The sequence below is a fragment of the Chiloscyllium plagiosum genome, unplaced genomic scaffold (assembly GCF_037043375.1).
Source record: "Chiloscyllium plagiosum isolate Xiang-an unplaced genomic scaffold, Cpla_swu_hap1 HiC_scaffold_35, whole genome shotgun sequence".
NCBI classification, from domain to species: Eukaryota; Metazoa; Chordata; class Chondrichthyes; order Orectolobiformes; family Hemiscylliidae; genus Chiloscyllium; species Chiloscyllium plagiosum.
In genome coordinates, this window is record NW_028270173.1 from 54,921,700 (window position 1) to 55,210,057 (window position 288,358).

Here is a 288,358-nt window from a genome sequence, read left to right on the forward strand (position 1 = left end):
CAGCTTCACATCAAACAATGGATCAAATTTCTCAACAAATAGGATGCAGTCTCCAAAGATTGTTGTATTACTGGTTTTTCCAGTTTGTAAACAGAAGCTGTTTCCCCATCAGAGTGTTTAATTCGCAGTCCCTGATTGGAATAGGGACAGTGTATTCCCAGAATGTTGTGATCCTTTCCTTTACCTGCCTGTATTTTTCCTGAGTCTCTCCCGATGAGTACAGAATTCAGCTTTCCATTCTCTCTCTGTGAACTGGGAGATTAAAAGGCCATTCGTGAATCATAGAATCCCTACAGATAATCCACCCAACATACACATCCCTGCACATGTTAGCCAAAAAATAAACCCTGGACATTGTGGGCAATTGAGCATGGCCAATCCACCCAGGGTGCACCTGTTCGACTGCGGCAGGAAACTGGAGCACCCGGAGGAACCCCATGCAGACTCAGGGAAACTACACACAGATAGTCACCCAAGGCTGGAATCAAACTCAGGTCCCTGGGGCTGTGAGGCAGAAGTGCTAACCACTGAAGCATGGTGCCACCCTGGGTCATGGGTCACAGGTCAGTATCAATCACTGCTAACCCTCTGCTGGCTGGGAATCCCATGGACCCTGGTGTTCTTCCTGGTACTGAGTCTAATTCAGGACACAGTCACAGGGGAGACACTCAGACCCTGGGAGGGGGGAGTGTGGAAGGGGGGAGTGCAGAGAGAGAAACACCCAGGCTCACCCCCAGGGTCAAGGTTCTGGGTCATGTGGCAACGCGAATTGGGCTATTCTACCAGGAAAGGAAGCACCTGATGGGATTTATAAAACATTAAACAGTCTGGAAAAGGGAAATCTGAGATTGGTTTTAAACGACACCGAGAGATTCAGAACAGGAGGACACAGTTACAGTGAGAGAGATTCTTCACCCAGTCAGTGATCAATGAGCTAAACCTGACGGAGAGTTTAATGTGAGGGAACATGGAGTGGATTAATTACAGAGAGTCAGGTTGCCTGTGGGCTATTGTGAAAAGGATTTATTTCAGAATTGATTGAAACTTTTAATTACAGTGAATCCGGTTGGTACAGGTACAGAGGACCGGGGGGGGGGTCGGGGGGGGATTGATGTTGAGAGTCAGGTACAGAGAACCCGGAGGGGCGGGGGGGGGGGGGGGGAATTGATGATGAGAATCAGGTACAGAGATCCCAGTGTTGGGCGGGGGGGGAGTTGATGGTGAGGGTCAGGTATTGAGAGCCCAGTGAGGAATGGGGGGGGAGATTAATGTGAGAGTCAGGTACAGAGAACCCAGTGGGGGGGATTGACGGTGAGAGTCAGGTACAGAGAACCCAGTGTGGGGTGGGGGTGGGGTGGAAACAGACTGTTCACTGCACCCTGCTCCTGCCAATAACCATCTTGTGAGAACATATTTCCCCATTAAATCTCATGGCACACCCCCTCCCTCCCCTCCTGTGGGATGTGAACAGGTCGAGCAGATGAAGACTGTGTGTCCATGAGGTACTGTGGGTCATCAACACCAGCAGAACTGCCATCCAATACAAACTGTAACCTCATGGCTCACCCCAACCCCCAGTCTCTCATTACCACCAAGCCAGGGGGACCAACCCCGGTTCAATGAGGAATGTGGGAGGGATCACAGGAGCAGGACCAAGGAGAGATGAAAAATGATGTCTTTTTTATTCACTGCAGGGATGTGGGAATCACTGGCTGCTGGAATTTATTTCCCGTCCCTAACTGTCCTTGAGAAGGTGGGGGTGAGGTACCTTCCTGAACAGCAGCAGTTCATGTGGTGGTGGGAGACCCACAATGTCATTAGGGAGGGAATTCCAGGATTTTGACCCAGTGACAGTGAAGGAAGTGCAATATATTTCCAAGTCAGGTTGGTGAATGGCTTGGAGGCGAAATTGTAAGTGATAGTGTTGGTCAGTGAAGTGACAGATCAGGACTGATTGTGCAGTAAACAGCAGAGGGAGCAGAGTCAGAACTTAGTGATTCCACAACCGATAGATAAGATCGAAGCTCTGCTGTCCTGTCACATCCAGGTGTGAACATTGAACAACTCCCTGGAGGAGAAAGAGGCTTCTCATTCTGGAATGATACTTTGGTCACTGGATTCCTCCTCCAGAGACAATAACCATGTATCACACCTCCCCCAGTTTTTGTATTGATTTTGTTTGTGTGGGATGTGGGTGTCTCTGACTGGCCAGCATTTATTACCCGTCCCTAGTTGCCCTTGAGAAGGTGGTGGTGATCTGCCTTCTTGAACTGCTGCAGTCTACCTCCTGTGGGTTGAGCCACAATGCCATTAGGGAGGGAAATCCAGGATTTTGGCCAGCAGCAGTGAAGGAATGGTGACATATTTCCGAGTCAGGATGGTGAGTGATTTGGAGGGGAACATGAAGGTGGTGGTGTTCCCATATATCTGCTGACCTTGACCTTCCAGATGGAGGTGGTTGTGGGTTTGGAAGGCACTGTTTAAGGATCTTTGATGAATTTCTGTAGATAGCAAACACTGCTGTAACTGAGTGTCAGTGGTGGAGGGACTGGATGTTGGTGGATACAGTGCCAATCAGTTGGGTTGCTAGGTCCTGGATGGTATCAAGCTTCTTCAGTGTTGAGATGGCTGTACTCATCCAGGCAAGCAGGGAGTATTCCATCACACTCCTGACCTGTGTCTTGTAGTTGGTGGACAGGCTTTGGGAAATCAGGAGACGAGTTACTTGCTGCAGTCTCTCTTGCCTCTGACCTGCTCTTGTAGACACTGCATTTATGTGGTGAGGCCAGTTGAGTTTCTGATCAATGATAACACACAGGCTGTTGACAGTGGGGGGATTCAGTGATGGTAACACCATTGAATGCCAAGGAGTGGTGGTGAGATTGTCTATTGTTGGTGATGGTTATAACTTGGCATTTGTGTGGCGCAAATGTTACTTGCCACTTGTCAGCTCAAGCCTGCATATTGTCCAGACCTTGTTGCATTTGAACATGGACTGCTTCAGTGCCTGAGGAGTTGCAAATAGTGCTGAACATTGTGTAATCACTGGCAAACATCCCCATTTCTGACCTTATGATGGAGGGAAGGTCATTGATGAAGCAGCTGAAGACGGTTGGGCCTAGGACACCACGCTGAGGGACTCCTGCAGCGCTTTCCTGGAGCTGAGATGACTGACCTCCAACAACCAAGACCACCTTCCTATGTGTCAGGTATGACTCTATCCACTGGAGAGTTTTCCCCCAATACCCATTGGTTCCAGTTCTGCTTGAGTTCCATGATGCCACACTCGGTCGAATGCAGCCTTGATGTCAGGGGCTGTCACTCCCACCTCCCCTCTGGAATTCAGCTCTTTTGTCCATGTTCGAACCAAGGCTGTATTGAGGTCAGGAGCTGAGTGACCCTGGCAGAGCCCAAACTGGGCGTCACTGAGCAGGTTATTGCTGAACAGGTGCTGCTTGATAGCACTGTTAATGACACCTTCCATCACTTTACTGATGATCGAGAGGAGACTGATGGGGCAGATTGGGTTTGTCCTGCTTTTTGTGTCTAAGATATACCTGGGCAATTTTCTACATTGTTGGGTCGATGCCAGTGTTGTAACTGGACTGGAACAGTTTGGATAGGGGAGTGGCAAGTTCTCGAGCACAAGCCTTCAGTACTATTGCCTGAATGTTGTCAGGGCCTGAAGCCTTTGCAGTACCCAGTGTCTTCAACTGTTTCTTGATATCACATGAAGTGAATTGAATTGGCTGAAGACTGGTATCTGTAATGCTGGGGACCACTGGAGGAGGCTGAGATGACACTTCTGACTGAAGATTGCTGTGAAACCTTCAGGCCTATCTTTCACACTGGTGTAATGGGCTGTTTCATCAGTGAGAGTGGGAATATTTGTGGAGCCTCCAGTGAGTTGGCTGGATGTGGCAGGACTGCAGAGCTGAGATCAGGTCTGTTGGTTGTGGGATCGCTTAGCTCTGTCTGTCACTTGCAGCTTATGTTGTGTGACATGCAAGTCATCCTGTTTGGTGGCTTCACCAGGTTGACACCTCATCTTCAGGTATGTCTGGTACTGCTCCTGGCATGCCCTCCTGCACTCCCCATTGAACCAGGGGTCTTGGTGTTAATGGTTCAGTGGGGGCTATGCCAGGCCATGAGGTTACAGATTGTGCTGGAGTATGGTTCTGCTGCTGTTGGTGGCCCACAGTGCCTCATGGATACCCAGGCTTGAGCTGCTAGATCTGATTCAAGTCTGTTCCATTTAGCACAGTGAGAGTGCCACACAATACGATGGAGGCTATTCCCAATGTGACAGTGGGACTTTGCCTCCACAAGGACAGTGCGATGGTCACTCTCACTGAGACTGTCATGGACATTTGTACCTGCAGCTGGCAGATTGGAAAGATGGAATCAAGTATGTTTTTCCCTCTTGTTGGTTCCCTCACCACCTGCTGCAGACCCAGTCTAGTAGCTATGTCCTTTTGTACAAGTCTGATGTTGGTCATCAAACCCACCACACACACACACACACTCACATCCTCAGGGAATATCGATGGAATGGAAGCGATGTCCAGAATCTCCATCAGGTTCTGACACAATCTCCATTCCCTCACACTTGCGTGTTCCCACTTTCTGGGAATGGACTTTCCCTGATTGTTTTGACGAGTATGGAGATATCATCTGGGATTTGGATTTTACAATAGAGGCAGATGGATATGGTTTTAACTCCCCAGTTCACACTGATTAGATTAGATTACATTACTTACAGTGCGGAAACAGGACTTCAGCCCAACAAGTCCACACCGACCCGCCACCCATCCAGACGCATTCCCATACATTTACCCCTCCACCTAACACTACGGGCAATTTAGTATGGCCCATTTACCTAACCTGCTCATTTTTGGACTGTGGGTGGAAACCCATGCAGACACAGGGAGAATGTGCAAACTCAGCACAGACAGTCGCCTGAGGCAGGAATTGAACCCGGGTCTCTGGCGCTGTGAGGCAGCAGTGTTAACCAGTGTGCCACCGTGCAACCCAAATTGAACTCTGCAACTGCCACAAGCTGCTGCTGTGTAAATGAATATAATCATTCTCGTGAAATCATTAATAAAAATATCACAATCAATAAGTCTATATATAACTTTTAATGATTACAAATGACACATATTGGTGATTGTAGTTAAACAATGGTGATAAGTAGTGATAGATTTTAGTATTCAACAATAACTCAGATTTATAATATTTATATATTTATCTAAGAATCAGAATATGTAAAACTGATATTTATGTACAGAAATTTGCATAACATTTGAAATTTCTTAACGTCAGATGCAAAATCAATTTCTTTCAATATAAAAACTGTCTCCGAGTTCCCTCAGGACGTTGCTTCATTTCAGATGAGAAAGTGTGAGGGAGGAACCATCTGTGAAGATCCCTCTGACGGTGGCACTGCTCACATTTCTGAGACGGGATGGAAACACGACTTGAGAAGGTCTCACTTGAAGAACCAGGATCCAAACCTGGGGATCTAGGATCCACTGCTCAATCTGTGGAAACACATTCCCAGAAAAATTGATCTCAGTCCTGAAGGAATTGAGTGTGAACAATGAGCTGTATTTCTGTGTGTCTGCTGTGACATGGAAGGAAAGACAATGGTGTCCATGTTCACACTGGAACAGGAGCAGTCGTTATTCTGCAATGAGGCTCCGGGAATATCCTGTACTGGGGCCCAGGAAACCCACAAGGTCAGGAATGGACAGACAGGAGGCAATCACTTCAGGTTGGGAAGGGGAGGGGAATTAGTCTGACAGGGTTTACCAGTGACTGGGAGGGTGGGACAGGGTCAGCAGGGGAGGGGAATTAGTCTGACAGGGTTTAACTGTGACTGAGAGGGTGGGACAGGGTCAGGGGGGGTGGGAGGGGAAATGGTTTGACATGGTTTAACAGTGACTGTGAGGGTGGGACAGGGTCAGGAGGGGAGGGGAATTAGTCTGATAGGGTTTAACAGTGTATGGGAGGGTGGGACAGGGTCAGGAGGGATGTGAAAATGTTCCAAATAAATCGAGAGAATCTAAATCTAATAAATTTCAGTCAGAGAAAAGTTGACATGTCACTTACCGAATCATGAAGAAGCTGCACCAGAGATATCAGAAGCTGAGAAAATAAAAACAGAATGTGACAGAATATCAAATATAAAATGAGACAGTGTGAGATATTCTCCATCACTCACTGGACCCAGGATTTAATCACCCTCAGCACTAACTAACCAGACTCTCCGATCACCCCCCAGTGGGAATTAAGTGTGAGTGAGTGGAGGGAGGGGCAGTGGGGGAAGGGAATGGAGGGTGACAATTCGAAGGAGAGACACTGGGGACATGGAGTAGAGAAACAGGACGATAAGAGAGTGTTGGCTGAGAAACAGCATTGTGAGGAGACGGACCCATCACCCTGAGCAACACCTGGCAAATATAACTCTACACTCTCATAGGGGCAGCACGGATGGCTCAGTGGTTAGCACTGTTGCCTCACAGCACCAGGGACCCGGGTACAATTCCCACCTCGGGTTACTGTGCGGAGTTTGCACACTCTCCCTGTGTCTGTGTGGGTTTCCTCTGGGTGCTCCAGTTTCTGCCCACAATCCAAAGGTGTGCAGGTCAGGTGAATTGGCCATGCTACATTGCCCATAGTGTTAGGTGTGTTCGTCAGGGGTAATATAGGGTTGCGGAATGGGTCTGGTTGGGTTACCCTTTGGAGGGTCTGTGTGGACTTGTTGGCCTGAAGGGCCTGTTTCCACACTGTAGGGAACCTACTCTTCACCTCCCATTACCTTATCCATCATTCCCAACACTCTGTCCCCTCAGTCACTTACTGGGAGCTGTTGTGTAGGTCCCATTTGGTGAATCTGCAGAAACAAAATAAATGTCCATTAGGATGGGGAATAATCCATTCTCAGAGAGTGAGAACACAACAAGTGAGGGAATGGAGATTGATGTGGGGGTGTTGGTATTGGACTCGTGTGAACACAGTCAGAAATCACACACGGCCCCAAGTTACAGTCCAACAGGTTTGTTTGAAATCACAAGCTTTCTGAGCATAGCCCCTTCCTCAGGTGAAGTGAGAGAGAAGCACACAGACACCGAATTTATCAGCAGGGAGATCAATGGGCAGAGAGATCAAAAGATCATCCAAATGGGGTAAGTGGAGTCTCTGCAGGTGATCACAAATGTCAGATGGTGGGAGGAAAGTGTCAACAGCTGGATAACAAGAGAAGGGATGATCCAGAATCCCATTAAATGGGGCAGAGAGATCATTCCAAAACATTAAAAATACGGTGGTACTGGAGACAAACCAAATGCCTGGAATAACATGATCGGTATCAGAGTCACACGCCGAGGGTCAAACCAAAGTAATAAGTCATCCAAAACTGCACAAACTCATTAAGGGAGAGAGATCTTCAAAATTTATCAAGGTGATGGTGCCCAAACAAGGCAGGAAGGAAGGTTTTACAGGGATTGTGTCAGAAATCCTCATCCCCATTCTCCCGTCCATCCTTACACTTAATGGAGATGCAGAAAATCCCTTCCATTCCATTAATATTCAGTCAGTGAGGATCTGATTGGGTGCAGTGGGTCTAATGATAAATATAAGACCTGGTCTGGGCTGATCACGTAAAGGAAGATCAGACAGGGAACGAGCCGTGTTTATACGTGTGGATCTGTGTGTGGGAATTCAATCAGTTCCATTCCCCACAGTGCCCTGTACTCCCAGCACTCACCCAGTCCCCTCAGTTCCACATTCCCCTCTCTCTGATTCTTACCTCTCCGTGACCATTTCCAGATGATTATTCCGCCTATCCCGACAATAACAGCCAATAGAATGACCATTGATGCAATGAGACTTCCAAGTTGGGAATGCAGCCAATTGCTTTTCAGATTTTCTGAAACACATTGGAAATATATCAGGATTCTCTCTGTTCCTGGATTTATTTCTAGCTCTGTGTTGATTGGGAACAATTATAACTGCTCCGAGCTGTTGGGAATTGTTGGGATTGGTTGAAATGCTGGTTTGACCCTCTCCTGATTTCACTCTCCAGTGAAGTCACCAAGGATCCCATTGATAGGGGTATAAACATCGTGTTGTGCCTGTCCTGGGGGTTACCTCCCCAGACAGTTCAGTTCCCATTCTCCCCAATATCTCTGTGTCCTGTCCTTACTAGTGCTGGTGGGGTAGATCGGCCTTGGGTGAGGTGAAGGAGTGAGTGAATGGTTGGAGGGGTGTCGTTCGGTGTCCCAGAAAGGCACTTCCTCAGTGGTTGGGCAAGGGGCAGTTTGGGAACTCACTGGTGAGTGTTGGGGATGTTGAGTACCAATGGAATGGGGTTTGGGTGCCACAGTGGGCTGGTGAGGGGGCCTTGTTAGGGATCCAGTTGTGGAGTTCTGTGTTGTGTCCCAGTTGTCTGTCCAGGGTGATGCACTGCGAGTCTGACAGACGTCTGGAGGCAGTGAGCTGGTGTTGGTGCTGGGGAGAGGTCAAGTAATGGTTGCAGAGTATCAGGTCATAGGTTTGAGGGGATGGAGTCAAAGAGTTAAAGAGTCACACAACAAGTGTGCGTGTTCTGTCCAACTTTCCCACGCTGACCAGATATCCTCGTCAGTGTGTGAATGGAGGGATCAGCAGTACGTTTGGAGATGGTCGGTTTTCTAGTTCTCTGGTGTTAGGGACCACACCAGGCCCCCTCAAAATATCTGAAGAAGGGAGTCGAGATCTGAACCGTTTCTTCTTTTAAAACTGGATGGGAAGTGCAGTGTTCCAGATGCAATGCAAGTGTTCAAACAACTCAATGTTAAGCAAAACACAATTTATTTAAACGCTGTAATTAAAATACAAACAAAAGAAAAAGGAATTTTGAATAACTTAACGATTGAAAAATGTAACTGAACATAGTACCTATTACTAATTAACTGTTGCAATATTGTAACATCCTATAAACACCTTGGCAAAAAGGTAAATTCAGACACAGATTCTTACATGCAGTTCTCCAATCCTGGAGAAACAATATCAAGAAGAAAATGCAGACAGTAGTAGCCAGGTGACATTCACTGAACCTGCCAACTCTTTTGAGACCCCAAAGGCTTCTGACGTAACTGATAAAAACCAAACTGAGAAATCTGGATCTGTGAGAGCTGGCCACGCCCATTCAGACTGCTTCTATTGTTCCAGTTTAAAAAAAAACTTCAAGACCTCACAACTTGTTTACCTCAGTCATGATCAGCAGCGAGTTTGGTGCCTCTGCCTTACAACCTCTCTTCAAAACAAAAACTAGGACACCAACAACCTTTTAAAGTGACAGCATCATCACACTAGGAGTTAAAGAAGCTTCCAATCCCTAACCTCAGAACCTGAGATCTTTCCAGAGGGTTCCGGGTACGGTTTGAAACTTCCCAGACAAATCCCATTCAGTGAGTCAGGAATTCTGAGGGGTCCAGACCCTCCTCTCTCAAGGTGTGTCCAGTCTCTGACTGTCTGGCTGCTGGACAATCTGGGCCCATGTCTGGTGCTGAAGCCTGGAATACAAGCAAATCTTCTTGTAATTCTGGTGAGATTATTCCGGAGTGAAATCGATGAGTACTTCACCAATAACAGGGCTGTGGGAATCTGGAATCCCCAAAAGGTGCTGGAAGTTTGGGATTCGGAGACCCTTTCAAACTTAGAATTGAAATCTTTAACGCAACTGAGACCAACATGACATATCAACACAGAGAACAAGATGGGTAGTTGCAAACAAGGAAGTGAAAAAGTGTCCTCTAAATAGTTTCATCTGTCACATGTATATATATATACACACACACACACAGACACAGACACAGGCACACAGACACAGGCACAGACACACACACACACTCTCCAGTCCCTTACCCCACTGATAGAGCTTGCTCTCTGCCAGGCTGCTGTGTTCAATGTGACAGGAGTATTGCTCCTCATCCCCAGCATTGATCTCAATCTCTTTCTGGATCTGATGGGTCCCATCGTGGTTCGGTCGAACCCCCGAGGATTGGGTCTCAGACATGACCTCTCCATTCCTTAGCCAGGTCACCTCGATGTCTGCAGGATCAAACCCAGTGACCAGGCAGGAGAGAGTGAGCGGCTTTTCCTGACGACTGGGCTCCCTCCTGGAGATGAACACTTCAGGCTGAACTGTGATGGGAAAGGGTGAAACCACAAACAATAGACAGACACTGAATGGAATGGGAGAACGGTTTCATAGATCAGTGAGGTTAGATCCGAACATGGAACAAAACTGAAATACATACCTTTCCTTGTGAAATATTCCTTTCCAACTTCCAGATATCTGTTTAAATGTTCAACAGATGTTTTTTGCAGATATGATTCCCAATAGTAGTTCCAGGATTGATCCGAATTCCATTTCTCTTTATTGATCACTGCAAAGTGATTTGCGGCAACCCATCTCATTCTGTCTGGCTCTAAACTAATGTGGTCCTTTCCATCAAATCCAAATCTCATCGATCTCTTCACAGAGCCATCTTCACTGACCTCAACAGAATGTATCCATTGGAGAGGGTGAATTCCTGTCAGTGACCAGACAGGGATCAATCATCAATAAATAATAGATAATCACACACTGTCTGATCAGAGGGAAAGGGGATCAAATATCAGATGGAAATAGGGGATGAGGGTCACAGTCTGATCAGAGGGGAAAGGGTTCCAATCTCAAGTTAAAGTTGCAGAATTAGTTGACAGTCCTCATTTCACTTTACATTCCAAGGTCAGTGCTGGGGGATAGACTGAGTGGAGTGACCCAGGGGTCAGTGCTGGGAGATGGACTGAGTGGACAGACCCAGGGGTCAGTGCTGGGAGATGGACTGAGTGGACAGACCCAGGGGTCAGTGCTGGGAGATGGACTGAGTGGAGTGACCTGGGGGATAATGTGGACAATTGACGGTGAGATTTTACCTGAAGTCTGGTTTGTCCTTTTCATGATCGATTTCAGATTCCCCTTTGCCAGCCCGGTGTGTGTGATCGCCTGATCTGTAGCATCATCCCAGAATTTCACACTGAGTGAATCAGCCAGGAACTGCTGCCTAGGAACACAGCGACGGGTATCACTGTCAAAGTAACCTGTTTGTATTCCGTTGACCATCGCAACAACAGTGATTTTAGGGAAATCTTGTTCTCCTGAGACAATTGTATATTTTATTGTTCGTGAGTTAGTCTCTGTAATATAAACAGTTCGAGGAGCTGGTTATCAAACTGCAGAACAAGCACTGGAAGGAAAACTGGGAGGGAGAGGAACTAGCAAACAAAACAGAATGTGGCTGGTGGGGGCGAGGAAGAGAGACTTGGGGGATTAAGAGAGCCAGACTGGGGAGGGACAGAGACAGGGAAGGGACGGAGACAGACGAGGGGGAGGAACAGACCCCACCACCAGGGATATATTTCCCTCCCCACCCCTCTCCGCCTTCCGCAAAGACCGTTCCCTCCGTGACTACCTGGTCAGGTCCACGCCCCCCTACGACCCACCCTCCCATCCTGGCACTTTCCCCTGCCACCGCAGGAACTGTAAAACCTGCGCCCACACCTCCTCCCTCACCTCCATCCAAGGCCCCAAAGGAGCTTTCCACATCCATCAAAGTTTTACCTGCACATCCACTAATATCATCTATTGTATCCGTTGCTCCCGATGCGGTCTCCTCTACATTGGGGAGACTGGACGCCTCCTAGCAGAGCGCTTTAGGGAACATCTCCGAGACACCCGCACCAATCAACCACATCGCCCAGTGGCTCAACATTTCAACTCCCCCTCCCTCTCTGCCGAGGATATGGAGGTGCTGGGCCTCCTCCACCGCCGCTCCCTCACCACCAGACGCCTGGAGGAAGAACGCCTCATCTTCCGCCTCGGAACACTTCAACCCCAGGGCATCAATGTGGATTTTAACAGTTTCCTCATTTCCCCTTCCCCCACCTCATCCTAGCTTCTAACCTCCAGAAACTCGATCCCCTGACCTGTCCGGACTTGTCCGACCTGCCCAGCTCCTTTTCCACCTATCCACTCCACCCTCTCCTCCCTGACCTATCACCTTCATCTCCTTCCCCACTGACCTATTGTACTCTATGCCACTCTCTCCCACCCCCACCCTCCTCTAGCTTATCTCTCCACGCTTCAGGCTCTCTGCCCTTATTCCTCATGAAGGGCTTTTGCCCGAAACGTCGATTTTGCCTGTCCTCGGATGCTGCCTGAATTGCTGTGCTCTTCCAGCACCACTGATCCAGAAGAGGGATGGAGACAGACGAGGGACGGAGACTAGCATTGGAAAATAAATACTGGGGATGGGGGAGAGAGAGACACACTGCGGAGGAACTGGGAAATGAGGAAGAGAGACTGTACAGCATGGAGGAGGGACACTGAGGAGTGAGGAGAGAATGTGGAGGGTTTGGAAATGAGATAAGGAAGGTCAGAGGTGAAGAGAGAACATTGGGATGAGGACAAAAGAGACTGGGACCTGGAAGAATAGAATGGGAGGGGTTACAGATCGAGAAGGGCGAGAGGCAGGCGTAGAAGGCAAAGATATTGCAGGGGAGGGAAAGGGATTGGGAGGAGCAAAGGGACTGATGAGGGGATAAAGACTGTGAAGGAGGGGGAGAGAGAGATTACACAGGACAGAAAGAAACTGGGATGGGGAGCGGGGGGAGGGGTTGAGACCAGGGAGGGAAATGAGACTCTGGGGAAGGTTGGATAATAGATTGGGGAGGGGATGGGAAAGAGGCTGAGGTTAGGTGGAGAGAGAGAAAAAGAAAGAAGGAAAGAAGAAGGGAAGAAGAAGGGAAGAAGAAGGGAAGAAGAAGGAAAGAAGAGAGAGACACTGGGGAGGGGAAAGAGAGAGAGAGAGAGAGAGAGAACAGCGGGAAGGAAGAGAGAGAGATTGTTGGGAGAAAGCAAGAGACGAGGAAGTTTGCTCAATGATTTGGTTGATGTTTCCTAGTTCTGCCATTGGATGTTAAAAATGTCCAATTTCGCTTCATTTATCCCTGTCATTTAAACAGGAGCTGTGCCACATCATTTCATTCGGTATTCGAACTGGGGTTTGCTTCATTAATTGGGAGGCACTGGTGTTGGACTGGGGTGGACAAAGTTAAAAATCACACAACACCAGGTTCCAGTCCAATCGGTTTATTTGGAAGCACTAATTTTCGGAGAGCTGCTACTTCATCAGGTGATTGTGGAGAATAAGATTGTAGGACACAGAATTTACAGCAAAAGTTTACAGTGTGATATAACTGAAACCATATATTGAAAAAGACCTGGATTGTTTGTTATGTCTCACACACAGACAGACACACACAGACACTCCGACACACACATAACATACACACACGCACACCCACATGCACACATATACATATAAGTTTGTGGGTGAATTTGTACTTGCAGAATTACATTGTACTTTGCTCAAAAACTGCATGAATCCATGTAAGAGTTTGTAAATCCGTTTTTAGATTTGAATCATTCTGACCATTGTGGCACAGACATTCTCACACAGGGAGTTTACACCTTCAATACTTTATCTGGGCCGACATGACACCACTTGTTAAAATGCACTTGAGGATGTAACTTCTAAAAAAAATTAAAACAGTATTATCCCCTCAAGACTGATGACTAAACTTTGTGATCTCAGACTGAGCCCCACTCTCTGAAACTGACCTGTTTCCTGACCCACAGGCTATAATCAGTGAAGATTGGGGACAATATTTCATCCTCACTAACACTTAATTCTGGAGCCGCCCAGGGGTGTGTACTCTGTCCCCTACTGTACTTGTTGTATACCCATGACTGCGTCACCAAATACCAGACTAATGCCATTTACAAGTTCGCTGATGACACCACCACAGTCGGTCAAATCTCAGATGGCGACGATACAGACTACAGATGAAAGACCTGGAAAAATGGTGCACTGAGAATAACCAAGCTCTCAATGCCAGCAAAACCAAGGAACTCATTATTGACTTTGGGTGGGATGTTACTCATGCCCCCCCTACACATTAACAGCACAGAGCTGGAACGAGTGGAGAGTGTCAAGCTCCTGGGAATGGTCATCCACAACAAGCTTTCTTGGACTCTTCACATGGATGCATTGGTTACAATGGCCCAACAATGTCTCTTCTTCCTCAGGCAGCTGAGGAAATTTGGCATGACGCTCTGCCAACGTTTATAGGTGCGCCACTGAGAGCATTATATCTGGATGTATCACTACCTGGTATGGCAACTGTACCATTCAAAATCGGAGACGGTTACAGAGAGTGGTGAAGTCGGCCCGGACAATCATAAAGGCCAATCTCCCATCTATAGAATCCATCTACCAGGCCCGCTGTCAAGGAAAGTCCGCCAGCATTCTCAAAGATCCATCCCACCCTGGCAATGTTTTTCTACAACCCCTACCATCGGGGAGAAGGTACAGAAGCCTGAACACATGCACCAGCTGGTTTTGAAACCATTTCGACCCTAAGTTGTTAGAATACTGAATGGATTCACAAACTCTTAACATTCGCCTGTACCTGCGTTTTTGCTTTTGCTGCTGTTTACCTATTATTTACTTACCTGTGCTACTTAACTCTGTGATCTGCCTGTATTGTTCACAAGACAAAGCTTTTCGCTGTGCCTCAGTACATTTGGCAATAAATTCAATACAATTTTGCGGTCAGCCCTGAGCTGTTCAGTTCCCTGACAACCAATCACCTTGCTGTTGGCGGGCAGAGGAGCTCTGTCATTACAACTGGCCATGAGGCCACAAACCAATCAGCTTCACTTTAAACCACCCCTCAGCCCCAGTTTACTGGTGTACTGATCCGTATGTTATCATTCAGGTTTCCCTCATCGAATATGAGTTCCCTGATTGTGGCTGTTAACTTCATCCTATCAGGAAGCCCCAGCTGACAGATATAAACAGGAGGGTCAGGGGTTCTGTCCACTCGAGGAGCTGGCTCCGTGCTAGCTGAGTCACTGTCATGTGCTATGTACCTGTAAATAAAGGGTGACTCCAGTTTGGGGGGAGAAAGTGGAGTCCACACTCGTGTTCTGGAATTAAACATAGGAAATCAATACATAAGAAACAAACAAATGACAGGCAAATGTAGACATTGGACCATTTCAAACTGATGCTGGAAGCCTAGTGATGGGAGATAAGGAAATAGCAGGAGAACGTAACAAGTACTTTGCGTCAGTCTTCACAGTGGAAGATATGAGTAATATCCCAACAATTAAAGGGAGTCAGGGGACTGAGTGGAGTATGGTTGCCATCACAAAAGAGAAAGTGCTAGAAAAGCTAAAAGGTCTTAAAATTGATAAATCTCTTGGCTCCGATGGGCTACATCCTAGAGTTCAGTTTTGGTCCCCACACCTCAGGAAGGACATAATGGCACTGGAGTGTGTCCAGTGGAGATTCAGATGGATAATCCCTGGAATGGTAGGTCTAACATATGAGGAACGGCTGAGGATCCTGGGATTGTATTCATTGGACTTTAGAAGATTAAGGGGAAACTTAGAAACTTAGAGGATAATACATGGCTTGGAAAGGGTGGATGCTAGGAAATTGTTTCTGTTAGGCGAGGAGACTAGGACCCGTGGACACAGCCTTAGAATTAGAGGGGGTAAATTCAGAACAGAAATGCAGAGACATTTCTTCAGCTAGACAGTGGTAGGCCTGTGGAATTCATTGCTGCAGAGTGTAGTGGAGGCCAGGATGCTAAATGTCTTCAAGTCAGAGATTGATAAATTCTTGATGTCACAAGGAATTAAGGGCTACGGGGAGAGTGCTGGTAAGTGGAGTTGAAATGCCCATCAGCCATGATTGAATGGCGGAATGGACTCGATGGGCCGAATGGCCTTACTTCCACTCCTATGTCTTATGGTCTTATGGAAATGAGAGAGGCATGGGAACAGATTTGGCTCGAGTAGATTGGGCGGGAAGGCTCAAAGGTAAGAGAGTGGATGAGCAGTGGCAGTTGTTTAAGGTGCTAGTAAAATTCCTCACAACTAAACTATATCCCAGTGAGTAAGAAAGGTGGTAAAGCGTTGTGGTGGGGCGGGGTGGGGGGAAGGTGGGGTGGAGGGCAGGGGGTAGAAGGTCAAAAACTTCAATAGCTAAAAAAGGAAGTCAAGGACAATATAAAGTCAACAATGAAGGTCTACCATATTGCAAAGGCCAGTGGCAGGCTGGAAGCTTGGGAAACTATCAAACATAAGCAAAGGGATACTAAAAAATTAATAACAGGAGCTAAGATAAATGAAGAAAGAAAATTGGCACAAAATATCAAAAAGGATAGCAAAAGCTTCTATAAGTATACAAAAGGGAAGAGAGCCGCTGATGTGAATGTTGGTCCCTTGGAAGGTGAAACTGGAGAGTTAATTGTGGGGACAACTGAAATGGCAGAGATGCCAAATCAATGCTTTGCCCCAGTTTTCACAGTGAAGGACCATTCTTATTGGTTCGAGTCAGAGGCAATAGAAAGGGGAGAACGTAAAACAATCAGCATTGATCAGGAAAAGGTACTCGGCAAACTATTAGGATTGAGGGCAGACAAGTCTCCTGAGCCAGATGGCCGAGAGCCGAGGGCCGAGGGTATTAAAGGAAGTGACGGTGGAGATCATGGATCCATTCATTACAATATTCCAAAATTCCCTCGACATGGGAAAAGCTCCCATGGATTAGAAAAATACTAATCTTATTCAAAAATTATAGACCAGTTAGTTTAATATCTGTTGATGGAATCAATTATCAAGGAAGCAATATCAGGACAGGTGGCAAGTCAGAATGCGGTCCATCAGAGTCAGCATGGGTTTATGAAGGGCAAATCATGTTTGACTAATTTGCTGGGTGGCTTTGAAGATGTGAGAAGCAAAGTGGATACTGGGGATCCTTTAGATGTAATGTATCTGGACTTTTGGCAGGTATTTGATAAGGTGCCGCACAAAAGGATAATTCATAAAGTTGGATCATATGGGATTATGGGTAATTTATTATCTTGGGCAGATGACTGGCTGATGGACAGAAGACAGAGAGTCGGGATAAATAGGGTTTTGTTGCCAGATGGCAAAAGGTTACGAGTGGGGTGCCACAGGGTTTGGTCCTTGGGCCCCAGTTTTTGACAATATACATTCACGACTTGGATATAGGGAAGGTTGCCAAAAATAGGTGGGATGGTAAATTGCAATAAGGAAACAGGAACCTTACAACAGATAGGGTAGGGGAGTCAGCCAAAATGTGGCAGATGGAGTTTAACCTGGATACGTGTGAGGTCATGCATTGGGGTCGAGCAATGGGAAGGTGACCTTTTATCTACATGGGCAGAGACTTGTGATGCTGAGGTACAGAGGGAGGTGGGTGTCCTCATTCATGAGGTACAGAAAGCTCGCATTCAGGTCCAGCAGATAGTAAAGCAAGTGAATGGAATGTTGTCTTTCCCAGCTCAGGGAATAGAATATAAAGGGAAGGCCGTATTGTTGCAGCTATACAAGGCATTGGTGAGACCGCACCTGGAGTATTGTGCACAGTTTTGGTTCCCTTATTTGAGGAAAGATGTAATGGCATTGGAGGCAGTTCCCAAGAGGGTTGGTGAGATTGATCCCAGAGATAAGGGGTTTGTCACATGAAGAGAAATTGACCAGTGTAGGCTGATACTGTCTGGAGTTTCGAAAAATGAGGAGACTTCAAATTGGGTTGTCAAGATGATAAAAGTCACGGATAAAATAGATGGGGAATGGATGCTTCCCCTTGTGGGGCATCCTCGGACGGGAGGTTGTAGGATGAGAGGGAGCAAATTTCAAACAGAGTTGGGGAAAAGCGACTTCTCCCAAAGGGTTGTGAATCGGTGGGATTCATTCCCCCAAAGTACGGTGGATGCTGGGACAGTGAGTAAATTTAAGGAGGAGTGAGACAGATGTTTAATTGGTAATGGGGTGAAGGGATATGGGGAGAAGGCAGGAAAATGGGGGTGAGGAGCAGAACAGCCATGATAGAATGGCAGAGCAGACTTGATGGGCCAAATGACCTAATTCTGCTCCTCGATCTTATAACATGTGACTTGGTGACAGGATACCAACAGCTACACAAACAGGGTTCACAAAAGGTATCGAATTCCCTACTTCCAAAACATGCAGCTATCCTTGTAAATCCCTGCTGGAAAACAGGGCTTTCCCATTTCAGTCCACAATATTAAAAATCACAATAACAATACACCGTTTTTACACATTTCAAACTGAGGGCCATCCACACCACAGCTCACATTTTATTATTGACAGAGACAAAAAAACTGCAGGTGCTGGGAATCCAAACCAGAGAGGCAGGAGGCTGGAAGAACACAGCAAGCCAGGCAGCATGAGGAGGAGGAGAACTCGTCGTTTCGGTCTAACCCTTCTTCAGGACTGGGGGTGGGTGTGGGGGGAGCTGCAGATAAAGGGGGTGGCCCCTCTTGTCCTCACCTACCATCCTGCCAGTCTCCACATCCTTAAACACTTCTGCCAACTCCAACTAGACCCCACCACAAGAACATCTCCCCCTTCCCAAAGAACATCTTCCCCTTCCCACCCCTCTCTGTTTTCCACAAGGACCATTCCCTCCAACACTCCTTGCTTTGCACCACTCTCCCCACCAAACCCCCCCTGAACTCTCAGATACCTCCCTGTGCAACCAGAAGAAATGCAAAACCTGCTCAACACACCCCTCACCTCAATCCAGGGCCACAAACCGTCCTTCCAGGTGAGACAGAGGTTCAACTGCCTCTCTTCCAACCTAGTTTACTGCATCAGGTGCTCCTCGTGTGGTCTACTCTACATCGGGGAGACCGAACGTTAGCTTAGGGAATGGTTCACCAAACGTAACAGATCATTTCAATTCCCCCAGCCGCTCCCTTTCCAACATGACCATCCTCCCAGTCACTGCCCATTTCAATTCCCCCAGCCGCTCCCTTTCCAACATGACCATCCTCCCAGTCACCACCCATTTCAATTCGCCCAACCACTCCCTTTCCAACATGACAATCCTTGGCCTCCTCCATTGCCAAAATGAGCCACAGCGCAAATTGGAGGAACGACATCTCATCTTCCACCTGGGCAGACACCAGCTCGGAGGACTTAACATCGAGGTCTCCAGATTTCAATAACCTTCCTCCCCATCCCCAGACTCACTTCCCAGCTCTCCCCTATCTCCCACTGGCCCCTGCCACCAACGGGATATGTACGTCCCATTCACCAACCAGGTCATATCCACTATCTGTCTTTACCTATCCCCACTTCACCATCCTTCCTCCACCTCCTCATTTATCTGCAGCTCCCCCTCAAATCGACCCCCAATCCTGAAGAAGGGCTATATGCAAAACCTCGACTTCTCTACCTCTTGCTGCTGCCTTGCTTGCTGTGTTCTTCCAGTCTCCTGCCGGTATATTTCACATTTTGTTATTGCCTTCCAAGAAAATGAACATATTTACTGTTAAGAAGGGTGTAGGTTTGCTCGCTGAGCTGTATGTTTGATACCCAGACGTTTCACTACCTGGCTAGGTAACATCATCAGTGGCAACCTCCAAGTGAAGCGAAGCTGTTGTCTCCTGTTTTCTATTTATATGTATGTCCTGGATGGGGTTCCTGGGGTTTGTGGTGATGTCATTTCCTGTTCGTTTCCTGAGGGGTTGATAGATGGCATCTCGATCTATGTGTTTGTTTATGGCATTGTGGTTGGAGTGCCAGGCCTCCAGGAATTCTCTGGCATGTCTTTGCTTAGCCTGTCCCAGGATAGATGTGTTGTTCCAGTCAAAATGGTGGTTTTTTTATTCATCCATGTGTAGGGCTACGAGGGAGAGAGTGTCGTGTCTTTGTGGCTAGCTGGTGTTCGTGTATCCTGGTGGCTAATTTTCTTCCTGTTTGTCCTATGTAGTGTTTGTGGCAGTCCTTGCATGGAATTTTGTAGATGACGTTGGTTTTGTCCATGGGTTGTACTGGGTCTTTTAAGTTTGTTAGTTTTTGTTTGAGAGTGTTGGTGGGATTGTGTGCTACTAGGATTCCGAGGGGTCTTAGTAGTCTGGCTGTCATTTCTGGAACTTCTTTGATGTATGGTAAGGTGGTTAGGGTTTCTGGCTGTGTTTGGTCTGCTTGTCGTGGTTTGTTCCTGAGGAATCTGCGGACTGTATTTTTTGAGGATCCGTTCTTCTTGAATACCTTGTATAGGTGGTACTCCTCTGTTTTCCGAAATTCGTCTGTGCTGCAGCGTGTGGTGGCTCGTTGGAATAGTGTTCTGATACAGCTTTGTTTGTGTGTGTTGGGATGGTTGCTGGTGTAGTTAAGTATTTGGTCAGTGTTTGTCGGTTTTCTGTATACGCAGGTTTGTAGTTCTCCGTTGTCCTTTCTTTCGACTGTGACGTCCAGGAATGCGAGTTTGTTGTCGGTTTCTTCCTCCTTGGTGAACTTTATGCCTGTGAGGGTGTTGTTGATGATGTTAAATGTCTCTTCTATCTTACAAGGTGTCATCTACGTAGCGGACAAAATGCCATGCAAGGACTGCCATAAACACTACGCAGGACAAACATGAACACCAGCTAGCCACAAAAAGACACGACCCTCTCTCCCTTGTAGCCCTACACACAGATAAGAAAACCCACCATTTCGACTGGGACAACACATCTATCCTGGGACAGGCTAAGCAAAGTCATGTCAGAGAATTCCTAGACGCCTGGCACTCCAACCACAACGCCATAAACAAACACATAGATCTAGATATCATCTATCAACCCCTCAGAAAATGAACAGGGAATGACATCACCACAAACCCCAGGAACCCCATCCAGGACATACATATAAATAGAAAGCAGGAGACAACTGCTTCGCTTCACTTGGAGGTTGCCACTGATGATATTACCTAGCCAGGTAATGAAACGTCTGGATATCAAACCTACAGCTCAGCTTGAGCTACAAACCTTCACAAACCTTGCAAAACCTATGGGCGCAACACACTACAAATTGCCCGAAGATGGGAAGGGAATGCCATCCGAGAGAGTTCCACCCGCGAATATCTGTACTTCCTGTATGAATGTTTGAGAAAACAGGTACTGCCAAAATGTCTCCAATACAAACCGCCGATAAAAACACCTCAAGCCAGAGGTTTAACAGAATGAAACAGCTGCAGAATGCTCTGAGAACTAATCAATGACGCCAAACACAGACTCCGAAAATACAACTGCGAAATTACGCGCCAAAAACCGTTATTCAAACAAGCAACAAATCAAGAATGGCCAGACGCGGTAGAGCGAGCCATAAACACCAAACAACGACAAACACAGAGAAAGCAAAATCGGGACCTGAAGAAAAAACTTGACAAACTCACAAACAAAGACATAACCGAGAACACAGGGGCATGGATAAAGAACTTATCAGACCGGACCCTATCGGGCACAGAAAAAGCTGTACTAGTAAAAGGACTAAATTTCAATTACCGAGACGCTGACAAGAAGGATTTCCTAGCGGCATTAGAAACCACATTGAAGGACAACAATCTCACAGAAGAAACACAACAAACGATCAGATAGACAGTTGCACCTACTCTGAGCCGAACGAGGGAAGGAAACAAACTCAACACACAAGAAAAGAAAGCCCCAGAAAACCTCAAAAAGACAAAAACATCGTTATATTACCTGCAGACAAAGGTCAGCTCACAGTCATCCTGAACAGAAGGGACGATACAGAGAAAGCCAATGCACTACTCACAGACACCAACACCTACCAACAGGTGGCACTAGACCCGACCCCACAACCAAGAAACAAAATTACATTTCTCCTAAGTACACAGTTCCGGACAATTAAACAAGACAGAATTCCAGAAAATGCAACCAGACGGGACCAACACTCCACGATTCTATGGACTACCAAAGATCCGTAAACCAGGAGCCCCCCTCAGACCTATAGTCTCACTACCCGGAACACCAACTTACAGACTGGCCGAAGAACTACACGCAAGACTGAAATACCTAGTAGAAGAGTCACAGCACTCCATCCACTCCACCCAGGAATTCCTAAAAATCATCAAAAACACCAAAGTTGAGGAAGACGATACACCATGTGGGTGGCACGGTGGCACAGTGGTTAGCACTGCTGCCTCACAGCGCCGGAGACCCGGGTTCAATTCCCGCCTCAGGCGACTGACTGTGTGGAGTTTGCACGTTCTCCCCGTGTCTGCGTGGGTTTCCTCCGGGTGCTCCGGTTTCCTCCCACAGTCCAAAGATGTGCAGGCCAAGTGAATTGGCCATGCTAAATTGCCCGTCGTGTTAGGTAAGGGGTAAATGTAGGGGTATGGGTGGGTTGCGCTTCGGCGGGTCGGTGTGGACTTGTTGGGCCAAAGAGCCTGTTTCCACACTGTAATGTAATCTAATCTAAAAATCTAATGATCTCATTCGATGTAACAGCACTGTTCACCTCCATCAACATCGACCCGGCAAAGGAAACACTTACCACACTTTTAGAAGAGACCATCACACACACCCCAACCACCATCAATCATGTTAACAACGAAAACATCATGAAGCTAGTGGGCCTGTGCCTCACCACCCACTTCACCTTCAACAACATCATCTACAAACAAACCAACGGCATACCCATGGGATCTCCGCTAGCGGGATTCATAGCAGAAGCAGTAATGCAGAGACTAGAACAAACAGCCCTACCAACCATCAAACCAAAACTCTGGGTCCGCTACCTAGATGACACCTTTGTCATCACAAAACAAAACAAGATAGAAGAGACATCTAACATCATCAACAACACTCTCACAGGCAGAAAGTTCACCAAGGAGGAAGAAACCGACAACAAACTCGCATTCCTGGACGTCACAGTCGAAAGAAAGGACAACGGAGAACTACAAACCTGCGTATACAGAAAACCAACAAACACTGACCAAATACTTAACTACACCAGCAACCATCCCAACACACACAAACAAAGCTGTATCAGAACATTATTCCAACGAGCCACCACACGCTGCAGCACAGACGAATTTCGGAAAACAGAGGAGAACCACCTATACAACATATTCAAGAAGAACGGATCCTCAAAAAATACAGTCCGCAGATTCCTCAGGAACAAACCACGACAAGCAGACCAAACACAGCCAGAAACTCTAACCACCTTACCATACATCAAAGAAGTTTCAGAAATGACAGCCAGACGACTAAGACCCCTCGGAATCCTAGTAGCACACAAACCCCACCAACACTCTCAAACAAAAACTAACAAACTTAAAAGACCCAGTACAACCCATGGACAAAACCAACGTCATCTACAAAATTCCATGCAAGGACTGCCACAAACACGATGTAGGACAAACAGGAAGAAAGTTAGCCACCAGGATACACGAACACCAGCTAGCCACAAAGACACGACACTCTCTCCCTCGTAGCCCTACACATGGATGAAAAAAACCACCAATTCGACTGGGACAACACATCTATCCTGGGACAGGATAGACACGCCAGAGAATTCCTGGAGGCCTGGCACTCCAACCACAATGCCATAAACAAACACATAGATCGAGATACCATCTATCAACCCCTCAGGAAACGAACAGGAAATGACATCACCACAAACCCCAGGAACCCCATCCAGGACAAACATATAAATAGAAAACAGGAGACAACAGATTCGTTTTACTTGGAGGTCACCACTGATGATGTTACCGAGCCAGGTAATGAAACGTCTGGGTATCAAACCTACAGCTCAGCGTGCAAACCTACACCCTAAACCTTAACCTGAGCTACAAGCCTTGCACTGTTAAGAAGGTTTGAGATTAGGAACCTGGACACAAATCCCATCAGAGTCTTCCAGACTGTGCTGCCTTCAATGTGTAAAAGATCAGGCTGGCTGTATAACAGGCGGCTGATCAAACATCCCCAATTTCAAACTCTCCCCAAGAGATTCACATTAACCCCAGACACAGAGAGAGAGAGAGAGAGAGAGAGAGAGAGAGAGAGAGAGAGAGAATGGAAAGCTGAATTCTGTACTTAACGGGGAGACCCAGGAAAAACACAGGGAGATGGAGAGAAGGATCAGCAACATTCTGGGAATTCATTCTCCCTATTCCAATCAGGGATTGGAAATAAAAAGTGATAGGAAAATATCTGCTGTTCAAAAACTGAAAAATTAACAAAATAAACATTTTTGCCTATCCAGAATGCCATTTCCCGATCGACAAAGTAATTTGATCATTTGCTGAACTTGAAGTTGCCGAACCAGTCTCAGTCCCAGTCTCATTAAAAATCCAATAAAGAGATGAACAGATTTCTGTCACCAGTTCCCAGGGAGATCAGACACAGACAGGTTGAGTTACTCGCTGTGAAACAGACACAGGGAAAACTGACCTTTCTCCCATTGGCAGGACACAGGGTGTGGGGTCTTTGTGGGGTACCCTTCGGTGGGTCGGGGTGGACTTGTTGGGCCAAATGGCCTGTCCCCATACTGTAGGGAGTCTATGAATCCATGATTCTAAAAACCACCGTCTCATGTTCATATGAACTTGTACCAGAAGCTGAAAGAAAACAATTTCAAAATCTAACGAAAGAACTTGGTCAAAGTTTGAAAAAAATCAAACAAAGTAACATTGCGAAGTAGATAAGGGCATGAAAATAAATCAGACACATATCACAGTCTTGGAGAGACTACTTTGTTGGAGTTCAAGAATTCACTTTGTGAAGTATTGGTAACTCATGATGAAGAGCAGAGAGTTAAAACTGCGAAGAATTTCCTTGTGTGAAAAGTGGAGGTTGACCCCACCCTCCCCATCCCCAAAGAGGAACACCTCACCTCATAATCTGTAAAAGGGGGTGTGCAGAGTGGTGTACCTCAGCAACTTCAAGTGGTTCAATAAAATAAATCCCTGACACTCACTTTAAAATCAACTCGGTACCATCTATTTATCTCACTCGAACAGTGAACAAATTAACTAAACTATTAACAAGCAGAATTAATCCCGATTAACTTCTAACTATTCCCAATTACAGCAAGATTCTAATGGTATGCTGTTCCAATAAAGAACAGTCCCACTTATACATTAAAATATTTAGTCTCTCAAAATTACATCCATGTTACGTGCCTTCTGGAATGTTCTGTGCCTTCTCCAACAATTCTTCTGTCAGGAATATTAACTAGCTGTACCACTGGTACCATTTTTATTTTAATGGCACTTTCTCTAAGACATAAATGAGGCTGTGAGAGCCAGTGATTCTCTCTTAAGAGCTGAGGGCCGTTGGCTCTGCTGGAGGGCAGTTAGCTCTGGGGTCTTTATCCAACTGCCCCCTATCTCATCTCCTTGATGACGTATCAATATTTCACACAATATTTCACACAATCGGTTGTTAAAATCATCAGACTTAAATTTAATAGATTTTTGGTATCTAAGTACCTGTTCAAATTAATTGTCTAAATTCAAAAGCCTGTTGTATTGAAAAAATAACTGGTGTTTAGCCTGCTAACTGCATAGCCTTTCAATATAGTGTTTCAATTTGGGTGCTCTCTGTGGATTTGCAAACCTTCAAGCTGCCGTTCACAGACATCCATTTTAAATCTCTAAACATGGAAAAAGCACTAGATTTTTAAAGGGACCAAGCAATGCTTTCCCCCACCCACCCCTAGCCTTTTACAAATACCAAATTCTAACTTTCTACCTTCCAATCCACAAGTACTCTCTTCAACTTTGCAGCACTTGTGCGAGGAAAGTTTCCTCATGTTTACCAAGACGAGTAGGAAAAGAAATTAAGATTTTTAGAGAAATGGGAGCAAGTCATTCTTTGCTAGGGAGAGATACAGAGATGTGTAATTAGAAAAAGTATTGCTAGAATACATGGAGTCCATGGTGAGAAACATAGTGTTCTTTCATGTACGGTGAAGTTAGAGGGTCTGATGAAAAGTGGTGGATGGAGTAACAGAGAAATTCTCGGTTCCAGAACAGTTCATTCTGGAATGATTCCTGAATGTGTGATAACAAGGTCACAAAGCCACAGGTTGAACAGAAGGAGAGAACGAAGAGAAAAGATAAGCAAGTTAAAATTCAATTATCAGAAACTATATTTGTTCAATTTGTTGAGAAAAAGCAAGAACAGTTGGAGAACAAAGCATACGTTTTCTAGCTCAGAGATGTTAGCGAAATTACAACAGAAAGGTGGAAAGATAACACAGTTTTACCGAAAAGGTGAATCTGCGCCTGTCCCACAATGTCACTCTCTTAAAAATGAAATGTTGATGAGGAAATGGAGACCATCACATATTCAAGTGGGTGAAAAATGGGCAGAAGCTCATCAAGTTGTATTACTGGTGTGTGATATAAAGGAGGTGTTGTGGGTAGCACCATGAGAATTACCAGTAGGAGGTCATTTGGAAGTAAGGAAAATAGAAGTTTATTTTTATTGGCCTGGACTGCAGAAAGATGTTCGGCGAAAGTGAGGACTGCAGATGCTGGAGATCAGAGGCAAGGTTACAGTGGTGCTGGAAAAGCACAGCAGGTCAGGCCGCATCCGTGGAGCAGGAAAATCCATGGTTCTGGCAAAAGCCCTTCAAAATGTTGTTGCATTTTGCCAGACATGTCAGGCATGTCAGATAATTGGAAAACTCATTTATTGATCAAACCAACATCCTTAATACCTATTCCAGCATTTGATGAATCTTTTACAAAAGTTTTAATTATTTGCAATAGACCCAACCCTAAAACAAAAAGTGGGGATCAGTATTTGTTGACCATAATGGATGTGTCTCTGAGATTTCCAGAGGCCATTCCAGAATGAGATAGCATGGCTGAAAGGAGTGGAGAAGAATTACTCAGTATTTTTCCCCCGTAGAAATGCAATTGGAACAAGGATCAAATTTTACATCAAAGTTATTCAAGGAAATTATGAAGAGCTCAGGCATCTAAATAATTTAAATCAATTGTGTACCATCCAGAAATGGGGGAGCATTAGAACAGTGACATCAAACTTTAAATTGTATTGAATTTATTGCCACATGTACCGAGGCACAGTGAAAAGCTTTGTCTTGTGAGCAATGCAGGCAGATCACAGAGTTAAGTTGAATAGATAAGTAAATAATAGGTAAACCGCGGCAAAAACAAAAAAAAACAGTGACAGGCGAATGTTAAGAGTTTGTGAGTCCATTCAGTATTCTAACAACAATAGGTTAGAAACTGTTTAGTAACCAGCTGGGCCGTGTGCAGGCTTCTCTACCTTCTCCCTGATGGTAGGGGGTTGTAGAGGAGGTTGTAGAAAAACATTGCCAGGGTGGGATGGATCTTTGAGAATGCTGGTTGCCTTTCCTTGACAACGGGCCTGGTAGATGGATTCTGTAGATGGGAGGTTGGTCTTTATGATTGTCCGGGCTGAGTTCACCACTCTCTGTAACTGTCTCCGATCTTGAATCGTACAGTTGCCATACCAGCTAGTGATACATCCAGACAGAATACTCTTGAATAAAACAACTATAAAAGACGTGCATCATACCGAATTTCCTCAGTTGTCTGAGGAAGAAGAGACGTTGTTGGGCCTTTGTAACTAGTGTGTCCACATGAAGAGTCCAAGAAAATTTGTTGTTGATGGTCACTTCCAGGAGCTTGACACTCTCCACTCATTCCATCTCTGTGCTGTTAATGTGTAGGGGGAGGGGGTTGGTGGGGGGCATGAGTAACATCACACTAACAGTCAATAATGAGTTCCTTGGTTTTGCCGGCATTGAGAGCTCGATTATTCTCAATGCACCATTTTCCAGGTCTTCCACTTCCCCATCAGTAGTCTGTTTCATTGCCATCTGAGATTCGGCCGACTGTGGTGGTGTCATCAGCGAGCTTGTAAATGGCATTAGTCTGGTATTTGGCGACACAGTTATGGGTATACAGTGAGTACAGTAGGGGATTGAGTAAGCACCCCTGGGGGCCTCCAGTGTTGAGTGTTAGTGAGGATGGAATATTGTCCCCAGTCTTCACTGAGTGTGGCCTGTGGGTCAAGGAACTAAGGATCCAGTTGCAGAGAATGGGGATTAGTCCAATATCAGTAAGTGTAGTCATCAGTCTCGAGGGGATAATAGTGTTGAAGGCTGAACTGTAGTCAATGAGTAGGATTCTTATGTAGCTGTTCTTGGAGTCAAGATGTTCTAGGGATGAGTGAAGGGCAAGTGACATGGCATCTGACGTGGATCTGTTGGTCCAATGGGAAAATTGGAGTGGGTCAAGAGCAGCGGGGAGCCGAGAGAGGTTGTAGATGTCCGAGAAGACCTCCACCAGTTGATCTGCGCATGATCTGAGTGCACGGCCTGGTACTCTGGTCCCATCACTTTGCTTGGATTCACACGCAGGAAAACTGACCTGACCTCTGATGCAGCGACGGTTTGGAGAGGTTCATCAGTACTTGTTGGAATAGGTGTTAGCTCTCCACCAGAGGTCTGCTCAAAGTAAGCATAGAAGGTGTTGAGACGATCTGGGAGGGATGTGTCATCGTCTGCTATCTTGCACTGTCTCTTTTTCAAGCCTGTGATGTCATTCAGCCTTTGCCATAGTTGCCGGGTGTCTGTCTGGGTCTCGAGTTTGGATCAGTTTTGGTCCTTGGCTGTCTTCATGGCTCTGTGAAGGTCACACCTGGATTCCTTATATTTGAGTGGGTCTCCTGATGTGAGGCCTCACACCTGGTTTTTAGCAGGTTCTGTATGTCCTGATCCATCCAGGGTTTCCTGTTGGGGAACACCCAGATTTCAACACTATCTTGAGGGCAGACAGTCAAGACCATCCAAGGGATTGTGTTATGAACCAGACCAAATCCCCTCAAAATATTCCGAAGATAGTCTAGACACTAACTTTTTCTTATTTTAAAGGTCAACATGAGATGCTGCATTCCAGATGCAATTTGATTGGTCCATCTACCGGATTTAAAGCAGAACACACTTTATTCACCCACTGTAGTCAAAATACAACAAAATAACAACTCTATTAAAAACATAACAGAATAATTGAAGCAATAACTATTAGTAATTAACTGTTCCAATAGAGTAATATCCCATAAATATATTCTTGGCAAATTGTAAATTCAGAAAACAGACTGTCTCACATCCAACTGCAATAACAGGAAGAGAACCCCCAGCTTTTGGCTGTAACTGAGAGAAGGACAAATAGATTCCACGTCTTCAAAACCCAACAGCAACTGTTGAAAGGTATAAAAAAATCCTGGTTCTGTGGGAGCCTGACCCCACAGGGTCATTCAGGCTGCTTCTATTATTCCAACTTATAAAAACCCCAAGGCCTCACAAGCTGTTTACTCTCACGGCTCAGCTGGACTGCTCAGTACCTCTGCCTTAAAATCTCTCTTCAAATAAAAACCAGGGTAAAATCCATCACTTAATGCCACAGTGTCATCACAACTGGGAGAACAAAATTGTATTTGTACATTTTTTTCAATTTGGGATATACCTAATAAATCAGCTAAATTTGAATTAGTATTCGGACATGAGGTGGGGGGACCATTTAAATTAATTAAGGAAATATTGAAGAGTCAACATTGAAGAGACTAAGTATTAGGACAACATAATAAATATTAGGGAGAAATTAAATAGAGTGGGTGAGTTGGCTGGACAGTGTGTAAACCCAGCACACCACGTGGTGATTCAGGAAGCAAACAGGTGCTCAGACATGTGTAGTTTTGCTAATGGGGATAAGGGGATCGTGTTACTGTCAGTGGGAGGTGAACATTAAAAGATAAGGGTTAGTTGGCTTTATAGAATCAAAAGGAAATTGAGTGAGGGGAATTATTTGATAAGAACGTCAGGTAGAAAAGAAACAGGGTGGGAATTTGCTCAGAAAGTGTTTGAGAAGGAAGAAAAGTGAGATGAGAATGGATACTTGTTACAACTCAGAGGGAAGACCCAAATCCAAATGAGTCTGAATTTGATTTTCCTCAAATTAAATTGGACAATGAAGAAACTTGCACTAAATTACTGAGTTCCCATCCAGAGGAAAATCAAACTGACCTGAAAGTCTGATTGCAATCACATAAAGATATAGCTGTACGTGGGAATAAGCTGGGAAGTAGTCAAGTAATTACTCATGGTGGAAATATAGGAAATGCTTTTCCAATGAAGAAACATTCTTGTAGACTTAATATTTTGAAATTGCTAAAAGTTCCAAAAGAGTTTGAAAACATGCTGAGCGATGACATAATTGAATGAATTGCAGTGAATGGAGCTCACGCATAGCGATGGTACCAAAACCAGATGGTACCCAACAATTTTGTGTGGACTATCAAAAATACAACGCAGTGATGGAACCTGCTTTGTACCCTAAGCCAAGATTGAAAGATTACATTGAGAAGGTGGGACAAGCAACTTACATTTCTCAGCTTGAACTACTCAGAGGATACTGGCAGGGGACTTTAACTGAAAGAGTGAAGGCAATTGTGGCTTATATGACAGCGAGCAGCCTTTACCAGTTCAAAGTGATGTCTTTTGATACGAAAAATGCCATATTTTGAAGACTAACGAAGAAGGCCATTTTGGGATTGTTCAATTGTGTGGTGTACTTGGTTGATCTTGTCATTTTCAGACACATGTGGAAGGATCATTTGGAGTATCTCTCAGAATTGTTTCATCAACTTCCGAAGGCGTGCTTGGTGCTAAACCTGGTGAACAGTGAGTTCACAAAAATCCAAGTCATGTTCTTCCGGCATATCATTGGACAGATGGCCCGATAAGCTGTGAAAGGAAAGGGTAATGGGGAGGTTTCCACACAGTCGACAAAAAGAGGGCTGAGGAGTTTAATTCAGAAAATGTGAGGTGCTGCATTTTGGGAAAGCAAAACTTAGCAGGACTTATACACTGAATGGTAAGGTCCCAGGGAGTGTTGCTGAACAAAGAGACCTTGGAGTGCAGGTTCATAGCTTCTTGAAAGTAGAGTTACAGGTAGATAGGATAGTAAAGAAGGCGTTTGGTATGCTTTCCTTTATTGGTCAGAATATTGAGTACAGGAGTTGGGAGATCATGTTGCAGCTGTACAGGACATTGGTAAGGCCACTTTTGCAATATTGCATGCAATTCTTTCAGAAAGATGTCGTGAAACTTGAAAGGCTTCAGAAAAGATGCATAAGGATGTACCAGGGTTGGAGGACTTGAGCTATAGGGAGAGGCTGAACAGGCTGGGGCTGTTTTCCCTGGAGCGTCGGAGGCTGAGGGGTGACCTTATAGAGGTTTACAAAATTATAAGGGGCATGGATAGGATAAATAGACATGGGCTGGAGGAGTCCGGAACTAGAGGGCATAGGTTTAGGGTGAGAGGGGAAAGATATAAAAGAGATCTCAAGTGCAACGTTTTCACATGGAGTATGTTACGTGTATGGAATGAGCTGCCAGAGGAAGTAGTGGAGACTGGCACAATTGCATTTAAAAGGCATCAGGAAGGTTAAATGAACAGGAAGGGTTTGGAGGGATATGGGCCAGGTGCTGGCAAGTGGGACTGGATGATGTCAAGATAACTGGTCAGCTTGGATGTGTTGGACCGAACTGTCTGTTTCTGTGCTGTATGTCTCTATGACTCTATAACCGTTTTTTATCAAATGATTGAGATAGATTTTTCTTGGGAATGTGCTTCCACAAATTGAATTGTGGATCCCAGATCCACCAGGTCAGAATCCTGATTCTTCAGGTGAGACTTTCCCCAGGAGTGGCTCCATCCAGTGTCAGCAAGGTGATGGCTCTCACAGTCGAAGGGATCTTCAGGGCTGGTTTCCCTCACTCTTTCTCATCTTCAACAACTTGTTCCCAATGACAGACATCTGTATTGCTTTGTGTCAGAGTACTTTTAAATAGACATTATAATCTTACTGTTCACTCTGAAATTACCCAGAAAAGACCATCTTCAGGATTGGATCCTCAGACACTGGAACCACATGAGCTGAACATTGTCACCGTGATTCATGGTCAGAGCATCGATAGCTGGCAGCTCAGCGTTTAGATGGATTTTAGTGTCAGGATCTTGTTAACTGCCTGATCCCCATTGGCAGTGTGAGGTAGCTCAGGGGAAAGTGATTCCAGGTCAAAATGTGGTCTGAATACATGATCCACATTTCACAGACAGAGAGCAGGATCCTGTCAGTAGGTGGATTGCACAGAGTGAGAGAGAAAAGGCAGATAATGAAAGGGAGATGGACAGATATCGGTCAGTGTTAGATATGTCAGTGTGCACTCATACACAGTTCACTCAGGAGTGTAGGAGTGTAGAAAGATATACACGGATGGGGATAAGTACAAAGGCAGAGACATCTGTTTGCACCCACACACAACATACAGATGAACATACACATACAGATATAGATACAGTGTTAGATCAAGATATCCAGTGATGGTTCATTATCTGGATGGCGTTGGTCCTTCATTGTGCAATTATGGAGATGTTAGGAAGGTAAAATTCCAGTCTACAACAGAGTGGTACCCAGATCTCATTAACCTCGAGCTCTTCAAGAACACTTCCACGGCTGTTTGAAGGGATTGACACCATGAACCATTGACTTTTCAGACACGTAGGGTAAGATGGATCCTCCCCACAGCTCCTCCAGTTCCATCTGAGAGATTAAATGTGACCATCCTCTTTCCTGGTTGGAATCTCCAGGACCTGGTTGGTCAAGTGGTTAGTTGAGGAAAACCACATGAGAAGCTAATGAGAACAGGCTCTTGTTTTAAACAGGACTGAGTTTACTTCATGGTAACATCTCGGTCCAGGATACACTGGCGTTGGGGAGTGAGGGGGACATTGTTTTACAGACGATGAGGGAGATATCCATGCTGGGTCTCACCCCTTCAAAATCCACACCTGATCCCTTCATCCAAGTCCATGTGACATCATCATATTGGGCAGTGCTTAATGTACTCCTCAGCATTAACCCTTTCAGAGCCAAACCTCATTTACCAATAATATGTGAGACCCAGAATGGGGCATATCATGGAAAGGGGTTTCAAGTCCCATAGATGCTGAATGAAGCAAGGTCTTTGTCTGCAGCCCTCCCACCACACGACAGGAAGAGATTGATGACCTTATAAAACCCCTTGAGGGAGCTGTCTGATTAACGTGATGTGTATATTGTAAAATATAACCGACAGTTATAAATGTAGTGAGGCAGCTCAGAGAGCCACAGACTGCACTGAAAGAATGTGACTGACTTTGCACTTTGTGTCATGTAAATTGGATCCAATACGGAATTTTTTTTTACAATTTTTACAAAGCAAATATGCAAATGAGAAAACAATCTTTTCCTATTTATATCATTAAACTGACTGTAAATGCTGATAATTGTAGTCAGTCATCAATAAATAATTGTTCATTGTTGATTGAATTCATTGCTAATAATTTCACGAGATTTTCACTCAGCAGCTGTGGGTCCTCGTATCAGCAGTTGTTGAGAGTCAGTTCAATGTGATATGGGAGAGTTAAGGCCATTCATGGGTCACAGGTCAGTATCAGTCACTGCTAACCCTCGGCTGGCTGGGAATCCCATGGACCCTGGTGTTCTTCCTGGTACTGAGTCTAATTCAGGACACAGTCACAGGGGAGACACTCAGACCCTGGGGGAGGGAGGGGTGTGCAGAGAGAGAAATGAAGAGTGTGGTGTGGGGTCTTCATGGAGTGGATTAATGACAGAGAGTGGTGTGGGACGTTTAGTTCCAGAGGCTCCAGTATGAGAGTTGATGGTGAGAGTCTGGTACAGAGAATCCAGCATGGAGATTCAACTGGTTCCCTGCAGTCATGGGAGAGCCCATCTCCCCAGTGATCCTCATGGAGCATTCCATGTGCTGGAGGCAGACCCACAATGTCATTAGGGAGGGAGGGAATTCCAAGATTTGGAGCCAGTGACAGTGAAGGAATGGATGGTCAGGATGGTGAGTGGCTTTGAGGGAACTTGCAGATGATGGTGTTCCTCGGTGAAGCTACAGAACAGGCCGAGGTGTGCAGAAACAACAGGAGCAGCAGAGACAGAGCTCAGTGATTCCACAACCAACAGATCAGATCTGCTGTCCTACCACATCCAGTCATGATCATTCAACAACTCAATGTAGGAGGAGGAGGCTCCACTTGGGTTGCTGGATTCCTGCTCCAGGGACAATCCCGATGTACCGTCACCTCCCCCAGTTGGAAGGACTGAGCCATATGTTTACTGTGAGAGGGGGACCCCAGGGTCCTAGTGCTCTCCTAATGTTCCTGAGCTGGTGGGGGAGGCCTCTTCTCAGCCCCAGCCTTACTGGCTCAGAGCCTGAACCTCAGCCTGGCTGTGCTGGAGCTTCCCCGTCACTGGGACCGGGTCATCACTTAGCACTTGTTCCATTTTTCTGTTTCTGCAGCTTCACATCAAACAATGGATCAAATTTCTCAACAAATAGGGTGCAGTTTCCAAAGATTGTTGTATTACTGGTTTTTCCAGTTTGTAAACAGAAGCTGTTTCCCCTCAGAGAGTTTAATTCCCAGTCCCTGATTGGAATAGGGACAGTGTATTCCCAGAATGTTGTGATCCTTTCCTTTACCTCCCTGTGTTTTTCCTGAGTCTCTCCCGATGAGTACAGAATTCAGCTTTCCATTCTGTCTCTGGGAACTGGGAAATTAAAGGCCATTCATGAATTATAGAATCACGACAGTGTGGAAACAGGCTATTCAGCCCATTGAGTCAACACCGACCCTCTCAAGATTTTCCTACCCAGACCCACCGCTCTATTCCATCCCGTAACCCTGCATGTTCCATAGATAATCCACATGCACATCCCTGGACACTGTGGGCAATTGAGCATGGCCAATCCACCCAAGGTGCACCTGTTCGACTGCGGCAGGAAACTGGAGCACCCGGAGAAACCCCATGCAGACTCAGGGAAACTACACACAGACAGTCACCCAAGGCTGGAATCAAACTCAGGTCCCTGGTGCTGTGAGGCAGAAGTGCTAACCACTGAGGCATGGTGTCCCCCTGGGTCATGGGTCACAGGTCAGTATCAGTCACTGCTAACCCTGGGCTGGCTGGGAATCCCATGGACCCTAGTGTTCTTCCTGGTACTGAGTCTAATTCAGGACACAGTCACAGGGGAGATACTCAGACCCTGGGGGAGGGGAGTGTGGAAGGGGGGAGTGCAAAGAGAGAAACACCCAGGCTCCCCCCCACCGACAGTGAAGTAATGGCAATATATTTCCAAGTCAGGTTGGTGAGTGGTTTGGAGGGGAACATGAAGGTGGTGGTGTTCCCATATATCTGCAGGGTGGGGGGGTGGGGATTGATGGTGAGAGTCAGGTACAGAGAACCCAGTGTTGGGGGGGTGGGGGACATTGATGGTGAGAGTCAGGTACAGAGAACCCAGTGGGGGCCGGGTGGTTACAGCCCGTTCACTGCACCCTGCTCCTACCAATAACCATCAGATGGGAACACATTTCCCCATTAAACCTCATGGCACACCCCCAAGCCCCTCCCCTCCTGTGGGATGTGAACAGGTCGAGCAGATGAAGACTGTGTGTCCATGAGGTACTGTGGGTCATCAACACCAGCAGAACTGCCATCCAATACAAACTGTAACCTCATGGCTCAACCCAACCCCCAGTCTCTCATTACCACCAAGCCAGGGGACCAACCCTGGTTCAATGAGGAATGTGGGAGGGATCACAGGAGCAGGACCAAGGAGAGATGAAAAATGATGTATTTTTTATTCACTGGAGAGACGTGGAAATCACTGGCTGCTGGAATTTATTTCCCGTCCCTAACGGTCCTTGAGAAGGTGGGGGTGAGCTACCTTCCTGAACAGCAGCAGTTCATGTGGTGGTGGGAGGGAATTCCAGGATTTTGACCCAGTGACAGTGAACCAAGTGCAATATACTTCCAAGTCAGGATGGTGAATGGCTTGGAGGCGAAATTGTAAGTGATGGTGTTGGTCAGTGAAGTGTCAGATCAGGACTGATTGTGCAGTAAACAGCAGAGGGAGCAGAGTCAGAACTTAGTGTTTCCACAACCGATAGATAAGATCGAAGCTCTGCTGTCCTGTCACATCCAGGTGTGAACATTGAACAACTCCCTGGAGGAGAAAGAGGCTTCTCATTCTGGAATGATACTTTGGTCACTGGATTCCTCCTCCAGAGACAATAACCATGTATCACACCTCCCCCAGTTTTTGTATTGATTCTGTTTGTGTGGGATGTGGGTGTCTCTGACTGGCCAGCATTTATTACCCGTCCCTAGTTGCCCTTGAGAAGGTGGTGGTGATCTGCCTTCTTGAACTGCTGCAGTCTACCTCCTGTGGGTTGAGCCACAATGCCATTCGGGAGGGAAATCCAGGATTTTGACCAGCAACAGTGAAGGGATGGTGATATATTTCCGAGTCAGGATGGTGAGTAGCTTGGAGGGGAACATGAAGGTGGTGGTGTTCCCATATATCTGCTGACCTTGACCTTCCAGATGGAGGTGGTTGTGGGTTTGGAAGGCACTGTTTAAGGATCTTTGATGAATTTCTGTAGATCGCAAACACTGCTGTAACTGAGTGTCAGTGGTGGAGGGACTGGATGTTGGTGGATACAGTGCCAATCAGTTGGGTTGCTAAGTCCTGGATGGTATCAATTTTCTTCAGTGTTGAGATGGCTGGACTCATCCAGGCAAGCAGGGAGTATTCCATCACACTCCTGACCTGTGTCTTGTAGTTGGTGGACAGGCTTTGGGAAATCAGGAGACGGGTTACTTGCTGCAGTATCCCTAGCCTCTGACCTGCTCTTGTAGCCACTACATTTATGTGGTGAGGCCAGTTGAGTTTCTGATCAATGATAACTCACAGGCTGTTGACAGTGGGGGGATTCAGTGATGGTAACACCATTGAATGCCAAGGGGTGGTGGTGGGATTGTCTCTTGTTGGTGATGGTTATAACTTGGCATTTGTGTGGCGCAAATGTTACTTGCCACTTGTCAGCCCAAGCCTGGATATTGTCCAGACCTTGTTGCATTTGAACATGGACTGCTTCAGTGTCTGAGGAGTTGCAAATCATGCTGAACATTGTGCAATCACTGGCAAACATCCCCATTTCTGACCTTATGATGGAGGGAAGGTCATTGATGAAGCAGCTGAAGACGGTTGGGCCTAGGACATTACCCTGAGGGACTCCTGCAGAGCTTTCCTGGAGCTGAGATGACTGACCTCCAACAACCAAGACCACCTTCCTATGTGTCAGGTATGACTCTATCCACTGGAGAGTTTTCCCCCAATACCCATTGATTCCAGTTCTGCTCGAGTTCCATGATGCCACACTCAGTCGAATGCAGCCTTGATGTCAGGGGCTGTCACTCCCACCTCCCCTCTGGAATTCAGCTCTTTTGTCCATGTTCGAACCAAGGCTGTATTGAGGTCAGGAGCTGAGTGACCCTGGCAGAGCCCAAACTGGGCGTCACTGAGCAGGTTATTGCTGAGCAGGTGCTGCTTGATCGCACTGTTAATGACACCTTCCATCACTTTACTGATGATCGAGAGGAGACTGATGGGGCAGATTGGGTTTGTCCTGCTTTTTGTGTCTAAGATATACCCGGGCAATTTTCTACATTGTTGGGTCGATGCCAGTGTTATAACTGGACTGGAACAGTTTGGATAGGGGAGTGGCAAGTTCTCGAGCACAAGCCTTCAGTACTATTGCCTGAATGTAGTCAGGGACTGAAACCTTTGCAGTACCCAGTGTCTTCAACTGTTTCTTGATATCACGTGGATATTGAATTGGCTGAAGACTGGTATCTGTAATGCTGGGGACCACTGGAGGAGGCTGAGATGACACTTCTGACTGAAGATTGCTGTGAAACCTTCAGGCCTATCTTTCACACTGAGGTAATGGGCTGTTTCATCAGTGAGAGTGGGAATATTTGTGGAGCCTCCAGTGAGTTGGCTGGATGTGGCAGGACTGCAGAGCTGAGATCGGATCTGTTGGTTGTGGGATCACTTAGCTTTGTCTATCACTTGCTGCTTATGTTATGTGACTTGCAACTCGTCCTGTTTGGTGGCTTCCAATTGAACCAGGGTTAATCCCCTGGCTTGGTGCTAATGGTTCAGTGGGGGTTATGCCAGGCCATGAGCTTACAGATTGTGCTGGAGTATGGTTCTGCTGCTGTTGGTGGCCCACAGTGCCTCATGGATACCCAGGTTTGAGCTGCTAGATCTGATCCAAGTCTGTTCCATTTAACACAGTGATAGTACCACACAATACTTTGTGGGCGGCATGGTGGCACAGTGGTTAGCACTTTTGCCTCACAGCGTCAGAGACCCGGGTTCAATTCCCACCTCAGGCGACAGACTGTGTGGAGTTTGCACGTTCTCCCCGTGTCTGCGTGGGTTTCCTCCGGGTGCTCCGGTTTCCTCCCACAATCCAAAAAATGTGCAGGTTAGGCAAATTGGCCATGCTAATTTGCCCGTAGTGTTAGATGAAGGGGTAAATATAGGGGAATGGGTCTGGGTGGGTTACGCTTCGGCGGGTCGGTGTGGACTTGTTGGGCCGAAGTGCCTGTTTCCACACTGTAAGTAATCTAATCTAAACAATACGATGGAGGTTATTCCCAATGTGACAGTGGGACTTTGCCTCCACAAGGACAGTGCGATGGTCACTCTCACTGAGACTGTCATGGACATTTGTACCTGCAGCTGGCAGATTGGAAAGATGGAATCAAGTATGTTTTTCCCTCTTGTTGGTTCCCTCACCACCTGCTGCAGACCCAGTCTAGCAGCTTTAGTACAAGTCTGATGTTGGTCATCAAACCCATCACACACACTCACATCCTCAGGGAATATTGATGGAATGGAAGCGATGTCCAGAATCTCCATCAGGTTCTGACACAATCTCCATTCCCTCACACTTGTGTGTTCCCACTCTCTGGGAATGGACTTTCCCTGATTGTGTTGACGGGTATGGAGTTATCATCTGGGAATTGGATTTTACAATAGAGGCAGATGGATATGGTCTTAACTCCCCCAGTTCACATTGAATTGAAGCTCAGCATCTGCTGGTTCCAAGAGCCACAAGCTGCTGCTGTGTAAATGAATAGAATCGTTCTTGTGAAATATTAACAAAAATATCAAAATTAATAAGTCAATAAATAACTTATTAATTGGTGGGCAGCACGGTGGCACAGTGGTTAGCACTGCTGCCTCACAGCGCCATGAGACCCGGGTTCAATTCCCGACTCAGGCGACTGACTGTGTGGAGTTTGCACATTCTCCCCGTGTCTGCGTGGCTTTCCTCCGGGTGCTCCGGTTTCCTCCCACAGTCCAAAGATGTGCAGGTCAGGTGAATTGGCCATGCTAAATTGCCAGTAGTGTTAGGTAAGGGGTAAATGTCGGGGTATGGGTGGGTTTCGCTTCGGCGGGTCAGTGTGGACTTGTTGGGCCGAAGGGCCTGTTTCCACACTGTAAGTAATCTAATCTAATCTAAGTAATCTAATCTAATCTAATCTAACATTTAATGATTACAAATGACACATATTGGTGATTGTAGTTAAACAATGGTGATAAGTAGTGATAGATTTTAGTATTCAACAATAACTCAGATTTATAATATTTATATATTTATTTAAGAATTAGAATATGTAAAACTGATATTTATGTACAGAGATTTACATAACATTTGAAATTTGTTAACGTCAGATGCAAAATCAATTCCTTCAGTATAAAAATTGCCTCTGAGTTGCCTCGGGATGTTGCTTCATTTCAGGTAAATCAGTGACCCACTGAAGACAGTGAGGATGAGAAAGTGTGAGGGAGGAACCATCTGTGAAGATCCCTCTGACGGTGACACTGCTCACATTTCTGAGACGGGATGGAAACACGACTTGAGAACGTCCCACTTGAAGAATCAGGATCCAAACCTGAGGATCTGGGATCCACTGCTCAATCTGTGGAAACACATTCCCAGAAAAATTGATCTCAGTCCTGAAGGAATTGAGTGTGAACAATGAGCTGTAATTCTGTGTGTCTGCTGTAATATGGAAGGATAGACAATGATGTCCATGTTCACACTCGAACAGGAGAATTCCGTTATTCTGCAGTGAGGTTCCGGGAATGTCCTGCAGTGGGGCCCAGGAAACCCACAAGGTCAGGAATGGACAGATACAAGGCAATCACTTCAGGGTGGGGAGGGGAGGGGAATTAATCTGACAGAGTTTACCAGTGACTCGGTCGGTGGGTCAGGTGCAGGAGTGGAGGGGAATTAGTCTGACAGGGTTTATCGGTGACTGGGAGGGTGGGACAGGGTCAGGAGGGGAGGGGAATTAGTTTGACAGGGTTTGACAGTGTCTGGGAGCATGGGACAGGGTCAGGAGGTGTGGGGAATTAGTCTGACAGAGTTTAAAAGTGTCTGGGAGAGTGGGACAGGGTCAGGAGGGGAGGGGAATTAGTTTGACAGGGTTTGACAGTGTCTGGGAGCATGGGACAGGGTCAGGAAGGAAGGGGAATTAGTCTGACAGGGTTTAACAGTGACTGGGAGGGTGGGACAGTGTCAGGAGAGGAGGGGGATTAGTCTGACAGGGTATAACAGTGACTCGGAGGGTGGGACAGGGTCAGGAGGGGAGGGGAATTAGTCTGACAGGGTTTAACAGTGTATGGGAGTGTGGGACATGGTCAGGAGGGATGTGAAAATGCTACAAATAAATCTAGAGAATATAAATCTGAATAAATTTCAGTCAGAGAAAAGTTGACATGTCACTTACTGAATCATGAAGAAGCTGCACCAGAGATATCAGAAGCTGAGAAAATAAAAACAGAATGTGAGAAGTTATATCAAATATAAAATGAGACAGTGTGAGATATTCTCTATCACTCACTGGACCCAGGATTTAATCACCCTCAGCTCTAACTAACCAGACTCTCCGATCACCCCCCTGTGGGAATTAAGGGTGAGTGAGTGGAGGGAGGGGCAGTGGGGGAAGAGAATGGAGGGTGACAATTCGAAGGAGAGACACTGGGGACATGGAGTAGTGAAACAGGACGATAAGAGAGTGTTGGCTGAGAAACAGCATGGTGAGGAGACGGACCCATCACCCTGAGCAACACCCTGGCAAATATAACTCTACACTAATAGGGGCAGCACGGTGGCTCAGTGGTTAGCACTGTTGCCGCACAGCACCAGGGACCCGGGTACAATTCCCACCTCGGGTTACTGTGCGGAGTTTGCACATTCTCCCCGTGTCTGTGTGGGTTTCCTCCGGGTGCTCCGGTTTCTACCCACAATCCAAAGGTGTGCAGGTCAGGTGAAATGGCCATGTTACATTGTTAGTCAGGGGTAACTTTAGGGTTGCGGGATCGGTCTGGGTGGGTTACTCTTTGGAGGGTCTGTGTGGACTTGTTGGGCTGAAGGGCCTGTTTCCACACTGTAGGGAATCTACTCTACACCTCCCATTACCTTCTTCATCATTCCCAAAACTCTGTCCCCTCAGCCACTTACTGGGAGCTGTTGTGTAAGTCCCCTTTGGTGAACCTGCAGAAACAAAATAAATGTCCATTAGGATGGGGAATAATCCATTCTCAGAGAGTGAGAACACAACAAGTGTGAGGGGATGGAGATTGATGTGGGGGTGTTGGTATTGGACTCGTGTGAACACAGTCAGAAACACACACGGCCCCAGGTTACAGTCCAACAGGTTTGTTTGAAATCACAAGCTTTCTGAGCATAGCCCCTTCCTCAGGTGAAGTGAGAGAGAAGCTCACAGACACCGAATTTATCAGCAGGGAGATCAATGGGCAGAGAGATCAAAAGATCATCCAAATGGGGTGAGTGGAGTCTCTGCAGGTGATCACAAATGTCAGATGGTGGGAGGAAAGTGTCAACAGCTGGATAACAAGAGAAGGGATGATCCAGAATCCCATTAAATGGGGCAGAGAGATCATTCCAAAACATTAAAAATACGGTGGGACTGGAGACAAACCAAATGCCTGGAATAACATGATCGGTATCAGTCACACGCCGAGGGTCAAACCTAAGTAATAAGTCATCCAAAACTGCACAAACTCATTAAGGGAGAGAGATCTTCAAAATTTATCAAGGTGATGGTGCCCAAACAAGGCAGGAAGGAAGGTTTTACAGGGATTGTGTCAGAAATCCTCATTCCCATACTCCCCTCCATCCTTACACTTTATGGAGGTGCAGAAAATCCCTTCCATTCCATTAATATTCAGTCAGTGAGGATCTGATTGGGTGCAGTGGGTCTAATGATCAATATTAGACCTGGTCTGGGCTGATCACGTAAAGGAAGATCAGACAGGGAACGAGACGTGTTTATACGTGTGTATCTGTGTGTGGGAATTCAATCAGTTCCATTCCCCACAGTGCCCTGTACTCCCAGTACTGGAGATCCCCCCACACTCACCCAGTCCCCTCAGTTCCACATTCCCCTCTCTCTGATTCTTACCTCTCCGTGACCATTTCCAGATGATTATTCCGACTATCCCGACAATAACAGCCAATAGTATGACCATTGATGCAATGAGACTTCCAAGTTGGGAATGCAGCCAATTGCTTTTCAGATTTTCTGAAACACATTGGAAATATATCAGGATTCTCTATGTTCCTGGATTTATTTCTAACCCTGTGTTAATTGGGAACAATTATAACCCTCCGAGCTGTTGGGATTGGTTGAAATGCGGGTTTGACCCTCTCCCGATTTCACTCTCCAGTGAAGTCACCAAGGATCCCATTGATAGGGGTATAAACATCGTGTTGTGCCTGTCCTGGGGGTTACCTCCCCAGACAGTTCAGTTCCCATTCTCCCCAATATCTCTGTGTCCTGTCCTTACTAGTGCTGGTGGGGTAGATCGGCCTTGGGTGAGGTGAAGGAGTGAGTGAATGGTTGGAGGGGTGTAGTTAGGTACCCAGAAGGCACTTCCTCAGTGGTTGGGCAAGGGGCAGTTTGGGAACTCACTGGTGAGTGTTGGGGATGTTGAGTACCAATGGAATGGGGTTTGGGTGCCACAGTGGGCTGGTGAGGGGGCCTTGTTAGGGATCCAGTTGTGGAGTTCTGTGTTGTGTCCCAGTTGTCTGTCCAGGGTGATGCACTGCGAGTCTGACAGACGTCTGGAGGCGGTGAGCTGGTGTTGGTGCTGGGGAGAGGTCAAGTGTTGGTTGCAGAAGGTCAGGTCATGTATTTTGAGGGGATGGAGTCAAAGAGTTAAAGAGTCACACAACAAGTGTGTATGTTCAGTCCAACTTGCCCACACTGACCAGATATCCTGGTCTGTGTGTGAATGTAGGGATCAGCAGTACTTTTGGAGATGGTCGGTTTTCTCAGTCTGTTAGGGACCAGATCAGGCCCCCTCAAAATATCTGAAGAAGGTAGCCTAGATCTGAACTGCTGCTTATTTTAAAACTGGATGGGAAGTGCAGTGTTCCAGATACAATGCAAGTGTTCAAACAACTCAATGTTAAGCAAAACACAATTTATTTAAACGCTGTCATTAAAATAAAAACAAAAAAGGAATTTTGAATAACTTAACAATTGAAAAATGTAACCGAATACAGTACTTATTATTAATTAACTGTTCCAATTGTTACATCCCATAAACACCTTGGCAAAAAGGTAAATTCAGACACAGATTCTTACATGCAGTTCTCCAGTCCCAGAGGAAACAATATCAAAAAATAAATGCAGAGAGTAGTAGCCAGGTGACACTCACTGAAGCTGCCAACTCTTTTGAGACCCCAAAAGCTTCTGATGTAACTGAAAAAAAACAAACTGAGAAATCTGGATCTGTAAGAGCTGGCCACGCCCATTCAGACTGCTTCTATTGTTCCAGCTTAAAATAAAACCCCAAGGCCTTACAACTGGTTTACCTCAGTCATCACCAGCAGCATGTTTGGTGCCTCTGCCTTACAACCTCTCTTCCAAACAAAAACTAGGACACCAACAACCTTTTAAAGTGACAGCATCATCACACTAGGAGTTAAAGAAGCTTCCAATCCCTAACCTCAGAACCTGAGATCTTTCCAGAGGGTTCCGGATTGAGGTAATTGTCCATTGGAAGTTGAAACTTCCCGGACAAATCCCATTCCGTGAGTCAGGAATTCTGACGGGTCCACACCCTCCTCTCGCAGGGTGTCTGGCTGCTGGACAATCTGGGCCCATGTCTTGTGCTGAAGCCTGGAATACAAGGGAATCTGCTTGTAATTCTAGTGAGATTATTCCGGAGTGAAATCGACGAGTACTTCACAGGTCTTTGGGAATCTGGAATCCCCTAAAGGCTCTGGAATTCGGTGACCCTTTCAAACTTAGAATTGAAATCTTTAACTCAGTGAGACCAACATGACATATCAACGCAGAGAACAAGGTGGGTAGTTGCAAACAAGGAAGTGAAAAAGTGTCCTCTAAATGATTTCACCTGTCACTTACCCCACTGATAGAGCTGGGTCTCTGCCAGGCTGCTGTGTTCAATGTGACAGGAGTATTGATCCTCATCCCCAACATTGATCTCAATCTCTTTCTGGATCTGATGGGTCCCATCGTGGTTCGGTCGAACCCCTGAGGATTGGGTCTCAGACATGACCTTTCCATTCCTTAGCCAGGTCACCTCAATGTCTACAGGATCAAACCCAGTGACCAGGCAGGAGAGAGTGAGCGGCTTGTCCTGACCATTGGGCTCCCTCCTGGAGATGAACACTTCAGGCTGAACTGTGATGGGAAAGGGTGAAATCACAAACAATAGACAGACACTGAATGGAATGGGAGAGCGGTTTCATAGATCAGTGAGGCTAGATCAGAACATGGAGCAAAACAGAAATACATACTTTTCCTTTTGAAATAATCTTTTCCAGCTTCCAGATATCTGTTTAAATATTCAACAGCGAGTTCTTCCAGATTTCTTTTCCAGTAGTTGTTCCAGGATTCATCAGAATCCCATTTCTCTTTAGTCATCACTGCAATGGGATTGGATGTGATCCATCTCATTGTGTCTGGTTCTAAACTGATAAAATCCTTTCCATCAAATCCAAATCTCATCGATTTCTTAATGCTGCCGTCATCACTGACCTCAACAGTAGTTAGCTGTTGAAAAGTGTGAATTCCTGTCAGTGATCAAACAGACATAGATAATTAACAAATTATTTAACCAGAGAAAGAATCCGGTCAAATTATCCTGTACCAGGCCCAGGGGGTGAGGGAGTTACACATGGGGCTAATCCCCAAGGCCTGTGCTGTCAGAGGGTCCCAGACTCAGGCAGCACTGCCCCTTTCTCCAACTGCTGTCTCACACCTCAACCTGGAGCAAATAAGCAATATGCTCTCTGATCCAGGTCAGAATTCCAGCACTCACATTCCCACTGTCCTGGAACGACAGGCCCAGTCCTTCTGATCATTTGTCTCAATCACAGGCTGCATTCTGGGGGATGTAGTCCATGTCTGTCCGTGACCACTCTGTCAGCCTCCCACAGGCACTGGCCCACGATCAGACTCTGTGTGTTATTTACAAGGACTCTCTCCCTGTGTGGGGCTGTGCAATCTCTTCCCCTGAGCCTGGCTGAATGGAGATGAGGATCAATCTCTTTAAGTTACTCACTCCCTGTGTCCATCTTCTGTCAGTTTTATAAATGATTTGGATGTGCAGATAGGAGGAATGGTCAGTAATGTTTCATTTGCAGATGACACCAAAACAGTGCTGAGGAGTTTAATTTAAATAAAAGGTGTTGCATTTTGGGTAAGGAGGAAAGGCAGACAAAGAGTTCACGTATCTGTGGATATCAGAGTGTGTCTTGGAAAGTTAGCAAACAGCGAAATTCACAGCTGACCTTGGAGGAACCAGCACAGGAACAGATACATTCATAATTTTTGATATGTAACCTTTCTGGAAGTCTGCAGAACCGAATAGAGTAAATTCTGTTTTGATTATTTGTTTAATTGTATCCTGTCTCTTGATTAAATGTTTAGAAATATAAACCAAACATTCCCAGTTAGCCTGGAGTACTGCTTTCCAGCGCAATAAGACGGTGATATTTTCTGGATCCGTAGATTGTGAAGGAGCAGTGATAGCCTTTAGTAGAGTGATATGCTCTTCCTGTCGGATGTGGGAGGTTAGGGAGAGTTTTCATGTTACTGATGATTATGTTTACAGGAAATGTGTTTGGTTGCGAATCCTATTGAATCGCATGGATCGGTTGGAGCTACAGTTGAAGGCAATGAGGAATTTGCTAGAGCAATGGGGTGTGATGGATGGCAGTTACAGGAAGGCAGAAAAGCCGCAGATACGGTCAGATAGATGGGTTACCTCCAGGAAAGGTAGGAGAGTTAGGCACGAAGTGCAGGGGTCTCCTGTGGCTATTCCCATTTCAAACAAGTATGCTGTTTTGGAAAATGTAAGGGGTGATGGAGTCTCAGGTGAATGTAACAGGAACAGCCAAGTTTCTGGTATCAAGACTGGCTCTCATGTAATGACGGGTACGTCGGGTTCCAAGCAATCGATTGTGTCACGACACTCTCTATTCAGAGGCACAGATGACGTTTCTGTGACCAGCCGTGAAAAATCAGAATGGTGTGTTAACTCCCTGGTCTCAGGATCAAGGATATCTCAGACAGAGTGAAGAATGTTCTCAAAAGGGGAGAGGGACAAGCAGGAGGTCATTGTACATGTTGGAACCAACGACATAAGAAGGGAAAAGGATGAGATTCAGAATGGAGAATATAGAGAGTTGGGCAGAGATTTAAAAAGGAGGTCCTCGAGGGTAGTAATATCTTGATTACTCCTGGTGCTGCGAACTAGTGAGGGTAGAAATAGGAGGATAGAGCAGATGAATACGTGGCTGAGGAGCTGGTATATGGGAGAGGGATTCACATTTTTGGATCTTTGGAATCTCTTCTGAGGTAGAAGTGACCTGTACAAGAAGGATAGATTGCATCTAAATTGGAAGGGGACTAATATACTGGCAGGGAGATTTGCTAGAGCTGCTCAGGAGGATTTAAATGAGTAAGGTGGAGGGAGGGGGCGCACCCAGGGAGATATTGAGAAAGGTGATCAAGCCGAGACTGGTACAGTTGGGAAAGGGAGTTAGTCAAACAGCTGGGGCAGGAAGGAACATAGCAGACAACAAGATAGCAGTGATAAATTAAACTGCATTTACTTCAATGCAAGAGGCCGAATAGAGAAGGCAAATGAACTCAGGGCATGGCTGGGAACATGGGACTGGGATATCATAGCAATTCCAGAAATGTGGCTCAGGGATGATCAGGCTGGTCGCTTAATGTTCCAGGATACAAATGTCAGAGAAGGATTGCAAGCGGTGGGGTCGGTGGGGGGTGGGCAAGAGAGGAAGGGGAGCGGCATTTTTGAAAAGGGATAGTATAACTGAAGGAGGATATTCCTGGGAGTACATCAAGGTGAGTTATTTGGGTGGAACTGAGAAATAAGAAAGGGATGATCACCTTTCTGGGATTGTAGATGCCTTAATAGTTAGTGGAAAAATGAGAAACAGGTTTGTAAGGAGATTTCAGTTATCTGTAAGAATAATCGGGTGGTTATGGAAGGGGATTTCAACTTTCCAAACATAGACTGGGATTGCCATAGTGTTAAGCGTTTAGATGGAGAGGAATTTGTGTACAAGAAAACTTTATGATTCAGTATGTGCATGTACCTACTAGAGAAGGAGGAAAACTTGACTGAGTCTTGGGAAATAAGGTAAAAGTGACTGAGGTGTCAGTGGGGGAGCACTTTGGGGCCAGCGACCATAATTCTATTAGTTTTAAAATAGTGATGGAAAAAGATAGACCTGACCTAAAGGTTGAAGTTCTAAATTGGAGGAAGGCTAAGTTTGATGGTATTAGGCAAGAACTTTCAAAAGCTGACTGGGGGCAGATGTTCGCAGGTAAAGGGATGGTTGGAAAATGGGAAACCTTCAAAAGTGAGACAATAGAAGTCCAGAGGCAGTATATTTCTGTCAGGGGGAAAAGAAAGGCTGGTAGGTATAGGCATGCTGGATGACAAGAGAAATTGAGGGTTTGGTTAAGAATAAGAAGGAAGCATATGACAATATAGACAGGATAGATCAAGTGAATCCTTAGAAGAGTATAAATGCAGTAGGAGTATACTTAAGACAGAAATCAGGAGGGCAAAAAGGGGACAAGCGATAGTTTTGCCAAATAGGGTTAAGGAGAATCCAAAGGGTTTTTACAAATAAGGACAGAAGGGTAAGTAGGGAGAGGCAGCCTTTGTATGGAGCCAGAGGAGATGGAGGAGATGCTAAATGAGTATTTTGCATCAGGGTTTACTCTGGAGAAGGACATAGAAGATATAGAATGTAGGGAAATGGATGGTGACATCTTGAAAAATGTCCAGACGACAGAGGAGGAAGTGCTGGATGTCATGAAACACATAAAAGTGGATAAATCCCCAGGACCTGATCAGGTATACCCTAGAACTCTGTGGGAAGCTCGGGAAGTGATTGCTGGGCCCCTTGCTGAGATATTTGTATCATCGATAGTCACAAGAAGACTGGGGATTGGCTAACATGGTACCACTATTTAAGAAGGGTGGTAAGGAAAACCCAGGGAACTACAGACCGGTGACCCTGACATTGGTGGTGGCACTTTGTTGGAGGGAATCCTGAGGGACAGGATTTACACGTATTTGGGAAGGAAAAGGCTGATTGGGGATAGTCGGCATGGGTTTGTGTGAGGGAAATCATGTCTCACAAACTTGATTTGAGTTTTTTGAGGAAGTAACAAAGAAGATTGATGAGGGCAGAGTGGTAGTCCTATACGGACTTCAGGAAGACATTCGACAAAGTTCCACATGGAAGACTGGTTAGCAAGGTTAGATCTCATGGAATACAGGGGAACTAGCCATTTGAATATAGAACTGGCTCAAAAATAGAAGACAGAGGGTGGGGGTGGAAGGTTGCTTTTCAGAGTGGAGGCCTGTGACCAGTGGTATATCACAAGGATCAGTGATGGCTCTACTGCTTTTTGTCATTTATATAAATGATTTGGGTGTGACCATTGGAGATATAGTTAGTAAGTTTGCAGATGACACCAAAATTGGAGATGTGGTGGACATTGAAGAAGGTTACCTCAGATTACAACGGGGTCTTGATCAGATGGGCCAACGGGCTGAGGAGTGGCAGCGGAGTTTGGTCTAGATAAATGTGAGGTGCTGCATTTTGGAAAAGCAAATCAGAGCATGACATATACACTGAATGATATGGTCCGAGGGAGTGCTGTTGAACAAAGAGACCTTGGAGTGCAGGTTCATAGCTCCCTGAAAGTTCAAAGTTTGCGAGAAGATCTGTAGCTCGGGTGCTCGTTGCTGTGGTTCTGTTCGCCGAGCTGGAAGTTTTTGTTGCAAACGTTTCGTCCCCTGTCTAGGTGACATCCTCAGTACTTGGGAGCCTCCTGTGAAGCGCTTCTGTGGTGTTTCCTCCGGCATTTATAGTGGCCTGTCCCTGCCACTTCCGGTTGTCAGTTTCAGCTGTCCGCTGTAGTGGCCGGTATATTGGGTCCAGGTCGATGTGTTTGTTGATGGAGTTTGTGGATGAGTGCCATGCTTCTAGGAATTCCCTGGCTGTTCTTTGTTCCGCTTGCCCTATAATGGTAGTGTTGTCCCAGTCAAATTCATGTTGCTTGTCGTCTGCGTGTGTGGCTACTAGGGATAGCTGGTCGTGTCGTTTCGTGGCTAGTTGATGTTCGTGGATGCGGATCGTTAGCTGTCTTCCTGTTTGTCCTATATAGTGTTTTGTGCAGTCCTTGCATGGGATTTTGTACACTACATTAGTTTTGCTCATGCTGGGTATCGGGTCCTTCGTTTTGGTGAGTTGTTGTCTGAGAGTGGCTGTTGGTTTGTGTGCTGTTATGAGTCCTAGTGGTCGCAGTAGTCTGGCTGTCAGTTCTGAAATGCTCCTGATGTATGGTAGTGTGGCTAGTCCTTTGGGTTGCGGCATGTCCTCGTTCTGTTGTCTTTCCCTTCAGCATCTGTTGATGAAATTGCGAGGATATCCGTTTTTGGCAAATCCCTTGTATAGGTGTTCCTCTTCCTCTTTTTGCAGTTCTGGAGTGCTGCAGTGTGTTGTGGCCCTTTTGAATAGTGTCTTGATGCAACTTCGTTTGTGTGTATTGGGGTGGTTGCTTTCATAACCACAAACTCCATCAACAAACACATCGACCTGGACCCAATATACCGGCCACTACAGCGGACAGCTGAAACTGACAACCGGAGGCGGCAGGGACAGGCCACTATAAATGCTGGAGGAAACACCACATATGAAAGCAACCACCCCAATACACACAAACGAAGTTGCATCAAGACACTATTCAAAAGGGCCACAACACACTGCAGCACTCCAGAACTGCAAAAAGAGGAAGCGGAACACCTGTACAATGTATTCGCCAAAAACTGATATCCTTGCAATTTCATCAACAGATGCCGAAGGGAAAGACAACAGAACGAGGACATGCCGCAACCCAAAGGACTAGCCACACTACCATACATCAAGAACATCTCTGAACTGACAGCCAGACTACTGCGACCACTAGGACTTATAACAGCACACAAACCAACAGCCACTCTCAGACAACAACTCACCAGAACGAAGGACCCGATACCCAGCATGAGCAAAACTAATGTAGTGTACAAAATCCCATGCAAGGACTGCACAAAACACTATATAGGACAAACAGGAAGACAGCTAACGATCCGCATCCACGAACATCAACTAGCCACGAAACGACACGACCAGCTATCCCTAGTAGCCACACACGCAGACGACAAGCAACATGAATTTGACTGGGACAACACTACCATTATAGGGCAAGCGGAACAAAGAACAGCCAGGGAATTCCTAGAAGCATGGCACTCATCCACAAACTCCATCAACAAACACATCGACCTGGACCCAATATACCGGCCACTACAGCGGACAGCTGAAACTGACAACCGGAAGTGGCAGGGACAGGCCACTATAAATGCCGGAGGAAACACCACAGAAGCGCTTCACAGGAGGCTCCCAAGCACTGAGGATGTCACCTAGACAGGGGACGAAACGTTTGCAACAAAAACTTTCAGCTCGGCGAACAGAACCACAGCATCCCTGAAAGTAGAGTTGCAGGTAGATAGGATAATGAAGAAGGCATTTTGTATGCCTTCCTTTATTGGTCAGAGTATTGAGGACAGGAGTTGGGAGTTATGTTGTGACTATATAGGACATTGGTAAGGCTGCTTTTCGAATATTGCATGCAATTCTGGTCTCCTTCCTATGGGAAGGATGTTGTGAAACTTGGAAGGGTCCAGAAAAGATTTTCAAGGATTTTGTCAGGGTTGAGGGTTTGAGCTGAAGGGAAAGGCTGAACAGGCTGGGGCTGTTTTCCCTGGAACGTTGGAGACTATGGGGTGACTTGATAGAGGTTTATAAAATCACGAGGGCATGGATAGGATAAATAGACAAGGTATTTTTCCTGGGGTGGGGGAGTCCAGAACTCGAGGGCATAAGTTCAGGGAGAGAGGGGAAAGGGACGTAAGGGGCAACCTTTTCACGCAGAGGGTGGTACATGTATGGAATGAGGTGCCACAGGAAGTGGTGGAGGCTGGTACAATTGCAGCATTTAAAAGACATCTGGATGGGTATATGAATAGGAAGGGTTTAGAGTGATATGGGCCAAGTGCTGGCAAATGGGACCAGATTAATTTAGGATATCTGGTCGGCATGGATGACTTGGATCAAAAGGTCTGTTTCTGTGCTGTACATCTCTATGACTCGAAATGCTGACAAATGGGGCTTAGATCAGTTTAAGATAGCTGGTCTGCATGAAAGAATTGACTGTAAGGTCTGTCTCTGTGCTGTACGATTCTATGAATCTACCTTCTGTACAATTTCCTCTAATTATTACAGTGTTTTTAAACTTTGTTCTCATTGTTTAATCTATTCATCACAAATTAAACATAATGAGTTGGCCTCTTTTGGGGCAGTGGTGGTTTCCCAGAATGCCCTGTTTCAGGTCCCAGCTGCCCCAAAGGGGTCACAATATATCTGCACAACGTGATTCAAAAATATCTCCAGATCATGAATGGACCGTGACAGTCAAATGTTCTCTTTCATGTCCCTCATGTTCTCAATTCATTAGTTGTCTAACTGTTTGTTGATTGGCTCATAACTTAACATGAAAATATTAATAATTATTCCATCAATTTCTGCATCTTTAAAATATTTCTTCATTCCTAGCTTTGTTTGCTTTATAATTCTTTTTTCTATTTTAATGACAACAAGTAATAGATTCCAGTGCTACACTTGGTATGCTGCTTTCAAACACATTCCCAGTTAATCCTAGTAACATGGGAGTTCAGAGGGAGAGTGGGCAAGTCAGCCCTTTGAGTCCACTCCACCATTTAACATGATCATGGCTGATCTTATCCTGATCTCACCGCCACCTTCCTGCCTGCTCCCATCCCCCTTTATCCTGTTTTCCATCAGAAACGTAGCCATTTCTTTCTTGAATTTGTTGATTGGTTCTGCCCCGCTCTGGGTCAGTGAGTTCCACAGATTCACAACCCCCTGAAAGGGGTAGTTTCTTCTCAAATGAGTTTTGAATCTATCTCCTCTCTCTCTATGTCTATGACCTCTTGTTCGAGACTGTCCCACAGAGGAACATCTATTTGACATCGACCTTCCCATTCACCTTGAGCATTTTATATTTCTCAATCAGATCCTCCTTCATTCCTCTGATCTCCAGTGAGTCCAGGCCCAAGCTATACAATTGCTTCTCGTACAATAACCCTTTCATCCCTGGAACAGCCTGGTGAACCTCCTCTGAACTGCCTGCAATGTCACCACATCCTCCCTTAGGTAAGGAGACCACAACTGGACACAATTCTCCAGGTGTGGTCTCACCAATGCCTTATATTGTTGTAACAACACTTACAGTCATAGAGTCATAGAGATCTACAGCATGGAAACAGACCCTTTGGTCCAACCCGTCCATGCCGACCAGATATCCCAACCCAATTGAGTCCTTGTAAATCTTTTCTGAACCCTTTCAAGTTTCACAACATCTTTCCGATAGGAAGGAGACCAGAATTGCATGCAATATTCCAACAGTGGCCTAACCAATGTCCTGTACAGCCTCAACATGACCTCCCAACTCCTGTACTCAATACTCTGACCAATAAAGGGGAGCATACCAAACGCCTTCTTCTTCACAATCCTATCTACGTGCGACTCCACTTTCAAGGAATTATGAACCTGCACTCCAAGGTCTCTTTGTTCAGCAACACTCCCTGGGACCTTACCATTAAGTGTATACATTCTGCCAAGATTTGCTTTTCCAAAATGCAGCATCTCATACTTATTTGAATTAAACTCCATCTGCCACTTGTCAGCCCAATGGCCCATCTGGTCAAGATCCTGTTGTAATCTGAGGTAACCCTCTTCGCTGTCCACTACACCTCCAATTTTGGTATCATCTGCAAACTTCCCCAATATACCTCTTATGCTCGCATCCAAATCATTTATGTAAATGACAAAAAGTAGAGGACCCAGCAGACTGGAGGCCTCTGACCAGTGGAATCCTTGTGGCATTCCACTGGTCACAGGCCTCCAGTCTGAGAAACAACCCTCCACCACCAACCTCTGCCTTTTATCTTTGAGCCAGTTCTGTATCCAAACGGCTAGTTCTCCCTGTATTCCATGAGATCTAACCTTGCTAATCAATCTCCCATGGGGAACCTTGTCGAACGTCTTATTGAAGTCCATATAGATCACATCTACCGCTCTGCCCTCATCAATCCTCTTTGTTACTTCGTCAAAAAACTCAATCAAGTTTGTGAGACATAATTTCCCACGCACAAAACCATGTTGACTATACCGAATCAGTCCTTGCCTTTCCAAATACATGCACATCCTGTCCCTCAGGATTCCCTCCAACAACTTGCCCACCACCGAGGTCAGGCTCATCGGTCTATAGTTCCCTGGCTTGTTTTACCACCCTTCTTAAACAGTGGCACCACATTAGCCAACCTCCAGTCTTCTGGCACCTCACCTGTGACTATCGATGATACAAGTATCTCAGCAAGAGGCCCAGCAATCACTTCTCTAGCTTCCCACAGAGTTCTAGGGTACACCTGATCAGGTCCTCGGATTTATCCATCTTTACCCATTTCAAGACATCCAGCACCTCCTCCTCTGTCATATGTTCTTTGCAATAAATGCCAGTATTCCATTCGCCTTTCTTGTTATATGCTGCACCTGCATATCCACTTTCTGCAATTCATGGCGAAAAACACCCAGATCCCTCTGCACTGACACACTGTGAACCTGCTTCCCAATGAAATGACAATTTGTCTTTTTATTTTCCGGCCAAAATGAACAACCCCACACTTATCCACATTAACCTCCACCTGTCAGAGTCTGGCCCATTCTCCCAGCCAATATCCATCTGTATTATCTGTATTATCTTCTCATCATAGCCTGGTTTCCCACCAATATCAGTATCATCCATGAGTTTAACTATGATACACCCTGACCCTGCTTGCAGTTCATTTATACAGATTGTAAATACTTGAAGTCTGACAACTAACCCGTGCAGCACAAGACTAGCTACAGGTCACAATCCAGAGAAGGACCTATTTTTCCTGATCCTCTGTTTTGTGTCAGTTAGTCAATCCCTTATCCAAGCCAATACTCTACCTTTAACTCCCTAGGATCTAACCTTCAACAAAAGCCCCTTTACCCATCATGTGCAAGACTAAGGTAATTTACAAGATACCATGCAAAGACTGCATGAAACACTATATAGAACAGGCAGACAACGAGCAATCCACATCCATGAACACCAACTAGCCACTAAATACTTTGACCAGCTGTCCCTGACAGCCAAATATACAGAAGCCAAGGACCACAAATTCGACTGAATCAACACAACCATCCTAGCTGAAAATGTGTTGCTGGAAAAGCGCAGCAGGTCAGGCAGCATCCAGGGAGCAGGAGAATCGACGTTTCGGGCATAAGCCCTTCTTCAGGAATTCCTGAAGAAGGGCTTTTGCCTGAAACGTCGATTCTCCTGTTCCCTGGATGCTGCCTGACCTGCTGCGCTTTTCCAGCAACACATTTTCAGCTCTGATCTCCAGCATCTGCAGACCTCACTTTCTCCACAACCATCATAGGACAAGCTAAACAGAGGACAGCCAGAGAATTTCTCGAAGCACGCCAGTCATCTACAGACTCCATCAAAAACACATTACCTAGGCTCTTTATACCGGCCACTCCAATGAACAACTGGAATCAGAAGGAACAGAGCCAAATAAATTCCAGAAAGCACAGTACAGCAGCGCTTCACAGGAGGCTCTGAAGCACTGGAGATGTCACTCAGACAGGGGATGAAATGTCTGCAAATCAACTTTCTCGCTCAGCGACCATACCCTTCCCATGGCAACCGGCACCCAAGCTACAAATCTTTACACAACTCTTGATTGTCTCTGCTTATCTCTCGATGGATGCTGCCTGGCCAGCTTTGAATTTCCAGCATTTTCTGTTTAAATTTCAGATTTCCAGCATCTGCGATACTTTCCTACCCTGTGATATGTTGCAGTGACATTTCTACTTTCGGGGTGCCTGTAAGATGTTACTGCATAGGGCCAGGTTTGAAGAAACAGAGATACTCACATAACAGGAAGAACCACGTTGTGTGACATTGTCTGGTGTCAGGGTTCCCATGACTGAGCGGCACAAAATGGCTGCTGGCTGCCCATGGTTAATGCAGCAGGACATGGCTGACAGTAGTTACAGCACTTAGGAAAATGTTTGCTTCACGTAGCCTTCACATGGAGGACAATAGTAACTCTGTGTAATCAAGGTTACTGACTGAGAGAGAAGGTGCAGCTGCAGTTGCTTTCTTAGATAAGAACATTTCACGCTAATTAGTTGTTTCTCTTGAATTATTTAATCAATATGTTACAATAATAAGAGTAGGTTTCATTTATGATTCTTCAGATAATCATAGATATCGATTCTGAAGTAGTTGTGAATCTACATATATATAAAAAAAACACTAAAAGTACTGGAGGAAAATATTCAAACCAGTTTCAGACAGTGAACACAATCCCCACTCTCCCTCCCCCCTCCCCCTCCCCATTACTACAGGAATGAAAACAGAGATCAGCAGATATTGGAATGTGGATTGAATGAACACTTTAAGACACAGTTTGTTAGCTGAAGAATTCTAACATTTGGTGAAACTACCTAACTTTGTTGGGACCATTTAAAAACCAATATTCTTTTGTATTTCCTGTGATGAGAAATGTGAAAGATTCCTGAAGCAAGTATCCAGTAAATGGCAGTTAACATGATGCAGCAGGGAGATGTCACTGGAATACAGTATCTATTGTGAAAAACCTCAAGAAGAAAGATAAGAAAGTCTGAGAAAATGTCATGAAGGACCAGGGGTGGGCCAATGACCTGTCCATCTCTTTGTTGTTCAGTGATATGATGAAATACATTGAGGTAAACTTGAACTGTGTAAGATGCTGTATAGAGAGCCAATTACAGAGGGATACCTCAACATCACATGCTGTAACTGAGGCTGTCGATCACATTAAAGGTTACCTGAATCTGCTCAGTGACTCAGACTCTCACAGATATAGTCGAACATCTCAGAAAGCAATGGTTGGAAGGTGGGTCACACTGAAAGCTGAGATTTCAATAGGCTTTGCAAATAGACGAACGGAGTACAAAATCTAAGACGTTTTGTTAAACCCTTGGAAAACATTTTGACTGCACTGTGTCTACAATTCCCTATTTCGGTCGCTCAAAAGATATGAAGAAGTGGGGTGAATGTTGGTGGTGCACTGTGGGTGGAAAAGGCTCCCAGAGATAAGGGAAGCATTGAGGTCTATTACGTCTCTCCCAGTCCTGGGGACCAAATGTCAGTGTTGGGGAATGAATGAGGTTTTATGATGAAAGGATGAAAGGGGACAACCAATAGAGAAATTCAATCAGCCACATCTTACCAGATGTCTGGTTTGTCCTCTTCATTATTGCACTCATTGTTTCCTTTGCTATGTTTGCACGTATTTTTGCCCGGTGTGTGAGATAATCCCAGAAATTCACATTGAAGGATTCTGCCATGAACTGCTGCCTGGGGATGCACTGTTGGGTTTTACTGTCACGAGAAGCTATGATAACTCCATTGACTGTTGCAGTGTTTGTAACCTCAGGAAAATTCTTAATTCCAGAAACAACTGTGTAAATCACAGTGATTACATTAGCCTCTATAAAGCAAACAATGAAAGCTGGAAGTTACTCAACATGAAAATAAACATCATATTAATATATCTGGGCTACAAAACTAGAAGCACATCACAGACATCAGGGACATCGCTAATGTGAGAGACTGCCCTTAAAATCACTTTCAACATGTTATATCTGTAAAGGTCAGGCTGAAAACAATTACACACACTTCCAGCTGGTCAAAGTGAGGCCCATCCACACAGTGACAATCTCCAATAACCCACCAAATTATAACACTGTCAGAATCCTGTCTGATATAATCAACAGAATCAGATTCAACTGGGTCAGAATTAGCTGCTGCAGCCTCTCAGAACAGGGAGTAAACACAGAATCAGGGTCACTCAGATACTCGATGGAGTCAGTGTGGACACAGGGAGAGGCTGGGACACAATCCAGTGATTGGATATTAAACAGAAAATCACTAACCTGGAACAGGAATCTGGCATAAATGGAAGAAAAATCCTGCCCATGGTCCACCTGGAGTGAGGAATTCAGGATAACCCAGGGGCAGGGCTGTGGTTTATCACCATAACCAGGAAAGATTTGCGGTGAGTGAAGCCAGATTGAAATGAAGAGAAACAGGAATATTTTGGGAGGATGAAGTGTGAGACCGTGGGGGACAGTTACTGTGTGAACAGTCTCTCTGTCAAACAGGGGGGTGGACAATCCAGAGCAGGATCCTCACTGTCCTTCACTGAGCTTTTTAATTAGTCCTTCATACACGGCCAGTAGGATGTTGGTGTCTGAGATAACCCGGCCTATTCAACCATGAGGGCATCACAGCTGAGCATGGGCTGGGTTTTTTTTTCACAAGTTTACAAAAGAAAACTAAAAAAAAGACCCAAGTATAAACATTGACATACAGTTAAATCTTAAATAAATGATAACCAAAATCTATCAGACAAGGAAAAAGAAATACCAAGAGAAAGAAAAGACAAAACTCAACTAACTACTCATCAAACTTACTACTAACCAGAGTGTATCATTAAAATTCTTACATTATTCAAGAGAAAAAAATTTTCCAACGGATAACACGGGCGGCACGGTGGCACAGTGGTTAGCACTGCTGCCTCACAGCGCCAGCGACCTGGGTTCAATTCCCGCCTCAGGCGACTGTGTGGAGTTTGCACGTTCTCCCCGTGTCTGCGTGGGTTTCCTCCGGGTACTCCGGTTTCCTCCCACAGTCCAAAAATGTGCAGGTCAGGTGAATTGGCCATGCTAAATTGCCTGTAGTGTTAGGTAAGGGGTAAATGTAGGGGTATGGGTGGGTCGCCGCTTGGCGGGTCGGTGTGGACTTGTTGGGCCGAAGGGCCTGTTTCCACACTGTAATGTAATCTAATCTAATCTAACACATAAATTGAGCAGTGATATACCTGCTCGGAATGTGTTAACATCAGATCACAACAAAACCCGTATTTATCCAAACCATCACGAGCATAGAACATATAAAATTCACAAAAATAAAAGCTCTTCAGTACATTCAGATCAATATATAAAAAAAACTATTTCTATATAGTAAAAAAAAGTATAAAACGTATTTAAATGGAGATCTTCCCCCTTATTCCAAAACACCCATCATAACCTCTCCCAACCACCCTTGACCCAGGCACCCCACGATAGGATAAAGAAAATTCAAGTATACTACTGAATTAGAAATAACAGTGAGTACCCTATTCACCGCCACCCACACCAACACCTGAATATATTTGGTAATGGTTAATACCATATATGAACATATATGACTATAAAATTACAGTCTCAGCAAATAATAATTAAATATATTAATACAAAATAACAGGGATAAACAACCCCGCTCCCAAGGACAAAGATAATAACATATGGTTGCCACCATCCCCCCCCATCTACATTAACTAGACCCTCTGGCCTATATATATAACATACATATATAAAATAAAGGGGGAAAGGAAATCGCTAAGTAAAGGATGAATAAATAAGCCCTTCTTCCCACCCCCGGAGATAATAATAAACAGTAAGATAATGAAAGGAAAAAAAAGGTGGGGGATAAACCGGGGTGGGGTAGGGCAAAACAACATCGACTAACTCTTATAATTTGTCGAAGAGAGTCCAAAAGTTCCTTGGCCTTCTCCGGTGATCCGAAGTTAAACACGGACCCTTCATGGCTATAGCGTAGTATAGCTGGGTAGCGCAAAGAGTATTGAATAACATAATCTTGGATCCTTTATGAGACATGGCTTGTGGATCTTTCCCAAGATTTCTGGAGGCTTCCAAAAGTGTCTGCCTCACCTTATAGCTCTGCAGCCGGGACAGGACCGGGCGGGGGCGCTGGTTCGAGCCGGGCCCATGTATTGCAACCTGGTAGGCCCATTCTACCCTTACCTGGCCTGATCCAGCCTCCAGATTCAATAACTGTGGAAGCGACTGTTCAAGGAACCTTATAAGCTGGCCTTCTTATGCCCGTTCGGGAAGGCCCAGCAAGCAAATATTTTATCGATGACCTCGATTCTCGAGGTTGTCAATGTGATTCTCTAGGGTCCGGACTCGCTGCTCGAGCGTCCGGACCCAATCCAGGGCCGATTCTGCAATGGCCTCGGAGGTCGCGGCCTTTAGTTACGCCCCTCCGACTCGGCGCTCGATTTCTTCGATGTCTCGGGCGTGCTTTTCTAGCATGGCCGAGAATGAATTCCACTGACTTCGGGACTCTTCTATGAAAGCATCGATCTTCGCATCGAATTTGGAGATTATTTTCGCGAGGCTCGCCACCGTAGGTAAGTCCCCCGGGCAGCTGCGGACGCCTCTGCTGCAGCTGGGGAGGGGCTCCTTTTCCCCTAGTCATTTTTACAGGAGACTGAACTGTATAAATTTAGGACTAAACCACTAATTACATATTATAAATTCAAAAATACATACATTTACATACAGAGATCAGAATTTATAATTTTTATACACAGGTCTGTACGTTTATCAATCATATTCCATAAATTTAGCTGAGGTGTCAGCGGAGCCCAAATGACTCCGTGGGCCCCCTGTTCTTCTTTAGGCAGGCAGATGTTACACGGTGGTCTTTCCCCACCGCGCCTTGGTGGCAGCAGCCCCAAGCTTCGGCGCATCCCTCAACACGTAGTCCTGGACCTTGGAATGTGGTAGTCTGCAACACTCAGTCGGGGTCAACTCGATCAGCTGGAAGATCAACAGGTTTCGGACCGCCTAGAGAGTGTCCTTCACCGAGTTGATGATCCTCCAGGCACAGTTGATGTTCGTCTCGGTGTGCGTCCCGGGGAACAGGCCGTAGAGCACGGAGTCCCGTGTCACGGCGCTGCTCGGGCCGTACCTCGACAAACACCACTGCATTTCTCTCCAGATTTCTTCTGCGTAGGCACATTCCAGAAGGAGGTGTGTGACAGTCTCGTCTCCCCCGCAGCCGCTTCGAGGGCAGCGTGCGGTGCGGCTGAGAGTCCGGGCGTGCATAAAGGATCTCACAGGCAGAGCCCTTCTCACCACCAGCCAAGCCATAATCACATTAAGTAAAAACTATTTTTAATTGATTTGGTGAGTGTGGTGGAGGAGGATGGCCCACTTTGCCTCGGTCTTGGGAGAAGCACTTTCGAGGAGAAAGTGAGGACTGCAGATGCTGGAGATCAGAGCTAAAAATGTGTTGCTGGAAAAGCGCAGCAGGTCAGGCAGCATCCAAGGAGCAGAAGAATCGATGTTTCGGGCATGAGCCCTTCTTCAGGAATGAGGAAAGTGTGTCCAGCAGGCTAAGATAAAAGGTAGGGAGGAGGGACTTGGGCAAGGGGCGTTGGAAATGTGATAGGTGGAAGGAGGTCAAGGTGAGGGTGATAGGCCGGAGTGGGGGTGGGGGCAGAGAGGTCAGGAAGAAGATTGCAGGTTAGGAAGGCGGTGCTGAGTTCAAGGGATTTGACTGAGACAAGGTGGGGGGAGGGGAAATGAGGAAACTGGAGAAATCTGAGTTCATCCCTTGTGGTTGGAGGGTTCCGAGGCGGAAGATGAGGCGCTCTTCCTCCAACCGTCGTGTTGCTATGGTCTGGCGATGGAGGAGTCCAAGGACCTGCATGTTCTTGGTGGAGTGGGAGGGGGAGTTAAAGTGTTGAGCCACGGGGTGATTGGGTTGGTTGGTCCGGGTGTCCCAGAGGTGTTCTCTGAAACATTCTGCAAGTAGGCGGCCTGTCTCCCCATATAGAGAAGGCCACATCGGGTGCAGCGGATGCAATAAATGATGTGTGTGGAGGTGCAGGTGAATTTATGGCGGATATGGAAGGATCCCTTGGGGCCTTGGAGAGAAGTAAGGGGGGAGGTGTGGGTGCAAGTTTTGCATTTCTTGCGGTTGCAGGGGAAGGTGCCGGGAGTGGAGGTTGGGTTGGTGGGTCGTGTGGACCTGACGAGGGAGTCATGGAGGGAGTGGTCTTTTCGGAACGCTGATAGGGGAGGGGAGGGAAATATATCCTTGGTGGTGGGGTCCGTTTGGAGGTGGCGGAAATGTTGAAGGATGATACGATGTATATGGAGTTTGGTGGGGTGGTAGGTGAGGACAAGTGGGGTTCTGTCCTGGTGGCGATTGGAGAGGCGGGGCTCAAGGGCGGAGGAGCGGGAAGTGGAGGAGATGTGGTGGAGCACTATAGACTCAGACTTGCTGAGTCACCTCCATCATGGATCCCTGAGCCTGGGCTGGGTTAAACATGGAGTATCCTTCTCCTCCCCGCAGGGTTTACAAGACTTTAGACCAGGAATGATGAAGCTGTCTGGCTTCTCCCAATCGATGTGAAAATTAAAATTGTCCATTGGAACCATTTCCCATTTGCTCGGAGCTTCTCTGATCTCAGGGTTTCTATATCCTGCTGTCAGGAGACCTGGACACAAATCCCATCAGAGTCTCTCAGACTGTGCTGCCTTCAATGTGTAAAAGATCAGGCTGGCTGTATAACAGGCGGCTGGTCAAACATCCCCCATTTCAAACTCTCCCCAAGAGACTCACATTCACCACAGACACAGAGAGAGAGAGAGAGAGAGAATGGAAAGCTGAATTCTGTACTTACCGGGAGAGACCCGGGAAAAAAACAGGGAGATGGAGAGAAGGATCAGCAACATTCTGGGAACCCACTCTCCCTATTCCGATCAGGGACTGGGAATAAAACACTCTGAGGGGGGACAACACAATTTAATTTTATAAAATGGAAAACAACAAAAACAAGTTTCTCGACACAGTGATTTATGTTGAATTCCGACCATTTCCGGACTGCAGATCCAGAAAACTGGTTAGACTCAGAAAACCATCCAATTAAAGAGACAAACAGGTTCTCGTCACCAGTTACTGGGAGGATGTATCTCAGACAGGTTACAGTCAGACTGTGAATTGGAAACGACCAAGTTAATATCGGGATTGCCCCCTTTCGGCGGTGATAATCGCATCAAGTCTTTTCAGGGGAATTTTACAAAACCGAAGATGCTACCAAGCCATATTTTTTTTTCATTGTCCACCCTCCGTGTTGCTGAGGGGTAGCCACAGGATGAACAGGGTCCCTGGTTACTCCCGGGGGAAAGGCTGCAGTGCTCTGACATTGCCTTCTGCAGGATGTCCTCACTGTGAAGGGTTCCCTTCTCTCACAGACTGCCATCAGGCGGATTGGGAAGGTTGATGGGCTGAGAAACAACACGTTTGGGCACATAAGGAACTCGTCACAGCAAGTCCTGGGAATCCTAGGCAAGCGCATGGAAGGATATGAAACCCAGCATGGGGAGTTTACAATCTAGCTGTTGTTTCCTGGGAAACAATTGAAGTCAGCGATTCATGGGATGAGGAAGGAGACGAATTTGGTAATCTGGTAACCTGTGTCAAATTCAGAGAATCCGGTAGGTGTGGGTTAATGGAGTGGGTCATGTACAGGGAACCCAGTGTGGGGGTTAATGGAGTGGGTCATGTACAGAGAGCCCAGTGTGGGGGGTTAATGGAGTGGGTCATGTACAGAGAGCCCAGTGTGAGGGTTAATGGAGTGGGTCATGTATAGAGAGCCCAGTGTGGGGGTTAATGGGGTGGGTCATGTACAGAGAGCCCAGTGTGGGGGTTAATGGAGTGGGTCATGTACAGGGAACCCAGTGTGGGGGTTAATGGAGTGGATCATGTACAGGGAACCCAGTGTGAGGGTTAATGGAGTGGGTCATGTACAGGGAGCCAGTGTGTGGGTTAATGGAGTGGGTCATGTACAGAGAGCCCAGTGTGGGGGTTAATGGAGTGGGTCATGTACAGGGAACCCAGTGTGAGGGTTAATGGAGTGGGTCATGTACAGGGAGCCAGTGTGTGGGTTAATGGAGTGGGTCATGTACAGAGAGCCCAGTGTGGGGGGTTAATGGAGTGGGTCATGTACAGAGAGCCCAGTGTGGGGGTTGATGGGATGGGTCATGTACAGAGAGCCCAGTGTGGGGGTTAATGGAGTGGGTCATGTACAGAGAGCCCAGTGTGGGGGATAATGGAGTGGGTCATGTACAGAGAGCCCAGTGTGGGGGTTGATGGGATGGGTCATGTACAGAGAGCCCAGTGTGGGGGTTAATAGAGTGGGTCATGTACAGAGAGCCCAGTGTGGGGGTTAATGGAGTTGGTCATGTATAGAGAGCCCAGTGTGGGGGTTAATGGAGTGGGTCATGTACAGAGAGCCCAGTGTGGGGGTTAATGGTGTGGGTCATGTACAGGGAACCCAGTGTGAGGGTAAATGGAGTGGGTCATGTACAGGGAGCCAGTGTGTGGGTTAATGGAGTGGGTCATGTACAGAGAGACCAGTGTGGGGGGATTAATGGAGTGGGTCATGTACAGAGAGCCCACTGTGGGGTTGATGGGATGGGTCATGTACAGAGAGCACAGTGTGGGAGTTAATGGAGTGGGTCATGTACAGGGAACCCAGTGTGGGGGTTAATGGAGTGGGTCATGTACAGAGAGCCCAGTGTGGGGGGTTAATGGAGTGGGTCATGTACAGAGAGCACAGTGTGGGGGTTGATGGGATGGGTCATGTACAGAGAGCCCAGTGTGGGGGTTAATGGAGAGGGTCATGTACAGAGAGCCCAGTGTGGGGGATAATGGAGTGGGTCATGTACAGAGAGCCCAGTGTGGGGGTTGATGGGATGGGTCATGTACAGAGAGCCCAGTGTGGGGGTTAATAGAGTGGGTCATGTACAGAGAGCCCAGTGTGGGGGTTAATGGAGTTGGTCATGTATAGAAAACCCAGTGTGGGTGTAAATGGAGTGGGTCATGTACAGAGAGCCCAGTGTGGGGGTTAATGGTGTGGGTCATATACAGAGAGTCCAGTGTGGGGGTTAATGGAGTGGGTCATGTACAGGGAGCCCAGTGTGAGGGTTAATGGAGTGGGTCATTTCCAGAGTGCCCAGTGTGGGTGTTAATGGAGTGGGTCATGTACAGGGAGCCAGTGTGGGGGGTTAATGGAGTGGGTCATGTACAGAGAGCCCAGTGTGGGGGTTGATGGGATGGGTCATGTACAGAGAGCCCAGTGTGGGCATTAATGGAGTGGGTCATGTATAGAGAGCCCAGTGTGGGGGTTAATGGGGTGGGTCATGTACAGGGAACCCAGTGTGGGGGTTAATGGAGTGGGTCATGTACAGGGAACCCAGTGTGAGGGTTAATGGAGTGGGTCGTGTACAGGGAGCCAGTGTGGGGGGTTAATGGAGTGGGTCATGTACAGAGAGCCCAGTGTGGGGGGTTAATGGAGTGGGTCAGGTACAGAGAGCCCAGTGTGGGGGTTGATGGGATGGGTCATGTACAGAGAGCCCAGTGTGGGGGTTAATGGGGTGGATCATGTACAGAGAGCCCAGTGTGGGGGTTAATGGAGTGGGTCATGTACAGGGAACCCAGTGTGAGGGTTAATGGAGTGGGTCATGTACAGAGAGCACAGTGTGGGGGTTAATGGAGTGGGTCATGTACAGGGAACCCAGTGTGAGGGTTAATGGAGTGGGTCATGTACAGGGAGCCAGTGTGTGGGTTAATGGAGTGGGTCATGTACAGAGAGCCCAGTGTGGGGGGTTAATGGATTGGGTCATGTACAGAGAGCCCAGTGTGGGGGTTGATGGGATGGGTCATGTACAGAGAGCCCAGTGTGGGCATTAATGGAGTGGGTCATGTACAGAGAGCCCAGTGTGGGGGTTAATGGGGTGGGTCATGTACAGAGAGCCCAGTGTGGGGGTTAATGGAGTGGGTCATGTACAGAGAGTCCAGTGTGGGGGATAATGGAGTGGGTCATGTACAGAGAACCCATTGTGGGGGTTAATGGAGTTGGTCATGTACAGGGAGCCCAGTGTGGGGGTTAATGGAGTGGATCATGTACAGAGAGCCCAGTGTGGGGGTTAATGGAGTGGGTCATGTACAGAGAGCCCAGTGTGGGGGTTAATGGAGTGGTCATGTACAGAGAGCCCAGTGTGGGGGATAATGGAGTGGGTCATGTACAGAGAACCCATTGTTGGGGTTAATGGAGTTGGTCATGTACAGGGAGCCCAGTGTGGGGGTTAATGGAGTGTCATGTTCAAGAGAGCCATGTATGGGGGTAAATGGATTGGGTCATGTACAGCGAGGTCGGTGGAGTTGTGGATAGTGATGAAGGATGTTGTAGGTTACAGAGAGACATTGATAAGCTGCAGAGCAGGGCTGAGAGATGGCAAATAGAGCCTAATGCAGGCACGTGTGAGGTGATTCACTTTGCTTGGAGTAACCGGAATGCAAAGTACTGGGCTAATGATAAGATTCTTGGTAGTGTAGATGAGCAGAGAGATCTCGATGTCCAGGTACACAGATCCTTGAAAGTTTCCACCCAGGTTGACAGGGTTGTTAAGAAGGCATACAGTGTTTTAGCTTTTATTAATAGAGGGATCGAGTTCCGAAACCATGAGGTTATGCTACAGCTGTCCAAAACTCTAGTGCAGCCATACTTGGAGTATTGTGTACAGTTCTGTTCACCGCATTATAAGCAGGATGTGGAAGCTTTGGAAAGGGTGCAGAGGAGATTTACTAGGATGTTGCCTGGTATGGAGGGAAGGTCTTTCTAGGAATGGCTGAGGGACTTGTGGCTGTTTTCATTGGAGAGAAGAAGGTTGAGAGGTGACTTAATAGAGACATATAAGATAATCAGAAGGTTAGATAGAGTGGACAGGGAGAGCCTTTTTCCAAGTATGGGGACGGCGAGCACGAGGGGGCATAGCTTTAAATTGAGGGGTGATAGATATAGGACAGGTGTCAGAGGTAGTTTCTTTACTCAGAGAGTAGTAAGAATATGGAATGTTTTGCTTGCAACGGTAGTAGATTCGCCAACTTTAAGTACATTTAAGTTGTCATTGGACAAGCATATGGATGTACATGGAATAGTGTAGGTTAGATGGGCTTCAGATTGGTATGACAGGTCGGCGCTGTAATGTAATGTTCTATGTTCTTTGTCCAGGGAGCCCAGTGTGAGGTTAAATGGAGTGGGTCATGTGCAGAGAGCCCAGTGTGGGGGTTCATGTAGTGGGTCATGTGCAGAGAGCCCAGTGTGGGGTTAATGGAGTGGGTAATGTACAGAGAGACCAGTGTGAGGGTTAATGGGGTGGGTCATGTACAAAGAGCCCAGTGGGGGTTTAATGTAGTGGGTCATGTACAGAGAGCCCAGTGTGGGGTTAAATGGAGTGGGTCATGTGCTGAGAGCTCAGTGTGGGGGTTAATGTAGTGGGTCATGTGCATTGAGCCCAGAGTGGGGGTTAATGGAGTGGGTAATGTACAGAGAGCCCAGTGTGGGGTTAATGGGGTGTGTCATATACAAAGAGCCCAGTGGGGGGGTTAATGTAGTGGGTCATGTACAGAGAGCCCAGTGTGTGGGCTAATTGATTGGGTCATGTACAGAGAGCCCAGTGTGGGGTTAATGGGGTGGGTCATGTACTGAGAGTCCAGTGTGGGGGTTAATGGAGTGGGTCATGTACAGAGAGTCCAGTGTGGGGGTTAATGGTGTGGGTCATGGACAGAGAGTCCACTGTGGGGGTTAATGTGGTGGATCATGTATAGAGAGCCCAGTGTGGCATTTAATGGAGTGGGGTACAGGAAGGCTAGTGTGGGCGTTATCGGAGTGTGTAATGTACAGAGACTCCAGTGTGGGGGTTAATTGAGTGGGAAATGTACAGGGAGCCCAGTGTGAGGGTTGATGGAGTGGGTCATGTACAGAGAGCCCAGTGTGGGGGTTAATGGAGTGGGTCATGTGCAGAGAGCCCAGTGTGGGGGTTAATGGAGTGGGTCATGTACAGAGAGCCCAGTGTGGACTTAATGGAGTGGGCCATGTACAGAGAGCCCAGTGGAAGGGTAAATGGTGTGGATCATGTACAGAGAGCCCAGTTTCAGGGTTAATGGGGTGGGTCATGTACAGAGAGCCCAGTGTGGGCATTAATGGAGTGGGTCATGTACAGAGAGCCCAGTGTGGGTGTTAATGGAGGGTTTCATATTCAGAGATCCCAGTGTCAGGGGTAATGGAGGGGATCCTGTTCAAGAGAGACATGTATGGGTGTAAATGGAGTGGGTCATGTACAGCGAGATCGATGGAGTTGTGGATAGTGACGAAGGATGTTGTAGGTTACAGAGAGACATAGATAAGCTGCAGAGCTGGGCTGAGAGATAGTGAATGGAGCCTAATGCGGGCAAGTGTGAGGTGATTCACTTTGGTCGGAGTAACCAGAATGCAAAGTACTGGGCTAATGGTAAGATTCTTGGTAGTGTAGGTGAGCAGAGATTTCGGTGTCCAGGTACGGGGATCCTTGAAAGTTTCCACTCAGGTTGACAAGGTTGTTAAGAAGGCATACAGTGTTTTAGTTTTTATTAATAGAGGGATCGAGTTCTGGAACCATGAGGTTATGCTACAGCTGTACAAAACTCTAGTGTAGCTGTACTTTGAGTATTGTGTACAGTTTTGGTCGCTGCATTATAAGAAGGATGTGGAAGCTTTGGAATGGGTGCAGAGGAGATTTATTAGGATGTTGCCTGGTATGGAGGGAAGGTCTTATGAGGAAAGGCTGAGGGACTTGAGGCTGTTTTCGTTAAAGAGAAGGAGGTTGCGAGGTGGGCAGCACGGTGGCAGTGGGCGGCACGGTGGCACAGTGGTTAGCACTGCTGCCTCACAGCACCAGAGACCCGGGTTCAATTCCCGACTCAGGTGACTGACTGGTGGAGTTTGCACATTCTCCCCGTGTTTGCGTGGGTTTCCTCCGGGTCCTCCAGTTTGCTCCCACAGACCAAAAAAGAGATGTGCAGGTCAGGTGAATTGGCCATGCTAAATTGCCCGTAGTGTTAGGTAAAGGGGTAAATGTAGGGGAATGGGTGGGTTGCGCTTCGGCGGGTCGGTGTGGACTTGTTGTGCCAAAGGGCCTATTTCCACACTGTAAGTAGTCTAATCTAATCTAATCTAATCTAATAGAGACATATAAGATAATCAGAAGGTTAAATAGGGTGGACAGGTAGAGCCTTTTTCCAAGTATGGGCACGGCGAGCATGGGGGGGGGATGCTTTAAATTGAGGGGTGATAGATATAGGACAGGTGTCAGAGGTAGTTTCTTTAGTCAGAGAGTAGTAAGGGTATGGAATGCTTTGCCTGCAACGGTAGTAGATTCGCCAACTTTAAGTACATTTAAGTTGTCATTGGACAAGCAAATGGATGTACATGGAGTAGTGTAGGTTAGATGGGCTTCAGATTGGTATGACAGGTTGGCGCAACATCGAGGGCCGAAGGGCCTGTACTATGTTCTTTGTCCAGGGAGCCCAGTGTGGGGTTAATGGAGTGGGTCATGTACAGGGAGCCCAGTGTGGGGGTTAATGGGGTGGGTCATGTACAGGGAGCCCAGTGTGGGGGTTAATGGAGTTGATCATGTACAGAGAGCCCAGTGTGGAGGTTAATGGAGTGGGTCATGTACAGAGAGCCCAGTGTGGGGGTTAATGGAGTGGGTCATGTACAGAGAGCCCAGTGTGGGGGTTAATGGGGTGGGTCATGTACAGGGAGCCCAGTGTGGGGGTTAATGGAGTGGGTCATGTTCAAGAGAGCCATGTATGGGGGTAAATGGATTGGGTCATGTACAGCGAGGTCGGTGGAGTTGTGGATAGTGATGAAGGATGTTGTAGGTTACAGAGAGACATCGATAAGCTGCAGAGCAGGGCTGAGAGATGGCAAATAGAGCCTAATGCAGGCAAGTGTGAGGTGATTCACTTTGGTTGGAGTAACCAGAATGCAAAGTACTGGGCTAATGATCAGATTCTTGGTAGTGTAGATGAGCAGAGAGATCTCGATGTCCAGGTACACAGATCCTTGAAAGTTTCCACCCAGGTTGACAGGGTTGTTAAGAAGGCATACAGTGTTTTAGCTTTTATTAATAGAGGGATCGAGTTCCGAAACCATGAGGTTATGCTACAGCTGTCCAAAACTCTAGTGCAGCCATACTTGGAGTATTGTGTACAGTTCTGTTCACCGCATTATAAGAAGGATGTGGAAGCTTTGGAATGGGTGCAGAGGAGATTTATTAGGATGTTGCCTGGTATGGAGGGAAGGTCTTATGAGGAAAGGCTGAGGGACTTGAGGCTGTTTTCGTTAAAGAGAAGGAGGTTGCGAGGTGGGCAGCACGGTGGCAGTGGGCGGCACGGTGGCACAGTGGTTAGCACTGCTGCCTCACAGCACCAGAGACCCGGGTTCAATTCCCGACTCAGGTGACTGACTGGTGGAGTTTGCACATTCTCCCCGTGTTTGCGTGGGTTTCCTCCGGGTCCTCCAGTTTCCTCCCACAGACCAAAAAAGAGATGAGCAGGTCAGGTGAATTGGCCATGCTAAATTGCCCGTAGTGTTAGGTAAAGGGGTAAATGTAGGGGAATGGGTGGGTTGCGCTTCGGCGGGTCGGTGTGGACTTGTTGTGCCAAAGGGCCTATTTCCACACTGTAAGTAGTCTAATCTAATCTAATCTAATCTAATAGAGACATATAAGATAATCAGAAGGTTAAATAGGGTGGACAGGTAGAGCCTTTTTCCAAGTATGGGCACGGCGAGCATGGGGGCGGGATGCTTTAAATTGAGGGGTGATAGATATAGGACAGGTGTCAGAGGTAGTTTCTTTAGTCAGAGAGTAGTAAGGGTATGGAATGCTTTGCCTGCAACGGTAGTAGATTCGCCAACTTTAAGTACATTTAAGTTGTCATTGGACAAGCATATGGATGTACATGGAGTAGTGTAGGTTAGATGGGCTTCAGATTGGTATGACAGGTTGGCGCAACATCGAGGGCCGAAGGGCCTGTACTATGTTCTTTGTCCAGGGAGCCCAGTGTGGGGTTAATGGAGTGGGTCATGTACAGGGAGCCCAGTGTGGGGGTTAATGGGGTGGGTCATGTACAGGGAGCCCAGTGTGGGGGTTAATGGAGTTGATCATGTACAGAGAGCCCAGTGTGGAGGTTAATGGAGTGGGTCATGTACAGAGAGCCCAGTGTGGGGGTTAATGGAGTGGGTCATGTACAGAGAGCCCAGTGTGGGGGTTAATGGGGTGGGTCATGTACAGGGAGCCCAGTGTGGGGGTTAATGGAGTGGGTCATGTTCAAGAGAGCCATGTATGGGGGTAAATGGATTGGGTCATGTACAGCGAGGTCGGTGGAGTTGTGGATAGTGATGAAGGATGTTGTAGGTTACAGAGAGACATCGATAAGCTGCAGAGCAGGGCTGAGAGATGGCAAATAGAGCCTAATGCAGGCAAGTGTGAGGTGATTCACTTTGGTTGGAGTAACCAGAATGCAAAGTACTGGGCTAATGATAAGATTCTTGGTAGTGTAGATGAGCAGAGAGATCTCGATGTCCAGGTACACAGATCCTTGAAAGTTTCCACCCAGGTTGACAGGGTTGTTAAGAAGGCATACAGTGTTTTAGCTTTTATTAATAGAGGGATCGAGTTCCGAAACCATGAGGTTATGCTACAGCTATCCAAAACTCTAGTGCAGCCATACTTGGAGTATTGTGTACAGTTCTGTTCACCGCATTATAAGAAGGATGTGGAAGCTTTGGAAAGGGTGCAGAGGAGATTTACTAGGATGTTGCCTGGTATGGAGGGAAGGTCTTTCGAGGAATGGCTGAGGGACTTGAGGCTGTTTTCATTGGAGAGAAGAAGGTTGAGAGGTGACTTAATAGAGACATATAAGATAATCAGAGGGGTAGATAGGGTGGACAGGTAGAGCCTTTTTCCAAGTATGGGGATGGCGAGCATGAGGGGGCATAGCTTTAAATTGAGGGGTGATAGATATAGGACAGGTGTCAGAGGTAGTTTCTTTACTCAGAGAGTAGTAAGAATATGGAATGTTTTGCTTGCAACGGTAGTAAATTCGCAACTTTAAGTACATTTAAGTTGTCATTGGACAAGCATATGGATGTACATGGAGTAGTGTAGGTTAGATGGGCTTCAGATTGGTATGACAGATCGGCGCAAAATTGAGGGCCAAAAGGCCTGTACTGCGCTTAATGTAATGTCCTATGTTTTTTGTCCAGGGAGCCCAGTGTGGGGTTAATGGAGTGGGTCATGTGCAGAGAGTCCAGTGTGGGGGTTAATGGGGTGGGTCATGTGCAGAGAGCCCAGTGTGGGGTTAATGGGGTGGATCATGTGCAGAGAGCCCAGTGTGGGGTTAATGGGGTGGGTCATGTGCAGAGAGCCCATTGTGGGGGTTAATGTAGTGGGTCATGTGCAGAGAGCCCAGAGTGGTGGTTAATGGAGTGGGTAATGTACAGAGAGACCAGTGTGAGGGTTAATAGGGTGGGTCATGTACAGAGAGCCCAGAGTGGTGGTTAATGGAGTGGGTAATGTACAGAGAGACCAGTGTGAGGGTTAATAGGGTGGGTCATGTACAGAGAGCCCAGTGTGGGGGTTAATGGGGTGGGTCATGTGCAGAGAGCCCATTGTGGGGGTTAATGGAGTGGGTCATGTACAGAGAGTCCAGTGTGGGGTTAATGGAGTGGGTCACGTACAGAGAGTTCACTGAGGGGGTTAATGGGGTGGATCATGTACAGAGAGTCCAGTGTGGGTGTTAATGGAGAGGGTCATGTACTGAGAGTTCACTGTGGGGGTTAATGGGGTGGATCATGTACAGAGAGTCCAGTGTGGGTGTTAATGGAGTGGGTCATGTACTGAGAGCCTAGTGTGGTGTTTACTGGAGTGGGGTACAGAAAGGCCAGTGTGGGCGTTAATGGAGTGTGTAATGTACAGAGAGTCCAGTGTGGGGTTTAATGGAGTGGGTCATGTACAGAGAGTCCAGTGTGAGGGTAATGGAGTGGGTCATGTACAGGGAGCCCAGTTTGGCGGTTAATGGACTGGGGTACAGGGAGCCCAGTGTGGGCGTTAATGGAGTGTGTAATGTACAGAGAGCCCAGTGTGGGGGTTAATGGAGTGGGTCATGTACAGAGAGACCAGTGTGAGGGTTAATGGGGTGAGTCATGTGCAGAGAGCCCAGAGTGGGGGTTAATGGAGTGGGTAATGTACAGAGAGACCAGTGTGAGGGTTAATGGAGTGGGTCATGTACAAAGAGCCCAGTGCGGGGGGGGGTTAATGGAGTGGGTCATGTACAGAGAGCCCAGTGTGGGGGTTAATGGGGTGGGTCATGTACAAAGAGCCCAGTGCGGGGGGGGGTTAATGGAGTGGGTCATGTACAGAGAGCCCAGTGTGGGGGTTAATGGAGTGGGTCATGTACAGAGAGTCCATTGTGGGAGTTAATGGAGTGGGTCATGTGCAGAGAGTCCAGTGTGGGGGTTAATGGAGTGGGTCATGTACAGAGAGTCCACTGTGGGGGTTAATGGGGTGGATCATGTACAGAGAGTCCAGTGTGGGTGTTAATGGAGTGGGTCATGTACTGAGAGCCTGGTGTGGTGTTTACTGGAGTGGGGTACAGAAAGGCCAGTGTGGGCGTTAATGGAGTGTGTAATGTACAGAGAGTCCAGTGTGGGGTTTAATGGAGTGGGTCATGTACAGAGAGTCCAGTGTGAGGGTAATGGAGTGGGTCATGTACAGAGAGTCCAGTGTGAGGGTAATGGAGTGGGTCATGTACAGGGAGTCCAGTGTGTGTGTTAATGGAGTGGGTCATGTACAGGGAGCCCAGTTTGGGGGTTAATGGAGTGGAGTACAGGGAGGCCAGTGTGGGCGTTAATGGAGTGTGTAATGTACAGAGAGCCCAGTGTGGGTGTTAATGCAGTGGATCGTAATGCATGGAATGATGCTCGGCCCAGAGAAAATGACTCCTTTCCCATGGGAATTCCAGTATTGCCGGCCTAAGACCTTCCCCAGGGGCAGTAAAGAGATAGGATGTTCCAGTCCATGAGGTTAGATGTCCCATTAAAACAGGATTAAAGACAGAGGAGTTAGCCATCTGTTTACCTTTCCCCAGCCCAGCCTATCCCACTTCCTGGACAGTACCCTGGTGTTAAGATTCAAACATCAGAGATGGAACCTGACTGGGACTGTATGAATGGATTAAAATTCATTGATGTATTTGAATAATGTAAGGTCCGTGTGAAAAGTGGCATATTGTCCCTGATTGGTAACAGCTTGAAGAGATCAATTTTTCCCAACAGGAAAGGGAATCACATTTGCATATGCATGAATAAACACCGGCCAAGCTTCCAAATTGCTCCGTCTAGTTTTCTTCGGCTGTGGAAATTGAAGAGAAAACCATCCTTTTCAAGGGCATCATCACAGCTGAGCCTGGGCTGGGTTAAACATGGAGTATCCTTCTCCTCCCCGCAGTGTTTACAAGACTTTAGACCAGGAATGATGAAGCTTTTTGACTTCTCCCAATTGACAAAATTAAAATTGTCCATTTCAATAGTTTCCCATTTGCTTGGAGCTTCTCTGATCTCGGGGTTTCTACATCCTGGAGAATGGGGTGAACCAGCTGTCCCTGTTCCAATCAGTGACTAGGAGGAAGGGGAGTCTGGAAGAACAAACCACCATGAACCCATATGGAAGGGCTCAGAGTTAAAAATACAAGGTTAGCAGCAGAATTGGCCAATGATTATTTCAATCTGTGAGGGACAGAATTTGGGCAAAGAGATATCCTCAGGTGGTAAAGGAAAGGGTTGAAGATAATAACGACAATTTACCACAAGTTAAAAAGGAAACCCAAGAAGGGGGAAGAGAAATAAAAAAAACTCAGGCATTTTCACTGTCATAAGGAAGGAGACATGAGTTGCAATGTTGGTGGTTTAGGAAAAGCACTGGGAAGAAGGATGTGGTAAAACAGGAGAAGCCAGTGAGGTTTGTTAAAGCAGTAAAGGAGATCGATCACAGTGGAAGCTAAAAAGCTGCAGTAGGAATGTCCAGCCTGGTCAGGGGTTGGTTGAGAAGAAAGGGCCAGATCTCTTTAAAGAACATTCCTGTGCAGGAGGAGGAGCAGGGAAACAGGAAACATTAATCTTTGATGCTGAGGAATGAGGGAATATGTCATTCAAAAGGAGGACAGGGGCAACCCCAGTATCCATGGAACTGGTTTCCGTGGTTTCAGTTACTGCCACCCGAACACATGAAAGGGAATGTTCCGGAACCAGGAGGCTACCGGGAAGGTAAGTTTCCCATGTAAATGAATGGGCTCGCTCCTATCTGCTGTTTCAAGCTTCCGCGGATAGGTCCTGAAACATATCCCCGCTGGGTACAGGGGAGACTACTGTATTGACAGAAGAGATGGTAATATGTTGCATTCAAATTCAAAGTGAGGTTGGAGAGTCTGGTGAAAAGTGGTGGAGGGTCAATAGGAGTACAGTTTATCCTTGGAAAGGAGGCAGCTGGACCACGGCTGGGAGTAATACCTACTGTGTTTGGAAAACCAGTTGAAAACCCAACAACTGAGGTGTCACAGGAAATATATTCTGGGATTTTTCTTGATTGTGTGGGTAGATGCCAGTGTTGTAACTGGACTGGAACAGTTTGGATAGGGGAGTGGCAAGTTCTCGAGCACAAGCCTTCAGTACTATTGCCTGAATGTTATCAGGGCCTGAAGCCTTTGTAGTACCCAGTGTCTTCAACTGTTTCTTGATATCACGTGGAGTGAATTGAATTGACTGAAGACTGGTATCTGTAATGCTGGGGACCACTGGAGGAGGTTGAGATGACTGAAGATTGCTGTGAAACCTTCAGGCCTATCTTTCACACTGATGTAATGGGCTGTTTCATCAGTGAGAGTGGGAATATTTGTGGAGCCTCCAGTGAGTTGGCTGGATGTGGCAGGACTGCAGAGCTGAGGTTGTGGGATTGCTTAGCTCTGTCTATCACTTGCTGCTTATGTTATGTGACATGCAAGTCGTCCTGTTTGGTGGCTTCACCAGGTTGGCACCTCATCTTCAGGTATGTCTGGTGCTGCTCCTGGCATGCCGTCCTACACTCCCCATTGAACCAGGGTTAATCCCCTGGCTTGGTGTTAATGGTTCAGTGGGGGCTATGCCAGGCCATGAGGTTACAGATTGTGCTGGAGCATGGTTCTGCTGCTGTTGATGGCCCACAGTGCCTCATGAATACCCAGGCTTGAGCTGCTAGATCTGATCCAAGTCTGTTCCATTTAACACAGTGATAGTGCCACACAATATGATGGAGGTTATTCCCAATCTGACAGTGGGACTTTGCCTCCACAAGGACAGTGCGATGGTCACTCTCACTGAGACTGTCATGGACATTTGTACCTGCAGCTGCCAGATTGGAAAGATGGAATCAAGTATGTTTTTCCCTCTTGTTGGTTCCCTCACCACCTGCTGCAGACCCAGTCTAGCAGCTATGTCCTTTAGTACAAGTCTGATGTTGGTATCAAACCCACCACACACACTCATCCTCAGGGAATATCGATGGAATGGAAGCGATGTCCAGAATCTACATCAGGTTCTGACACAATCTCCATTCCCTCACACTTGTGTGTTCCCACTCTCTGGGAATGGACTTTCCCTGATTGTGTTGACAGGTATGGAGTTATCATTTGGATTTTACAATAGAGGCAGATGGATATTGGTCACTATGTAAAGGTGATCATTTTAAAGAGGTCAGAAAGTCATTTAAAACAGTGATCTCTGTGTATCAATTCTACAAAAGCTTGTTATTATTCTCATCTAGCAACCAAACAGAATCCCTTGGGTGTGAATGAGTTAAGAGTTGACACTGCTGAGTTAATGCCAAACCGGGAAAAGAGAGAAAGGTCAATAGTTTCATTTTGACTTCAGAACAGAAGGTTAAAGGTCTCAGTTCAGGGGTGAGAACAGTTTTCTCCTTGCGAGAAATTGATATTTTCAGTTCAATTCAGGATAACTAGAGACCCGAGCCAGAGGGCTGCAGTTTCTGGAACTTCTCAACCGGGAGAGTTTGGATCAAAGTCAGTTGTTGGAACTGGAAAGATTGAAACGATCCGAATTGTGAAAGGTTCATTCCAGCAGATTTGGGAAGGAGTCATGAATCTGTCTCAGCATTCCAAGGATAAGGGAGAGTCGGTAAAATAAAAACTGACAGAGTTGACCTTTTAGTGAATATCTGTAACCGTGCTGTGGAACAGATTGAATCTGTTTTCTTATTTGCACAAAGACCTTTCTGACTGCGGATATATACTGTATATAAAATACACAGCTTTGGTTGTTTCTTTTCCTTTCTTGTGTCAACATGGACTCCCTTTGTAAAAGAACATCAGCAGCCTCGTGTGAATATGTTTCAGTGACTAACCTGCATGGTAACCCCATCTACAAATATTCCACCTCGAATCCAGGTTTCATTCCAGGATTGGACTGTCCTTGGTGACCGTCAGCTGGAACCAGAACATCATTCAAACTGACGGGGATTTTGTTCCTGCAGATGGAATAAGTGTGACACAGACTTGCAGGAAGTGACTGAGGGAACAGAGTGTCAGGAATAAAATCCATTTTCATTTTATTCACGTTTCTTACATTCTCATTATTCAAGCACTGTATCATTTTTCAAACGAGAATTACATTGTACCAAAATATAGCTGACATAGTTTAAAAGATTCTGACAGGATTGATCAGGTGCAATGATTTTTTTTATCAAAAGTTATTGCCTCAGTATAATCATTAACATGTCCAATTGGAGGATAGACTTGAAGCTAAAATCCCATTCCTGGAGAGTGGACAGGTCAGGGGTCACTTTACAATTCTCTCCTGTTAATGTCTCAAGGATTGTGTGGGTCATTCAGCTGGTGAGCCTGCCCCTTTCCTCAAGTATGGTCAAGTATGTGTCTGAGTGTGAGAGGGTGTGTGCATGGGTGTTTGTTTGGAGGAAAAGGTAGATTTTCACTCTTCCCCCACCCCAGCAGCCTGGGCCAGCCATTAAGTGAAAGTGCGATATCTTCTGGGGTGTGGTACATTTTATTTTGTTCCAAAACTACAGACTTACAGACATTTTCAACCATCCAGTTCTTAACACACATTGAACAAACCTCACTTTGAGCTTTCTGGTTAGTTTGGGGAAGGCTTGTTGGGGAGTTGGATGGTCTTCACTCCCTCAGTTCACATTGAACTGAAGCTCAACATCTGCTGGTTCCAAGAGCCACAAGCTGCTGCTGTGTAAATGAATAGAATCGTTCTTGTGAAATCATTAATAAAAACATCAAAATCAATAAGTTCACAAATAACTTCTAGTGATTATAAATGACACACATTGGAGATTGTAGTTAGACAAATGGTGATAAGTTGTGACAGATTTTAGTATTCAACAAGAAATCAGATTTATAAAATTTCTGTAGATATTTATCTCAGAATTAGAATTTGTAAAACTGACATTTATGTACAGAGATTTACATAACATTTGAAATTTGTTAACGTCAGATGCAAAATCAATTTCCTTCAATATAAAAATTGCCCCTGAGTTCCCTCAGGACGTTGCCTTATTTCTGGTCAATCAGTGACCCACTGAAGACAGTGAAGATGAGAATCTGTGATGGAGGAACCATCTGTGAAGATCCCTCTGACGGTGATACTGCTCACATTTCTGAGACGGGATGGAAACGCGACTTGAGAAGGTCTCGCTTGAGGGATCAGGATCCAAACTTGCAGACCTGGGATCCACTGCTTAACCTGTAGAAATACATTCCCGGAAAATTGATCTCAGTCCTGAAAGAATTGGGTGTGAACAATGAGCTGTAATTCTGTGTGTCTGCTGTGATAAGGAAGGACAGACAATGATGTCCATGTTCATACTGGAACAGGAGAATCCCATTATTCCGGAATGAGGCTCCGGGAATGAGCTGTAGTGGGGCCCAGGAAACACACAAGGTCAGGAATGGACAGACACAAGGCAATCACTTCAGGGTGGGGAGGGGAGGGGAATTAGTCTGACAGGGATTAACAGTGTCTGGGAGGGTGGGACAGGGTCAGGAGGGGAGGGGAATTAGTCTGACAGGGTTTAACAGTGTCTGGGATGGTGGGACAGGGTCAGGAGGGGAGGGGAATTAGTCTGACAGGGTTTAACAGTGTCTGGGAGGGTGGGACAGGGTCAGGAGCAGAGTGAAAATGTTATACATCACTGGAGCTCCGTTAAAATGTCACTCAACAACTCATGAAGGAGCAGGAACAGAGATATCAGAAGCTGAGAAAATAAAGACAGACTGTGAGAAACGGAACAAAATATCAACTTGACCATTTTGAGTTATTGTCGCTCAGTCACAGGACCCAGGATTCAATTCCCCTCAGCATTAACAAACCAGACTCAGAGAGCACAGCACAAAGGGAGTGGAGGAAGAGGGATTGGAAGGAGAGAGTGGATGGTGGGGTACTGGAGATTCCCCCACACTCACTCTGTCCCCTCAGTTCCACATTCCCCTCCCTCTGATTCTTACCTCTCCAGGGCTTTTTCCAGATGATCATTCCGAATCTTGCAGCCATTGCAGCGACTAATCCAATCACAATTCCAAGATGAGCATATCCTGCACTGTTTTTCGGGACTTCTGAAATACATTTGAATAACATCAGGATTATCTCTGTTCCTGGATCCGTTCCCAATTCGTGTCGATTCGAGACAATTGAAAAGAACTTATCCGTTGGGACTTGATGGGGTTGGGTCAACATTGGTTTGACCGTCACCCAGTTTCACTCTCCTAAAGTCCCTAAAGATCTTATTGAAGGGGGTGTAAAGAACGTGTTGTCCCAATCTAGGGGGATAATATCCATGTTTACAGAAGGTGCTAGATTGAGAGACGGACTGAAGGGACAGTAACAGAGTAAATGAGTGAATTCCATCTGCTTCAGTTTTATCCAATGTGGGGAAGTGTGCAATCATCCACTTTGGATCTGAGAAAGACAAATCTGAACCCTTTCCTGCTGTTGTGAAATTATACGATGTTAAATATAGTACATTTAGCAAGGCCCTGTATAAACATCATAAAAATCTCATGCATGTTCCATTAAAAAACACAAAGCTATTCGAGTGTTGGCCTTTAACTCAAGGGGGTTACAATATAAAGTGACAAAGTGCATCTTCGGTTAGACTCTATCCAGAGAATGACATTGTGTCCTGAACATCAAACCTCACATCAGACAGACTGTACTTGGAGGGAGGTATAGTGGAGATTCAGTAGAGTGAATGATAAGCACTGGACACATTAACCTCATTAATTTGCTCCTGGGATGTGGGGGTCACAGAGACAGAAATGGCTGCAGCACAGAGAGAGAGAGACACCCTTCAGCACATCACGTCCGCACCAGTTAACAACAACCAACAAACTGTTCTAATCCCATTTTCAAGCACTTGGCCATAGCCTTGTTAGCCTTGGAATCACAAGGGCACATCTAAATACTCCTTAAATGCTAATGAGGGTTTCTGCCCCAACATCTGAACAGACAGTGAGTTCCAGATTCCCACTACCCACTTTTCCTCACCGCTCCTCGGAACGTTCTCAGATTTAATGTGGATGTTCTCAGACTTATATAAAATCTATTCCCCCTGTTCATTGATCTCTCCACCCCACAGGGGGAAATGTTTCTTCTGTCTGCCTTATCTGTGCTCCCCATGATTTTATACACCACCGTGGGCGGCACGGTGGCACAGTGGTTAGCACTGCTGCCTCACAGCGCCAGCGACCCGGGTTCAATTCCCGCCTCAGGCGACTGTCTGTGTGGAGTTTGCACGTTCTCCCCGTGTCTGCGTGGGTTTCCTCCGGGTGCTCCGGTTTCCTCCCACCATCCAAAAAGATGTGCAGGGTCAGGTGAATTGGCCATACTAAATTGCCCGTAGTGTTAGGTAAGGGGTAAATGTAGGGGTATGGGTGGGTTTCGCTTCGGCGGGTCGGTGTGGACTTGTTGGGCCGAAGGGCCTGTTTCCACACTGTAATCTAATCTAATCTAATCTAAAATCATGTCCCTTCCCACTTCGATCTCCTCTGCCGTATGTAAAACAATCCCAGTCTGTCTCATCTCTCTTCATAACGGAAACTCTCCAGACCAGGCATATCCTGGTAAATCTCCTCTGCACCCTCTCTAGTCCGACCACGTGAATGAACGAATGATTTCATTGTCATGTGTATTTTACAGTGAGAAAACAGTAAGATACAGTGAGAAGATTTTTCACTGTCACCACAATCTGAGGCCATTTTGATTAGTTTTAAGAACAAGGGGACAGCACAGTGGCTCAGTGGTTAGCACTGCTGCCTCCCAGTGCCAGGTATCCAGGTTCGATTCCAGCCTCAGGCGACTGTCTGTGTGGAGTTTGCACATACTCCCCATGTCTGCATGGGTTTCCTCCCCCAATTCAAAGATGTGCAGGTCAGGTAAAGTGGCCATGCTAAATTGCCTATTGTGTTCAGGAATGTGTAGGTTAGGTACATTAGTCAGGGGTAAATGTAGAGTAATGGGGAATGGGTTCAGGTGGGATATTCCTCGGAGGATCAGTGTAAACTTGTTGGGCCATAGCACCTGTTTCGACACTGTTGGGATTCTATTTTTAAAAAACCAAAAAAATGAGAGTTAAAGCTTCAAGGGAGTCCATGAGGCCTGATCATCGATGATGCTGCACCACGATCCCTCTCCCACTGCCTCGCCCACTCTCTACACTGGACCCAACCAACGCTGAAACTGCCACTCTTCAGGCACCATCCTGTATATCTGGGCCAATTCTCCTCTGCCACCGCCTTGCTGCCATCTGCACCGGATCCACCAACATCAGAGTCGCATCTCTCACCATTTGGCCAACCTCACCAATGTCACTATGAGGCCCTACCACAACTGTATCTCCATCACTAGAGCTGGGTCCAACCAATGATGAAGTTACTGATCCTCAGGTGCCACCTTTTGCTGCTGAGCCTACCCTACCAACATCGCCTCCGCTTGGTAGCAGCTGCCAATTCTGATGCCAGCTCCCCATGCTCGGCCCTGGTAAAGTAAGTAAGCAAGGCTCACTTACCACCATCACAAGGTCCACACTAGGCCCACTCGAGTCCACACTGGGATACTTTGCTGCTGCTGATGCTGTCCAAGCTCAGGAAAAGAGGTGAGTACAAACAGAAAGACCAAAAAAATGTGGAACTATACTCCACCGCCATCTTGATGACACATCGTGCCTGTAAATCTTTTTTTATTACATTAGATTCCTGATAGTGTGGAAACAGGCCCTTCAGCCCAAGAGGTCCACACCGACCCTCCGAAGAGTATCCACCCAGACCCATTTTTTTCTCTTTTTCTTCCTGTCCGGGAGCAGAGGGAGACAGAGTGGAGGTGATGTTGGAGACCAGGAGGTTGCCGGGAAAGCAAGAGAACAGTATAAATTCTTACCTTCGCAGCCCGAAGCCTTTTTCCTGTCCGGGAGCAGCAGGAGACAGAGCAGAGGTAGTGGTGGAGACTAGGAGGTTGCCGGGAAAGTAAGGACTTAGTATAAATTTGGGCAGCGGCTAAACCCGAGATACTACACGTGTAGTATCTCCCTCCCCCCCCCCCCCCACTCTAACCAGAAGAAAAGGACTCTGTAAGGTAAGGCTTTCTTTTACTTTCATTTCTTTCATATATTTAAGTGTATTGTTTGGTTTTAGTTAGTTGATATAAAGCTAAGGCTTACAATGGCAGGGGACCTCAGACCTGTGGCATGTGCCTCTTGCTTGATGTGGGAGCTCAGGAACGTGGCTGACGTCCCTGACTCTTACATTTTGAAGAAGTGTGTCCAGCTGCAGCTCTTGTTTGACCGTGTGATGGCTCTGGAGCTGCGGATGGACTCACTGTGGAGCATATGTGATGCTGAGGAGGTCGTGGATAGCACGTTTAGTGATATGGTCACACCGCAGGTTAGAACTGCTGAGGGAGACAGTGAATGGGTGACCAAAAGGCAGAAAAGAGCAGGAAGGCAGTGCAGGTGTCCCCTGCAGTCATCTCCCTCCAAGACAGGTATACCGTTTTGGATACTGCTGGGGGAGATGGCTCACCAGGGGAGGGCAGCAGTTGCCAGGATCATGGCACCGTGGCAGGCACTGCTGTTCAGAAAGGCGGGAAAAAGACTTGTAGGGCCATAGTCACAGGGGATTCTATTGTAAGGCGAATAGATAAGCGGTTCTGTGGCTGAAAACGAGACTCCCATATAGGCACCAACGATACAAGTAAAAAATTGAGATGAGGTCCTGAAAGCAGAATTCAGGGAGCTCGGAGAGAAGTTAAAGTGTTGGACCTCACAGGTAGTGATCTCGGGATTACTACCAGTGCCACATGCTAGCCAGGGTAGAAATGAAAGAATAGGCAGGATGAACATGTGGCTTGAGGGATGGGGTAGGGGGGAGGGGTTCAGATTTGTGGGACATTGGGATCAGTTCTGGGGAAGATGGGACAATTACAAATTGTTGGTCTACATCTGAACCAGACTGGAACCAATGTCCTTGGGGGAGTTTTTGCTACTGCTGTTGGGGAGGGTTTAAACTAATGTGACAGGGGGCTGGGAACCAGAAGAGAAGACTAGTAGACAGCGAGGTGGACACTGGAGACTATGAGGATCATGAAGTCAGCATTACCAAGGGGAAGAGTAGGCAGACAGCAGATGAATGCAAAAGAACTGGGTGGCCTGAAGTGCAGATACTTTAATGCAATGTGAGTAAGGCAGATGGACTTAGGGCTTGGATTGGTGCCTGGGAGTATGGCGTTATTGAGATCACAGAGACTTGGTTGAAGGAAGGGCATGATTGGCAACTAAATGTTCCAGGATATAGATGCTTTAGACAGGAAGGGAGGGAAGTAAAAGGTGGGTGGAGGAGTTGCATTGCTTGTCAGGGATGATATCACGGCTGTGCTAAAGGAGGACACTACGGAGGGCTTGGGTAGTGAGGCATTATGGGTGGGGCGGAGAAATAAGAAGGGTGCAGTTACATTGTTGGGGCTGTATTACAGGCCTCCCTGCAGTGAGAGAGAAGTAGAAGAACAAATAGGTGAACAGATTATGGAAAGATATAAAGGCAACAAGGTGGTGATGATGGGAGATTTTAATTTCCCCAAAATTGACTGGAATACACTTAGTGTCAGAGGTCTGGATGGGGAAGATTTTGTAAGGAGCATCCAGGAAAGTTTTCTGGAGCAGTATGTCAACAGTCTGACAAGGGAAGCGGCCATATTGGACCTGGTGTTAGGGAATGAACCAGGCCAGGTGGTAGAAGTTGCAGTGGGAGGTTTTCTTTGGGAATAGTGACCACAATTCTGTAAGTTTTAGAATATTCATGGACAAAGATGAGAGTGGTCCTAAGGGAAGAGGACTAAACTGGGCTAAGGCCAATTATATCAAAATTAGGCAGGAGCTAGGAAATGTGGATTGGACACAGCTATTTGAAGGGAAGTCCACATTTGAGAAGTGGGAGGCTTTCAAAGACAGGTTAAAGATAGTGCAGGATAGGCATGTCCTTTTGAAAACAAGGGATAGGAAAGGCAAGATTCATGAACCGTGGATAATCGGAGAAATCATGCAACTAGCCAAGAGGAAAAGGGAAGTGTACATAAGGTCCAGGCAGCTTAGAACAGAACGGGTATTGGAGGAATATCGGGAGAGTCGGAACAATCTTAAATGAGGAATCAAGCGGGCTAAAAGGGGTCATGAAATAAGGAAAATCCCAAAGCCTTTTATTCATATATAAGAAGCAAGAGGGTACCTAGAGAAAGGGTTGGTCCACTAAAGGATAAGGAAGGAAGGTTGTGTGTCGAACCTGAGAAAATGGGTGAGATTCTCAATGATTACTTTGCATCAGTGTTCACTGAGGAGAGGGACATGAGATTAGAGAGAGAAGTTTGTTTACTCTGGATCACATTAACATAAAGAGACAAGATGTGTTGGATAGGCTAAAGGATATTAAGGTGGACAAATCTCCAGGACTGGATGGGATCTAACCCAGGTTGCTGAGGGAGGTGAGAGAGGAAATAGCTGGGACCCTGATAGATATCTTTGTAGCGTCCTTAAACACAGGTGAGCTGCCAGAGGACTGGAGGGTTGCTCATGTTGTCCCCCTGTACAAGGAGGGTAGTAGGGATATTCCAGGTAACTACAGACCAGTGAGCCTGATGTCAGTGGTGGGAAACTTGCTGGAGAAGGTACTGAAGGATAAAATCTATTTATATTTAGTAAAGAATGGGCTTATCAGTGATAGGCCACATGGTTTTGTGTGGGGGAGATCGTGCCTTACCAACTTAATAGAGTTCTTTGAGGAAGTGACCAAGTTGATAGATGAAGGAAGGGCTGTAGATGTCATACACATGAACTTTAGTCAGGCATTTGATAGGGTTCCCACGTAGTAAACTAATGGAGAAAGTGAAGTCACATGGTGTGCAGGGTGTTCTGGCGAGGTGGATAAAGAACTGGTTGAGCAACAGGAGACAGGGAGTAGTAGTTGAAGGGAGTTTCTCCAAATGGAGAAAGGTGACCAGTGGTGTTCCACAGGGGTCAGTGTTGGGGTCACTGTTGTTTGTGATATACATAAATGATCTGGAAGAGGGCAGAGTTGGTCTGATAAGTAAGTTTGCAGAAGATATGAAGTTTGGTGAGGTAGCAGAAAGCATAGAGACTGTCAAAGTATACAGGAGAATAGGGATAGACTGGAGAGTTGGGCGGAGAAGTGGCAGATGGAGTTCAATCCAGGCAAATGTGAGGTGATGCATTTTGGGAAGTCTAATTCTAGAGCGAACTATACCGTAAATGGAAGAGCCTTGGGAAGAGTTGTTGGGCAGAGAGATCTGGATGTGTAGGTCCATTGTACCCTGAAGGTGGCTGGACAGGTGGATAGAGTGGTCAAGAAGGCATATAATATGCTTGCCTTCATTGGACGGGGTATTGAGTATAAGAGCTGGCAGGTCATGTAAAAATTGTACAAGACATTGGTTCGGCCGCATTTAGAATACTGTGTACAGTTCTGGTCGCCACATTACCAAAAGGATATGGATGCTTTGGAAAGGGTGCAGAGACGATTTCCAAGGATGTTGCCTGGTATGGAAGGTGCTAGCTATGAAGAAAGGTTGAGTAGGTTAGGTTTATTTTCATTAGAAAAAAAGGAGATTGAGGGGGGACCTGATTGAGGTCTACAAAATCATGAAGGGTACACACAGGGTGGATAGGAATAAGCTTTTTCCCAAGCTGAAGGATTCAATAATGAGAGGTCACACATTCGAGGTGAGAGGTGAAAATTTTAAGGGGGATACACGCGGCAAATACTTCCCAGGATCCATCATGTATTCCCATGCCGTGGTTGTCCTGCCCCAGTACATCACCTTCGCCTTATCCAGAGTGAATTCCATTTGGCACTGATCAGCCCACCTGACCAGAACATCTATATCTTCCTGTAATCGAAGGCTATCCTCCTCACTATGTCCCACCACACTCATTTCATATCATCTGAGAATTTACTGATCAACCCTCTAACATTCAACTTTACATAATTTCTATAAATCAGAAACAGCAGTCTTACTGGCTGGTCTAGCATTTATAAATCAATCCTAATTGGTCAGAGGGCAGTTGAGAGTTACCCACACTGCTGTATGTCTGGAGTTACATGGAGGTGAGAACGGCTGATTTCCACCCAAAAGGGAATTCATGAACCAAACAGGTTTACACAACAATGGTTTCATTGTCATTATTAGACTCTTAATTCCAGATTTTCATTCAAATCAACTTCCACCATCTAACAAATGGAATACAAACTCAGGTCACCAGGATGTTACTCAGGTCTCTGGATTAATAGTCTCGTGATAATACCACCACGTCATCACCTCCCCTCCTCACTAAAAGAGGGAATTCCACCCACCATCATTTTACCCAATCCGAGGAAGTGTGAGTCCAAGAAAATCTAAGAAAATCTAAAGTCAATCTCAGAAAGAGCTATCAAAGTATTTTCATAAATTTTAAAAGTTTATGCGTTGTAAAAAAAATTGCATGGACACACACAGACACACAGACTCCAGTCCCTTACCCCACTGATAGAGCAGGGCCTCTGCCAGGCTGCTGTGGTCAATGTGACAGGAGTATTGATCCTCATCCCCAGCATTGATCTCAATCTCTTTCTGGATCTGATGGGTCCCATCGTGGTTCGGTCGAACCCCCGAGGATTGGGTCTCAGACATGACCTCTCCATTCCTTAGCCAGGTCACCTCGATGTCTACAGGATCAAACCCAGTGACCAGGCAGGAGAGAGTGAGCGGCTTGTCCTGACCATTGGGCTCCCTCCTGGAGATGAACACTTCAGGCTGAACTGTGATGGGAAAGGGTGAAAACACAAACAACAGACAGACACTGAATGGAATGGGAGAGCGGTTTCATAGATCAGTGAGGTTAGATCAGAACATGGAGCAAAACTGAAATACACACCTTTCCTTCCAAAATACTGCTTTCCAGCTTGGAAATATCTCTTTAAATCCTGAACAAACCCCTGCTCTAGATGTTTCCCAATATTTGTTCCAGGATTCATCAGAATCCCATTTTTCTTTAGTCTTCACTGCATTGTGATTGGTTGTGATCCATCTCATTCTATCTTGTTTGAAGCTGAGATAATCCTTTCCATAAAATCCAAGTCGCATCGATCTCTTAATATCGCCGTCATCAGTGATTTCAACAATTGTTATCCATTGAAACGTGTGAATTCCCATCGGTGATCAAACAGGAAATAGTATTAAAGTTTTTGCAAATAAATGACAACGTGCCTGATCTGAGGGGAGGGTAATCTAGTATCAAATAGAATTGGAAATTATACTCCAGTAATGAATGGTATCAGGAGGTTAGTGCTGGAGTCGGACTGAGTGGGGTGATCCAGGGGTCAGCACTGGGAGACGGACTGAGTGGGGTGATCTAGGGGATAGACTGAGTGGAGTGACCCAGGGGTCAGTGCTGGCGGGTGGACTGAATGGGGTGATCCAGGGGTCAGTGCTGGGGTATGGATTTGATCATCTCCACTGCTTTATCTCTCAGATATTTCCTACAGAGCTTCTCACTGTCCTCTCACACTGCCTGTTGGATTCACATTGCCCATTCTGTAATATTGGGAAAGAGCAATGTCTCCCTCCCCCCAACCTTATGTATGAACAGACATTGAGACCCAACAAGCTGCCCATTCCTGGAGGATCACACCCATCTCACCAGATTCCCATTCACTCAATCGTAAACCAACTCCTGATCTTCATCAGTATGACACATTTCATAAATGCATACCTCTGGCTCACACTGTGTCACATGTGGAATGTAGAAATGTTACAAGGAACAATATAACTCAGGCTCAGCACCTGCCTGTCACTCATTGGAAAGAACAAATAAAATTAAGTTTGTTTTTAAAAAGCAAGTTTCTTGATCTCTAGGAATGCTGAAGTGTGATGCAATTCATTACCTTTAGTAATTGTTTTAAAAGGAAGCAATGTGGGAGATAATTTGGACACAGGAAGGCTCCTACAAACTTGCAAATGATGAAAATTGAAGTTTGATACTGACCAGGGTGTTGGGGATAACTTCCCTGCTCTTCTTCAAAGGTTCATCAATATAAAGCCAACGGACACTCTGTTCAGCATCTCATCTGACAGACAGCAACTTCAACAGCACAGCATTCTGTACAGCCTGAACTGGCATGTTCAGTGTAACTGCTGTGTTTATGTCCTGGGGTGGGGACTTTGTACCTACAACCTTCTGATGCAGAACCCAGAGGGACACCACCTACACCACAGTCAACATTACCATTCAGAAATTCCCCATCACCGATCTTACCAGATGTCTGGTTTGTACTTTTCATCATTGTATTCAGATTCTCCTTTGCCATGTCAGATCGTGTATTCCCGAGACCTGTGAGATATTGCCAGTATTCTGCATCAAAATAGTCCACCATGAACTGCTGATGAACATTAGTGTCATGACAATTGAGTTGAACTCCATTGACTATCGCAATGTTACTCACCTCCGGAAAATCCTTAATGCCAGAGACTGCCGTGTCGATCACAGTCAGTGAGTCGGTGTCTGCAAATATCAGCTAAAGAAGGGGTTAATAACCATCTACACAGTACTGAAGACTTATGCCCCAGAAATTCCTATGCACCTAACCAAGATGTTCCAGTACAGCTCCAACACCAGCCTCAATGTGACAATGTGGACAAATCCAACCCAGTGAATTAACCACCCCCATCAGCCTACTCTCGATCATCAGTAAACTGATAGAAAGTGTCATCAAGCAGCAATAACCTGCTCAGTGACACCCAGTTTAGTTTCTCCAGGGGCCATTGAGTTCCTGACCTCATTATAGACTTGGTTCAAACATGCACAAAAAAGCTGAATTCCAGAGGGCAGGCAAGAGTGGCAGCCCTGGGTATCTAGGCCACGTTTGACCAAGTGTAGCATCAAGGCATCCTGGCAAAGTGGGAATCAGGGGGAAAACTTTCTGCCGGTTGGAGTCATACCTGGCACAGGAGAAGATGTTGGAGGTCAGGCATCTCAGCTCCAGGACATCACTACAAGAGCTCCTCAGGGGCCTTCTCTCCAGTATAAAGTCAGAAATAGGGATGTTCACTGATGATTGCACAATGTTCAGAATTGTTTGTGATTCCTCAGGCACTGAAACCGTCCATTACCAAATGCAGCAACACCTGGGCAATATTCAGGAAGAGCTTATGCTCGAAACGTTAACTCTTCTGCTCCTCGGATGCTGCCTGACCTGCTATGCCTTTCCAGTGCCACACTTGTGACAATATTCAGGCTTCGGCTAGTAAGTGGCGAGTTATACTAGCAGCACACACAGGCCTCGTACTGACCAACTGAAACCGGTGGGAATGTAACTATCTCCCTTTGACATTCAATGGTGTTGTAATCACTGAATTGTCCAGAAACTGAAGTGGATGAACCACATGTATACTGTATGCAAGAGCAGGTCAGATGTTGGGAATTCTGCAGTGAGTAACTGCTGACTCACGGCCTGCTTAATTGTTAGCCCATCCACAACACTCACTCCTTACATGAGGGTATCACAACTGAGCCTGGACTGGGTTAAACATGGAGTATCCTTCTCCTCCCCGCAGGGTTTACAAGACTTTAGACCAGGAATGATGAAGCTGTCTGGCTTCTCCCAATCGATGTGAAAATTAAAATTGTCCATTGGAACCATTTCCCATTTGCTCGGAGCTTCTCTGATCTCGGGGTTTCTACATCCTGCTGTCAGGAGACCTGGACACAAATCCCATCAGTCTCCCAGACTGTGCTGCCTTCAATGTGTAAAAGATCAGGCTGGCTGTATAACAGGCGGCTGATCAAACATCCCCCATTTCAAATTCTCACCAAGAGATTCACATTCACCACAGACACAGAGAGAGAGAGAGAATGGAAAGCTGAATTCTGTACTTACCGGGAGAGACCCAGGAAAAGCACAGGGAGAAAATGATCAGCAACATTCTGGGAATCCACTGTCGTTATTCCAAGCAAAAACGGATTGGGGTAAAAGCTGCTGATAATGGACTGGAAATGACAAAGAAAAACTTCTGTAGTGAGTCCATTCTCCAAGTTCGATGGAAATGTGATCACTTCCTCCAACTCAAACAGAGAGGGGAATCATTGGTTCGTATCAGGAAAAAAACACCCAATTAAATGTGAAACCGTGAGCCTATCCCCAGTTCCCGGGAGCCTGAAAGGCAGACACACAGGGGTTTGACACCAAGAGCTGCAGGTTTGAGACGCTGCCCACATCAGGAACAGGGATCGCTCCAGGAGGTGAAAGCACAGACCGTGTGCTGCAGCTGAATTGGGAGGGAAATCCTCATTCTCCATCCGACAGCCCCGCTCCCACTCTTCATTAGAAAGGACAGTGATCCCTATCCAATTATAAAAGCTGGTCATGTGAGACCCTGAACTCTCATCTCTATCCGGGTGGATGCATCCCTCTTTGCATCCGTTTAAACTTGTACATTTCCCCATGTATCCAGCGTTATGTGTTAAGATCTGTGTGTCTGGATATGGAAGACACTGTTTATCCCTGCACACAGTGACCTGGCTGGTGCAAGGCAAGTACCAGGTGTCCCTGAGCTCCAGTGTGAGGTCCTGAAGGGCCCATGGTCTGAGAGTTACTTCTGGAGCAGGCCTAGAGTCAGTGCAGTCTCAATCAATGGGTGGGAATCAGATAGCTTCCCAGTCAGATCTGGAGTCAGGCAGGGCTGCCCTCTCTCTCCTGCCTTGTTTGTGTGCTGCATAGAGCCATTTGCCGAGTCCATCAGGAAGGATGCGAGCCTGAGAGGGGTGACTATTCCTGGCAGTGGGGGCCTGCAGGTTAAGGCCTCCCTGTACATGGATGACATCGCCGTTTTCCGCTGTCCGTGCGCAGACTCATGTGCATATATGACCAGTTCGAACGGGCCTTTGAGGCCAAGGTCAACCGAGGCAAGAGCGAGGCCATGCTCTTCGGGAACTGGGCCGACCAATCCTCGATCCCCTTCACCGTCAGGACCGACCACCTGAAGGTGCTGGGTATTTGGTTCGGGGGGGCTGGGGCGTGCGCCAAGTCTTGGGAGGAGCGTATCAGCAAAGTGAGGCAGAAACTGGGCAGATGGAAGCTACGGTTGCTCTCCATTGCGGGAAAAAACCTGGTCATCAGGTGTGAGGCACTGTCATTGCTATTATACGTGGCACAGGTCTGGCCTATTCCCAGAACCTGTGCTGCTGCAGTCACCCGGGCCATCTTCCAGTTTATATGGAGGTCAAAGATGGACCGGGTCCGAAGGGATTCACTGTATAAAGATCTGGGCAACGGGGGAAAAAATACACCCAATGCCACCCTCACCCTGATGGCCACCTTTGTGTGTGGCTGCATCAAGCTGTGCGTGGATCCCTGGTACGCAAACACCAAGTGTCACTACGTACTGAGGTTCTCCCTGTCCCCGGTGTTGCGAAGGATGGGCCTGGCCTCGCTGCCGCGGAACGCTCCGAGTAGTTGGACCGTTCCGTATCACCTGTCCTTCGTGGAGAAGTTTATGAAGAAAAACACCTTTGACCACAAGTCCATCAGGAAGTGGTCAGCACGTAGTGTCCTTGAGACCCTTCGGGAAAATGTTTACATATGTATGGCATTACCAATTGTACAGATTATCAAAATATTTTATGAATAAAGTATATTTTTGAAATAAGAAAATTTTAAAAAGACCTAGAGTCAGAGAGAGTTGTAGAAACATACAGCATGGAAACAGACCCTTCAGCCCAACTCGTCCATGCCCACCACCAGGTTCCCTAAACTAGATTAATCCCATTTGTCTGTGTTTGTCCTGTATTCCCCTCGACCTTTCCTGTCCATGTACCTGTCCAAATGTCTTTTGAATATTGTAATTGTACTCACCTCTACCACATCCTCTGGCAGCTGGTTCCATATACCCTCCACCCCTTGTGTGAAAAACTGGCCCCTCAGGTCCCTTTAAATCTTTCCCCTCTTATACCTCTATCCTCTAGTTTTGGACTCCCCTCCTCTGGGGAAAGGCCACCTCTCATGTTTCTATGTTCCAATGAGTGCAGGCTAATCTACTCAAGCTCTCCCCATCAGACTGAACCTCCATATCTGAGACCAGCTGAGTGAACCTTCTTCAGACTGTCCTCACTACCAGGATATCCTTCCTTAGATAAAGGACCAAAACCTGTTCACCGTCTTCCCACTAGGTCTGACCAGTGCCATCTATAGTTTTTACAAAACCTCCTTACTTTTACACTCCATCCTTTTGAAATCAAGGCCAACATTCCATTTGCCTTCCGGCTGAACCTGAACACTAGCTTTTTGTGATTCTGGGGTGAAGACCCTGAAATCCCTCTTTCCTGTGGCTTTCTCCATTTGAATGATATTCAGTCCCTGAGTTTGTCCTGACAAAGTACAAAACCTACATTTTCCCACATTACATTCCATCTGCCAAGTGTTGGCCCATTCAGTCAATCTCTTTATATCCCTCTGCAGACACTTCATGTCATCTTCATCACTTGCCATCCCACATCTTTTTGTATCATCCTCAAACCAGATTGTATTACATTCACTTTTCTCTTCCATGTCATTAATATCTTTTGTAAATAGTTATGGCCCCTGTGGCAGTAGTTACAGGCTGCTATTGTGAAAACGCTGCCTTTATTGGAACTCTCTCTCTTTAATTCCTTTGCTAATCCTCTATCAATACTAATATACTACCTCCACCATCATGGGCTCTTATCTTATTGAGTAGCCTCATGTGGGCCATTATCAAAAATTTCACCCACTGCTTCCGCTGTATCTATCTTGCTTGTTCCTTCCTCAAAGATTTCTATTTATTTTTCAGGCAGGATTTCCCCTTCACAATGCGATGCTGATTCTGCTTGGTCATGCTGTTTATTTCTAGATTCATTTTCCCAATAACAGGCATCAAACTGACCAGCCAAAAGATATCATTTTTGTTTCTTTTTTTTAAATAAAAGTGGCAGTTTTCTAATCTTCTGGGATTTTTCCAGAATCGAATAATTTCCAGAAGATTCAATGCATCAACTTTCTCTTTGGCTACTTCCTTGAATACGCTGGGATGCATCCCATCAGGTCCAGCTACAGCTACAAGCTGGACTACATTCTAGACCTCACTGGGGACAGAAACATCAGACATTTTGAAAGCCTTGAAGCTATTCTTTGAGCACTCCATGACTGATTATACAGAACGGAAATGTGCTGGACATCAGATCCCTGAAGGAGACAACGAATATGGATCAGTCCGGTGATGGCATTGAGGAAGCGGGCTGGGATCTCAGAGTCTGGATAACTGAAAGCTAATCTTGTTGGAGATACAAATGTCTTTTGAGAGGTCCCACCATGACAGCGCAACTTCTGAGAGAGGAAAACCTTGCTCGAGAAATCTATTGCCATGTGCAGAAGCTCTGAGGTTGTCAATCAAAGCTGGAGAGGATTAACGGACAAAGACAAGGTTTTGCATTATGCTGAGACTCTGTCCCGGTAAACAAGAACAGCATAATGGGAAAAACAAGAAGAAATATTTGCTGAAGGGCCAGCAGAAACATCAAGCCCAGTGGACAGGATGTAAATGTTGCAGAGGACAACACAGCAAAGAAAAGGAAGGACATCAAGTGTTGGGAAATTTGTGGTCTACATGCAAGAATCTGATTCAATTTAAACACGAGTCTTCAGCTCAAAACAGGAAAAGCAGGCCCAAACTGATTATTGCTGGAGACATGTCAGATGGTGATTCTAAACGGGTCAGTCTAAACCATATAACCTGTCAGCATCACTGGGTCTCAAGGTAACAAATGGTTTGTTCTTGTTAGAATGATGACTGCAGAAGGAGGGCATCAGGTGAATGTGAACTGTCAGACAGGCGCCAGTGATTCATGCAACATCATAACCTTCACAGACACGTGTGAAGTGGCTCGATTTGATGACCTGAAAATGAATCCATCAAAGGTAAATTTGAGACCATCTAATGAAACATCACTCTTCCCAAGAGGACAAATGAAGCTGAGAAACCAATGTGATTGTCACAATAAAGACCAGCAGATCCAGATCGTAGACATTGAGTAACAATCCATTCATCCCAGCTGAAGCAAGTCTAAAGCTTAGATTGGCAACGAATATCATCTCAAAGAGGATGAGAGTGTGAGACCAGTGCAGCATTTGCTGAGGAGAGATCCAGCTGCCCTCCTGTCCAACCTGAAAGGAAAGATAGTCGAGCTGGGGAAAAAAGGGAGTTATCAAGAAAGGGGCAACTCCTACAGAATGCATTTGCAGCATCGCGGCCATGGGGAAAAAACACCTGGAAATCTGAGAGGTTGCATAGATCCAAAGGATTTCAATGATTGTTCCAGAACAGCATCAAAGCAGACAGCATGAGAACATCAGGGATCTTCTGACAGTGGATATTATTGTGGATTAGCTTCTCATATAAAGATGTGGAAAGACAGTGAAAGAAGCCATTGCACAGACTCTGATTAAAATGTAATGTGACTGCGGTGGGGTCCTGACAGATGAAGTGGAAGCTGAAAAAGGAATAGGTGAAGGAAACTGAAGTCGAGTGCTCAGGAAATGTTCGACAGTGAGAGGATTTCACCCTGATCCTGACAAGGTGAGAGCTGTAACAAAGACATGGGGATGAACAGATGTGAGAAGTGTGCAGTGTTGTGTTGGTCACATAAACCACACAGGAAAGTTCTTGTCTAATTTGTCATGAGACTGTGAACCAATGTACAAGCTCACTCCTGAGGAGGGCCAGTGGTACTGGGGCAGGAACAAGAAGCAGGTTTTGCTCAAACAACCAAGATCACCAACTTGTGCCCACACCAGGTGGGAAGGTTTCAGGGGAAAGTGGGACAGACTGCAAGGAACAGTTTTGTTGATGAAATTTTTTTGTGAACTGTTTCTAGTAATTAAGTTTTAACTGCAAATGATAGTTGACACATTTAACGTATTTTAGATAAAAAGAGATATCATTTGTGAAATGCAAATTTTATATTGTAAACACTGACTTGCCATCATCACACGACCACTTATGTTTTTCTTAGAGTTTCACCAATAAAACTGAAAAACCACTGCATGACACAAACATCACTCACTGAGGTGGGAGTATTTGTTGACAATGTTTTTTTCTGACAGATGTTAGCATTGGATCCATGGTCTCTCGGTGTATGAGTGTGTGTCTGTGTTGCTGAGTATGTGTCTGTGTGTGTGTGTGTCTCTATGTGTGTGAGTGTGTGTGTGTGTGTCTAGTGGGGGAGTGGTGGTTGTGACAGCAGCTGAGGAGTGGACAGGGGACCTGGAGGTGGCACCGAGACCCGGTTCACAGAGGGGAGCGAGACAGAGCCTCAGCTGCTGTCACTGACTCCCCCCTCCCCCCCTCCCCCTCCAGCCGGTGTGTTCAAAGGCAGCATCTGTCAGAAGGAAACATTGACAATAAAGGTTCCTCTCCATCTGTCCCAGCCCAGAAGCTTGTGTGCTAAGCCCCGGGTGAAACATTCAGCTGGTGAGCCTGCCCTTTCCTCCCTCCAATAGCTGCTGGGTCACCAGTCAGTGAAGTATTCCTGACTCCCAGCAGCTGCCTGGCCCTCTCTTCACACTCATTCAGATCCTTCCAAAAGGACACTCGTGACCCCCCGGGGAATGAACACTCCCAGACATTATCAACCATCCAACTCTGAAACACACATTTTTAATAAACATCACTTTGTACATCCTGAACAAAAACAGAGATTGCTGGAAAAGCTCAGCAGGTCTGGCTGCATCTGTGAAGAGAAATCAAAGAAATCAGAACAGTTCTGAGGAAGGGTCACCAGACTTGAAATGGTAACTCTGATTTCTCTGCACAGATGCTGTCAGACCTGCTGAGCTTTTCCAGCCATTTCCATTGTTGTTTCTGATTTACATCATGGAGGAAGGGCTCATGCCCGAAACGTCGATTCTCCTGCTCCTTGGATGCTGCCTGACCTGCTGCGCTTTTCCAGCAACACATTTTCAGCTCTGATTTACAGCATGTACAGTTCTGTCGGTTTTTACTGTGTACATCCTGCTTGGTTTGGGGAAGGCTTCCTGGGGAGTTGCATGGTCATAACCCTTTCCCAGTTCACACTGAACTGAAGCTCAAACACTGCTGATTCCAAAATCCACAATCTGCAGAGTGAATGAATTAACCCTTTCCTGTGAAATCATTAATGAATTCAGACAAATCAATGATCAACAATAATTTATTGATTGGCAACTGCAATGATCAGTCTCTGCAGTTAATTGTTGATGATAAATAATGACAGATGTTTGCTGCCATAAATACATGATTGTGAACAAATAAAATAAAGGAAGTTTACATAAAAGTTCACATTTGATCACGCTGTTTACGTAAAGTGCAAAATAGATCAGTTCAGCATAAAATAGATGAGAATAAAAATGGAAGAGTAGAAGTTAAATAGTGAGAGAGATATCAATATAACAATAAGACAGTTACAAAATTCATACAGACTTTAACATAAAAGTTAAAATTTCGTTGCATAAAGTGCAGAAATGATTCACGTCCGACAACACAAAAACTCGCTCAGAGGGAGTTCAGGACATTGCTACATTTCAGGTCAATCACTGACCCACTGAAGACAGTGAGGATGAGAAAGTGTGAGGGAGGAACCATCCATGAAGATCCCTCTGACGGTGACACTGCTCACATTTCTGAGACGGGATGGAAACACGACTTGAGAAGGTCTCACTTGCAGAATCAGGATCCAAACGTGCGGATCTGGAATCCACTGCTCAATCTGTGGAAACACATTTTCAGGAAAAGTCAATCTCAATCCTGAATCAACTGGGTGTGAGCAATGAGCTGTAATTCTGTGTGTCTGCTGTGATGTGGAAGGATGGACGGTGATGTCCATGTTCACACTGGAACAGGAGGATCCCATTATTCCTAAATGAAGCTCCGGGAATGACCTTTAGTGGAGCTCAGGAAACCCACAAGGTCAGAAATGGACAGACACAAGGCAATCTCTTCAGGATGGGGAGGGGAGTGAAATTAGTCTGACAGGGTTTAACAGTGTCTGGGAGGGTGGGACAGGGTCAGGAGGGGAGGGGAATTAGTCTGACAGGGTTTAACAGTGTCTGGGAGGGTGAGTCAGGAGGGGAGTGAAATTGGACTGGCAGGTTGTCACGGTATCTGGGAGAGTGAGACAGGGCCAGGAGAGAGTTGAAATTAGTCTGACAAGGTTTTAAAGGTCAGTGAGACAGGGTCAGGATGGGAGTGAAATGAGTCTGGCAGGGTTTAACAGTGACTGGGAGGGTGGGACATGGTCAGGATGGGAGTGAAATGAGTCTGACAGGGTTTAACAGTGTCTGGGAGGGTGGGACAGGGTCAGGAGGGGAGTGAAGAATTTCCAAATAAGTCTACCGACAGAAATTGATATATCATTGACGAAATTATGAAGAAGCTCGAATAGATACATCCAAAGCTGAGAAAATAAAAAAGAATGTTTGAAATGGAATGAAATATAAAGTTACACACTCAGAAATATTCTCTTTCACTCATTGGACCCAGGATTCAATCACCCTCAGCACTGACTAACCACATTCACACAGCACAGTGCAGAAGGAATTAAGGGTGAAGGAGTGGAGGGAGAGGGAGTAGGGAATGAGAAAATAGGGGGTGAGGATTGGAAGGAGAGGTTGTGGGGGTATGGAGTTGGGGAAGAGAGGGATGAGAGGGTCATGAAGGATAAGAGAGTCATGAAGAACTGAACCGTGAGGAAACTAATGAGAGTCCCATCCAGGAGAATGTAACTCTACACCTTTCAATCCCTCTCCCATCATTCCCAACACTCTGTCCCCTCAGTCACTTACTGGGAGCTGTTGTGTATGTCCCACTCAGTGAACCTGCAGAAACAAAATAAATGTCCATTAGGATGGGGAATAATCCATTCTCAAAGAATGAGAACACAACAAGTGTGAGGGAATGGAGATTGTGTCAGAAATCCTCATTCCCACACTCCCCTCCATCCTTACACCTTATGGAGATTCTGGAGATCTCTCCCATCCCATTGACATTCAGTCAGTGAGGATGTAAGTGTGTGTGAAGTGTCTGGTCGGGTCCAATCACACAAAGGACGATCAAACAGGGAACAAGACGTGTTTATACGTGTGTATCTGTGTGTGGGAATTCAATCAGTTCCATTCCCCACAGTGCCCTGTACTCCCAGTACTGGAGACTCACCCAGTCCCCTCAGTTCCACATTCCCCTCTCTCTGAATCTTACCTCTCCAGGGCCTTTTCCAGATGATTATTCCAAATATTGTAGCCATTGCAGCGATTAATCCAATCAAAAGTAGAAGATGGGAACGTACCACACTGTTTTCTGGGATTTCTGAAACACATTGGAATAATATCAGGATTATCTCTGTTCCTGGATCCATCCTTGGTCTGTGTTGGTTGGGGACAGTTTAGTTTAACCCACCCATTGGGAATTGATGGACTTGGTTCAATAAATTTTGCACTCCAGATCTCATTGATGGGATCGATGTCATAACTGCACAGAGGATGGTATCCTTCACCAAGTCACCTTTTATTTGTATATGAACAGTCCTTGACTTTAGGATTGACTCTTTCAGAGTCAGGTAGCAGAGTTTCATCATCTCTGACACTTCCCTTTTTATTTGTCAGCCAGGGCTCCTTGAATGGGGTTGGATCAATCAGGGAACTCATGTTCTCTGAGGTCCTGCTGGCTAGCCTTGTTACATCACAACTTCCCTCCCCCTCTGAGTCCGAGAACATAGGCCAGCCATTTTCCTTGGAGAGCATCCTGGGGCGTTTTAACACTGGGACAGCTTCCACCGTGTTCAGCAGATAATAACGCCAGCATCGAATGCATAGGAGCTCGCCTCTTGTGCCAGGAGTGCCTTGGCAGGATTTTATTTTCTTCTTCCAGTGGCAAAGGCATTGAGTTGGCTCCTTCTGTCATGTCCATCTCAGATTCTAAACTCTCAACAATGCTTGACAGAGATAGGGAACCCATGGGTTCTGGCAGCCTTTCTGACTGCTCAAAGGGGCAGTGTACGTTTTGCTCCTGCATTGTTTACAAATTTACAACTTTCAAATGGACCTTGCGCTGGTTCAGGACCATCGCACCTGCCTGACCTTTCCACATCACTGGTCCTGATCTCACATGGAGCATGCCTATTTCCCATATAGGGCCATTTCCATCATTCTTACACCAAAACTCCTCCCCTTACTGTGATGATACTGCGACTTTGAGAGGTTATTTTGTCCTGTTTCTTTTCAAAGAGAGGTTGTAAGGCAGAGGTGTCGAGTTGTCTGGTTGGAAAGCCAGTGAAGTGACTGGCTTATGAGGCCTTGGGTTTTTTAAAGCAGGAACAATAGAAGCAGCCTGGATGGGTGTGGCCAGCTCTCGGACCTAGATTTCTAGTTTGTAGTTTGTAGTTTTTTAGCTTTGTGATTCAGCATCAGTTACTGTTGGAGTCTCAACAGGCTTGGAATTACAGTAAATGTCCCCTTGCTGCTCCTCTCTCTGAGCTTTCTCTTGAAGATTTTCCTTCTGGCTTGCTGCAGTTACCTGTGAGACAAATCTATTTTCTGAACTTTGCCAAGGGATGTGTTTATGGGATGTTACTACATTGAATCATTAATTAGTAATCGGTACTGTGTCTATTGATTTGTTAATTTTTCTGAGATTTATGGTATTCTAAATTCCACTTTCTTTAGTTATATTTTAGCTCTAGTGATCGATAAAGTGTGTTTTGCCTAAAGCTGTGTAGTGTGACCAATCGAATTGCATCTGGAACACAGCACTTTACAGTTGCCTTTAAAATAAGATAAAGTTAGGCTCCAGGCTGCCTTCTTAAAATATTTTGCAGGGGTCTGGTCTGATCCTTAATTCCCTGCATCAAACAGTTTCTCTTGTTTGATGGAGACTTGTGTCCAGCGTTGGTGTTCCTGAGGCCATTACACCCGACTCCCACAGGTCTGGGAAGGTCAGATTCAACCTGGTGGAGAGTCTTCTACCCATTAGCAACTCTGCTGGTCCCAACTCTGCTGTTGCATGTGGGGTGATCCCATAATCAAATAAGAACCATGATATCTTGGTAACTATCAAGAGGGTAGGCTGTTTTTCAAGCCAGCCTTTAAAGTTTGGACTGCTTTTTCTGCCAGGCCATTCAATGTTGGGTGGTATGAAACTGTCCTTACCTGAAGAATCTCATCCCATTTTAAAAACATGACAAAATTTCTGGTTTGTAAATTGTGGTCTGTTACTTGTGCTACCTGGGAGGCTTTAGCGTGCGACTGCAGAGGCTTTAAACTAGTAAGGGGATGGCTCAAATCAAAGTAACAGTGAGTAAAGAGAAAGGGCTGAGGCTGGTACAGCAGGTAAGGGGAACAGCTCAAATAGTCAAAACAGGCAAGAGCTTGGCAGTGACCAAGGTCAGAATGATAAACTGCATTTACTTCAATGTAAGGGGTCTGTCAGGTAAGGCAGATGAACTTAGGGCATGGTTGGGAACATGGGACTAGGGTATCACCGCTATTACAGAGACATAGCTCAGAGATGGACTGGACTGGTATCTCAATGTTCCAAGGTATAGATGCTGCAGGAAGGATAGAAAGAGGGGGAGGGCAAGAGAGGAGGACAAGATTTTGGTTCAGGATAACATTACAGCTGTACTTAGGGAGGCATATATTGGGAGATTGACCAGTGAAGTTATATGGGTGGAACTGAGAAATAAGGAGGAGATGATCACCTGGTTGAGATTGAATTATAGCCCCCAGTAGGCAGCAGGAAATTGAAAACCAAATGTGTAAGGAGATCTCATATCTGTAAGAATATTCGGATGTATTTATGAGGGAAACCAAAAGGCAGTTGATATCCATTGAATTGAAAAATTTTTGGACCCAGAGATACCAGCTCACGGCAGAGGATGGAATATTGTTAGAACTTGTTAGAGAAAGTGTGATTATCCTGAGTAAAGGCCGCTGCCAAACTCTAGCTGAACTCCACCAGGGATCTCTAAAATGAAATGCGCGGGGAGACATCGCATGTCAACACTAGATCTTCCTTGGGATCACAGAGTGCCAATCCTTAGACAATGACAGTTGTTTCATGACTTCATTGAAATCTCGGGCTTATGTTTGCAAGGAAGTTAAAGTGTCCAGCCATAGTGCGTGTTTAGGGCATTTCAGAGAACATCTCTGACACACACACACACACTAAACAACCCCACCACCCTGTGGCGGAACACTTTAACTCCCCCTCTCACTCTGCCAAGGTCATGCAAGTCTCTGGGCCTCCTCCACCACAAAACCCTAACCACCCGATGCCTGGAGGAAGAACGCCTCATCTTCAACCACAGAGGATCTTTGTGGATTTCACCAGTTTCCTCATTTTCCCTCCCCACACCTTAATCCCAGAAGCAACCTTCCAACTCAGCACCACCCTCTTGAACTGTCCTATCTGTCCATCTTCCTTCCCACCTATCCGCTCCACCCTCCTCTATCATCTTTGCCCCCACCTTCATCTACCTATTGCATTCCCAGCTTCCTCCCCCTCACCCAATCTCACCTCCCATTTATCTTGGGCCACAAGCCTCATTCCTGATGAAGAGCTTACGCTCGAAACGTTGATTCTCCTGCACCTCAGATGCTGCCTGACTGACTGTACTTTTTCAGTGCCACATTCTTCGACCCTGACCAATGAAGGCAAGATGCCATACGCCTTCTTTACCACCCTCTCTACTTGGGTGGTCACTTTCAGGGAGCTATAGACTTGAACCTCAAGATTCTTCTGTCTATCAATGCTGTTCAGAGTCCTGCCATTAACTGTATCCTTTTCCTTAACGTGTGATGTCCCAAAGCACAGCACCTCACAATTACCTGGATTAAACTCCATCTACCATTTTTCCGCCCATATCTGCAACTGATTTATATAAATGATGAAAAGCAATGGAGCCAGCACCGATCCTTGTGGCACACCACTGGTCACAGGCTTCCGGTCCAAAAAGCAACCCTCTTAGACCAACCTTTGTTTCCCACCTTGAAGCCAAGTTTTATATTCAGTTAGCTAGCTTTCTCTGGGTCCTATGTGATCTAACCTGACTAACCAGTCTACATGCAAAACTTGGTCAAACACTTTGCTGAAGTCCACATGGACAACATCTACCCCTCTACCTTCACCAATCTTCTTTGTTACCTCTTCAAAAACTCAGTCAAGTTACAGAGACACAATTTCCCATGCACAAAGCTATGTTGACTATCCCTAATCAGTCCTTGCTTTCCAAATGCATGTAAGTCCTATTCCTCAGAATCTCCTCCAACTATGTACCCACCATTAACGTATGGCTTATTGGTTTATAGTTCCCTAGCTTTTCATGACAGCCTTTCTTAAATAGTGGCACCACATTAGCTACCCTCCCGTCTTCTGGCACCTCTCCCTTGGCTATTGATGACTCAAACAACTGAGCTAGGTATGCAGCAATCTCTTCCCTAGCTTCCCACAGAATTCTGGGTAATGCCTGATCAGGTCCTGGGGATTTATCTACCATTATACATTTTAATCTTCAGTACCTCCTCTTCTGTAATGTGCACTGTTTTCAAGACATCACTATTTATTTTCCCAAGTTCCCTTGCTTCCAGGGATCTCTAAAATGAAATGCGCGGGTATCTCTGGGTCCAAAAATTTTTCAATTCAATGGATATCAACTGCCTTTTGGTTTCCCTCATAAATACAAGTTATTTCCGTTTTGAAGGGATTGGATCTTTCTGTGTCCAAAGCCTGATAGTCAGCTCTGATTAGGAGCTTGTCCAGAAAGTTTAATACCATTATAGACTTTTCCATTGGGGGTGCTACCCAGTGGTGTATTTGCTAATGGTAGGCAGTTCAATGCATCCACATTCGCTACTCAGCCTCCCAGGTGGTGTTCTGGCTTGCGATTGGCCCAAAATTACAGGGTGGTTCTGCCTTGTCCTCTTTAAGCACACCAAGTAGTCCATGATTATCACAAATTTTAATTCATAAAGGTATTGGTGGAATGTCCTGACTCCAAATATGACCATCAATCCTTCCTTCTGTATCTGGGTGTAGTTACGTGCTGCTTTGGCCAAAGTCCTGGATGTATATGCTCTTGGATGTTCCTCTCCACTGAGTCACCATGAGCTAATACAACTCCAATGCTATGCGGGAAGACATCACATGTCAATACTAGATCTTTCTTGGGATCATACAGTGCCAATCCTTCGAGAATGACAGTTGTATCGGTCCTTCATTGAAAGCTCGGTCTTATGTTTGCAACCATTTCCCAGGCTGATCCTTTCTGTCACGAGTTGATGTTACGTTGCCAGGATGGAGGCCAGGTTATGTACAAACTTTCCAAAATAATTTACCAGCCCAAGCTATGACGTAAGTTCCTGGACAGACGTAGGAACCAGAGCACCTTTGATCTCCCTCACTTTATCTTCCAACAGGTGTAACCCAGAGTTTTCGAATCTGTATCCCAGTAGATCATTTGGGATACACATTTTTCCCTTCTTAGGCAAATGCCTCCCTTGGAAAACCACCTTCGGACTATATCCAGTTCTCTGACTGCTCCTTATTAGTTTTCCCTGTTATTGGCTAATTTACCATCGAAGTAAATGGCGACCTGGGGTAGACCATGCAAGATGTTCTCTGTTGTCCACTGAAAGATCAAACAGGCTGACAATACCTCAAATGGCAGTCTTGTATCTTGGTTCAATCCCTGATGGATATTAATTGGAGCATATGTCTGGGAACCTGTCTAATCACAATTGCAAGAAAGCGTGGCTCATGTCCAGCTTTGTGAAGGAGAACTCCCATCCTGCACCAACGTTGTGCACAAATCCTGACGGACTGGTTATCTATTCTGCTGTCAAAAGCAGTTTACACTTTGTTTAAAATCCCCACCAAGGCAAACCGACCCAGTGGGCTTCAGTACCATTCCAATCACTGCTGCCTATTCCACAAACTGGACTGGTTTGATAATTCCTTCACTTTCCAGCCTTTTAATTTCTGCCTTGACTTTTGCCTGTAAGGCCAATGGCACTGGGCAGGCCTTACAGCATCATGGGATTGATTCCTGGTCAACATGCCAGGTGGCCTGGCTCCTCTGATAACCCCGAGATCTTCCTGGATGACCTACAGGTAATTAAATTGAATTTCACTCAAGCAGCCATTTTCTAATTGAAACATATTGAGCCATTCGGGGTGAATCTCTCACAACTGATTTCTCCCCATTAAGCTTGGATTTGAAGCTTTTAGCACAATCACTGGTCACTGAACCAGCTGCCTTCCGTGAAAGAGCGGAACTGAAGTTGTACCCCTATTCTCTGAAGCTTCCTCAGTTTAGGTTCTCAGTCTGGCCAAGATCTTGTGCAAAGTTAAGGGTTGGAATTCAGAGTGAATCTTGTTAAAGATTGGTTCTGTGATCACTGATCCAGCTGCACTCGGATCGCCCTCCATCAGAACAGAATGACCAGTTAACCAGACATTTAAATTGGTTGGTTCTGATTTTGATGTTAAGAAGCAATTTAACTGTTCCAAACCAGATATAGGTGGATTTTTCAGGTTACCCTCCAGGATACTGGCCTATAAGTTATCTCACTCACTTTAAGCCCAGTCGGGCTCTTTTGCTGTCTCAATTCCATGTACCAACAGAAACCACAATGACTTGATGGCCACGATCTTGAAGAAAATTCTAACCATTTGCCAGGGCTTGGTTTGGGGTTTTGCTGTGAGCCAACCTCAAGTCCCTCTGATTGATATGTCTTGAGTGAGGCTATATAATTGCCTGCACTTAGGCGGTGTTCCCCAAGTTAAGTTGGATTGTCGAGGGATCCACTTCCATTGGAATGCCCTGCAACTCATGAGCTCCACTTGCTGCATTTTCCAAAGATAAAGCCTGCTTGAAGTCCTGTTGGGATTCAGCCAGTCGGTGTTTTTGCGTAGTTACATAATTAATTGCAACATAGTGACATCATTAATAACATCATAGTTACATCAGTAATTCCACATATAATTCTCTATGCATCTCATTAAAGGTTCAGCCAAATTCATGTGCTTCTGTCAGTCTTCTTAACCAAGTCAGGAATCCCAATGTGGATTCCCCTGGTTCTTGAATTGCCAAATAAAAACAATTGTGTCCCAGAATTAGAGGAAACTTTTGCTCATAATAATCCTGAATTATCTCCATTAATTCTTGAAAGGTTTTAGTATCTCGTGCCTCAGGAAAAGCTAGGATCCTAATAACAGAATAAGCTGCAGCTCCACAGGCTGTCAGGAGAATTACTTGTTGCTTTTCGTCTGCCACAATGTCGTTTGCCCAGACAATGTGCCGCATTATTTTCACAAACTGGGCCCAGTCCTTGATCGCAGGATTGACGAGTCAAGTTTCCCAAACAAATGCTTCCCTGACTGAAAGGTGCCTGTTGTGAGCAAGTTTCTTCACGATCATGCTTTACCCCCATTGCCCCTGAAATAACCCTACAGAAGCTAGCATTCACTCACCAAGCCACTCATTATTTACACATGACCCGTCCTTGACGTTAGTAGTACCTCATTCAGATTCAGCTGCCAGACCCTCAATACCTCTGACACTCACCCTTTTTTTAATGTCAGTCATGACTCCCTGATTGGATCAGGTTAACGGCCCAATCAGAGGCCTCCTATTGACACGGTGCAGCTGGCTGACCTTGGTACAATCACGACAGGAATAATCTGGTGCTGGAACCTGGGACAAGGGAGAACCACCTTCAAATTAGACTGAAACCATTTAGGAGGGAAATCAAGAAGCACTACCTCAGAAATTCACTAATGGAAATCTGGAGTTTTCGAACCAAAATGCTGTGAGCACTGAGGATCAATTGAATATTTCCAACCTGAGGTCAGGAGGGTTTTGTTGGGGAAGTGCAGCAAAAGACATGGAGCAGGAATGGGTAAAGGGAATGAGGGACAGATCAGAGATATCTCAATGAGTGGTGGAAAAGACAGGATGCACGCACATACAGACACACAGACACACACACACACACACACACACACACACCAGTCCCTTACCCCACTGATTGAGCTGGGCCTCTGTCAGGCTGCTGTGGTCAATGTGACAGGAGTATTGATCCTCATCCCCAGCATTGATCTCAATCTCTTTCTGGATCTGATGGGTCCCATTGTGGTTTGGTCGTATCCCCGAGGATTGGGTCTCAGACATGACCTCTCCATTCCTTAGCCAGGTCACCTCGATGTCTACAGGATAAAACCCAGTGACCAGGCAGGAGAGAGTGAGCGGCTTGTCCTGACCATTGGGCTCCCTCCTGGAGATGAACACTTCAGGCTGAACTGTGATGGGAAAGGGTAAAAACACAAACAATAGACAGACACTGAATGGAATGGGAGAACGGTTTCATAGATCAGTGAGGTTAGATCAGAACATGGAACAGAACTGAAATACATACCTTTCCTTGTGAAATAATCCTTTCCAACTTCCAGATATCTGTTTAAATGTTCAACAGATGTTTTTTGCAGATATGATTCCCAATAGTAGTTCCAGGATTGATCTGAATTCCATTTCTCTTTATTGATCACTGCAAAGTGATTTGCGGCAACCCATCTCATTCTGTCTGGCTCTAAACTAATGTGGTCCTTTCCATCAAATCCAAATCTCATCGATCTCTTCACAGAGCCATCTTCACTGACCTCAACAGAATGTATCCATTGGAGAGTGTGAATTCCTGTCAGTGACCAGACAGGGATCAATCATCAATAAATAATAGATAATCACACACTGTGTGATCAGAGGGAAAGGGGATCAAATATCAGATGGAAATAGGGGATGAGGGTCACAGTCTGATCAGAGGGGAAAGGGTTCCAATCTCAAGTTAAAGTTGCAGAATGAGTTGACAGTCCTCAATTCACTTTACATTCCAAGGTCAGTGCTGGGGATGGACTGAGTGGGGTGACCCAGGGGTCAGTGCTGGGGGATGGACTGAGTGGAGTGACCCAGGGGTCAGTGCTGGGGGATGGACTGAGTGGGGTGACCCAGGGGTCAGTGCTGGGGGATGGACTGAGTGGGGTGACCCAGGGGTCAGTGCTGGGGGATGGACTGAGTGTGGTGACCCAGGGGTCAGTGCTGGGGGATGGACTGAGTGGGGTGACCCAGGGGTCAGTGCTGGGAGATGGACTGAGTGGGGTGACCCAGGGGTCAGTACTGGGGGATGGACTGAGTGGACAGATCCAGGGGTCAGTGCTGGGGGATGGACTGAGTGGGGTGACCCAGGGGTCAGTGCTGGGGGATGGACTGAGTGGGGTGACCCAGGGGTCAGTGCTGGGGGATGGACTGAGTGGGGTGACCCAGGGGTCAGTGCTGGGGGATGGACTGAGTGGACAGACCCAGGGGTCAGTGCTGGGGGATGGACTGAGTGGACAGACCCAGCGGTCAGTGCTGGGAGATGGACTGAGTGGAATGACCCAGGGGATAATGTGGACAATTGACGGTGAGATTTTACCTGAAGTCTGGTTTGTCCTTTTCATGATCGATTTCAGATTCCCCTTTGCCAGCCTGGTGTGTGTGATCGCCTGATCTGTAGCATCGTCCCAGAATTTCACACTGAGTGAATCAGCCAGGAACTGCTGCCTGGGGACACAGCGACGGGTATCACTGTCAAAGTAACCTGTTTGTATTCCGTTGACCATCGCAACAACAGTGACTTCAGGGAAATCTTGTTCTCCTGAGACAATTGTATATTTTATAGTTCGTGAGTTAGTCTCTGTAATATAAACAGTTCGAGAAGCTGGTTATCAAACTGCAGAACAAGCACTGGAAGGGAAACTGGGAGGGAGAGGAACTAGCAAACAAGACAGAATGTGGCTGGTGGGGGGGAGGAAGAGAGACTTGGGGGATAAAGAGAGCCAGACTGGGGAGGGATGGAGACAGGGGAGGGACAGAGACTGGGGAGGGACAGAGACAGGGGAGGGACAGAGACAGGGGAGGGACAGTGATTGGGGTGGGATGGAGACTAGCATTGGAAAATAAATACTGGGGATGGGGGAGAGAGAGACACTGGGAAGGAACTGGGAAATAAGGAAGAGAGACTGTACAGCATGGAGGAGGGACACTGAGGAGTGAGGAGAGAATGTGGAGGGTTTGGAAATGAGATAAGGAAGGTCAGAGGTGAAGAGAGAGCATTGGGATGAGGACAAAAGAGACTGGGACCTGGAGGAATAGAATGGGTGGGGTTACAGATCGAGAAGGGCGAGAGACAGGCGTAGAAGGCAAAGATATTGCAGGGGAGGGAAAGGGATTGGGAGGAGCAAAGGGACTGATGAGGGGATAAAGACTGTGAAGGAGGGGGAGAGAGAGAGATTACACAGGACAGAAAGAAACTGGGATGGGGAGCGGGGGGTAGGGGTTGAGACCAGGGAGGGAAATGAGACTCTGGGGAAGGTTGGATAAAAGATTGGGGAGGGGATGGGAAAGAGGCTGAGGGTAGGGAGGGGATAAGAGCTGGGAGGAGGTGGAGAGACTCAGGAGGAACAGAAAGAAAGAGAGAGAGAGAGACACTGGGGAGGGGAAAGAGAGAGAGAGAGAACAGCGGGAAGGAAGAGAGAGAGATTGTTGGGAGAAAGCAAGAGACGAGGAAGTTTGCTCAATGATTTGGTTGATATTTCCTAGTTCTGCCATTGGATGTTAAAAATGTCCAATTTCGCTTCATTTATCCCTGTCATTTAAACAGGAGCTGTGCCACATCATTTCATTCGGTATTCGAACTGGGGATTGCTTCATTAATTGGGAGGCACTGGTGTTGGACTGGGGTGGACAAAGTTAAAAATCACACAACACCAGGTTCCAGTCCAATCGGTTTATTTGGAAGCACTAATTTTCGGAGAGCTGCTTCTTCATCAGATGATTGTGGAGAATAAGATTGTAGGACACAGAATAGACAGCAAAAGTTTACAGTGTGATATAACTGAAACCATATGTTGAAAAAGACCTGGATTGTTTGTTATGTCTCACACACAGACGGACACACACAGATACTCCTACACACACATACACACACATACACACACGCACACACAGACGGACACACACAGACATTCCTACATACACATACACATACACACACACACACACAGACGGACACACACAGACGGACACACACAGACACTCCTACACACACATAACATACACACACACACACACAGACGGACACACACGAACACTCCTACACACACCTAACACACACACACACAGACAGGCAGACACACACACACGGGCACACACAGACACTCCTACACACACATAACATACACACACGCACACCCACATGTACACATACACATATAAGTTTGTGGGTAAATTTGTACTTGCAGAATTACATTGTATTTTGCTCAAAAACTGCATGAATCCATGTAAGAGTCTGTAAATCCGTTTTTAGATTTGAATCATTCTGACCATTGTGGCACAGACATTCTCACACAGGGAGTTTACACCTTCAATACCTTATCTGGGCCATTTGTTAAAATGCACTTGAGGATGTAATTTTTAAAAAAAATTCAAACACTATTATCCCCTCAAGACTGATGACTAAACTTTGTGATCTCAGACTGAGCCCCACTCTCTGAAACTGACCTGTTTCCTGACCCACAGGCTATAATCAGTGAAGATTGGGGACAATATTTCATCCTCACTAACACTTAATTCTGGAGCCCCCCAGGGGTGCGTACTCAGTCCCCTACACTACTCACTGTATACCCATGACTGCGTCACCAAATACCAGACTAATGTCATTTACAAGTTCGCTGATGACACCACCACAGTCGGTCGAATCTCAGATAGCGACGATACAGACTACAGATGAAAAACCTGGAAAAATGGTGCACTGAGAATAACCAAGCTCTCAATGCCAGCAAAACCAAGGAACTCATTATTGACTTTCGGTGGGATGTTACTCCTGCCCCCCTGCACAGAGGTGGAACGAGTGGAGAGTGTCAAGCTCCTGGGAGTGGTCATCCACAACAAGCTTCCTTGGACTCTTCACATGGATGCACTGGTTACAAAGGCCCAACAACGTCTCTTCTTCCTCAGGCAGCTGAGGGAATTTGGCATGACGCTCTGCCAACTTTTATAGGTGCGCCATCGAGAGCATTATGTCTGGATGTATCACTACCTGGTATGGCAACTGTACCATTCAAGATCGGAGACGGTTACAGAGAGTGGTGAACTTGGCCCGGACAATCACAAAGGTCAACCTCCCATCTGTAGAGTCCATCTACCAGGCCCACTGTCAAGGAAAGGCCACCAGCATTCTCAAAGATCCATCCCACCCTGGCAATGTTTTTGTATACCCTCTGCCATCAGGGAGAAGGTACAGAAGCCTGAATTCATTCACCAGCTGGTTTTGAAACCATTTCGACCCGACTGTTGCTAGAATACTGAATGGACTCACAAACTCGTAGCATTTGCCTGTACCTGTGTTTTTGTTTTGCTGCTGTTTTAATTATTATTTGCTTATCTATGCTACTTAACTCTGTGATCTGCCTGTATTGCTCACAAGACAAAGCTTTCCACTGTTCCTCAGTACACATGACAATAAATTCAATACAATTTTGCTGTCAGCCCTGAGCTGTTCAGTTCCCTGACAACCAATCACCTTGCTGTTGGCGGGCAGAGGAGCCCTGTCATTACAACTGGCCATGAGGCCACAAACCAATCAGCTTCACTTTAAACCACCCCTCAGCCCCAGTTTACTGGTGTACTGATCCGTATGATATCATTCAGGTTTACCTCATCGAATATAAGTTCCCTGATTGTGGCTGTTAACCTCATCCAATCAGGAAGCCCCAGCTGACAGATATAAACAGGAGGGAAGGGCAGTGTTTGTCATGGCCACCCGGGTGTTTTCCTATCTTCCTGGTGGTGGAAATTGAATAAAAGATTGGTGCACTTTGTGTCTTTCACTGTGTCTCACACCTGCACACACACACCATGGGTGCTGGGGATAAAATAAGCACTACTGCACTTAGGTGGTAGTGAGGGGGTTAAATAAAAAACAAAATAGGAAAAAAAAGAAAAAAAAACAAACTGGCTAAGAAATTAAAGAGAAAAAAAAAGAAAAAAAAGAGAAGTGGTTTGATGTGAAGGGCAGTGCTTGTCACTAAGAAAAAAAAAAAATAAATAAATAAAAGGGGTGACATTCCAACTCTATTTTGATTTAATCCCTACCCTCCCCTTCACTCCTTTTGATCACACAGCACTGCAAAAAAAAAGAAAAAAAGAAAAGAAAAAAAAATAAAAAATAAAAGAAAAACTGCCGAAAGAAAAAAATAAATAAATAAACAGGAGGGAAGGGCAGTGTTTGTCACTGGCCACCCGGGTGTTTTCCTATCTTCCTGGTGGTGGAAATTGAATAAAAGATTGGTGCACTTTGTGTCTTTCACTGTGTCTCACACCTGCACACACACACCATGGGTGCTGGGGGAAAAAATAAGCACTACCGCACTTAGGAAAAAAAAAGAAGAAAAAAAAAGAAAAAGAAAAAAAAAATATAAATAGGGATTCACACAGCACTGCCCTTTGATGGGAAAGGCACTGCTGGTCACAGGCCACTTGGGTGTTTGTGCAAGGACTCTCCTTAAAAAAAAAGAAAAAAAAAAGAAAAAAAAAATAAACAGGAGGGAAGGGCAGTGTTTGTCACTGGCCACCCGGGTGTTTTCCTATCTTCCTGGTGGTGGAAATTGAATAAAGATTCGTGCACTTTGTGTCTTTCACTGTGTCTCACACCTGCACACACACACCATGGGTGCTGGGGATAAAATAAGCACTACCGCACTTAGGTGGTAGTGTGGGGGTTAAAAAAAAAAGAAAAAGAAAAAAAAAATAAAGAAAGGGAGCCAGTAAAAAAAAATATATAGACAGGAGTGTTGGAGTGCATTATTTCCCCCTCCAACTTTATTTTAATTTAATCCCTGCCCTCCCCTTATTAAAAAAAAAGAAAAAAAAAGAAAAAAAAAGAAAAAAAAAGAAAAAAAAATAAACAGGAGGGAAGGGCAGTGTTTGTCACTGGCCACCCGGGTGTTTTCCTATCTTCCTGGTGGTGGAAATTGAATAAAGATTCGTGCACTTTGTGTCTTTCACTGTGTCTCACACCTGCACACACACACCATGGGTGCTGGGGATAAAATAAGCACTACCGCACTTAGGTGGTAGTGTGGGGGTTAAAATTAAAAAAAAATAAACAGGAGGGAAGGGCAGTGTTTGTCACTGGCCACCCGGGTGTTTTCCTATCTTCCTGGTGGGGGAAATTGAATAAAGATTCATGCACTTTGTGTCTTTCACTGTGTCTCACCCCTGCACACACACACACCATGGGTGCTGGGGATAAAATAAGCACTACCGCACTTAGGTGGTAATGTGGGGGTTAAATAAAAAAGAGAAAAGAAAAAAAAAATAATAAACAGGAGTGTTGCCTGCCCCTCTTCCCTGGAGTTGTTCAGGGGGAGGTGGGCGCCGCAGGGAAAAAAAAAATGAAACAGGAGGGTCAGGGGTTCTGTCCACTCGAGGAGCTGGCTCCGTGCTAGCTGAGTCACTGTCATGTGCTATGTACCTGTAAATAAAGGGTGACTCCAGTTTGGGGGGAGAAAGTGGAGTCCCACACCAATGTTCTGGAATTAAACATAGGAAATGAGAGAGGCATGGGAATAGATTTGGCTCGAGTAAATTGGGCAGGAAGGGTAAAAGATAAGAGAGTGGATGAGCAGTGGCAGTTGTTTAAGGGGCTAGTAAAATTCCTCACAACTAAAATATATCCCAGTGAGTAAGAAAGGTGGTAAGGCGTTGGGGGGTTGGTGGGGGGAGGGCAGGGGGTAGAAGGTCAAAACCTTCCAAAGCTAAAAAAGGAGGTCAAGGACAATATAAAGTCAAAAATGAAGGTCTACCATATTGCAAAAACCAGTAGCAGGTTGGAAGCTTGGGAAACTATCAAACATAAGCAAAGGGATACCAAAAAATTAATAACAGGAGCTAAGGTAAGTGAAGAAAGAAAATTGGCACAAAATATCAAAAAAGGAGAGCAAAGGTTTCTATAAGTATACAAAAGGGAAGAGAGTCGCTGATGTGAATGTTGGTCCCTTGGAAGGTGAAACTGGAGAGTTCATCGTGGGGACAACTGAAATGGCAGAGATGCCAAAGCAATGCTTTGCCCCAGTTTTCACAGTGAAGGACCATTCTTATTGGTTCGAGTCAGAGGCAATAGAAAGGGGAGAACGTAAAACAATCAGCATTGATCAGGAAAAGGTACTCAGCAAACTATTAGGATTGAGGGCAGACAAGTCCCCCGGTCCAGATGGCCAAGAGCCGATGGAATTAAAGGAAGTGATGGTGGAGATAATGGATCCATTCATTACAATATTCCAAAATTCCCTCGACACGGGAAAAGCTCCCATGGATTGGAAAAATACTAATCTTATTCAAAAATTATAGACCAGTTAGTTTAATATCTGTTGATGGAATCAATTATCAAGGAAGCAATATCAGGTCAGGTGGCAAGTCAGAATGCGGTCCATCAGAGTCAGTATGGGTTTATGAAGGGCAAATCATGTTTGACTAATTTGCTAGATGGCTTTGAAGATGTGAGAAGCAAAGTAGATAATGGGGATCCTTTAGGTGTAATGTATCTGGACTTTTGGCAGGTATTTGATGAGGTGCCGCACAAAAGGATAATATGGGATTATGGGTAATTTATTATCTTGGGCAGATGACTGGCTAATGGACAGAAGACAGAGAGTCGGGATAAATAGGGTTTTTTTCCGGATGGTAAAAGGTTACGAGTGAAGTGCCACAGGGTTTGGTCCTTGGGCCCCAGTTATTGACAATCTACGTTCACGACTTGGATATAGGGAAGGTTGCCAAAAATAGGCAGGATGGTAAATTGCAATGAGGAAACAGGAACCTTACAACAGATAGGGTAGGGGAGTCAGCCAAAATGTGGCAGATGGAGTTTAACCCGGATACGTGTGAGGTCATGCATTGGGGTCGAGCAATGGGAAGGTGACCTTTTATCTACATGGGCAGAGACTTGTGATGCTGAGGTACAGAGGGAGGTGGGTGTCCTCATTCATGAGGTACAGAAAGCTGCATGCAGGTCCAGCAGATAGTAAAGCAAGTGAATGGAATGTTGTCTTTCCTAACTCAGGGAATAGAATATAAAGGGAAGGCCGTATTGTTGCAGCTATACAAGGCATTGGTGAGACCGCACCTGGAGTATTGTGCACAGTTTTGGTCCCCTTATTTGAGGAAAGATGTAATGGCATTGGAGGCAGTTCCCAAGAGGGTTCGTGAGATTGACCCCAGAGATAAGGGGTTTGTCACATGAAGAGAGATTGACCAATGTAGGCCGATACTGTCTGGAGTTTCGAAAAATGAGGGGAGATCAAATTGAGGTTGTCAGGATGATAAAAGTCATGGATAAAATGGATGGGGAATGGATGCTTCCCCTTGTGGGGCATCCTCGGACGGGAGGTTGTAGGATGAGAGGGAGCAAATTTCAAACTGAGTTGGGGCGAAGCTCCTTCTCCCAAAGGGTTGTGAATCGGTGGGATTCATTCCCCCAAAGTGCGGTGTATGCTGGGACAGTGAGTAAATTTAAGGAAGAGTGAGACAGATGTTTAATTGGTAGTGGGGTGAAGGGATATGGGGAGAAGGCAGGAAAATGGGGGTGAGGAGCAGAACAGCCATGATGGAATGGCAGAGCAGACTTGATGGGCCGAATGGCCTAATTCTGCTCCTAGATCTTATGAACATGTGACTTGGTGACAGGATCCCAGCCTTGGTGGAGATATTTCAGCTGAAACCAACAGCTACACAAACAGAGTTCACAAAAGGTATCGAATTCCTTACTTCCAAAACATGCAGCCATCCTTGTAAATCCCTGCTGGAAAACAGGGCTTTCCCATTTCAGTCCACAATATTAAAAATCACAATAAAAATACACTGTTTTTACACATTTCAAACTGAGGGCCATCCACACCACAGCTCACATTTTATTATTGACAGACAAAAAAACTACAGGTGCTGGGAATCCAAACTAGAGAGGCAGGAGGCTGGAAGAACACAGCAAGCCAGGTAGCATCAGGAGGTGGAGAACTCATCATTTTGGAGACAACCCTTCTTCAGGACTTGGGGTGGGTATGGGGGGAGCTGCAGATAAAGGGGGTGGTCCCCCCTGTCCTCACCTACCATCCCACCAGTCTCCACATCCAGCACATCACCCTTAAACACTTCTGCCAACTCCAACTAGACCCCACCACCAAGAACATCTTCCCCTTCCCAAAGAACATCTTCCCCTCCCCAACCCTCTCTGTTTTCCACAAGGACCATTCCCTCCGACACTCCTTGCTTTGCACCACTCTCCCCACCAAACCCCCCCGAACCCTCAGATACCTCCCTGTGCAACCAGAAGAAATGCAAAACCTGCTCAACACACCCCTCACCTCAATCCAGGGCCACAAACCGTCCTTCCAGGTGAGACAGAGATTCACCTGTCTCTCTTCCAACCTAGTTTACTGCATCACCACAAATCCCAGGAACCCCATCCAGGACAAACATATAAATAGAAAGCAGGAGACAACAGCTTCGCTTCACTTGGAGGTCGCCACTGATGATGTTACCGAGCCAGGTAATGAAACGTCAGGATATCAAACCTCCAGCTCAGTGAGCAAACCTACACCCTAAACCTCAACCTGAGCTGCAAACTTTCACAAACCTTGCACTGTTAAGAAGCTTTTAGATTACGAACCTGGACACAAATCCCATCAGAGTCTTCCAGACTGTGCTGCCTTCAATGTGTATAACAGGCGGCTGATCAAATATCCCCCATTTCAAACTCTCCCCAAGAGATTCACATTCACCCCAGACACAGAGAGAGAGAGAGAGAGAGAGAATGGAAAGCTGAATTCTGTACTTACCGGGAGAGACCCAGGAAAAACACAGGGAGATGGAGAAAAGGATCAGCAACATTCTGGGAATCCACTCTCCCTATTCCAGTCAGGGATTGGGAATAAACAGTGATTGGAAAATATCTGCTGTTCACAAACTGAAAAATTAACAAAATAAACATTCTTTCCTACCCATAATGCCATTTCCTGATCGACAAAGTAATTTGATCATTTGCTGAACTTGAAGTTGCCGAACCAGTCTCAGTCCCAGTCTCAGTAAAAAAACCCAATAAAGAGGTGAACAGATTTCTGTCACCAGTTCCCAGGGAGATCAGACACAGACAGGTTGAGTTACTCGCTGTGAAACAGACACAGGGAAAACTGACCTTTCTCCCATTGGCAGGACACAGGGTGTGGGGTCTTTGTGGGATACCCTTCGGTGGGTCGGGTGGACTTGTTGGGCCAAATGGCCTGTCCCCATACTGTAGGGAGTCTATGAATCCATGATTCTAAAAACAGCCGTCTCATGTTCATATGAACTTGTACCAGAAGCTGAAAGAAAACAATTTCAAAATCTAACGGAAGAACTTTGTCAAAGTTTGAAAAAAATCAAACAAAGTAACATTGAGAAGTGGATAAGGCCATGAAAATAAATCAGACACATATCACAGTCTTGGAGAGACTACTTTGTTGGAGTTCAAGAATTCACTTTGTGAAATATTGGCAACTCATGATGAAGAGCAGAGAGTTAAAACTGCGAAGAATTTCCTTGTGTTATAAAGTGGAGGTTGACTCCACCCCCCCCCCCCTCATCCCCAAAGAGGAACACCTCACCTCATAATCTGTAAAAGCGGGTGTGCAGAGTGGTGTACCTCAGCAACTTCAAGTGGTTCAATAAAATAAATCCCTGACACTCACTTTAAAATCAATTCGTTACCATCTATTTATCTCACTCGAACAGTGAACAAATTAACTAAACTATTAACAAGCAGAATTAATCCCGATTAACTTCTAACTGTTCCCAATTACAGCAAGATTCTAATGGTATGCTGTTCCAACAAAGAACAGTCCCACTTATACATAAAAATATTTAGTCTCTCAAAATTACATCCATGTTACGTGCCTTCTGGAATGTTCTATGCCTTCTCCAACAATTCTTCTGTCAGGAATATTAACTAGCTGTACCACTGGTACCATTTTTATTTTAATGGCACTTTCTCTAAGACATAGATGAGGCTGTGAGAGCCAGTGATTCTCTCTTAAGAGCTGAGGGCCATTGGCTCTGCTGGAGGGCAGTTAGCTCTGGGGTCTTTATCCAACTGCCCCCTACCTTCATCTCCTTGATGACATATCAATATTTCACACAATAGGATTGGTCTTCTGTTGTTAAAATCATCAGCCTTAAATTTAATAGATTTTTGGTATCGAAGTCGCTGCTCAAATTAATTGGCTAAATTCAAAAGCCTGTTGTCTTGAAAAAATAACTGGTGTTTAGCCTGCTAACTGTATAGCCTTTCAATATAATGTTTCAATTTGGGTGCTCTCTGTGGATTTGCAAACCTTCAAGCTGCTGTTCACAGACATCCATTTTAAATCTCTAAACATAGAAAAAGCACTAGATTTTTAAAGGGACCATGCAATGCTTTCCCCCACCCACCCCTAGCCTTTTACAAATACCAAATTGTAACTTTCTACCTTCCAATCCACAAGTACTCTCTCCAACTTTGCAGCACTTGTGCGAGGAAAGTTTCCTCATGTTTACCAAGACGAGTAGGAAAAGAAATTAAGATTTTTAGAGATATGGGAGCAAGTCAATCTTTGCTAGGGAGAGATACAGAGATGTGTAATCAGAAAAAGTATTGCTAGAATACATGGAGTCCATGGTGAGAAACATAGTGTTCTTTCATGTAAGGTGAAGTTAGAGGGTCTGATGAAAAGTGGTGGATGGAGTAACAGAGAAATTCTCGGTTCCAGAACAGTTCATTCTGGAATGATTCCTGAATGTGTGATAACAAGGTCACAAAGCCACAGGTTGAACAGAAGGAGAGAACGAAGAGAAAAGATAAGCAAGTTAAAATTCAATTATCAGAAACTATATTTGTTCAATTTGTTGAGAAAAAGCAAGAACAAAGCATACGTTTTCTAGCTCAGAGATGTTAGCGAAATTACAACAGAAAGGTGGAAAGATAACACAGTTTTACCGAAAAGGTGAATCTGCGCCTATCCCACAATGTCACTCTCTTAAAAATGAAATGTTGATGAGGAAATGGAGACCATCACATATTCAAGTGGGTGAAAAATGGGCAGAAGCTCATCAAGTTGTATTACTGGTGTGTGATATAAAGGACGTGTTGTGGGTAGCACCATGAGAGTTACCAGTAGGAGGTCATTTGGAAGTAAGGAAAATAGAAGTTTATTTTTATTGGCCTGGACTGCAGAAAGATGTTCGGCGAAAGTGAGGACTGCAGATGCTGGAGATCAGAGACAAGGTTACAGTGGTGCTGGAAAAGCACAGCAGGTCAGGCCGCATCCGTGGAGCAGGAAAATCCATGGTTCTGGCAAAAGCCCTTCAAAATGTTGTTGCATTTTGCCAGACATGTCAGGCATGTCAGATAATTGGAAAACTCATTTATTGATCAAACCAACACCCTTAATACCTATTCCAGCATTTGATGAATCTTTTACAAAAGTTTTAATTATTTGCATCAGACCCAACCCTAAAACAAAAAGTGGGGATCAATATTTGTTGACCATAATGGATGTGTCTCTGAGATTTCCAGAGGCCATTCCAGAATGAGATAGCATGGCTGAAAGGAGGGTAGAAGAATTACTCAGTATTTTTCCCTCATTACAGACAACCTGTAGAAATGCAATTGGAACAAGGATCAAATTTTACATCAAAGTTATTCAAGGAAATTATGAAGAGCTCAGGCATCTAAATAATTTAAATCAATTGTGTACCATCCAGAAATGGGGGAGCATTCAAACTTTAAATTGAATTGAATTTATTGTTACATGTACCGAGGCACAGTGAAAAATTTTGTCTTGCGAGCAATACAGGCAGATCACAGACTTAAATAGCAGAAATAGTAAATAATAGGTAAACAGCGGCTAAAACAAAAACACAGGTACAGGCGAATGTTAAGAGTTTGTGAGTCCATTCAGTATTCTAACAGCAGTCGGGTAGAAACGGTTTTGAAACCAGCTGGTGAATGTGTTCAGACTTCTGTACCTTCTCCCTGATGGTAGAGGTTATAGAAAAACATTGCCAGGGTGGGATGGAGCTTTGAGAATGCTGGCGGCCTTTCCTTGACAGCGGGCCTGGTAGATGGATTCTATAGATGGGAGGTTGGCCTTTGTGATTGTCTGGGCCAAGTTCACCACTCTCTGTAACCGTCTCCGATCTTGAATGGTACAGTTGCCATACCAGGTTGTGATACATCCAGACAGAATGCTCTCGATGGCACACCTATAAACGTTGGCAGAGCGTCATGCCAAATTCCCTCAGCTGCCTGAGGAAGAAGAGACATTGGTGGGCCTTTGTCACCAGTGTGTCCACATGAAGAGTCCAAGAAAGCTTGTTGTGGATGACCACTCCCAGGAGCTTGACACTCTCCACTCGTTCCACCTCTGTGCAGGGGGGCAGGAGTAACATCCCACCGAAAGTCAATAATGAGTTCCTTGGTTTTGCTGGCATTGAGAGTTAGGTTGTTCTCAGTGCACCGTTTTTCCAGGTCTTCCACCTCCCGTCTGTAGACTGTTCATTGCCATCTGAGATTCGATCGACTGTGGTGGTGTCATCAGCGAACTTGTAAATGGCATTAGTCTGGTATTTGGTGACACAGTCATGGGTATATAGTGAGTACAGTAGGGGACTGAGTACGCACCCCTGGGGGCCTCCAGTGTTGAGTGTTAGTGAGGATGAAATATTGTCCCCAGTCTTCACTGAGTGTGGCCTGTGGGACAGGGAACTAAGGATCCAGTTGCAGAGAGTGGGGATTAGTCCAATATCAGTAAGTTTAGTCATCAGTCTCGAGGGGATAATAGTGTTGAGGCTGAACTGTAGTCAATGAGTAGGATTCTTATGTAGCTGTTCTTGGAGTCAAGATGTTCTAGGGACGAGTGAAGGGCAAGTGACATGGCATCTGACGTGGATCTGTTGGTCCAATGGGCAAATTGGAGTGGCTCAAGAGCAGTGGGGAGCCGAGAGAGGTTGTAGATGTCCGAGAAGACCTCTACCAGTTGATCTGCGCATGATCTGAGTGCACGGCCTGGTACTCTGGTCCCATCACGTTGCTTGGATTCACACGCAGGAAAACTGACCTGACCTCTGATGCAGCGACAGTTGGGAGAGGTTCATCAGGACTTGTTGGAATAGGTGTTACCTCTCCACCAGAGGTCTGCTCAAAGTAAGCATAGAAGGTGTTGAGACGATCTGGGAGGGATGTGTCATCGTCTGCTATCTTGCACTGTCTCTTTTTCAAGCCTGTGATGTCATTCAGCCTTTGCCATAGTTGCCGGGTGTCTGTCTGGGTCTCGAGTTTGGATCAGTTTTGGTCCTTGGCTGTCTTCATGGCTCTGTGAAGGTCACACCTGGATTCCTTATATTTGAGTGGGTCTCCTGATGTGAAGGCCTCACACCTGGTTTTTAGCAGGTTCTGTATGTCCTGATCCATCCAGGGTTTCCTGTTGGGGAACAGCCGGATTTCAACACTATCTTGAGGGCAGACAGTCAAGACCATCCAAGGGATTGTGTTATGAACAGACCAAATCCCCTCAAAATATTCAGAAGATAGTCTGGACACTAACTTTTTCTTATTTTAAAGCTCAACATGAGATGCTGCATTCCAGATGCAATTTGATTGGTCCATCTACCGGATTTAAAGCAGAACACACTTTATTCCCCCACTGTAGTCAAAATACAACAAAATAACAACTCTATTAAAAACATAACAGAATAATTGAAGCAATAACTATTAGTAATTAACTGTTCCAATAGAGTAATATCCCATAAATATATTCTTGGCAAATTGTAAATTCAGAAAACAGACTGTCTCACATCCAACTGCAATAACAGGAAGAGAACCCCCAGCTTTTGGCTGTAACTGAGAGAGGGATAAATAGATTCCACGTCTTCAAAACCCAACAGCAACTGTTGAAAGGTATAAAAAAAATCCTGGTTCTGTGGGAGCTTGACCCCACAGGGTCATTCAGGCTGCTTCTATTATTCCAACTTATAAAATCCCCAAGGCCTCACAAGCTGTTTACTCTCACGGCTCAGCTGGACTGCTCAGTACCTCTCCCTTAAAATCTCTCTTCAAATAAAAACCAGGGTAAAATCCACCACTTAATGCCACAGTGTCATCACAACTGGGAGAACAAAATTGTATTTGTACATTTTTTTCAATTTGGGATGTACCTAATAAATCAGCTAAATTTGAATTTGTATTCGGACATGAGGTGGGGGGACCATTTAAATTAATTCAGGAAATATTGAAGAGTCAATATTGAAGAGACTAAGTATTAGGACTACTTGATAAATATTAGGGAGAAATTAAATAGAGTGGGTGAGTTGGCTGGACAGTGTGTAAACCCAGCACGCCATGTGGTGGTTCAGGAAGCAAACAGGTGCTCAGACATTTGTAGTTTTGTTAATGGGGATAAGGTGATAGTGTTACTGACAGTGGGAGGTGAACATTAAAAGGCAAGGGTTAGTTGGCTTTATTGAATCAAAAGGAAATTGAGTGAGGGGAATTATTGGATAAGAACGTCAGGTAGAAAGGAAACAGGGTGGGATTTTGCTCAGAAGGTGTTTGAGAAGGAAGAAAAGTGAGATGAGAATGGATACTTGTTACAACTCAGAGGGAAGACCCAAATCCAAATGAGTCTGAATTTGATTTTCCTCAAATTAAATTGGACAATGAAGAAACTTGCACTAAATTACTGAGTTCCCTTCCACAGGAAAATCAAACTGACCTGAAAGTCTGATTGCAATCACATAAAGATATGTGGGAATAAGCCGGGAAGTAGTCAAGTAATTGCTCATGGTGGAAATATAGGAAATGCTTTTCCAATGAAGAAACATTCTTGTAGACTTAATATTTTGAAATTGCTAAAAGTTCCAAAAGAGTTTGAAAACATGCTGAGCGATGACATAATTGAATGAATTGCAGTGAATGGAGCTCACGCATAGTGATGGTACCAAAACCAGATGGTACCCAACAATTTTGTGTGGACTATCGAAAATACAACGCAGTGATGGAACCTGCTTTGTACCCTATGCCAAGATTGAAAGATTACATTGAGAAGGTGGGACAAGCAACTTACATTTCTCAGCTTGAACTACTCAGAGGATACTGGCAGGTGACTTTAACTGAAAGAGTGAAGTCAATTGTGGCTTATATGACAGCGAGCAGCCTTTACCAGATCAAAGTGATGTCTTTTGACACGAAAAATACCATATTTTGAAGACTAACTAAGAAGGCCATTTTGGGATTGTTCGATTGTGTGGTGTACTTGGATGATCTTGTCATTTTCAGACACATGTGGAAGGATCATTTGGAGTATCTCTCAGAATTATTCAATCAACTTCAGAAGGCGTGCTTGGTGCTAAACCTGGTGAACAGTGAGTTCACAAAAATCCAAGTCATGTTCTTTCGGCATATCATTGGACAGATGGCCCGATAAGCTGTGAAAGGAAAGGGTAATGGGGAACTTTCCATACAGTGGACAAAAAGAGGGCTGAGGAGTAGCAGATGGTGTTTAATTCAGATAAATGTGAGGTGCTGCATTTTGGGAAAGCAAATCTTGGCAGGACTTATACACTTAATGGTAAGGTCCCAGGGAGTGTTGCTGAACAAAAAGACCTTGGAGTGCAGGTTCATAGCTTCTTGAATGTAGAGTTACAGGTAGATAGGATAGTAAAGAAGGCTTTTGGTATGCTTTCCTTTAGTGGTCAGAATATTGAGTACAGGAGTTGAGAGGTCATGTTGCAGCTGTACAGGACATTGGTTAGGCCACTTTTGAAATATTGCATACAATGATGGTCTCCTTCCTTTCAGAAAGATGTTGTGAAACTTGAAAGGCTTGAGAAAAGATGTATAAGGATGTTACCAGGGTTGGAGGACTTGAGCTATAGGGAGAGGCTGAACAGGCTGGGGCTGTTTTCCCTGGAGCATTGGAGGCTGAGGGGTGACCTTATAGAGGTTTACAAAATTATGAGGGGCATGGATAGGATAAATAGACATGGGCTGGAGGAATCCAGAACTAGAGGCATAGGTTTAGGGTGAGAGGGGAAAGATATAAAAGAGATCTCAAGTGCAACGTTTTCACATGGAGTATGTTACGTGTATGGAATGAGCTGCCAGAGGAAGTAGTGGAGGCTGGTACAATTGCATTTAAAAGGCATCAGGAAGGTTAAATGAACAGGAAGGGTTTGGAGGGATATGGGCCGGGTGCTGGCAAGTGGGACTGGATGACGTCAAGATAACTGGTCAGCTTGGATGTGTTGGACCAAACTGTCTGTTTCTGTGCTGTACATCTCCATGACTCTATAACCAGGTTTTAACGAATGATTGAGATAGATTTTTCTTGGGAATGTGCTTCCACAAATTGAACAGTGGATCCCAGATCCACCAGGTCAGAATCCTGATTCTTCAGGTGAGACTTTCCCCAGGAGTGGCTCCATCCAGTGTCAGCAAGGTGATGGCTCTCTCAGTCGAAGGGATCTTCAGGGCTGGTTTCCCTCACCCTTTCTCATCTTCAACAACTTGTTCCCAATGACAGACATCTGTGTTGCTTTGTGTCAGAGTCACTTTGAAACAGACATTATAATCTTACTGTTCACTCTGAACTTACCCAATAAGACCATCTTCAGGATTGGATCCTCAGACACTGGAACCACATGAGCTGAACATTGTCACCGTGATTCATGGTCAGAGCATCGATAGCTGGCAGCTCAGCTTTTAGATGGACTTTAGTGTCAGGATCTTGTTTAACCACCTGATCTCCATTGGCAATGTCAGGTAGCTCAGGGGAAAGTGATTCCAGATCATAATGTGGTCTGAATACATGATCCACATTTCACAGACAGAGAGCAGGATCCTGTCAGTAGGTGGATTGCACAGAGTGAGAGAGAAAAGGCAGATAATGAAAGGGAGATGGACAGAGATAGGTCAGTGTTAGATATGTCAGTGTGCACTCATACACAGCTCACTCAGGAGTGTAGAAAGATATACACGGATGGGGATAAGTACAAAGTCAGAGACATCTGTTTGCACCCACACACAACATACAGATGGACACACACACACAGATATAGATACAGTGTTAGATAAAGATACCCAGTGATGGTTCATTATCTGGATGGCGTTGGTCCTTCATTGTGCAATGATGGAGATGTTAGGAAGGTAAAATTCCAGTCTACCACAGAGTGGTACCCAGACCTCATTAACCTCGAGCTCTTCAAGAACACTTCCACGGCTGTTTGAAGGGATTGACACCATGAACCATTGACTTTTCAGACACGTAGGGTAAGATGGATCCTCCCCACAGCTCCTCCAGTTCCATCTGAGAGATTAAATGTGACCATTCTCTTTCCTGGTTGGAATCTCCAGGACCTGGTTGGTCAAGTGGTTAGTTGAGAAGCTAATGAGAACAGGCTCTTGTTTTAAACAGGACTGAGTTTACTTCATGGTAACATCTCGGTCCAGGATACACTGGCGTTGGGGAGTGAGGGGGACATTGTTTTACAGACGATGAGGGAGATATCCATGCTGGGTCTCACCCCTTCAACATCCACAGCTGATCTCTTCACCCAAGTCCATGTGACATCATCATATTGGGCAGTGCTTAATGTACTCCTCAGCATTAACCCTTTCAGAGCCAAACCTCATTCACCAATAATATGTGAGACCCAGAATGGGGCATTTCATGGAAAGGGATTTCAAGTCCCATAGATGCTGAATGAAGCAAGGTCTTTGTCTGCAGCCCTCCCACCACACTACAGGAAGAGATTGATGACCTTATAAAACCCCTTGAGGGAGCTGTCTGATTAACGTGATCTGTATATTGTAAAATATAACCGACAATTATAAATGTGGTGAGGCAGCTCAGAGAGCCGCAGACTGCACTGAAAGGATGTGACTGACTTTGCACTTTGTGTCATGCAAATTGGATTCAATTTTTTTACAATTTTTACAAAGCAAATATGCAAATGAGAAAACAATCTTTTCCTATTTATATCATTAAACTGACTGTAAATGCTGATAATTGTGGTTAGTCATCAATAAATAATTGTTCGTTGTTGATTGAATTCATTGCTAATAATTTCACGAGATTTTCACTCAGCAGCTTGTGGGTCCTCGTATCAGCAGTTGTTGAGGGTCAGTTCAATGCGACCTGGGAGAGTTAAGGCCATTCATGGGTCACAGGTCAGTATCAGTCACTGCTAACCCTCGGCTGGCTGGGAATTCCATTGTCCCTGGTGTTCTTCCTGGTACTGAGCCTAATTCAGGACACAGTCACAGGGGAGACACTCAGCCCCGGGGGAGGGAGGGGAGTGCAGAGAGAGAAACGAAGAGTGTGGTGTGGGGGCTTCATGGAGTGGATTAATGACAGAGAGTGGTGTGGGACGTTTAGTTCCAGAGGATCCAGTATGGGAGTTGATGGTGAGAGTCTGGTGCAGAGAATCCAACATGGAGATTCAGCTGGTTCCCTGCAGTCATGGGAGAACCCATCTCCCCAGTGATCCTCATGGAGCATTCCATGTGCTGGAGGCAGACCCACAATGTCATTAGGGAGGGACGGAATTCCAAGATTTGGAGCCAGTGACAGTGAAGGAATGGATGGTCAGGATGGTGAGTGGCTTTGAGGGAACTTGCAGATGATGGTGTTCCTCGGTGAAGCTACAGAACAGGACGAGGTTGCAGAAACAACAGGAGCAGCAGAGACAGAGCTCAGTGATTCCACAACCAACAGATCAGATCTGCTGTCCTACCACATCCAGTCATGATCATTCAACAACTCAATGTAGGAGGAGGAGGCTCCACTTGGGTTGCTGGATTCCTGCTCCAGGGACAATCCCGATGTACCGTCACCTCCCCCAGTTGGAAGGACTGAGCCATATGTTTACTGTGAGAGGGGGATCCCAGGGTCCTCGTGCTGTCCTGATGCTCCTTGAGCTGGTGGGGGAGGCCTCTTCTCAGCCCCAGCCTTACTGGCTCAGAGCCTGAACCTCAGCCTGGCTGTGCTGGAGCTTCCCCGTCACTGGGACCGGGTCATCACTTAGCACTTGTTCCATTTTTCTGCTTCTGCAGCTTCACATCAAACAATGGATCAAATTTCTCAACAAATAGGGTGCAGTCTCCAAAGATTGTTGTGTTACTGGTTTTTCCAGTTTGTAAACAGAAGCTGTTTCCCCTCAGAGTGTTTAATTCCCAGTCCCTGATTGGAATAGGGGCAGTGTATTCCCAGAATGTTGTGATCCTTTCCTTTACCTCCCTGTGTTTTCCCTGAGTCTCTCCCGATGAGTACAGAATTCAGCTTTCCATTCTGTCTCTGGGAACTGGGAGATTAAAGGCCATTCATGAGTCATAGAATCCCTACAGTGTGGAAACAGGCTATTCGGCCCATTGAGTCAACACCGACCCTCTCAAGATTTTCCCACCCAGACCCACCACTCTATTCCATCCCGTAACCCTGCATGTTCCATAGCTAATCCACATGCACATCCCTGGACACTGGGCAATTGAGCATGGCCAATCCACCCAAGGTGCACCTGTTCGACTGCGGCAGGAAACTGGAGCACCCGGAGGAACCCCATGCAGACTCAGGGAAACTCCACACAGACAGTCGCTCAAGGCTGGAATCAAACTCAGGTCCCTGGTGCTGTGAGGCAGAAGTGCGAACCACAGAGGCATGGTGTCACCCTGGGTCATGGGTCACAGGTCAGTATCAGTCACTGCTAACCCTGGGCTGGCTGGGAATCCCATGGACCCTGGTGTTCTTCCTGGTACTGAGTCTCATTCAGGACACAGTCACAGGGGAGACACTCAGACCCTGGGGGAGGGGAGTGTGGAAGGGGGGAGTGCAGAGAGAGAAACACCCAGGCTCCCCCCCACCGACAGTGAAGTAATGGCAATATATTTCCAAGTCAGGATGGTGAGTGGCTTGGAGGGGAACATGAAGGTGGTGGTGTTCCCATATATCTGCAGGGTGGGGGGGTGGGATTGATGGTGAGAGTCAGGTACAGAGAACCGAGTGTGAGAGGGGAGGGGGATTGATGGTGAGGGTCAGGTACAGAGAATCCAGTGTGAGCGGGGAGGGGGGATTGATGGTGAGGGTCAGGTACAGAGAACCCAGTGTGGGGGGGAGGGGGGATTGATGGTGAGGGTCAGTTACAGAGAACCCAGTGTGGGGGGTGGGGGGAGGAGGGATTGATGGTGCGAGTCAGTTACAGAGAACCCAGCGTGTGGTGGGGGGGCACGGGGAGATTGATGGTGAGAGTCAGGTACAGAGAACCCAGTGTGGGAGGGGGAGGGGGGATTGATGGTGAGGGTCAGGTACAGAGAACCCAGTGTGGGAGGGGGAGGGGGGGATTGATGGTGAGAGTCAGGTACAGAGAACCCAGTGTGGGAGGGGGAGGGGGGATTGATGGTGAGAGTCAGGTACAGAGAACCCAGTGTGGGAGGGGGAGGGGGGATTGATGGTGAGGGTCAGGTACAGAGAACCCAGTGTGGGAGGGGGAGGGGGGGATTGATGGTGAGAGTCAGGTACGGAGAACCCAGTGTGGGGGGGGGGGGGGAGGGGGGATTGATGGTGAGACTCAGGTACAGGGAACCAGTGTTGGGGGTGGGGTCGGGGGGGGGGGGGGGTGGGGGGAGATTGATGGTGAGGGTCAGGTACAGAGAACCCAGTGGGGGCCGGGTGGTTACAGCCCCTTCACTGCACCCTGCTCCTCCCAATAACCATCAGATGGGAACACATTTCCCCATTAAACCTCATGGCACACCCCCTCCCTCCCCTCCTGTGGGATGTGAACAGATCGAGCAGATGAAGACTGTGTGTCCATGAGGTACTGTGGGTCATCAACACCAGCAGAACTGCCATCCAATACAAACTGTAACCTCATGGCTCACCCCAACCCCCCAGTCTCTCATTACCACCAAGCCAGGGGACCAACCCCGGTTCAATGAGGAATGTGGGAGGGATCACAGGAGCAGGACCAGGCAGAGCTGAAAAGTGATGTCTTTTTATCCACTGGAGAGACGTGGGAATCACTGGCTGCTGGAATTTATTTCCCGTCCCTAACAGTCCTTGAGAAGGTGGGGGAGAGCTATCTTCCTGAACAGCAGCAACTCATGTGGTGGTGGGAGGGAATTCCAGGATTTTGACCCAGTGACAGTGAACCAAGTGCAATATACATCCAAGTCAGGATGGTGAGTGGCTTGGAGGGGAACTTGTAAGTGATGGTGTGGTCAGTGAAGTGACAGATCAGGACTGATTGTGCAGTAAACAGCAGAGGGAGTAGAGTCAGAACTTAGTGTTTCCACAACCGATAGATAAGATCGAAGCTCTGCTGTCCTGTCACATCCAGGTGTGAACATTGAACAACTCCCTGGAGGAGAAAGAGGCTTCTCATTCTGGAATGATACTTTGGTCACGGGATTCCTCCTCCAGAGACAATAACCATGTATCACACCTCCCCCAGTTTTTGTATTGATTCTGTTTTTGTGGGATGTGGGTGTCTCTGGCTGGCCAGCATTTATTACCCGTCCCTAGTTGCCCTTGAGAAGGTGGTGGTGATCTGCCTTCTTGAACTGCTGCAGTCTACCTCCAGTGGGTTGAGCCACAATGCCATGAGGGAGGGAAATCCAGGATTTTGGCCAGCAACAGTGAAGGGATGGTGATATATTTCCGAGTCAGGATGGTGAGTGGCTTGGAGGGGAACATGAAGGTGGTGGTGTTCCCATTTATCTGCTGACCTTGACTTTCCAGATGGAGGTGGTTGTGGGTTTGGAAGGCACTGTTTAAGGATCTTTGATGAATTTCTGTAGATAGCAAACACTGCTGTAACTGAGCGTCAGTGGTGGAGGGACTGGATGTTGGTGGATACAGTGCCAATCAGTTGGGTTACTAAGTCCTGGATGGTATCAAGCTTCTTCAGTGTTGAGATGGCTGTACTCATCCAGGCAAGCAGGGAGTATTCCATCACACTCCTGACCTGTGTCTTGTAGTTGGTGGACAGACTTTGGGAAATCAGGAGACGAGTTACTCACTGCAGTATTTCTAGCCTCTGACCTGCTCTTGTAGCCACTACATTTATGTGGTGAGGACAGTTGAGTTTCTGATCAATGATAACTCACAGGCTGTTGACAGTGGGGGGATTCAGTGATGGTAACACCATTGAATGCAAAGGGGTGGTGGTGAGATTGTCTCTTGTTGGTGATGGTTATAACTTGGCATTTGTGTGGCGCAAATGTTACTTGCCACTTGTCAGCCCAAGCCTGGATATTGTCCAGACCTTGTTGCATTTGAACATGGACTGCTTCAGTGTCTGAGGAGTTGCAATTCGTGCTGAACATTATGCAATCACTGGCAAGCATCCCCATTTCTGACCTTATGATGGAGGGAAGGTCATTGATGAAGCAGCTGAAGATGGTTGGGTCTAGGACATCACGCTGAGGGACACCTGCAGAGCTTTCCTGGAGCTGAGATGACTGACCTCCAACAACCAAGACCACCTTCCTATGTGTCAGGTGTGAATCTATCCACTGGAGAGATTTCCCCCAATACCCATTGGTTCCAGTTCTGCTCGGGTTCCATGATGCCACACTCGGTCAAATGCAGCCTTGATGTCAGGGGCTGTCACTCCCACCTCCCCTCTGGAATTCAGCTCTTTTGTCCATGTTCGAACCAAGGCTGTATTGAGGTCAGGAGCTGAGTGACCCTGGCAGAGCCCAAACTGGGCGTCACTGAGCAGGTTATTGCTGAGCAGGTGCTGCTTGATAGCACTGTTAATGACACCTTCCATCACTTTACTGATGATCGAGAGGAGACTGATGGGGCAGATTGGGTTTGTCCTGCTTTTTGTGTCTAAGATATACCCGGGCAATTTTCTACATTGTTGGGTAGATGCCAGTGTTGTAACTGGACTGGAACAGTTTGGATAGGGGAGTGGCAAGTTCTCGAGCACAAGCCTTCAGTACTATTGCCTGAATGTTGTCAGGGCCTGAAGCCTTTGCAGTACCCAGTGTCTTCAACTGTTTCTTGATATCACGTGGAGTGAATTGAATTGGCTGAAGACTGGCATCTGTAATGCTGGGGACCACTGGAGGAGGCTGAGATGACACTTCTGACTGAAGATTGCTGTGAAACCTTCAGGCCTATCTTTCACACTGATGTAATGGGCTGTTTCATCAGTGAGAGTGGGAATATTTGTGGAGCCTCCAGTGAGTTGGCTGGATGTGGCAGGACTGCAGAGCTGAGATCGGATCCGTTGGTTGTGGGATCACTTAGCTCTGTCTATCACTTGTTGCTTATGTTATGTGACATGCAAGTCGTCCTGTTTGGTGGCTTCACCAGGTTGACACCTCATCTTCAGGTATGCCTGGTGCTGCTCCTGGCATGCCCTCCTGCACTCCCCATTGAACCAGGGTTAATCCCCTGGTTTGGTGCTAATGGTTCAGTGGGGGCTATGCCAGGCCATTAGGTTACAGATTGTGCTGGAGTATGGTTCTGCTGCTGTTGGTGGCCCACAGTGCCTCATGGATACCCAGGCTTGAGCTGCTAGATCTGATCCAAGTCTGTTCCATTTAGCACAGTGATAGTACCACACAATACGATGGAGGTTATTCCCAATGTGACAGTGGGACTTTGCCTTCTCAAGGACAGTGCGATGGTCACTCTCACTGAGACTGTCATGGACATTTGTACCTGCAGCTGGCAGATTGGAAAGATGGAATCAAGTATGTTTTTCCCTCTTGTTGGTTCCCTCACCACCTGCTGCAGACCCAGTCTAGCAGCTATGTCCTTTAGTACAAGTCTGATGTTGATCAAACCCACCACACACACTCACATCCTCAGGGAATATCGATGGAATGGAAGCGATGTCCAGAATCTCCATCAGGTTCTGACACAATCTCCATTCCTTCACACTTGTGTGTTCTCACTCTCTGGGAATGGACTTTCCCTGATTGTGTTGACGGGTAAGGAGTAATCATCTGGGAATTGGATTTTACAATAGAGGCAGATGGATATGGTCTTAACTCCCCCAGTTCACATTGAATTGAAGCTCAGCATCTGCTGGTTCCAAGAGCCACAAGCTGCTGCTGTGTAAATGAATAGAATTGTTCTTGTGAAATATTAATAAAAATATCAAAATTAATAAGTCAATAAATAACTTTTAATTATTACAAATGACACATATTGGTGATTGTAGTTAAACAATGGTGATAAGTAGTGATAGATATTAGTATTCAACAATAACTCAGATTTATAATATTTATATACTTATTTAAGAATTAGAATATGTAAAACTGATATTTATGTACAGAGATTTACATAACATTTGAAATTTGTAAACGTCAAATGCAAAATCAATTTCTTTCAATATAAAAACTGTCTCCGAGTTCCCTCAGGACGTTGCTTCATTTCAGGTCAATCAGTGACCCACTGAAGACAGTGAGGATGAGAAAGTGTGAGGGAGGAACCATCTGTGAAGATCCCTCTGACGGTGACACTGCTCACATTTCTGAGACGGGATGGAAACACGGCTTGAGAAGGTCTCACTTGAAGAATCAGGATCCAAACCTGGGGATCTGGGAACCACTGCCCAATCTGTGGAAACACATTCCCAGAAAAATTGACCTCAGTCCTGAAGGAATTGAGTGTGAACAATGAGCTGTAATTCTGTGTGTCTGCTGTGATATGGAAGGATAGACAATGGTGTCCATGTTCACACTGGAACAGGAGAGTCCTTTTATTCCGCAATGAGGCTCCAGTAATGTCCTGCAGTGGGGCCCAGGAAACCCACAAGGTCAGGAATGGACAGATACAAGGCACTCACTTCAGGTTGGGAAGGGGAGGGGAATTAATCGGACAGGGTTTACCAGTGACTGGGTGGGAGGGGAGGGGAATTGGTCTGACAGGGTTTAACAGTGTCTGGGAGGGTGGGACAGGGTCAGGAGGGGAGGGGAATTAGTCTGACAGGGTTTAACAGTGTCTGGGAGAGTGGGACAGGGTCAGGAGGGGAGGGGAATTAGTCTGACAGGGTTTAACAGTGTCTGGGAGGATGGGACTGGGTCGGGGAGGTGAGGGGAATTAGTCTGACAGGGTTTAACAGTGACTGGGAGGGTGGGACAGGGTCAGGAGGGGAGGGGAATCAGTTTGACAGGGTTTGACAGTGTCTGGGAGCTTGGAACAGGGTTAGGAGGGGAGGGGAATTGGTCTGACAGGGTTGAACAGTGTCTGGGAGGGTGGGACAGGGTCAGGAGGGGAGGGGAATTAGTCTGACAGGGTTTAACAGTGACTGGGAGGGTGGGACAGGGTCAGGAGAGGAGGGGAATTAGTCTGACAGGGTTTAACAGTGACTGGGAGGGTCGGACAGGGTCAGGAGAGGAGGGGGATTAGTCTGACAGGATATAACAGTGACTGGGAGGGTGGGACAGGGCCAGGAGGGGAGGGGAATTAGTCTGACAGGGTTTAACAGTGACTGGGAGGGTGGGACAGAGCCAGGAGGGGAGGGGAATTAGTCTGACAGGGTTTAACAGTGTCTGGGAGGGTGGGACAGGGTTAGGAGGGATGTGAAAATGCTACAAATAAATCTAGAGAATATAAATCTGAATAAATTTCCGTCAGAGAAAAGTTGACATGTCACTTACTGAATCATGAAGAAGCTGCACCAGAGATATCAGAAGCTGAGAAAATAAAAACAGAATGTGAGAAGTTATATCAAATATAAAATGAGACAGTGTGAGATATTCTCTATCACTCACTGGACCCAGGATTTAATCACCCTCAGCACTAACTAACCAGACTCTCTGAGCCCACCCCCCATTGGGAATTAAGGGTGAGTGAGTGGAGGGAGGGGCAGTGGGGGAAGAGAATGGAGGGTGACAATTCGAAGGAGAGCACTGGGGACATGGAGTAGAGAAACAGGACGATAAGAGAGTGTTGGCTGAGAAACAGCATTGTGAGGAGACGGACCCATCACCCTCAGCAACACCCTGGCAAATATAGCTCTACACTCTAATAGGGGCAGCACGGTGGCTCAGTGGTTAGCACTGTTGCCTCACAGCACCAGGGACCCATGTACAATTCCCACCTCGGGTGACTGTGCGGATTTTGCACATTCTCCCCGTGTCTGTGTGGGTTTCCTCCGGGTGCTCCGGTTTCTGCCCACAATCCAAAGGTGTGCAGGTCAGGTGAATTGGCCATGTTACATTGCCCATAGTGTTAGGTGTGTTAGTCAGGGGTAAATATAGGGTAGGGGAATGGGTCTGGGTGGGTTACTCTTTGGAGGGTCTGTGTGGACTTGGTGGGCTGAAGGACCTGTTTCCACACTGTAGGGAATCTACTCTACACCTCCCATTACCTTATCCATCATTCCCAACACTCTGTCCCCTCAGTCACTTACTGGGAGCTGTTGTGTAGGTCCCATTTGGTGAACCTGTAGAAACAAAATAAATGTCCATTAGGATGGGGAATAATCCATTCTCAGAGAGTGAGAACACAACAAGTGAGGGAATGGAGATTGATGTGGGGGTGTTGGTATTGGACTCGTGTGAACACAGTCAGAAATCACACACGGCCCCAAGTTACAGTCCAACAGGTTTGTTTGAAATCACAAGCTTTCTGAGCGTAGCCCCTTCCTCAGGTGAAGTGAGAGAGAAGCTCACAGACACCGAACTTATCAGCAGGGAGATCAAAAGATCATCCAAATGGGGTGAGTGGAGTCTCTGCAGGTGATCACAAATGTCAGATGGTGGGAGGAAAGTGTCAACAGCTGGATAACAAGAGAAGGGATGACCCAGAATCCCATTAAATGGGGCAGAGAGATCATTCCAAAACATTAAAAATACGGTGGTACTGGAGACAAACCAAATGCCTGGAATAACATGATCGGTATCAGAGTCACACGCCGAGGGTCAAACCAAAGTAATAAGTCATCCAAAACTGCACAAACTCATTAAGGGAGAGAGATCTTCAAAATTTATCAAGGAGATGGTGCCCAAACAAGGCAGGAAGGAAGGTTTTACAGGGATTGTGTCAGAAATCCTCATTCCCATACTCCCCTCCATCCTTACACTTTATGGAGATGCAGAAAATCCCTTCCATTCCATTAATATTCAGTCAGTGAGGGTCTGATTGGGTGCAGTGGGTCTAATGATCAATATTAGACCTGGTCTGGGCTGATCACATAAAGGAAGATCAGACAGGGAACGAGACGTGTTTATACGTGTGTATCTGTGTGTGGGAATTCAATCAGTTCCATTCCCCACAGTGCCCTGTACTCCCAGTACTGGAGACTCCCCCACACTCACTCTGTCCCCTCAGTTCCACATTCCCCTCTCTCTGATTCTTACCTCTCCGTGACCATTTCAGGTTGATTATTCCGACTATCCCGACAATAACAGCCAATAGAATGACCATTGATGCAATGAGACTTCCAAGTTGGGAATGCAGCCAATTGCTTTTCAGATTTTCTGAAACACATTGGAAATATATCAGGATTCTCTCTGTTCCTGGATTTATTTCTAACCCTGTGTTAATTGGGAACAATTATAACTGCTCCGGGCTGTTAGGATTGGTTGAAATGCGGGTTTGACCCTCTCCCGATTTCACTCTCCAGTGAAGTCACCAAGGATCCCATTGATAGGGGTATAAACATCGTGTTGTGCCTGTCCTGGGGGTTACCTCCCCAGACAGTTCAGTTCCCATTCTCCCCAATATCTCTGTGTCCTGTCCTTACTAGTGCTGGTGGGGTAGATCGGCCTTGGGTGAGGTGAAGGAGTGAGTGAATGGTTGGAGGGGTGTAGTTCGGTCTCCCAGAAAGGCACTTCCTCAGTGGTTGGGCAAGGGGCAGTTTGGGAACTCACTGGTGAGTGTTGGGGATGTTGAGTACCAATGGAATGGGGTTTGGGTGCCACAGTGGGCTGGTGAGGGGGCCTTGTTAGGGATCCAGTTGTGGAGTTCTGTGTTGTGTCCCAGTTGTCTGTCCAGGGTGATGCACTGTGAGTCTGACAGACGTCTGGAGGCGGTGAGCTGGTGTTGGTGCTGGGGAGAGGTCAAGTGTTGGTTGCAGAATATCAGGTCATGTATTTTGAGGGGATGGTGTCAAAGAGTTAAAGAGTCACACAACAAGTGTGTATATTCAGTCCAACTTGCCCACACTGACCAGATATCCTCGTCAGTGTGTGAATGGAGGGATCAGCAGTACTTTTGGAGATGGTCGGTTTTCTCAGTCTGTTAGGGACCAGATCAGGCCCCCTCAAAATATCTGAAGAAGGTAGCCTAGATCTGAACTGCTTCTTATTTTAAAACTGGATGGGAAGTGCAGTGTTCCAGATACAATGCAAGTGTTCAAACAACTCAATGTTAAGCAAAACACAATTTATTTAAACGCTGTCATTAAAATAAAAACAAAAAAGGAATTTTGAATAACTTAACAATTGAAAAATGTAACCGAATACAGTACTTATTATTAATTAACTGTTCCAATTGTTACATCCCATAAACACCTTGGCAAAAAGGTAAATTCAGACACAGATTCTTACATGCAGTTCTCCAGTCCCAGAGGAAACAATATCAAGAAATAAATGCAGAGAGTAGTAGCCAGGTGACACTCACTGAAGCTGCCAACTCTTTTGAGACCCCAAAAGCTTCTGATGTAACTGAAAAAAAACAAACTGAGAAATCTGGATCTGTAAGAGCTGGCCATACCCATTCAGACTGCTTCTATTGTTCCAACTTAAAATAAAACCCCAAGGCCTTACAACTGGTTTACCTCAGTCATCACCAGCAGCATGTTTGGTGCCTCTGCCTTACAACCTCTCTTCCAAACAAAAACTAGGACACCAACAACCTTTTAAAGTGACAGCATCATCACACTAGGAGTTAAAGAAGCTTCTAATCCCTAACCTCAGAACCTGAGATCTTTCCAGAGGGTTCCGGTTTGAGGTAATTGTCCATTGGAAGTTGAAACTTCCCGGACAAATCCCATTCCGTGAGTCAGGAATTCTGACGGGTCCACACCCTCCTCTCGCAGGGTGTCTGGCTGCTGGACAATCTGGGCCCATGTCTTGTGCTGAAGCCTGGAATACAAGGGAATCTGCTTGTAATTCTAGTGAGATTATTCCGGAGTGAAATCGACGAGTACTTCACAGGTCTTTGGGAATCTGGAATCCCCTAAAGGCTCTGGAATTCGGTGACCCTTTCAAACTTAGAATTGAAATCTTTAACTCAGTGAGACCAACATGACATATCAACGCAGAGAACAAGGTGGGTAGTTGCAAACAAGGAAGTGAAAAAGTGTCCTCTAAATGATTTCACCTGTCACTTACCCCACTGATAGAGCTGGGCCTCTGCCAGGCTGCTGTGTTCAATGTGACAGGAGTATTGATCCTCATCCCCAACATTGATCTCAATCTCTTTCTGGATCTGATGGGTCCCGTCATGGTTCGGTCGAACCCCTGAGGATTGGGTCTCAGACATGACCTCTCCATTCCTTAGCCAGGTCACCTCGATGTCTACAGGATCAAACCCAGTGACTAGGCAGGAAAGAGTGAGCGGCTTGTCCTGACCATTGGGCTCCCTCCTGGAGATGAACACTTCAGGCTGAACTGTGATGGGAAAGGGTGAAATCACAAACAATAGACAGACACTGAATGGAATGGGAGAGCGGTTTCATAGATCAGTGAGGCTAGATCAGAACATGGAGCAAAACAGAAATACATACTTTTCCTTTTGAAATAATCTTTTCCAGCTTCCAGATATCTGTTTAAATATTCAACAGCGAGTTCTTCCAGATTTCTTTTCCAGTAGTTGTTCCAGGATTCATCAGAATCCCATTTCTCTTTAGTCATCACTGCAATGGGATTGGATGTGATCCATCTCATTGTGTCTGGTTCTAAACTGATAAAATCCTTTCCATCAAATCCAAATCTCATCGATTTCTTAATGCTGCCGTCATCACTGACCTCAACAGTAGTTATCTGTTGAAAAGTGTGAATTCCTGTCAGTGATCAAACAGACATAGATAATTAACAAATTATTTAACCAGAGAAACAATCCAGTCAAATTATCCTGTACCAGGCCCAGGGGGTGAGGGAGTTACACATGGGGCTAATCCCCAAGGCCTGTGCTGTCAGAGGGTCCCAGACTCAGGCAGCACTGCCCCTTTCTCCAACTGCTGTCTCACACCTCAACCTGGAGCAAATAAGCAATATGCTCTCTGATCCAGGTCAGAATTCCAGCACTCACATTCCCACTGTCCTGGAACGACAGGCCCAGTCCTTCTGATCATTTGTCTCAATCACAGGCTGCATTCTGGGGGATGTAGTCCATGTCTGTCAGTGACCACTCTGTCAGCCTCCCACAGGCTCTGGCCCACGCTCAGACTCTGTGTGTTATTTACAAGGACCCTCTCCCTGCGTGGAGCTGTGCAATCTCTTCCCCTGAGCCTGGCTGAATGGAGATGAGAATCAATCTCTTTAAGTTACTCACTCCCTGTGTCCATCTTCTGTCAGTTTTATAAATGATTTGGATGTGCAGATAGGAGGAATGGTCAGTAATGGTTCATTTGCAGATGACACCAAAACAGGGCTGAGGAGTTTAATTTAAATAAAAGGTGTTGCATTTTGGGTAAGGAGGAAAGGCAGACAAAGAGTTCACGTATCTGTGGATATCAAAGTGTGTCTTGGAAAGGTAGCAAACAGCGAAATTCACAGCTGACCTTGGAGGAACCAGCACAGGAACAGATACATTCATAATTTTTAATATGTAACCTTTCTGGAAGTCTGCAGAACTGAATAGAGTAAATTCTGTTTTGATTATTTGTTTAATTGTATCCTGTCTCTTGATTAAATGTTTAGAAATATAAACCAAACATTCCCAGTTAGCCTGGAGCACTGCTTTCCAGCGCAATAAGACGGTGATATTTTCTGGATCCGTAGATTGTGAAGGAGCAGTGATAGCCTTTAGTAGAGTGATATGCTCTTCCTGTCGGATGTGGGAGGTTAGGGAGAGTTTTCATGTTACTGATGATTATGTTTGCAGGAAATGTGTTTGGTTGCGAATCCTATTGAATCGCATGGATCGGTTGGAGCTACAGTTGAAGGCAATGAGGAATTTGCTAGAGCAATGGGGTGTGATGGATGGCAGTTACAGGAAGGCAGAAAAGCCGCAGATACGGTCAGATAGATGGGTTACCTCCAGGAAAGGTAGGAGAGTTAGGCACGAAGTGCAGGAGTCTCCTGTGGCTATTCCCATTTCAAACAAGTATGCTGTTTTGGAAAATGTAAGGGGTGATGGAGTCTCAGGTGAATGTAACAGGAACAGCCAAGTTTCTGGTATCAAGACTGGCTCTCATGTAATGACGGGTACGTCGGGTTCCAAGCAATCGATTGTGTCACGACACTCTCTATTCAGAGGCACAGACGACGTTTCTGTGACCAGCCGTGAAAAATCAGAATGGTGTGTTAACTCCCTGGTCTCAGGATCAAGGATATCTCAGACAGAGTGAAGAATGTTCTCAAAAGGGGAGAGGGACAAGCAGGAGGTCATTGTACATGTTGGAACCAACGACATAAGAAGGGAAAAGGATGAGATTCAGAATGGAGAATATAGAGAGTTAGGCAGAGATTTAAAAAGGAGGTCCTCGAGGGTAGTAATATCTTGATTACTCCTGGTGCTGCGAACTAGTGAGGGTAGAAATAGGAGGATAGAGCAGATGAATACGTGGCTGAGGAGCTGGTATATGGGAGAGGGTTTCACATTTTTGGATCTTTGGAATCTCTTCTGAGGTAGAAGTGACCTGTACAAGAAGGATAGATTGCATCTAAATTGGAAGGGGGCTAATATACTGGCAGGGAGATTTGCTAGAGCTGCTCAGGAGGATTTAAATGAGTAAGGTGGAGGGAGGGGGCACACCCAGGGAGATATTGAGAAAAGTGATCAAGCCGAGACTGGTACAGTTGGGAAAGGGAGTTAGTCAAACAGCTGGGGCAGGAAGGAACATAGCAGACAACAAGATAGCAGTGATAAATTAAACTGCATTTACTTCAATGCAAGAGGCCGAATAGAGAAGGCAAATGAACTCAGGGCATGGCTGGGAACATGGGACTGGGATATCATAGCAATTACAGAAATGTGGCTCAAGGATGATCAGGCCTGGTCGCTTAATGTTCCAGGATACAAATGTCAGAGAAGGATTGCAAGCGGTGGGGTCGGTGGGGGGTGGGCAAGAGAGGAAGGGGAGCGGCATTTTTGAAAAGGGATAGTATAACTGAAGGAGGATATTCCTGGGAGTACATCAAGGTGAGTTATTTGGGTGGAACTGAGAAATAAGAAAGGGATGATCACCTTTCTGGGATTGTAGATGCCTTAATAGTTAGTGGAAAAATGAGAAACAGGTTTGTAAGGAGATTTCAGTTATCTGTAAGAATAATCGGGTGGTTATGGAAGGGGATTTCAACTTTCCAAACATAGACTGGGATTGCCATAGTGTTAAGCGTTTAGATGGAGAGGAATTTGTGTACAAGAAAACTTTATGATTCAGTATGTGCATGTACCTACTAGAGAAGGAGGAAAACTTGACTGAGTCTTGGGAAATAAGGTAAAAGTGACTGAGGTGTCAGTGGAGGAGCACTTTGGGGCCAGCAACCATAATTCTATTAGTTTTAAAATAGTGATGGAAAAAGATAGACCTGACCTAAAGGTTGAAGTTCTAAATTGGAGGAAGGCTAAGTTTGATGGTATTAGGCAAGAACTTTCAAAAGCTGACTGGGGGCAGATGTTCGCAGGTAAAGGGATGGTTGGAAAATGGGAAACCTTCAAAAGTGAGACAATAGAAGTCCAGAGGCAGTATATTTCTGTCAGGGGGAAAAGAAAGGCTGGTAGGTGTAGGCATGCTGGATGACAAGAGAAATTGAGGGTTTGGTTAAGAATAAGAAGGAAGCATATGACAATATAGACAGGATAGTTCAAGTGAATCCTTAGAACAGTATAAATGCAGTAGGAGTATACTTAAGACAGATATCAGGAGGGCAAAAAGGGGACAAGAGATAGTTTTGCCAAATAGGGTTAAGGAGAATCCAAAGGGTTTTTACAAATAAGGACAGAAGGGTAAGTAGGGAGAGGCAGCCTTTGTATGGAGCGAGAGGAGATGGAGGAGATGCTAAATGAGTATTTTGCATCAGGGTTTACTCTGGAGAAGGACATAGAAGATATAGAATGTAGGGAAATGGATGGTGACATCTTGAAAAATGTCCAGACGACAGAGGAGGAAGTGCTGGATGTCATGAAACACATAAAAGTGGATAAATCCCCAGGACCTGATCAGGTATACCCTAGAACTCTGTGGGAAGCTAGGGAAGTGATTGCTGGGCCCCTTGCTGAGATATTTGTATCATCGATAGTCACAAGAAGACTGGGGATTGGCTAACATGGTACCACTATTTAAGAAGGGTGGTAAGGAAAACCCAGGGAACTACAGACCGGTGACCCTGACATTGGTGGTGGCACTTTGTTGGAGGGAATCCTGAGGGACAGGATTTACACGTATTTGGGAAGGCAAAGGCTGATTGGGGATAGTCGGCATGGGTTTGTGTGAGGGAAATCATGTCTCACAAACTTGATTTGAGATTTTTGAGGAAGTAACAAAGAAGATTGATGAGGGCAGAGTGGTAGTCCTATACGGACTTCAGTAAGACATTCGACAAAGTTCCACATGGAAGACTGGTTAGCAAGGTTAGATCTCATGGAATACAGGGGAACTAGCCATTTGAATATAGAACTGGCTCAAAGGTAGAAGACAGAGGGTGGGGGTGGAAGGTTGCTTTTCAGAGTGGAGGCCTGTGACCAGTGGTATATCACAAGGATCAGTGATGGCTCTACTGCTTTTTGTCATTTATATAAATGATTTGGGTGTGAACATCAGAGATATAGTTAGTAAGTTTGCAGATGACACCAAAATTGGAGATGTGGTGGACATTGAAGAAGGTTACCTCAGATTACAACGGGGTCTTGATCAGATGGGCCCACAGGCTGAGGAGTGGCAGACGGAGTTTGGTCTAGATAAATGTGAGGTGCTGCATTTTGGAAAAGCAAATCAGAGCCTGACATATACACTGAATGATATGGTCCGAGGGAGTGCTGTTGAACAAAGAGACCTTGGAGTGCAGGTTCATAGCTCCCTGAAAGTTCAAAGTTTGTGAGAAGATTTGTAGTTTGGGTGCTCGTTGCTGTGGTTCTGTTCGCCGAGCTGGAAGTTTTTGTTGCAAACGTTTCGTCCCCTGGCTAGGTGACATCCTCAGTGCTTGGGAGCCTCCTGTGAAGCGCTTCTGTGGTGTTTCCTCCGGCATTTATAGTGGCCCGTCCCTGCCACTTCCGGTTGTCAGTTTCAGCTGTCCGCTGTAGTGGCCGGTATATTGGGTCCAGGTCGATGTGTTTGTTGATGGAGTTTGTGGATGAGTGCCATGCTTCTAGGAATTCCCTGGCTGTTCTTTGTTTCGCTTGCCCTATAATGGTAGTGTTGTCCCAGTCAAATTCATGTTGCTTGTCGTCTGCGTGTGTGGCTACTAGGGATAGCTGGTCGTGTCGTTTCGTGGCTAGTTGATGTTCGTGGATGCGGATCGTTAGCTGTCTTCCTGTTTGTCCTATATAGTGTTTTGTGCAGTCCTTGCATTGGATTTTGTACACTACATTAGTTTTGCTCATGCTGGGTATCAGGTCCTTCGTTTTGGTGAGTTGTTGTCTGAGAGTGGCTGTTGGTTTGTGTGCTGTTATAAGTCCTAGTGGTCGCAGTAGTCTGGCTGTCAGTTCTGAAATGCTCCTGATGTATGGTAGTGTGGCTAGTCCTTTGGGTTGCGGCATGTCCTCGTTCTGTTGTCTTTCCCTTAGGCATCTGTTGATGAAATTGCGAGGATATCCGTTTTTGGCGAATACCTTGTACAGGTGTTCCTCTTTCTCTTTTTGCAGTTCTGGTGTGCTGCAGTGTGTTGTGGCCCTTTTGAATAGTGTCTTGATGCAACTTTGTTTGTGTGTATTGGGGTGGTTGCTTTCATAACCACAAACTCCATCAACAAACACATCGACCTGGACCCAATATACCGGCCACTACAGCGGACAGCTGAAACTGACAACCGGAAGTGGCAGGGACGGGCCACTATAAATGCCGGAGGAAACACCACAGAAGCGCTTCACAGGAGGCTCCCAAGCACTGAGGATGTCACCTAGACAGGGGACGAAACGTTTGCAACAAAAACTTTCAGCTCGGCGAACAGAACCACAGCATCCCTGAAAGTAGACTTGCAGGTAGATAGGATAATGAAGAAGGCATTTTGTATGCCTTCCTTTATTGGTTAGAGTATTGAGTACAGGAGTTGGGAGTTATGTTGTGACTATATAGGACATTGGTAAGGCTGCTTTTCGAATATTGCATGCAATTCTGGCCTCCTTCCCATTGGAAAGATGTTGTGAAACTTGGAAGGGTCCAGAAAAGATTTTCAAGGATTTTGTCAGGGTTGCGGGTTTGAGCTGAAGGGAAAGGCTGAACAGGCTGGGACAGGCTGGAGCATTGGAGACTATGGGGTGACTTGATAGAGGTTTATAAAGTCATGAGGGCATGGATAGGATAAATAGACAAGGTCTTTATCCTGGGGTGGGGGAGTCCAGAACTCGAGGGCATAAGTTCAGGGAGAGAGGGGAAAGGGACGTAAGGGACAACCTTTTCATGCAGAGGGTGGTACATGGATGGAATGAGGTGCCACAGGAAGTGGTGGAGGTTAGTACAATTGCAGCATTTAAAAGACATCTGGATGGGTATATGAATAGGAAGGGTTTAGAGTGATATGGGCCAAGTGCTGGCAAATGGGACCAGATTAATTTAGGATATCTGGTCGGCATGGGTGACTTGGACCAAAAGGTCTGTTTCTGTGCTGTACATCTCTATGACTCGAAATGCTGACAAATGGGACTTAGATCAGTTTAAGATAGCTGGTCTGCATGAAAGAATTGACTGTAAGGTCTGTCTCTGTGCTGTACGATTCTATGAATCTACCTTCTGTACAATTTCCTCTAATTATTACAGTGTTTTTAAACTTTGTTCTCATTGTTTAATCTATTCATCACAAATTAAACATAATGAGTTGGCCTCTTTTGGGGCAGTGGTGGTTTCCCAGAATGCCCTGTTTCAGGTCCCAGCTGCCCCAAAGGGGTCACAATATATCTGCACAACGTGATTCAAAAATATCTCCAGATCATGAATGGACCGTGACAGTCAAATGTTCTCTTTCATGTCCCTCATATTCTCAATTCATTAGTTGTCTAACTGTTTGTTGATTGGCTCATAATTAACATGAAAATATTAATATCATTCCATCAATTTCTGCATCTTTAAAATATTTCTTCATTCCTAGCTTTGTTTGCTTTATAATTCTTTTTTCTATTTTAATGACAACAAGTAATAGATTCCAGTGCTACACTTGATATGCTGCTTTCAAACACATTCCCAGTTAATCCTAGTAACATGGGAGTTCAGAGGGAGAGTGGGCAAGTCAGCCCTTCGGGTCCACTCCACCATTTAACATGATCATGGCTGATCTTATCCTGATCTCACCGCCACCTTCCTGCCTGCTCCCATCCCCCATTATCCTGCTTTCCATCAGAAACGTAGCCATTTCTTTCTTGAATTTGTTGATTGGTTCTGCCCCGCTCTGGGTCAGTGAGTTCCACAGATTCACAACCCTCTGAAAGGGGTAGTTTCTTCTCAAATGAGTTTTGAATCTATCTCCTCTCTCTCTATATCTATGACCTCTTGTTCGAGACTGTCCCACAGAGGAACATCTATTTGACATCGACCTTCCCATTCACCTGGAGCATTTTATATTTCTCAATCAGATCCTCCTTCATTCCTCTGATCTCCAGTGAGTCCAGGCCCAAGCTATACAATTGCTTCTCGTACAATAACCCTTTCATCCCTGGAACAGCCTGGTGAACCTCCTCTGAACTGCCTGCAATGTCACCACATCCTCCCTTAGGTAAGGAGACCACAACTGGACACAATTCTCCAGGTGTGGTCACACCAATGCCTTATATAATTGTAACAACACTTACAGTCATAGAGTCAGAGAGATGTACAGCATGGAAACAGACCCTTTGGTCCAACCCGTCCATGCCGACCAGATATCCCAACCCAATCGAGTCCTTGTAAATCTTTTCTGAACCCTTTCAAGTTTCACAACATCTTTCCGATAGGAAGGAGACCAGAATTGCATGCAATATTCCAACAGTGGCCTAACCAATGTCCTGTACAGCCGCAACATGACCTCCCAACTCCTGTACTCAATACTCTGACCAATAAAGGGGAGCATACCAAACGCCTTCTTCTTCACAATCCTATCTACGTGCGACTCCACTTTCAAGGAGCTATGAGCCTGCACTCCAAGGTCTCTTTGTTCAGCAACACTCCCTGGGACCTTACCATTAAGTGTATACATTCTGCCAAGATTTGCTTTTCCAAAATGCAGCATCTCATACTTATTTGAATTAAACTCCATCTGCCACTTGTCAGCCCAATGGCCCATCTGGTCAAGATCCTGTTGTAATCTGAGGTAACCCTCTTCGCTGTCCACTACACCTCCAATTTTGGTATCATCTGCAAACTTCCCCAATATACCTCTTATGCTCGCATCCAAATCATTTATGTAAATGACAAAAAGTAGAGGACCCAGCAGACTGGAGGCCTCTGACCAGTGGAATCCTTGTGGCATTCCACTGGTCACAGGCCTCCAGTCTGAGAAACAACCCTCCACCACCAACCTCTGCCTTTTATCTTTGAGCCAGTTCTGTATCCAAACGGCTAGTTCTCCCTGTATTCCATGAGATCTAACCTTGCTAATCAATCTCCCATGGGGAACCTTGTCGAACGCCTTACTGAAGTCCATATAGATCACATCTACCGCTCTGCCCTCATCAATCCTCTTTGTTACTTCGTCAAAAAACTCAATCAAGTTTGTGAGACATAATTTCCCACGCACAAAACCATGTTGACTATACCGAATCAGTCCTTGCCTTTCCAAATACATGCACATTTTGTCCCTCAGGATTCCCTCCAACAACTTGCCCACCACCGAGGTCAGGCTCATCGGTCTATAGTTCCCTGGCTTGTTTTACCACCCTTCTTAAACAGTGGCAGCACATTAGCCAACCTCCAGTCTTCTGGCACCTCACCTGTGACTATCGATGATACAAGTATCTCAGCAAGAGGCCCAGCAATCACTTCTCTAGCTTCCCACAGAGTTCTCGGGTACACCTGATCAGGTCCTGGGATTTATCCATCTTTACCCATTTCAAGACATCCAGCACCTCCTCCTCTGTCATATGTTCTTTGCAATAAATGCCAGTATTCCATTCGCCTTTCTTGTTATATGCTGCACCTGCATATCCACTTTCTGCAATTCATGGCGAAAAACACCCAGATCCCTCTGCACTGACACACTGTGAACCTGCTTCCCAATGAAATGACAATTTGTCTTCTTATTTTCCGGCCAAAATGAACAACCCCACACTTATCCACATTAACCTCCACCTGTCAGAGTCTGGCCCATTCTCCCAGCCAATATCCATCTGGAAATGTATTATCTTCTCATCATAGCCTGGTTTCCCACCAATATCAGTATCATCTATGAGTTTAACTATGATACACCCTGACCCTGCTTGCAGTTCATTTATACAGATTGTAAATACTCGAAGTCTGACAACTAACCCGTGCAGCACAAGACTAGCTACAGGTCACAATCCAGAGAAGGATCTATTTTTCCTGATCCTCTGTTTTGTGTCAGTTAGTCAATCCCTTATCCAAGCCAATGCTCTACCTTTAACTCCCTAGGATCTAACCTTCAACAAAAGCCCCTTTACCCATCATGTGCAAGACTAAGGTAATTTACAAGATACCATGCAAAGACTGCATGAAACACTATATAGAACAGGCAGACAACGAGCAATCCACATCCATGAACACCAACTAGCCACTAAATACTTTGACCAGCTGTCCCTGATAGCCAAATATACAGAAGCCAAGGACCACAAATTCGACTGAATCAACACAACCATCATAGGACAAGCTAAACAGAGAACAGCCAGAGAATTTCTCGAAGCACGCCAGTCATCTACAGACTCCATCAACAAACACATTACCTAGGCCCTTTATACCGGCCACTCCAATGAACAACTGGAATCAGAAGGAACAGAGCCAAATAAATTCCAGAAAGCACAGTACAGCAGCGCTTCACAGGAGGCTCTGAAGCACTGGAGATGTCACTCAGACAGGGGATGAAATGTCTGCAAATCAACTTTCTAGCTCAGCGACCATACCCTTCCCATGGCAACCGGCACCCAAGCTACAAATCTTTACACAACTCTTGATTGTCTCTGCTTATCTCTCGATGGATGCTGCCTGGCCAGCTTTGAATTTCCAGCATTTTAAATTTCAGATTTCCAGCATCTGCGATACTTTCCTACCCTGTGATATGTTGCAGTGACATTTCTACTTTCGGGGTGCCTGTAAGGTGTTACTGCATAGGGCCAGGTTTGAAGAAACAGAGATACTCACATAACAGGAAGAACCAAGTTGTGTGACATTGTCTGGTGTCAGGGCTCCCATGACTGAGCGGCACAAAATGGGTGCTGGCTGCCCATGGTAAATGCAGCAGGACATGGCTGACAGTAGTTACAGCACTTAGGAAAATGGTTGCTTCACGTAGCCTTCACATGTAGGACAATAGTAACTCTGTATAACAAGGTTACTGACTGAGAGAGAATGTGCAGCTGCAGTTGCTTTCTTAGATAAGAACATTTCACGCTAATTAGTTGTTTCTCTTGAATTATTTAATCAATCTGTTACAATATTAAGAGTAGGTTTCATTTATGATTCTTCAGATAATCATAGATATCGATTCTGAAGTAGTTGTGAATCTACATATATATAGAAAACACAATAAAAGTACTGGAGGAAAAGATTCAAACCAGTTTCAGACAGTAAACACAATCCCCACTCTCTCCACACCACCCCCCCTCCCCCCACCCTCCCCATTACTACAGGAATGAAAACTGAGATCAGCAGATATTGAAATGTGGATTGAATGAACACTTTAAGACACAGTTTGTTAGCTGAAGAATTCTAACATTTGGTGAAACTACCAAACTTTGTTGGGACCATTTAAAAATCAATATTCTTTTGTATTTCCTGTGTTGAGAAATGTGAAAGATTCCTGAAGCAAGCATCCAGTAAATGGCAGTTAACATGATGCAGCAGGGAGATGTCACTGGAATACAGTATCTATTGTGAAAAACCTCAAGAAGAAAGATAAGAAAGTCTGAGAAAACATCATGAAGGACCAGGGGTGGGCCAATAACCTGTCCATCTCTTTGTTGTTCAGTGATATGATGAAATACATTGAGGTAAACTTGAACTGTGTAAGATGCTGTATAGAGAGCCAATTACAGAGGGATAACTCAACATCACATGCTGTAACTGAAGCTGTCGATCACATTAAAGATTACCTGAATCTGCTCCGTGACTCAGACTCTCACAGATAAAGTCGAACATCTCAGAAAGCAATGGTTGGAAGGTGGGTCGCACTGAAAGCTGAGATTTCAATAGGGTTTGCAAATAGATGAATGGAGCACAAAATCTAAGACGGTTTGTTAAACCCGTGGAAAACATTTTGGCTGCACTGTGTCTACAATTCCCTATTTCGGGCGCTCAAAAGATAGGAAGAAGTGGGGTGAATGTTGGTGGTGCACTGTGGGTGGAAAAGGCTCACAGAGATAAGGGAAGCATCGAGGTCTATTACGTCTCTCCCAGTCCTGGGGACCAAATGTCAGTGTTTGGGAATGAATGAGGTTTTATGATGAAAGGATGAAAGGGGACAACCAAGAGAGAAATTCAATCAGCCTCATCTTACCAGATGTCTGGTTTGTCCTCTTCATTATTGCACTCATTGTTTCCTTTGCTATGTTTGCACGTATTTTTGCCCGGTGTGTGAGATAATCCCAGAAATTCACATTGAAGGATTCTGCCATGAACTGCTGCCTGGGGATGCACTGTTGGGTTTTACTGTCACGAGAAGCTATGATAACTCCATTGACTGTTGCAGTGTTTGTAACCTCAGGAAAATTCTTAATTCCAGAAACAACTGTGTAAATCACAGTGATTACATTAGTCTCTATAAAGCAAACAATGAAAGCAGGAAGTTACTCAACACGAAAATAAACATCATATTAATATATCTGGGCTACAAAACTAGAATCACATCACAGACATCAGGGACATCGCTAATGTGAGAGACTGCCCATAAAAACACTTTCAACATGTTATATCTGTAAAGGTCAGGCTGAAAACAATTACACACACTTCCAGCTGGTCAAAGTGAGGCCCATCCACACAGTGACAATCTCCAATAACCCACCAAATTATAACACTGTCAGAATCCTGTCTGTTATAATCAACAGAATCAGATTCAACTGGGTCAGAATTAGCTGCTGCAGCCTCTCAGAACAGGGAGTAAACACAGAATCAGGGTCACTCAGATACTCGATGGAGTCAGTGTGGACACAGGGAGAGGCTGGGACACAATCCAGTGACTGGATATTAAACAGAAAATCACTAACCTGGAACAGGAATCTGGCATAAATGGAAGAAAAATATTGAAGGGACTCTCCTGCCCATGGTCCATCTGGAGTGAGGAATTCAGGATAATCCGAGGGCAGGTTTATCCATAACCAGGAAAGATATGGGGTGAGTGAATCCAGATTGAAATGAAGAGAAACAGGAATATTTTGGGAGGATGAAGTGTGAGAGACCGTGGGGGACAGTCACTGTGTGAACAGTCTCTCTGTCAAACAGGGGGATGGACAATCCAGAGCAGGATCCTCACTGTCCTTCACTAAACTTTTTAATCAGCCCTTTATACACGGTCAGTAGGATGTTGGTGTCTGAGATAAGCCGGCCTATTCAACCATGAGGGCATCACAGCTGAGCATGGGCTGGGTTTTTTTTTCACAAGTTTACAAAAGAAAACTAAAAAAAAGACCCAAGTATAAACATTGATATACAGTTAAATCTTAAATAAATGATAATCAAAATCTATCAGACAAGAAAAAAGAAATACCAAGAGAAAAAAAAGACAAAACTCAACTAACTACTCATTTAACTTACAACTAACCAGAGTGTATCATTAAAATTCTTACATTATTCAAGAGAAAAAAAAATTCCAACGGATATAACATAAATTGAGCAGTGATATACCTGCTCGGAATGTGTTAACATCAGATCACAACAAAACCCGTATTTATCCAAACCATCACGAGCATAGAACATATAAAATTCACAATTTAAAAGCTCTTCAGTACATTCAGATCAATATAATAAAAAAAACTATTTCTATATAGTAAAAGAAAGTATAAAACATACTTAAATGGAGATCTTCCCCCTTATTCCCAGGGGGCATCACTTCCTTTCCAAAACACCCATCATAACCTCTCCCAACCAGTGCCCCACCCTTGACCCAGGCACCCCACGATAGGATAAAGAAAATTCAAGTATACTGCTGAATTAGAACTAACAGTGAGTACCCTATTCACCTCCCCACCCCCACCCACACCAACACCTGAATATATTTGGTAATGTTAATACCATATATGAACATATATGACTATAAAATTACAGTCTCAGCAAATAATAATTAAATATATTAATACAAAATAACAGGGGAAAACAACCCCGCTCCCAAGGACAAAGATAAAATAAGATAAGGTAGCCACCATTCCCCCCATCTACATTAACTAGAAACTCTAGCCTATATATACAATATACATATATAAAAAAAGGAGGAAAGGAAATCGCTAAGTAAAGGATGAATAAATAAGCCCTTCTTCCCACCCCCCGGAGATAATAATAAACAGTGAGATAATAATAAACAGTAAGATAATAAAAGGAAAACAAAGGTGGGGGATAAACCGGGGTGGGGTAGGGCAAAACAACATCGACTAACTCTTATAATTTGTCGAAGAGAGTCCAAAAGTTCCTTGGCCTTCTCCGGTGATCCGAAGTTAAACATGGACCCTTCATGGCTATAGCGTAGTATAGCTGGGTAGCGCAAAGAGTATTGAATGTTTAAATCCCTTAAACACTTCTTTGCTTCATCAAACGCCTTCCTCTTTCGGACCAAAGCTGGGGAAAAGTCCTGAAATAACATAATCTTGGATCCTTTATGAGTCATGGCTGGTGGATCTTTCCCAAGATTTCTGGAGGCTTCCAAGAGTATCTGCCTCACCTTACAGCTCTGCAGCCGGAACAGGACCGGGCGGGGGCGCTGGTTCGAGCCGGGCCCATGTATTGCAACCTGGTAGGCCCATTCTACCCTTACCTGGCCTGATCCAGCCTCCAGATTCAATAACTGTGGAAGCCACTGTTCAAGGAACCTTATAAGCTGGCCTTCTTATGCCCGTTCGGGAAGGCCCAGCAAGCAAATATTTTATCGACGACCTCGATTCTCGAGGTTGTCAATGTGATTCTCTAAGGTCCGGACTCGCTGCTCGAGCGTCCGGACCCGATCCAGGGCCGATTCTGCAATGGCCTTGGAGGTCGCGGCCTTTCGCTACGCCCCTCCGACTCGGCGCTCGATTTCTTCGATGTCTCGGGCGTGCTTTTCTAGCGCGGCCGAGAATGAATTCCACTGCCTTCGGGACTCTTCTATGAAAGCATCGATCTTCGCATCGAGTTTGGAGATTATTTTCGCGAGGCTCGCCACCGTAGGTAAGTCCCCCGGGCAGCTGCGGACGCCTCTGCTGCAGCTGGGGAGGGGCTCCATTCCCCCCTAGTCATTTTTACAGGAGACTGAACTGTATAAATTTAGGACTAAACCACTAATTACATATTTTTAATTCAAAAATACACTTTATTCATAAAATAATTTGATGGTCTGTACAGTTGGTCATGCCATACATACGTAAACATTTACATACAGAGATCAGAATTTATCATTTTTATACACAGGTCTGTACGTTTATCATTCATATGTCCATACATTTAGCTGAGGCGTCAGCAGGGCCCAAATGACTGCGCGGGCCCCTGTTCTTCTTTAGGCAGGCAGATGTCACACGGTGGTCTTTCCCCATGTCCCTCAACACGTAGTCCTGGACCTTGGAATGTGCCAGTCTGCAACACTCAGTCGGGGTCAACTCCTTCAGCTGGAAGATCAACAGGTTCTGGACTGCCCAGAGAGTGTCCTTCACTGAGTTGATGATCCTCCAGGCACAGTTGATGTTCGTCTCGGTGTGCGTCCCGGGGAACAGGCCGTAGAGCACGGAGTCCCGATCAAGGCGCTGCTCGGGACGAACCTCGACAAACACCACTGCATTCCTCTCCAGACTTCTTCTGCGTAGGCACATTCCAGAAGGAGGTGTGTGACAGTCTCGTCCCCCCCGCAGCCGCTTCGAGGGCAGTGTGCGGTGCGGCTGAGAGTCTGGGCGTGCATAAAGGATCTCACAGGCAGTGCCCTTCTCACCACCAGCCAAGCCATAATCACATTAAATAAAAACTATTTTTAATTGATTTTGTGAGTGTGGTGGAGGAGGATGGCCCACTTTGCCTCGGTCTTGGGAGAAGCACTATAGAGGAGAAAGTGAGGACTGCAGATGCTGGAGATCAGAGCTGAAAATGTGCTGCTGGAAAAGCGCAGCAGGTCAGGCAGCATCCAAGGAGCAGAAGAATCGATGTTTCTGGCATGAGGCCTTCTTCAGGAATGAGGAAAGTGTGTCCAACAGGCTAAGATAAAAGGTAGGGAGGAGGGACTTGGGGGAGGGGCGTTGGAAATGTGATAGGTGGAGGGAGGTCAAGGTGAGGGTGATCGGGTGGGGGCGGAGAGGTCAGGAAGAAGATTGCAGGTTAGGAAGGCGGTGCTGAGTTCGAGGGACTTGACTGAGACAAGGTGGGGGGAGGGGAAATGAGGAAACTGGAGAAATCTGAGTTCATCCCTGGTGGTTGGAGGGTTCGTAGGCGGAAGATGAGGCGCTCTTCCTCCAACCGTCGTGTTGCTATGGTCTGGCAATGGAGGAGTCCAAGGACCTGCATGTCCTTGGTGGAGTGGGAGGGGGAGTTTAAGTGTTGAGCCACGGGGTGGTTGGGTTGGTTGGTCCGGGTGTCCCAGAGGTGTTCTCTGAAGCATTCCGCAAGTAGGCGGCTTGACTCCCCAATATAGAGGAGGCCACATCGGGTGCAGCAGATGCAATAAATGATGTGCGTGGAGGTGCAGGTGAATTTGTGGCGGATATGGAAGGATCCCTTAGGGCCTTGGAGGGAAGTAAGGGGGGAGGTGTGGGTGCAAGTTTTGCATTTCTTGCAGTTGCAGGGGAAGGTGCCGGGAGTGGAGGTTGAGTTGGTGGGGGGTGTGGACCTGACGAAGGAGTCATGGAGGGAGTGGTCTTTTCGGAACGCTGATAGGGGAGGGGAGGGAAATATATCCTTGGTGGTGGGGTCCGTTTGGAGGTGGCGGAAATGTTGAAGATGATACGACGTACATGGAGTTTGGTGGGGTAGTAGGTGAGGACCCGTGGGGTTCTGTCCTGGTGGCGATTGGAGGGGCGGGGCTCAAGTGCGGAGGAGCGGGAAGTGGAGGAGATGTGGTGGAGCACTATAGACTCAGACTTGCTGAGTCACCTCCATCATGGATCCCTGAGCCTGGGCTGGGTTAAACATGGAGTATCCTTCTCCTCCCCGCAGAGTTTACAAGACTTTAGACCAGGAATGATGAAGCTGTCTGGCTTCTCCCAATCGATGTGAAAATTAAAATTCTCCATTGGAACCATTTCCCATTTGCTCGGAGCTTCTCTGATCTCGGGGTTTCTACATCCTGCTGTCAGGAGACCTGGACACAAATCTCATCAGAGTCTCCCAGACTGTGCTGCCTTCAATGTGTAAAAGATCAGGCTGGCTGTATAACAGGCGGCTGATCAAACATCCCCCATTTCAAACTCTCCCCAAGAGACTCACATTCACCCCAGACACACAGAGAGAGAGAGAATGGAAACTGAATTCTGTACTTACCGGGAGAGACCCGGGAAAAACACAGGGAGATGGAGAGAAGGATCAGCAACATTCTGGGAATCCACTCTCCCTATTCCCATCAAAAACGGATTGGGGTAAAAGCTGCTGATAATGGACTGGAAATGACAAAGAAAAACGTCTGTAGTGAGTCCATTCTCCAAGTTCGATGGAAATGTGATCATTTCCTCCAACTCAAACAGAGAGGGGAATGATTGGTTCGTATCAGGAAAAAAACACCCAATTAAATGTGAAACCGTGAGCCTGTCCACAGTTCCCGGGAGCCTGAAAGGCAGACACACAGGGGTTTGACACCAAGAGCTGCAGGTTTGAGACGCTGCCCACATCAGGAACAGGGATCGCTCCAGGAGGTGAAAGCACAGACCGTGTGCTGCAGCTGAATTGGGAGGGAAATCCTCATTCTCCATCCGACAGCCCCGCTCCCACTCTTCATTAGAAAGGACAATGATCCCTATCCAATTATAAAAGCTGGTCATGTGAGACCCTGAACTCTCATCTCTATCCGGGTGGATGCATCCCTCTTTGCATCCGTTTAAACTTGTACATTTCCCCGTGTATCCAGTGTTATGTGTTAAGATCTGTGTGTCTGGATATGGAAGACACTGTTTATCCCTGCACACAGTGACCTGGCTGGTGCAAGACAAGTACCAGATGTCCCTGAGCCCCAGAGTGGGGTCCTGAAGGGCCCATGGTCTGAGAGTTACTTCTGGAGCAGGCCTCGAGTCAGTGCAGTCTCAATCAATGGGTGGGAATCAGATAGCTTCCCAGTCAGATCTGGGGTCAGGCAGGGCTGCCCTCTCTCTCCCGCCTTGTTTGTGTGCTGCATAGAGCCATTTGCCGAGTCCATCAGGAAGGATGCGAGCCTGAGAGGGGTGACGATTCCTGGCAGCGGGGGCCTGCAGGTAAGGCCTCCCTGTACATGGATGACATCGCCGTTTTCTGCTCAGATCCGCTGTCTGTGCGCAGACTCATGTGCATCTGTGACCAGTTCGATCGGGCCTCGGGGGCCAAGGTAAACCGAGGCAAGAGCGAGGCCATGCTCTTCGGGAAATAGGCTGACCAATCCTCGATCCCCTTCCCCGTCAGGACCGATCACCTAAAGGTGCTGGGTATTTGGTTCGGGGGGCTGGGGTGTGTGCCAAGTCTTGAGAGGAGCGTATCAGCAAAGTGAGGCAGAAACTGGGCAGATGGAAGCTACGGTCGCTCTCCATCACGGGAAAAAAACCTGGTCATCAGGTGTGAGGCACTGTCATTGCTGTTATACGTGGCACAGGTCTGGCCTATTCCCAGAACCTGTGCCGCTGCAGTCACCCGGGCCATCTTCCAATTTATATGGAGGTCAAAGATGGACCGGGTCCGAAGGGACTCGCTGTACAACGATCTGGGCAACGGGGGAAAAAACACACCCAATGCCACCCTCACCCTGATGGCCACCTTTGTGTGTGGCTGCATCAAGCTGTGTGTGTATCCCTGGTACGCAAACACCAAGTGTCACTATGTACTGAGGTTCTACCTGTCCCCGGTGTTGCGAAGGATGGGCCTGGCCTCGCTGCCGCGGAACGCTCCGAATAGTTGGACCGTTCCGTATCACCTGTCCTTCATGGAGAAGTTTATGAAGAAAAACACGTTTGACCACAAGTCCATTAGGAAGTGGTCAGCACGTAGTGTCCTTGAGACCCTTCGGGAAAATGTTTACGTATGTATGGCAACCAATTGTACAGATTATCAAAATATTTTATGAATAAAGTATATTTTTGAAATAAAATTTTTTAAAAGGGCTTAGAGTCAGAGAGAGTTGTAGAAACATACAGCATGGAAACAGACCCTTCAGCCCAACTCGTCCATGCCCACCACCAGGTTTCCTAGATTAATCCCATTTGTCTGTGTTTGTCCTGTATTCCCCTCGACCTTTCCTGTCAATGTACCTGTCCAAATGTCTTTTGAATATTGTAATTGTACTCACCTCTACCACATCCTCTGGCAGCTGGTTCCATATACCCTCCACCCCTTGTGTGAAAAACTGGCCCCTCAGGTCCCTTTAAATCTTTCCCCTCTTATACCTCTATCCTCTAGTTTTGGACTCCCCTCCTCTGGGGAAAGGCCACCTCTCATGTTTCTATGTTCCAATGAGTGCAGGCTAATCTACTCAAGCTCTCCCCGTCAGACTGAACCTCCATATCTGGGACCAGCCGAGTGAACCTTCTTCAGACTGCCCTCACTACCAGGATATCCTTCCTTAGATAAAGGGCCAAAGCCTGTTCACCGTCTTCCCACTGGATCTGACCAGCGCCCAATCTACAGTTTTTACAAAACCTCCTTACTTTTACACTCCATCCTTTTGAAGTCAAGGCCAACATTCCATTTGCCTTCCGGCTGAACCTGAACACCAGCTTTTTGTGATTCTGGGGTGAAGACCCTGAAATCCCTCTTTCCTGTGGCTTTCTCCATTTGAATGATATTCAGTCCCTGAGTTTGTCCTGAGAAAGTGCAAAACCTACATTTTCCCACATTACATTCCATCTGCTAAGTGTTGGCCATGTCAGTCAACCTCTTTATATCCCTCTGCAGACACTTCATGTCATCTTCATCACTTGCCATCCCACATCTTTTTGTATCATCCTCAAACCAGACTGTATTACATTCACTTTTCTCTTCCATGTCATTAGTATCTTTTGTAAATAGTTATGGCCCCAACACTGATCCCTGTGGCAGTAGTTACAGGCTGCTATTGTGAAAACGCTGCCTTTATTGGAACTCTCTCTCTTTAATTCCTTTGCTAATCCTCTATCAATGCTAATAAAATACCTCCACCATCATGGGCTCTTATCTTATTGAGTAGCCTCATGTGGGCCATTATCAAAAATCCAGACATTTCACCCACTGCTTCCACTGTATCTATCTTGCTTGTTCCTTCCTCAAAGATTTCTATTTATTTTTCAGGCAGGATTTCCCCTTCACAATGCCATGCTGATTCTGCTTGGTCATGCTGTTTATTTCTAGATTCATTTTCCCAATAACAGGCATCAAACTGACCAGCCAAAAGCTATCATTTTTGTTTCATTTTTTTTAAATAAAAGTGGCAGTTTTCTAATCTTCTGGGATTTTTCCAGAATCGAATAATTTCCAGAAGATTCTGTGCATCCACTATCTCTTGTTACTTCCTTGAATACGCTGGGATGCATCCCATCAGGTCCAAGCTACAGCTACAAGCTGGACTACATTCTAGACCTCACTGGGGACAGAAATATCAGGCTGGAGACATTTTGAAAGCCTTGAAGCTATTCTTTGAGCACTCCATGACTGATTATACAGAACGGAGCTGTGCTGGACATCAGATCTCTGAAGGAGACAAAGAATATGGATCAGTACGGTGATGGCATTGAGGTGGCTGGCTGGAATCTCAGAGTCTGGATAACTGAAAGCTAGTCTTGTTGGAGATAAGAATGTCTTTTGAGAGGTCCCACCATGACAGCGCAGCTTCTGAGAGAGGAAAAACTTGCTCGAGAAATCTATTGCCATGTGCAGAAGCTCTGAGGTTGTCAATCAAAGCTGGAGAGGATTAGCGGACAAAGACAAGGTTTTGCATTATGCTGAGACTCTGTCCCGGTAAACAAGAACAGCATAATGGGAAAAACAAGAAGAAATATTTGCTGAAGGGCCAGCAGAAACATCAAGCCCAGTGGACAGGATGTAAATGTTGTAGAGGACAACATAGCAAAGAAAAGGAAGGACATCAAGTGTTGGGAATTTGTGGTCTATACGCAAGAATCTGATTCAATTTAAACACGAGTCTTCAGCTCAAAATAGGAAAAGCAGGCCCAAACTGATTATTGCTGGAGACATGTCAGATGGTGATTCTAAACGGGTCATTCTAAACCATATAACCTGTCAGCATCACTGGGTCTCAAGGTAACAAATGGTTTGTTATTGTTAGAATGATGACTGCAGAAGGAGGGCATCAGGTGAATGTGAACTGTCAGACAGGCGCTAATGATTCATGCAACATCATAATCTTCACAGACACGTGTGAAGTGGCTCTATTTATGACCTGAAAATGAATCCGTCAAAGGTAAATTTGAGAACATCTAATGAAACATCACTCTTCCCAAGAGGACAAATGAAGCTGAGAAACAATAAAGACCAGCAGATCCAGATCGTAGACATTGAGTAACAATCCATTCATCCCAGCTGAAGCAAGTCTAAAGCTTAGATTGGCAACACATATCATCTCAAAGAGGATGAGAGTGTGAGACCAGTGCAGCATTTGCTGAGGAGAGATCCAGCTGCCCTCGTGTCCAACCTGAAAGGAAAGATAGTCGAGCTGGGAAAAAAAGGGAATTATCAAGAAAGAGGCAACTCCTACAGAATGCATTTGCAGCATCGTAGCCATGGGGAAAAAACACCTGGAAATCTGAGAGGCTGCATAGATCCAAAGGGTTTCAATGATTGTTCCAGAACAGCATCAAAGCAGACAGCATGAGAACATCAGGGATCTTCTGACAGTGGATATTATTGTGGATTAGCTTCTCATATACAGATGTGGAAAGACACTGAAAGAAGCCATTGCACAGACTCTGATTAAAATGTAATGTGACTGCGGAGGGGTCCTGACAGATGAAGTGGAAGCTGAAAAAGAAAAAGGTGAAGAAAACTGAAGTCGAGTGCTCAGGAAATGTTTGTTAGTGAGAGGATTTCACCCTGATCCTGACAAGTGAGAGCTGTAACAAAGACATGGGGATGAACAGATGTGAGAAGTGTGCAGTGTTGTGTTGGTCACATAAACCACACAGGAAAGTTCTTGTCTAATTTGTCATGAGACTGTGAACCAATGTACAAGCTCACTCCTGAGGAGGGCCAGTGGTACTGGGGCAGGAACAAGAAGCAACTTTCGCTCAAACAACCAAGATCACCAACTTGTGCCCACACCAGGTGGGAAGGTTTCAGGGGAAAGTGGGACAGACTGCAAGGAACAGTTTTGTTGATGAATTTTTTTTGTGAACTGTATCTAGTAATTAAGTTTTAACTGCAAATGGTAGTTGACACATTTAACGTATTTTAGATAAAAAGAGATATCATTTGTGAAATGCAAATTTTATATTGTAAACACTGACTTGTCATCATCACACGACCACTTATGTTTTTCTTAGAGTTTCACCAATAAAACTCAAAAACCACTGCATGACACAAACATCACTCACTGAGGTGGGAGTATTTGTTGTCAATGTTTTTTTCTGACAGATGTTAGCATTGTATGAGTCTCTCGGTGTATGAGTGTGTGTCTGTGTTGCTGAGTATGTGTCTGTGTGTGTGTGTCTCTATGTGTGTTGTGACAGCAGCTGAGGAGTGGACAGGGGACCTGGAGGTGGCACCAAGACCCGGTTCACAGAGGGGAGCGAGACAGAGCCTCAGCTGCTGTCACTGACTCCCCCCTCCCCCCCTCCCCCTCCAGGCAGTGTGTCCAAAGGCAGCATCTGTCAGAAGGAAACATTGACAATGAAGGTTCCTCTCCATCTGTCCCAGCCCAGAAGCTTGTGTGCTAAGCCCCGGGTGAAACATTCAGCTGGTGAGCCTGCCCTTTCCTCCCTCCAATAGCTGCTGGGTCACCAGTCAGTGAAGTATTCCTGACTCCCAGCAGCTGCCTGGCCCTCTCTTCACACTCATTCAGATCCTTCCAAAAGGACACTCGTGACCCCCGGGGAATGAACACTCCCAGACATTATCAACCATCCAACTCTGAAACACACATATTAAATAAACATCACTTTGTACATCCTGAACAAAAACAGAGATTGCTGGAAAAGCTCAGCAGGTCTGGCTGCATCTGTGAAGAGAAATCAAAGAAATCAGAACAGTTCTGAGGAAGGGTCACCAGACCCAAAATGGTAACTGATTTCTCTGCACAGATGCTGTCAGACTTGCTGAGCTTTTCCAGCCATTTCCATTGTTGTTTCTGATTTACATCATGGAGGAAGGGCTCATGCCCGAAACATCGATTCTCCTGCTCCTTGGATGCTGCCTGACCTGCTGCGCTTTTCCAGCAACACATTTTCAGCTCTGATTTACAGCATGTACAGTTCTGTCGGTTTTTACTGTGTACATCCTGCTTGGTTTGGGGAAGGCTTCCTGGGGAGTTGCATGGTCATAACCCCTTCCCAGTTCACACTGAACTGAAGCTCAAACACTGCTGATTCCAATATCCACAATCTGCAGAGTGAATGAATTAACCCTTTCCTGTGAAATCATTAATGAATTCAGACAAATCAATGATCAACAATAATTTATTGATTGGCAACTGCAATGATCAGTATCTGCAGTTCATTGTTGATGATAAATAATGACAGATGTTTGCTGCCATAAATACATGATTGTGAACAAATAAAATAAAAGAAGTTTACATAAAAGTTCACATTTGATCACGCTGTTTACGTAAAGTGCAAAATAGATCAGTTCAGCATAAAATAGATGAGAATAAAAATGGAAGAGTAGAAGTTAAATAGTGAGAGAGATATCAATATAACAATAAGACAGTTACAAAATTCAGAGAGACTTTAACATAAAAGTTAAAATTTCGTTGCATAAAGTGCAGAAATGATTCACGTCCGACAATACAAAAACTCGCTCAGAGGGAGTTCAGGACATTGCTACATTTCAGGTCAATCACTGACCCACTGAAGACAGTGAAGATGAGAAAGTGTGAGGGAGGAACCATCCATGAAGATCCCTCTGACGGTGACACTGCTCACATTTCTGAGACGGGATGGAAACACGACTTGAGAAGGTCTCACTTGCAGAATCAGGATCCAAACGTGCGGATCTGGGATCCACTGCTCAATCTGTGGAAACACATTTTCAGGAAAAGTCAATCTCAATCCTGAATCAACTGGGTGTGAGCAATGAGCTGTAATTCTGTGTGTCTGCTGTGATATGGAAGGATGGACGGTGATGTCCATGTTCACACTGGAACAGGAGGATCCCATTATTCCTAAATGAAGCTCCGGGAATGACCTGTAGTGGAGCTCAGGAAACCCACAAGGTCAGAAATGGACAGACACAAGGCAATCTCTTCAGGATGGGGAGAGGAGTGAAATTAGTCTGACAGGGTTTAACAGTGTCTGGGAGGGTGGGTCAGGAGGGGAGTGAACTTGGACTGGCAGGTTGTAATGGTATCTGGGAGAGTGAGACAGGGCCAGGATGGGAGTGAAATGACTCTGACAGGGTTTAACAGTGACTGGGAGGGTAGGACAGGGTCAGGATGGGAGTGAAATGAGTCTGACAGGGTTTAACAGTGACTGGGAGGGTAGGACAGGGTCAGGATGGGAGTGAAATGAGTCTGACAGGGTTTAACAGTGACTGGGAGGGTAGGACAGGGTCAGGATGGGAGTGAAATGAGTCTGACAGGGTTTAACAGTGACTGGGAGGGTAGGACAGGGTCAGGATGGGAGTGAAATGAGTCTGACAGGGTTTAACAGTGACTGGGAGGGTGGGACAGGGTCAGGAGGAGAGTGAAGAATTTCCAAATAAGTCTACAGACAGAAATTGACATATCATTGACGAAATTATGAAGAAGCTGGAATAGATACGTTCAAAGCTGAGAAAATAAAAAAGAATGTTTGAAATGGAATGAAATATAAAGTTACATACTCTGAAATATTCTCTTTCACTCATTGGACCCAGGATTCAATCACCCTCAGCACTGCCTAACCACATTCACATAGCACAGTGCAGAAGGAATTAAGGGTGAAGGAGTGGAGGGAGAGAGAGTAGGGAATGAGAAAATAGAGGGTGAGGATTGGAAGGAGAGGTTGTGGGGGTATGGAGTTGGGGAAGAGAGGGATGAGAGGGTCATGAAGGATAAGAGAGTCATGAAGAACTCCCATTCAGGAGAATGTAACACTACACCTTCCAATCCCTCTCCCATCATTCCCAACACTCTGTCCCCTCAGTCACTTACTGGGAGCTGTTGTGTAGGTCCCACTCGGTGAACCTGCAGAAACAAAATAAATGTCCATTAGGATGGGGAATAATCCATTCTCAGAGAATGAGAACACAACAAGTGTGAGGAAATGGAGATTGTGTCAGAAATCCTCATTCCCACACTCCCTCCATCCTTACACCTTATGGGGATTCTGGAGATCTCTCCCATCCCATTGATATTCAGTCAGTGAGGATTTAAGTGTGTGTGAAGTGTCTGGTCGGGTCCAATCACACAAAGGACGATCAAACAGGGAACAAGATGTGTTTATACGTGTGTATCTGTGTGTGGGGGGGTTTATTCAGTTCCATTCCCCACAGTGCCCTGTACTCCCAGTACTGGAGACTCCCCCACACTCACCCAGTCCCCTCAGTTCTACATTCCCCACTCTCTGAATCTTACCTCTCCAGGGCCTTTTCCAGATGATTATTCCAAATATTGTAGCCATTGCAGCGATTAATCCAATCAAAAGTAGAAGATGGGAACGTACCACACTGTTTTCTGGGATTTCTGAAACACATTGGAATAATATCAGGATTATCTCTGTTCCTGGATCCATCCTTGGTCTGTGTTGGTTGGGGACAGTTTAGTTTAACCCACCCATTGGGAATTGATGGACTTGGTTCAATAAATTTTGCACTCCAGATCTCATTGATGGGATCGATGTCATAACTACACAGAGGATGGTATCCTTCACCAAGTCACCTTTTATTTGTATATGAACAGTCCTTGACTTTAGGATTGACTCTTTCAGAGTCAGGTAGCAGAGTGTCATCATCTCTGACACTTCCCTTTTTATTTGTCAGCCAGAGCTCCTTGATTGGGGCTGGATCAATCAGGGAACTCATATTCTCTGAGGTCCTGCTGGCTAGCCTTGTTACATCACAACTTCCCTCCCCCTCTGAGTCCGAGAACATAGGCCAGCCATTTTCCTTGGAGAGCATCCTGGGGCGTTTTAACACTGGGACAGCTTCTTCCGTGTTTAGCAGATAATAATGCCAGCATCGAATGCATAGGAGCTCGCCTCTTGTGCCAGGAGTGCCTTGGCAGGATTTTATTTTCTTCTTCCAGTGGCAAAGGCATTGAGTTGGCTCCTTCCATCATGTCCATCTCAGATTCTAAACTCTCAACAATGCTTGACAGAGATAGGGAACCCATGGGCTCTGGCAGCCTTTCTGACTGCTCAAAGGGGCAGTGTACGTTTTGCTCCTGCATTGTTTACAAATTTACAATTTTCAAATGGACCTTGCGCTGGTTCAGGACCATCGCACCTGCCTGACCTTTCCATATCACTGGTCCTGATCTCACATGGAGCATGCCTCTTTCCCATATAGGGCCATTTCCATCATTCTTACACCAAAACTCCTCCCCTTACTGTGATGATACTGCGACTTTGAGAGGTTATTTTGTCCTGTTTCTTTTTAAAGAGAGGTTGTAAGGCAGAGGTGTCGAGTTGTCTGGTTGGAAAGCCAGTGAAGTGACTGGCTTATGTGGCCTTGGGTTTTTTAAAGCAGGAACAATAGAAGCAGCCTAGATGGGTGTGGCCAGCTCTCGGACCTAGATTTCTAGTTTGTAGTTTTTTAGCTTTGTGATTCAGCATCAGTTACTGTTGGAGTCTCAACAGGCTTGGAATGACAGTAAATGTCCCCTTGCTGCTCCTCTCTCTGAGCTTTCTCTTGAAGATTTTCCTTCTGGCTTGCTGCAGTTACCTGTGAGACAAATCTATTTTCTGAACTTTGCCAAGGGGTGTGTTTATGGGATGTTACTACATTGAATCATTAATTAGTAATCGGTACTGTATCTATTGATTTGTTAATTTTTCTGAGATTTGTGGTATTCTAAATTCCACTTTCTTTAGTTATATTTTAGCTCTAGTGATCGATAAAGTGTGTTTTGCCTAAAGCTGTGTAGTGTGACCAATCGAATTGCATCTGGAACACAGCACTTTACATTTGCCTTTAAAATAAGATAAAGTTAGGCTCCAGGCTGCCTTCTTAAAATATATTGCAGGAGTCTGGTCTGATCCTTAATTCCCTGCATCAAACAGTTTCTCTTGTTTGATGGAGACTTGTGTCCAGCATTGGTGTTCCTGAGGCCATTACACCCGACTCCCACAGGTCTGGGAAGATCAGATTCAACCTGGTGGAGAGTCTTCTACCCATTAGCAACTCTGCCGGTCCCAACTCTGCTGTTGCATGTGGGGTAATCCCATAATCAAATAAGAACCATGATACCTTGGTAGCTATCAAGAGGGTAGTCTGTTTTTCAAGCCAGCCTTTAAAGTTTGGACTGCTTTTTCTGCCAGGCCATTCAATGTTGGGTGGTATGAAGCTGTCCTTACCTGAAGAATCTCATCCCATTTTAAAAACATTACAAAATTTCTGGTTTGTAAATTGTGGTCTGTTACTTGTGCTACCTGGGAGGCTTTATCGTGCTACTGCAGAGGCTTTAAACTAGTAAGGGGATGGCTCAAACCAAAGTAACAGTGAGTAAAGAGAAAGGGCTGAGGCTGGTACAGCAGGTAAGGGGAACAGCTCAAATAGTCAAAACAGGCAAGAGCTTGGCAGTGACCAAGGTCAGAATGATAAACTGCATTTACTTCAATGTAAGGGGTCTGTCAGGTCAGGCAGATGAACTTAGGGCATGGTTGGGAACATGGGACTAGGGTATCACCGCTATTACAGAGACATAGCTCAGAGATGGACTGGACTGGTATCTCAATGTTCCAAGGTATAGATGCTGCAGGAAGGATAGAAAGGGGGGGGAGGGAAAGAGAGGAGGACAAGATTTTGGTTCAGGATAACATTACAGCTGTACTTAGGGAGGCATATATTGGGAGATTGACCAGTGAAGTTATATGGGTGGAACTGAGAAATAAGGAGGAGATGATCAGCTGGTTGAGATTGTATTATAGCCCCCAGTAGGCAGCAGGAAATTGAAAACCAAATGTGTAAGGAGATCTCATATCTGTAAGAATATTTGGATGGCAACAGTAGACTTTAATTTCCAAACATAGACTAGGGCTGTCATTGTGTTAAAGGCTTGGATTGGAAGGAAGTTGTTAAGTATGTCCAAGAAAACGTTCTTCTTCAATATGTGGATGTACCAACTGGAGAAGGAGTAATACTTGAACTTCTGTTGGGAAAAATTGTAGGGCAAGTGAATGAGGTGTCCAGGGGAGCATTGTGGTGCAAGTGATCATAACTCTATTAGTTTTAAAGTAGTGATGGAAAAGGATAGAACTGATCAAAAAATCAAAGTTCTAAATTGGAGTAAGGCTAATTTGGACAGTATCAGACAGGAACTTGCAAAAGGTGATTGGAGGGAGGCTATTTGCAGGTAAAGGGATGAATGGGAAGTGGGAGGCCTTTAAGAATAAGATAATGAGGGTCCAGAGACAGTATGTTCCTGTTAGTGTGAAGTGTTACAAAGTCAAAAGCCTGTCTGTTCACTTTAAAATAGAAAGTGTTTTCTGAAGTTTGAAGTAAACTTCAAGTGCAGGCTCAGCTGCCTGAATGGAAAGACTGGGAGACGAGCTGTTCCAAAATAGATACATGCAGCAACTGGCTGTTAAATAGTTACCTGCAGCTCCCCTTGCACCCAGCCCCCGACCTGAAGAAGGGTTACACCTGAAATGTTGGTTTCTCCACCTCCTGATGCTGCCTGGCCTACTGTGTTCTTCCAGCCTCCTGCCTGTCTACCCTGAGTTTTGTTTGCTGTTTTGACAACAACTCGAATTTAACTGATCAGTTTAAATTGTGCCGAGGATACTAAAAACCCAATTGAGTTTGAGTTTATTGTTTTGACACCTGGAAACCAATCAAATTATAAGAATTTAGTGTGTCATGGAAGCTATAAAACATGGGAGTTTTGAAAATTTATCAGAAAGCGACTGCCATCAAACCGCGGAGCAACTGCCCATCTGACATCCTGCTCTCAAAGAAATTAGAAACAGTGTCTATCAAAGGTACCTTTGCATGTGAAACATCCTCGCAGTAACAAAGAAAGAAGACAACCCCAGGGAGATCAGCAGAGGGAAGACTGAAGACACCGAAGAAGATAGAGAGTAAGTGGTCTTGAGATTAAGTTAATGTAATGTTTAATAAGTGTGTTATTGGAATAGCTTTTTTTTGTAGAGTTGAGGTCAGATCGGAAGAAATTAAGAGAAGCAGGGGGCGGGGAGGGAGGGATATGGACATGTGAATTTTTTTGGTTTAATGTTCACTATTAGAGTTAGGAAAATAAATTGTTATTCTTTTTACGTAACAGAGGGGTTTGACCACGGCATGATAATAGAAGGACAAGGCTGGTAGATGTAGGGAATGCTGGAAGACTTGAGAAATTGAGGTTCTGGTCTAGAAAAAGAAAGAGGCATAGACAGGTATAGACAGCAGGGATTGGGTAAATCCCAAGAAATGTATAAGGGCAGTTGGAGTATCCTTAAGAGGGAAATCAGGAGGACAAAAAGGGGACATGAGACAGCTTTAGCAAATGCAGTTAAGGAGAATCCAAAGAGACTCTAAAAGTACATTTTGGCAAAAGAGTAAATAGTTAGAGAATAGGGCACCTTAAAGATCAATGTGGCTGTCTATGTGTGGAATCATAAGAGATTAGTCAGATACTAATCACATATTTTGTGTCAGTACGTATCATGGAGAAGGGCATGGAAGCAAGGGAACTTGGGAAAATAAATAGTAATGTCTTGAAAACAGTGCACATTACAGAAGAGGAGGTACTGAAGATTAAAATGTATAATGGTAGATAAATCCCCAGGACCTGATCAGGTGTTATCCAGAATTCTGTGGGAAGCTAGGGAAGAGATTGCTGCGTACCTCGCTCAGATGTTTGGATCATCAATAACCAAGGGAGAGGTGCCAGAATACTGCAGGGTGGCTAATGTGGTGCCACTATTTAAGAAAGGCTGTCATGAAAAGCTAGGGAACTATAGACCAATGAGTCATACGTCAGTGGTGCGTACATAGTTGGAGAAGATTCTGAGGAATAGGACTTATATGCATTTGGAAAGCAAGGACTGATTAGGGATAGTCAACGTGGCTTTGTGCATGGGAAATTGTGTCTCTGTTACTTGACTGAGTTTTTTGAAGAAATAACAAAGAAGATTGGTGAAGGTAGAGGGGTAGATGTTGTCCATATGGACTTCAGCAAAGTGTTTGACCAAGTTCTGCATGTAGACTGGTTAGTCAGGTTAGATCACATGGGACCCAGAGGAAGCTAGCTAACTGAATATAAAACTTGGCTTCAAGGTGGGAAACAAAGGTTGGTCTAAGAGGGTTGCCTGTGACCAGTGGTGTGCCACAAGGATCGGTGCTGGCTCCATTGCTTTTCATCATTTATATAAATCAGTTGCAGATATGGGCGGAAAAATGGTAGATGGAGTTTAATCCAGGTAATTGTGAGGTGCTGTGCTTTGGGAGATCAACGTTAAGGAAAAGGATACAGTTAATGGCAGGAATCTGAACAACATTGATAGACAGAAGGATCTTGGGGTTCAAGTCTATAGCTCCCTGAAAGTGACGAGGGTGGTAAAGAAGACATATGGCATCTTGCCTTCATTGGTCAGGGTCGAAGAGTGTAGCACTGGAAAAGCACAGCCAGTCAGGCAGCATCTGAGATGCAGGAGAATCAACGTTTCGAGAGTAAGCTCTTCATCAGGAATGAAGCTTGTGGCCCAAGATAAATGGGAGGGGGGATTGGGTGAGGGGGAGGAAGCTGGGAATGCAATAGGTAGATGAAGGTGGGGGCAAAGATGATAGGTTGAAGAGGAGGGTGGAGGAAGGAAGATGGACAGGTGGGACAGTTCAAGAGGGCGGTGCTGAGTTGGAAGGTTGCTTCTGGGATTAAGGTGTGGGGAGGGAAAATGAGGAAACTGGTGAAATCCACAAAGATCCTGTGTGGTTGAAGGTCCCAAGGTGGAAGATGAGGCATTCTTCCTCCAGGCATCGGGTGGTTAGGGTTTGACAGTGGAGGAGGCCCAGGGACTTGCATGACCTTGGCAGAGTGAGAGGGGGAGTTAAAGTGTTCAACCAGAGGGTGGTGTGTGCGTGTGTGTGTGTGTGTGAGATGTTCTCTGAAATGCTCTAAACACGCACTATAGCCGAACACTTTAACTTGCTTGCAAACATAAGCCCGAGATTTCAATGAAGTAATGAAACAACTGTTATTGTCTAAGGATTGGCACTCTGTGATCCCAAGGAAGATCTAGTGTTGACATGCGATGTCTCCCTGCGCATTTCATTTTAGAGATCCCTGGTGGAGTTCAGCTAGAGTTTGGCAGCGGCCTTTACTCAGGATAATCACGCTTTCTCTAACAAGTTCTAACAATATTCCATCCTCTGCCGTGAGCTGGTATCTCTGGGTCCAAAAATTTTTCAATTCAAAGAATTTCAAGTGCCTTTTGGTTTCCCTCATAAATACAAGTTATTTCCGTTTTGAAGGGATTGGATCTTTCTGTGTCCAAAGCCTGATCGTCAGCTCTGATTAGGAGCTTGTCCAGAAAGTTTAATACCATTATAGACTTTTCCATTGGGGGTGCTATCCAGTGGTGTATTTGCTAATGGTAGGCAGTTCAATGCATCCACATTCGCTACTCAGCCTCCCAGGCGGTGTTCTGGCTTGCGATTGTAAGCACTTAGTATTAGAACCCACCACTGATGGTGGCCCAAAATTACAGGGTGGCCCTGCCTTGTCCTCTTTAAGCACACCAAGTAGTCTATGATTATCATACATTTTAATTCATAAAGGTATTGGTGGAATGTCCTGAGTCCAGATATGACCATCAATCCTTCCTTCTGTATCTGGGTGTATTTACGTGCTGCATTGGCCAAAGTCCTGGATGTATATGCTCTTGGATGTTCCTCTCCACTGAGTCACCATGAGCTAATACAACTCCAATGCTGTGCGGGAAAACATCGCATGTCAATACTAGATCTTTCTTGGGATCATCCTCCTTCGAGGATGACAGTTGTATCGTTCCTTCATTGAAAACTCGGTCTTATGTTTGCAACCATTTCCCAGGCTGATCCTTTCTGTCACGAGTTGATGTTATGTTGCCAGGACGCAGTCCAGGTTATGTACAAACTTTTCAAAATAATTTACCAGCCCAAGGTATGATGTAAGTTCCTGGACAGACGTAGGAACCAGAGCACCTTTGATCTCCCTCACTTTATCTTCCAACAAGTGTAACCCAGAGTTGTCAAATCTGTATCCCAAGTAGATCATTTGGCATACCCATTTTTCCCTTTTTATGCCTTTTTTCCCTTCCAATGCCTGCCTTGGAAAACCACCTTCGGACTATATCCAGTTCTCTGACTGCTCCTTATTAGTTTTCTCTGTTATTGGCTAATTTACCATCTAAGTAAATGGCGACCTGGGGTAGACCATGCAAGATGTTCTCTGTTGTCCACTGAAAGATCAAACAGGCTGACAATACCTCAAATGGCAGTCTTGTATCTTGGTACAATCCCTGATGGATATTAATTGGAGCATATGTCTGGGAACCTGGTCTAATCACAATTGCAAGAAAGCGTGGCTCATGTCCAGCTTTGTGAAGGAGAACTCCCATCCTGCACCAACGTTGTGCACAAATCCTGAGGGACTGGTTATCTATTCTGCTGTCAAAAGCAGTTTACACTTTGTTTAAAATCCCCACAAAGGCAAACCGACCCACTGGGCTTCAGAACCATTCCAATCACTGCTGCCTATTCCACAAACTGGACTGGTTTGATAATTCCTTCACTTTCCAGCCTTTTAATTTCTGCCTTGACTTTTGCCTGTAAGGCCAATGGCACTGGGCAGGCCTTACAGCATCATGGGATTGATTCCTGGTCAACATGTAAGGTGGCCTGGCTCCTCTGATAACCCCTAGATCTTCCTGGATGACCTCCAGGTAATTAAATTGAATTTCACCCAAGCAGCCATTTTCTAATTGAAACATATCGAGCCATTCATGGTGAATCTCTCACAACTGATTTCTCCCCATTAAGCTTGGATTTGAAGCTTTTAGCACAATCACTGGTCACTGAACCAGCTGCCTTCCGTGAAAGAGCGGAACTGAAGTTGTACCCCTATTCTCTGAAGCTTCCTCAGTTTAGGTTCTCAGTCTGGCCAAGATCTTGTGCAAAGTTAAGGGTTGGAATTCAGAGTGAATCTTGTTAAAGATTGGTTCTGTGATCACTGATCCAGCTGCACTCGGATCGCCCTCCATCAGAACAGAATGACCAGTTAACCAGACATTTAAATTGGTTGGTTCTGATTTTGATGTTGCGATGCAATTTAACTGTTCCAAACCAGATATAGGTGGATTTTTCAGGATACCCACCTGGATATGGGGCTATAATTTATCTCGCTCAATTTAAGTCGAGTAGGACACTTTTGCTGTCCACCCACCGACAGAAACTGCAATGCCTTAATGGCCAGGATCCTGATCAACATTTTAACTGTTTGTTGAGGCTTGGTTTAGAGTTTTACTATGAGCCAACCTCAAGTCCCTCTGATCGATATGTCCTGAGTGAGGCTATGCAATTGCATGCATCCAGGTGGTGTCCTCTAAGTTCAGTCGGACTATCGAGGGTGTCCACTTCCATTGGAATATCCTGTAACTCATGAGCTCCATTTGCTGCATTTTCCAATGATAAAGCCAGTTGTAGTACCTGCTTGAAGTGCAGTTGGGATTCAGCCAGTAGGTGTTTTTGCATAGTTACATCATTAATTACATCATAGTTATATCAGTATTACATCATAGTTACATCAGTAATTTCACATACCATTCTCTTAGCATCTCATTAAGGGTTAAACCAATTTCACATACTTTTGCCAGTCTTTTTAACCTAGTCAGATATCCCAGTGTGGATTTCCCTGGTTCTTGCATTGCCAAATAGAAATGATAGCATCTCAGAATTAGAAGAGGCTTTTGCTCATAATATTCCTTAATTATTCCTATCAATGCTTGAAAGGTTTTAGTACCTGGTGCCACAGGGAAAGCTAGAATCCTAATAACAGAAAAAGCTGCAGCTCCACAAGCTGTCAGGAGAATTACTCATTGCTTTTCACCTGCCACAATGCCATTTGCCCAGAAAATATGCCACATTATTTTCACACACTGGGCCCAGTCCTCGATGGCAGGATCGAACGAGTCAAGTTTCCCAAACAAAGGCATGATGTACCAAATGCTTCCCTGACTGAAAAGTGCCTGTTGTGAGCAAGTTTCTTCACAATCATGCTTTACCCCCATTGCCACTGAAATAACCCTACAGAAGCTAGCATTCACTCACTGTGAGAGGTAATTTCGGTTTAAACTTTAAGATGTGCCTGGACCACGGACTGGTCTATAATAAAAGACAAAACTTTTGTTTCTTTTCTAGAACATTTTATATACTCAAAAGTAGAATAGTTTAAATTGTGCAGAATGCTGACAATTTGTGAGCGATAGTAAAAACAAGCAGGCTCTTGATTGATGAAGCCATTCACACAGCAGGGAAGGATAAGTCCTTGACTGATAAGACTGCTAGCACAGACAGAGAAGAATAAGTCTTTGACTGATAAGACTACAGGGTGAGAAAAACAACAACTTTAGAGACTCTGAAGACATTTGTTGCAGACTTTGTGATAAAAATAATGATGTTTTTAAGAATGTGAACCTCATGGCTTGTTGGAGCCAAGGAGAGGAGGGACTTGTGCTGTATATAATGGGAGACTTTGTAAGCCTCAGCGCGCCTTTTCTTTAAGGGTGCCCGACTCTGCAGACTTGACTTGTTAATAAAACTTTGTTTTCCTGAATTTGTCTAGAGCGATTATTGAGAAGCGATTTTCGTTTCTAACAACTTGGGGGCTCGTCATCCGGGATCAACACTCCGGCCGCAAGGGGAGTTGAGGAAGGATATAGGAGAAGGTGCACCCTGCTGAGTTCAGCAGTCCCTGATTCCTTGCTTGTCGCCCCGCGCGGTTTGAGCGAGTGATATCCGGGAGGCTCAGGAAAACAAAGGAGGGGTGTACCCGAGGCAGTGGGGACGGTTAACGATCGAGTAATTTCGGTGCACCGAACCCAGGTAAGAAAAAACTTGCGGGGACCGTGTTTCCGGAGGACTGGGTACCTACGGGGTGCCTGTGGATTTTTTCGACAGAGACGTGGGACTCAGGAATCTAGAGACCGGGGCTCGCCTGTGAGGGATTTTGCAGAGACCGTGTTTGAGGAGGAACGTGTACCTACGGGGTGCCTGTGATTTGTGTCACAGAGACGTAGGACACAGGAATCCAAAGACCGGGGGTGCCTGCAAAGGAACCTGGGCGATCACGGGACTGAAGGTCCGGGAATTGGCTACATTGTGATAGATTATCACGGGAAAAATACGAAGTCCTCGGAAATGGGAAATAAGGGATCTAAGGTGATGAAGGGAAAGGTAGGCTTAAACAGGGACAATGACACATACCCCGGGGTACCTGACGATAGTCCGTTAGGGAAAATGCTAAATAATTGGGATCAGGGTGGAAGAAAGGGAAAATCTAAAAGGAAGATGGTAAAATTCTGTCAAAAGTGGTCCCAGAAACCTATTCAGGGCGACTCAGTGTGGTGGCCTAGATTCGGTACTGACGAAGACTGGGTCCGGCAAGTCCTCATTTTATATGTCAATTCAAAACCTGATGTTAATCTGGAAGAAAGTGATTATGCCCTTTGTTGGCTGCCGGTTACGATATCTTGCCAAATGCAGGTAACTAATAAAGACTCGAAAGGGCAGAAAGAATGGGACCCTTTAGATCACTTACCGCCGCCCTACGTGACCCCGTCTGCCCCACAGAATGTTCCTTCGGGTGACGACGATTCAGGAGAAGGGGAAGAAAATGGGGAGAAATCACAAACTACCTCAGGGGTACAGACCAGATCTCAAGCTGAAAAGGGTCACAGACAAAACCCTGTCTCGATTGCAAGAATGAATCCACTCCGGGAAGTGCCCATGGGGGGCGAGGAAGGAAGGACGGGATATGTGAACGTTCCCTTGACGAGTACTGAAGTACGGAATTTCAGGAGGGAAATGAAGGGTCTACTAGAGGACCCCATGGGACTTGCTGAACAATTGGATCAGTTCCTGGGTCCGAATACTTACACGTGGGAAGAGATGTGTTCCATCATGAAAACATTGTTCTCTAGCCAGGAGCGTCAGATGATACGACAAGCTGCGCTCTTGGTCTGGGAGAGAGAGGGGGGAGAAGGAGGGGAGCAGAAGTTTCCCCTCACCGACCCCGAGTGGGATAAGAACACGGAGGAAGGACAGCGCAACATGAGAGACATGCGGGAATATTGGATAAAAGGAATAAGACACGCAGCCCCAAAGGGGCACAATTTTACCAAGGCCTTTGGTAATCATCAAAACCCGGAGGAAACCCCTACGGATTTCCTAGACAGGATTAGGAAGAATTTGCAGCAGTTTGCTGGGGTGGACCCTGAGACGGACGTGGGGCAACAACTCATACGGGTAGAGTTTGTATCAAAAGCCTGGCCGGACATACGAAAGAAGTAATAGTAAATGGATGATTGGGATAGTAAATCTTTAAGTGAATTACTACGGGAGGCGCAAAAGGTGTTTGTGAGAAGGGACGATGAGAAGCAAAAGAAGGCGACAAAGATAATGATGCAAACGGTGCAACAAATGACAGCTGGAAGAAGGGAAAAGGGAGAGCCGTGGCAGAAACAGGAAAGGGGAGAGTCGTGGCAAGAGCAGAGGAAAAGAGAACCATGGCCGGAACAAAGGAAGAGTGGAGGAACGCGAGACCGCGACAGGGAAACGAAGAGGACACTCAGATGTTACTATTGTAATGAAGAGGGACATTTTAAATGGGAGTGCTCCCGCTACAAGCAGGAGGTGAGGTCGTACGCCCTGATGGAGGAAGATTAGGGAGGTCGGGGGTTCCTACCCTTGGGGCAAAAGGACTATCGACAGGAACCCCTGGTAAACTTGAAAGTAGGGCCCCAAGGATTGGAGATCACATTTATGGTGGACTCGGGAGCCAAAAGATCAAGTATAATCCAAATACCCCCCGGCACCCGAGCAGGAGGAAAAGTTATGGGGGTATCTGGAATTGGAGGACAGAAATTACAAGTCCCAGTGGTGGAGGACGTGGAAATTGGGTATGAAAACAGAACTACTAAACGAGACCTCCTTCTACTGCCATCGGCGGGGTTTAATTTGTTAGGAAGAGACTTGCAGGTCAAACTAGGGATCGGAACGGTACCAAATAACGGGGAAATAGTGGTAAGGTTGTTCGCCCTCACCGAAGAAGATGATCAACAAATAGACCCGGAAGTATGGTACCGAGAGGGGAACAGAGGGGGTCTAAACATCAAACCTCTCCAAATCACCATGTTACCAGGAAGAGGCCCGGTAAGAAGGAAACAATACCCGATTGCTATGGAAGGACGGGAGGGGTTACAACCTGTGATAGAAAGATTAATCACAGATGGACTACTGGAGGAATACATGTCCCCTTTCAATACTCCAATACTCCCTGTGAGGAAGCCGGACGGGACATATAGGCTGGTGCAAGACCTGCGGGGGTTGAATGAAGTAGTCCAGGCTAGATACCCGGTGGGACCTAATCCCTACACGTTAATGAGTAAAATTCCCCCCGAACATGAATGGTTCAGCGTAATAGATCTGAAGGATGCTTTCTGGAGTTGCCCCCTTGACGAAGAAAGTCGGAACCTTTTTGCCTTTGAATGGGAGAATCCCTTCACAGGACGAAAGCGACAGTTAAGATGGACGGTCTTGCCGCAGGGATTCACGGAGTCACCCAATATGTTTGGACAAATACTGGAGCAGATCTTAGGAGGATTTCAGTGTAACGCGGAGAATCAATTGCTCCAATATGTCGATGATCTCTTACTCTCAGGACCAAGAGAAGAGGAGGTACGAGCAGACACCGTTGCCCTGTTGAACTTCCTGGGGAAACAGGGTCTACGCGTCTCCAGGACAAAACTCCAGTTTGTGGAGCGAGAAGTAAGATATCTGGGCCATCAAGTCAGTAAGGGGCACCGCCGTATCACGCCAGAACGAATATCAGGGATTACGGGTATGTCAATACCCAGGACGAAGAAGGAAGTCAGACAATTCCTGGGACTAGTAGGGTATTGCCGGATATGGATTGAAAGTTACACCACTTTAGTAAAATTTTTGTACGACAAACTGGGACAAGAAGGACAAAAGGTGGACTGGTCAGATGAGGAGGAGCAGCGATTTAATATTATTAAAAATAAACTGATTCGAGCTCCGGTATTGGCTTTACCCACCCTGAAGGAACCGTTCCAGTTATATGTCAATAGCGCCGGCGGAATTGCCCAGGGTGTGCTTACTCAGCTGCGGGCAGGGAAACATCAGCCGGTTGCATTTTTGTCAAAAATGTTAGACCCTGTGTCATGTGGATGGCCGACCTGTATCCAGGCAGTGGCAGCTACGGCAATGTTAGTAGAAGAGGCCCGGAAACTTACCTTTGGAGGAAGGATCACAGTATACTCCCCACATTCGGTTAGTACCATACTGGCTCAAAAGGCTCACCGCTGGTTAACAGACTCTCGCATCCTGAAGTATGAGACGATTTTGATGACCGGAGACGATCTCAATTTTGCAAAAGATCTCAGTTGCAACCCTGCCCAGTTTTTATACGGACGTCCTGCAGATGGGGAACAGGAGCATGATTGTGTGGAATTTGTGGACTTGCAGACCAAAAGCCAAGAGGACCTGCAGGAAGCCCCGCTGGGTGAGGGACAGGAACTGTATATCGACGGGTCCTCCCGGTGCATCAGTGGAGTACGATACAGTGGCTATGCTGTTATAGATGGTGCAACGAAATGGACGATTGAGTCCGGACGACTGCCCGGGAAGTGGTCAGCCCAATCCTGTAAGTTGTATGCCCTCCAGAGGGCCCTGAAGTTGTTGGAAGGGAAAGTGGGGACCATATATACTGACTCAAAGTATGCATACGGAGTCGTTCATACTTTCGGGAAAATCTGGAAAGAGCGAGGATTGATAACTTCCCGAGGAAAAGAATTAGCTCACGAACAAATGATCAGCCTAACGTTGGAAGCCCTGGCGTTACCTATGGAACTTGCAGTAGTCCATGTACCCGGTCACCAGAAGGGGTCGACACCGGAAGCGGTGGGAAACCGGCTGGCAGACGAGGAAGCCAAGCGGGCAGCGGTCGAAACATCCGTCCAATTGTTAACGTTAATACCGTTGAGGGAAGGGCTCGCTAAACAACCCGTCTTCACCCAGGGGGAGATTGATAAAATGGATCAATTGGGTGCCCGGCTAGATACTAACGGGAAGTGGACGGTTCCTGATGGGAGACAAGTACTGAACAAACAGATCACCCGGGGTATTCTGCACCGATTACACCATCAGACCCACTGGGGGGTGCAAGCCATGTGTGACACAATCCTGAGAGACTATGTATGCAGGGGGATATACACATTAGCCCAACAAGAGGTAGTCGGATGCCCCACTTGTCGGCGTATTAATCAGAAGGCCATGCGTTCTATGCCACCCGGTGGTCAGCCCCTAGCGATTAGGCCATTTCAGAGGATCCAAGTCGACTTTACAGAATTACCCCCAGTACAGAGATGGAAATATCTGCTCGTAATAGTAGACCATTTCACTCACTGGGTAGAGGCTTTCCCAACTGCCAAAGACGATGCACCAACCGTGGCCCGACTGTTGTTAGAGAACATAATCCCGAGATATGGCATAATGGGATCTATCGACTCCGACTGCGGGACGCATTTTATTTCTAAGCTACACCATTTGATCTGTAATGCCCTGGGTATCCAATGGAAATTCCACACACCCTGGCATCCTCAGAGTTCGGGTCGAGTTGAGAGAATGAATGGCACGCTCAAGACCCAATTGACTAAACTGATGTTAGAAACTAAGTTACCCTGGCCAAAGTGCCTGCCCATTGCCCTATTGAGGATACGTACGGCACCTCGCCGAGATGTTGGGGTTTCCCCCTATGAAATGCTCTTCGGATTACCGTATTGGAGTAAGGTTGATGGATGTCCCACTCTACAAGGGGGGGATGTATTTATCCGAACCTATTTACTGGCCTTATCCCGTTCTTTTGCAGAACTCCGGAGGAAAGGTCTCCTGGCTCAGACTCCGCCGCTCGACTTCCTCCTGCATAAGGTGGAGCCCGGAGATTGGATACTTGTTAAGACCTGGAAGGCCGAAAAGCTCCAGCCGCGGTGGGAAGGACCGTTCCTGGTTCTGTTAACAACTGAAGCAGCTGTTCGGACGAAAGAAAAAGGGTGGGTCCACGCATCAAGGATAAAGGGGCCTGTTCCGCCTGAAGAAGAAAGCACCTGGACATGCGAGCAAGGGGACAAGCCGTTGTCGGTAAAACTGAAAAGACAGCAATAATGAACTCTACTTGGACTGTATTGGTGGGGATATTGATCAGTTTACTCCTGTATGTGGGGGAGGGTGAGGGGAGATGTGACAAATGTCGAACTGCAGTAAGACTTGGGATTCGAATCTATTCGGGATCATTTGTGTCCCATTCCTATGTGGACGATAGGTGTTACGATGTGAGTGCACGCCATGAATGTTGGGAGGATGGGAGACCCTATTATCAGGTATATAATAAAGGATACGGTGGCAAAATCCATGGATGCCCTATAAATGACCGCTGGGTGTGTATTAGCAAAACTGGGAGGTGGGACCTATCCTCTGTGTTGCTCAGGGAGCAGGTTGACAGAGTCAAGGAGACCAAGATACAGATCACTGATCGGGGGTTGGGGAAAGAGCAAGACCGTCAGGGAACGGTCGTGCTCCCTAAAGTGCCATCTGTATACGAAGAGGTAGAAGGACAGATTGAACTTCCTGATGTTACACAAAACCTGTTTATTGATCTCACCTCTAGAATAGCCACTGTTTTAAATGTGAGCAGTTGCTGGTGGCTTGGGGAGGCATGATTCTTCTGCCTAACTCCTTGTATTCAGTTTTTAATTCAGAAAAATATTTCCCGACTCCAGGCAGTGGTGGTTCCACAGCATGGGACGCGGGAACTTAAAGTGATGTTGCTGCGAAAGACCAAGGATTTCCCGGGCCCTTGAGGGAAGGGGGGGCTTATCTTGGTCAGGCACATCTTAAAGAAAGAAAAGGGTGGAATTGTGAGAGGTAATTTCGGTTTAAACTTTAAGATGTGCCTGGACCACGGACTGGTCTATAATAAAAGACAAAACTTTTGTTTCTTTTCTAGAACATTTTATATACTCAAAAGTAGAATAGTTTAAATTGTGCAGAATGCTGACAATTTGTGAGCGATAGTAAAAACAAGCAGGCTCTTGATTGATGAAGCCATTCACACAGCAGGGAAGGATAAGTCCTTGACTGATAAGACTGCTAGCACAGACAGAGAAGAATAAGTCTTTGACTGATAAGACTACAGGGTGAGAAAAACAACAACTTTAGAGACTCTGAAGACATTTGTTGCAGACTTTGTGATAAAAATAATGATGTTTTTAAGAATGTGAACCTCATGGCTTGTTGGAGCCAAGGAGAGGAGGGACTTGTGCTGTATATAATGGGAGACTTTGTAAGCCTCAGCGCGCCTTTTCTTTAAGGGTGCCCGACTCTGCAGACTTGACTTGTTAATAAAACTTTGTTAAGCGAGAAGCGATTTTCGTTTCTAACACTCACCAAGTCACCCTTGATTTACACAAGAACAGTCCTAGACTTTAGTAGTACCTAATTCAGATTCAGCTGCCAGAGCCTCAATACCTCTGACACTCATACTTTGTTAATGTCAGTCAGGACTCCCTAATTGGATCAGGTTAACGGCCCAATCAGAGGCCTCCTATTGATGCTAATGGAAATCTGGAGTTTTCTAACCAAATTGCTGTAAGTGCTGAGGATCAATTGAATATTTCCAGCCTGAGGTCAGGAGGGTTTTGTTGGGGAAGAGCAGCAAAAGATACGGAGCAGGAATGGGTAAAGGGAATGAGGGACAGATCAGAGCAACCTCAATGAGTGGTGGAACAGACAGGACACACACACACACACAGACACACAGACACACACACACAGACACAGACACACAGACACACACACACAGACACAGACACACACACACACACACAGACACACACAGACACACACACACACAGACACACAGACACAGACACACACAGACACAGACACACACAGACACAGACACACACACACACACAGACACACACACTCACACACACACAGACACAGACACAGACACAGACACAGACACAGACACACTCCAGTCCCTTACCCCACTGATAGAGCTTGCCCTCTGCCAGGCTGCTGTGTTCAATGTGACAGGAGTATTGATCCTCATCCCCAGCATTGATCTCAATCTCTTTCTGGATCTGATGGGTCCCATCATGGTTCGGTCGAACCCCCGAGGATTGGGTCTCAGACATGACCTCTCCATTCCTTAGCCAGGTCACCTCGATGTCTACAGGATCAAACCCAGTGACCAGGCAGGAGAGAGTGAGCGGCTTGTCCTGACGACTGGGTCCCTCCTGGAGATGAACACTTCAGGCTGAACTGTGATGGGAAAGGGTGAAAACACAAACAACAGACAGACACTGAATGGAATGGGAGAGCGGTTTCAGAGATCAGTGAGGTTAGATCAGAACATGGAGCAAAACTGAAATACATACCTTTCCTTCTGAAATATTCCTTTCCAGCTTCCAGATATCTCTTTAAATGCTCAACAAAGATTCCATGCAGCTGTGTTTCCCAGTAATTGTTCCAGGATTCATCGGAATCCCATTCCTCTTTTGTCATCACTGCAAAGTGATTGGTTGCGATCCATCTCATTCTGTCTGGGTCTAAACTGATATAATCCTTTCCATTGAATCCAAATCTCATTGATCTCTTCACAGAGCCACCATCACTGACCTCAACAGAATGCATCCATTGGAGAGTGTGAATTCCTGTCAGTGACCAAACAGGGATCAATCATCAGCGATTAATTGTGAACTGAAACTGAGAAATGCAGTCTGTTCAAAGCAGATTGGGGATCTCGTATCAGGCCCAGGGTGAGGGGGTTACACACGGTGCTAATCCCCACGGCCTGTGCTGTCAGAGGGTCCCAGACTTAGGCAGCACTGCCCCTTTCTCCAGTGGCTGCCTCACCCCTCAACCTGGAGCAGATAAGGAACGGGCTCTCTGATCCGGGTCAAACTTCCAGTGTTCACATTCCCACTGTCCTGGAGTGATTGTTCTAGTCCATGTTGTCATTTATTTCAATCACAGGCTGCATTCTGGGGGAATGTAGTCAGTATCTGTCTGTTACCACCCTGTCAGCCTCCACAAATGGACTGTGACCATTCAAATCTTTCTCTTTTATGTCCCTCCTGTTCTCGATTCACGGTTATATGATTACTGATTGGGAAATATCTGAACTACCAATAGTATGGAGTTCATGAATAATAGGAATGATCCTTATCCAATTAATTTCTTTATTAGCTCTTTATATTTCTTCATTCCTCACTTTCTGTGTTTTGATTAGATTAGATTCCCTACACTGTTGAAACAGGCCCTTTGGCCCAACAAGTCCACACTGACCCTCCAAAGAGTAACCCACCCAGACCCATTTCCCTCTGACTAATGCACCTGGCACTATGGGCAATTTAGCATGGCCAATTCACCGAACTTGCACATCTGTAGACTGTGGGAGGAAACCGGGAGCACCAGGAGGAAACGCACACAGACACGGGCAGAACGTGCAAACTCCACACAGACAGGAATCGAACCTGGGATCCTGGTGCTGTGAGGCATCAATGCTAACTACTGAGCCACCATGTCACCCAGTGGTGAGAAGTATTATATTTCTGTGATACACTTAGAGTGCTCTTATTAAATACATTTCCAATAAATTACCAAAACTATTTTTTTCATTTGCACTTGACCTGACCACGTACAGACTATTTCATGAAAATTAAAAATGGACTGTTTCTGGCTGGTGTGAGGGTCTGAGTCAACCATCTCCCAAATCAACCTTCTCCTTCACAATGGTATAATGTGGGAGTAGGGGACTGTTGGTGTGTGACCCACTGTGTGAACCCTGGACCAGGAGGGGAAGAAAACCCAGTTGGGAGGGAAACCCACTTCCTACACCTTCTTTTGTATGAATTCCATCTACAGCAGCTCAGAGAGTGCACCACCAGAGGAGAATGGAAACTCAGTGTTACCTAAACCCAACTCCTTATTGAATCTCCTCCCCCTCCCTGATGACCCAGATCTGAGCCTCAGGCTGTCCCCTTCCAGCTCTGCTTCTTCAGCAAAAAGACAAGAAAGATTTTTAGTTCGCTCTGCACCTTCACACATTTCATTGGTTATTTTTTATCAATTACTTAAAGCAATCAAACAATGTATTGCTTTGTCTAGTTTGATTGCTGAGCAAGTTGTGAATGTTTACTTCATACATTAACATGATATAAAATTAAAGTTTAAAGTTGTGCTAAACGAGACCCCAAGCAGCTGCCTCTGGGTTTCTTGCTGTTGGAGAATGAGGAGCTCTGATGGCTTTTTGCAGGATGGACAAAGAGGTTGTTTGCTCCAGGAGAAAATGGCAAGTGTTGACAATGCTCAGCAAGTCTCTCAGTATCTGTGCAGGGAGAAGCAAGACCCTTCTTCAGGATTGGTGCAGATCTTCAACCTGAAGCTTTGAATCTCTTTTTCTCATTACAGATAATGCCTGACCTGCTGGGGATTTCCAGAATTTTGAATTTATGTTTCAGAATTCCAGTATCTGCAATAATCTGCTGTCCTATTACATGTCCCTGTGGCATTTGTAAATCTGATTTGTTTAAATCAAAATGAGAAAATATTTATCACACAATGCAGGATAAATAACAGGAATGGGTCACTGAGATTGCATGATCATCTATGATCAGATTGAATGGTGCTGTAGGCTCAAAGGGACAAATGGCCCATCCCTGCACCTACCTTCAATGTTTCTATGAAGTTGTGTCACTGTCTGAGTCGGCTGTGGTGATAAAGTGAGTCAAACTGAAACCTAAGCTTTCAATGAGTGTTTTAAATACAGGAACGGAGCACAAAGGCCAAGAAATTTTGCTGAAAGTACGTAAAACAGTTTGGTGCTTCCGTAAGCTCCCAATGGCTCCCATTCTTCAATACCCAAGGATGTGAGGAGTGGGGTAAATGTCAGGGCTGAGCAGGTGATGGAAAAAAGGTTCAAGGAAACAGGAGAAGAACAAAGACATATCTTACCCAGCCCTGGAGCCCAGCAGTCAGTGCTGAGGAATGGGTTAGGTTTTGTGATGAAAAGGGACAACAAACAGGGAATTTCTGACACGCCTGTTCTTACCTGATGTCTGGTTTGTCCTCTTCGTTATCACATTCAGAGTTTTGTTTGCCATTTCTGTATGCTCGATCACAAGGTCTGTGATGTAATCCCAGAATTTCATGTCAAAATATTTTTTGATGAACTGCGGCCTGGGGATGCATCGATGGGTTTTGCTGTCACGATAACTTATTGTAACTCCATTGACCATTGCAGTGCTTGTCGCTTCAGGAAAATCATTAATTCCAGAAACAATTGTGTAAATCACAGTAAGGTCGTTAGTAGCTGTAAATCAAAGAAAGGAGCTGATTACTAATCACCGTCAGAAACAACATCACAACAACAGCCTGCACTGACCATAATAACACCACCACAAAACTCAGGAAAATCACTGATGTCAGAGACTATCATGAAAACCACTTTAAACATGTTAATGTCTGGAAGGCACACTTCAGGAACAGGCAAATAAACATTAAGGAAAAGTGAACGCGCATCCAAATAGTGACAATCTTCAATAATTCAGTACTTTATCACACTATCAGAATCCTGTCTGATATAATAAACAGAATCAGATACAACTGGGACAGAATTAGCTGCTGTAGCCTCTCAGAACAGGGAGTAAACACAGAATCAGACTCACTCAGATACTCGATGGAGTCAGTGTAGACACAGGAGAGAGGCTGGGATACAATCCAGGGATTGGATTGTTCAACAGACAATCACTAAACAGGAACAGTAACCTGGGACACACCGAGTATGTCACTAACCTGGAACAGTAACCTGGGACACGCCGAATATGTCACTAACCTGGAACAGTAACCTGGGACACACCGAGTATATCACTGACCTGGAACAGTAACCGGGGACACACCGAGTATGTCACTGACCTGGAACAGTAACCTGGGACACACCGAGTATATCACAGACCTGGAACAGTAACCTGGGACACACCGAGTACGTCACTGACCTGGAACAGTAACCTGGGACACACCGAGTATATCACTGACTTGGAACAGTAACCTGGGACACACCGAGTACGTCACTGACCTGGAACAGTAACCTGGGACACACCGAGTATATCACTGACTTGGAACAGTAACCTGGGACACACCGAGTATATCACTGACCTGGAACAGTAACCTGGGACACACCGAGTATGTCCCTGACCTGGAACAGTAACCTGGGACACACCGAGTATATCACTGACCTGGAACAGGAACCTGGGACACACCGAGTATATCACTGACCTGGAACAGTAACCTGGGACAGACCGAGTATGTCACTGACCTGGAACAGCAACCTGGGACACACCGAGTATATCACTGACCTGGAACAGTAAACTGGGACACGCCGAGTATGTCACTGACCTAGAACAGTAACCTCGGACACACCGGGTATATCACTGACCTAGAACAGAAAGCTGGGACACACCGGGTATGTCACTCACCTGGAACAGTAATCTGGGACACACCGAGTATATCACTGACCTGGAACAGTAACCTGGGACACACCGAGTATGTCACTCACCTGGAAAAGTAACCTGGGACACACCGGGTATATCACTGACCTGGAACAGTAATCTGGGACACACCGAGTACATCACTGACCTGGAACAGTAACCTGGGACACACCGAGTACATCACTGACCTGGAACAGTAACCTGGGACACACCGAGTATATCACAGACCTGGAAAAGTAACCTGGGACACACCGAGTATGTCCCTGACCTGGAACAGTAACCTGGGACACACCGAGTACATCACTGACCTGGAACAGTAACCTGGGACACACCGGGTATATCACTGACCTGGAACAGGAACCTGGGACACACCGAGTATGTCACTGACCTAGAACAGTAACCTGGGACACACCGAGTATGTCACTGACCTGGAACACTAACCTGGGACACACCGAGTATGTCACTGACCTGGAACAGTAACCTGGGACACACCGAGTACATCACTGACCTGGAACAGTAACCTGGGACACACCGAGTATAACACTGACCTGGAACAGTAAACTGGGACACACCGAGTATGTCACTGACCTGGAACAGTAACCTGGGACACACCGAGTATATCACTGACCTAGAACAGTAACCTGGGACACACCAAGTACATTACTGACCTGGAACAGTAACCTGGGACACACCGAGTGTATCACTGACCTGGAACAGGAACCTGGGACACACCGAGTGTATCACTGACCTGGAACAGTAACCTGGCACACACCGAGTATGTCACTAACCTGGAACAGTAACCTGGGACACACCGAGTATATCACTGACCTGGAACAGTAACCTGGGACACACCGAGTATGTCACTGACCTAGAACAGTAACCTGGGACACACCGAGTGTATCACTGACCTGGAACAGTAACCTGGGACACACCAAGTACATCACTGACCTGGAACAGTAACCTGGGACATACCGAGTATGTCACTGACCTGGAACCGTAACCTGGGACACACCGAGTGTATCACTGACCTGGAACAGGAACCTGGGACACACCGAGTATGTCACTGACCTAGAACAGTAACCTGGGACACACCGAGTGTATCACTGACCTGGAACAGTAACCTGGGACATACCGAGTATGTCACTGACCTGGAACCGTAACCTGGGACACACCGAGTATATCACTGACCTGGAACAGTAACCTGGGACACACCGAGTATATCACTGACCTGGAACAGTAACCTGGGACACACCGAGTATGTCACTGACCTGGAACAGTAAGCTGGCACATACCGAGTATGTCACTGACCTGGAACAGTAACCTGGGACACACCGAGTATATCACTGACCTGGAACAGTAACCTGGGACACACCGAGGATGTCACTGACCTGAAACAGTAACCTGGGGTCACACCAAGTATATCAGTGACCTGCAACATTAACCTGGGACACACCGAGTATATCACTGACCTGGAACAGTAACCTGGGACACACCGAGTACATCACTGACCTGGAACAGTAACCTGGGACACACCAAGTACATCACTGACCTGGAACAGGAACCTGGGACACACCGAGTATGTCCCTGACCTGCAACAGTTACCTGGGACACACCGAGTGTGTCACTGACCTGCAACAGTAACCTGGGTCAGTGATATACCCGGTGTGTCCCAGGTTACTGTTCCAGGTCAGGGACATACTCGGTGTGTCCCAGGTTACTGTTCCAAGTCAGTGAAATACTCGGTGTGTCCCAGGTTACTGTTCCAGGTCAGTGACGTACTCGGTGTGTCCCAGGTTACTGTTCCAGGTCTGTGATATACTCGGTGTGTCCCAGGTTAGTGTTCCAGGTTAGTGACATATTCGGCGTGTCCCAGGTTACTGTTCCAGGTTAGTGACATACTCGGTGTGTCCCAGGTTACTGTTCCAGGTTAGTGATCGTCTTTTGAACAATCCAATCCCTGGATTGTATCCCAGCCTCTCCCCTGTGTCTACACTGACTCCATCGAGTATCTGAGTGAGTCTGATTCTGTGTTTACTCCCTGTTCCACTGACCTAGAACTGACCTAGAACAGTAACCTGGGACACACCGAGTATATCACTGACCTAGAACAGTAACCTGGGACACACCGGGTATATCACTGACCTGGAATAGTAACCTGGGACACACCGAGTATATCACTGACCTGGAACAAAAACCTGGAACACACCGAGTACGTCACTGACCTGGAACAGGAACCTGGGACACACCGAGTATATCACTGACCTGGAACAGTAACCTGGGACACACCGAGTATGTTACTGACCTAGAACAGTAACCTGGGACACACCGGGTATATCACTGACCTAGAACAGTCACCTGGGACACACCGGGTATATCACTGACCTGGAATAGTAACCTGGGACACACCGAGTATATCACTGACCTGGAACAAAAACCTGGGACACACCGAGTATGTTACTGACCTGGAACAGTAACCTGGGACACACCGAGGATGTCACTGACCTGGAACAGTAACCTGGGATCACACCAAGTATATCAGTGACCTGCAACATTAACCTGGGACACACCGAGTATGTCACTGACCTGGAACAGTAACCTGGGACACACCGAGTACATCACTGACCTGGAACAGTAACCTGGGACACACCAAGTACATCACTGACCTGGAACAGGAACCTGGGACACACCGAGTATGCCACTGACGTGCAACAGTAACCTGGGACACACCGAGTGTGTCACTGACCTGCAACAGTAACCTGGGTCAGTGATATACCCGGTGTGTCCCTGGTTACTGTTCCAGGTCAGGGACATACTCGGTGTGTCCCAGGTTACTGTTCCAAGTCAGTGATATACTCGGTGTGTCCCAGGTTACTGTTCCAGGTCAGTGACGTACTCGGTGTGTCCCAGGTTACTGTTCCAGGTCTGTGATATACTTGGTGTGTCCCAGGTTAGTGTTCCAGGTTAGTGACATATTCGGCGTGTCCCAGGTTACTGTTCCAGGTTAGTGACATACTCGGTGTGTCCCAGGTTACTGTTCCTGGTTAGTGATCGTCTGTTGAACAATCCAATCCCTGGATTGTATCCCAGCCTCTTCCCTGTGTCTACACTGACTCCATCGAGTATCTGAGTGAGTCTGATTCTGTGTTTACTCCCTGTTCCACTGACCTAGAACTGACCTAGAACAGTAACCTGGGACACACCGAGTATATCACTGACCTAGAACAGTAACCTGGGACACACCGAGTATATCACTGACCTAGAACAGTAACCTGGGACACACCGAGTATATCACTGACCTGGAACAAAAACCTGGAACACACCGAGTACGTCACTGACCTGGAACAGGAACCTGGGACACACCGAGTACGTCACTGACCTGGAACAGCAACCTGGGACACGCCGGGTATATCACTGACCTGGAACAGTAACCTGGGACACACCGAGTATGTCACTGACCTGGAACAGGAACCAGGGACACACCAAGTACGTCACTGACCTGGAACAGGAACCTGGGACACACCAAGTACATCACTGACCTGGAACAGGAACCTGGGACACACCGAGTATGTTACTGACCTGGAACAGTAACCTGGGACACACCGAGGATGTCACTGACCTGGAACAGTAACCTGGGACACACCGAGTACATCACTGACCTGGAACAGTAACCTGGGACACACCAAGTACATCACTGACCTGGAACAGGAACCTGGGACACACCGAGTATGCCACTGACGTGCAACAGTAACCTGGGACACACCGAGTGTGTCACTGACCTGCAACAGTAACCTGGGTCAGTGATATACCCGGTGTGTCCCTGGTTACTGTTCCAGGTCAGGGATATACTCGGTGTGTCCCAGGTTACTGTTCCAAGTCAGTGATATACTCGGTGTGTCCCAGGTTACTGTTCCAGGTCAGTGACGTACTCGGTGTGTCCCCGGTTACTGTTCCAGGTCTGTGATATACTTGGTGTGTCCCAGGTTAGTGTTCCAGGTTAGTGACATATTCGGCGTGTCCCAGGTTACTGTTCCAGGTTAGTGACATACTCGGTGTGTCCCAGGTTACTGTTCCTGGTTAGTGATCGTCTGTTGAACAATCCAATCCCTGGATTGTATCCCAGCCTCTTCCCTGTGTCTACACTGACTCCATCGAGTATCTGAGTGAGTCTGATTCTGTGTTTACTCCCTGTTCCACTGACCTAGAACTGACCTAGAACAGTAACCTGGGACACACCGAGTATATCACTGACCTAGAACAGTAACCTGGGACACACCGAGTATATCACTGACCTAGAACAGTAACCTGGGACACACCGGGTATATCACTGACCTGGAACAGTAACCTGGGACACACCGAGTATGTCACTGACCTGGAACAGTAACCTGGGACACACTGAGTATATCTCTGACCTGGAACAAAAACCTGGAACACACCGAGTACGTCACTGACCTGGAACAGGAACCTGGGACACACCGAGTACGTCACTGACCTGGAACAGTAACCTGGGACACACCGAGTATGTCACTGACCTGGAACAGCAACCTGGGACACGCCGGGTATATCACTGACCTGGAACAGTAACCTGGGACACACCGAGTATGTCACTGACCTGGAACAGGAACCAGGGAAACACCAAGTACGTCACTGACCTGGAACAGGAACCTGGGACACACCAAGTACATCACTGACCTGGAACAGGAACCTGGGACACACCGAGTATGTTACTGACCTGGAACAGTAACCTGGGACACACCGAGGATGTCACTGACCTGGAACAGTAACCTGGGATCACACCAAGTATATCAGTGACCTGCAACATTAACCTGGGACACACCGAGTATGTCACTGACCTGGAACAGTAACCTGGGACACACCGAGTACATCACTGACCTGGAACAGTAACCTGGGACACACCAAGTACATCACTGACCTGGAACAGGAACCTGGGACACACCGAGTATATCACTGACGTGCAACAGTAACCTGGGACACACCGAGTGTGTCACTGACCTGCAACAGTAACCTGGGTCAGTGATATACCCGGTGTGTCCCTGGTTACTGTTCCAGGTCAGGGACATACTCGGTGTGTCCCAGGTTACTGTTCCAAGTCAGTGATATACTCGGTGTGTCCCAGGTTACTGTTCCAGGTCAGTGACGTACTCGGTGTGTCCCCGGTTACTGTTCCAGGTCTGTGATATACTTGGTGTGTCCCAGGTTAGTGTTCCAGGTTAGTGACATATTCGGCGTGTCCCAGGTTACTGTTCCAGGTTAGTGACATACCCGGTGTGTCCCAGGTTACTGTTCCTGGTTAGTGATCGTCTGTTGAACAATCCAATCCCTGGATTGTATCCCAGCCTCTCTCCTGTGTCTACACTGACTCCATCGAGTATCTGAGTGAGTCTGATTCTGTGTTTACTCCCTGTTCCACTGACCTAGAACTGACCTAGAACAGTAACCTGGGACACACCGAGCATATCACTGACCTAGAACAGTAACCTGGGACACACCGAGTATATCACTGACCTAGAACAGTAACCTGGGACACACCGGGTATATCACTGACCTGGAATAGTAACCTGGGACACACCGAGTATATCTCTGACCTGGAACAAAAACCTGGAACACACCGAGTACGTCACTGACCTGGAACAGGAACCTGGGACACACCGAGTACGTCACTGACCTGGAACAGCAACCTGGGACACGCCGGGTATATCACAGACCTGGAACAGTAACCTGGGACACACCGAGTATATCACTGACCTGGAACAGTAACCTGGGACACACCGAGTATGTCACTGACCTGGAACAGGAACCAGGGACACACCAAGTACGTCACTGACCTGGAACAGGAACCTGGGACACACCGGGTCTATTACTCACCTGGGACACACCGAGTGTATTACTGACCTGGAACAGTTACCTGGGACACACCAATATATTTGGACGGTATTAGGCAAGAACTTTTGAAAACTGATTGGGGGCAGATGTTCGCAGTTAAAGGGACGGCTGGAAAATGGGAAGCCTTCAGAAATGAGATAACAAGAATCCAGAGAAAGTATATTACTGTCAGGGTGAAAGGGAAGGCTGGTCGGTATAGTGAATGCTGGATGACTAAAGAAACTGAGGGTTTGGTTAAGAAAAAGAAGGAAGCATAGACAGGTATAGTCAGGATAGCAAGGTTTGTGAAGGTTTGTAGCTCAGGTTGAGGTTTAGGGTGTAGGTTTGCTCACTGAGCTGTAGGTTTGATACCCAGACATTTCATTACCTGGCTCAGTAACATCATCAGTGGTGACCTCCTAGTGAAGCGAAGCTGTTGTCTCCTGCTTTCTATTTATATGTTTGTCCTGGATGGGATTCCTGGGGTTTGTGGTGATGTCATTTCCTGTTCGTTTTCTGAGGGGTTGGTCCGTAGATTCTTCAGGAACAAACCACGACAAGCAGATCAAACACCGCCCGAAACCCTAACCCCCGTACCACACATCAAAGAAGTCTCAGAAATGACAGCCAGACTACCAAGACCCCTCGGAATCCTAGTAGTACACAAACCCACCAACACTCTCAAACAGAACCTAACAAACTTAAAAGACCCAGTACAACCCGTGGACAAAACCAACATCATCTACAAAATTCCATGCAAGGACTGCCACAGGCACTACGTAGGACAAACAGGAAGAAAGTTAGCCACCAGGATACATGAACACCAGCTAGCCACAAAAAGACACGACCCTCTCTCCCTCGCAGCCCTACACACGGAGGGAAAAGAAACCACCATTTCGACTGGAACAACACATCTATCCTGGGACAGGCTCAGCAAAGACATGCCAGAGAATTCCTAGAGGCCTGGCACTCCAACCACAACGCCATAAACAAACATCTATCAACCCCTCAGAAAACGAACAGGAAATGACATCACCACAAACCCCAGGAACCCCATCCAAGACAAACATATAAATAGAAAGCAGGAGACAACAGCTTCGCTTCACTTGGAGGTCACCACTGATGATGTTCCCGAGCCAGGTAATGAATCGTCTGGATATCAAACCTACAGCTCAGCGAGCAAACCTACACAGGATAGATTGAGTGAATTCTTAGAAGAGTATAAAGGAAGTAGGAGTATACTTAAGAGGGAAATCAGGAGGACAAAAAGAGGACATGAGATAGCTTTGGCAAATAGAATTAAGGAGAATCCAAAAGGTTTTTACAAATATATTCAGGACAAAAGAGTAACTAGGGAGAGAATAGGGGCCCACAAAGGTCAGCAAGGCAGCCTTTGTATGGAGCCACAGAGAATGGGGGAAGTACTAAATGAGTATTTTGTATCAGTATTTACTGTGGAAAAGGATATGGAAGATATAGACTGTAGGGAAATAGATGGTGACATCTTGCAAAATGTCCAGATTATAGAGGAGGAAGTGCTGGATGTCTTGAAACGGTTAAAGGTGGATAAATCCCCAAGACCTGATGAGGTGTACCCGAGAACTCTGTGGGAAGCTGGAGAAGCAATTGCTGAGCCTCTTGCTGAGATAGTTGTATCATCGATAGTCACAGGTGAGGTGCCAGAAGACTGGCAGTAAAGACAAGCCAGGGAATTATAGACCAGTGAGCCTTGCCTCAGTAGTGGGCAAGTTGTTGGAGGGAATCCTGAGGGACAGGATGTACATGTATTTGGAAAGGCAAGGACTGATTAGTGACAGTCAACGTGGCTTTGTGCATGGGAAATCACGTCTCACAAACTTGATAGAGTTTTTTGAGAAAGTAACAAAGAAGGTTGATGAGTGCAGAGCAGTAGATGTGATCTATGTGGACTTCAGTAAGGCGTTTGACAAGGTTCGAACTTAATTGCTGGAACAGCACAGCAGGTCAGGCAGCATCCAGGGAACAGGAGATTCGACGTTTCGGGCACAGGCCCTTCTTCAGGAAAGTCCCCATGGAAGACTGATTAGCAAGGTTAGATCTCATGGAATACAGGGAGAACTAGCCATTTGGATACAGAACTGGCTCAAAGGTAGAAGACAGAGAGTGGTGGTGGAGGGTAGTTTTTCAGACTGGAGGCCTGTGACCAGTTGAGTGCCACAAGGATCGGTGCTGGATCCTCTACTTTTTGTCATTTACATAAATGATTTGGATGCGAGCATAAGAGGTACAGTTAGTAAGTTTGCAGATGACACCAAAATTGGAGGTGTAGTGGACAGCGAAGAGGGTTACCACAGATTACAACAGGATCTGGACCAGATGAGCCAATGGGCTGAGAAGTGGCAGATGGAGTTTAATTCAGATAAATGCGAGGTGCTGCATTTTGGGAAAGCAAATCTTAGCAGAACTTATACACTTAATGGTAAGTCCGAGGGAGTGTTGCTGAACAAAGAGACCTTGGAGTGCAGGTTCATAGCTCCTTGAAAGTGAAGTCGCAGGTAGATAGGATTGTGAAGAAGTTGTTTGGTATGCTTTCCTTTATTGGTCAGAGTATTGAGTACAGGAGTTGGGTGATCATGTTGTGGCTGTACAGGACATTGGTTAGGCCACTGTTGGAATATTGCATGCAATTCTGGTTTCCTTCCTATTGGAAAGCTGTTGTGAAACTTGAAAGGGTTCAGAAAAGATTTACAAGGATGTTGCCAGGGTTGGAGGATCTGAGCTACAGGGAGAGGCTGAACAGGCTGGGGCTGTTTTCCCTAGAGCGTTGGAGGCTGAGGGGTGACCTTATAGAGGTTTACAAAATTATGAGGGGCATGGATAGGGTAAATAGGCAAAGTCTTTTCCCTGGGGTTGGGGAGTGCAGAACTAAAGGGCAGAGGTTTAGGGTGAGAGGGGAAAGACATAAAAGAGTCCTAAGGGGCAACCCTTTCACGCAGAGGGTGGTACGTGTATGGAATGAGCTGCCAGAAGATGTGGTGGAGGCTTGTACAATTGCAACATTTAAGAGGCATTTGGATGGGTATATGAATAGGAAGGGTTTGGAGGGATATGGGCCGGGTGCTGGCAGGTAGGACTAGATTGGGTTGGGATATCTGGTCGGCATGGACAGGTTGGACCGAAGGGTCTGTTTCCATGCTGTACATCTCTATGACTCTATGACTCTATTACTAACCTGGAACAGTAACCTGGGACACACCGGGTCTATTACTAACTGGAACATAGCCTGTCAGCAGCCTGGAATAGTGACCTGGGGCACACCTAGTGTACATCGAAGGGAAGGCGATGCAAGTGGTAATATTGCTAGTCTGTTAATCCAGAAACTCAGCTCGTCTGAGAACCCCATTCCACGTTGAACAATACTTAGAGGAAGTACTGAAGGTGGCAAGGGTACATAATTTCCTCTGGGCGGGGGATTTCAATGTCCACCTCCAAGTGTGGCTTGGCAGCAGCACCACTGATTGAGCTGGTTCAGGTCCCAAAGGAGATAGCTATTAGGCAGGTGATGAGGAAACCAACAAGAGGGAAAAACATACTTGACCTCATCCTTACTGATCTGCCAGCCATATATGTATCTGTCCTTGACAGTATTGGTAAGAGTGACCACTGCACAGTCTTTGTGGAGACTTCATGTTGAGAATAACCTCCATCATGTTGTGTGGCAATATCCCCACGCTAAATGGGACAGAGTTCAAACTGGGCATCCACGAGACACTGTGAGCCATCAACAGCAGCAGAATCGTATTCCACACCTACTCAGAATTTGCAGCCTCTTTGGTCTGTCACACCACCATTAAGTTAGGGCATCAACCCTAGTTCAATGGAGAGTGCAGGAGGGTATGCCAGGAGCAGCACCAGACATTTCTAAAAATAAAGGTGTCAACCTGGTGAAGCTACCAAACAGGTCTCCTTGCATGCCAAATATAGTGGAGTTACCAAACAGGTCTCCTTGCGCCAAATAGCATGAGCAGCAAGTGATCAGCAGAGCTAAGTGACCCACAATCAACAGCCATAATGCATTCATACCACATCCAGTTGTGAATGATGGTGGACAATTATACAACTCACCGGAGGAGGACGCTGCACAAATAGCCCCATCCTCAATGATGGAAGAGCCCAGAAGATCAGTGCGAAAGGTAAGGCTGAAGCTCTCACAGCAATCTTCAGCAATAAATACCAAGTGGCTGTTCCATCTCGCCACCTCCAGTCGTCCCCAGCATCGCAGACTTCAACCAGTTTGATTTACTTCATGCGATAATAAGAAATGGTTGGAGGCACTGGATACTGCAAAGGCTATGACAACATGCCAGCAATAGTACTGGAGATGTGTGCTCCCCTAGCCAAGTTGTTCCAGTACAGCAACAATACAGGCACCTATCGACAATGTGAAAAACTGCCCAGGTATGTCCGACACCCAAAAATCAGAGTGAACAAAAATCCAACTTGGCCAATAACCGTTCCATCAGTCTCCTCTCGATCATCAGTAAAGTGATGGAAGGTGTCATTAACAGTGCTATCAAGCAGCACCTATTCAGCAATAACCTGCTCAGTGACGCCCAGTTTGGGTTCTGTCAGGGCCACTCAGCTCCTGACCTCATTACAGCCTTGGATCAAACATGGACTAAAGAGCTGAATTCCAGAGGGAAGGTGAGAGTGACAGCCCTTGAACTCAAGGCTGCACTAAACCAAGTGTGGGATCAAGGAGCCCTAGCAAAACTGGAATCAATGTGTATCAGTGGTTTGGGTCAGACCTGGCACACAGGAATATTGATATGGTTGTTGATGGTCAGTCATCTCAAATCCAGGACATCTCTGCAGGAGTTCCTCAGGGTTGTGTCCCAGGGGCAACTATCTTCAGCTGCTTCATCAATGGCCTTCCCTCCATCATAAGGTCAGAAGTGGGGATGTTCGCAGCTGATTACGCTTTTGTTCATCAGTCAGTGTTCAAGTGCCACAAGATCTAGACTATATCCAGGCTTGAGCTGACAAGTGGCAAGTAACAGTCACACCACACAAATGCCATCTCCAATAAGATACAAATCTAAACACGATCCTTTGAGATTCAATGGTGTTACCCTCACCTGAATCATCCACATCAACATCCTGGGGCTTACCATTGACCACAGCCATATAAACACAGTGGCTACAAGTTCAGGTCAGAGGCAAGGTATACTTTGGTGAGTAACTCACCACCTGACTCCCCTAAGCCTGTCCATCATCTACAAGACACAAGCCATGAGTATGATGGAATACTCCCCACTTGTCTGGATGAGTCCAGTTCCAAGAACACTCAAGAAGCTTGACACCATTATGATGACACTGTGGCTTTAAGAGGTTATTTTGCTTTTTTTTTTAAGAGAGGCTTTAGGGCACAGGTACAAAGCTGGCTAGTGAAGATCCATAAACTATACAACTTGGGGGGCCTTGGGTTTTTTAAAAGTTGGAACAATAGAAGCAGCCTGGCTGGGTGTGGCTAGCTGTCACAGACCAAGATTGCTAGTTATTTTTAGCTTTTAGATTTGACAGAGGCTGCTGGAGTTTTGAAGAAGTAGCAGATATCTTTTCTGTCTCTCAGTTACAGCTGAAAGCTGGGGTTTCTCTCTGCTGCTGAGTTACCTGGGAGACAGGTAATTTGCCTTTTTGCCAAGGGGTGTGTGTATGGGATGCTACTACATTGGAACAGTTAATTAGTAATAGATAGTGTATCTATTATTCTGTGAAGTTTTCCAATAGAGTTGTTACTCAAAATTCATCTTTCTTTTGTCGTATTTTAACCAAAGCCTTTTGCTTAACATTGAGTAGATTGATCAATCAAGTTTCATCTGGAACACAACATGTTATATTTCCATTTAAAATAAGAAAAGGCTGGGGTCTAGGATACCTTCTTAAAATATTTTGGGGGGATTTGGTCTGGCCCATAACCCCATCCAAAGCAGCTGCTTGATTGGCACTACATCCACAACATTCTAAGCAAGATGGCGGCAGAGTAGGATACCTCAGCCAGAGCTTCATTTGTTCATTTTCCTTTTTCTCACCTTTAGCCTTTCTTTCCTCCTCTTCTCTTTCTTGGCCTCGTACCTCACAGTGTCAGAACTCCAGGCTACCATTTTTCTCTCTGGATGCACATGTCGGACAGGGAGTGGGAAGTGGAATTGAAATGGGCAATGACCTGGAGGTCAGGCTGGTCCTTATGGGCCCAGCTGAGATGCTCGGTGAGTTGTGCTGTTAGTTTACGTTTGGTCTTGCCAATGTATAGAAGATCACAGCAGGAGCACTCCTTACAGTAAACTCGGTTGGAGGAGAGGTAGGTGAATCTCTGTCTCATCCCGAAGGACTGGATGGAGGTGAGAGAAGTAGTGTACTGGCAGGTTTTGCATCTTGTACGATTGCAGGGGAAGGTATGGGGCGGTGAGGTTAGGGAGTTGGTGGGGAGAGAAGTTGCACAAATCAAGGAGTGACAGAGGGAATGGTCCTTACGGAAGACAGAGAGGGGCAGGGAGGGGAAGATATTCTTGGTGGTGGAGCATCTCAGCCAGGCCTGTAAAGGCTGAACTGACCTCCCAGTCACTGCCCATTTCAGTTCCCCCTCCCACTCCCTCTCCAACATGTCTACCCTTGGCCTGCTCCATTGCCACAGTGAATCAGACCACAAACTGGAGGAACGACACTTCCATTGGGGCAGCCCACAGCCAAGGAGGACTCAACAACCTCAGCCTTCCTTCCAGTTACGAACCAGATTCATCCCTCCCATCGACCAACCAGGTCATACCCACCACCTATATTCACCTCACCATTCTGCCCCTCTCCCCACCCATAACCCTCCCTCCTGTACCTGCAGCTCCCCCCATCTCTATCTCCCGAATTACACCCGAAACGTCCACTTGTGTCCCTCCTGATGCTGCCTGGCTTGCTGTGTTCTTCCAGCCTCCTGGTGGTCTGAAAGATCAGGCTGGCTGTGTAACAGGCGGCTGATCAAACATCCCCCATTTCAAACTCCCACCAAGAGATTCACATTCACCCCAGACACAGAGAGAGAGACAGAGAGAGAATGGAAAGCTGAATTCTGTACTGACCGAGAGAGAGACCCGGGAAAAACACAGGGAGATGGAGAGAAGGATCAGCAACATTCTGGGAATATAGTGACCCTGTTTCCTAAACAGGGAATTGATTACTCCGAGGAGAAATAGCTCAACAGCTGTTAATAAACCAGAAATCATCAAAGACAACTTTCGCGAAGCAGCATTTCATGTTGCTCCTCGATCATTTCCTGATTGCAGAAGCAGAGATCTGGTTAGTCTCAGAGGAACATCCAATTCAAGAGATAAGCAGTCACTCGTTACCAGTTTCTGGGAAGATGTCTCTCAGTCAGGTTACAGTCAGTAGCAACTACACACATCGATACTTTCCCCTTCAGGCAGTGCTAAACATCTCCTGTCTCTTCAAGGAGTATTTGACCGAACAGAGGATGCTACCAAACCACATTTTCTCATTTTCCACCCTCCGTGTTGCTGAGGGGTAGCCACAGGATGAACAGGGTCCCTGGTTACTCCCGGGGAAAAGGCTGCAGTGCTCTGACATTGCCTTCTGCAGGATGTCCTCACTGTGAAGGGTTCCCCTCTCTCACAGACTGCCATCAGGCGGATTGGGAAGGTTGATGGGCTGAGAAACAACATGTTTGGGCAGGTTACGAGAGTGGGATCAACAAAAGGTGAAATTGCTGGAGAAACTCGGCAGGTCTGGCAGCATCTTTGGAGAGAGAACAATGTTTAGGTTATGTGTCCAATGACCCTTTTTCAGAACGAGCTTATGAAAGACAGATGGAAAGGTATAGGGAGGGAGTTGGTGAGAGCCCAGCTAACTGAAGGTACAGCCCCCAATGTGGGCTGATGTTCATGTGGGTGGCTCAGTGGCGAGCACAGCTGCCTCATAGTGCCAGGGACCTGAGTTCAATCCCAGCCTCGGGCGACTGTCTGTGTGGAGTTTGCACATTCTCCCCGTGTCTGTGTGGGTTTCCTCCGGTTTCCTCCCACAGTCCAAAGATGTGCAGGTTAGGTGAGATAGTCATGTAAAATTGACCCCTTGTGTTCAGGGATGTGTAGGTGTGTTAGTCAGTAATAAGATAGGGGACTGTGTAGGCTACTGTTTAGAGGGTAGGGATGGACTTGTTGGGCCCATTGGCCTTGTCTCCATTCAACAGGATGATGGATAATCTGCCATTTCCTCATAACTTTTGACTACCTACCTAATCACAACACTATCCATCTAAGACTTGAACTTAAAAGGGAGAAGAAAATATGAAGGAAGCACATGGTGAGGACATTGCAGGAGAGAGAGAGAACCTGGACAGTTACTGCCTTTGATGTTTGAATTTCTGTATCGCTGGACATCAAAGTGCATCTGGGAAAATGATCAAACAGTGAGATTCACAATTAATCTTGGAGGATCTGTTGAGCGAAGTTTACAGCACAGAATCAGATAAGTTAATCGTTGTTTTAAGTGTGGCTGACAGAGAATCTGCAGTAATGAGTAGAGTGTTTTTTCTTGATTATATGTTTTTGGAGATATGTCTCTTGATTAAACTTAAAATATAAGCCATAACTATTAATTTAACCCGGGCAGTGTTTGTAGAGGAATAAGTCGGTGTTATTTTCTGTGTCTGTAGATTGCGAAGGAGCAAAAATGGCCTTTAATAGAGTGATAAGTACTTCTTGTCAGATGTGGGAGTATAAAGAGAGTTTATGGCGGAGTATATCTGCCATAAATGCTGTTGGTTGCGAATCTTATCATATGGAATGTATCATTTGGAGAGATAGTTAGAAGCAATAAGGAATTTGGAACAGCAACAGTATGTGATGGATGGCAGTTATAGGAAGGAGGGAACGTCTCAGATACAATCACATAGATAGGCTAACTCCAGGAAAGGTAAGAGAGGTAGGCACCTAGTGCAGGAGTATTTTGTGGATATATCCATTTCAAACAGGTATGCTGTTGGAAAATGTAGGGGGTGACGGATTCTCAGGGGAACGTAGCACGAACAGCCAAGTTTCTGGTATTGAGACTGGCTCTAATGCAACGAGGGGTACGTCGGCTTCCAAGAGATCAATTGTGTTAGGGGATTCTGTAGTCTGAGGTACAGGCAGACGTTTCTGTGGCCAGCAGCGAAAAATCAGAATGGTGTGTTGTTTCCCTGGTGCCAGGATTAAGGATGTCTCAGAGAGGGTGCAGAATGTTCTCATGGGGGACAGGGGTCCAGCAAGAGATCATTGTCCACATTGGAATCAGTGACATAGGAAGGGAAATGGTTGCAATTCTGAAGGGAGATTACAGAGAATTAGGCAGAAATTTAAAAAGGAGGTCCTCGAAGTAGTTATATCTGGAATACTCCCAGTGCTACGAGGTAGTGAGGGCAGGAATAGGAGGATACAGCAGATGAATGCATGACTGAGGAGCTGGTGTATGGGAGATGGATTCACATTTTTGGATCATTGGAATCTCTTTTGGGGTAGAAGTGACCTGTACAAGAAGGACAGATTGCCCCTGAATTGGAAAAGGACTAATATACTGGCAGGGAAATTTGCTGGAGCTGCTCAAGAGGATTTAAACGAGTACGATTGGGGGAGGTGGGTGGTGGGACCCAGAGAGATAGTGAGGAAAGAGATCAATCTGAGACTGGTACAGTTGAGAACAGAAGCGAGTCAAACAGTCAGGACCGACAAAGACAAGGCAGGACTAATAAATTAAACTGCATTTATTTCAATGCAAGGGGCCGAACAGGGAAGGCTGATGAACTCAAGGCATGATTAGGAACATTGGACTGGGATATCAGAGCAATTACAGAAACATGGCTCTGGGATGGGCAGGACTGGCAGCTTAATGTTCCAGAATATAAATGCTACAGGAAGGATAGAAAGGGAGGCAAGAGAGGAGGGGGAGTGGCATTTTTGATAAAGGATAGCATTACAGCTGTGCTGAGGAAGAATATTCCCGGAAATATATCCAGGGATGTTATTTGGGTGGAATTGAGAAATAAGAAAGGGACGATAACCTTTTTGGGATTGTATTATAGGCCCCCTAAGAGTCAGAGAGAAATTGAGAAACAAACTTGTAAGGAGATCTCAGCTATCTGTAAGAATAATAGGGTAGTTATGGTAGGGGATTTTAACTTTCCAAACATAGACTGGGACTGCCATAGTGTGAAGGGTGTCGATGGAGAGGACTTTATTCAGTGTGTACAAGACAATTTTCTGATTCAGTATGTGGATGTACCTACTAGAGAAGGTGCAAAACTTGACTTACTCTTGGGAAATAAGGTTGGGCAGGTGACTGGGGTGTCAGTGGGGGAGCACTTTGGGGCCAGCGACCATAATTCTATTAGATTTAAAATAGTGATGGAAAAGGATAGACCAGATCTAAAAGTTGAAGTTCTAAATTGGAGAAAGGCCAATTTTGACAGTATTAGGCAAGAACTCTCGAAAGCTGATTGAGGGCAGATGTTCGCAGGTAAAGGGACAGCTGGAAAATGGGAAGCCTTCAGAAATAAGATAACGAGAATCCAGAGAAAGTATATTCCTGTCAGGGTGAAAGGGAAGGCTGGTAGGTATAGGGAATGCTGGATGACTAAAGAAATTGAGGGTTTGGTTCAGTAAAAGAAAGAAACATATGTAAGATATAGACAGGATAGATCCAGTGAATCCTTAGAAGAGTATAAAGGCAGTAGGAGTATACTTAAGAGGGAAATCAGGAGGGCAAAAAGGGGACATGAGATAGCTTTGGCAAATACAATTAAGGAGAATCCAAAGGGTTTTTACAAATATATTAAGGACAAAAGAGTAACTAGGGAGAGAATAGGGCCCCTCAAAGATTAGCAAGGCGGCCTTTGTGTGGAGCCACAGAAAATGGGGGAGATACTAAATGAGTACTTTGTATCAGTATTTACTGTGGAAAAGGATATGGAAGATATAGACTGTAGGGAAATAGATGGTGACATCTTGCAAAGTGTCCAGATTACAGAGGAGGAAGTGCTGGATGTCTTGAAACCGTTAAAGGTGGATAAATCCTCAGGACCTGATCAGGTGTACCTGAGAACTCTGTGGGAAGCTAGAGAAGTGTTTGCTGGGCCTCTTGCTGAGATATTTGTATCATCGATAGTCACAGGTGAGGTGCCGGAAGACTAGAGGTTGGCTAATGTGGTGCCACTGTTTAAGAAGGGTGGTAAGGACAATCCAGGGAACAATAGATCGGTGAGCCTGACCTCAGTGGTGGGCAAGTTGTTGAAGGGAATCCTGAGGGACAGGACGCACATGCATTTAGAAAGACAAGGACTGATTAGGGACTTTGTGCGTGGGAAATCATGTCTCACAAACATGATTGAGTTTTTTGAGGAAGTAACAAAGAGGATTGATGAGGGCAGAGCGGTAGATGGAATCAGTAAGGCATTCGACAAGGTTCCCTATGGGAGACTGGTGAGCAGGGTTAGATCTCTCCGAATACAGGGAGACCTAGCATTTGGATACAGAACTTGCCCAAAGGTAGATGACACGGGGTGGTGGTTGAGAGTTGTTTTTCAGACTGGAGGTCTGTGACCAGTGGAGTGCCACAAGGATCGGTGCTGGGTCCTCTACTTTATGTCATTTACATAAATGATTTGGATGTGAGCATAAGAGGTACAGTAAGCAAGTTTGCATGACACCAAAATTGGAGGTGAAGTGGACAGCGAAGAAGGTTCCCTCAGATTACAACAGGATCTTGAACAGATGGGCCAATGGGCTGAGAAGTGGCAGATGGCGTTTAATTCAGCTAAATGCAAGGTGCTGCATTTTGGGAAAGCAAATCTTAGCAGGACATATACACTTAATGGTAAGGTCATAGGAAGTGTTGCTGAACAAAGAGACCTTGGACTGCAGGTTCATAGCTCCTTGAAAGTGGAGTCACAGATAGATAGGACAGTGAAGAAGGTGTTTGGTATGCTTTCTTTTGTTGGTCAGGAGTTGGGAAGTCATGTTGTGTCTGTATAGGACATTGGTAAGGCCACTGTTGGAATACTGCATGCAATTCTGGTCTCCTTCCTATCGGAAAGATGTTGTGAAACTTGAAAGGGTTCAGAAAAGATTTACAAGGATGTTGCCAGGGTTGGAGGATTTTAGCTACAGGGAGAGGCTGAACAGGCTGGGGTTGTGTTTGCTGGAGTGTTGAAGGCTGAGGGGTGACGTTATAGAACATAGAACATAGAACATTACAGCGCAGTACAGACCCTTCGGCCCTGGATGTTGCGCTGACCTGTTATACTAATCTGAAGCCCATCTAACCTACACTATTCTATGGACGTTCATATGCTTGTCCAATGACGACTTAAATGTACTTAAAGTTGGCGAATCTACTACCGTTGCAGGAAAAGCATTCCATACCCTTACTACTCTCTGAGTAAAAAGGTTTACAGAGGTTTACAAAATTATGAGGGGCATGGATAGGGTCAATAGGCAAAGTCTTTTCCCTGGGGTCGGGGAGTCCAGAACTAGAGAGCATAGGTTTAGGGTGAGAGGGGAAAGATATAAAAGAGACCAAAGGGGCAACTTTTTCACATAGAGGGTGGTACGGGTATGGAATGAGCTGCCAGAGAAAGGTACAATAGAGGCTGGTACAATTACAACATTTACGAGGCATTTGGATGGGTATATAAATAGGAAGGGTTTGGAGGGATATGGGCCGGGTGCTGGCAGGTGGGACTAGATTGGGTTGGGATATCTGGTCGGCATGGAGGGGTTGGACCGAAGGGTCTGTTTCCATGCTGTACATCACTATGACTCTATGACTCCTTCACCCTTGACTCCCTCTGCACTGTGCTGTGTGAATGTGGTTCGTTAATGCTGAGGGTGAATGAATCCTGGGTCCAATGAGTGAGTGAATGTTTCAGAGTGTGTCATTTTATATTTCTTTCCATTTCGAACATTCTTTTTTTATTTTCTCAGCTTTGGACATCTCTGTTTCAGCTTCTTCATAATTTAGTAAATGATATGTCAATTTCTCTCTGTAGACTTATTTGGAAATTCTTCACTCTCCTCCTGACCCTGTCCCACCCTCCCAATCGCTGTTCAACCCTGTCAGACTAATTCCCCTCCCCTCCTGACCCTGTCCCACCCTCCCAGACACTGTTAACCCCTGTCAGACTAATTCCCCTCCCCTCCTGACCCTGTCCCACCCTCCCAGACACTGTTAAACCCTGTCAGACCACTCCCCCTCCCCCCGACCCTGTCCCAGCCTCCCAGTCACTGTTAAACCCTTTCAGACTAAGTCCCCTCCCCTCCTGACCCTGTCCCACCCTCCCAGTCACTGTTAAACCCTGTCAGACTAATTCCCCTCCCCTCCTGACCCTGTCCCACCCTCCCAGACACTGTTAAACCCTGTCAGACTAATTCCCCTCCCCTCCTGACCCTGTCCCACCCTCCCAGACACTGTTAAACCCTGTCAGACTAATTCCCCTCCCCTCCTGACACTGTCCCACCCTCCCAGTCACTGTTAAACCCTGTCAGACTAATTCCCCTCCCCTCCTGACCCTGTCACACCCTCCCACACACCTTTAAAACCTGTCTGACTAATTTCATCCCTCTCCTTGCCCTGTCTCACCCTCACAGATACTGTTACAGCTGTAGCAGTCCAATTGACAGTCCCATTTCACTCCCCTCCAGACTTTGTCCCACCTTCCCAGACACTGTTAAATGCTGTCAGACTGATTTCAGTCTCCTCCTGGCCCTGCCTCACCTTCCCGGACACTGTTAATACCTGCCAGTCTAATTCCCCTCCCCTTCACTCCCTGAAGCAATTACCTTGTTTCTGTCCTATCCTGACCTCGTGGGTTTCCTGGGATCCACTCCAGGACATTCCAGGAGTCTCATTAAGGAATAGCAGGATTCTCGTGTTCCAGTGTGAACATGGAAACACCATCCGTGCTTCCGTGCATCCTTTTCGAAGGATCTGAATGAGTGTGAAGAGGGGGCTGGGCAGCTGCTGGGAGTCAGGAATACTGCACTGACTGGTGTCCCAGCAGCTATTGGAGGGAGGAAAGGGCAGGCTCACCAGCTGAATGTTTCACCCAGGGCTGAGCACACAAGCTTCTGGGCTGGGACAGATGGAGAGGAACCTTCATTGTCAATGTTTCCTTCTGACAGGTGCTGCCTTTGGACACACCGGCTGGAGGGGGTTGGGGAGGAGGGGGGAGTCAGTGTCAGCAAATGCTGATCATTGTAGTGTGTCATTAATAAATAATTGTCAGTGGTTGATTTGTCCACTTTTTTCATTAATGAATTTCACAAGAAAGGTTTAATTCATTCACTCAGCAGCTTGTGGCTGTTGGAATGAGCACATGTTGGGCTTCAATTCAATGTGAACTGGGGGAGTTAAGACCATCCAACGCCCCAACAAGCCTTCCCCAATCTAACCAGGAAGCACAAAGTTAGGTTTAATCAATGTGTGTTAAGAATTGGATGGTTGACAATGTCTGTAAGTCTGCAGTTTTGAAACAAAATAAAATGTACCCACACCCCGAAGATATCGCACTTTCACTTAATGCCTGGCCCAGGCTGCTGGGGGGGGGTGGGGGAGGGGAGTGAAAATCTAACATTTCCTCCAAACAAAGCCCCATGCACACACCCTCTCACACTCAGACACACACTTGACCAAACCTACACACACATATACACACATTCTTTCACATACACTCACACCCACATGCACACACCCTCTCACACTCAGACACACACTTGACCAAACCTACACACACATATACACACAGTCTTTCACATACACTCACACCCACATGCACACATTCACATACACACACCCACTCTCTCTCCTGCATGTGCGCACATATACATTTATGGAGTGGATCTGCAGTTGCAGAATTACTTTTTTTTTTGCTCAAAAACTGCATAAATCCATGTCAGAATCTAAAAGTCCCACTTTAGAAATAAAACTGACTCAACACAGGGACAGACTTTAAGTTCACACCTTTAATACATTGTCTGAGCTGGGATAACGTCTATTGTTAGATAAACTGAAGCTACCTTGAGAATGTACCTTCAAAGTTTTCGAATTTGTATATCAAAGAGCTGAAACCAACATGTCCCATCCTAAAAGATGCAAGACTTAATCTAAGTTTGTTTAATATGTCAGTACAACTCCGTAACCCTTTTGCTATAAATTCTGTGTCTTCTGGTCCTGCTCCACAACCACCATTTAAAGGAGCAGCGCTCCGAAAGCTAGTGCTTTCAAATAAACCTGTTGGACTCTAACCTGGTGTTGTGTGATTTTTAAGGTTGATCTTAGATTAAGATAAATGTTCAGCACAGCATCATGGGCCGAAGGGCCTGTACTGTGCTGTACTGTTCTATGTTCCATGTTTTATGTGCTATAGGTAGACCCACAATACTCTTGGGAGGGAATTCCAGGATTTTGACCCAGTGACAGGGAAGGTACGGCGATATATTTCCTGATGAAGGAGCAGCGCTCTGAAAACTAGTGCTTCCAAATAAACTATAACTTGGGACTATAACTTGGTGTTGTGTGATTTTTAACTTTGTCCATCCCCGCCCCACACTGGTTCCTCCTCATCCTGGATACATTTCCAAGTCAGGATGATGAGTAGCCTGGAGGGGAACTTGCAGATGGTAGTGTTACCATCGATCTATTACCCTTGCCCTTTGAGATGGACGTGGTCATGGGTGCCAGTATATCAGTAATAACGGATGTAACACAGGAAATACGGCCCAGGGTATCTGTGTGACTGGGCATGATCAGCCACAATGTCTGTGGTGACAGTAATACATGGTACCAACAATACCAGTCATGCAGCCAGCAATGCTAATTGTGATGCCAGTGATGCTGGCCATGTTGCTTGACCAGACGTACTGGCTGTAGTTGTGATTGTTTAACCTCTCTTTTTATAGACTCGAGCTTCATTCACTCTCAGGATCAGTGTCAGTGAACATTGTATAACACAGGCCAGACAGCAATGAGCACAATGTAGTCCTTGGCTGCTATATAAATGCACCCTGCCCCTGCCCCTGATTAGGAATACTGCTTATCAACACAATCACTCATCACCCTTTCATCTGGCACCCTGCCCCCACTGGGAGTCCATTCCTGGGAGCCTTTTCCTTTTACCATCTTCCTGGTTGCTTTCAATAGCAGTCCGGAGATGATGAAGAATCTGCTCATCTCCCTGCCTTCCAGGGACAGCTATCAACCTGAGCTCCCAGTCTCTCAGGGATTGTTACACTGGTGAGAGGCCCAGACTGGTGAGAGACCAGTTGCCTCATGAAACACTGTTAACCCCCTCTCATAAAATCCCAGGAAAGTTCCTGTCCTCATCCTGAGCTGCAGAACTGAGAGACAGAATGGAAAGCTGAATTCTGTACTCATCGGGAGGGACTCAGGGAAAACACAGGGAGGTAAAGGAAAGGATCAGCAACATTCTGGGAATACACTGTCCCTATTCCAATCAGGGACTGGGAATTAAACACTCTGAGGGGAAACAGCTTCTGTTTACAAACTGGAAAAACCAGTAACACAACAATCTTTGGAGACTGCACCCTATTTGTTGAGAAATTTGATCCGTTGTTTGATGTGAAGCTGCAGAAGCAGAAAAATGGAACAAGTGCTAAGTGATGACCCGGTCCCAGTGACGGGGAAGCTCCAGCACAGCCAGGCTGAGGTTCAGGCTCTGTGCCAGTAAGGCTGGGGCTGAGAAGAGGCCTCCCCCACCAGCTCAAAGAGCATCAGGACAGTACTAGGACCCTGGGATCCCCCTCTCACAGTAAACATATGGCTCAGTCCTTCCAACTGGGGGAGGTGACGGTACATCGGGATTGTCCCTGGAGCAGGAATCCAACAACCCAAGTGGAGCCTCCTCCTCCTACATTGAGTTGTTGAATGATCATGACTGGATGTGGTAGGACAGCAGATCTGATCTGTTGGTTGTGGAATCATTGAGCTCTGTCTCTGCTGCTCCTGTTGTTTCTGCACACCTCGGCCTGTTCTGTAGCTTCACCGAGGAACACCATCATCTGCAAGTTCCCTCAAAGCCACTCACCATCCTGACCATCCATTCCTTCACTGTCACTGGCTCCAAATCTTGGAATTCCCTTCCTCCCTAATGACATTGTGGGTCTGCCTCCAGCACATGGAATGCTCCATGAGGATCACTGGGGAGATGGGCTCTCCCATGACTGCAGGGAACCAGCTGAATCTCCATGCTGGATTCTCTGTACCAGACTCTCACCATCAACTCCCATACTGGAGCCTCTGGAACTAAACGTCCCACACCACTCTCTGTCATTAATCCACTCCATGAAGACCCCACACCACAACTCTTTATTTCTCTCTCTGCACTCCCCTCCCTCCCCCAGGGTCTGAGTGTCTCCCCTGTGACTGTGTCCTGAATTAGGCTCAGTACCAGGAAGAACACTGGGGTCCATGGGATTCCCAGCCAGCCGAGGGTTAGCAGTGACTGATACTGACCTGTGACCCATGAATGGCCTTACCTCTCCCAGGTCGCATTGAACTGACCCTCAAAAACTGCTGACACGAGGACCCACAAGCTGCTGAGTGAAAATCTCGTGAAATTATTAGCAATGAATTCAATCAACAACGAACAATTATTTATTGATGATTAACCACAATTATCAGCATTTATAGTCAGCTTAATGATATAAATAGGAAAAGACTGTTTTCCTATTTGCATATTTACTGTCTAAAAATTGTAAAACAAATTTCCACATTGGATCCAATTTGCATGACACAAAGTACAAAGTCAGTCACATCCTTTCAGTGCAGTCTGTGGCTCTCTGAGCTGCCTCACTACATTTATAATTGTCGGTTATATTTTATAATATACACAGTATGCATCCTCCATATTATTGATAACTAATAGGGTGACGCAAATTGCATACCTAACTTCGAAACATCACCTTTCACATTAGCTTAGGGGCAGAGCGTCTGATTTACAATCCAGCTGTTATTTGTCTCAGCAATGGTAAGCACATCACACCCTCGAAAATATATCTAAGCAACAACAATATCTTGCATTTATATAGTATCTTTGATGAAGTAGACACTTCAGAAGAATAATTAGCAAACACAATTTAAGACCAAATCACTTAAGCAGCTACTAGGTGATGTTGATGAAACCATTTTTGATGAATGCTTCTGAATTATTCCAATTAGGAATGGCCAATAAATGCTGGCCTAGCTGTTGATGCCCTCAGGTGACTGCACGCTTGTTCAAGTGACTGCACGCTTGGTCAAAGAGGTGGTTTTAGAGCATCTTAAAACAAGATTGAATGAGATAGAGATGTTCTGGAAGGGCATTCCCTACTTCAGGGTCCAGTGAGTTGGAGAGACACACTTTGTTGGTGGAGGTACTAAGACAGAGGCAACTTGAAGAAGCCAGAGTTGGAGGAGTACAGAGACCCTGAAGGGTTGTGGGCTTGAGGATGTTACAGAGACAGAGAGAAGTGAGACCATGGAGGGATTTTAAAACATGTATGAAAATTTTCAAAATCAAGGCATTGTTTAACTGGGAGCTATCATGGCCCAGTCACCAAGGTGGAGGGGGGAAATAAGATCTGAAAATGTGTTGCTGGAAAAGAGCAGCAGGTCAGGCAGCATCCAAGGAGCAGGAGAATCGACGTTTCGGGCATGAGCCCTTCTTCATGAATGAGGAAAGTGTGTCCAGCAGGCTAAGATAAAAGGTAGGGAGGAGGGACTTGGGGGAGGGGCGTTGGAAATGCGATAGGTGGAAGGAGGTCAAGGTGAGGGTGATAGGCCGGAGTGGGGGTGGGGGCGGAGAGGTCAGGAAGAAGATTGCAGGTTAGGAAAGCGGTGCTGAGTTCGAAGGATTTGACTGAGACAAGGTGGGGGGAGGGGAAATGAGGAAACTGGAGAAATCGGAGTTCATCCCTTGTGGTAGGAGGGTTCCTAGGCGGAAGATGAGGCGCTCTTCTTCCAACCGTCGTGTTGCTATGGTCTGGCGATGGAGGAGTCCAAGGACCTGCATTTCCTTGGTGGAGTGGGAAGGGGAGTTGAAGTGTTGAGCCATGGGGTGGTTGGGTTGGTTGGTCCAGGTGTCCCAGAGGTGTTCTCTAAAATGTTCCGCAAGTAGGCGGCCTGTCTCCCCAATATAGAGAAGGCCACATCGGGTGCAGCGGATGCAATAAATGATGTGTGTGAAGGTGCAGGTGAATTTGTGGTGGATATGGAAGGATCCCTTGGGACCTTGGAGGGAAGTAAGGGGGGAGGTGTGGGTGCAAGTTTTGCATTTCTAGCGGTTGCAGGGGAAGGTGCCGGAAGTGGAGGTTGGATTGGTGGGGGGTGTGGACTTGACGAGGGAGTCACAGAGGGAGTGGTCTTTTCGGGGAAATAAGATGTTCACTAATGAAGTGATGTTTGGCATGAAGCATGAGTTTGAAACATACTAAAACACATAATACTCAAATAGTATTGTGAAACATTACTTGGTAAAGTGAGACACCCATCCTCCAATTACTCTTTGCGGAGATTTAACCAAGAATTTAGTTGTTATTAAAGGTTACATGAAGTTGTATTAACTCTTTTTTTTTGTAAAGTGATTAATTGCTGATTAAATTTTGGATAGTTTCAAACCCGATTGCTTGATAAAGTTTAGTTAACTAATGGAAGTGAGGACCATTTGTTCAGACTTTATGGGAAATCCAATTATGTTCAAACACTTTCAAACAGAATTCAAGCCTTTGTTCACCATGAAATTAACATTCTAAACCAGTGCAATAATTATTTCAAAATAGAATGTTAAACAATTTATTTATCGTAGATTATAAAATCCTACAAAAGGACAACATTGCCAGAAACATTTTTGAAAGAGTAAAATCATAACATGTAACGATAGGAATAACTGAGTAGAAATGTTAATGTAGTGTTTAACCTCCCGAAACTGATATTTTAGGAATGTGTGATCGTTACTATTTGTTTCTGAAGTTAGTTCCTGATTTTCTTTAGATACATTCATGACCTTCCTCCTTGCCCTATCCATGGCACTGATCATCGCTGTGTGCAGTATGGACAGATAACTCAAGAATAAGAAAATTGTTATGGAATTATTAAATAAATTTCTTCTCTGAAGCTAAAATAAAACAGATACAAATTGAAAATAGTACAAGTACATGATAGGCGAGTCAGCATTTGAATAGGGAAAGTACAGTTTCAGGTTTTAGACTGAGATTTTGAAAAGTCAATCTTATTGTTCCTTAAGGATTTTACATTGTGTCTTTTCAATCGGACTAGAATTAGGTTTATTGTCCTGTGTGTTCAAGTTACAAAAGACCAGGGGTTCAGTGTAAAGTGTACAATGTCACCAACACACCGCGCCAGCTTAGGTACAAATCTTAGTACAAAAAAGAGAAAATAAAAAAAACGTTATACTCCATTAGAGATATACATAATATAAATCAGGAAAATACAAAACAAAGCTAATAAGATAGACATTAGTCTTTCCACAAGGGCTTTCCACTGGTTACCAACCAGTATCCATCGTTGCTCCGGGCTACTGGCCTCCCCACAATAGAGAGGCTGGTTGCCCCTGCCCTGGGCCCACTGGCTACTGTCCCCACTTCACTCTGGGCTGCTGGCTTCCCCACTGTGGGCCCACGAGTTGCCCCTGTTCTGGGCCCACTGGCTACCGGCCCAGAGTGTGGTGGGACAGCAGTCAGCAGGCTTGGAGCTGGGGTGACTAGCTGCATGGTCATTGTCTAACATGTGTCAGCTGGATGATACTTGCTACTGAATAGTAGATGTTGGGATCATGTCCAGGCCTTGCTGCATTTTGACTGCTCAGTATCTGAAATATCATGAATTGTGCTGAATATTGTGCACCCCCACCTCTGTCCTTATGATGGGGGGAGGGGGGGAAATCATTGACAAAACAGCTGGAGATGGTTGGGCGAAGTACACCACCCTGAAGAACTCATACAGTGATGTCTTCTGGATATGGTGAGTGATTCTTAACAATTACAGTCATTATTTATTGTGCGGGATGTGTCTCCAACCAGTGGGGAGTTTTCCCCGATTCCGATTGACTAGTTTTACAGGACTCATTAAGGTTACACTCGGTCAAATAAAACACTGAAATCATTGGCAGTCATCCTTACTTTCCCTCTTGAATTTTCTTTTGTCCATTTTGTACCAAGGCTGTAATGACAGTAGGAGGTGAATGGGCCAAGTGCAACCCAAACTGAGTGATAAGGTTATTGTGGAGAAAGTGCCACTTGATGGCAGTGTCAATGACACGTTTTATAGTTTTGCTGATGATTGAGAGTAGAATTACAGGGTGGAAACAGGGTGGAGTTTTGTGCACAGGACCTACCTGGATGATTTTCCACATTCTTGGTAAATACTAATGTTGTAGCTGCACTAGATCAGCTTGGCTAGGTGCATGGCTCATTCTGGAGGCTTAGTCTTCACTGCTGTTGCTGGAATATTGTCTGGGCATAAACTTTGATGGTATCCAGTGCCAAGATCATTCACTTGGCATGTCTGGCTGAAGAAAATGCTTCCACCTTACTAAAGGAACAATAAAAACCGTGGAAGACATCTACATCCAGGCAATTTGATTTGATTTAAGTGACATGGATTCTTCAAATCATATGAGTGGTGAGCACAAATGAGGCGAGTAATACCAAGTGATAAATTGTTCACTAAATTGGGTTTAAGAGTCTTTGGATGGTGGCTCTTATCAAAAGGGGGATTGTTCGGGTAACCATGACTGAGCAGCACAAAACGGCCAATGACTACACCTGAGTGAAACAGCAGAACATGGCTGACAGTTGTCTGAGAGCTTGGAAAAATATTTGCTGAATGTAGCCTGCACAACCTCGTCGCTCTGTGGACCCAAGGTACCAGAACTGAGATAGAATATGCAGCTGCAGTTGTTTAACCATAAGACATAGATAAGAAATTTTAACACTTAATTAGTGAGTCTGTCTTGAATTATTTAATCAATCTGTTACAATACTAATAGTAGGTTTTCGTTAAGATCCTTCAAATAATCATCAGTATGTATTCTGAAGTGGTTATATATTCATCTATATACCAAAAAAACACTGAAAACATTAAGGGGAAAGATCCAAATAAAATCATGAGGGAAAACCAGTGTCAGAGAGTAAAAGCAGCCTCTATATCATTACAGGGAGAACAGGTACAGAAACTAGAATGCAGGTTAAATGAACATATTGTAAGACACCCAAGGGTAAAGATCAGGGTGTCTCATAAACACGGCGAGAAAGAAACTGCTCACAACTCAGTAGCTAAAGAATTCTAACATTAGGTGGAAACCATATAACTTCATTGGAACTGATATTATAACAACTAGTAAAAAATATTTTTTGCATTTCATGTAATGAGGTTAATGAGGAACTTAAAAAGTCCTTAAATGATAGGTGAATATCCAATTAATTTACAGTTAACATGGTGCAGCTGACAAATATCTGGGCGGGAATGTACTTGAATACAGTGCCCATTGTGAAAAGTCCCAAGAAGGGAGTGAGGAGAGTCTGGGAAACATCATGAGACCATGGAGGACTGGGGGCTGACCACAAGCATGTCCATCTGTAGCTGTTTAGACAGACAATTACCTTAATTGAAAATATATGTAATTAATTAACAATTAGTTTGTAAGCGTTAAAGGCCGGATGAAACAAATGTATAAAAATGTACATTGTCCTTTGTTAGTGAAGACTTCTTTGGATTGTCAGCTGTTTTTCTTCCCCAATGGAATAAACTCTTTGGTGCTGGCAGTGAACTCCTGGGTGTCGAGTGAATCATTTGGTCATTCCACCCCGACACTAGAAATCTGAAACAAATATAGAAAATATTGGCTATGTTCAGCTGAAGTCAACAGGATCTGTGGAGCAAGAAAAACAACATTTACTAATGGTGTTGATTACCTTTCAACAGAAATGGAATGGAATATTGATGGTGAACAAAAGTCTAAGTTTTCAGCTTTGGAGGTTATGTCAACACTAGTGAACACCGACCCTCCAATCTTCCAGCACCTCACCCATGGCTAAAAATGATGCAAAAATATCAGCCAGGGTTGATATTTCAGTCTTTGTTTCAGATTTCTGAGGAATTCAGTCTGGTTCTGTGGCACGTGGAACCTGGTCAAGCTGGATGGGTGAAAGCTTCATGGGACCTGACCCAATATTCTCTCAGAGATTTGTTCCTGCTGATAGGGGTGGGTTTAAACCACCTTGTCAGGGAAAGGAAACTTGAGGGGTAACCCAAATTAGAAAGCAGTGAAGTTGGCAAAAGGATAGCAAAAAGATTCTTGGAAGAATAGCAGGTAGGAGAACAAAGTAGAGGCACTAATTAAGGTTTGAAAATAGAATGATGTCAAAAATCTAAAGTTAAAGGCACTTGACCTAAAAGCACACTGCTTTCACAGCAATATAATCAATTTAAAGGCACAAATAAAGATCATGGGTATGATCTAATGTTGCTGCTGAAACAATGGCTGCATGGTAACCAGGACTGGGAATGCAATATTTAAAGGCAGATAGAAGGAAAAGGAAGTGGTGTTGTACTGATAATAATAGATGGGATCAATACAGTAATGAGGGAGGATTTCAGCTCAGCAGAGTAAATGTGTGTCAGCTGTCTGGGTGGAGCTAAGAAACAGGAAGGGGCAGCAATATCAGCTGGATTTGTTTATTTGCCACCAACAGTAGTAATGGTGTGGGGTGTAGTATTAATCAGGAGATGAAATTATGTTCTAACATGGGCAATACAGCTGGGTGACTTCAATCTGCATATGCACTGGGTAAACTAATTATGCATAATGCAGGGAAGGACAATATTTTATTTCAATTCGCTCATGGATGAGAGTGAGACTGGCTGGGCCAGAATTTACTGCCTGTCCTTAGCTACCCTTGAAAAGATAGTTGTGAGCTGCCTTCTTGAACATCAGCAGTCCATCTGCTCTAGTTACAGCCATTATGCCATTGAAGAGGGAATTACAGGATTTTGATTCAGCAACAATAAAGTAACGGTGATATAGTTCCAACACAGAATGGAGAATGGCTTGGAGGGGAAACTGTAGGTGGTGGTGATCCTAAGTATCTGTTGCTTGGAATGCATCTGTTGCTCTTCTCCTTTTGAAAGGAAGTGGTAATGGGTTCAGAAGGTGCTGTCTCAGGATCTTTGGCAAATTTCTGTAGTGAATCTTATCGCTAGTATACACTGATGTAACTAAGTGGGTGGTGGAGAGTGTGGATATTTGAGGATTAGGTACCAATCAAGCTGGTTGCTTTATGAGAGATGGCTTCAAGCTCCTTGTGTGTTCTTTGAGCTTTTCTCATCCTGACAAGTGTAGAGTATTCCATCACACTCCTGACTTGTGCCTTGCAGATAGTGGCTAGGCTTTGGGAAGTTAGAAGTTACTTGGTGCGCTAATCCTCACCTCAACGGAATGTATTTGGGATGAGGTTGTCCAGCAATATCTTGGTTAACCAACTCGATCATGTGTCATTTTTGATCCAGTATTTTGTAACGCAAAAATGCTAATAAGTAATCTCATTCTTCAAGACCCAAATGGAGTTGTCACTCAGACACTGTTACGTTATATTTAAAAGTGAAGAAGTTCATTCTAATTAAGGAAATGAAGGAGGCAAGAGTAACAAATGGTTCAGGTGAATTGGAAAAAGACTTTATAAGGCATGACTGTACAAAGTAATGGATGGGTTTATTTGAAAAGCTTGGTCACATGACTTACAGCAACTATCCATTTGTTCATGCTGCAAAAACTGGGAAAAAAAGCCAGTCAACGGAGGTTAACAAATAAAGTTCAGAGTTGCCTTGCACTAAAAGGAATGATCTGTAAAGTTGCCAGAAATAGCAGCAATTCTCAGGTTTGCAAGGTTCATAGAATACAATGACAGAGACCCGAGAGTCTGATAAACTAATAGAACTTTAACATAATTTAGCAACTTAAATATGGAAATAGTCTGTACAAGCTTACATAGAGATGTAAACAGAAAACACGACTGAAATAAAGTTGAATATATTACAGAAAATTTATATTGATGAATATAGAAATGGCAGAGAAGCTTTATATATATTTTCAATAAGCAAGATACCAGAGATCTCCAGAAATTTGAGAGATGATATGGTTATACTGGAGATATTAATGCAGCTGGAAATGGATAAATCTCTCGGACCTGATAGTCTTCATCCCAACATGTTGAAGGAGATGGCTATAGGGATAATTGATGCATTTTTATTGTCTGTTCTTGCTGATTGGAAATGAGTGAATGTCATTATTACTTAAGAAGGGAGCCAGAGAGAAAATAAGGAATTACAAACATGTTAGGCCGACATCAGTAACAGGAAAAAATGCTACAAATCTACAGAATCAATGAGCAAAAACTGATAGTCAAGTTCAATACCCATGAAGATGACCTCAACCATGAGCTTGGGTTCATGTCATTTACATGTGAGCCCACCACACAGTTCTGTATCTGTAAAACCTTCCTTTCTGTCCTGTTTTGACACAATCACCTTGATAAATTATGATCTCTCTATCTTAATTACGTCATATAGTTTTAGATTTATTACTTTTGTTAGACCTGTAACATGCGATTCTTACACCGATCATATTATTCCAGTCAAACAAAACCAAAAGAATTACGGATACTGTAAATGAGGAGGGGGTTTGCTTAGTGGGTCTAGCGGCATCTGAGAAAAAGATTCAGAGTTAACGTTTTGGGTCCGGTGATCCTTCCTCTGCGATTTCTTCCCAGATACTGCCGGGCCTGCTGTGCTTTTCCAGTAGCTTCCGTTTGTGTTCCCTGTTACTCCAGTCAATTGGGCTGTGTCCAGCACCACTTTATTTTTTTTTGTAGTTATCTCTCTATCTCATTTAAACTGATTAGAGGTTATCCTTTCAGCTGTTATTCAGCTGTTGACACTTTACTCCCACTGTATACTACTCTTCGTCACCTGCAGAGGCCGACTGTGCAACACTTGACTCACACCATTTTTATGATCTGATTTCTCTGCCCTTGATTTCTCTGCCAATAAACTGTGTTCTGTGTTTTTCTCACTCACTTCACCTGACAAAGGGGCTACACTTTGAAAGCTTGTGATTTCAAATAAACCTGTTGGACTATCAGCTGGTGTTGTCTAATTTCTGACTTTGTTCACACCAGTCCAACACCGGCACCTCCACACCATATAAATCTATTGTGGAGGATGGGATAATACACACCTAGGTGTTGAAGAACGGTTTGGGCATAGTCAGTGTGGATTTGCAAAAGAGAAACTGTGTTGGACAAAATCGTTGGAGTTTCCTTAAAACAGAATTTTAAGAGAGCCAATGATGTGAATAAACTTAATTTTTAGAATATGTTTGATGAAGTCCTCTGTGCAGGCTAGTTAGAAAGATTAAATATATTGGATAGGACTGGCACAGATTAATGATTGGCAAACAGACAGAATCAGAGATACAGGTCATTCTCATGTTGGCAGGATGTGCTTCATGGGATAACACAAAGATCTGTATTTAGTTCCAGCTCTTCACAATATACATCAGTGATTTGGAGGCAAGGATCAAATGCAATATTTCCAAATCTGCAGCTCATATAAACTGAGGACAGGGAGAGGCCATTCAGCCCCTCGAGGCTGTTCCATCACTCAATAAAACATGGCTGGCCTATGGCCTAAATCTATATACTAAAATCTTGATACTTTTGCTCAATAAAAATCTGCCCATCTTAGATTTAGTAGCCTGCTATTGTTCAAGAAAACTAAAGTCATTAAAAAAGAAAAGAAAGCCAGAAATACAATCAGAGCAACTGAAATAAACAGGGCAGAAACACTGGCCAAAAACCAAGGTATGGTGGCAACACCGAAGTCAAGACACAGACAATTTTGCCCAAACAGGTCCTTGCAAAGATTCAAGCCCAGACAACTCAAAAGTAGAGAGATTCAAGACTGCTTTACAAAGTGTAAAGGGCAACTCAATATTTCCTTCCAAACAAGTCACCACATGGGGCAGATATGCCTCAATAAATCAGAAGATTAGGTGCATACTCTGGTTTCAAAAGGTGGACACTCAGTCCCCAAAGTAAACAATTCAAACAGGTCACTGTTAGCAAGCCATCAAAAACTATTAACAATATTTCAAGATGGCAAAAGCAATTAACTCAATGCCCCAATTGTTCAAGTTCTTGGGGAAAAATTAGCAAAATTTCCTTACCTGGGTATTTTTCAGTGTAATCAGGAAAGGACTACACACCAGCAGCCAACCATAAGTGAAGCATGCAGACACTTTATTCAAATACAACAAAAAAAGGTAAGAAATAAACTTTTAACTGGATTCTTTGGAAACTTGAATATTCCCAGAGACTGTCAGCTTTTGCTGGCTTTTCAAACTCATAGAATTCCATTTAGTCCACACTGAGCCTTCAAAGAGCATCCCACCCAGACCCATTCCCCACGGCCTGAATACTGTGGGTAATTTAAAGTATGGCCAATTCAGCTAATCTGCACATCTTTGGTCTGTGGTCGGAAACCCACAGAGAAACTCTACACAGACAATGGTCCCGAGTGTGGAATCGAACCTCCGTCCCTGGAGCTGTAATGCAGCAGCGCTAACCACTGAGCTCCCGTGCTCCCCTGACAGTGACCATTCAGGGTCTACTCCTTTTTCCTGCCCTTCCTTCGGTCGGAGGCAGGACTTTAATCGAGGTTTGCAGCCTTTAATAAATGTTTTGAACCATTTCCCCATCCACCCTCCGGCTCCAAGGTTCACCTTCTCGTTCCCACATCCTCACCACCAGCATCACCCAGCCCTCTGTCACAATGCGCATGCTCCAGAGTGAGAGCGTTACTGCGTCTGCGTACATCCCTGTTGTGGCCTGTATAGGGGAAGTTCTCAACCGCGGGGATTTCTGGGTAGGTAGACCAGCCATTGCTGTGTAACTTCTCTTCGTTGGATATGGAGTGTGGGCAGGGAGATAGTGGTTTTTAATTAATAAAATTTGGAACCAAATTATACTTGAATAGCGGTAGTGTAAAGAACAATGAAGTGTAAATGTTCCGCGAGCAGCTGCTGGGCGGATTACACCTTTAACTGTGCCGGATCTGATATCCCCACAGCGAGATTTCCGAGAGTTGTTGGTGTGGGTTTAAACCAGCTCATTCGGGGATACAAACCTAATTGGGAGGAAGTAATTTTGATAACAGGAAGCAGAACAAAGGGAAGGAAGACGAGAAGTCAGGACAGAGAGCTGAACATCGAGCATGGTCTGAAAGTGAAATGGTGTCAAAAAGGTAAAGTTAATAGCACTCCCCCTGAATGGATGGAACATTCACAGCAAGGCAATCAAGCAAAAGGCTCGAATAGAGCTCACTATGAGCTATTGCTATTACACAAACAAAGGTCACATGTTTAGCAGAACTGGGAAGTGAATAGTCAAGGAAATTCGAAGATTTGGAACAAATGACAAGTTGTAAAGGGAGGTTGTGTTAGAACAGTATTACGGGATGCGATGAATGGATGACCAAGGGAACAGCTCGGATCAGGAGTGGTATGTGGAATCTGTTCAGATGCTGCTAAAAGATAGCAGGGGGGCAGCAGACGTTAGTTAGATTCATTTAGAGGCCACCAAATAGCGGTGGGGGTGTGTGGCATGATTTTCATCAGGACATGAGAGTGTTATGTCACATGGACATCTAAGTTGCCATGGGTGACTTCTATCCGCATATATAATGAGAAAACACAACACAGTTGAACGCCGAAGCTGTGAAGAACGAGATTGTGGAGTCTTTATCGGGTGGTTTTCTCAAACACAGTGTTGGAGGGCCAATGAGAGGATGTGTTATTCTAGATCTAGTATTTTGTAAGAAGAAATTATTAATTAGTAATCTTGTCATTATTTTTTAAAAAAAACTTCAAGAATGAGTGATCTGAAAACGACAGAATGTTATATAATCTTTAAAATCATGGTAGCATACTAGCAAGGGTGTTAATTTTCACATAAGGTAAATTATGAAAACCTGAGTTCCAAATTAGTTTTGGTGAAGTTGAAAAATACAATAAACGGCATGACTCTACATAAGCAATGGACAGTCATTAAAGGACTGTCACATAACTTGCAGCCAGTATGCATTCTGTCAATGTGCAATAAAGACAAAAAAAATACATCAACCAGCCTGGACAGACACGAGGCAATCACTTCGGGGGGGGGGGGGGGGGGGGGGAAGGAATTATTTTGACAGGTTTAAGAGTCTGGGAGGGTGAAACAGGGTTCTGAGAGAGTGAAAATGTCTCAGATACATAAATGGATCCAAGCTAAATGTCACTTTTCCCCACCCCCACATACCAGGCCTTGTTATCACATCAGCTGCTATTGTACATAATCCTTTGTCAGATGCAAATAGTCCCAGTAGCAGCTATTAATGTTCCCAGACTAACCATATCCACACCTTTGTTTGTCTAACTGTTTATCTCTCTCTTTAGACTATTTCCACCTATTGTTTATCCATCCCCATCCCCCACGACATTTATCTCAAAAGATGCTGTCAGACCTGCTGAGTTTTCCCAGCAATTTCTGTTTTTGTTTGATTTCCAGCATCCGCACACAGTTAATTCAGGTTTTTTTTAAACTGTTTAACTCACTGTCACGTCTCTTCTAGTTATGGCCAATTTGAAGAAGTGCTGCTCCTCTCTCTGACAGGATTTCCATTCCAATCTTTCTTATTTCTTGTTCACCACCGTTAATGTTGCTGTCACTCCTGGGGTTTGACAAGGTATTTGTGAAAACCCCTATCCACAATCACATCATATTTCCCAGAGACTGCCTCCGGCTCAGACTCCCCCCACGTGGATTCCAACTCCAGTTCCATCCTTTGTGTTGAATCCATCCAGCATCACAGGGATCTCTGTGCTGTTCAACGGGCCCCTGACAGCTGTTCTCATCATTTCCTGAGATCCACACTCAGTGTCATACATTGTCATATGCACATTCCCAACCTCTGTCCAACAGCAGCGCCTCATGCTGGCTCAGACCTGTGGTTGTTGCCTGGTGTACTGATCTCTACATTGCACAGGATGAGCACCAGCTCTCTGGTCCCTCCTCCTATCTCCCCCTGACCCATGACTCTACCATTGGCACAACAGTGCATTGTGTCCACAATGGTCACCAACCTCATCTAATCCAAGAATCTCACCCTCTGTGTATCCAAGCTCATAGTCTCCTAACTCCACACATCTCACTTCTACCTCCTTCCCAAAATCCCCACACTGGGCTGCCTGGGCAGACTCACTGCTCCAGCTGCACAGGAACCATCTTAGATTAGATTAGATTAGATTAGATTAGATTAGATTACAGTGTGGAAACAGGCCCTTCGGCCCAACAAGTCCACACCGACCCGCCGAAGCGAAACCCACCCATACCCCTACATTTACCCCTTACCTAACACTACGGGCAATTTAGTATGGCCAATTCACCTTATCCTTCCTCAACTTTGTTTTGTGATCTGCCCTTATCCAGTCCCTTCCCCCTTACACCTGCCATTCCTCTGCTTTATGTCAGTTTAGAATTTCCAGTTCATGGGCTCTGGCTACCTCCTCTTCACCTTGGATGTATTATCCCCTTTTACACATCTATCCCCAATCAGGATGGTCTCAGGGCTCTCCGCGTCTTCCTGGTAAAATGGTCTGAACCATCTCCATCCATCACCAACCTCCTCCTGGCCAAGCCCATCCTTACAACTTCTCTCAACTCTTTCTTCAGGTCTAAGGTATGTGTACCAGGCATATCCACATGCCTGCCTCTTGGAACATTCCTTGTCCCACTCTTATTCTGGCCTCCATCACAACTGTTTCTCCGGTAGGTCAATGATATCACCAATGCTGCTTCCCTCTCTTATCCAGAATTGGTTTATCAAGTTTATCAATTTCCCTTTCAGTTTCCACCCTGCTCTCACCCTCACTTGGTCCATCTCTGACTCCTCCCTTCCCTTCCTTAACACCTGTTTCCATTTCTGGGAGAGCCTGGTGACAATACCCACTGCAAACCGACCGAGTCCCACGGGTACCTTGACTGGACATCCTCACATCCTGCTTCCTGTAAAGACTGTTCTATTCTCTGAGCGACTTTGTCTCCACTGCATCTGTTTGAATGATGCCAGCTTCGACAAGATGGCCTCAGAAATGTCCATCTTCTTCCTCAGCCGAGGAATTCCCAACACCATGGTTGACAGGGCAGTTGGCCGGGTCTGACCCATCTTTCACACTTCGGCCCTCACCGCCTCCCCCCCCCCCCCCCCTTCCCACAACAGTGATAGGGTCTCCCTTGTCTTCACCCACCGTCCCACCACCATCTACATCCGGAGGATCATTAGCTGCCATTTCCACCTCCAGCAGGATGCCAGCACCAAACCCACATTCCACTGCCTGACCCTTCCCTACCTTCTACAGGGACCATTCCCTCTGGGAAACCCTGGTCCATTCCTTCTTCACTCCCAACCCCCTCCCCAATCCCCCCACTGACCTCTGCATCCCCCTCCCCCCACAGCCCCACAGCACCTTTCCCTGCAATGGCAGAAGATATGTCACCTACTGTTGGGGAGATTTCACTGGGGTGTTTAATGTAGGGCTAGCGAGGGTGACACTAGTTCTGCAACAGACACTTCTAGTTCCAGCCCTGAAATGGTTAACAACAGCCAAGCGAGCTGCTGCTGGCGACTGCATGACTACCTGGCTGGAGCTTGTAAGGGATATGCATAATGTTAATTAAATCTTGGAGCCTGTAAATACCAGCCAGTATCAATTGCCCCATCGAAACTCGGGATTAATAAAGAAACCGATCGGAATCTGTAACTGTTAGACAAGTGTGAATTGCTCTATCGGAACCTGTAACTGTTAAGTGTGAATGGCTCTATTTAAGTCTAAAGTTGATAAGTGTAATTGTCAATTTAGTTAAACTGAAACTATTGAAAATGGCTAGCCTGTCAGACGCATAGTAATTCCTTGAAACAATGAACTATTGAATACGGTATCGGAACCGCTCCCGGGGATGGCTGAGCCATTGTCAAGCACAGCAGGAGCTGGACAGGCACTTCGATGCGGCCAATAGGAGGACGGATCCCCAGCGCGCGCAGATGAATGGACCAATGGGGAAGGCGAACTGACCGGGGACTCCAGGCAGCGCGAAGTATAATTGTGTCAAGTTTGAACGAGAAGGGAGAACGCCTTCTCCAACAAATGCATGCTTGTAGATTCGTTGTACCAGTTAAGATTCTGTGAATAAACTGCTGTCTGCGTCTAACCATAGTTGCCAGTGTGAGTCTCTCCTTCCGAAAGAACACGCAAAGACGGGACCCCGCGGGTCCGTCTTAACACTACCCATTTACTTCCACTGTCCTCCGTATCCCAGAATCAAAACACACCTTCCAGGTGAAGCATTCCACTCACTGTATTCACTGCTGAGACTGTGGTCCCCTCTCCATTGGGGAAACAAAGCATACACTGCGGGACTGCTCCACACAACCCCATGCTCGAGTCACAGAAACGACCTGGAGATTTCAGTTCCTATCACTTCAACACATCACCCTGTTCCCTGGACAACATCTCTGTCTCAGGCTTGCTGCAGTGGCTTGAAGGACAGCACTTCATTTTCTGCTTGGGAACCCTGCAGCCGTGTGGACTCAATACAGAGTTTAACAATTTCAGGCTTGAGTACCTTTCTCCATGTTACACACACACACACACACACCCTTGTAAGCCATTAATAATCCCCATTAGCAGTGACCCATTCTCCCAGGCTCTGTTATCCACTCCTTTGTCTGTACAACTGGTTTTCTCTCTCTTTGGGCTATATCTCCACTGATTGTTTACCTTTATCCAGATCCTTTTATTGTACAACGTGAACAGTTGTGGTCCCAACACTGAGTCCTACAGAATTCTACCATCCTTAAAAAGATCCCTTTATCCCTACTCTCTGCCTTCTGCCAGTCAGCCAATCCTGTAACCGTGCCAGTACCTTGCCCCTAACAGGGTGGGCTCTTGTTGTCTTGAGCAGCCGTCTGTGTGGCACCTTGTCAAAGGTCTTCTAGAAATCCAAATAGATTCACTGCCTCTCCTTGTCAAACTTGCTCATTACCTCCTCGAAGAATTCTAACGGATCTGTCAGACATGCTGGCTCAGCCTTACTTTACCTTCACTTCCAATACTCCACATTCTCATCCTTCATTATAGACTCTCAAATCTCACCAATGACCAAGGGCAGGCTAAAGGGCCAAGTATTTATTTCTTTTGCTTTTGAACAGGGGTGTTATATTAACCATTTCCCAATCCATGTTACTGCTTCAAGAAGACCACCATCATCCTAGTGCCAAGGAAAACCCACACAATGTGCCTTAATGTGGACTGCCCAGTGGCTCTGACCTCCATCATCATGAAGTGCTCGAGAGGCTGGTTATGACTCACACCAACTCTAGTCTCCCCCTTGATCCCCTCCAATTTTCCTACCAGCAAAACAGGTCCGTAGCCCGACACTCATCCCTGGACAGTAAGGACACCTGTGACTACAGCTCCTCCTTAAACACCATAACCTGCTCCAGTCCGATCTCAAAACACCAAGAGCTAGGTCTCACCACCACCCTCAGCTTCCTGACCTACAGACAGCAATCAGTGAAGATAGATAACAGCACCTCCTCCATGATAATCCTTAACACTGACACCCCACAATGATGCGTACTCAGTCCTCTACCATACTCCCTGTACCCCCATAGCTGTGTTGCCAAATTCCCAACAAACGCCATCTGCACATTTGCTGATGACACCACCGTGGTAGGATGGGTATCAAACAGTGGGGAGTCCGAACACAGGAAGGAGTTAGAGTGCTCAGTGCCATGGTGCAATGAGAACATTCCCTCTCTCAATGTTGGCAAAACTAATGAGCTGATCATTGACTTCCTGAAGCAGGGAGGAGGACATGCCCTTATCTACATTAACAGAGCTGAGGTGGAGAGGGTCGAGCCTTTCGTTGGGAAGCCTGATGCAAAGTATCTATTCAGTTCCCCCACCATTTCCTTGTGCCTCATTACTGTTTCTCCAGCCTCAGCGTCCAGTGATCCAAAGGCCACTCTTGTCTCTCACATTCTTAGTCATCAAAAAATCTCTTGCAACCTTCTTTCATATTACTAGTTAGCCTCACTTATATTTCAGCTTCTCCCCCTTATTGCTTCTTCAATTGTCCTCTGCTGGGTTTTAAAGTTATCCCAATTTTCACCACACTCTATCCTTTATCATTTGACTTTTATTCTGTCCTGACTTCACTTGTCAGCCGTGGTTACCTCATCCTCCCTTTAGTATGTTTCTTCTTCCCTGGGATGAGTTTTAGGTGTATCTCCTGGATCACCCCCTCTCCCCCCCCCAGAAACCCCTCTTATTGCTGCTGGGCTCCCCTTCCGATTCACTCAGGCCAGATCCTCCCTCATGTCTTTGTGGTTACCTTTTACTCAATGGTAATACTGTAACATCTGATTCAAGCTTCTCCCTCTCAAACTGCAAGGTGAAACTTTTCATATTATCATCACTGACGACTCAGGGTTCCTTCACCTTCACCTCAGGTCTGCCTCATTACACATCATCAAACCCAGAACGGCCTGTTCCCTGGGGGCTCCACCACCAGCTGCTGCAAAAGACTCTCATAGACGTTCCACACAAGCTCATTTCTGAGGCTCCACTGCCGAGCTGATTTTCCCAGACCACCTTCTTATTGAAGTCCCTCATGATTATTGTAATAGTGCCTTTTCTTACAGACCTTTTCTATCCCTAGATTTATTTTCTGCCCCACACCCTGATTCCTGCTGGGAACGGTACACAACTCCCATCAGGGTTATTATGTCGTTGTGGTTCCTGACCTGTATACAGACAGATTCGACACCTTCTGTCCATATGTTGCTTTTTGCTGTAAATTGAATTTCATTTCTTATTAACAAGGCGATCCTGCCTCCTCTGCCCACCTGTCTATCTTATTGGGAGGACTTGTTTCTGGGATATTTCATTCCCAACCTCGATCTCCTTGTAACTATGTCTCTGTGATGCCCAGAACCATATACCTACCGATTTCAACCTGAGCTACAAACTCAACTCATTCACTTTGTTTTGTATCCTGGATATTCCCCACAACCACCCTGACCCCTCAGTTTGACATTTTCCACTCCTTGTTTCTTACCTCTCCACAGCTTTTTCCAGATGATTATTCCAAATAATGCAGCCATTGCAGTGTCTAATACAAGCACAGGTAAGAGATGGAAATGTCCCACATTGTTTTCTGGGATTTCTGAAACATACTGGAATAATATCAAGATTGTCTCTGTTCCCAAATCCATTCCCAGGTCTGTGTTATTTGGGGACAATTTTAACTGGCCTTGCCCACCGGGAATTGATGGAATTGGTTGAAATGTTGGTTTGACCCACACCTGACTTCACTCTTCAGTGTCATTCCTGAAGATCCCATTTCTGGGGCTGTGAAAGATCTGGTGCAAGAATCCTGGACAAGACAGAAACATCGTCAATACCTTTCCTTGTGAAATAATCCTTTCCAGCTTCCAGATACCTCTTTAAATGCTCAACAAACTGTCCATGCAGCTGTGTTTCCCAGTAATTGTTCCAGGATTCATCGGAATCCCATTCCTCTTTTGTCTTCACTGCAAAGTGATTGGTTATGATCCATCTCATTCTGTCTGGGTCTAAACTGATATAATCCTTTCCATTGGCTCCAAATCTCATCGATCCCTTCACAGAGCCACCATCACTGACCTCAACAGTAATAAACCATTGAAAGATGTGAATTCCCGTCACTAACCCAATAAGAATCAATGATCAATAATTAATTCTTAACTGAAACTGCGAAACAATCTGATCAAAGGTGAATGGGGATCCTGTATCAGGCCCAGGGTGAGGGGGGTTACACATGGTGCTAATCCCCAGGGCCTGTGCTGTCAGAGGGTCCCAGACTCAGGCAGCACTGCCCCTTTCTCCAGCTGCTGTCTCAGACCTCAACCTGGAGCAGATAAGGAACGGGCTCTCTGATCCGGGTCAGAATTCCAGCGTTCACATTCCCACTGTCCTGGAACGACAGGCCCAGTCCTTCATTAAAACAATGTGACTGGAAGTTCAGGATCATGTCAAAGAAAAGTTTTTTATTTGACAAATTGTGTTTCGAGAGATGCATCATAATCAACGATGGCAGCGCGGTGGCTTGAAAGAAGTACATTAACTCCATTGTGTGGGTTTGGATGGTGGAAGATGGACAATACCACCACCAACTGTCCACCGCCGGTAATGCAGGAGATGAACAAACACATGAAGTCCCGTTGTTAGGCAGCAGGTGGTGGTGTTGCTCCATCACGAAGATTTTGTGGCCCATAGTCTGGGACCCTCTGAAACCTGCAACCCATTCGAAAAGATTGCACAACACCAGGTTATCGTCCAACATGTATATTTGGAAGCACCAGCTTTCGACCGCTGCTCCTTCATCTCCTTTCCTTATCCTCATATTCCTAACTTTCAACTTTATCGATTGTATCTGCTGATTTTCTAAGCCTGCACTCCTTCACTCCCTTGCAAATGCTATGGCTTCCACCTCCTCTGCCCTCCAATGTTTTCAATCCTCACCCGAGCCCCTCAGCACATTTTGGTGGAGAACATTATATTTAGTGAGGACCTTTGGTAAGATTCTTGTTCAATACCTGTAGAATCAAAGTTGGTTCATTAAATATTTTTAAACATCATTTCAACGATCAGATTTTCTGTCTATGTAGATACTGCCCACAGAGGAAACCAATTGCTATATTTAGTAAAAAATTAAACTGGCCAATTAAACAGTCTGAATAAAAAAAAGAGTTATTATAGTTGTTAGTTGATCATTTTTGACTCACCCAAAACCACAAGCCTGACTCTGCACTGCTTTATTCAGGAATTCAATTGTTTGCAAAGATCAAAATAAACTGAATGAAATAAGCTATTTTATTGTCAACTGAATAAAATTCATTCCGTTTCAGTAAGAGGACATAGAAAATTGACTGTAAATCTTATAGAATGTTTAACTAATTGCAGCCATTTAGGATTTGTTGACTGGAATTGGAATTTTGAATAATTGCTGTCAAATTGTTTTGCATAATGATTTCCGAGGTTAACAAGATAACGTTGTCACAGGTCACATATTGTCCACTTATTGGTCACTCGTGACATCATTTATAATCTGCAAGCTAATTTGGAGAAAACATAAGACCTGTAAAATGCTAATAAATCTGTTTGAATAGCCCTGTACAAATGTTCAAATTTTGTTTTACCTGTCTGTATTACACAGAAGACTGGTACAATTTCTATTTATTTCAACAGTTAGCTATTGATTTCCTTTTGGCATTCATACACACTGATTAAACAACACAACTGTATTCTATCTCCAAATAACGAGAGAAAATAATACAAATTCACATCAAGCCTGGAATGAGCTGCCAGAAGAAGTGGTGGAGGCTGGTACAATTGCACCATTTAAGAGACATTTGGATGGGTACATGAATAGGAAGGGTTTGGAGGGATATGGGCTGGGTGCTGGCAGGTGGGACTAGATTGGGTTGGGATATCTGGTCAGCATGGACGGGTTGGACCGAAGGGTCTGTTTCCGTGCTGTACATCTCGATGACTCTATGACTCTATAAGCCAGTCAGCATTAGTAAAGACAATAGAGTTTAAATATGTTGATCATAGTATTTTACATTTTCAGTCATCAGTTATAAAAGACAATATTCTTTTTCTCTCTTTGTTCTGCTTGCAATTGTAAAGCAAACTGTTTCATTTCCTTTTCATATTCAAGCTGTTCTAATTCTTTTGCTCTTTGTTCTACTGCAATTCTCTCTCTCCTTTACTGTTGCCTCTATTATTAGATGTTTCATGTGTAATTGAAGTTTAACCATTTCCAACGATTCTGAGAGCACCTACATTTGCCAGAAATGCAGAGCTCTCACTGCCATTATCTCCCACTTTCCTCACATCTGCAGGTAACTGTAGCTCATCTGCCAACTCCAAAAACTTTCCATTATTCACCATCTGCAATCCACCCCAAGTGACTACTTACCCCGCAGCCCAGAAACGTTTAACCTCTGAGAACAGCCATTATTATACAACACACCCCTATTCAAACCAACTGATTGCAACACACCAATAGAGAATACCAACCCTCCCCATTTGCTGCCTTTGAGGACAATCCTCCTGAACCCAACCTGGAGTTGGAGGTTCTGATCCCAGACCAGACGTCCCGATTTATTACAGATCACACCAGTTCCCTCACTAAGTATATGATGGAAATTGCCTCGACCCTAACTTTTATATTTATTGAAAGGCAAGTCAAGGTGCTGTGTTCCAGATGTGATTTGATTGGCCCATCGCTTGGCTTTAAACAAAACACACTTTATTTTTACAGTGCAGTTAAAATACAATAGAAAGGCATAACTTTAATCCTATTGATATACTTAAAAGCATCCCTTAAACTCTTGACAAATGAAATTCAGCAGAAGTTATTATTCTCACATGCTATCTCTCTCTAGCTCAATTGTAGGAAACACCCAAATAAACATTTGCCCATGTTGATTCCTGAAAGGAAGCCTCTCTGTCGAAGGTTTCACTCCAGCAGCAGAGAACTCAGGTTTTCAGCTCCAGCAGCCAGCAAAGACTTCACCAAACCCACCCCACACAGCCCGACCCCACCCACTCATGATTCAAAGCTGTTCACCACCTGCTTGTCTGAATGAGACATTTAGGTCCCAGTGTGACAACACCCCTCTGCAAGAGAAACAGGACAAAACACATCCCTTAAAGGCACAGCACTGTCACACCTCACATACACCAGAACATGGTGAGGGAGAGGGTGGGGAGGGCTGCGGCTGAGGGGAGGATACTGAGAGACCTGGACAGTGAGCAAGTGGATGAAAAATGATTGAGGAAGAGAGATTGAAGAGCAAGGACGAAAGAAGGAACAACTGCAGGCTGAGGATCTGGATGTTGAGGATTCCACTACTGAGTAATTCCCAGGGAGTTTAATTCCCCACATTCCAATCCCTCTCCCACCATTCCCAACACTCTGTCCCCTCAGTCACTCAATGGGAGCTGTTGTGTAGGTCCCACTTGGAGAACCTGCAGAAACAAAATAAATGTCCATGAGGATGGGGAATGATCCATTCTCAGAGAGTGAGAACACAACAAGTGTGAGGGGATGGAGACTGTGTCAGAAATCCTCATTCCCACACTCCCCTCCATCCTTACACCTTATGGAGACTCTGGAGATCTCTCCCATCCCATCAGTATTCAGTCAGTGAGGATGAGAGTGTGTGTGATGGGTTTAATGATCAATATTAGACCTGGTCTGGGCCGATCACACAAAGGAAGATCAGACAGGGAACAAGATGTGTTTATGTGTGTAGACTGCTCGCACTGGGCATGCTCCAAACATTGGCTGTCAGTGTGTCCGTGCACCACTCCCCTGTGACCTTGGGAGGGGATAGTCCCCACCGTATAGACGGCTGGGTAAAGCAATCAGCCATAAAGCGTCTCTCGTTTTCAATGATATGAAGTGTGGGACAGGGGGCAAAGGTATTTAAACAAACAAAATTAGGAACTAAGCCAAATGGGAATATCAGGAGTATACAGAATAGTAAAGCCCAAGAGTGTGAGAGTGTGCTGAAGGAGATTTTCTCCCATGTGTGGAGCTGCAGGAGATGGGGGAGACACTAAACGAATATTTCGCATCAGTATTTACTGTGGTAAAGGACATGGAAGATACAGAATGTAGGGAAATAGATGGTGACATCTTGAAAAGTGTCCATATTGCAGAGGAGAAAGTGCTGGATTTCTTGAAACGCATAAAAGTGGATAACTCTCCAGGACCTGATCAGGTGTACCCTAGAACTCTGTGGGAAGCTAGGGAAGTGATTGCTGGGCCTCTTGCTGAGATATTTGTATCATCGATAGTCACAGGTGAGGTGCCGGAAGACTAGAGGTAGGCTGACATGGTGCCACTGTTTAAGAAGGGTGGTAAGGACAAGCCAGGGAACTGTAGGCCAGTGAGCCTGACGTCGGTGGTGGGCAAGTTGTTGGAGGGAAACCTGAGGGACAGGATGTACATATATTTGGAAAGGCAAGGACTGATTAAGGATAGTCAACATGGCTTTGTACGTGGGGAATCATGTCTCAAAACATGATTGAGTTTTTTGAAGAAGTAACAAAGAGGATTGATGAGAGCAGAGATGTAGATGTGATCTATGTGGACTTCAGTAAGGCATTCGAAAAGGTTCCCCATGGGAGACTGATTAGCAAGGTTAGATCTCATGGAATACAGGGAGAACTAGCCATTTGGATACAGAACTGGCTCAAAGGTAGAAGACAGAGGGTGGTGGTGGAGGGTAGTTTTTCAGACTGGAGGCCTGTGACCAGTGGAGTGCCTCAAGGATTGGGCCCACTACGTTTCATATAAATGATTTATATAAATGATTTGGATGTGAGTTTAAGAGGTACAGTTAGTAAGTTTGATGATGACACCAACATTGCAGGTATAATGGACAGCGAAGAGGGTTACCCCGAATTACAATGGGATCTTGACCAGATGGGCCGATGGGCTGAGCAGTGGCAGATGGAGTTTAATTCAGATAAATGTGAGGTGCTGCAGGTTGGGAAAGCAAATCTTAGCAGGACTTATACACTTAATGGTAAGGTCCTAGGGAGTGTTGCTGAACAAAGAGACCTTGGAGAGCAGGTTCATAGCTCCTTGAAAGTACAGTCACAGGTAAATAGGATAGTGAAGAAGGTGTTTAGAATGCTTGCCTTTATTGGTCAGAGTATTGAGTACAGAAATGGAAATGTGTTGCTGGAAAAGCGCAGCAGGTCAGGCAGCATCTAGGGAACAGGAGAATCGACGTTTCGGGCATTAGCCCTTCTTCAGGAATGAGGACAGTTTGTCCAGCAGGCTAAGATAAAAGATAGGGAGGAGGGACTTGGGGGAGGGGCGTCGGAAATGTGATAGGTGGAAAGAGGTCAAGGTGAGGGTGATAGGTCAGACTGGGGTGGGGGCGGAGAGGTCGGGAAGAAGACTGCAGGTCAGGAAGGCGGTGCTGAATTTGATGGATTTGACTGAGACAGGCTGGGGGGAGGGGAAATGAGAAAACTGGTGAAATCCGAGTTCATCCCTTGTGGTTGGAGGGTTCCTAGCCGGAAGATAAGGCGTTCTTCCTCCAACCATCGTTTTGCTGTGGTCTGACGATGGAGGAGTCCAAAGACCTGCATATCCTTGGTGGAGTGGGAGGGGGAATTGAAATGTTGAGCTACAGGGTGGTTGGGTTGGTTGGTCCGGGTGTCCCAGAGGTGTTCTCTGAAACGCTCCGCAAGTAGGCGGCCTGTCTCCCCAATATAGAGGAGGCCACATCGGGTGCAGAGGATGCAATAGATGATATGTGTGGAGGTACAGGTGAATCTGTGGCGGATATGGAAGTTTCCCTTGGGGCCTTGGAGGGAGGTGAGGGGGGAGGTATGGGCGCAAGTCTTGCACCTCCTGCGGTTGCAGGGGAAGGTTCCGGGAGTGGAGGTTGGGTCGGTGGGGGGTGTGGATCTGACGAGGGAGTCACGGAGGGAGTGGTCTTTACGGAATGCTGATCGGGGAGGGGAGGGAAATATATCCTTGGTGGTGGGGTCCGTTTGGAGGTGGCGGAAATGACGGCGGATGATGCGCTGTACATGGAGACTGGTGGGGTGGTAGGTGAGGACCAGTGGGGTTCTGTCCTGGTGGCGGTTGGAGGGGCGGGGTTCAAGGGCGGAGGAGCGGGAAGTGGAGGAGATGCGGTGGAGGGCATCGTCGACCACGTCGGGGGGGAAATTGCGGTCCTTGAAGAAGGAGGCCATCTGGGTTGTGCGTTTTTGGAACTGGTCCTCCTGGGAGCAGATGCGGCGGAGTCGAAGGAATTGGGAGAATGGGATGGCGTTTTTACAGGGGGCAGGATGGGAGGAGGTGTAGTCCAGGTAACTGTGGGAGTCGGTCGGTTTGTAGTAGATGTCCGTGTTGATTCGGTCGCCTGAGATAGAAATAGAAAGGTCGAGGAAGGGGAGGGAGGAATCTGAGACTGTCCAGGTGAATTTGAGGTCGGGGTGGAAGGTGTTGGTGAAGTGGATGAACTGTTCAACCTCCTCGTGGGAGCACGAGGCGGCGCCGATACAGTCATCGATGTAGCGGAGGAAAAGGTGGGGGGTGGGGCCAGTGTAGTTGCGGAAGATGGATTGTTCCACATACCCTACGAAGAGGCAGGCATAGCTGGGGCCCATGCGGGTGCCCATGGCTACTCCTTTTGTTTGGAGGAAGTGGGAGGATTGGAAAGAGAAGTTGTTCAGGGTGAGGACCAGTTCGGTCAGTCGAAGGAGGGTTTTCCTCCGCTACATCGATATTGGGGAGACAGCCTCCTCTATATTGGGGAGACAGGCCGCCTACTTGCGGAGCGTTTCAGAGAACACCTCTGGGACACCCGGACCAACCAACCCAACCACCCTGTTGCTCAACATTTCAATTCCCCCTCCCACTCCACCAAGGATATGCAGGTCTTTGGACTCCTCCATCGTCAGACCACAGCAAAACGACGGTTGGAGGAAGAACGCCTCATCTTCCGGCTAGGAACCCTCCAACCACAAGGGATGAACTCGGATTTCACCAGTTTCCTCATTCCCCCTCCCCCCACCTTGTCTCAGTCAAATCCATCAAATTCAGCACCGCCTTCCTAACCTGCAATCTTCTTCCCGACCTCTCCGCCCCCACCCCAGTCTGACCTATCACCCTCACCTTGACCTCTTTCCACCTATCACATTTCCGACGCCCCTCCCCCAAGTCCCTCCTCCCTATCTTTTATCTTAGCCTGCTGGACAAACTGTCCTCATTCCTGAAGAAGGGCTAATGCCCGAAACGTCGATTCTCCTGTTCCCTAGATGCTGCCTGACCTGCTGCGCTTTTCCAGCAACACATTTCCATCTCTGATCTCCAGCATCTGCAGACCTCACTTTCTCCTTATTGAGTACAGGAGTTGGGAGGTCATATTGCGGCTGTACAGAACATTGGTTAGGGCACTCTTGGAATATTGTGTGCAATTCTGATCTCCTTCCCATCGGAAGGATGTTGTGAAACTTGAAAGGGTTCAGAAAAGATTTAAAAGGATGTTTCCAGCGAGTGTTGGAGGCTGAGGGGTGACCTTATAGAGGTTTACAAAATCATGAGGGGCATGGATAGGGTAAATACCCAAGGTCTTTTCCCTGGGGTCGGGGAGTCCAGAACCAGAGGGCATAGGTTTAGGGCGAAAGGGGAAGGATATAAAAGAGACCTAAGGGTCAACCTTTTCATGCAGAGGGTGGTATGTCGATGGAATGAGCTGCCAGAGGAAGTGGTGGAGGCTGGTACAATTACAACATTTAAAAGGCATTTGGACGGGTATATGTTTAGGAAGAGTTTGGAGGGATATGGGCCGGGTGCTGCCAGGTGGGCCTAGATTGGGTTGGGATATCTGGTCAGTATGGACGGGTTGGACCGAAGGGTCTGTTTCCGTGCTGTAAATCTCTGTGACTCTATGACTCTGACATGCTTCCAGTTCAGTCAGAGAGGAGACACTGTGAGACTTTGTTCTCAGGAATGAGGGAGGCACCAAATTAGCAGGGAATGTTTAAAGGACGGTGATCGTTGTAGCATGAGGTTTCAGTTGATTAAAGAATAGGACATGAAACAATCCAAAGTAAGAAGTGAGTATAAGAACAGGAGGATCAGTTGTTTCAATCCATGGTGAGAGAAGCAATGCTGAGGGACGGCATGAGACTTCCGAGGAATTCAATCTAATCCTGGGCAGGTGAGACTTGTCAAGGGGAACTTTTGTTTTATTTTACCCATTTTCCTAATGAATGTTGTTCCACACCTCTGGAGCAGGTAGGACTGGAACCAGGCCTCACGGTCTAGCGTAGGGACACTGCCACTTGGTTACACCCTATTGGGACTGGAAGTGAGATGCCTATGTGGAGATTTGCTGATGCTGATGAGATGAGTTCAGATGGATGGGAACCAAACTGAAGGAAGTAAAGTTGGTGACAGTGAGTTAAAAAGCCATGAGGAAGTCTAGAAGGCCGAGGGAAGAAAGTGGAGCATCCAGTGTGCTTGGGAAATGGAATGGTGTCAAAAAGAGCAAGTTCAGGTGTCCCCACTTGGATGTATGTAACACTCACAATGAGGTAAACAACGGAAGGCTCGACTGAAGGCTTTGGAATGACCTAAATGACGGAAACAATGATTACATGGCAACCATGACTGGGAATGCAATATCTGAGGAAAATCAGGAGGAAAAGGAATGGGATGTGGAAAATGGGAGGTTACCCCCTTTGTCAGGAAAAAGGGGTGTGTCGAGTATTCCCAAAATGGTAAGAGAACATCGCAGGGTGTGGTTAGTAAGTTTGCAGATGACCCCAACAGTTTTGGTGGAGTGGACAGTGAAGAAGGTGACCTCAGAGTACAATGGGGTCTTGATCAGATGGGCCAGTGGGGTGAGGGCTGGCAGATGGAGCTTGATTTACATAAATGCGAGGTGCTGATTTTGGAAAGGGCAGGACTTATACACTTCATGGTAAGATCTGAGGAGTGATTCTGAACAAAGAGACCTTGGAGTCCTGGTTCATAGTTCCTCAAATGTGGGGTTGCAAGTTTATAGGATAGTGAAGAAGGCATTTGGTATGTTCGCCGTGTTGGTCAGTGTATTGAGTACATGAGCTGGGAGATCACATTGTGGCTGTACAGGACATTGGTTAGCCTACTTATGAAATTCTGTGTGCAATTCTGGTCTCCCTGCTGTCGGAAGGATGTAATATGAACATTTTTCAAGTTGTCACTACTTGTTTCCTCATGGCCCCGATCTTCCATATCCTTCCTCACAATAAACACTGATACAACTCATTTAGTATCTCCCCCATCTCATGTGGTTCCACACATAGGTGTCCTTGCTGATCTTTGAGGGACTTTGTTCTCTCCTTTTCTCCTTCATGTATTTCCAGAACCCCTTTAGATTGTCATTAACCCCGTTTGCCAAAGCTTCCTCATGTCCCCTTTCTGCCTTCCTGATTTCCCTGTGAAGTATACTCAGTCCATCAGATACTTTCCTCATGAAGGGTGAGGAACTGAATGTCAGACAGGCCACTGCCTGTCTCGGTTCTTCCTGCCCGACAGTGGGTGTTTTACCCTGGGGATGGGAGAAAGGGAGTTATTAAAGGACATAGAAGGGGGTTGTACAGCTCTTGGTGCTGGTGCAGGTGGGGGCAAGTGAGGAGTTGTCCCAAGCACTGAGCAGGCAGCGCAGAGGGAGCATTCAGGGTTTCTGATGTTGGGGTCGGTGGGAACGACTGGGGGAAGATGTTGCATGCAAAAGTGAGGGTGGGTGGGATTTAGCCTTGGTGGGAGCTGGGTCCAGTTACAGAGATAGAGTGAACGTGAGGTGTTGGAGTGAAATGGTGACCCCCACACTGTCTGAGTGGACATTGTCACTGATCCCCTTCCTACACTGATGGACATTCCTCCAATCAGCCGACACTGCACTGACCTGACTGGCAATGTCAGGGCAGACTGGCCGGATCTATTCCCATAGCATTCTCTGTGGTCCTGAGGAAAGAGGACACCCCTCCTCTGCATCACCCTGCTCAGTAGGGCCTCCAGGTACCTGTCCACAATGTGGGTCACAAAATGTCCCCTGGATGCCATGCCCGGGGAAGATCTCAGAAAGCAGTCAGGAAATCTCCAGACTGACAGTGCTTGGCCAAATGAAGAATGTCCTTCAGGAATGGCACTGGCATCAGTCAGTATTCAGATCACCAGAATGTTTTTACAAATTAGACGGGGAGATGTGGAAAAGATTATTTCTCTTTGTAGAAGAGTTGAAGAGAAGAGAGTTTAAACCCAGAGTAAGGGGTTAGCTATTTAAGGAGTGTTTTTTGGGGGGATGAACCTCTGGAATTCTGTACCACATTGGGCTTTCAAGGCTTGTTTATTAAGTATTTTCAAGGCTGAGACAGACAGATTTTAATCAGTTAGGGTCAGGAAGGAAAATGCAGCTGTAAGATTATCAGATCAGCCACGATTTAATCAAATCATGGAGCAGGAACTAATGAGCTGGATGATCTAGTTCTGGTCCTGTGCCTTCAGGCCTTTGGACAAAATTAGTCAGATCGTCTGAATTCCAAGTGCCGGTATCAGAAATAATTACAAATATATTGTTATGAAGTTGTGTAGAGTACTCCTGAAGTGGAATGTAATTTGTTTGTTAAAATGATAGGAGGAAAGAGTGCATGGTCCCTTTAAGAGATAAAGTGCTTATCTAAGCTTAACGTTTAACACAGAGACCGAGTTAATAAGCAGATGCATATTACAGGCAGTTCTCAAATTGAAACATGCATCAATTAGCTGTGCGATTGCTGTTTTGACAGCAATTTGAATTTAACCAATTTAAATTATGCCCCAGGATACTAAAACATAATCAAGTTTCAATTTATTGTCTTGCGAACGTTGACCCAATGAGACGATCCAATGTTGGGAATATAAAACAGGCAGGCATTTTGAAAATCAGACAGAGCAACTGCCATCAACACAGATCCAAGAAATTATGAAACACTATCTATCAAAGGTACCTTTTCATATGAAGCATGATCAAAGGATAAAGAAAGATGATGACCCAGGGAGATCTTCATCCAGAAGAAAAAAGACATCGATGACAACAGCTGTTGTGTGGTTTTGAAATTAAGTTGATGTAATTTTAATAAGTGTCTTACTGGAACAGTATATTGTTATACAGTTGGAGGCAGGTAATAAACAGATATGAGAAAGGGGAGCTCAGAGTTGTGAACAGTTGTTGGTTACTATTCACTTTTAGAATTAAAAAAATAAACTGACATTATTTTCTTTAAATAGTGAAATTTGTGTGTTCTCTGTCACTCATATTTTAACAGATTACAAGGTGAGATGAGCTTTTCTGTGTGTTTGGTTTAATTAGCAGAAGAGTTTACCCCATGTCCTAACAGTCTGGGGGCTTGGGTCTGTGATTTGGACAGGTTTAGACAGATCCAGTCTGAGATTAGGACAGATTTGAACAGATTTGGGGTTTGAAAGATCCCAGCAGACTTAACCACTTGCTGATTAGTCTCCTGGATTTTTAAATAAATGGTAGGTGAGGCAATTTATATGATTTTGGTTACTTGTGGTTGGTTCAATTAAAAGTGAGGGAAATGGCTCTTAAGAATTCCAGAGGAGGTTCTGGTGTTTGAAGAAAACTTGTTTCCCAAATTTGGCAAAAACATTTAGAAAGATAGTGGAAGGACATATTTTAAAAATTAGCAAGTAGGTTAGAATTGGGTTTAGAGATGGAAATGTGTTGCTGGAGAAGCGCAGCAGGTCAGGCAGCATCTAGGGAACAGGAGAATCGATGTTTCGGGCATTAGCCCTTCTTCAGGAAGGGCTCCTGAAGAAGGGCTAATGCCCGAAACGTCGATTCTCCTGTTCCCTAGATGCTGCCTGACCTGCTGCGCTTCTCCAGCAACACATTTCCATCTCTGATCTCCAGCATCTGCAGACCTCATTTTCTCTTCATAGAATTGGGTTTAACCAGGGACAAAAGTTAGGCTGAAATTGTCATGGAGTTGGTCAAGCACTTTGGTGTCTCAGAGAAACAGACCAGTGCAGTAGAGTTAGAAAAACTTAAATTGCAATTGAGACAAATGGAGTTAGATGATAAAGGAAGAGAAGAAGTGCCATGAGAGAAGAAAGAGAGAGAGAGAGAGAGAGATAGAGAGAGAGAGAGAGGGAGAGAGAGGAAAAAGAAAGAAAGAGCTGAGCAAAGAGGAAGAGAAAGGAGAGAGAATTTGAACTTCAGAAGTTGCGAATTAGTCAGGAAAAACAAATTAAAAGGATGGAGATGCAGAGAAAAGGTAGTGATACATACAAATGGAGTTGTGGTTGTGGAGAGTCAGTCATTTCAGCTCCAGGACATCTCTGCAGGAGTCCCTCAGGGTAGTGTCCTCGGCCCAACCATCTTCAGCTGCTTCATCAATGACCTTCCCTCTGTCATCAGGTCAGAAGGGGGGATGTTCGCCGATGGTTGCACAGTGTTCAGCACCATTCGCGACTCCTCAAGTACTGAAGGAGTCTGTGCTCAAATGCAACACGACCGGGACAATATTCAGGCTGGGCTGACAAGTGACAAGTAACATTCGCACCATTTAGAAAGATAGTGGAAGGACAAACCTCTTCTGCAATTCTTAAGAGCCATTTCCCTCACTTTTAATTTAACCAACCACAAGTAACCAAAATCATATAAATATACCAGACAATGACCATCACCAATAAGAGACACTCTAACCACTGCCCCTTGGCATTCAATGGCATTACCATCACTGAATCCCCTACTGTCAACACCCTTGGGGTCACTATTGACCAGAAACACAACTGGACTCACCACATAAACACAGTGGCTACAAGAGCAGGTCAGAGACAAGCGACACAGCAGCAGGTAACTCACCTCCTGACACCCCAAAGTCGATCCACCATCTACAGGCACAAGGCAGGGGTGTGATGGGATCCTCCCCACTTGCCTGGATGGGGGCAGCTCCAACAACACTCAAGAAGCTTGACACCATCCAGGACAAAGCAGCTCACTTGATTGGCACCACATCGACAAACCTTCAATCCCTCCACCACCAGTGCTCAGTAGCAGCGTGTGTACTATCTACAAGATGCTCTGCAGAAATTCACCAAAGATCCTTAGACAGCACCTTCCAAACCCACAGCCACTTCCATCGAGAAGGACAAGGGCAGCAGGTACTTGGGAACACCACCACCTGCAAGTTCCCCTCCAAGCCACTCACCATCCTGACTTGGAAAATATACTGCCGTTCCTTCACAGTCACTGGGTCAAAATCCTGGAATTCCCTCCCTACCGACATTGTGCGTTAACCCACAGCACGTGGACTGCAGCGATTCAAGAAGGCAGCTCCCCACTACCTTCTCCAGGGTAAATAGGGATGAGCTATCAATGCTGACCCAGCCAGCAACACCCAAATCCTGCAAATGGAGTTTTAAAAAGTGTTTAAACATTGCTACATTTTGGTGAGAAAGATGTCGAATCCTTTTTTATTTCATTTAAAAGATTGGTGTGGTGGATGGAGTAGTCAGAGAACTTGTGGGTAATGCTAGATCAGACTGAGCTGGTAGGCAGTTCGAGTGAGTTATAGGCAACGCTGTCAGATGATGGGTCAAGAGATCATGCAGATGGCAAACAGGCTACTTTGAGATGTCATGGATTGGTACCAGAAACATATAGACAGTGGTTCAGAAACAGAAAGAAGGAACCAGGTCAGACTTACACTGCGTTCAAAAGAATTAAATATGGCCATTTTGAAAGATGGGGGCAGGCCTTAAAAATAGATAAGACCTGTGAGGCTGTAAGAGAGATTATTTTGCTGGAGGAGTTTAAAAGCTCATGTCCAGAGATGATAAGAATTTATGTGGATGAACAGAGAGTGCAAAAAGTGAGAAGAGCAGCAGAGATGGCAGATGAATGTACGTTGATACATACGACAAATTTCAGCTTCCAGCAAGCATTTCATCCTGTGAGGGATAGAAACTGGGAGAAGGGGAGATCCGACACTACACAACAAAGAGTAGAGCACACTGGGAATAGTTTACCACAGGTGAAAAAAGAAGCCCAAAAGGGTGGAAAGGAGGTGAAAGGCGGGACATGGGAAGGTGGGACATGGAAAGTCACAGTGCTGTTTGTTGAAGGAAGGCACTGTGGGAAAAAATGTGGTAAAGGAGGCGAAGCCAGTGGCATTAGTGAAAGTAGTGAAGGAAACCCCAAGAGAAGTCGAGGATCTGCAGGAGAGTGCACGGCCTAGGCATGGGCTGGGGACTGAGTTAGTGCCTGATCTCTATAAAGACATCACCTCCATGGGTAAAGTTTATTCAGAAAGAAGGGGGGAGAAGGCAAAGACGTTAAAATTTTGAAAGAAAAGGAATTCAATCAGACTCTAATAGAAAGAGATGACTGTATTTGTGCTCTTTCTGACATGTGACCTGAGACAGTGGTAATTTGTGGAATAGATGGACATTTAGTGTTCTCCTGTGTAAGATCAGGTTGGAGAGCCAAATCAAGACTGGGGAAGTAACAGTGGGAGTGATTGACAGAGTGTCATTTCCAGGAATATAGTTTGTTCTTGGGAACGAGCTAGCAGGATCCAAGGTGGGAGTGACACCCCTTGTTGTGGAGAAACCAAAGGAAGACCAGGGAACTGAGGAGTTAAAAGAAAAATACCCTGGAAACTTCCCAGACTGTGTAGTAACAAGGTCCCACCATCATAATTCATAGCACAAAGGAAAAACTAAAGAGAAAGATGAAGGAGTTGAAGTTCAGTTAACGGACACCCTGTTTGATGTAATGGTGCAGGAAAGGCCTGAACAGGGAGAGGGGCCTGGTAATGTGACGACCAGAATTGAATGCAATACTCTCAGTGTGGCCGAAGTGCAGCAATCTTACAAAGCTGCAATATGACATCCTGACTCTTTTACTCCATTCCCCGACTGTAAAGGCCAGTATGCCATACGCCTTCTTTACCACCCTCTCTACTTGGGTGGTCACTTTCAGGGAGCTATGGACTTGAACCCCAACATCCTTCTGTCTATCAATGCTGTTCAGAGTCCTGCCATTAACTGTATCCTGTTCCTTAACATCTGATCTCCCAAAACACATCACCTCACACTTACCTCGATTGAACTCCATCTACCATTCCTCACCCCTATCTGCAACTGATCTATGTAAATGATGAAAAGCAGTGGACCCAGCACCGATCCTTGTGGCACTCCACTGGTCACAGGTCTCCAGTCTGAAAAACATCCCTCCACCACCACCCTCTGCCGTCTACCTTTGAACCAGTTCTGTATCCAAATGGCTGGTTCTCCATGTACCCCATGAGATCTAACCTTGCTAATCAGTCTCCCATGGGGAACCTTGTTGAATGCCTTACTGAAGTCCATATAGATCACGCTCACCGCTCTGACCTCACCAATCCTCTTTGTTACTTCTTCACAAAAACTCAATCAAGTTTGTGAGACATGATTTCCCACGCACAAAGCCATGTGACTATCCCCAACCAGTCCTTTCCTTTCCAAATACATGTCCATCCTGTCCCTCAACATTCCCTCAAACAACTTGCCCACCACCAACGGCAAGTCCACTGGTCTGTAGTTCCCTGACTTGTCCTTACCACCCTGCTTAAACAGTGGCACCATGTTTGCCAACCTCCAGTCTTCCAGCACCTCACCTGTGACTATCGATGATACAAATATCTCAGCAGGAGGCCCAGCAATCACTTCCCTAGCTTCCCACAGAGTTCTAGGACACACCTAATCGGGTCATTATTATGTGTTGTAAAACATCCAGAGCTTCCTCCTCTGTAATATGGACATTTTTCAAGATGTCACCAATTATTTCCCTCCGTTCAATGTCTTCCATGTCATTTTCCACAACAAACACTGATGCAAAATACTCATTTAGTATCTCCCCCGTCTCCTGCGGCTCCACACAAAGGCCACCTTGCTGATCTTTGAGGGGCCCTATTCTCTCCCCAGTTACCCTTCTGTCCTTAATGGATTTGTAAAAACTCTGGCGACTACCTGGCCAGGTCCACGCCCGCCAACAATCCACCCTTCCCTTCCTGACACCTTCCCCTGCCACCACAGGAAGTACAAAACCTGCACCCGCACCTCCCCCCTCACCCCTGTCCAAGGCCCCACATCCATCAGCGTTTTACCTGCACCTCCACACATGTCATTCACTGTATCTGTTGCTCCCAATGTGCTTTCCTCTACATTAGGGAGACAGGACGCCTAGTCACAGAACGCTTCAGAAAGCATCTCCGGGACACCCACACCAACCAACCCCACTGTCCCGCAGCCAAACACTTCAATTCCCCCTCCCACTCCACCAAGGACATGCAGGTCCTGGGCCTCCTCCATTGCCACTCCCTGACCACCCGATGCCTGGAGGAAGAACGCTTCATCTTCTGCCTTGGTGGATTTCACCAATTTCCTCCTTTCCCCTGCCCCCACATTAATCCAGTTACAACCTTCCAGCTCAGCACCACCCTATGACCTGTCCCACCTGTCCATCTTCTTTCGCACCTATCTGCTCGACCCTCTGCTCCGACCTGTCACCATTACCCCTACCTCCATCCACCAATTGCACTGTCAGCTACCATTCCCTGAGCCCCACCCTCCCTCCCATTTATTTCTCCAGCCCCGAGGCTCCCAGCCTCATTCCTGATTAATTGCTTTTGCCGATTTTCCTGATCCTTGGATGCCTGACCTGCTGTGCTTTTCCAATACTATACCCTCGACTCTATTCTCCAGTATCTGCTGTCCTCATTTTCACCTGGCCCTAATCTAACTCTTCAAGGAGAAAGTGAGGACTGCAGATGCTGGAGATCAGAGCTGAAAATGTGTTGCTGGAAAAGCGCAGCAGGTCAGGCAGCATCCAAGGAGCAGGAGAATCGATGTTTCGGGCATGAGCCCTTCTTCAGGAATGAAGATCTGACTGGGAAGCTATCTGATTCCCACCCATTGATTGAGACTGCACTGACAATGTTGGTGTCGAGCAGTCTGATCTTTGGGTATATCCCGTCTGGCCCAGAGGACTTACCTAGCCTCATGTTTTTCAAACTTTCCAGCATATCCTCAGTCTTTACATCAACCTGTTCAAGTGTATCCGCCTGTTCCACGCTGTCCTCACAAATGACAAGGTCGTTTTGAGGTAAATGTGAGGTGTTTCATTTTTCTTAGGCAAATCAGCAGAGAACTTATCCAGATAACGTTAGGGCCCTGGGGTGTGTTGCTGAACAAAGAGACTGAGGGCTGGAAGTTCAGTTCCTTAAAAGCGGAGTCACGAGGAGACAGGGTGGAGAAAAAGGCATTGGGAGACCCCGCCGTCATTGATCAGTGCATTGAGTTTCGGAGTTAGGATATCATTTTCTGGCTGTACAGGACATTGGTTATGCCACTTTTACAATATTACATTCAATTCTCCCTGCTATAGGAAGGATGCTGTCAGTGCAGGTTCATATCTCCTTGAAAGTGGAGACGCAGGTAGATAGGATAGTGAAAAAGGCATTTGGTATGCTTTCCTTTATTGGTCAGAGCATTGAATAAAGGAGTTGGGAGGTCATGTTGTGGCAGTACAAGACATTGGCTTGGCCACTTTTGCAATATTACATTCAATTCTGGTCTCCCTGCTGCAGGAAGGATGTTATCAAACATCAAAGGGTTCACAAAAGATTTACAAGGATGTTGCCAGGATTGAGGCAGGTTTGAGATATAGGGAGAGGCTGAATATGCTGAGGCTTTTTTCACTGGAGAGTCAGAGGCTGAGGATTGACTTTATGGAGGCTCATATAATCATGAGAGACTTGGATAGGATGAATAACCAAAGTAATTTTTCCCCAAGTTGGTGCAGTCCATAACTAGAGGTGCATAGGTTGAAGGGAGGAGGGGGAAGCTTGAAAAGGGACCTGATCAGCAACATTTTCACTCGGTGGGTGATCGGTGGATGGAATGAACTGCCAGAGGAAATGATGGAGATGTGTGAAAATAGAACATTTACAAGGCATCTGGACCAGCACATGGGCAGGAAGGTTTAGAGGCAGACAGGTCAAATGCTGGTAAATGGGATTAGATCAGTTCAGGGTATCTGGTTGGCATGATGAGTTGAAAGGAAGGGTCTGTTTCCCAACTACTGTCAGTTCGGAAGAAGAGTAACTGGACCCAAAATATTAACTCTGATTTCTCTCCACAGATGCTGAAGCACTTGCTGAGATCTTCCAGCAATTTCTGGTTTTGTCTCAGGTTTCCAACTTGGTTTTTTTGGATCGGAAACATTCCCAGTTTCACTCTGACTCATCCAGAATCATGCTCAGTGAGACCATGATTCCACCAGAAACATTCACAGTGAGAATATAACTTGGGCAAAATTATTCCGAGTGTGAGTGTGACTTGGTCCGAATCAAGCTGAGTGTGAATCGGAGTAGACTGGAATCATTACAAATGTGAATCTGATTCACTGGATTAACTATGACCTGAACAGAAAACCAATCTGTGTGTCAATCTGACAGGCCTGCAGCATCCTGAGAGTGGATCTGAGGATCACAGAATGATGCTGAATGGCACTCTGACAGATTGGAATCACTCTTCGGCTCAGTCTGATAAAAGTGGATGAATTTTGAGTGTGAATCTGATGAGATGGTTCCCATTCTGAGTGTGAATGTGACTCCTCTAGAATCACTCTGATAGTGAGTCTGACTAGTGCCGAATGATTGAGTGTGAATCAGACAAGAGCACAATTGTTCTGAGTGTGAATGTGACCAGCCGTGATTAGTACAAATCTGTCTACACTGGAATAATTCTGAACGTGATCCGACCAGGGCAGTCTGAGTCTGTGTTTGAATCTGATTCAACCGGTATCATTCTGAGTATGAGTCTGACCAGGCGATTGGCATTTGAAATGGGAACATTAGGAAACTAGAATCATCCTAAGTGTGAAACACCTGGTCACGGGCAGACGGGTCTATCCGTTCAAGGATAGATTACCTGTTTGTGTCCCGAACGCTCTCGGTCAGATCCACCGACGTCAAGCCGGTGTTCTTCTCTGACCACTGCCTCCTGCTGGCCGACTGTCACCTACAGGACGAGCAGCGGGCGGGTCAGGGAACGTGGAAGCTGAACACAAAGCTGTTGACCCCGGGAAACATTGAGGAGCTCAAGAGGGACTATGCGGGTTGGAGAACCGTGAAGCCCCTCTTTGAGTCCCCAGCGGACTGGTGGGAAACAGAAGAAGGGAACATCAAGAGGTTCTTCATCCTCAAAGGTGTTCAGGAGGCGAGAGAGAGGCGGGGAAAACTGTCCCAGCTCCAGGCAAGTATGCAGAACCTGCTCCTGCTGCAGACGTTGGGGGTGGATGTCACGGAGGACCTCAAGGAGGTGAAGGGCCAGCAAGCCTCACTCTTTGCTTCGGAGGCCTCCAAGATAATCTTCCGGTCCAGGGTCCGCTCGGTGGAGCAGGACGAGACGTGCTCATGTTTCTTCTTCCAGAAGGTGCACAAAGAGAGCTCTGTGTTCAGCAGCCTGAAGGAAGAAGGTGGCTCGGTAACGTCATCTCAGGCTGACGTCATGAGGATCAGTAAATCCTTCTACGCCAGTCTGTATGACGCGAAGCTGACCGACAGCGCGGCCTCCCAGTCGTTCCTGTCCTCTATCACGGAGGTCCAAGACGACAGAACACGGGAGAGGCTGGACCAGCCGCTATCTCTGGACGAGCTGACCAAAGCACTCGAGTCCTTCGAAAAGCATAAAACTCCCGGAAGCGATGGCTTACCGGTCGAGCTCTATTCCGCTCTGTGGGACTTGATTGGTCAGGACCTGCTGGAGGTGTATGTCAGTATGCTTCGGGCAGGTACCATGAGTGAATCCATGAGGAAAGGCATCATCACCCTCATCTTCAAGCAGAAGGGGGAGAGGGAGGAACTCAAAAATTGGAGACCAATCTCACTGTTGAATGCGGATTACAAAATTCTGTCAAAGGTCATCGCCAACCGGGTCAGGTCTGCTCTGGGGTCGGTGATTCACCCTGACCAAACCTGTGCTGTGCCGGGCAGGAAGATCGCTGAGAGTCTCGCACTCCTCAGGGATACGATCGCCTACGTGCAGGACAGAAGGTTGGACACCTGCCTGATCAGCCTGGACCAGGAGAAAGCCTTTGACAGGATATCACACAGGTATATGAGAGATGTTCTCTCCAAAATGGGCTTTGGGGAGGGAATCTGCAATTGGATCAGACTGCTCTACACCAACATTGTCAGTGCAGTCTCAATCAATAGGTGGGAATCAGATAGCTTCCCAGTCAGATCTGGAGTCAGGCAGGGCTGCCCTCTCTCTCCTGCCTTGTTTGTGTGCTGTATAGAGCCATTTGCTGAGTCCATCAGGAAGGAAGCAAGCCTGAGAGGGGTGACTATTCCTGGCAGCGGGGGTCTGCAGGTTAAGGCCTCCCTGTACATGGATGACGTCGCCGTTTTCTGCTCGGATCCGCTGTCCGTGCGCAGACTCATGTGCATATGTGACCAGTTCGAACGGGACTCGGGGGCCAAGGTAAACTGAGGCAAGAGCGAGGCCATGCTCTTCGGGAACTGGGCCGACCAATCCTCTATCCCCTTCACCGTCAGGACCGACCACCTGAAGGTGCTGGGTATTTGGTTCGGGGGGGCTGGGGCGTGCGCCAAGTCTTGGGAGGAGCGTATCAGCAAAGTGAGGCAGAAACTGGGCAGATGGAAGCTACGGTCGCTCTCCATCGCGGGAAAAAACCTGGTCATCAGGTGTGAGGCACTGTCATTGCTGTTATACGTGGCACAGGTCTGGCCTATTCCCAGAACCTGTGCCGCTGCAGTCACCCGGGCCATCTTCCAGTTTATATGGAGGTCAAAGATGGACCGGGTCCGAAGGGACTCGCTGTACAAAGATCTGGGCAACGGTGGAAAAAATACACCCAATGCCACCCTCACCCTGATGGCCACCTTTGTGTGTGGCTGCATCAAGCTGTGCGTGGATCCCCAGTACGCAAACACCAAGTGTCACTACGTACTGAGGTTCTACCTGTCCCCGGTGTTGCGAAGGATGGGCCTGGCCTCGCTACCACAGAACGCTCCGAGTAGTTGGACCGTCCCCTATCACCTGTCCTTCGTGGAGAAATTTATGAAGAAAAACACCTTTGACCACAAGTCCATCAGGAAGTGGTCAGCACGTAGTGTCCTTGAGACCCTTCGGGAAAAGGAGAGGGCGGATCCTATCGAGCGGTTCCCTGAGCAGACTGTCAAAGCCATTTGGCAGAATGCCTCATCGCCAGAACTTTCCAACAAGCACCAAGACATGGCTTGGCTGGTGGTGAGAAGGGCTCTGCCTGTGAGATCCTTTATGCACGCCCGGACCCAGCCGCACCGCACACTGCCCTCGAAGCGGCTGCAGGGGGGACCAGACTGTCACACACCTCCTTCTGGAATGTGCCTACACAGATGAAGTCTGGAGAGGAATGCAGTGGTGTTTGTCGAGGTTCGTCCCGAGCAGCGCCGTGACGTGGGACTCCGTGCTCTATGGCCTGTTCCCCGGGACGCACACCGAGACGAACATCAACTGTGCCTGGAGGATCATCAACTCGGTGAAGGACGCTCTCTGGGTGGTCCGAAACTTGTTGATCTTCCAGCTGAAGGAGTTGACCCCGACTGAGTGCTGCAGACTGGCACATTCCAAGGCCCAGGACTATGTGTTGAAGGACGCGCTGAAGCTTGGGGCAGCTGCCACCAAGGCGCGGTGGGGAAAGACCACCGTGTAACATCTGCCTGTCTAATGAAGAACAGGGGGCCCACGCAGTCATTTGGGCTCTGCTGACGCCTCAGCTCAAATGTAATCGTAAAGGCCTGTAAATAGGAATGATTACTCTGTTTTCGGTATGCGAAGAAGTGGAATGTTTCCATATGTATGGCATGTCCAACTGTACAGACCATCAAATTATTTATGAATAAAGTATATTTTTGAAATAAAAAAAAGTTTAAAGCTTTTCACAAAAGGAACAAGCCCTTCAAATGATCAACCCTGCGCCGGAATTTGCTCCATTCTCCTCCATTTACTGCCTATTGCAGTATAGCTCAAAATGCCTCTTTAAATAATTTATTCGACAGATTGTATTCAGCTCTGTCCACTTATTCTTCACCTCCTGCTCCAGGTAAAAGGAGACGGCGGATGCTGTCATCTAACCAGACAACTTTACAGTATGGGGGCTGGCTGTTCAGCCCAGATTGGCCGTGCTGCACACCCTTATACAGTGTTTGATAGCAGAGTGCTTCAAGTGGATGAGACATTTCTGGGGCTTTGTTAACGTGAAACAGGAGGCAGCCTGAAGGGGGCGAGGAGGGCGGAGCATTTCCGTTTAAGGAAGAAATGCAAATGAGCGCAGCAGGAGAGCCAGCAAATTACAAGTAAGTGACCAATTTCACTCCAGACTGCAGGTTACAATCCTGCAGAGGGTCAGCAACTGAGTCAGCTACCCGAGCCATCCACATCATCTGGAGGGAAAATCACAGCTACAGAGTAACCTGGTACAAAGCTCTTTGATCATGGGGGAAAATGTACTCAATACTGTCCTCATCCTGATGGTCACATTCGTGTGTCGATGGATCAGACTGTACAGTTTGCAAACGCCATGTTCTGCCTGCCCAGGATGATATGGGTCTGGCCTTGGTGCGATGGAAACTTCCAAGTCGTTGTTCCGTTCTGGAGATATTTGTCAAGGAAAACCCTTGATTGTAAGACCGTCAGGAAGTGGTTAGTCGTAGTGTCCTTGAGATCCTCTGGGAAAAGGACAGGGTAGATACTGTCATCTAATCATAGAAGTTTACAGTACGGTGACAGGCTGTTCGGCCCAAATTGTCTATGCTGCACAGTGTTCACAATTAAATTAGTCCCATTTGCCTCCATATCTGTCCCATCCATGCACCTGTCCAAATGTTTCCTAAATGACAATTGTACTCGACTCCTCCACTACCTCTGGCATCTGTTCCAGACACTCTCTACCCTGTATTTGAAAAAAATTGCCCCCTGAACCCATTTATATCTATGCCCGCTGTACAGAATGCCGATAGTGTGGCAACAGGTATTCAACCCAACAAGTCCACATTGACCCTCCAAAGAGCATCCCACCCAGATTCATCCCCCTCCCCTTTCCTTGTGACCCTACATTTCCCATGGCTAATACACCTGCAGATTAGTCTGAGATTCCACTACCATGGGGAAAAGCTGTTGGATATCTCGCTTATTGATGCCTGTTATGATTTTATACATTTTTAAATTTCAAAAATATATTTATTCATCAAAGAAACTTTATTTATATACTTTTCTTATAGGTATCTGAATGGGTGCATGAATAGGAAGGGTTTAGAGGGATATGGGCTGTGTGCTGGAAGGTGGGACTAGATGGGGTTGGGATAGCTGGTCGGCATGGACAAGTTGGACCGAAGGGTCTGTTGCCATGCTGTACATCTCTATGCTTCTTTGACTGTATTTGATGCACCAGGAATGTCCAATAACTGAATGGACCCCATTTTACCTTCAGCAGGGAGACCTGCCTTCAAGCTTTAGTGCGTCTCTCAGCACGTAGTCCTGGACCTTGGAATGTGCTTCCAACACTTAGGAAAGGACAACTCCTTGTTCTGAAAGGCCAACAATTTTTAGGTAGAACAAAGAGCACCTTTCACTGAATTGATGGCTGTCTGTGTTCAGTCTGTGTTTGTCTCAGTGTGTGTCCCAGGGAACAGACGGTAGAACATAGAGTCCTGCATCACGGAACTATGCAGGACAAGACCTTTATAAGGTCACCCCCTCAGTCTCATACACCCCAGACATCCCAGCCTCTCCTTGTACTGCTCAAACCTTCCAGTCCACGTAGCATCCCAGTCAATCATCTCTGCACACTTTCTGGTTTAACAATATCCTTCCTATAGTAGGGTAACCAGACTGCCTACAATTGACTGCCCTGGTTTGACCTACAAAATGCAACACCTTGCATTTATCTATGTTAAACTCCATCTGCCATTCCTCAGGCCATTGGCCCACTTGATCAAGATCCCATTGTACTCCCAGCTAACTTTACTTGCTGTCCATGATACCACTAATCCTGGGGTCATCTGCAAACCTACAAACCATACCTCTTATTCAATTCATTTAAATAAATGATGAGTAACTTTAGATGCAGCACCAACCCCTGTAGTACGCCATTGGCCGTAGGATTCTAGTTTCAGAAATAACCCTCTTCCACCACGCTCTGTTTTTTACCTTCAAGCCAATTTTGTATCCGGTTGGCTGGCTCTCCCTTGATCCTGTGAGATCTAACCTTACTGAACAACCCACAATGTGGTACCTGGTCAAAGGCCTTGCTAAAATCCATGAAGACAACAATTACCACACTGCCCTCATCCACTTTCTTGGCACACCTTGGAAAAACGTAATCAAATGCATGAGAGACAATTTGCCACGCACAAAGCCACACTGACTATTCCAAATGAGTCCTTGCCTCTCCAAATGCCTCTGGATCCCAACTCTCAGAATCCCCTCTCACAACTTACCAACCACAGTTGTGATGATCACCAGTCCATAGTTCCCAAGGCATTCCCCTGCAGCCTTTCTTAAATAATTTCACAACATTAGCCATCCCCTGCAGCACTTCACCCTGGCTGGCAATGGGACAAATATCTCTGCTAGAGGCCACACAATTTCCTCCCTGGCCTCCCATAAAGTCCTGGAATATACTTCATCAGGTCCCAGGGATTTAGCAATACATTTCTCTCCATCCAAGTTCTTAACATTATGGCAGTCCCCAGTCAGTGTTTGGAAAGTTTAAAATTTAACCCTTGCTTCCCTTGTGTCCTGCTGTGCCAGTGCTTGGGCTGTTTAGTACGAGAATTACCAACACTGCCATTACTGTTTTACTTGCTATCATTAACACTGTACTATCCTCAAGCTATTCTTTTGTCTTCCAAATGCTTTGAATACCACCCCCATTTCTCCAAAACCCCACCCCATATATTAAGATTTTAAAAAATTTCGCACTGAACAAAAATGAAGGTGCTTCTCCCAGGATGCGACCATCCCATTGCACTCCAGGTGTGCTAGCGCCTGCAATGTCCCCAAACGTGGGATAGTCAATTGCAAAATTTACAGTAGTGGGGGACCTGTGTCCACCCTCTCCCCTGATTAATAAACTAAAAACCGATATAATTGTGGCTATCCAGCAGATGCTGCAAAGGATCGAGCACCCTGTGGTCACTGAGGTTCTGCTCCTCCCTGAACATGGCCCACCAAATCTGTACTGAACACCTTTTGCCTCTCAGGAGTCTGTATCCCTCTATTCCCTCCCCGTTCATCGATCTGTCAAGGTGCCTCTTAAACATTGCTCTTTTATCTGCCTCTATCACCTCCTCTGACAGTGCATTACAGGCACTTACCACCTTCTGTGTCAAAAACCCTGCCTCTCACATCGCCTTTAAACATCCCCCCTTTCAACTCCAACTATGTCCCCTAGAAATTGGCAATCCTACCCTGGGGAAAAGACTCCGACTATCTGTTCGTCCCATGATCCTCAGAATCCTGTAAAACTGCCATGAACTGTGTGACAGATGGAAAAGGGTCGGTAGACCATACAGTGGGCCTTAGGATAATTTGCAGGGCCCTGGATTATGTACCAGAGGCAGCAGGTTTGTGAGTGGTCTCGGAAGGTCACATGACACTGGCAGTAGCACACTGGACACCCATTATAGGCCCGGTCTGATAGCTTGTTTACTTGGTATCAAAGCCAACCACGTTTGGGAACCATTTACAGATTCATAGAGTTGTACAGCACAGAAACAAACCCTTTGGCCCAACTTCTCCATGCCAAACAGATATCCGAAACCAATCTAGTCCCATTTGCCAGCACTTGGCCCAAATGCCTCTAAACCCTTCCTATTCATACATCCATCCAGATGCCTTTTCAATGTTGTAATTGAACCAGCTTCCACCACTTCCACTGGCAGCTCATTCCATACACGCACTACCCCCTGGGTGAAAAAGTTTCCCTTATACTCCTTTCGTATATTCACCCTCTCACCCTAAACCTATGCCTCTAGTTCTGGACCCCCCCACCCAATGCTGTTCACCCTATCCCTGCCCCTCATGATTTATAAACCTCTACAAATTGACCCCTCAGCCTCTGATGCTCCAGGGAAAACAGACCCAGCTTCTTCAACCTCCCCCTACAGCTCAAAACCGCCAACCCTGGCAACATCTTTGCAAATCTTTTTCTGAACCCTTTCAAGTTTCACAAAATCCTTCCAATAGGAGAGAGACCAGAATTGCACACTGTGTTCCAAAAGTGGCCTGACCAATGTCCTGTACACCTGCAACATGACCTCCCAACTCCTATTCTTAATGTTCTGACCAATAAATGAAAGCATACTAAGTGACTTTTTCACGATCCTATCTACTTTTGACTCTACTTTCACAGAGCTATGAACCTGCACTCCAAGGTCTTTTTGTTCAACAACACTCCCCAGGACCTGAACATTAAGTGTATAAGTCTTGCCCTGCTTTGCCTTTCCAAAATGCAGCACCTCCCATTTATCTAAATTAAACTCCATCTGCCACTCCTCAGCCAAGGCCCATCTGATCAAGATCCCGTTGTACTCAGAGGTAGCCCTCTTCTCTGTCATCTGCAAACTTACTAACTTTACCTCTTATGCTCACATCCAAATCATTTATATAAATGATGAAAAGCAGCAGACCCAGCACTGATCCTTGTGGCACTTCACTGGTCACAGGCCTCCAATCTGAAAAGCAGCCCTCCACTACCACCCTCTGTCTTCAACTTTTGAGCCAGTTCTGTATCCAAATGGCTAGTTCTCTCTGTATTCCATGTGATCTAAGCATGCTAACCAGTGTTCCATGAGGAACCTTGTCGAACGCCTTACTGAAGTCCATATGGATCACATCTTCTGCTCTGACCTCATGAATCCTCTTTGCTCCCTCTTCAAAATCTCAATAAAGTTAGTTTCTGTGGCACTGGATTTGCACTGGGCTCTTTGACCCTCAATTAGCAATCTTGAATGGTGGATGAAGAGGGGATGTGGGAAGGACACTTGTGTATCTCTGCCCTGACTTTACTGGCACAGCCCCACCACCTCTGCAGGTTATGGAGAACAGGTACATTAAGACCAGGAAGGGACCCCAGTCCCTGAGAAACCTGCCCGTTGAATGAGGTGAAATGTCCCCAAAACATGGCCATGGTTGACTATCTACTGCCTTCTGGGAAATTATGGATGGGTAATAAATGCTGCTCCACCGAGTGACACCCCCATCCTGTGAGCAACTAAAAATTAATTTTTTATTTCAAAAATATACATTATTCATAATATATTTTGATGATCTGTACAATTGGTCATGCCATACATACGTAAACATTCCATTTCTTGGCACACAGAGACAGAGTAATCATTCAAAGATACAAGTCTGTACGATTACTATCCACATATTTAGTAGGGGGGGGGTCAGCGGAGACCCGTTAGTGCGTCGGACCCCTGTGCTTAGGCAGGTAGATGTTACACGGTGGTCTTTCCCCACCGCGCCTTGGCAGAAGCTGCCCCAAGCTTCAGCGCGTCCCTCAACACGTAGTCCTGGACCTTGGAATGTGCCAGTCTGCAACACTCAGTCGGGGTCAACTCCTTCAGCTGGAAGATCAACAGGTTTCGGACCACCCAGAGAGCGTCCTTCACCGAGTTGATGATCCTCCAGGCACAGTTGATGTTCATCTCGGTGTACGTCCCGGGGAACAGGCTGTAGAGCACGGAGTCCCACGTCACGGCGCTGCTCGGGACGAACCTCGACAAACCGTGGGCGGCACAGTGGTTAGCACTGCTGCCTCACAGCGCCGGAGACCCGGGTTCAATTCCCGCCTCAGGCGACTGACTGTGTGGAGTTTGCACATTCTCCCCATGTCTGCGTGGGTTTCCTCCGGGTGCTCCGGTTTCCTCCCACAGTCCAAAGATGTGCAGGTCAGGTGAATTGGCCATGCTAAATTGCCCATAGTGTTAGGTAAGGGGTAAATGTAGGGATATGGGTGAGTTGCGCTTCGGCGGGTCGGTGTGGACTTGTTGGGCTGAAGGGCCTGTTTCCACACTGCAAGTAATCTAAACACCATTGCATTCCTCTCCAGACTTCTTCTGCGTAGGCACATTCCAGAAGGAGGTGTGTGACAGTCTCCTCCCCCCCGCAGCGTGCGGTGCGGCTGAGAGTCTGGGCGTGCATAAAGGATCTCACAGGTACAGCGCTTCTCACCACCAGCCAAGCCATATCTTGGTGCTTGTTGGAAAGTTCTGGCGATGAGGCATTCTGCCAAATGGCTTTGACAGTCTGCTCAGGGAACCGCTCGATAGGATCCGCCCTCTCCTTTTCCCGAAGGGTCTCAAGGGCACTACGTGCTGACCACTTCCTGATGGACTTGTGGTCAAAGGTGTTTTTCTTCATAAACTTCTCCACGAAGGACAGGTGATACGGAACGGTCCAACTACTCGGAGCGTTCCGCAGCAGCGAGGCCAGGCCCATCCTTCGCAACACCGGGGACAGGTAGAACCTCAGTACGTAGTGAGACTTGGTGTTTGCGTACCGGGGATCCACGCACAGCTTGATGCAGCCACACACAAAGGTGGCCATCAGGGTGAGGGTGGCATTGGGTGTATTTTTTCCCCCGTTGCCCAGATCTTTGTACTGCGAGTCCCTTCGGACCCGGTCCATCTTTGACCTCCATATAAACTGGAAGATGGCCCGGGTGACTGCAGCAGCACAGGTTCTGGGAATAGGCCAGACCTGTGACACGTATAATAGCAATGACAGTGCCTCACACCTGATGACCAGGTTTTTTCCCGCGATGGAGAGCGACCGTAGTTTCCAACTGCCCAGTTTCTGCCTCACTTTGCTGATACGCTCCTCCCAAGACTTGGCGCACGCCCCAGCCCCTCCGAACCAAATTCCCAGCACCTTCAGGTGGTCGGTCCTGACGGGGAAGGGGATCGAGGATTGGTCGGCCTATTTCCCGAAGAGCATGGCCTTGCTCTGGCCTCGGTTTACCTTGGCCCCCGAGGCCCATTCGAACTGGTCACATATGCACATGAGTCTGCGCACGGACAGCGGATCTGAGCAGAAAACGGCGACGTCATCCATGTACAGGGAGGCCTTAACCTTCAGGCCCCCACTGCCAGGAATAGTCACCCCTCTCAGGCTCGCATCCTTCCTGATGGATTCGGCAAATGGTTCTATGCAGCACACAAACAAGGCAGGAGAGAGAGGGCAGCCCTGCCTGACTCCAGATCTGACTGGGAAGCTATCTGATTCCCACCCATTGATTGAGACTGCACTGACAATGTTGGTGTAGAGCAGTCTGATCCAATTGCAGATTCCCTCCACAAAGCCCATTTTGGAGAGAACATCTCTCATATACCTGTGTGATATCCTGTCAAAAGCTTTCTCCTGGTCCAGGCTGAACAGGCAGGTGCCCAACCCTCTGTCCTGCACGTAGGCGATCGTATCCCTGAGGAGCGCGAGACTCTCAGCGATCTTCCTGCCCGGCACAGCACAGGTTTGATCAGGGTGAATCACCCAGAGCAGACCTGACCCGGTTGGCGATTACCTTTGACAGAATTTTGTAATCCGCGTGCAATAGTGAGATTGGTCCCCAATTTCTGAGTTCCTCCCTCTCCCCCTTCCGCTTGTAGATGAGGTGAGCAACAGAAAATACATTTCCGCGTCAGGATGGCGAGAGGCTTAAAGGGGAGCTTGTAGGTTGGTGGAGGTGTTCACATGTATCTGCTACCCTCCTCCTTCTCGATAGGAGTGATTGTGTGTTTGGAAAGTCCTGTCTGAGGACCTTTGGTGAATTTCTGCAGTGCATCTTGTAGATAGTAGACTCTGCTGCGATTGAGGATCAGTGATGCAGGGAGGGAATAGTTGTGATTGTTGTTGAGTGTGAATCCTGAACGCTGTTGCCATATTATTACAATGGCTACAGAGCAGATCAGAGGTCAGGAATCCTGCAGCGGGTATCGAATCACAGAATCCCGCCAAGGCAGGCAGAGGTCATTCAACCCATTGATTCAGCGCCAACCCACTGAAGATCATCCCACCTAGACCCAAGCCATCACCCTATCCCAAAAACCCTGCATTAACCATGGCTAACCCACCCAGCCTGCACATCCTTGGGCACTCCAATTTAGATTAGATTAGATTCCCCACAGTGTGGACACAGGCCCTTCGGCCCAACAAGTCCACACCGACCTCCGAAGGGTAACCCACCCAGACCCATCTGTCTCTGACCAATGCACCTAACACTATGGGCAATTTAGCACGGCCAATTCACCTGACCTGCACAACTTATGACTCATAAGGCGGTACGATGGCTCAGCAGTTAGCATTGCTGCCTCACAGTAACAGGGTCCCAGGTTCAATTCCAGCCCGGGTGACTGTCTGTGGAGTTTGCACGTTCTCCCTGTGTCTGCGTGGGTTTCCTCCGAGTGCTCCGGTTTCCTCATACAGTCCAAAGATGTGCAGGTTAAGTGAATTGGCCATGCTAAATTGCCTCATACTTCTAGGTGCATGAGGGAGATGGGTCTGGGTGGGCCGAAGGACCTGTTTCTGCCCTGGAGGGAATCTAATCTTATCGTATCATATAATCTCCAGTGTGGAAACAGGCCTTCTGGTCCAACAATCCACACCGACCCTCCGACCCATTCCCCTTCCTAATACTCCACATTTACCCCTGACTAATTTACCTAACCTACACATTCCTGAATACTATGGATTGTGGGAAACCCATGCAGACATGAGGAGAATGTGCAAACTCCACACAGACAGTCCCCCGAGGCTGAAATTGAACCCAGGCCCCTGGCGCTGTGAGGCAGCAGTGCTAACCACTGAGCCACCGTGCTGTCCTGACTTTGGGAGGAAATTGGAGCACCCAGAGGAAACCCACGCAGGCATGGCAAAATGTGCAAACTCCACACAGTCGACTGAAGCTGGAATCAAATCTGGGTCCCGAGAGCAGCGTGAGGACAGTGCTAACCACTAAGCCACTTTATCTTCCCCAACTCACCTTCTGACTCCCCTGTCTCCCATCTACAAGTTCAGAGTGTAATGGAATACTCTCCACTTTCCTGGAATGCAGCTTCAACACTCTCCAAGTCTAACACCAGCTGTAACAAAACAGCCCACTCAATCAGCATCCTATGTAAGCATTCACTCCCTCCATATTGATACACAGTGTGTGCCAGTCACAAGATGCAACACAGCAACTTGCCAGTACTCCTTTGACAGCGCCTTCCAAACCCATGCCCTCTACCATCTAGGAGGGCAAGGGCAGCAGATGCATGAGAACACCAAGTCCTGCAGGTTTCCCTCAAGTTAGTTCACCATCCTGACTTGGAACTCGCTGGGTCAAAATCCTGAAACTCCCTTCTCTCAAATGACTGTAGCAGCTCAGGGAAATGGCTGAGCACCAACTTCTCCAAAGTAAAAGTATATGCTCAAAATCCTCAAAGGAGTTTTCACTCGCGAGGTGAGGCCCAAAACCACAACCGATTATGGTGAGATACTCCCTGTCAACCACGTGTGTAGAGCCACTGAGTAGAAACATCATTGTTGTGACTGCTGCAATGCAGAGATGGGGACCGATGCGATCTTATCCAGGGAAACATAAAACACTTCGGCCTAATAAGCCAGGCACATCCTTCCCTTCACAGATCCACATTGACTGTTCGATCACTTCACACTCACTGTGATTCCAGCAATTCTTTTCTTATCTGGTTTCTGCGTCTCACTGGTTATTAATGGCCAAGTGATACTTCCAATTTTTTAACCCGAGGCATGACTCCACAATCTCTTAGTGACATTTTCCTAAGCTTTCAATCAGATAATATAAACAAGAAGTAGATGGTACTGGTCATGGGCTTGGAAGGTGTTACGTGAGGTGCCTTGGTGAATTTCTGCAGTGCATCTTGGAGATAGTACTGTATACACTCACGGTACTGAGCATCATTGGGAGAGGAACTGAATTTAGTGGATCTTGTGGGCTGCTTTAGATTATATGGTATGGAAACAGACCCTTCAGCCCAAAATGTCCACACTGACCCTCCAAAGGAGAGCAACTCACCCAGACCCATTCCCCCATCTAATATTTACCTCAACTAATGCAGCTAACAGTATGGGCAATTTAGCACGGCCAAGTCACTTGACCCGCACATTGTTAGATTGTGGGAGGAAACAGACACAGGGAGAATGTGCAAACTCCACACAGACAGTCCCCCAAGGCAGGAGTTGAACCCGGGTCCCCAGCGCTATGATAACCACTGAGCCACCGTGCCACCCAGCTTTGTCAAGTTTCTTCAATGGTGATGTGGAGGTGCTAGTGTCAGACTGGAGTGGATACAACACAAGGTCGTAGTTCAACAGGTTTATTTGAAATCACAAGCTTTCACAGCACTGCTCCATTGCCTGACAAAGATGCAGCGCTCAGAAAGCTTGTGATTTCAAATAAACCTGGTGGACTATAACCTGGTGTCGTGTGACTTCTGACCTTCTTCAGTGTTGTTAGAGCTGCACACATCCAGGCACGTGGGGGAGACTTACGCCTTGCAGAAGGTCATGGCAGAAGGTGTTTGCAATTTCCAACAAATTCACTGCTCATCCATTGCATGGCAGCCTATGGCATTGTGCTGTACACATGTTGGGTTACTGCTTTCCCTATACCACAACAGTGACCATACTCCACAGTGACCACTGTGAGAGATCACATCATCCTGAAGGGTGCTAGATCAACGCAAGAATTTTGCTTTCTTTTAAAATATCTTTCGCGGTTAATTGCACTGATCGATGAGGGACCATTTCACGCTGACTGACCTCCTGGTGTTTTTGTATTGTTTCAGAGCTCTAGCCGCCTGTTGAATGAAGCACCGTTAATGCTGTCATGACCCTGCTGTGACCTCTGGTGACAGTAATTCATGACCACTTAGTTATCAAGGCTGTGGGTGTGGTTTGCTGTCGGATGACTTTCTGTGGAGACAAAATGCAGTATCAGTGGGTAAGTTGCTTATCTAAGTTGAGATGTAACTCGGCAGATAGAGGTGCCCCGCGTTTTGATGGACAACAGTTGCTTTTCCCTGCCCGGAGAGTTTGAGAAATATCATGGTAATCCTCTCCCTGGAATGCTCACATCATTGTAACGATCCAACATGAAGTGAACAAAACTGTCCCGATTCTATAAACCAAGCCTTTCCCTGCTCCTTGAGCCATCTGCCAATAATTAATGAGCTTTTTATGTTCAAACCGAATGGCAGATCCATCCTGCCACACAGAGACCCTGCTGGTTGAAACGCAGCCTGACCTTGGCAGCTGCATTGAATGTCTGAGGGACGATACAAGCTGCGGGTTCGTTTATGGGAAATAGCAACTGTTGTTGGCCGAGAGTCAAGTCATTCCCACATCATGGGGTGGAGTCAGGGGAAAACACAGAAAATAACAAAATGCATTGAAGTAAGGCCTTTCACAACCTCAGCTCTCATTGGTCAACTTTGACACAGAGCCATTGTTATAAAGTAGGAAACGTGGCAGCGAAATGTGCCCAGACACCCCCCCCCCCACTTTGAAATATTGCCATGGGAACTTCCACATGTACCCAGATAGGCAGATGGGGTGTCAGCTTAACGTCTCTTTGATGTTAAACCGTGCAAGCTCTGACAGTGCAGCACTCCCTCAGTACTGTACTGGATTAAACAGCAGACATTCCTGCACTCCGATCTCTGGAGGGTGAACCACAGCCCCTTGTGTCTGCTACCAATTCAGTCACAACCTTGAAGCAAAGTCTCAGGGGAAAACAGAGCACTCAACAGAAACGCAGAGCTGGGTTTTACATACCCCCCATTCTTTGGCCAGAGGTGGGGAGGGTGACATCAAATGGGATGGACACCCATCAACTTCCCTGAGCTGTTCCTGACAGCATGGTGTGGTGGGCGGCTCTGAAATAAATTAACCATTGAGGGTCGATTGAGCTCATACGAGGCCATGTGATCTCATCCCATCCCACAATAGGGATGGTGTTGGCGGAAGGGACTGGTTGCTTTTTCTTTCTCCCAGAAATGACTTTTGAAAGGCAGAAAACACAGGGTGGCCCTATCGACAGGGGCTCTCTGTACTCTCCTTCCAGAAATCCAGGTTGCATTTACAACTAAGCTTGGCACTGCTCAGGGATTTCAAGAGCTCCCAGCCTGTGGAGCATTACCACCCCGGCAAGGGGTTGGCAATCCAACTGTGCCCTTGTTTAACACAGCCCACTCTACGGTAAGGGCATGGAGCAGGCATTCCTTGCTATCAGTCAGATTCAGACTGGTTTTTAATTGCAGAGGGCAGGGGATGGGTTAGCATTTCACGCCTAGTTCCCCCACTCCCACAAAACATTCCACCTGTAAAATCTCCAGGGTCCATCACAGCCTGGATTGAATGGGAATGGTAATCCCTTGGGGGGGAACGATGCCCTCAGCCCCATGCCAATTTATCCAAACTCACCAGTGACAATTCTAATTGAAACCAGCTAGTGTGGGAGACCATCAGGTTCAGGGGCCAGGCTGGTATACACCCCCATTCAACTGGAGTCATGGAATCCCTGCAGTATGGAAGCAGACCATTCAGCCCATTGAATCCACGCTGACCCTCCAAAGAGTATCCCACACAGACCCACCCCATCCTTGTAATCCCTGCATTTACCATGGCTAATCCTGCGCATCCCTGGACACTATGAGCAATTTAGCACGGGCAATCCACCCTAACCTGCACATTGTTGGACAGTGGGAAGAAACCAGAGCACCCAGAGGAAATCCACACAGACAGTCACCTGAGGCTGGAATCGAACTAGGGCTCCCGGGACTATGCGGCAGCAGTGCAAACCACCGATCCACCATGTCACCTTGAAAGATTGCAAGCAGCATTGTCAAACAGGTTTAAACTCAGTGAACTGACAGATTTAGGTTCAGTGTTCTGATAAAGAGTCACTGGACCCAAAACATTAACTTGGCTTTTTTTTCCCCAAAGATGCTGCCAGACCTGCTGAGTTTCTCCAACAATTTCTTTGTTTTTGTTTCTTTATTATATTTCTGTTTGATTTTGATCCAATGTTAGGTGAGGTTCACCCCATGAGATCAGCATTGATGAAATACTTCACCAATAAGGAAGAGGCGATGGTGCAGTAGCAACATCAGTGAACTAGAAACTCTGGTTTCGACACTGGGCGATCAATGCACCAGTCCCACGGGGACAATTGGTGGAATATAATTTCAATTAATTCATTTGGAAAATAAAAGTGAGCAACAACTATTGACGCCAATTGTTATAAAACCCATGCGGCTCACTAATGAGAGTGAGTGTAGATGCTGGAAAAGCACAGCAGGTCAGGCAGCATCTGAGGAGCCCTTCATCAGGAATTAACCTTAACCTGGTCTACAAGTAACTCCAGACCCAACACAGTGTGGTCAACCCTTAACGGTCCTCTGACATGATCTTGTGAGCTACTCAGCTTACGGGCAACAACTGTTGACCTTGTCAGTGCTGGCAGACCCCATGAAAGAGTCGTGGAGTGTTTATAGTGCCGAAAGAGGCCCTTAGACCTCATGAATCCACACTAATCATCATATTATAGAGCGCAGAAAGGGGCCATTTAACCCATCGAGTCGACCCTCATCCTCCTAAAAGCATCCCATCCAGACCCCCACCCTATCCCTGTAACCCCAACTCTACCATAGTTAATCCACCTAGCCTGCATATCATTGGACACTTTGGGGCAATTTAGCACAACCTAACCTGCGTTGGACTTTGGGCTGTGGGAGGAAACTGGAGTGTCCTGCAGAAACCCACACAGATGCAAACTCCACAAAGACAGTCACCCAACGGAGGGTGAGGGATCCTGGGTCTGTGAGGCAGCAGCGTTGCCATGTTATCCACCATTATATTCTAAAACCAACACAGAGAGTACTGGAGAAACTCAGCAGTTCTGTCAGCAACTGTGGAGAAAAATAGAGTTGTGAAAATTGTGACTATCTGTGAAAACGGAGTGGCATGGACAAGTTGGGCTGAAGGGCCTGTTTCCATGCTATAAACCACTGTGACTGAATGAGTTCATGCTTTGAATCTGGTAAGACTCAGAACTGATTTTCATCCCCCTATTCTATTCTGCAGCACCTCGCCCACAGCCTTCTATGTTATGACATTTCAAGTGCTTATCTAAATCATTCATAAATATCTTGAGGATTCTTGCTACCTCTACACTTTCAGGTATAAAGTTTCAGATACCCACAACTCTCTGAGTGAATGTTTATTTCCCCAAATTGGGGCAGCACAGTGGCTTGTGGTTAGCACTGCTGCCTCACAGCACCAGAGTCCCAGGTTCAATTCTAGCCTTGGGTGACTGTCTGCGTGGAGTTTGCACATTCTCCCCATGTCTGGGTGGGTTTCCTCCCACAGTCCAAAGATGTGTGGGTCAGGTAAATTGCCCACAGTGTTAGGTGCATTAGTCAGAGGGAAATGGCTCTCTGTGGGTTACTCTTTGGAGGGACTGGTTGGGCCGAAGGGCCTGTTTCCACACTGTAGGGAATCTAATCTAATCTTAAAAATAAAGCTCCTGCTCCTTATCTGAAAAGCTGACGATTCATCCCTCCATTAAGGGGAAACATTTCTTCCCATCATACCCTGTCAAAATATGGTACATCTGAATTGGATTTCCCCCCTCAAATTTCTCTGCTCGAGGGAAAGCAACCCCAGACTCTACAGTCTTTCTTAATAGCTGAAACTATCCAGGCAAGGCAACCTTCAGGTGAACATCCTTTGCACCCTCTCTCATGGCACGGGTGACTCAGTGGTTTGCACTGCAGCCTCACAGCACCAAGGACCTGGGTTTGATTCCAGCCTCGGACGACTGTCTGTGTGGGTTTCCTCCAGGTGCTCCAGTTTCCTCCCATAGTCCAAAGATGTTCAGGCCTAGTGAAGTGGTCATGCTAAATTGCCAATTCAGGCAACGTTCAGGAATATGTAGGTTAGGTACATTAGTCAGGGGTAAATGTGTGGACAATAGGGTAGGGGAATGGGTCTGGATGGGTTACTCTTCAGAGGGTTCGTGTGGACATGTTGGGCCAAATGGCCTGTTTCCACACTGTCGGGATTCTATGATCCTCCCTATAGTGTGGTCATTAAAACTGTACACAATACCCCAGCTGTGAACTCACTAACGTTATATACTACTCCTTCAACACTTCCTTGTTCTTGTGTTCAATATCCTGACTAATAAAGCCCAAAATTCCACAGTTCCATTTAAGCTGTTTTTAGAGACACTGATATACTCGCATGCACTGATTTCAATCACTTTTTCTAAAATAACCTTAAGTCATTTTGACCAGCTTGAATTCAATGGGGTGAGGGGCAGAGATCAGATGAGACCTTGAGAAATTAGACTCGAGTGGAAATGCAGGTGGGACCATTGCCTAGTGGTGCCATCACTAGGCTATTAGCCCAGAAACTCTGGTGATGTTTTGGGACTCAGGTCTGAATCCTATCATAGCAGTTGGAGGAATCTGAATTCAATAAAAAAACTGGAATTAAGAATCTGCTGATGAGCATCATACCATTGTGGATTGTTTAGAAAAATCCAATTGGTTCCCTAATGCATTTCAGGGAAGGAAATCTGCCATCCTCACCTAATCTGGTCTACATGTGACTCTAGACCCCCACAACAATGTGGTTGACTCTCACCTGCCCTCTGAAATGGCCTAGCAAGCTGGTCAGTTGTATCAATAACAACAAAAGCTCAAAGAAATGAAACTGGATGGACCACCTGGGATTGGCCTCGACACCGAGAAAGACAATGGCAATAAACAGCCCTGTTGATCCTGCAAACTGCTCCTTCTGTACATCTGGGGGCTAGTGCCAAAATTGGGAGAGCTCTCTCACAGACCAGTCAAGCAAAAGCCTAAACACAGTCATGTTCATGGAATCACACTTTACAGACTATGTCCCAAACATCACCAGCACCATGTAGGGGAGGCAATGGTTTAGTGGCATTATCACTGGTCTGTTAACCTGGAGAGCCAGATAATGTTCAGGGGACCCTGGTTCAAATCCTGCCATGCCTGATGGTGGATGCGGCCTAGTCCAGTGGCCTCTAGCATCTTCAGCCAATTCCATTCACATGAAAACAAGGAAGGGTTTAAAGGGACATTTTGAGACACAGTTCCTAGCCAAAGTTCAAGTCCCACCTGCTCTAGAGAAATAACATCTCTGAACAAAGACAAGTTGTATATTTCAAACCCTTCAGGGTTAAAATTTGGGACAACTGGCAGAAGTGAAAGCGATTGTTGGCAGGATTTTTTATTTGGAGGGAATTCTGTCCATTGATCTGCATCCAAGGTGGGGAGAAGCTCTGGGACAGCCATGGCATCCAGTCGAGAGGTGCAGAGCCGAGCCGAGGAGCTGACCTGGCCGATCTGCCTGTCGCTGTTGAAACTGGTGAAATCCACATTAATCCCATATGGTTTCAGGATTGCTAACTATGCCCTTCAGAGTTGTATATATGGAAATGAAGTACATATTTTCCCTCACCCCCGCACCGCGCCTTCCCCACAGTCATCTCTGGTCCAAGGAAGACAACGTCAGTCTCCCTCCTTCTCCTTCACAGCTGAATCCTTTCAGTTTCCCTCCACACCCCTACCAGCATTTGGGAGAGTCCCTCCCAACCCACCCTCCACTCCCAACACCTTCCCCTACCATAGCAGGAAGTGCAAAACCTGCGCCAACACCTCCCCCCTCCCCCCCCCCCCACCTCCGTCCAAGGCCCCAAAGGAGTCTTCCACATCTGACACAAATGTCATCCACTGTATCCGTTGCACCCGATGAGGTCTCCTGTATATCGGGGAGACAGGATGCCAACTTGCGGATCGTTTCAGAGAACATTTCTGGGACACCCGCACCAACCCCACTGCCCTGTGGCTGAACACTTCGACTCCCCCGATGAAGGGCTTTTGCCTGAAATGTCGATTTTCCTGCTCCTCGGATGCTGCCTGACCTGCTGTGCTTTTCCAGCACCACACTCATCTTGATTCTAATCTCCAGCATCTGCAGTACCCACTTCTGCCTACTTCAACTTCCCCATCCACTCCCACCAAGGACATGCAGGTCCTGGGCCTCCTCCATCCATTGCCAAACCCTAACCATCCAACGCCTGGAGGCAAAACGCCTCATCTTCTGCCTCAGGACCCTGAAACCATATGGGATTAATGTGGATTTCACCAGTTTCATTATTTGGCCTCCCCCTCACCTTATACCAGTCCCAAGCCTCCAACACGGCACTACCATCTTGACCTGTTCATCACCTTTCCCATCTATCCACTCCACCCTCCTCTTTGACCTATCACCTTCTCCCCCACTTTCATCCTCCTATCACATTCTCAGCTACCTTGCATCTAACCCTGCCTCCCTCCCATTAATCTCTCAGCCCCCTGGCCCACAAGTCTCATTCCTGATGAAGGGCTTATGCTCGAAACGTCAATCCTCCTGCCTCTTTGATGCTGCCTGACCTGATGTGCTTTTCTAGTGCAACATTAACAGTCTGGTAAATCTGCCCTGCATCCTATCGAGTACAATTACAGCCTCCCTATAATGTGGGGTGTACAGTTCTGTGGTTGTAAAATTCCTAGGGTCTAAAATTGTGTTAAGTTTGGTGTGTGTTCAATCATTGGGTGTAAGATGATGTGTGTGAAATAGTATGGGTGCAAAATTCTGTGGGATGTAAAGATTGTGAGGTGTAAATTGTGTGGTGTGTATTATTTTTGTGGGATGAAAGATTGTGGGCAGCATGTTGGGCTCAGTGGTGAGCACTGCTGCCTAACAGCTCCAGGGACCCAGGTTCGACTGTCTGTGTGGAGTTTGCAAGTTCTCCCTGTGTGTGTGTGGGTTTCCTCGGGGTGCTCCTGTTTCTCCCACGGTCTAAAGATGTGCAGGCTAGGGTGGATTGGCCATGCTAAATGGCCCACAGTGTCTCGCGATGTGCATGTTAAGTGGGAAATGCAGGGTTAGAGGCAGGAGACTGGGCTCCTTTTTGAAGAGTGAGTTAGGATTTGAACAGCCTGTTTCCACACAGGAGGGATTCTCCGATGGTGTGGTGTGCAAACTCATGTGCGGTGTAAAAATGTGTGACATTTTGCAGGTATAAGATCTTGTGGAATGTAAAATATTGCAGGTTTAAAACGTGCTGTGTAAAATCCTGCCATGTGTGCAGTGGTACAGGCAGGAACCCATGTCAGCAAGTGGTCAGGCCGCACTTTAACCCGTGCACTCACGGGTTAAAATCATTCAGGTAGTCACCTTTACTCCAGGGGGCCAGCAACACTGAGGGGATCTCTGCTCGATCAGTGCTGCAGGGGTCTGGAACATTTAAAGGGACACCGAGGGGATCTCTCCCTGATCAGCGCTGCAGGGGTCTGGAGCATTTAAAGGGACACCGAGGGGATCTCTCCCTGATCAGTGCTGCAGGGGTCTGGAACATTTAAAGGGACACTGAGGGGATCTCTCCCTGATCAGTGCTGCAGGGGTCTGGAACATTTAAATGGGCACTGAGGGGATCTCTCCCTGATCAGTGCTGCGGGGTCTGGAACATTTAAAGGGACACTGAGGGAATCTCTGCTCGATCAGTGCTGCGGGGGTCTGGAACATTTAAAGGGACACTGAGGGGATCTCTCCCTGATCAGTGCTGCAGGGGTCTGGAACATTTAAAGGGACACTGAGGGGATCTCTCCCTGATCAGTGCTGCAGGGGTCTGGAAAATTTAAATGGGCTCTGAGGGGATCTCTCCCTGATCAGTGCTGCAGGGGTCTGGAACATTTAAAGGGGCACTGAGGGGATCTCTCCCTGATCAGTGCTGCAGGGGTCTGGAACATTTAAAGGGACACTGAGGCGATCTCTCCCTGATCAGTGCTGCAGGGGTCTGGAACATTTAAATGGGCACTGAGGGGATCTCTCCCTGATCAGTGCTGCGGGGTCTGGAACATTTAAAGGGACACTGAGGGAATCTCTGCTCGATCAGTGCTGCGGGGGTCTGGAACATTTAAAGGGACACTGAGGGGATCTCTCCCTGATCAGTGCTGCAGGGGTCTGGAACATTTAAAGGGACACTGAGGGGATCTCTCCCTGATCAGTGCTGCAGGGGTCTGGAAAATTTAAATGGGCACTGAGGGGATCTCTCCCTGATCAGTGCTGCAGGGGTCTGGAACATTTAAAGGGGCACTGAGGGGATCTCTCCCTGATCAGTGCTGCAGGGGTTTGGAACATTTAAAGGGACACTGAGGCGATCTCTGCTCGATCAGTGCTGCAGGGGTCTGGAACATTTAAAGGGACACTGAGGGGATCTCTCCCTGATCAGTGCTGCAGGGGTCTGGAACATTTAAAGGGAGCCCAACATCACCAGCGCTACTGAGACTGGGAACAGTTAAAGGAACCCCTCTCTCAGCATCACGTGATTTGATGAACATTTAAAGGGATCCTACCCTAACTATCTCTCCAAAGACATAGTAAGAGTGATAGGAAACCCCTAACAACCCTTCACTGGTCATTAACAGTTGAAATTTGTTCTTGGCTAAATGCTCGCTGTGCTTCAGGACTGGAAAACTTTATCCCGGAGGCATTCCCTGTTTGGCCTGACTCCTGAATCCTCTGCCTAGGTTCCTGTGGGTCCCTGGCTGCTATCCCCCCACTGTAAGATGGTACAGTGATTTGGTTGAGCTCTGACAATGTCCCTAGTCAATCCTATCCCACCCCTTACCTTCAAATCAAATTTGCTGCTGTTGTGGGACGAGGCAACAAACACTTGGGGCAGGGAGGAGGCCTGGCCAAGAACTCATAGAGTCCATAAAGTGTGAAAATAGACCATTTGGCCCAACAGGTCCACACTGACCCTCCAAAGAGTATCCACCCAGACCCATTCCCTTATTACTTTACATTTCCCTAGACTAATGCATCTAACCTACACGTCGCTGAACACAAGGGGCAATTTAGCACGGCCAATTCACCTAATCTGCACGTCTTTGGACAGTGGGAGGAAACCATGCAGACAATGTGCAAACTCCACACTGACAGTCGTCCGAGGCTGGAATCAAACCCGGGTCCCTGGCGCCGTGAGGCAGCAGGGCTAACCACTGGGCCAACTCAGGAATGATGGTTTGAGTAGAGTTGCAGGTCAGAGGGAAGGGAAGAAACAGGGGCAAAGGGAGTTAGGAGGAGTTTCACTGCTGAAGCACGAATAAAAATTAATACACAATCAACTGCACGTTTGGGTCACCCAACTATAGAAAAGATATTATTAAAAGATTGCAGAAAAGATTTACAAGATTGCTGCCTGGACTGGACAGTTTGAATTATAAGGCGAGGTTCAATAAGCTGGGGGAGGGGAGTGTGCTGGTGGAGGGGGCTTCTTTCCCTGGAGCATAAGAGAGTGAGGGGTGACAGCTTTTCCCAAGGGTAGGGGAGTCTAAGACTAGAGGGCATAGGTTTAAGGTGAGAGGGGAGTGATATAAAAGGGTCCAAAGGGGCAAGCTTTTTCACATAGAGGGTGGTGAATGTCTGGAACGGGCTGCTGAGGCAGTAGTGGTGGTAAGTGGATTTTCGACATTTAAGAAACATTTGGACAGGTACATGGATGGGCTAGATATGGAGGGATATGGACCAAATGCAGGCAAATGGAACTAGTTAAATTTGTGAGAACCATGGACAAGTTGGGCCGAAGGGCCTGTTCCCATGCTCTATGACACATTACTTTCGTTGCCTGACTTGGGTGTTGCCGGCGAGCCAAGCATTGTTAATAATCCTGATGGATTTCTGAGGGATGCATTTTTGGCACCACCCTCACTGGGGCATTTTTGCTCGGGGTGGGTGTGGGGAAGTCCACGTAAAATAGGATGTGTGGTTAGCACACCACATTCTTGCCCTCCCCCAACCCATTCTTCAGTGAAAAGAACACAGAATTGTTATGGCAGAGAATGAGGACATTTGGCCCCTTATGTTCACTGATTTTATTAACTCGTGCCATACTCCTGCCTGTTCCTAATGTCCCTACATTATTTCTATCCATGTAATCTTCCAATGCTGTCTTGAGTGCCTGATTTGAACCTGCGTCCATTACAATTCCAGGTGGTACATTCCGTACCTCAATTACTCGCTGAGCGCAAAGTTTTCTCACCCTTTTTGCACATCACTTTAAATCTATGCCTTCGCATTCTTGTTCATTTTACAAGCAGGAACAACTTTGTTTAATGAAAGGTCAGCTCTCTAGGTTTTAATCATGACAGAACTAGTTTGAGGTGACACAGTGACTCGGTGGTTAGCACTGCTGCCTCACATTGCCACACCGTATTCTGGTTAGGTGCATTAGTCAGGGGGTAAATAGAGGGTAATAGGGTAGTGGAATGGGTCTGGGTGCATGCAGATCTTTCCCATGATGTATAACATTTGAATGGTGCATGGACAAGGTGCCCGCTAGCCAGCCTGGCCTAATGGCCTCTTTGTAGGCCTTAACTGCCCAACTATGGTGTGATTAAGGGTGGATTCCTGCCCCTGCTGCTGCAATATGGTTAGCAGGAGAAGGCTGAACAGAGTGGGCAGGCTGTCCTATCACCAAATGTTGTGATAAAACAGGAAAGAAGGTGGAGGTGGGTGGGGGTGGTGTTACCATAACAAGTTACAGGCTTTCCCAGCAAGGGCAGAAGGGGACTCGTGCCATCAGTGTCAGCTATACCGGCGATGCCAAACTCTTGGTATTGGATGCTCCCTCGGATCCATGATCAAAGAGACGATGGTTGATTTGGGCACGTGTTCAGGGAAGGGGGAGGAGAGGATTGAGAGTTTTTACAGAGCAAGTTCTTCAAAGGGGATGGAATATTTATCACTGACAAATGGCACCCCTCTCCTTCCTCGTGGAAATTAAATAATTTTCTTGACAAAAGACATTTCTACTCCACTCTGTTTCCATGTGGTACTGGTCTTATGGCCTGGGCCATAATATCAAGGCCAGCTGACCCTCTGCCATGCTAATTTGACCCTTTGTCATTTATTTACCCCCAGCCCCCTGAATGCATTGCTCTCATCGCTGAGCGACCTCTTGCAGTTCCAGTGATGGCCACTAAAGATCTCCAGCGCCACTGAGTCTGCAAAAGCTGGCAGCTGACCGAAACACTGGGCAGTTTTCAAGGGTCTGCCCACTTTGCGGTGAAAGTGCCAGTCTGAGGCTTGTTAAGGGGCGCTCTTGGTGCAGGGGTAATATCCCTACCTTTCAGCCAAGAGACCAGGGTTCAATTCCCACCTGCCTCAGAGGTGTGTGTTAACATCTGTGAACAGATTGATACATATTGAAGATATTTACAATGTGATGTGCGCATGGCAGATACTGGTATCATAGTGATGTTACTAGACCAGGAGTCCAGGAATCCAGGCTCATATTCTCAAAACAAAGGTTCAAATCCCATTGGTGGAACTGAGGGACTTTTGTTGTACAGGGACAATGTCTTTGTCTCTGAACCAGGGCGGCACGGTGGCCCAGTGGTTAGCACTGCTGCCTCACATCGCCAGAGACCTGGGTTCAATTCCCGCCTCAGGCAACTGACTGTGTGGAGTTTGCACGTTCTCCCCGTGTCTGTGTGGGTTTCTTCCGGGTGCTCCGGTTTCCTCCCACAGTCCAAAGATGTGCAGGTTAGGTGAATTGGCCATACTAAATTGCCTGTAGTGTTAGGTAAGGGGTAAATGTAGGGGTATGGGTGGGTTGCACTTCGGCGGGTCGGTGTGGACTTGTTGGGCCGAAGGGCCTGTTTCCACACTGTAATCTAATCTAATCTAATCTGGACACCTGCTCCATAGGTGGGTCAGAATATTAATAATGTAATAGTGGTGTGGGCTGGCTTTTCAATTAACATTGGGCTTTTTTATGAGATTGATATGGAGTCAGAAAACCATACAGTACAGGAACAGACCCTTCGGCCCAACATGCTGATCACGTAACCCAAACTGAGCTAGTCTCATTTGCCTGCATATCCCTCTAAACCTTTCCTGTTCATGCCCAAATGTCTTTTAAATGTTATAATTGTACCCACATTGGCCACTTCCTATGGCAGCTCTTTCCATACACACACCCTCTGCGTGAAAAAGTTGCCCCTCAGGTCGCTTTCGAATCTTTCCCCTCTCACCTTAAACCCATGCCCTCTAGTTTTGGACTCCATCATCCTTGAGAAAAGCTATTCACCTTATCTCTGGCTCCCATGATTTTATAGCCTCTACAAGGTCACCCCTCAGCATCCAATGCTCCAGGGAAAAAAGGTTTCAGCTTTCCAACCTGCCATAAAGTCATAGAGCACCTAAACCTTTGCTCTTCATGTCCTTGTCCTAATGGATTTTAAATGTTGGAACTGTATCTGCATCTACCATTTCCTCTGGCTTATAACTCAAACCCTCCAGTCCCAGTAACATCCTTATAAATCTTTTCTGTACCTTTTCTAGTTTCACAGCATCTTTCCGATAGAAGGGTGACCAGAATTTTGTGCAGTATTCCAAAGGTGGCCTAACCAATGTTACCATTGTGCGGCTGTAACATGATTTCCTAACTCCATTGCTTAGTGCACTGACCAATGAGGGCAAGCACCTCCTTGATGGGGCAAGAGAGGGATAGGAGCAAATGATACAACTGAGGAGAAAACACAGTACAACTGGTGACCGATAGCATGTACCTCCTCCAAATGAAGTTCCAGCATGACCAGTACACTTAGTCTGAAATATTTCTGTTCTTTTTAAACACAATTTTCCCCCTCTGGATCCTTTTCTGTAAAACTAATCCTCGGGATTACCAGTTAGCTCTCTGGTCGTGCGAGAAGGCAGTCAACAGTTATACACTTTGGCATGGCTGTGCAGTCACATGTGGTCATCGCCGAAAGAATGTGAGTGAACCAGATTAAGTGTTTAAGAGTGAAATTGTCAGTGCTGAGGAATGAAATAGAATGAAGGTAAATCCGCACCCGCAGCTCTCTAACATTGACTGCCTTAACCCTCATGTTAGGGCAGTCTTTGGGGACACACTGTATTTTGACCTTCGGTGTATGTGGAGATTGTTTAACTGTGCATTTTGACCCTCAGAATGAGTTCAATGAGCTTCTCGCAGTGGAAGAACGAAAACAGAGGAAGAGGAGTCTCCTCATCACCCAGCAACAGGAGAAGATTGCTGTGCTGGAGGTATGTTCAGCTCCACTGTGTCACCTTCTTGGGCAAGAGGGGAGTTCTAACTCCTGCTGAGGGAGTGGATAACAGGCGATAATGGAACAGCCACACATATCCATTATCCTGTACATCCTGCTCATCGGGCTATAGAACTCATTCCTGGTTTCGTATCCAGAAAACTATGGCTATTTAACAACTCAAATTCATCCTGGTTTCATCTTGTTACTCCTAATAGTCATTTGGTAACATAGAAATCTGGTAATCTTGCTGAAAAAAAAGTTTTGTCAAAAGTTTTCACCTTGGACTGATCAGGGCAATGTGCAAGAATACCAATTCCAGGTGGGTTTATCATTTATTCCGCTTAAAAGGAGAATGCTGATTGATTGATATCCCGATTGGTAACAACATTGCCATGAAAAATGCAATAATTAATGCAGATTGACAGTTTCCAGTCGGATGTTGTTTAAATTTTAAACCCAGGCAGGTTCCACACAGCATAAATTTCCCTTTTAATTGGTCCTGTTCAATGCAAGATGAAAAGCTTTGGTAAAATGTGTCTTATTCCTTACTTCAGCTCATTGTGTTACCTCTTCTTTGACCTTGCATGAATATCCTCTGAGCCAATCCTATAATATCTTGATTTAAAATCAATTTAAACACTTCCCTCCGGGTGGAACATAAATTGTAGTCAACGCCTCTGTAATTCCATTTTCCTTTGTTGCTGATATTTCCAAATCTTTATTTCCATCAGTACAGTGGTTTTTGTACTGTCCATTACATTAACAATCTTCATGCACACCTCCTCAATATCTTCCTGACTGCTCACCCTTATCCTATCCTCAGTAGAGTCATCTCAAACTATCCAGTCCATGTTTTAGTGCTCACAATGTTCCGATTGCTTATTCCTTCATCTGTGCCCATTGATGTACTTCGTCTCGCAGTCAGGGGTCTATCTTCATTATAAAATTCTTTTTTTAAAAAGCCCTTACTATCTCAGTTATTACCTCCAGCGATATCTGCACATCTCGAATGCTGGCCTCCTGTGCTCTGCCAACCTTATTCTATTGATGTCTATACCTTCACTTGCCTCAGCACCAAAGTTAGTAATTCCCTTACAACACCTCTCCACATCTTTACCTCATTTTCCTCCTTTAAAGCATTTCTTAAAACTCTCTGATCAAGCTTCTGATCCTATAATCTAACATTGCCTTCTGTGGTTTGTTATCATACTTTGTTTATAATGTGAAGTGCATTGGATTACTCCTTAAATGGAAGGTACTATATTAATTGAAGTCAGAGAGTTGTACAGTATGAAAATAGACCCTTCGGTCCAACTCATCATTGCCGACCAAATATCCTAAGTTAATCTTGTCCCATTTGCCAGCATTTGGTCCATATGCCTCTGAACCCTTCCTATTCATCCAGGTGCCTTATAAATGTTGTATTTTTACCAGCCTCCACCACTTCCTCAGTACACACACCACCCTCTGTGTTAAAGAGTCACCACTTAGGTCCTGTTTATATCTTTCCCCTCTCACTTTAAAACCATGCCCTCTAGTTCTGGAAGAGAAAGTGAGGGCTGCAGATGCTGGAGATCAGAGCTGAAAATGTGTTGCTGGAAAAGCGCAGCAGGTCAGGCAGCATCCAAGGAACAGGAGAATCGACGTTTCGGGCATAAGCCCTTCTTCAGGAAATGAGGGAGGAAGAGAGCTTCTTCAAGGAAGGCATCCTTGTAAGAAGATTCACAGTAGGTTAAAATCTTCAAGGAGAAAGTGAGGGCTGCAGATGCTGGAGATCAGAGCTGAAAATGTGTTGCTGGAAAAGCGCAGCAGGTCAGGCAGCATCCAAGGAACAGGAGAATCGACGTTTCGGGCATAAGCCCTTCTTCAGGAAATTTCCTGAAGAAGGGCTTATGCCCGAAACGTCGATTCTCCTGTTCCTTGGATGCTGCCTGACCTGCTGCGCTTTTCCAGCAACACATTTTCACCTCTAGTTCTGGACTCTGGGAGAAAGACACCTTGCCTATTTACACTATCTATGGCCCTCATGATTTTATAAACCTCTGTAAGGTCACCCCTCAGCCTTCAATGTCCCAGGGAAAACAGCCCCAGCCAATTCAGCACCTCTCTACAGCTCAACCCTTCCAACCCCAGCAACATCCTTGTAAATCTCTTCTGCACCCTTTCATGTTTAGTAACATCCTTCCCATCGCAGCAAGACCAGATTGAATACAGTGTTCCAAAAGTGGCCTAACCAGTGACCACTTTTAGTGTTGTTAATGTTGGGGCTGGATTACAGGCCTCCCAACAGTGAGCGTGAGGTAGAAGAACAAATAGGTAAACAGATTAGATTAGATTACTTAGTGTGGAAACAGGCCATTCGGCCCAATAAGTCCACACCGACCCTCCAAACAGCAACTCACCCAGACCCATTCCCCTACATTTACCCCTTCACCTAACACCATGGGCAATTTAGCATGGGCAATTCACCTAACCTATGGAAATTATTATGGAAAGATGTAGAGGCAATAGGGAGTGGTGATGGGTGATTTTCATTTTCCCAACATTGACTGGGATACACTTAACGTCAGAGGTCTAGATGGGGTAGAATTTGTAAGAAGTGTCCAGGAGAGTTTTCTGGAGCAGTATGTTAACAGTCCGATGAGGGGAGGGGCCATATTGGACCTAGTATTGGGGAACGAGCCAGGACAGGTGATTGAAGTTGCGGTGGGGGGATTTCTTTGGGAACAGTGACCACAATTCTGTAAGTTTTAGAATAATCATAGATCAAGAAGAGAGTGTTCCTAAGGGAAGAGTACTAAACTGGGCCAAGGCCAATTATATCAAAATTAGGCAGGAGCTCGGAAATGTGGATTGGACACAGCTATTTGAAGAGAAGTCCACATTTCAGAAGTGGGAGGTTTTCAAAGATAGTGCAGGATAGGCATGTCCCGTTGAAGGCAAAGGATTGGAAGGGTAAGATTCGTGAACCGTGGATGACAGGAGAAATTGTACGACTAGCCAAGAGGAAAAGGGAAGCATACATAAGGTCTAGGCAGCTAAGAACAGAATGGGCCCTGAAGAATATCGGAAGAGTAGGATAAGTCTTAAACGAGGAATCAAGCGGGCTAAAAGGGGTCATGAAATAGCTTTAGTGAGCAGAATTAAGGAGAATACCAAAGCATTTTATTCTTATATAAGAAGCAAGCAGGTAACTAGAGAAAGGATTGGTCCACTAAAGGATAAGGAAGGAAGGCTGTGTGTTGAACCTGAGAGAATGAGTGAGATTCTGAATGATTACTTTGCATCAGTGTTCACTGAGGAGAGGGACATGATGAATGCTGAGATTAAAAGTAGAAGTTTGATTAGTCTGGATCACTTTGACATAAATAGGGAAGATGTGTTGGGTCGGCTAGAGGTTATTAAGGTGGACAGATCCCCAGGACCAGATGGGATCTATTCCAGGTTGCTGAGGGAGGCGAGGGAGGAAATAGCTGGGACCCTGACAGATATCTTTGTGGCATCCTTAAATACAGGTGAGGTGCCGGAAGATTGGAAGGTTGCTCATGTTGTCCCCCTGTACAAGAAGGGTAGTAGGAATATTCAGAGTAACTACAGTGAGCCTGACAGTGGTGGGAAAGTTGCTGGAGAAGGTACTGAGGGATAGGATCTATTTATACTGAGAAAAGAATGGGCTTATCAGTGATAGGCAACATGGTTTTGTGCGGGGGAGATCATGCCTTACCAGGAACTGACTAAGTTGAGAGATGAAGGAAGGGCTGTTGATGTCATATACATGGACTTTAGTAAGGCGTTTGATAAGGTTCCCCATGGTAGACTGATGGAGAAAGTGAAGTCACATGGTGTGCAGGGTGTTCTAGCTAGGTGGATAAAGAACTAGTTGAGCAACAGGAGACAGAGAGTAGTAGTTGAAGGGAGTTTCTCGAAGTGGAGAAAGGTGACCAGTGGTGTTCCACAGGGGTCAGTGTTGGGGTCACTGTGGTTTGTAATATATATAAATGCTCTGGAAGAGAGCACTGTTGGTATGATCAGCAAGTTTGCAGATGACACAAAGATTGGTGGAGTAGCAGAAAGCATAAGGGACTATCCGAGAATACAGGAGGATATAGATAGACTGGAGAGTCGGGTGGAAAAGTGGCAGATGGCTTTCAATCCAGACAAATGTGAGGTGATGTACTTAGGCCAGTCTAATTCTAGAGCGGATTACACAATGAACGGAAGAGCTTTGGGAAAAGTTGATAGGCAGAGAGATCTGGGTGTGTAGGTCCATTGTACCCTGAAGGTTGCTGCACAGGTGGATACAGTGGTCAAGAAGGCATATAGTATGCTTGCCGTCATTGGACGGGGTATTGAGTATGAGAGCTGGCAAGTCATGTTAACATTGTACAAGACATTGGTTCGGCTACATTTAGAATACTGTGTACAGTTCTGGTCGCCACATTACCAAAAGGATGTGGACGCTTTGGAGAGGGTGCAGAGAAGTTTTATGAGGATGTTACCTGGTATGGAAGGTGCGAGCTATGAAGAGAGGTTGAGTAGGTTAGCTTTACTTTCATTAGAAAAAAGGAGATCAAGGGGGAACGTGATTGAGGTCTACAAAATCATGAAGGGTATAGACAGGGTGGATAGAGACAAGCTTTTTCCCAGGGTGAAGGATTCAATAACGAGAGGTCACACTTTCAAGGTGAGAGGTGGAAAGTTTAAGGGGGATACATGTGGCAAGTACTTCACACAGAGGCTGGTGGGCATTTGGAATGCGTCGCCAGCAGAGGTGGTAGTGGCAGGCACAGTAGGTTCATTTAAGATGTGTCTAGACAGATACATGAGTAGGTGGGGAGTAGAGGGATACAGATGCTTAGGAATTGACCGACAGGTTTAGACAGTACATCTGGATTGGCTCAGGCTTGGAGGGCTGAAGGGCCTGCTCCTGGGCTGTAAATTTTCTTTGTTCTTTGTTCTTATCATTAAAAGAACAAAATTCCCATTTACAGTACACTTAAATTTGGAATAATGCATTCAGTTTTCCATTGCAAAATTCAGATGGATATTTCATTCACAATCACATTTCCAATCTTTTCCATACTTCATTCCCTGACTAATTGTTTCCTTTGAACTGTCACTGAATGTACTGTACGTTCAGCCATGCAGTGTGGTTTTGACCAGGAGTTCGGGCTGATGGAAGAATGATCCTGTATCTCTTCCACAGGAAACCTCTGGGGAACTCTTGCATCACCTCTCCTCGGAATTCTCGAAGATGCACCAATTCCTCGTGGAAAAGGAGCAGTGATTAAGCGAAGAGCTCGAGCGAGAGAAGGAGCAGTGCCTGCAAACGATGGAGGAGAATCTGACTGCGATTGAGACGGTCTGGTCAGTCACAGAGCATGATCTTTCCCAGCTCCGAGCCAGAATCACTCAGCAAGCTGACTGCCTGTTTCTCAAGGTGTGTACAGGGCTCCCAATACACTGTAACTATGAAGAAAAACAGCCTGGAATTTAACAAGATCTTAACCTGGCATTAGTCCATTTCTTACTCATTTCGCCCCATGTCTGGTCCACCATTATCAACCATAGAAACCCTACAGTGTGAAAACCAGTAGGCCCTTTGGCCCAACAATTCCTCACTGACCCTCTGAAGAGTAACCCACCCAGACCCACTCCCCTACCCTATTAATCTATATTTATCCCTAACTGATGCCCCTAACCTACACATCCCTTAACACTATGGGCAATCTAGCATGGCCAATTCACCTAACCTGCACATCTTTGGATGGTGGGAGGAAATTCACACAGACACAGGAAGAAAGTGCAAACTCCACACAGACAGTCGCCTGAGGCTGGAATCGAACCCAGGTCCCTGGCGTTGTGAAGCAGCAGTGCTAACCACTGAGTCCAACCATGAGTGATATTTATTCTGTCCTTCAGGTGAGGAGATGGATGAAAACTCTGGAGAATTGGAACCGGTTTCGAGCAGTTTGCTCCATTTCTCACTGGTTGTGATGGAAAATCCTTATCCTTGCCCCTTCCCTAACTCTACAATCTACCCCGACCTCTCAACTCTCTGAGGGATCTGTACTCTTCTAATTCTGGCCTCTTGAGCTCTGATTCTCCAGCTCCAGCACTGAAGATGGTGCCATCAGTTTGCAGAATCACTGAAGTGTTACCACACAGGTGGAGGCCATTTGGCCTCTCGAGTCTGTACTGGCCCTCCAAATGACAACTCACTTCCTGCCAGTTTCTTGTTTTTCTCTTCTCCCATACCATTGCTCATTGTTTCAAACTAATCATCAAATGTCCTTGTGAACCAATCTCCACCAATGCAATGCATTATAGACATGTACCACTCTGTATTTTCTCTGTATTTTGCAAATCACTTGAAATCTCTGTCCTCTTGTTTTAATCCTTTTCTGAATTGGGAACAATTTCTCCCTCTGTCCATACCTCTCATGACTTTGAATACTTACGGAGAGTCATAGAGCACGTAAACTGACCCTTCGGTCCAACTGGCCCATGCCTACCATCATCTCAAACCAAACTAGTCCCACCTGTCTGCGCTTGGCCCGTAGCCCTCCAAACCTTTCCTATTCGTGTACTTACCCAAATCTCTTTTAAACGTTGTAACTGTACCCACATCCACCACTTTCTGTTGGTGTTCATTCCACACATGAAACAGTCACTGTTTAAAAGAGTTGCCCCTCATGTCTTCAATGTCTTCTCCATTTAGCCTGCTTCTCTCCAAGGAGAACAGTCCCAACCTTGCCAATCTATCCTTTTAACAAAATTTCCAGTCGCCTAGGCCTCAAACTCTCAAATTTCCTTCCTAAACCCCTCTGTGTCATTCCTTCACTCTCTTCCTTCTGCCCTAAGATATTAAAACATACCTGTTGACTAAGCTTTTGCTCTTGTGACCTAATATCTCCTGTGTGGCTCAGTGTCACACTGCGTTTTGTGATGCCAAAATGAACAGGGGATGTTTCATTCCCTGGAAGGTGTTCTGTGTGTATATAAATAATTGTTAGGGCCACAAGATCCTATGAAATCGGAGTTGACCATTCAGCTGCTCGAGCCTGGTTCTCCATTAATAGGATCGTGGCTGATCCGACATTCTGTACATCTTTCCCTCGAACTCTTGATTTGCTTACTGATCAAGAAACTATCTATCTCCGCCTTAGAAATACACAAGGATCTTGCTCCCACAGCTTTCTGTGACAAGGTGTTTAAAGACTCTCAACCCACAGAGACAAGAAATCCCATCTCTTCTCAGTCTTAAATTGGCACTCCTTTATTCTGAGACTATGCTGTCTGGTTCGAGACTGCCTCATGAGAGGAAACATCCTTTACCCTGCCAAGCCCCTTAAGAATCCTATCTGTTTCAAAGAGATCACCTCCCATTCTCCTAAACTCCAGTGAGTAGAGTCCTAACCGGTTGAGCCTTTCCTCATAAGGCAGTCCCTCCATACCAGGGATCATCCTGGTGAACCTTGTCTGAACTGTACCCATGAAATAATATCTTTCCTTAAATAGGTGGACCAAAACTGTCCACAGTATTCCACATGTCGTCTCACCGGCACCTTGCACAGTTGCATTAGGACTTCCCTACTGTTATCCTCCAACCCCTTCAAATAAGGGCCAACCTTCCACAACATTCCTGATTACCTGCTGTACCCGTGTCCTCACATTTTGTGTTTCCTGCACAAATCCCTTTGTGTTGCAGCACTCTGCAGCCCTTCTCCGTTTAAATAACACTCTGTTGTTGATGATCTGGAGCCACCTTTTACAAGTGTCCTGTACCTGCATTGTGTCTCATTCCTGACACAAACAACTTTTCTGGATATTTGAGCTTTGTTTTAGCAAGTAGAGATGTATTTCGGGATGTGACTGATGTTTGACAAATGACAAATTGAATGAATGGGTGTGAAGCAGTATTATTCTGATTAAGGACAGCAAATACAGGCATTCTCTGTTTTTTTAAAGTTTGCTTTATGCACGTTTGCTTCAACATTAGCCCCTGTTTTTGCTAACCGAAAGAAATCTGGAGGTGATTTCGCTTTTACGAAGAAAGATGAAATTTTTCCCATATAAATTAATGCTTCTTCGCTTTTTGCCATTTCGGCTTATGAGAGATTTCACAGGAATGCTCCCTCAGCACAGCTGTAATGCTATCCCTTATCAAAAATGCCACTCCATCTCCTCTCTTGCCTCCCTTCCTATCCTTCCTGTAGCATTTGTATCCTGGAACATTAAGCTGCCAGTCCTGCCCATCCCTGAGCCATGTTTCCGTAATTGCTATGATATCCCAGTCCCATGTTCCTAACCATGCCCTGAGTTCATCTGCCTTCTCTGATAGGCCCCTTGCATTGAAATAAATGCAGTTTAATTTATTAGTCCTACCTTGTCCCTGCCTACCTTAACTGTTTGACTCACTTCTGTTCTCAACTGTACCAGTCTCAGATTGATCTCTTTCCTCACTATCTCCTGAGGTCCCACCCTACCCCCAACTTACTAGTTTAAATTCTTCCAGGAGTTCTACCAAATTTCCCTGACAATATATTAGTCCTCTTCCAATTTAGGTGCAATCCGTCCTTCTTGTACAGGTGACTTCTATCCCAAAAGAGATTCCAATGATCCAAAAATGTGAATCCTTTGCCCATACACCAGCTCCTCAGCCATGAATTCATCTGCTCTATCCTCCTGTTCCTGCCCTCACTATCTCATAGCACTGGGAGCAATCCAGATATTACTACCCTTGAGGACCTCCTTTTTAAATGTTTGACTAACTCTGTGTAATCTCACTTCAGAATCTCAACCTTTTCCCTTCCAATGTCGTTGGTTCCAATGTGGACAATGACCTCCTGCTGGCCCCTCTCCCCTGTGAGAACATTCTGCACCCTCTCTGAGACATCCTTGATCCTGGCACCAGGGAAACAACACACCATTCTGCTTTTTTTTCTGCTGGCCACAGAAATATCTGTCTGTACCTCGGACTACAGAATCCCCTAACACAATTGATCTCTTGGAAGCCGACGTACCCTTTGTTGCATTAGAGCCAGTCTCAATACCAGAAACATGGCTGTTTGTGCTACGTTCCCCTGAGAATCCATCACCCCTACATTTTCCAAAACAGCATACCTGTTTGAAATGGGTATACCCACAAAAGACTCCTGCTGTAGGTGCCTACCTCTCTTACCCTTACTGGAGTTCACCCATCTTTGGGACTGTATCTGAGACTTCCCCCCCTTTCTATAACTGCCATCCATCACATACTGTTGCTGTTGCAAATTCCTCATTGCTTCTATCTGTCTCTCTAACCGATCCACTCTATCTGAGAAGATTTGCATCCAACAGCATTTATGGCAGATATAATCTGCAGTAACCCTTAAACTCTCTTTAAACTCCCACATCTGACAAGAAGTACATCTCACTGCAAAGACTGTTTTTGCTCCTTCACAATCTACAGACCCAGAAAATAACACCGTCTTATTCCTCGACAAACACTGCTCCAGGTTAAATTATTAGCTATGGCTTATATTTTAAGATTAGTCAAGAGACCTATCTCCAAAAACATATAATCAAGAAAGAACCCACTGTACTCACTAATACAGCCTTTCTCTTGGACAGACTTAAAACAACAATTAACTTATCTGATTCTGTGTTGCTCCTGGAATTCGAGGAAATCACCTCCAGCACCTAAAATACCTCAGAAAAAAAGGAGCAGCTCTTACAGCCAGAAATTTTTCCCGTCCACCATCTTGGATTACCCAGAATCCAAGCTAACATTTGGAGTCTAGCTGCCTCTTCACCAGCTCTGCTGGTTTCCTGGCTAATATCTATCCTTCCATCAGCATCTAAAAAATGTCAGGTCATCTAATAGTTACCATGCTGTTAATTGTGGGATATAACAGTGCACAGATTCAGTGCCACATTTCGCATATTACAACGGTGAATTTGGTTCTATACTATGCACATGTTTGACTGTAAAATGTCTTGACCTTCTGAGGGGTCCCAAATAATTACAAGCTTATTCTGGTCTGTATACAATGCCAGGCAATGTCTGGGACAATTGACCATTGCCTCCCTAAGATTTGTCTGACTGCAAAGATCAATGCAGGTTATCAACAGTGAGAATGCTTTACTCGTTATTAACCGTTGTGTTCTTCTTAATTGTACACGGGAATTCAAAGGATTAAGAAAGCGGTGAGTGTACATTATATGACTTACATATTCACCATTGGTGTATTTAATTTTAACTATTTTAGTTAATATTTCAAGCAAACATGTTGTTAATCCATTTTCTCAGACTCCAGGAAATGGGACAAAAAACGGAAGCGAGTGTGATAAGCAAAGGCCTGGAATTGGGAATATTCAAGGGACCCCTGCAATACACTGTCTGGAAAGAAATGTTACAAATCCTCTCACCTGGTAAGTGGCGTATGGGTTGGTTCTAATTCCTGAAGAAGGGCCTGTGCCCGAAACGTCGAATCTCCTGTTCCCTGGATGCTGCCTGACCTGCTGTGCTGTTCCAGCAATAAAGTTTCAACTTTGATCTCCAGCATCTGCAGACCTCACTTTCTCCTTGGTTATAATTCTCTCTCCAGTAAAAATTGATAGATTTACTACAATTATCTCTTTCTGGTAAATACAGATGGATTTATTGCAATCCTTTTACTTTCCCAGTCAAACCAATAGATAAACGTCTTGTTCTGCGATCACACTAATTCATAATATGGTATGTGGAACTCAGTGCCAGTGTGATGACTGGTATGTAGACCATATACATCAAAGACAGGCAGATCATATCAAATGGCAGTCTGTTTGGCTGTTCACCAAACATGCAAGGTACTGGACAGACCCAAAACTCACAACACAGAGTCCAATTCTCGATGTGATTCTGCAATTGGGCAGAATTTTCTGGAATATCCTTAAAAATGAGGAATTATGCTGAAAACCAATTTAGAATTATCAGTCAGGCTCACAGTGGTGCTTTTGTGTTTATTGGAGGCAGTATAAATTAATGCACAGGGCTCTTTTCTTAACATGCAGAAAGAGATGTACCTACAGAGTGTCTGTTTCTACTCAACAAAATAGGGGACAGCCATTTGCCCATTCATTTCACAGGGCAATATCTTGACCAATTAGAGCCAACCTTCCTGATTTAAAATTTATCGAAGTCTGGCAGTTCACTGTCAATCACCATTAACTGGTGCATTCTCCATGGCAATGCCTCTACCAATTGCAGTCCATTTATCAAGCAATCATCACTCTCCTCTCACATAAGTGTGAGCTTGTATTTTGAATTGGAATTCTTGTTAAATGTTCTGATGTATGCAAGTCAAATGTCAAGGGAATATCCAGCCTTCACATGAGAGGAACTACATTTCAAACTATATCTCACTGAAGGTGCTGATGAGCAAATTACTGAAAGGAAGGGTTTGACACAACAGTAAATATGAGTTGAAAAAAATATCAATGTGAATGCAATAATTTGATCATTTTTGAAAATGACCAATTCATAAACATGACCATTAGAAAATGCCAAGTCAGCAAAGCTAATCAATAAAATCTGTTTTACTCTTTCACTTAAGAAGGTGTCAGAGAGGGAGAGAAACTTGTGCCTTTAATCTTGGTCAGCAGGGTGATTGGTGAGGACCCAAGCTGAGCAAAGGAATTAGTTTAACTGAGACTATTTTTGCATCTGATGTTATCATGGAACATGCACTCTGGGTGGAATTCATATGAAAGTGGGGATCAGAAACAAGCTGCCTTTTACCCTGGGTTTTTCTGCAATGGTGTCTGGACAAGAAGGAGGGTGTGTACATATCCAGTTCACTCCCAGTCTCAGGGTTCACTCACATTCACTCTCACACACATACAGAGCCTCTTATTCACTCACAAACTCATTCATAGAATCAGACAGTCCCTGCATTGTGGAAGCAGGCCCTTTGGCCTATCGACACCAACTGTCTGAAGAGCATCCCTCCCAAACCCACTCCCCGAGCCCATCTCTGTAACCCTGCGTATCCCGTGGCTAATCCACCCAGCCTGCACAGACCTGCACACTATGGGCAATTTTGTATGATCAATCTGCCTAACCTGCACATCTTGGGACTGTGGGAAGAAACCAGAGCATCCAGAGAGAGCCCACGCAGATGTAGGGAGAATGTGCAGACTGTTGCTCGAGGCTGGAGTTGAGCCTGGGTCCCTGGTGCTGTGAGGCAGCAGCACTAACCACTATGCCACAATGCTGTCAGAAAACCACTCTCTGAGTCACTCTTTCTCTGTGGATACTGAAGGCACAACGGGTCTATACTATTTGAGCAAACTCAGAGGAGAAAAAACATAGTTTAAAACAAAACGTAATAGTGTAATTAGAAATGAACATGCTGCTTGTACTATTCTGAGCTGTACAAGTTGGACCAGTATTTTTAGATTAGATTACTTACAGTGTGGAAACAGGCCCTTCGACCCAACAAGTCCACACCGACCCGCCGAAGCACAACCCACCCATACCCCTACATTTACCCCTTACCTAACACTATGCGCAATTTAGCGTGGCCAATTCACCTGACCTGCACATCTTTGGACTGTGGGAGGAAACCGGAGCACCCGGAGGAAACCCACGCAGACACGGGGAGAATGTGCAAAGTCCACACAGTCAATCGCCTGAGGTGGGAATTGAACCCAGGTCTCTGGTGCTGTGAGGCAGCAGTGCTAACCACTGTGCCACCGTGCCGCCCAAATGAAGTGTGCTTCATTTGCAAATTTTACTGGGTTTTCCTTAAGAAGGGGTCAATCAATTCCATCTGCAGAAATAGAGAAATGGAATTAAAAAGTAAAAAAAATTGCCTGTTTTGTGGAAGGAGAGTCATTTTGTAACAAGAGGCTTATTAGTAACCGAACGAGAGGGGGAATGTGTCACATTGGGGAGCTGTGTGTTGTGTGCAGATGTTTTTCTAATTAAGAGAATTAGAGTCAAATTCTGAGTCAATGATGGCCTTCTGTAAAGTATTCAGTTAGTCCTATTTCTCCACTTTATCCATGTGTGCCTCCAAAGTTTACTTCATTCAAACAACCAAACCAGTTTCCTTCCAAAGCCATGGATTGTTTCAGTTTGCACTGACCTTGTGAGTAACCAAGTTCAGGGCGTTACCACTTGCTGCATTAGAAAGATGTTGCACCATGTATCCAAAACTTTAAATGTCCCTTCGTGTTTGTACTATGAGCAGATGGGAAGACTATTGTCCTTGCCCGCATTATCCAAACTGAGCATAATGTTGGAGGCTTGTATCACATCTGCCCACGAGTGCTTGTGCTGCATAGAGAACAAGTTTAGCTTCTCCACCCCAGCCTTGTAGCTGGAGCTATTCTGGGAAACCTCGGCTTGCCCCCTCTAAAGGACATCTTTTCTAAAGTAGGGTAACCTGGACCTGAGGCCTAATCGGAGCTTGACCAAGGTCCAGGATAACACTCCCTGCTTTTGTACTTGTTTCTTCTGATGGCCAACATCTCCCAGGCTGTGTAGCCTCTGGTTCTCTCTCGGTGTGTCCTATTTAAGGCAGGAATGAAGAGACCGTGTGTCTTTGGAGACCTTTCCTTTGAAAGGCAGAGGAAGCAGAGCTCTTGAATCTTTTTAAGGCAGAGACAGATAGATTGTTGATGAATGAGGTGGGTTGGGCATGGGAGTAGGTGGGAATGTAGAGCCGTCAGATCAGCGTGACCTGACTGAATGGTGGAGCAGCCTAGAGGGGCTGAATGGCCTTACTCCTGCTCCGAATGATATCTTTACACATCCTGCCAACATCAAAGAGCTGTACACAAGCCCTGCCAGTTCCTCTGTTCCTGCACACCCTGTAGAACTGGATTTCAGTTTCTCTTCGGAAGTGGGGAAAGAATGGAGAGCCACACTGGGAAGGGTTAGGAATGGGCTGTAGTGCAATGTAAAACATGGACTAACATATAAACACCAAATGGGGGAGACAGTGACCTAGTGCTATTATCCCTGGACTGTTAACCAGAGATCCAGATAACGTTCTAGGGAATGGCAGATGGTGGAATTTGAATTCAATGAAAAAATATTTGAACTTATGAACCAAATGATGACCATAAAGCCAATTTTGATTATTGGTAAAAGCAGAATTAGTTCATGAATGTCTCCTAGGGAAAGAAACTGCCATCCTTACCTGGCCTAGATGTGACTCCACAGCCACAGTGATGGGTAATGAATGCTGGCCTAGCCAGAGATACCCACGTGTATGAATAAAACGTGTTCCTGAGTCCCTCCAGTGTTTGCGCCATGAGCTGATGAAGAGATTTCCTTTCCTTGTCCATAATGTCTGAACCTGACATAATCTCAGACACTTGTAACAAATCTCCCCCTCAGTCTCAATGTTTATGTCAGTTCACGCTGTGTTTTTCTTTCACAGCCAAGAGAGTCACCATCACAGGAAGTGCCCTCACAGTTCACTGGCGGTGACCAGCAAGCTCAGAGTCAGTCCCCTGAACTGAGGAGGTTCCAGATCTCCTGGTTATATTTTTCTTTATTTTATCTTTCTTCTCCCCTGCGATAGTGCTTATTTTTCCTCACATCACCCATGTTGTGCAGGGACTCAGCAAAGATACCAATTGCAGAAATAATTGTATTCAATACTCCTTCATCAGGAAAAACTTCAATGTGGCTGGGAACCAGTAATAAGCAAAGCCCGAAAGGGGCAATGCTTATGTCAGGGACGTTAATAAACTGCATGAGGTTTTTTCCAGTTGTGACATGGTCGCCATTAGGTCAGCTTTTCATCACATTTTTCTCTTCAAGTAAGATGTCAATATTTGCCGTTGGGGGATTTGAACAGAATGTTAGCTTGAGATGCTGCATTACTAACTCAGTGACACTACCATTACAGCACTGCTTCCAAAGGTAGGGACGCTACCACTACACTGAAACTCAGGTAGCATTGGGATTTGAACTAACGCCCCGTGAGAGGTTGTAACCGAGCACCTCGGAACACTGGGCCACATTCCAGATATCTAACATTGGCACAAAGACATGGCTCAGACAAACACGCGGATTATTGCGTTCCTGGCGTGAAGCCAACAGGCTTAACCAGTTTGGGGACCAAACCTCGGACCTTAGAGTCATTTAACTCACACAGTACCTGTCTGAGCTTCCTGCCCAACTCCATGAAGTGTTACACTCCACTACAGCCTACCCCTTCCCGCTGTGACTCTCTATTGATGTTTCCTCATTCACTTATCCAGCTTCCCCTGAAATGCACACACTCTCCAATCCAAACACTCCCTATGGCAGCAAGCTGCATGTTTTTTCCTGTCCTGTACAGTGGCTCAGTGGTTAGCACTGCAGTCTTGCAGCGCCAGGAACCTGGGTTCGATTCCAGCCTTGGGTGACTGGGATTTGCACATTCTCTCCATCTCTGCGTGGGTTTGTTCTGGTTCCCTCCTGCAGTCCAAAGATGTGCGGGTTAGGGTGGATACGCCATGCGAAATTGCCCCATAGTGTTCAGGGATGTGGAGGTTAGGTGCATTAGTCAGGGGTAGCGGAATGGATTTGGGTCGGATACTCTTCGGAAGTTCGATGTGGATTTGTTGGGCCAAAGGGCCTGTTTCCCCACTGTAGGGATTCTATTCGAAAGATGTTTCTATTCTAGAGTCATAGAGATGTACAGCATGGAAACTGACGCTTCAGTCCAACTTGTCCATGCCAACCATATAACCCCACCCAATCTAGTCCCACCTGCCAGCACCCGGCCCATATCCCTCCAAATCCTTCCTATTCATATACCCATCCAAATGCCTCTTAAATGTTGCAATTGTACCAGCCACTTCCTCTGGCAGCTCATTCCATTCAGGGACCACAGTCTGCATGAAAGTGTTGCCTCTTTGGTCTCTTTTATATCTTTCCCCTCTCACATAAAACCTATGCCCTCTAGTTCTGGACTCCCCCACCCCAGGGAAAAGACTTTGCCTCTCTACCCTATCCATGCCCCTCATTAATTTGTAAACCTCTATAAGGTCACCCCCTCAGCCTCCGATGCTCCAGGCCCAGCTTGTTCAGCCTCTTCCTATAGCTCAAATCCTCCAACCCTGGCAACATCCTTGTAAATCTTTTCTGAACCCTTTCAAGTGTCGCAACATCTTTCCGATAGGAAGGAGACCAGAATTGCACGCAATATTCCAACAGTGGCCTAACCAATGTCCTGTACAGCTGCAACATGACCTCCCAACTCCTGTACTCAATACTCTGACCAATAAAGGAAAGCATACCAAACGCCTTCTTCACTGTCCTATCTACCTGTGACACTACTTTCAAGGAGCTATGAACCTGCACTCCAAGGTCTCTTTATTCAGCAACACTCCCTAGGACCTTACCATTAAGTGTACAAGTCCTGCTAAGGTTTGCTTTCCAAAAATGCAGCACCTCACATTTATCTGAATTAAACTTCATCTGCCACTTCTCAGCCCATTGGCCCATCTGGTCAAGATCCTGTTGTAATCTGAGGTAACCCTCTTCGCTGTCCACTACACCTCCAATTTTGGTGTCATCTGCAAACTCACTAACTGTACCTCTTAGCTCGCATCCGAATCATTTATAAATATGACGAAAAGTAGAGGACCCAGCACCGATCCTTGTGCCACTCCACTGGACACAGGCCTCCAGTCTGAAAAACAAGCCTCCACCACCACCCTCTGTCTTCTACCTTTAAGCCAGTTCTGGCTAGTTCCCCCTGTATTCCATGAAATCTAAACTTGCTAACCAGTTGATTTCCCTGACTGGATTTTATAGAATCCCTACAGTGTGGAAACAGGCCCTTTGGCCCAACAAGTCCACACTGACCCTCTGAAGAGTATCCCACCCAATCCCATTGTTCATTCCCCTATACTTACCCTGACTAATTTACCTAACCTACACATTCCTGAACACTATGGGATTATTTAGCATGGCCAGTTCACTGAACCCGCACATGTTTAGCCTGTGGGAAGAAACCAGAGCACCCGGCAGAAACCCACGCAGACTCGGGGAGAATGTGCAAACGCCACACAGACAGTTGCCCGAGGTGGGAATTGAACCTGGGTCTCTGGCGCTGTGAGGCAGCAGCGCTGATCCCTGAGCCACCATG

The 288,358-nt window shown here is 46.1% G+C and overlaps 5 protein-coding genes, 2 long non-coding RNA genes and 1 pseudogene across 9 annotated transcripts in view; 1 reads left to right on the plus strand and 7 right to left on the minus strand.

The window, feature by feature from the left end:
• Positions 1-6,118: 6,118 nt before the first annotated feature.
• Positions 6,119-193,368, minus strand: LOC148140941 (class I histocompatibility antigen, F10 alpha chain-like). The gene is made up of 6 exons (XM_087979051.1): positions 193,326-193,368; positions 181,798-182,058; positions 179,123-179,398; positions 9,913-10,191; positions 6,866-6,898; positions 6,119-6,150 (listed from the first exon to the last, which is right to left on the minus strand). Exons 1-6 carry the CDS (start codon positions 193,366-193,368, stop codon positions 6,119-6,121), a joined length of 924 nt encoding a protein of 307 aa, XP_087835177.1.
• LOC148140942 (class I histocompatibility antigen, F10 alpha chain-like) lies at positions 40,742-62,827 on the minus strand. Its single transcript, XM_087979695.1, has 7 exons — positions 62,303-62,827; positions 56,990-57,250; positions 44,805-45,080; positions 44,410-44,688; positions 42,436-42,555; positions 41,472-41,504; positions 40,742-40,773 (listed from the first exon to the last, which is right to left on the minus strand). Exons 1-7 carry the CDS (start codon positions 62,352-62,354, stop codon positions 40,742-40,744), a joined length of 1,053 nt encoding a protein of 350 aa, XP_087835821.1. The 5' UTR covers positions 62,355-62,827.
• Positions 77,139-90,191, minus strand: LOC122545230 (class I histocompatibility antigen, F10 alpha chain-like). 2 transcript variants are annotated; one of them, XM_087979698.1, is made up of 6 exons: positions 90,052-90,181; positions 88,618-88,689; positions 88,431-88,526; positions 86,656-86,934; positions 79,087-79,194; positions 77,139-77,811 (listed from the first exon to the last, which is right to left on the minus strand). In XM_087979698.1, exons 3-6 carry the CDS (start codon positions 88,480-88,482, stop codon positions 77,759-77,761), a joined length of 492 nt encoding a protein of 163 aa, XP_087835824.1. In that variant the 5' UTR covers positions 88,483-88,526; positions 88,618-88,689; positions 90,052-90,181; the 3' UTR covers positions 77,139-77,758. The 2 variants fall into 2 exon arrangements, with proteins under 2 accessions (XP_087835824.1, XP_087835825.1); XM_087979699.1 differs by lacking the exons at positions 88,431-88,526; positions 88,618-88,689 and having other exon boundaries at positions 90,052-90,191.
• On the minus strand, positions 96,357-116,189 carry LOC148140943 (class I histocompatibility antigen, F10 alpha chain-like). The gene is made up of 7 exons (XM_087979697.1): positions 116,138-116,189; positions 107,680-107,940; positions 106,630-106,905; positions 106,235-106,513; positions 98,417-98,524; positions 98,005-98,037; positions 96,357-96,929 (listed from the first exon to the last, which is right to left on the minus strand). Exons 1-7 carry the CDS (start codon positions 116,187-116,189, stop codon positions 96,925-96,927), a joined length of 1,014 nt encoding a protein of 337 aa, XP_087835823.1. The 3' UTR covers positions 96,357-96,924.
• On the minus strand, positions 132,992-153,482 carry LOC148140944 (class I histocompatibility antigen, F10 alpha chain-like). Its single transcript, XM_087979787.1, has 7 exons — positions 153,432-153,482; positions 148,291-148,521; positions 137,064-137,339; positions 136,669-136,947; positions 134,692-134,811; positions 133,743-133,775; positions 132,992-133,023 (listed from the first exon to the last, which is right to left on the minus strand). The coding sequence occupies exons 2-7, from the start codon at positions 148,406-148,408 to the stop codon at positions 132,992-132,994; spliced, it is 858 nt and encodes a 285-aa protein (XP_087835913.1). The 5' UTR covers positions 148,409-148,521; positions 153,432-153,482.
• Positions 159,710-164,589, minus strand: LOC148140945 (uncharacterized). Its single transcript, XR_015753107.1, has 3 exons — positions 161,824-164,589; positions 161,401-161,433; positions 159,710-160,282 (listed from the first exon to the last, which is right to left on the minus strand). It is a non-coding gene; the product is annotated as an uncharacterized LOC148140945 (long non-coding RNA).
• A 17,780-nt stretch (positions 193,369-211,148) lies between the features above and the next one.
• On the minus strand, positions 211,149-216,984 carry LOC148140946 (uncharacterized). Its single transcript, XR_015752973.1, has 2 exons — positions 216,426-216,984; positions 211,149-212,021 (listed from the first exon to the last, which is right to left on the minus strand). It is a non-coding gene; the product is annotated as an uncharacterized LOC148140946 (long non-coding RNA).
• A 64,350-nt stretch (positions 216,985-281,334) lies between these two features.
• LOC148140947 (zinc-binding protein A33-like) overlaps positions 281,335-288,358 on the plus strand; it is a 7,747-nt pseudogene continuing 723 nt past the window's right edge. The window contains exons 1-2 of the transcript XR_015752988.1: positions 281,335-281,426; positions 281,530-281,651. The product of XR_015752988.1 is annotated as a zinc-binding protein A33-like (transcript). The remainder of the gene's footprint in view (positions 281,427-281,529; positions 281,652-288,358) is intronic.

Excerpts from the sequence above, each read along its gene's own strand:
- LOC148140943 (XM_087979697.1), bottom strand. The coding sequence starts at position 116,189 with ATGTTGCTGATCCTTTTCTCCATCTCCCTGTGTTTTTCCTGGGTCTCT. Across the intron at positions 106,514-106,629 it reads GGATTATTTCACAAGGAAAG|TTCAGCCTGAAGTGTTCATC; the intron begins GTATGTATTTCA and ends TTCCCATCACAG. Across the intron at positions 98,525-106,234 it reads GGCCCAGCTCAATCAGTGGG|AAATCCCAGAAAACAGTGTG; the intron begins GTAAGGGACTGG and ends AATGTGTTTCAG.
- LOC148140944 (XM_087979787.1), bottom strand. The coding sequence starts at position 148,408 with ATGGCAGAATCCTTCAATGTGAATTTCTGGGATTATCTCACACACCGG. Across the intron at positions 136,948-137,063 it reads AGATTATTTCAAAAGGAAAA|TTCAGCCTGAAGTGTTCATC; the intron begins GTATGTATTTCT and ends TTCCCATCACAG. Across the intron at positions 134,812-136,668 it reads GGCCCAGCTCTATCAGTGGG|AAAATCTGAAAAGCAATTGG; the intron begins GTAAGTGACAGG and ends AATGTGTTTCAG.
- LOC122545230 (XM_087979698.1), bottom strand. The coding sequence starts at position 88,482 with ATGGCAAAGGAGAATCTGAATACAATGATGAAAAGTACAAACCAGACA. Across the intron at positions 86,935-88,430 it reads AAGTACAAACCAGACATCTG|TTCAGCCTGAAGTGTTCATC; the intron begins GTAAGATCGGTG and ends TTCCCATCACAG. Across the intron at positions 77,812-79,086 it reads CTGGAAAAAGCCCTGGAGAG|CAGCAGCTTGTGGCTCTTGG; the intron begins GTAAGAATCAGA and ends TCATTTACACAG.
- LOC148140941 (XM_087979051.1), bottom strand. The coding sequence starts at position 193,368 with ATGCTGGGGACGACTGGAGGTGGCGAGATGGAACAGCCACTTG. Across the intron at positions 179,399-181,797 it reads GAGGACAAACCAGACATCAG|GAATTCACACTCTCCAATGG; the intron begins GTAAGAACAGGC and ends GGTCACTGACAG. Across the intron at positions 6,899-9,912 it reads GAGCAAGCTCTATCAGTGGG|ATTCACCAAATGGGACCTAC; the intron begins GTAAGGGACTGG and ends TTGTTTCTGCAG.
- LOC148140942 (XM_087979695.1), bottom strand. The coding sequence starts at position 62,354 with ATGTTGCTGATCCTTCTCTCCATCTCCCTGTTTTTTTCCCGGGTCTCT. Across the intron at positions 57,251-62,302 it reads TTTTTCCCGGGTCTCTCCCG|AGGCTAATGTAATCACTGTG; the intron begins GTAAGTACAGAA and ends TTTGCTTTATAG. Across the intron at positions 42,556-44,409 it reads GACCCAGCTCTATCAGTGGG|AAAATCTGAAAAGCAATTGG; the intron begins GTAAGTGACAGG and ends AATGTGTTTCAG.